We start from the raw sequence: 217,823 nt of genomic DNA, 5'->3' as shown, positions 1-217,823 counted from the left end.
GTAGATTTAGAAGGCCACCTCAACAGCATAATGCAAATGAATGAGACTACACATTCATTCTATGCCGTTGTATTTGCAGTGTGATTTAAAAACATGACATCAGCTTATGAAAGAGCTGTATCTTGTTGAATATGAAGCCGACACTAAAGTGTTAGCTTGGATCAATTCCTGGACTCGTCATTTCATGTCAAATCAATGCATCCTCTAAATCAAACCTGGAAATCAATAGCAGACAGCATCCAGAACCAATAAATATCCTTACTGTATACTGCCAATGTGTAACCACACTGGACCCATATCTTCCTTGCATCATATGCAAAAAAAAGTGATCATAGAGTTAAGGGGGGGGGGAGCACATATTTAAAATATCCCACCCACCTTGAAATGTCAAATGTCATTTCACAGCACTAGTTCGTTCTTAAGCTACAAGAGGAGATCGTTAAATCACAGTAATTATCTGCATCTGGGTAACATGGGGGCACATTTATGTGACTGAGTCACACTATCACTGCAGGCTTTATTGTGTTGTTTTTTGGCAAATTTGCAGATATGAGATTGCTGCAGGAGGGTGTTGTCATACTGTCGTAGATTAGGCTCTGATTTTGTTGAAGCCATGTATAGCCACTGTAATTTTGGATGCAATATATCAACACAACATCTACTTAAAACATTAGTAGGCCATTCAAATAGATACATGTGTAATGTAATAATGTATTGTAAATTATCTTTTAACGTAAATGTAGATTTACTTTGTATGCGGTTTTACATCTACAGACAGTGGCATACATTTTTATAAATATTGATGGCTTTAGTTTTGAGTCCTCTGACCATATAGTTGTCCGTGGTCACAACATTAAAGTATACCTCACCATTGTTAAGCCAAGTCAAACCAGTTTAACATTCCACCTATAAAAAAATTCAACAAAATCTCAGCAAATCCTATTAGTGGCAGATTAAGAAGTGGCTGGCAATAGAAACTAAATGCAGGGATTAGAGAAGAAGAAGAGCAACGCCTCCACACTTCCTCCCGACCTGTCACCTCTCTACTCACTGACAACCCAGGACTTGGCTAGTACGTCAAACACACCGCGTGTAGGTGATCAGTGTGTTTATTTAATCCCCTGTTTCCACATTGGATATTCTCCAAAATACATTGATCACTAAATAAGTGCACAAAAAACAACTCTTCCATGCCCTGAAAATGAATGGGCTGATACGGATGGTGGCGTGGTGCTGCTGAAAATTTGCTAAGTGATACGATTTCTATCCAACCTAAATAACCCAAATGTCATGGCATTGAGGCAAGAGCCACACACAGCACAAACGATCCAGGACAGACCAGACAGCCATGATGTGCATGACCATCTCTCTCTGGGAGTGGACCAGGGCAGAGGCTGGATGGGGGACGGAGCAGCGAGGTCACAAGAGTCTGGCAGTGTCAAATGGAGGGCAACCCTCCCGTTGTTGTGGATAGGAAGAGGCTCAGCTCAGGGTCTGCACTAATCGCTCTTCAATGGATCAGACAAACAATCCCCTGACCTACTATGATACAACCTACTTTACACATCCTCCACTCACACAACAGTGTGGCATGAAACCGCACATGAAAGCTGAGCTGACCTATTACACCTCCCCCACCACCACCAACCCACACACACACAGCCTCTAAAAAGGCACACAAAGAAATGCACCCACTCATGATCTAACCATATAGTGTATTTGCATTCAGCACACAAAATGGGTCGGTTGCACACTTACAATAGTGCTAGTCTGAGTGATACACAATTGCCCCCCGCCAGTCTAGAAAGAAATCCCATCAGAGACAGAAAAGAACCCAAAAATATGACTGCTGTGTAACGTTAAAAAGAATAAAGGGGCCTCTCCAGTCCTTTTTTCATAAACAAGTCTTCTAGGGGCATCAGATGTTTGCCCCAGAGCTACTGCAATTTATCTTCCAACTGTGTTTCTGATCATAAAAAAAAGACACAGACAGGCAGTCCGACAAACAGATGTGACACAAAAAGCATGCATAAAGGAGGTTCTACGAAAGGAAATCCCCTCAAGGCCTAATCCACAGACACACATTAATGTAATGAAAGATTTCTAACCCGTCACATATCCTTCATATTCATTTTGCTAATAAAACATCATTGAAGTAACCGGGTAACTATAGTGCAAGTGAATGGATTCAATGACAGAATGCATTCAATATAAATATTATTTTTATATTATAACCTGGGTGGAAAAGCTTGGCCTACATGAGGAATAACCTTTTCAAACATGACAGCACTATGCTTTCTCTAAATCAAATATTAACCATGTACTATAAGTTTGATTTTCCTGTGCTTCTGAAAAAAGAGAAGAGTGAAATTGGGACACAGACGAATGCCTCGAGGCTGAACCCCAGCTTCTGACCAGACACACATCAGGCTATTCCTCACAGCAGAGTGACACCAGCTAAGAAAGCAGGACAGTGCCAGCAGCATTATAGGCGAAGCCACCACCTCTTTCTTTCTCACTCTCCCTCCTCCCTCTCCAGACCTGCTTCCCTTCACCCAGCTGGCCAGTTTGTCAATGCACCCGTTAATCAGGGAGAGAGGAAAAGAGAAATAGAGCCCACAATCAGTCCCTTGCAGGGAATTAGGCCCGTGCACATTAGCCATCCACAGAGCCACCACGCATCAGGGGAATAGGCAAGACACACATACAAACACACAGCCACTCCCAGTGATGCCAGACAAAGGAGCTATTACCCTAGCCATACAATTACTACCAAAAGCTATAGTATGATATTGGTATTTAAAATACACTTAATTATAACATTTTAAAGATTTTTGTGAAATATAAATCGTAATGGCAGTAAAGAAGCCAAATTTACAGCCAAGTTTACATAAATTTGAGGTGGCACCTCTGTGTTGCCCCATAATCAGCATGCCTGTGATGCCTGGATGAGCTAGAGGGTGCGGTGGCAGATCCCAAAATGCAGTGCACAAAGCCTGCCCCGCCAAGCTGGCCCCATACAATGGAGGAGTCAGCAGAGAGTTGATTCCAGCCGTTCGAGCCTTTCCTGTTTGCAGAAATGAAGCAGCCAGAGGCACACACATATCGGAGGCCCCTCCACAGGCTGCTGATCCTGACCTGAATGCCCGGCTGAATAGGTCCTTTGGTCCTTTGTTGACCTGTAGCATCACATTCATCAAAAACTCAAGTAGCCAGAATGCCCTCCACACGCAGACATGCTCCTTTGATTGATGGCACCTACTCTGACCACAGCAGAGTGGTACTTAACAGATTAATTATTTTTCTATTTAGAAGTTTACTAGCATTTAATCATCACTGATAGTAAGTTAATGTAAGTTATAGCTTTTAACATAACTAGTTTTCAGCTGTCAAGAAATCATATTTAAACTACATCATAGTTACACCATATTTAAAATCTAGCAATACAATACAATAGTAGTGGCAATTTTACTAAATTGGACAATGAAGAAGTGCCAAACAGTATCTGTCCTATATCTCATACCCAGAAATGAAGTATATTATTTTAATAAGAAAATACTGTCTTACAGTCTTATTAAATGATTCTTCAGTAAAGCAGTGCAGCCTTGACACATCCCAAGTTAGTGGGGGAAACAAGATGCTTACTTCAGTCAATGAGAGGCATGAGCAAACAATAACGAGCAAAACAAGTTTCACTTTTGGATTTAACAAAACATTTTCTGAAGAATAATCCACAAAAATCCAACTCATCCAAATTATATGCATATAGCAAGTTGTATGCTTTATAATGAAGAGACCCTCGTTATCTTCTTCACACTCAGGCAAATATGGTAATTTCAAAGATTCACCCTATAAATAAAATACTATTTTCTAGCTTAGCTGGTGCTGTTAAATACATTTGGCTGGAAATCGCAGTGGCAGCATCGATCTACGGCACAGAGAATTAAAAACATCAGTGAATTAAATTTGGATCAGGCAAATCCACTGAGGATTGCTTCTTGGCATTTTAAAACACACAAGACCAAGTGCAGACATTGGGCCTGTTAGCATGTCTATAGGTCTGCTCCTGTGTGTAAGGGATCTAATCTTGCACCCGGTGCAAAGCAAAGCCAAGCACAACACAACACTGTTTGCCAGACTAATGCAGTTCCGCTAGCACCAACTAAACCACACCTGGAAAACCAGCTGCATCCTAATACCACCATCTGTTATTAGATGCCTCAAAAAAGAGCGTTTCCAGGAATTGAGAGCATGCTGTAAATATAACTCTAACAGTATTAAGTGCTGTAAATACAGAAATTGAAGAAGTTGTTAAAAACTAGTCATGTTTTCCAGATGGTTGTGTGGAGGCGTCTGTCATGGCATGTGACCCTGCCATGCCAGTATTTCTCTCCCTAAGCCACTGAGCATTTAGTTGTGTGTGTGATTCCCACTTTGACTCTTACATGTTGCACTACAGTTATCATTGTGTCACCAGTTTTATAACTTACAAGCCTAGAGCACAAGGTTCTTGATTTATCGTTTCTGTCGTCAAAGTCATACTTGACATGGGGAGTGTTGCCAATACTCCCAAAGGAAAGCAAGACACAAATGTTATAAAGCCCAGAAAACTGCATTCTTTGCTTTTAGGTCACATTTTGTGGAGATAAATTAGATGCAACATTTGTGCTAATTCATATTTTTTCTATTATGATAATGAAGTTGGTATATACCAATGAGTATAATGCTCAAATACATATCCAGTTGATCAACTTTTCATGAACAAAGTTATGAGTCTTATTTAACCTAATATAAATGGATGATACGTGTAGTTCATAACCTCCATAGGTTGTTAGATTTTAAAAGATCTCATTTTAAATATTATATTAAAAAATGTAAACTACTATGCATTTTATTTACCAAAGCTTCAGGTCCAACAACAGTTAAAGGTTTCACTCTAAGGCAGGGGTGGACGTATTGTCTACGTCATGGCAGCAGATTAAAAAGGAAACATTTTGACCCGGAGCAAACAGTCACTTTCTAGCCTTCACAACACAGGACACGTGTGTCAAAAGCCTTCCAGGGTATGTGAATAGATTGTCTGAACAAAGACACAATACAACACCATACTGATTCCTCTGATGCACTTTGAGATGTTGCAGAACGGAGATCTAAATTACAAAATGTTCCATGAAGAACTGCACATCAGGAAGCAGCACCAATTACACATGACATGCTCTGGGTTAGTGATATTGTTCACCGCAGCACAATGAATGTGTGAATAGCAGGAACTGAAAAAAAGCTTTTTTGAGAGGGATTTGAGAATCAGCACTATGGGGGGCCCACATTCACAGTGCCGTTCCATTGTTGAATGCTGTTCATGTAGACAGCCATCTAGCCAGCCAACAGTTATCTCTCTTTTATCTATCATCACAACCCGTCTGTCTCGCCGTCAAATAGGCTTTAGCGTTTTTGCAACAGGGCAAGAATTAGGCAACAATTCCTAGGGCGCGAATTATCAACAAACCTACTCAGCAAAGTCAAATGATGCTGTTGATGTATTTTATTCGTTTTTTTTTTTTTTGTACGTATTCTTCCTGGGTTCACCAATGTAGAGCTAGCTGCTATGAATGACACAAAGAATCACAATAACTACCCAAGTACCCAAGTGCATTTTAAAATAACAATTACAGTGTTGTTCTCATTATAATTTCCACATTTAGTGCACAGTACTGTATCTGTAGGTGCTAATATCACAGCAGGCCTCTGCAGCTAGACTTCAGCCACAGCACCATAGGGATGTTGTTAATTATTAAATAAACTGTATGTGGCCTACTTTAACCTTACACCGAATGCTGCCTGCAGACAACGCTCCGTGTGCATCACTTCAACTAAGTGAGCAGAAAGAGAAAGTCAGCATGTCGCCCTCTGCTGGTACCAATTCAGACTTTCTGCAACCGTGTGTGACTTCTCAATTCATCTCATTTGCAGACCATTTCCTTGGTTCTTAATCGTGTTTCCATAGTGAGTATCTGTGCTGATTTGTACGTTAAACTTGTATTGGGTGTACAGATCCTTAAAGAAAATATTCTCCATGACATATCCATGTTTACTTGGACAGAGGTTCCTTGAAGGAGACACCAGTTGGATGCTCCGTTTTTTATATAGTGTATGATGAGTACACTCTGCACAAAGTTACTGCTTGGCTTAGAGACAGTGGAACAGGAAGCAGCAAGAACCAAATATCAATTATCAACATTACTATTTGGTTTTCTCTTACAAAAGGCAGTGAAGCATCTAGAAGGGAGGGGAACCAAAATAACCTGTTCTCCTCTGAGCAGTAACTTTGTCTATAAGTGGTAAACAAAAACAATAATTTGCTGAGGATTATCCAATGCGATGTGCAGGCTGTCCCCATCATTGTGACAGACAGTCGTAGGCAAATTCCGAGTAGGAAATTAAAAAGATTCAGGATGGAAGTCTTTAACAGGAATTATTAAGAATGTTAAAAGGGATAGTTCACTCAAAACTGAAAATCCCCCCATTATCTACTCACCACTATGCTGATGGAGGGGTGGGTGAAGTGTTTCAGTACACAAAACACATCTGTTTTTTCCGGGGTAAACAGCGTTGCAGCCAAATCCAATACAATTTAAGTAAATGACTGATTCTTCAAACGTAAAAAAAACACAGAAAAGCCAACCCCTCCATCAGCATAGTGGTAAGAAGATGAATGAATTTTCATTGTTGGTTGAACTATTCCTTTAAGAAACACAGGAAGGACAGCAAAAAACATGGATGCAAATTAAATAATTATAGTTTACTACTTTTGTTTATAGCTTATTTAGCTGCCGTCTTAAGTTAGACATTAATCTCAACTACAACTCTGTTAAAGGGATCTTATTTCAATTAAATAGATGTTCAGGTCACAAAGCAGAGGAGGATGTGGAAGACAAGGGCAAGGCGTTATAAGTTTAACGGAACGAACACCTGACCACCGTCTAGATGACTGTGATTTATTGCATTAAGCTTCCAATCAATGAGCCCTGGATATAAAGTCAGCCGAAAACCTGAGGTGTGTTTACCGAGGGACACTGATAAGAGGATTGTTTTCCTGATGGAGACATCTTGATCTCTTACCAAAGTGTCCTTTAAACAACACAATCCTGTGAACAGTCCTGGTCTACAAAAAGCACTTTGTAAATGTAGTTGAAAAGACAGGTTGGTCAATAGTTTGTTTTTAGGCCGAGTTATCCTTCCCTTTAACTGCTGTGCGATTATTTCCACTAGTGTCTCTTCCATTCATCCCTCTTTCTCTCTCTTGTTTCTGCTTTCAGAAAACCATCAAATAATATCAATCCATCGTGAAACATATTCCTTCATCACCAATTTACTACTCCTGTTCTTCATCGGGGGTGTATGCCCACGTCATTGCTATACAAAAACCTCTAAGTAAAAAAAGAAGCTCATCGAGAACGATGATTTAGAAAATAAAAGCGTATTACATTCATTTGGCACCCATGTGTTTTCTGAATTATACTATTTTCTTCAACGGGGTGATGCTGTCTGAGGGCCACGAAACCTGCTTCTACACGTGGTGGCCAGCAAATGTCAGCCCTGCTCAATCAGAGGAACGGTCTTTAAAACGCTCAATGGGGATGGGAACAACTTATTGTAGCTGAGAGCCCTCCTCCACAGCACTACATGATGCACCCCCCTGCTATGACTCACAGTCTTTAGGCCAGGCACGCAGAGTCAATCTCGGTCCTATATCATAATATAACCACACAGCCCACAATGTCGCGAGGAGGGAATCGAACAGCGGCTTTTCCACCGTTGTACCCACCCCATCTCGGCGTGGTGGGATGAAAAACCTGGCCGGGACCTCGCAGCGGCTCGGTTGATAGCAGAGGTGTTGAACGGCAGGAGAGATCCACACGCTGGATTTGTACAGACCACGCAGATAATAAAAATGTGGCTGCGTTTGACACCGATTCAAACAAAGGCAAGAAGACACAGATAGAGAGGAGGTCCCCCCCCACACACACTAACCAGCACCGAGGTACCCGCAGTCAGACCCAGCTCTACCGGGCTGCTAGCTCCCACCAGGAATGAATGAACGAGGGGGTTTGCGTTAAACCCACATCTGTGTCAGTGTCAAACAAGATGTGTGCGCTTGGGAAGCTAATAGCAGAGGGATGCTAGCAGGAGTCACCTGAATATCACACACACACTCCCCCCTCTTTGCATTAGCTTTGTTATTAGTGGTTAGCCTGCTGGTGATGCTAGCGATGAATGAAATAAAAGATGTTCAATAAGACACGCTCACCTCTTGGTTTATCTTCTGGAAACAAAAAGCCCGTCGCTGTGGCTTCTACCGCGGTGTGTAAAAAAAAAAACCTTCCTCCGCTATCGACCGAGGCTAATTCGAATTTTAATGGTGAAAAAAAAAATCCCAGGTGACGCTGATAACGTTTCTCCGTTAAATCCGCATCCTCTGTGGAGAGAGAGACAAATGACGAATCCCTCCGTCGCTGCTCCTGCTGCTAGCACCGGTGCAGAGCGTTACGAAACCCGCGAGCGGTCTTTCTTCTCTGGCTCGGTCTGTCTATCTGGCTTTCACCGCGCCGGGAAGAAGAGGAGACACGACGAGCCCGCGTTGAGGAGGCAGCAGGTGAGAGGCGGATATCCGCAGCAGCGGCAGGAGAAGCTTCTTCCCCGCGCCGCCGAGCATCCGAAGGGCCGAACCGTACCTCGCACACTCCCGCTGCCCGAGCTCCTGTTCACCAGGGGAGAAGAAAGAAGAGGTGGTGGTGGAGGTGTGTGTGTGCGCGCGTGTGTGTGTGGAAGGTGGGTGGTGGAGTGGGTGGGTGCTGCTGACCCCTCACAGTCACATGGGAAACACCGTCCTCGTTTCTCACTCTATTCTGAACAATAAGCGAGGGAGGAAGATGCTCAGCTCGTGTGTGTGTGGTGCTGTCACTGGTGCTAAAGCATCTAAGAAAACAGAGGGAGTGTCTCGTATTTCAAAAAAGCTCCTTTCAAAATCCTTTCATTCAAAGCACACTTGAGCATCTCCCTGATCCTCAAAGCTTCAAAGGCATCTCCTTTATAGTCCCTAGTGGCTTTGTATATTCATGCATACCGTATATCCTACTATACACATACATGATTCTGTCGGATCACAGTATTATTCACTGTAGCATCTCACCTTCTTTGTCACTTTCTATTGTGTCACAATATCAATCCATCCATAAGTTGTAGCTCCCTTGAGGGTCTGTGACTTTGGACCACAGGAAAAGGCTGTATAGCGTGCACACACTGGGAATACACAATCCCAGCTGGGGTTTGAACACATAACCCTTATCACTGTGAGGTAGCAGCGCCAACCACTGCAACACCATCCTGAGACAATAAAATATACAATTGCTCCCATCTTGATTTATCAGGATGTGTCCCGTTCATTCCAGCGTTTTCCCTCTGAGGGTCTGATGCTCTCGCACTGAATTATTCCTGAGACTCGGTGCAGCACCTGGCGAGTGTGTGTGTCACCGAACAAGTCATCAAGATCTGCGTTATTCATAAACCCCCTGGAAGATCCTCATGCAAGAGAGCTTCTGGACGAGGAGAAGTGTTTCCCCCCTGTGTCTTTCTCTGTTACACAGTGGGTTATAATTTGAGCAGTGATTTGACGATTAGAGTTTGAGAAGATCTGGACCCTCTGGAGAGAAAATGATGTTGGGTGTCCTGCAGAGCGACACTTGCCAAGGTACCCACACTCTATCACCGAATTTATATTTGTGTTCTCTGCAGGGTGTGTATCTGTGCGTATGGTTGTAGCTGAACCAACCAAGTGGTAGTGGTGAGGGCTTTATGTGATGATGGGTCTCTCAGGGAGGACCGAGCATTTTGGTAAATAGCATGCTACTCATTATAAGCAGTTAGTGGTAATGAAAAAGCTTTGCCGTGTTGTTAACTTGGTTCCGGTGTTCTGCGTTTTGGCTGTAAACTTATTATTGTAGTTGAAGCTTTCCAAGAAGACGGGGTCCTCTGAGCTGCAGCTGTATCATTGGCTTGCATTGCCAATGAATTTAATCAAATTTGTGATTGTTTAAAATATTTGATTGACTTTTTAACCTCAGTCAACAGACATAGCTGGCAGTGCGGTTGATGGATATTTGAGGCGAGGGGAGGCTTTAACTCTGTCAGTCAAAGTTATGGAAAACTGGTTGTTGTCAGTTTTTATATAATTAAAATTGCCTGGGGTTTTGGTGGTAGGACATCAAATTGGTGTCTGTTTTGACAGAAATACTATATTTTGGATGAGATGTTTTGAGGATTTGAATCCATATGTCAGCCAAGTTCATCAGAGAACATGTATTGTCTCTTGAGGTGGCATCAACCAAGGCCCTTAATCTTCAACTGTTCCAGCGATGCTGATTAGTGGCCACTTAATTAGACTGGTTGCACTGGGCCTCCCCCGGGTGCAAATGTTTTCGACTGTATGACTCTGACCTAAAAAGCCTTGTTGCTGTCTGAATAAATACATTTTTTATTTGAAAACTTCAGTTACATTTTTACCATCACCAAGGAGATTATGCATTCACCTGTGGCTGTTGGTTTATTGTTCATTGTTTGTAAGCAAGATAACCCCAAAAAGAACTAAACAGAATTCCACGCAATCAAGGGTCGGATCAAGGATTTCCCCCACATTTTTTAACATTGCAAAATAGGGTGGTTTCACGGTTTTCCCAGGGAATTATTCATGGTTCTTGATTAAAAAATCCGTAATATTTAGGGAACTATTATCTATAAGTTAGTTGAATTGAATTTAAGGAGACTGTTGTGGCTTGGTGGAGGTATGCACTCTACTGTGGGCCACTTTAGGTAACAATTTTTTTTAAATTAAATGTATAGCCATAGGACCCATATACAAATGTGTGCTCTTATAAATACAAGCAATACTTTTATCCTGATACAACCTCAAAATGTAAAACCTCAAGTTCAGGTGGATTTACATATCACTTCCAAGAGGGTTGACTATGAAACACATCAGGTTCTCTGTCCAGATCCTAGACAGTAAAGTGATTAGGGCTCAAACTAAAGCCTCAGGGCTTCAAAAATCACTCATCTGAGCCGTGTGCTTGTGGGTCAGCATTGACAGCAAACTACCCCCCCCCCCCCCCACACACACACACACACACACACACACACACACATACACACGCAACCTGTTTACTCCCCCGGCCCCAGTCCCCACCCCGGCTCACAGGCCCACACCCCAGCAGAGAGCTCATCCACAATCCACCATGACAAAGGGAAAGAGCTGAGCGCAGGACATAAGGCGGCCGCTGGCTGCCAGAGTGTGTCCAGCACAGTGCTTTCTGCAGATTGCAGCAGTTTGAGCTAAACCCCCCTCTGTCTGCTCACTATAGACGGGACATGGACAGGGTGGGGTCACCATCAGGGCCCGCAGTGGGCCAGGGTGGAGTTGGGGGGGCTTGTGTTTGTTAAAATCAGTGCGACTGTACAGCTTCCCAGCCGCGTGGACATGATCTCCAGGTTTTGTTTTTTTATTACCCCAGGATAATGAGTGTGACTGATATTCTCAAACGTAAAGCTGAATCATATGACTCCAGTTGGTGGTCATTGAGGGGGGTCTGTGTGCTGCCCTAATGTGTCTGAGGGAGAGACATACACAGGCTCAAAGAAGACTACGGTAGTCAGGGTTTACTCTAGATACTGTCAGCAGGTCCCTGTGGCCTGGAGCAGCACAGTAAACATATCCAAAAATATGAGTTAAAAGCCTGACTAAAGACGGCACATTCACAAAGTAATCAGTAGCATAGACTTTACTGCATTTCCTCATCCAGCTTTCACAGTTGCAATCACACAATCAAAGTCGACTGGGTGTTTTACGTCAGATTCAAATCCCTTTTCAAAGAGCATAACTCATCCCGACATGCTACTTATATTTGAGGTGATCCACCTCATGTGCCTGTCCCACTGGGTTTGTTTCCTTATTAGCATCTCTAACACACTGAGAATGGTTCTTCCAAATTTGTCCCGACATGGAAATCTCTCTGTGCTAAACCATTTCACTTAACTCAAAGTGCCTGTGGCGGTTTATTTATTGATGAATCTCAGAACTTATGTATTTATGTTTATATATTAGCAAGAGAGTTGTTGTTTTATCTTCAACACTGGCTTGTGTAGACAATACATACTTCCTCTGTTTATTACCTCTACCAAGGATTTCAGGTTTTCCTCTGCAATTGTATGTTTGTTATTTGGCAGGATTACACAAAAACCACATCTTTCCAGGACATCTTATGGAGGGTTGGGGCGTGGGCTAAGGAAGACCCAATTAAACTTTGGAGCGGATTTATAAATTGTTTTCTGTATTTAACATTGTGATATTTTGTGTGTGCGCACGTGTGTGTTTTGTTTTCCTACTTTTTCAATAATCACCCAGTAATTTAAATAAAAGAAATCCAACACATTTGGAGAACTGGTTCCTCTGTGTGGAATGTGGTGCAGCCTGATTGAGTTTAGGGAGACTGTTGGACCTTGGCAGAGGTTTGGTTGTAAAAATCAACTACTGTAATAACATGGATATTGATGACTGAACTGAAGTGAAGTGACTGTCTGAGGGCCCTAAAGATGCTGTGATGTTTCTAACTATAAACGTGAGTCAATCTTTATGAGACTGCTGTGTAGCAGTCATAAAACAGCAGATTATCTGGGTGTGTGTTTGCCAAGTCACAGATGTGAAATATGGAAGTCATTAACATACATTATAATTATCTGGTTATGTTATGTCATGTTGGATCCCCATCTTCCAAAGCTTTATTTAACCAAGAAAGAAGAAAGTTTGGTAGCTGAAGGCTGCAGCCATCAGGACCCAGCGGGTTATACTCCGGTCAATGTGACCTAATAACAGGTATTTATATCCCCCTACCATTTTTTCGAGTCATCTCCCAAGGACAACTGGGCTATTTCTGTCATGGTTCTTGCTCATCCTCTATCTCTCCTGTCCCTTTTCTTATCTCACTTCCTCCCTAAACTAGTTGCTGGAGGTCACCCTGCTGTTCCAGTTTAAAATTATACAATAATTCGACAGAATGAAACCAGGACGGTGAGGAGCTGTGGTGCCACTACGGTGCAACGTGACTCAATGGGCCCACAGGATGAGGACTGTGTATAGATCTGGATTTCCTCAGAGGGAGTCAGACAGGCAGCTTAGTGAGTTATGACACTCATTAGTTGGCCGGAAAATCAGCAGAAGAGCTGTTTCACATGCAGCTAACATTGTTAAATCACATGATTATGCTTTACTCTCAATCATATGTTGCCTGAGAGGAGTTGCAGGTGGGAAATAATAGTGTTTAGAATAAAACACAACAGGAGTGGCAGCCAGTCTAAAACAGACCTGCAGCATCTGCACATGACACAGAGGAATGAAAGTTGATATAACGTCACTGGCACCTTTCAAAATGTTATACTTTATCCTTCTATTAATTATTATGATCATTATACTGCACCAAGCTCAGGAGAAATGTTTCGAAAGAGCTTTCCAGAACTAATAATTGACAGAAATAAAGGTTTATTTAATTGTAATATCTTTAATGATACTGACACCCATGAGATTAGGGTGAGTCTCCTCTTTTTTATTGTAAATTTAAAGTGGTATGTTAGAAAAGAGACAGTATAGTGTAACATAGTGAAGTGATAGTGCTCAATTACTTGATGAGAACTGTGCATGTATTATACTAGACCAGTGGATCCCAAACTTTTTACAGTCGCGTACCCCTTCAGACATTCAATCTCCAGCTATGTACCCCGCGCAGCACGTGCGATAGGAAACAAAAGATGTTGAGCTATGCTAAACCTAAATCAAATATTTCCCCTGCGTACCCCCTGAACCACTTTGCGTACCCCTGGGGGTACATGTACCCCAGTTTGGGAACCAATGTACTAGACTATATGTTTACTATATGTGTGTAAAGGTCTGGGAATAATTAAATAAGTGATCTTGTGTGAAAGTTTCTGTTTCATTCTTCATGTTCTGCAGTGTACGTTCAGTGTGTAAAATTCATTTGTTTATCATTCATGGACATAAAAGCTCATTAAGTAGCTTATTATCTCATGGATTATGTCATTACATAGAAATATACTCTCCTCCATGACAGATGACTTCACCATTCTGCACACATGATGACAGTGAAGACCCAGTTAGACGAACAGAAAACATGTTCACAAAGTGGCTGCACCTGTACCAGCAGCTCCCTCTAGTGGAAGCTCTTTAGGATTTGCCCCATTTACAGAAAATATAAAATCGCTTTTTGGCTGAAATGTGAAAGAATGAAGAGAACTATTGATTTTATGAATACACCTGACAGTACATTGACACCAATTTAAGCAATAAAACTCAAAAATCCTCTAATTGATGACATATATTTTTCCGGGTGGATTAACTGATAAACTGTGGGATAGATAGTGTTACATACCACAGCGGATATTTTGTGTGGGTTGTAAATGGTCGCTTAAAACATTTCTACTGCCTCCATAGGATATATTGTGAAGAGGTGGGGCACGAGGAAGAACCATTAAACCTTGGTTTGGATCCAGATACATTTTATCATTTTAACTTTTCACTGACTCCCTGGAGAATAATTCATGAATCTTAATAGAAAGCATGTTTAGGAGACTGATATCTCTGAGTGTGTGAAATTTGGTGCAGCTTGATTAAATTTAAAGGAAATGTTGGGCCTTAGCTGAAATATGTATACTGTGTGCCATTCTGATTTGTTGATACTAAACCACTAAATAGCTGTGTCACTCTTTGTGGAACTGGAATAAGAGTACGGATGAATAAGGACATCTGTAGCTTAGTACAAGATTTTCACAGACCAGTGAATAATTAAAGTCTAATTCAAAACTAAAATATTTTTGGACAAAATCAATCTAAAAATTCATATAGACTACAAATTAAGTTAAAAGCTGATTGACTAGGGTAGATTTGTATGAAGTCAGGTTTCATTTTCATTTAAGTGATGCCATCAAAGCAGCCCTGCACTTGACAGATTGAGGGAGCGCTGTTTACTAAGGTTTTGACAAATATGTTTATTATTAAGAATCAGAGACTTGATGTGAATACAATCACAACAGAGGGATTTTGCTGATGCCTTGATTAAAATTTGACATTTACAGCTCCTTTGATTGTCATTTTGAAAGTGGATGCAGAGCTCCACCAGTATGTGATCCTCACTGATCAGGGGCCAACCTCCACAAACTGATGCTCTGCCTATGGGGAAACACAGAAACCTGGGTGACATCATGTGCCATATGAATATAATTGTATGCACATTATGTCATATATGTGTCACCGTCTGGACACTGACTGTATACGGAGTGTTCACAGATGAACTGGATGATGTGGGCCTTTCAGTGACATCCTCTAACATAGATGTATTTAGTCTCAGCTGGATTCACTGGCATTGATGTCATCATCTTAATGAATAACACTGCATCATGGTGCTGACTCTGGATTTTGCTCTCGTCTCCATTAAACTGAACACTGGCTTGTGTTGCTGGCAGGAGCTGTAGCAACATAAAAAGGCCACAAGATGGTGGTGTTCTACAGGTGGGTAGTGTCATCTGGGTGGAAACAACTGAGCTCCTGCTTTTATTTTGGAACTGCTGTAGTTCTCTGATAAAGTCACACTGAAGTTACTCTCTACACCTGAACCTGAAGAAAACCCTTAGAGCTAAAGACTGATGGCCGAGGTTTTGGTGAAAACAAACCCAACCCTCACTCCTCCACACGTCTCACTGCCCTCAGACTACACAGAGATCAGCATTTACCCTTTAATTCCTCTGTCAGCATTGAGAAACCTGCACTGAATCAGCAAGCAGAAAGACACATGCACTAACAGGATGACTTTACACAATCACAATGAGCGTATATAGAAGAAAAGAGGGCATGATACCCTTTCTGCTTCTTCTTCTGTTGTAGATTTGTAAATTACAGTTATAAGCAAAAATAAACTCCCTTGTCATTCTGTAGAGTTGACCCTAAGACCAGGCCCAAGAGTCATCTTGTGAAACCAGATTTAAATTCACCAAATCTAGATTTTTATTATTTATTATTTGGATCTGCACCAACTTGCTCACACTCCAAATATATCATTGTTTTCCATCAAGATCTATTTATTTTCTTTCTTAGAAACCAACAAAAATGTTGAACAATTCCTGGATTCACCAGTGATCCCGAGCTGGACCAAACCTTTATAGACACTTCCTTTGGTCATACACCGTCCCCTATATAATATCATGGAAATTTATCAAGTACTTTTAGCATAATCCTTCTAAATACCAAACGGAAACAGAAACTCCTTGGCAGAAGTAACCATGACACAAAGTGAAAATGTGTTTTTAAAATGTTTTACAACTTTATTAAAATCCAAGACGGATATCTCTTTTAAAAAAGTATGCAGAACCTCAAGTCACTACTTTGTAGGAGAGTCTTTGGCAGCAAAGTGACTTCCATTTATCCGCTGCACCATGAAGGCCTCCATGATGGAGAGCTGCTGGGAGCGGCGTGGTGCTTCCAGCTGTTTGTCTCGTCTCTGCAGAGGCTCTGTCACCGCTGGCTCCTCCGTCACCTCCCTGTCTGAATTCTCTCTGAAGCCACAGTATGAGTGAACAACACAATGCTCCGAAACACAAAAAACAACAAAGACATGACTGGTTGAAAATCATCTTTTTTTAAATTCAATTCTTCTCATCGGAACAGCGTCTTTGGTTTTCTAAATACTTTGATGCAGCATTAATGTCAATGAGTGTCAAAGTTTCTTGGATTTCTGGAATAAGCAAATATTCCCACTACATTTATTGCTAAGTGCATCCTTTCCTTCTGGCTTAACAAACACTTAAGTGTACATGTCAATTTATACAAACACTTCAGCCTTCTCATATCAAACAACATCAACAATAACAACAACAAGGGGTGGGACAGGGACCATTCTTACAGAAACGGACAAAATGTACAATAACACAAAATCAAAAGTGTGTGGTTAGAAAAGTTTAGAATTGAACATTTTGTTGACTTATGGGAATGTAGAGGGAAATGTCATCATATCATTTAAACGTATACAAATATGAAAGGGGCTGCAGCAGAAAACGTGGTAGAAAAATATGTCCTTATTAAAACAAGAGAGGGCTTGACATCAGCATTTCAAAGTAAGAGTTGAAAGATCAACGCAATAGGTAAATTAAAAGATGAAGAAAATTACAAAAATGTATACTTAACAAAACAGTTTTAAAAAACAATAATTACAAACAGCTAAACAAACATATTACTTGTCTGAATTTCTTTAAATGTGATATGGTGGGGTGAAAATCGCATTGACATCGATATGTTGAGTTCTATCATATGAGCCCTTCCTACAATCAGGCTCCGGACGAGAGCGCGTTTTTTTAAGGTTCACTGCACACACTACACACAGTCCCATGTTTGTTCTGAGAGACGGAGGTGCATGTGTGGGGTAATTGTGTGTGTTGCAAACTTCCGACGAGCATAAACACAGGGACACGCAGAGGTTACCGAGTCCTGCGTCGAAGGCAGATGTTTGGCCGGCGTGTGGCCACGAAGCCGTACTTGCAGAAGCACTTGTAGGAGCCGGCGGTGTTGACACAGCGAGCGTTCTTACAAGGACTGACGTGTGCCCCTGGCTCCGCACACTCATCGATGTCTGAAAAAAAGATGAACACGAGCACTCATTAGGCTGTGGAAGACAGTAAATCAAACAATGCTCAATAGTGATAAATACAAGGTTGATACATAAACTAATTAGTGTTAGCGGCAACTGTGCGGTCCTTGAAATACAATAATCAATTCATATCACCCTGCGGTTCAAATCCTCCCCCAGCCAGTGCAGTTGCAGTCTACATTCCTTTTTGCATACTGAGTAACCGTGACCTTTGACCACTGAAATCGATTTATCTTTGGGTCCAAGGGACAAATGGTCCAAATGTGCAAATATTCCCTAAAGGCAAACTGAAGATATCATGTTCAAGAGGTAAAACATTTATTTTTTTACGCCACTTTGACCTTGAACCACCAAATCTTAATCTGTGGGTGTAAGAGAACATTTTAGCCAAATCTGAAAGGATTCTCTCGAGGCCTTCTCAAGATTGCATCTTAACGAGACAAAAACATGTTTTGAAAGGTCACAGTGACCTTGACCTTTGACGGACAAATTGGAATCAGTTCATCCTTTAGTCCTAATGAACGTTTGTACAAAATTGTGAAGAAATTCCCTCGAGGCATTCCAAAGATGATGCGTTTACAAGACCAAAAACCTTTTTTATAAGGTCACATTGTCCATGACTTTTGACCTTTGATTCCCTCAAGTCATTTCTGAGATATCGTGTTGACAAGATTGGGACAGAAAGACGGCATAAAAACATAAAATTGTAGTTTTAGTCTAGTGAAGTATAGCATTCATGAAAACGTACAAACCTATACAGCGGGTGCGTGAGTGGTCCAGCCTAAAGCCTGTGTTACATTCACACATGGTGCCCAGGTAGGAGCGGACACAGCTGCCATTTGCACAGCTACATTCATCTGAATCCTCCTCTGAGCTGTCCCCTGTTTTGAACACACAGGCAGGACAAAAGAGAAAATATGGGATATAAGTCATAAGCTAATTCAATATAGAGCTCATTTAATTTCATATATCCTAGAATTTCATATAAAATATTGACTGCATTGATGGCGTGTGGTTCCACCTGGGTTGTAGTTGGCGAAAGCGGCGAGGAAATCCTGCTCCCCATCTGACTCAGTCTCCAGATGCATCTCACACAAACGAGTGAACATCTCTGAGCACAAGGAAGAGACATTTTTAGATTTAAGGCAAAATGGAAAAGCTGAGCGTGTCAGTCGGGACAGCAGCTTGCTCACCCGAGTGTCTGGTTGGACATGTGTTGCACTCGGGCCCCCACCCGCGGCCGTAGTGGCAGCAGCACTCTGAGTAGGTCACCACCATGCCGTTTCTCGGCTCGCTGCAGATCAAGCCCTCGTCCACCTGCAGGAAACACACGTCCTTGTGGGCTGCAGTGCGATCTGGGTTAAAAAAACAACATAGACATAAATGGAGTCAGATTTGTGTAGTCAGATTTATCTCAAGTTCATTACAGGAAGCCTCATTCAGGCTGTTTGAAGATTAATTACATGTAAAACAGTATCATGCAAGCCAGTGGAGAAAGTGCAAAAAATATATATAGTAGGTAAATGTATAACTTTACAGCTAAACGTAATTTCAGATGTTAACAGCATTTGAAGATGAAAAATCTATAAAAAATGAAACATCAATACACAGACACTATTTTAAGACTTTCTCCATAACTGCTGCATGCTGAGGTTTTGAACATTGAAATGTTGTTTATCAAGCAGAAGTAGCAAAAACCACTAAGTACATAAAATTAACTTGCTCCCTTTATAATCTGTGTATGCTTGTTACAGGTTGGTGTTAACAGAGGTCAGGAGCTTTTTTCCAAATACGCAGCTGCAAAAGTGCAGAAATGAGTCCGCCCAATAATACAATACGTATCTGTGTAGCCTACAGTAGCTATAGAATTTTTTTTTTTGAATGTGCCACACAAAATATTCCCTCCGTGAGTAATAGAAACATTAAAAGATTTAAGTCCATTTTCTTAAGATGAAACTACTTATTTGCACTTAAAATTTGAAGCTACAGTTAATTTAAAGAAGGAACCGTGTTTAAAATGCGATCATCCTTAAAGTTTTATCAATGAAGTGTCCCTATACAGTGTTCGTATGTAGAGTATATATGTTTATGTGTGATAATATATACAGGGTATACATCAACATGATATTTATTAGAGGGGACGAGCTGATCACCTGAAATTCTAACACGAATGAGTTGCAGTGGGACAACAATAAGTTGATGTAAATGCTCAAAGCCAGATCTCTTGTTATATCTTTTAAACAGACCAAAGTAAAACATGGGAGCAGTATTTAGTGCTGTTTGATTCACATTAAAGCTGATTCACGTGTTGCATTCACGATGACGACATAAGGGACAATTACACTTCCTTTTCCGTTTTCTTTAATTGTAAAGATATACTATAATAATAATAATAAAAATAATATGAGTATTACAGTGTTCAAAATCCTTTTTTGTCTGCTGGTTAATTTGTGTTACGCTGTTACAGCCCTGCAGTGTTAATTTCAGATATAAAAGCAGCCATGATCATGACATGACACTACTGTGAATCTTTGTGAATCTAACCCTAGATAGTTCATTCTCCACTAAATGAGCAGCTTTTAAATGCATTCTCTGTCTTTTCTCTACCAAAACAATAACATTTTACAATAAACACAACACAGACAAAGATAAATATGTGAAACATTCTGAAAAATTGCTAAAATCACTTTTCCTGACACTGATCATACTCTGATATTGTTTTACCTGCAAAACCTTGTATATATTTAGTATCTGTATCTTGATTTTGGTATTTAGCAATTAAGTGGGTGAGAGGGGAAATGGTGTAACACAAAAGCACTACAGGCTGCAAGGGGACACAAATTAAGAAGAATTACAGAGAGCAACATGAGTGGCAGATGTTGACGTAAGCCAAAACTCATTTTGATCAGTCAGGCTCAGGCGAGCTAACGCTAATTCGTTTTCTAGTTTTTTTTTTTACCCACCGTCATAGACGCACTGTTTCAGCGCTGCACTGAAGGTGAGGGGCGGGTCGCAAAAACAGTGAAAGGAGCCGGGCGTGTTCTCACACCTCCCATTCTTACAGTACGAGGGGTCCTGGCACTCATTCACATCTGCAAAGGGCACCACAGACACTGGTTACAGTATGAACATCTGCTTGGAGCCAGCTCTGGTTGGCAGGTGGTGGAAACAGTAACACAAGCATCAGTGCAGTTGAGTTCAAGTTCAATTCAATAGTCCTGAAATAAATTCTCCCACTGTAAAGTCTGCAATGGTCGGGTTGGGCTGTTGGATGCAGCATATCTTACACTCGTTGTGTTGTCCTGTAATGTACAGTGTTATTGTGTCCACCACCTTTATTTAAAGTTGTCTTCCTGTATAGGCGTCTATCATACATGTTGCATGCAGGTTATTTCCCTCCCCTGTATAAACTGAGCTCTTGGTCATGCACTGTACATCTGGTTTGTAGTTAACATGCAACCACACTGTGCTCCATGCATAAAAAAGAGGGCTGCAGGGTAAAACAGGAAGCTTGGCTGCAGAAACACATCAACCGAGGAATCTGTATCTGTCAAGATGTTTGCAGGCAGTTTGCAGAGAAAATGAAGGACAACGCCAAGTAGGCAGGTGTGGGCTGAAACAGAGCAGGTACTTGGATGAGGATCACTTCTGTACGGGGGAGTGAAAAATTCAATAGACTGATGTGGTGTTGAATATTGCTGTTGTTGTTCTCCGTTTGGGTTTATTTAATATAATATATAGTGGGTCTAGTAGGGTGCATACTTATCATTTAGCTAACAAATACATAATTATTAAAAACTACACAGGCTGATAAAGAGACTCAGAAATGCTCTTTGAATGCAATGAAAATTAGCTCTTTTATATTTTGTTATTCTTAAGCCACATATTCTTCCCTCTATATTCTTTGCTTTTATTCTCATACTTTTGTTGATTTTGTATTAATAAAAATCAAGTCAGAGGTCTAAGTCAGTACGGTCATATTCACTTTCATTCACGCTTTAAACTACAGATCCAGAGCTTTGTGTTTCTCAAATTAACACTTAAATGTCCAACGCCTGTCTCGAAGGGAGATGCTTCTAAGCTCATCAGTGTCCGTCCACTTTTCAATTTTCTTTCATACTTTCTATTCTCAAGAATCCAGGACTCATCTGAAGACATGCTTAACACTGGCTCCAGTTTTTTTAGGAAACAACAACTACTGCCACCACAACTCCTTTGTTCCAATGTGGCGCTCGGCCAACCACACCTCACCACCACATGGCTTCAGGGGGATACTGTACACCATTCCTACATATAAAGCCTTTCCAGGCGTCATCCATCATCCAGCAGGAGGAACCCAGCTGTGCTGCCGGCATCCCCGCGCTCTGACCCTCGTGCGGCTTACAAGGGGAGAGAACGGCCCTATCAAAAACTGTGGCTACAGATCTGGGGCCTGTTACTCAGCGTATACGTTACATCTGGTTGCACTCAGCTCCATGTACCACTCCGGTTGTAAATAAATCGTGTGAAGCGTTAGAATTCTCCGTCACAAAACCGTTTATATATAGAATTTGAAACAAGGTGAGTATGTTCAGATGGACTTAGATTTCTCAGAGGGGAATTAAATATTTTTTAACTGCACAAGCCATTCAGAGAACAATGACGGTAAATTACAAGAGCAACTAATCACTTATTGTTAAAATTAGATAACATGTGGGACTTCATGAAGCCTGAGCAGCTCTGTGGGGTTCTGTTTATTAAAGCCAAAATAAAGATGAGGACTGAACTGCATTTAAAGAGACAACACATCACGTGGTGGTCTACAACCTGTATGGAAAAACGTATTTGAGGGAAGTATCAAAAAAGGGTGATGAAAATGTACGTGAACTGAAGAATGTAACTAAGAAAATGGATCTGAAATGAAAAATGTACAGATTAATCATTGAATGATTTGATTAATTTAAAGCTGATTTGTTGTGCTATGATGAAAAACAGAACTACATTTGATCATTGTCCACACCTTGACATTTTATCATTTACATTTCACTACACAAAATCGCCATTTCTCATTTTAAGAAAAGTGCCCTCAAGGGTGAGAGTAACAAAAAAGAACTGGAAAACATGGAAGTGATGAAAATCTTTCCAAATTAATAAATGGAGCAAAAAAAGCCTATAAAAAAGCACACGCCAACTCAGCTCAATTCTCGACCTTTTCTGCCAAGAGTGTCAGTTTATGCCTGAGGACATTATTCACAAGTTTGTGGGCGCTGCTTTTGATTTATAGTTCAGTGCAAATCGATGTTGAAATGCTAAATGTCAGTCAGGTGTTGTGAATGATGACTTGAGAAACACAGCCCAGTTGATTATCAGAGCAATGTAGTTCTGAATAAAACATCACTTAGTTAATCAAATCAAATGACAATACATCACTCAATTTTTCCATTCCCAATTTTCATCACTTCCATTATTTTCATTTGTTTGTTACTTGCGCCCCTGAAGCTACTATCCTTGAATAGTAAATAGCAATTTTGTGTTGTGAAGGAGAAATTATGAAAACGTGGAAAAGATGGAAAACATGGTTCTGTTGTCATCGTATCACAAACTGTTTTAATAAAATCTCTCGATTATTAACTTAATTTTCCTTCTCACATCTGCTTTCAGTTCACATGCATGTTCATCACCTCTGTATTTATCAAATAACGTTTGTCACTTCCACCCCTAATAAAAATATGTTATGTCCGGTCACTCTATGTAACTTAGACCTTGATTTAAAAAGCGTGTTCTGACCTGGTTTATTTATTGACATTTTTTATTTTTACTTTGTGTGGTTTGTGTGGGTTTAGCTCAGGATGACTATTATAGATCCTCTGACATCAACATCCTGCCGCTGTGGTTCGTAAAAACACAACATGAGTAACATTTAAGGTGATAAAAGCCCCTTTCAGCCACTTAAAATGCATGGGAAACATTTGACTTATTTAATATATAAACTCACTTAATTTGTGAATTAGTTCTGATTACAACAAATGATAAGTGTTTCATTGTCCTGTTTAATATGATAAAAAAGGGTCCTTCACTGTCTTTGTATCTGAAATCAGTTTTGTTTCCCACAAATGAAAACAGAAAAAAACTAAGATTTCTTTCTGATTTCTTTGCGTTTTCCAGGATAACCTGCCCATCGCTGCCTTGTTGCTCTCTGTAACCCTGGCACTGCGGGGGGTCTGCACTCACCAGCCTGCTCCTCGGGGGTCACACAGCCGTTGCGGTCAGTGGCCAGGGTCCATGGCGGCGAGCAGATGCAGTAGTATGACCCCGGGGTGTCCACGCAATGGCCGTTCTTGCAGTTGGCTGGGTCCCCGCACTCATTCACATCTGTGCGAGCAAAGAGAACTCAGTGTTCGACATAATCCCAACAGTAGCTTGGCAAATATGGGAGAAGATGCCAGTGGACTCACCTGCTACTATTGCCATCACACACTTCTTCTTGTTGGAATCTGGAGTCCAGGGACGTTTACAGTTGCAGTAGAAGGAGCCCTCGGTGTTGACGCAGTGGCCGTTGGTGCACAGAGACTCGTCGTGGCATTCGTTCACATCTGGGGGAGAACATGCAAAAGCAGAATCTGTAACGAGGCCTCTGCAACACTGCTCTGTGTTCAGCGTGAGGATCCACTGAAGCGTCATGTTTTGCTGTGTATCCGCTCGCTCACCAATGCACTCCAGGAGGTTTCCGTCGTAGTAGAAGCCCTGCTGACAGTAGCACTCGTAGCCCGGCAGCGTGTTCTCACAGCGGCCCTTCTTGCAGATTTCATCAGCAAACAGAGAGCACTCGTCGATGTCTGCAGACGATAAAGGAATAATCTGTCCTCAGCACTTACAGGAAGCGTTGTCAGTGTGGCGATCTCATGAGTCACGACTACGGTAAACATTAGGAACTGACAACACACAGTATTTAGACAAGGTTAAGTACGATCACAGTATTTAATTCAGGCCTGACTGAAATCATTTGATTGATTAGAGCCCAATCGATATATTGATTGGTTGGAAATATGTGAAACTTTCAAAGAAATGTCGCCATCTGGGTTTATCTGGCCAGCATGTAAGACTTTTATTTTACAGATTAAATAATGGAGGAAAGATGTACATTTGTATTTAAATGTCACGTGAAAAATGTGTGTTTATTTTTTTAATTCAAGTTAAACATATTTGGCTGTATCTGTGTTTGTTTCTTATTTACATGTACAATATCTTATAATAAAGTTTGTGGTTAAACTGTATAATACTAAACCTCAATTACATTTATTTGTCCCAAGGGTTCGACTATGACATCAAAGGAATCATTGCCAATTTTTTTTTTAAATATATTTGGCAGACAATATATCGATATCATAACTTTGTCAAAATATGCACCATGGAAGGCAGGCAGGCTGTACTGGAGTCCTTCTTCAAAGTAGAGACCCTGTCCGTTTGGACACAGGAAGTGGAACTCGGCTGGGAAAAGAAGACCAAGAGGATTTTAATAACCACCGCATGAGATACAGATACAGTGTATGGCTCAGGATGATCAATAATCTTCTGTGAGACTTGAATGTGAGTTTATTTGCATGTGAACACAGTAGAGAGTAAATGTACCAGAATGGGAGACAGGACAGGGGTAGATCTCACAGTGGTCTCCCCATCCCACTCCGATGGAGCAGCAGCACTCCTGCTTGCTGACGTTGGTGGCCAGGACGCTGTCGCAGAACACGGTGTCATCCAGGTTCAGGTAACACTCCTTCTTCTCGTCCATCAACACATGAACGGCTGCGGGAGCGAACATGGTGAAACAGAACAGGATGATTTAGGGTCTAAATCCAGCGACTAGTCTTTACCTTTAATCTGCGTTCCGAGTTGATCTTCATTTTAATTTACGGCTCTAAAAATCTAAACTGGGTCAGGAAGAATACAGGATTTGGTCATTTATGACTAATCATTATAATTGTTTGGCTTATAGGCTTCAGATGTGGTTTACACTTGAGCAGAAATGTTTTGGGTTTGGGACAAGCAGGGATCAGATGTTCAGGCCTGGTTAAGGTTCTGGGATGAATGAGGGTCAACAGTAGACCAGGAGGGAATCCGTGCAGGCTTACCCTCACAGCTGTGTTTGTCCTCTGAGAGGATATAACCGTGGTTGCAGGCGCACACATACGAGCCCGGTCTGTTCTCACATGAGCCGTAGGGCTGGCAGAGGAATCTGTCTGCAGCACACTCGTCAAAGTCTGAAAAGGAAATCACACAGGTGGCTTCAAGACCTGGTTTCTACCCAAACACCACGTGAGTTGCAGACAAATCGTTTTTTTTCTTTATCAAAGTAAGAAAAAAAATTGTAATAGATATATATTGACCAATGTTGTGTTGTTGCATTCACACTTTGGCGTTTTTATCTTGACTCAAGAGCTGGGGCTTTCAGGTTATGTAATGCTTTCAGTCAAAACCCTGCGCTCACACTCAAAAGGCTCCTGCTTGTGCTCAAACTGCTCTTGCACTTTGTCTGTACGGATGTTCTGTGCTCCAGTTTCAGCTCTTCTCCTCGCGCTCAGAATTATTTTGTACATGCGTGAAACATCTGCTCTTGGTTTTCGGGACAATTTAATTTGTCAACACTACACCTGGCATTCTGTTGGTTGGGGAACTTTGACAGACTTGCTGCACAAAAAAAATCCAAGAGCAGCGATTCACACACGAGTGGCTTGAGTGCTATAGGAGAAGGGCAGGAAATGGCTGGAAATCTAAGCACAAACAGGGGCTATTCTAGTTAAAATCCCACAATAGAGATGTTTAGATAATAATGAATTTACATTTTTTACTTTATCATGCAGAAAAAGAAAAAAAATTCAGAACTTTGTAAAGAAGACAAAGACAACATGCCTCTTTAACAGTAACATCAGCTCCTAAAAGAGTTGAATGAGATGTTGAAAGGTAAAAATACATGGATACAAATTAAGATACTGCGAATAAAACAAACCTATCACCTCCTGTATATCAGTTAGTTACTAGTTGGTGGCAGAACGACATACAGCGCATGGTTTTCTGGTAAAGGTCATGACCTTAAAGGATGTAAAAGACTGACCTTGGCATCGCCTGCCTCCGACCAGCTTGTAGCCTTTCTGGCACTCACAGTGATACGAGCCCATGCTGTTGATACAGTGGCCCCTCTGACAGTTTGATGGCCTCTCACACTCATTGATATCTGGGAAGGGAAGGAAATAAAAACAACTGGGTTGGAATGTGAAGCACGTGTTGAGCAGTTTTGGATGTTTTCTTTAACCTGTTACTCACTCTTTATTTTTATTAGTTATCAACTGACATAAAAGAAACGTATTACTTTAAGGTGCTAAATAATTTGCATATTGGTTTGTGGAATAACTCCTGCCTTCACAGTGGCTGCCTTCCTGTGTGCGCTGGTATCCTGGGTAACACTGGCACTGGAAGGAGCCTTCAGTGTTGATGCAGTGGCCGTTGGCACACAGCCGCACGTCCTCACACTCGTCAATGTCTGATCGAGAGAAAGAACAGGAAAAAACACAACTTCTTGGATGATTCAGGATTCATATTAGGGATCAAACAGCCATCAGGTCACTCGAGTGCATTATAAGAAGCCTAATCTGTGTACTGGGGTGAAAGGGTTAGATAAGAACTTCTCACCACTGCACCCTTTGCTGTCTGCTAATGGAAGGAAGCCCTCGTTGCACAGGCACCGGTAAGTACCGGGGAGGTTCTCACAGCGGCCGTTAGGACAGATGCCAGGCTTCTGACACTCATTAATGTCTGGTGAAGCATCAGGGAGGAAAGAGAGGAAAAGAAATCTCATATTTGTTGTATTTATTAGCTTTTTTTTTTATTACCTCCGCCAAGGAAGTTTTCCACCTCTGTCTATTTGATTGTTAGTTGGTTTGTACAAAAGCTACTGGACGGGGATTGAGGGATGTGCTATGAGTCAGGGGGTGAATCCAATAAATCTAAGGCACATTTAAGGAACTGATATCTATGAATGTGGGAAATCTGGTGCAGCTAGATTGACTTCACAGAGACTGATTATGAAAACACGCAGTAACATATGATATATAATATCATATTTATCTTGTACTAGGTAAAAATCTTTCTTTTCCCTCTACAGAATGTTGATCTGTGATGTTCCTATGTAATAATATTAAATAAAATTTAAAAAAAATCTGTCATGATGGTTTTCACAGCTTTGTAGATTAACAGCAAGACACCATATATCGTACAGATCTGCAAACTCTCTTTTTACTGAAACTGAATTTTTTGGGTTATAATCACATGGGTTAACACCTATATAGTCTTTGGTTAACACTCACCATAGCAGGTGCCAGACCTGGCCTCGTGACCAGGCAAGCAGGGAACACATTCATAGGAGCCTGGTGTGTTCTCACACTGCTCAGTGGGACAGGTGTTGGGATTCAAACATTCGTTTATATCTGAAATGAGGGAGAAAAGGTTGAACACACACTTGTTTGGACTGACACAGACACACATGCAGGGCACAGATTCAAGTGTATGATAGTTGCACACACATAATGAGTGTTTTGTCAGTGGAAAGCCGGCACACTAACATCCATGGTGTCATAATAATCAGCATCTTTGTACCTTCACAGGCTGGATGACGGTGGGACTTGCTCCTAAACCCGCTGTGACAGTCACATTTATAAGAACCAGGCAGGTTTATACACTGGCCGCCGACACCACAGATATCCTGCTTAGAGCACTCGTTCAAATCTGCAAAACAGTAAGGATGAGGCCAATGCAGGTTTTGATATCTCATTAAAAAAAAACATTGAATTAACTCAACTGAACGCACCTATGCACTTAAGTCTGCCATGCTGCACCATGTGTTTATAGCCCTGACGACAGAGACACTTGTAGCTGCCCTCGATGTTGACGCAGAGGCCTCTGCCGTGGCCGCACGGCTCGGACTTACACTCGTCATCATCTGTAAATCAGCAGAGAAGAGTGATGTAAATACATATCATGGAAATTAAGTCAATTAAATCCAATAAAATGTGCAAATTTGCAGATTTAAAATCAAGATAAAAATATTTTTCAATAAGAATAGTGTCTTTTTAAAGATGTACTCTGTATTGTATTTTAAAAAAGGGACACATTTAAAGACATGACGTTCTGACTTCCAGCCTCTAGCTTAGGTCATACTCTTTAAAATACAGAATCCTACACTTTCCAACACGATGCAACCTGATAGCACCTTTCTTTAGACCCGTCCCAAAACTGGGAAATACCAATACGTTCCAAGCTTCACAGCCCCAGGTAATAATGGAGGCTTTCTGCTACAAACTTTTTGTCTCCGAGCCCAAGCCAAAATATTTTCTCAAACTTTGAAAAGTTCCCTTCAGAGCCACAGAAGACACACAACTGTTTTGGCAGCTTGAGTAGAACGTCTCTTGTTGAGTAACCTGACCTCTATGTGCAGCTTTACTGAAGCTAACTATTCATACAGTTGAACAGGAAACTAAAGCTCCATTAAAAGCTGTTAAATCCCACATAATCAATTCTAATTTCATTCGGGAGGCCGAAAAAGTGAGTGAAATTATTAAAAACTATGCATTTAAGTTGAGGAACAATAATAGCGATATCATGACCTATAATTACTTTCTTTTAATTTATCGTCCTTGTCATTCATCTATTTTTGATTCATAAAAAATATATATTCTATATATATTATTATATGAAATAATATTTTTAAGTTAACATTTTCTAATTTAAGTTGCTATCCTTCCCGTTAATTACGTATCTATCAATGACACAACACGTTTTCTTGGAACAAACAATAAAGCAAAACAAATAAAATGTCAGATTGAGATTGACCGTTGTTTGCCAGCATGCATAAGAAAAGACTCATCAGCATCCCCTCCCTGCGACTCATCTACCGAGCGCCTCCACCATCGTCTCTTACCCTCACAGATGTTCCTCTGCGGGTTCAGATGGTAGCCAGGGTGACAGTGACAGATGTGGCCGTTCAGGCTGTTCTCACACTCGCCACGACCACAAATGTTCCTGCTTAGTCTACATTCATCTGTCACTGCTTCAAGAAGGGAACACAGAATGGGCAAGCATCATATATATATATATATATATATATATATATATATATATATACACATGCATATATATATGGATAAATATATTGTCATTAAATATACACTGTATATAGACAAACAACATCCATGCAATACCTAGGCTCTGCTATTTTTGGCCATGTTCACACTATTCAAGATTTGGAAGGACCTCTGAGTTTTTCACATCAGGGCCGATGACAGGTGTCAGTCAGACAAACAGAGAGAAGCTGTATTAGATTTCTTCAGCAGTACTTTCTAATAATCATAAATGAAAACACAAGACAAGTGTTACAGACCAGAATCTGAAATGTGGAAAAAGAGGAAGCCCGACTGATTTAGAATTTTAGGAGCCAATTACGATAACCGTATTAGAGCGTATAAAATATCGGATACAATAAATCAGAAGATATATACATTAAAATGTTTTTAAATGTAATTGAGGCTTGATATTGAAAGTTTAACCATAAACTTGATCATAAATAACTATGAATTAAAAGAAAACTCAAATGCAACGAAATATCTAGAGCTTGAATTATGTAAACAAATGTAAACATAAATGCACATCTTCTCCCTACTGTAAAATTTTTAATAAATTGTTTCGGAGCATATCAGCTAACATGAACGACGATACCAAAATGCTCATATCGGCTCCTGTTATCAGCAAACTGATACATTGGTCGGGCTCTACTTTCCAACACCCACCAAAAGGGACAGTGTTATGATTCTGGTCATTTAGTGTCTTTTAGGAATTTTCTTTTTCTTTTTATGGAAATTAAATATGTGTCACATAACCTTATGTAATAATGTGGTTATGGCAACACTTGCTTCCATAAAACACAAAGCAGAGTGTGAACATGGCCAGAAGGTTGGTCCATGCTTCATGGTTGAATGCTGACAACATCTAACATGTCCCAAAGCATCCGTTAACCCTGAGAGAAGCATGCGTCTGAGTAGATTTAACTTCATGTCAAACTGAGCTCTTTTCAATTTCTGATATTAACTCTAGCAACGTGGATCATCTTAGTGTAAAACAACATGTGTGTGACATCATAAAATAAATCCATTGTATAAATTAGCTTATCAGAGAAAGTCGACCCGTCTTTTCTTATCAGGGAATGTCGAGAGCTGGAATTTCCAGTTCTGAGGCGCATGAAGCATGAACCAGCACTCACAGGAGAAACTCACTACCAGGTTAATACAGCACAGATATTTGAGTCAGTTTGAAGTTTGCTGGGAAACTCACGAAAGACTTTAGTCTGTGTTTCGAAGGGGTCATTGCCTGGGGTCATTCGGATGATAGTCGGAGGGGTGGGTTTAACAACTGTGGATCCGACAAAAGACAGATGAAGTGGACAGAGTTTAGAGAAGGAATGGAAGACGTTGAACTTGAGTCCTGCTGTTTTTTGTCATCACCCCACGGAGGATTGCTTATTGTTAGCAGGAAGACAGAAATGTTTCCCTCACTGTGACGGATGAAGTATGTGAAGTACCAGTAGCAAACATTTGAGCTTCAACAACTTTGAACAAGCCTCCGCAAAGAGGTTTGTGCATGGAAACCATCGGCTCTTGGTGGAAGGATGGGACATGGGCCAAGAAGGAGCCCATTGCATTTACACCATAACAAATGGGTGGATCCAGGAATTTATTTTCACTTTCTTTAGCAATTTTGCAGGAAAATAAATCATGAATCCTGCTGATCCTGCGTGTTATGAGTGTGTGGGAAATTTGGTGCATATCCAAGTAGACTTCCGGATCATGTCTAGGATTTGAATGTGTTTTCATGAGGGGAGTGGTGAGCCTCGGCGGAGGTGCGAATCCTGATTTGTGTGATTCTAGTATCGGATGTGTGTTTACCGGGAACACGAGGGCTGCTGGTGGTGGTAGGAGCCTGCACGGTGGTCGTTGTCTCAGGTGGCCTCTCCTGATTGAAAGAGTGAATGAGATCTTACAACACCTAAAAATCAACCAGCCATTATCCTCGTATTATTAACAACGATAAAATAATGTCTTACCGGCCGCTTCGGCTCTGGAGGGAAAAAAGACATGGACACACCAAGAGTATTACTATTGTGTATTGGCATGAACGATACGAAATAACGACAAGCTGAAAAGTGTTTGATACCTGAGAGAAATCCTGAGCTTCGGACATTTTTGACTCACCCTCTTTGTCATGCTTGCGGGGGAAGATGATGGGAGGGAAGGCCACACTCTCTCTGATGTTCTGGAGAAAGTAGCCTTTCCCGGCAGGGCAGATCTGACTGAAGGCCACTGAGCACCACATGGAGAAAGGGGAGAGGGTTTCACAGTTAGTTCACATATACCGCAAAATACTTAATGACTCTTTGGATATTTGAAAAGCACAAATTACAACTGAAACAACAGCACAGATGGTGGATTGTTTGTATGAACTTATAAACATCCTTTAAAGAAACTGTGCATTGAAAAGAAATACAAGCACTTTCTATGTCTTATGAGAACTTATGACAACAGAACATAACAATAGCGTATAAGGACAAAATCCAGATTCTGGCTTATTGCTGTGTCCCAGTGTATGATCACTGTTAATTAAACATAAAACCATCATACATATCACAAAATGAGCTTAAAGAGCTATAAAGTTGAAGTTTAAGTGTCATAGCTTTATTTTATTTTATACATCTCAAACTAAACTGATGAAATTGGTATTTAATATTAAGCCACAAATGGGATTTGTGAGCCGATTCAGAAACCAGTTCGCCTTTTCTTTGTAAAGCCTCACTGCTTTTAGTTTCTCTGTCTGATTCTAGTCTGTAACGTTTGTCTAGTGTCTTTGTTTATGATCGTTATACTATACTGTTCAAGTCATTGGAAATCCTTAGGGTCTCTAGCTGCTCCTGTTGATCTCCATCCACTCACCTGTGCCCACCTGAGGACATCTCTCACAGTTGCGGCCCCAGGCTTTGCCCACCGTGCAGCAGCAGATCTCCTGGGTGAGGAAGGTCGGCACCGCGTGCTCGCAGCCCCTGGCCTCGGACGCCATCAGGAAGCACTGCGCCTGCTCAGCCGGGGACTCTGACAGAGGAGGGTTCGAACGGGGTTTGATTTTGGTGATTAATCTCGACCATCCAGTTTTTTAAATGACAGCTTAATGTCACCGGAGTGGGTGCGCTGTTAAAAAAGACCCGGAAGGCGCTCTCACTCACCAACACATCGGTGCCTGTCCAGCACCAGACCAGCCTTACAGGAACATTTGAAGCTGCCCAGTGTGTTCAGACAGTCTCCGTTCTGACAGACGCCCTGCATGGAGCACTCGTTGATGTCTTCAAGTGCAGGAGGCGGGGTGTAAAAATCAAAATGTTATTTTGAATATCTTCCCAAAGATTTTATATAGTCAGTCATTTATCATAGGGTAAAACTCGATAAGTTAAACCGAGCTCTTAGGTCTAAATCGTCCTCCTTGTTATAAGCTACATCCCGCCTGTGTTACCTTGACAGTGAGTGCTGTTGTATCTTTTATAGCCTTGTGGACAGGTCGAGCCATACTCTTCCACTATTGTGTGTTTGACTGATGCATCTGAGGGAAGAGAAGACATGGTTAAGACCAGAGATATGACCAAAGCATGAGTGCAAAGGACGTGAGAGGAGCAGCAAACAGAAGATACAAACTAAAATACATCTGTGAAAACCTTATCTTGGATATTTTGGTGGGAGGAAGTGGAGATGCGTCGTCCATCATTATGCTCCGTCTATGTAACCCTCATCTGACTCTCTGCCAGCATGAGGATACGCCTGTTTTCCAAACTCGAAAATCTTTCAACACTTTACTTCTTTTCTAATGACAGCTGTTTTTTATGAGGCCTATAATCAAGTGTAGCTAGTTACAGAATAGACAGCAAATGTCTCTCATGAGGGTTTGACTCATAACAATACAGGAGTCCTCCCCTTCAGGAGCCTTAAACCTCCAACACAGAGGAATGTCCTATTTTCCACGAGGGAGTACAAACACGCAAGGCCGTTTTATTAGAGAGCTGCGGGAAGATGGAACTCGCGCAAACATTTTGGAAACAGGCGATGAGACAACAGCTTACTTTTGTCTTTTAGACAAATGGATATGAATGTAACTCTCTCTGGGCAGGATCCCAGTTATCTAAAGACTATCCAGACACACAGTATCAGGTATTTTTTTGTCAAAGGAGGTATTGTCTGAGTCAGAACTGAGAGGCGGAATAATAGCAGAGTGGAAAAAACGGGAGCAGCCAACTTCTTTCTTGAAACCCAATCTTCAGCAGTGTGATGACAGTCGTGCGCTGGGCAGGCCTATGGGAACATGCTTAAGTAGAGGGTTATTTTCCACATTCTGTTTTTCTGTCTCACTGTCTGTGTGTAATTCCCGTAATTTCTTCCGTTTTTTTTTTTCCTCCCCAGCGTTTGACACACTCCCTCACCCACTTCACCACTAACTTTCATCTGCACACTCAGGCACATTTTAAAGAGGTATGGAGTAATTGTTGAATCGTAGGGGCCATCATTTCAAAAGGGGGATGATAGACATTTACTGATTACCGGAAGAAAACAATAAGTTTGCACTTTTACACCTGAATATAAGCCAAGTTAACAAGGCGAGAAGTCCATCAACATAGCAGGGAGAAAGGGATTGAGAGCAGCAGAGATTTCTTGAAGTGCACTCTCACTCACTTGGAAGTTTGGGGCACTGATAACAATATTTTTGTCCCCAGGAATTCCCCACGCTGCCGCAGCAATCTTCCTGGTTGGTCAAAACAGGAAGTGGGGTGCTGTTGCACTAAAGAAAGACAAGATGGAGAAATATTAACGGTGGGAATACAGAGATAAAGGAAGTTTGCACGTGCCTATACTCACAGCTTGTTTGGGCGTGGTCTCCTGGAAGCAGCGCCCCTTCGGTTTGTGTCTCTGGGGGAGCAGGCGGGGCCCTGTCTTGTGAGGAGTCTTGATGTCTGATTGGTCGAGAGGTTGAATGACCACAGACGTGTCCGGCGTGTGGTGAACACGCACGTTAATCTGCACTGGAAATAAAGAAATGGTAGAAATCAGAGGGATGAAACATGTCACCAAACTGATTTTCACTTTCACTCAGACCAACCAGGGATAGAGGATAAGTACCTTCAGATGAGTGGTGCCCTACTTGTGAAAAAGGCAGGGTGAAAACCGAGTGTGTTTGCGTCAACTGGGTCCGCCCTATGCCCGACTGCTCCACCAGTTTGAGGCCGTCTGGCTTCAGAGATACGGGGTAGACGGGCTGCTTGTTGCCTCGCGCTGCCTGAGCTTGCTGCGTCTGCTGGAGTGGAAACTGGCAGAGCCGACCGGTGAAGCCTGGCGGGCAGAGGCAGTGTTTCCTCGAGCTGCATACTCCTCCGTTCATACACGTCAGGGGACACACAACTATGGAGAAAAAGAGAGAAGGAGGGATGTCAAACCAAGATGTGCAGAGACTCCCACCGGTCGACGCTTCATCGCTATCAATCACATCAGATGAGAGGAAAAACACAAGCACATAATAACAGAGGGAAACAGCTGATTTAAGGTCTTTACTTCAGGGGGGGTGATATGTTCACATGAGCGTTCTCATGATTTAGCTTTATATAACAGAAATATGGCAGACAGACAGCAAAGTTGCATGAACAGTGCCACATAAAATTTTAACTCTGAGCTGAACCATTGCAAAAGTCACACCAGCATGACGGACTAACGGCCGGCTGCCGAGCCTGAGCTGGGATGCAGGTAGGGTCCCTGATCTGTTTGACAGTCCAACATATGGGAAAGATCTCGAAATCTATGGGAAAGCCACTGGCTGGAGACAAGCTCGCGGCATATACTGTATTCATTGCAGTTTTATTAGGTCTCCCATTGTGTTTATTTTAAGTCCGGTTGGTTTTGAAACGTGCACAATAGAACAATTATAGGAAAGAGAGAGAAAGATGAAGAAAGAGAGCAGTTGTGTGGAAAAGTAAGCTGTGCATCCAAGGGTCGGAGAGAGAATTGAGCAGCAACAGGACTACTGGACAGCTAGGCTAAAATGATTTAGCCAAGAAAAACCATGAGTTTCCGCATTTGAGCCAAAAATATGTTTTTGATCAAATTTGCCTGCTAGTTCAAACATATACAGTATGAGCATAGTTTTCCTCACAAAACTAAATTGATCAAGCAGCCAAACTCCTGGAATGCAAGTTATTAGGTTGGTAAATAGAATAACTAAACAGAGGCCATTTCTGATAATCCTGAAAAAGCAGTAATGCACAATATTCCCATAAATTCATCTTCTCAGATGTCAATATGTAGAGTTTTCTCTCTGTAATAGTATTACTGCAGATATATTTCTATCATTGCTTTTTGTTTGTTCGTTGTTGACCAGGATTACCTTAAAACTACTGGATTACCACGAAACATGGTGGAAGGACGCGGTACGGGTCAGGTAGGAAACATTAACATTTGGTGTGGATACGGATAAGAATGAGGATCCAGGAGTTGTTTTAATCCCACATTTCTTCAACATTGTGAGATACAGAGTTTTTCAGCTGTTTTGTTGATTTCTCAACATGTGAGGTGGCCTCTTTCATGACCTTCAATCTCATTACACTGTCAAATAAACAACAAAAACCATAGACACTGATATTTGTATTGTTGTTATTCAGTGCTGTAAATGTTCCTCCTCCTACTCTGTACCATGACTGGGCTAAACAGCACATGCCTTCTACAACTACCTGTTAAGTGTCAGGTGTTACAGCCTCTCCTCATGTTCATCAACTAACATACATCATCTCAGCATCATCACAATCCAATACAATCCAGTGCTACGACTCAAAACACAACTTTTGCAAATGGAACAGCAAAACACAGGCTAGTTTAGAAGAGAAAGCCCTGACTCAGTCATTGAGTAAACACAAGAAAGCTCTGTGCAATTGAATATAACAAGTGCCCGTTCTAGACCTGCCTGTTTGTCGGGCCCGTGGTGATGCTGGTTGCAGCTTTTCTCTCTGAAACTGTGAAAGTGACCTCCAGTAAAGAGCCGTTGCAAGTAAAGACCTGCTCCTGAACCCTGGAGCTGCACCACGGCTGCTGCACAAAGAGCTGCCCACCTGTTTATTCAAAGTTCGATGGAGCTTGGTTTATCAACATTGAGCGTATCGCATGTGCAAAATCGCAAAATATAAAAAAACAAATGCCAAGTGTGAAGCCGATACGATGAACAGAGATACGCAAGTGATTTCTGGAAATATTAGCTATGTTATTGTAAATTAAGGGTCGCACATTTTTGGGTTACACTTGAGATCCTGTGAGCACTTTTCAGACCCACACAAATCCAAATCCAAAGTTTGGATATAGGAAGTATCCAAAAGGTAGCGTAGGAACAGAGAGGAGAGGAGAGCAGGCCTCTTTCTCCTGCTGAGCCAAGTGTGCACACATGGATGTAATTAGGAGCGCACTGCCAGGGAGTCTGGGCCGTGGCGTAATTAGGGGACTAGATCACTTTAAACACAGCAGGGACATCCTCACAGAGTGAAAGTCGGGCAGAAAAAGTCAAGGATATCAGCGGAACAGCCAACTCAAAATTTCAAAATCGGAGGTGAAGCTGACCTCCACTATCCGCCGCCATGTGACGGTGGTCTTTAACCACAAGGAAAAAAGTGCAGGCAGCAACGAGCGGCACACCGGAGACAAGACCACTCAACTTTGTCCGACTTTCTGCTGACATACCCTGAGAGAGCTTTTCGTGGCTCCAATTTCGTCCAAGCACTGGATTTAGAATGAGAGGAAACTGGGAGAAAAACGCGGGGGTTGAAAATTGGAATCGCAGCCGCGGGGAGACAGGAAAAGAACCTCTTTCCAAATGTGATTACACAATCTCAAACCCACAGAGAGCGGAGAGATGATGCAGGGAAAGTCTGGGCTGAGGCCTCGTCTGGGAGGGAAGGTGTCTGAATCAGAGCGGGTACTCTGACGTTGGTCAGGGTCAACGCCACAATAATGAAACTCCGTCAGATCGGGGAGTCGTGTTGCACTTTTTGGGTTCAGTTTCTTGGGGAGGGAAACCGTTTGATGTGAAAATGAGCCCCATGTGATGCCACACAACAGACAGTGCCAAGTACTATACACAAGCTGTCAACAGATCTCCTTCTACAGTCGTGACAGGGTTATTCCTGTGTCAAGGAAGGTCCGTAAAGATGTTTGGCTCATGAGCTGCCCAGGTGTTGTCTAGACCAAAATGATTTACATGAATTATTCAAACCCAGCCCAGAAAGCAGTGATTTCTGCTGAAACTAAAATCATATATTCAAAGGCTGGAGAAGAAAAGAAAAGATGAGAGGGGGAAAAGAGGAGAAGAAATAATACCCTTGTTTACCCCCCATTCAAAATGTATATTATTTTATGGGAGGTAACATGAGGTCATTACTGGGACACACTGGCTTTCATATTCACATTAAAAGGGAAATGGGGACAAGTCAAAATAATAGCAAATCAAACTTTATTTGTATCGCACCTTGTAGAGGCAGGCCTGATATGACGGAAAGTTTGGTGCTAATTTTATGTTGGAACGTTTCCTTTTGTGCAGTTGCCAGATTCCAGTTATGTAACATGATCTATACACCCACTGATTTTATAAAAATGGAATTAGAGCCACAGTGGTTTGGACGGATGGATGGATGGACGGATGGATGGACGGATGTACTTATAATGAAAAATGCTATAATACTCGAATGGCTTCAGCCAAGGCCCATCAGTCCTTGAATCTAACTAAGCTACACCAAGTTTCACACACTTGTTTTAGTTCCTTTAATATGACAGATTTTTTCAATCAAAATACTAGAATTATTCCCTGGGAAAACTATGAAAATGTTTTCCTTTTTCCCTTAATTTATTACTGCATAATTCCACCAAGTTTTGTGGGAAATCCATTAAGTACTTTTTGCATAATCTTGCTTAAAACTTAACAAACCAATCAACAAACAAATGGACAGGGTGGTCTGTCCCAATTCAGCACTACCACCTGGCCCTACCCCTTTGCTTTGCACGTGGCCGTGAAGGGGTAGTGTTGTCCAATTTCTCTATGTGATCAAGGGGTAGCGGCCATCTCTCCCTTCAATCAGCCATTCAACTATTGTGTAGTCAGGTGTGTATACCCCCGTAAAAACAAATTACTATTTCAGGAAATTCCTGAATGCTTTACGAACTGCGACTGCTGCAGGCAAATTTAGCAGAAATAACCATAACATTTTTTTTTAAATCCAGCGGAACATCTTATTTTAATCCAGTAGCAAATGAAAATGTAATTGAATCGCTGTGACAAGCTTTTCAGGAAAAATCACTATTGGCTTCTTCCCTGACACGTGATCTGTTCAGCAGTTTTTACGTAATCCCAGGTGTACTCAATTAAGGATAAAACATTGCAACTTTACTGAGGCTAATATACCTGCAGAAAGGTTACCAGGTTCATCCCAGGCCCCACACAGCATCAAACTCACAAGTAGTATCACTGCACTTCATGCCCATAATATCTTGTTTGCCGGAGTCTGTCTAAATTAGGTGTCTCATTTCTGTTCGAGCTCCAGGAGGACTGATTCACTTGCATGTGAATAACACACAGCGACGCCTCTGCTCCAGATGTGCCTCATACGCTCAAGCTCAAGCTATACTGGCAATGTATGGGCTAATGCTTTCTGCAGATCTTGTATGAGAATGGGCGTGTGTGTGTGTGTGTGTGTCAGAGTTATTAACTGGAGGGTATGGTGTCTCCTGGAGAGCGGCTGTGGTTATGTGACTGCACCACATTATATACTGAAAGGAGAACAAAGCTTTAAAGCTGAGATCATAACAAGGATTTTACTTTTCCAGTGGATTTTCCCATCATCACCTTGGAGTTCATCAGCAGAATTTATGATCCCAAATCACTCACTGGCTCCCATCCCCGTCGCCAGTGGGCTCAGCGTCTCAGAGGCAGCCCGTCCTCTGCTGCGTGCACCACACCTTTGTCGTGGATCTAACACATTCCTGAGACGAGTGGTGGTGTGTCATTAAAAATCAAATGCACCTAAGAGTTAATGTGGCGGTCTGAGTGAATGTGAGGCATGAACAGGGAGGACTGGCTGAATGGTGGAGGGAGGAGCAGCGTCATGAGCCTCATTTTCCACACGGCCTTGTCAAAGAAAACAGAGGAAGTCAGGAACTCATTCAACAACCACTCGCCTTGCATTTGTTGCGTTTCATCTTCACAAATTCAATAAGTTTAGCGCAGAAAAACAATTTGAGTGAGGACACATTGTTTTTGCCATTGAATATATCGCCACATTTTCTCCAAACGGCTTCAGCTTTGCTAAAAAAACATTCAGAGTTTACTTTATCTTTCGCTGTCAGGCCTTTAGAAAAAAAGCCTAATTTAATATAGAACGTCAGCTCGCAGGTATGTGCCAAGACAGTTGGGAAGCGTATAATTTTCCCATGCAGCGCTCACTCCAGCTGAAGGAGGGAGCGGAGCTGAAGGAAGAGACAGAGAGAAAAGGGGGAAAAAGAACTTTGTCTTCAAGCTCCTCTCGCTCGGAGTATACCTCAAGTGACATATGAGTAAGCGCTACTACTTAATAATGTCATGATTCACCACAAGAGGAGGAAGACAGATCTCTTCACAGCATTGAGCTGATAGAGAGAATGTATTATATTGTTTCTCTGGGAAAGTCAGGGAATAAAAAGCAAATAAGAGTCAGAGAATAGAAAGTAAGACGTTGCAGTGAGATTGTTGTGATTCCCAGACTATTTTTATTTTCAGGAAAACAAGTTGCATATTGCCCAACTGTTTAAAAAGTACGACTCATGTAACCGACAGGATATAGCTTAAAATTATGTGTGGGTGAGAATACTGATTATTATATTCTTACCTCAGTAAATTAGTCTGTTCTTTTTTTGGAGGGTGATGACAAAAATGTATTTTCACAGGCAATAAAAGAAACAGAGAAACAGCAAATGTAGCAAAGGGAGAAAGAAAGAAAGAACTACTGGAAAAAACGAATGAACGATAGGAACAAAGAAAAAAAGAAACAACAAACGAACGGAAATGATAAAGAAAGAGAAAGAGAAAACAAATGAATGATATGACTAAAAAAAGAAAGAAGGAAAGAAGGAAAGAAAGAAAGGAAAGGTTGCCCTCCGAGTGCCCTGTTGCCACCCACCCACTCACTCCTGTCTGTCTGGAGATGACGCATCATCACACCCCTCCCCTCCACATCGTCCTCCCCGCCGCTGGCCGCACCCTCCCAGCGCAAAAACAACAAATTACAGCCCAACAACCCACAGTTGAAAAAGCTCCCAGCTCACTGAGCCTAGAGCCGAGTGTAGACATCGTCTCCCACCGGGCGCACGGCACCACGAGCCCGTCTCTGAACACACTCATATCGTGGCAGAAATACAAACAGCAGTTTAATTTAACCAGTCTGAAAGATTCCCACACACAAGTCTGTGGTGATGCTCTTTGAGTCACTCTCACTGTGATTCTGTCTGAGTCCACCCACTCAGACGAGTACAAATCGAGGCCAATACACTTTTGGATCAATATGCGATTATTTCCAGGCTGATTCAGAAACCTGGTGCAGCGGAGTAACTGTGATGGATGGTTCGGATTCAGACTGGTGACACACACGACCTCATGACTAAACTATGTCTCACTGGACTCTCACTGGAGGAACTGATTACATAGAAGTCAAACATTCTTTGTAACTTGCATATTTCGGTCGGGTCAACGGCTCATAATCAGTCATGGTCATCATATCACACATGTTGTTGTCATTGTGAGGTTACAGGCGACCAGCGGAGACTACACAAATAGGCCCAAAAACTGTCCCTAACGTAAACCGCTCTATTGAACAAACATATGTAATGTGTTAATGACTGAGCTTTAGACATGGTAGCTTAAACCGATTTTCACCCTTTGGCAAAGTCAGACCAGCTGATTCCAATCTTTATGCTAAGCTAAGCTAACCATCCCCTGCCTCCAGCCTCATGCTCCTTAGACACATGTACAGTATGTGTGATGTCAACCTTCTCATCTAACTACCGAGAATTAAGTGAACAAATGTATTTTCTAAAAGCTCTGCCTTTGACTTGTAACTCTGGTTTGGTCTACACCAACTTCAGATTAAAACAGCTGCAGAAGTAATAAACTCGAGTTTTCAGAGCTGGAATTGGATACTCTTCTCTACTTTTATGAGGGGGTTGGCTACATGAGAGGCTCAACCACATGGTCAGCGTCCAAACGGGGAAATCAAAACAATAAGCTACAAATGGCTAAAAGCTGCAGAATGCTACATAGTCAGGTGTTATAACTATCAGTGGGTTCAAGGCTCTCGTATCACACAGTAATTTCCTTAAACAGTTTCATTTAATCTAAGTTTGCATTTCTATAAGTATTCCTGTAGAGTGTTTTGCTCCTGTCGAAAAATGTCTTTGTGGCCTTACACTATCAAGGTTGGTTATCAGTGGCAGAGTTACAGTCAATCCTGGCATCAAAACCTCCGACGTATCAGAGTGTGACAGACAAACATCAACAGGCCACAACATGCGACAGTTGTTCATTCTTCTTTTATACAAAACATACTGTCAAGTTAGTTACCTCCAACAGGTGAGTTATGATTTCATCAGCAGGATTGCGCAAAAACGGAGAAGATCTGGGTAAGTTTGGCAATTTCTCTTTGGGCAAGTTCTATTTTCACTTTTCTGTAACATTGCAAGATATGGGGCTTTTTGACATTTACACCAATTGACAGGGAATAATTCATGGATCTTGATGAAAATAGTGGTTTCAGCAGATCTAGATTCTGCCATTACCATTGGGTCATAATTTCACACCGGCCCCAATTCAGATAAACGGTCAGTTATAATCAGTCTGTAAGAAAGGGGGGGAGCCAGACTCCATTGATTAAATATGAGCTTGCTGATTGGTCTGGTGTTTAGGCGGCCATCTTCCATGACCAGAGAGAACTGTGACTAAACAACACTGGGCCCCATATACTGAAAACATATGCCGCCAGACCTACTGTTTGTAAAGAGAGTATAGGGGGATGGCTATCATTGTATGACGCGTTGCCTTTACCATCAGGTCCGAAGCAGGAAACCACATCCCCAAAATACTCCTCCCATCAACTGGCACTGTGGGACCACATACCACGCCAAGTGAGAAAGAGCAACGTCTGAAGTGGGTCAGACTCCTGCCGCTGAGCCAGACTTTGGGAGTAAATGACATAATCACTACCTTTTGAAAACACAAACCTGCGTACACATTCCTCCCCCCCCCGCAGAACTCTCAGTGCTCTGTCAAACCCCTGAAACTGAGCAGCCTCGGCCTCAGCTATCCAAACAATAGAATGGCCCTTTTCCCCGGGTCCACCACTGTCACCGAAGGCATTCAGTACCCCTCACAGTCGGCCTTAAACAACAGTTTGTGAACCTCACAGAAACTGGACGATGACGACGAACAGACTCCTCCCTGAGAGACGGAGGCAGCCTTTGTCAGGGAGATTAGGATGGATCTTGCATTGAGGATTTAGTAATTATCCAAATCTAAATTAAACTCTGCCTTGCACAATGGGATTCTTACATCTATTTGAAATATGCGTTGCGGTTTGAAAAGGCCTCACGTGGGCATGGGTCCAGCGTTGCCCTGTCACTCCCCTCTGGCAGTGATGTTTATGGAAAGAGAGCCAGAGAATTAGACAGGGTCTTGGCATGAATACGGATGATGTCATATAATGACTGTCTAAAAGCCTCGGGCTAAAGGAACTGGAGGCAGGTAGAAGAGTGCTGACAGTGCTCCACTGAGATTATGTCAGATACCTGCCCTGGGGGCGAGTCAGCACTCAGCGCCGGAGAGCGGGGCAGGTACCATCTGTAGGTTGCACACGCTCAGGCCACGTACGGCGGCAGGCAGCACTGGCCTAGGCCGTGTTGTTCTGTTTACCCTGGCTAATACCTGCAGCTACAGGGTCCCTGCACGGTGTGGGTGCAGCTCCTAGCGCTCGCATTCCTCTGAGCAGCTTTAAATAACTGCTCCGTTTCTCCCCCTTGCTAAGCAAATGGGAGGAGAGTGTTAAAGATGGCAAAGAAGGCTGTTTGTTTGAGCTGGGTTCAGTACACCACTCTGGAGCACCAAACACACTTAGGTACACACACGCATGCAGATATACGCACACTGTTCCCTTGTGACGTTCAAAAGAAAAACCACTAATTGCAGCTTTGTTTTCTCTGATGCCTTTTGAAACCTGGAAATAGTTTTTCATGCAGAAAGTAGTGGCACGGAGGAGTTTGATTTCATGAGGGACTTGTGTATGCCCTGAGTGAATGTTTTGATACAACCTTAATACATTTAAATACGGGAAAACATTTTAACCCATAAAAAACACCTTTCTTTAGTTGTGGCCGTAACTTGTACCAAATGGAGAGTTGAAACCCTTGTGATTAATGTGGCCATAAACACACTTATCCCAAAGGCGTGTGTGAAGGTACTGCATACAGTACTAATAGTGTCCTTCTCGGGAAAACAGAAGTAAAAGGTTAATATAAATGGCAAATCCCCAAATAACCATGTGTGATTTCCCCAGCATGCAAAAATAGACTTTGCCCCTGAGCTCCGTCCAACCTGTGACAAAAAATCCGGAGTGGTGCAGCTTTTTGGTCGCCTGTGTGAGACCGCCTTCTCCAAAGTTTTGGCCCGGGCGAAACAAGAGTGTGTGGGTAAGAGCAGAGGGCTCTGGAAGGTAAAATAAACTCGGCTTCTAAATAGAGAAAATGCCGAACCAGCTCCGTCAACTGCGTTTGACCGACTTGTCCTCGTTTTCATGGCTCCCATGGACCTCTGACCCATGCCAAGGGAAATCCAAAACAAACCACAGGGCTACTACTGTCACTCTAAATACGGAACCACATGGGAAATCCTGAAATAGCCGTATCCACTTCTTTTGATGCCCATTTTAGGTGAGACGTGGCTCAGGCTACGATATGATAAGACCATTTCCTGTCCAACATGAGGCCCTGTGCTTTTATTTATTCCAGAAAAAGAAGATAATCCAAAGCAGCAGACGGGTGGAGGCCCGTTGAAGACGATGATGTTGAGGAGCTGCGGAGGACAGATGAGGGTTATACGACTGTCCGGGAGCCAAGCTGCTGATGCTTACACGTAAAACAAAAACGTAAATTCTCCAAGGAGCGGAGAGAGGCATTGTCACATTCTCTTCCCTCTGCCTATCCTACAATTTACAGCACGGTTTCATGTGATGAGGATTTTTTTTTTAAACATGTCGACTGTTATATTTCGGGTATTTCGACAGACACACACGTGGAGATAATTACATAAGAAATGCTGGTAATCAAGTTCAGGTTCAAGGGAGCCGTAGCACCACATGCATAGATTCAAGAGTTAACAATTTAGCATTCTTAAAAATCCAACTTCCCACCATTATCACATATGCAATCCCTCCGGATCCTTTATGAACGCTGTCCTAAACCATAAATCCAGATGTAATAAACAGCACAAGATGCACATAAAGAGTAACAACGCCTCCGCCTCCGCCTCACGGCCTTCTGATGACTTACACAGATACGATGTGGATCTAGGGGAAAAAAAGGCACGTTGGGCCGTAAAGTCTCAACTTTAATCCGCCTGCCAACGTGCCTGGGGAGGATTTCAAGTTTCCGTGCTTTCATCAGTTTTTCAGAAGTGCACGGAGATAGATAGAGATCTATTAGGGACATGTGGGATTCCCTGGAGACGTGTGAGCGGAGCATATCTGGCACGTTTCTACCGTCACTGCGGCGGATTCGAATGTGTCAAGTGAGTGTTCGGCTGTCAAGGTTTTCTTAATCTGATAAGTATGTGGTTTGAATTGTAGTGTGAGCCGGAGCACGGAGAACACATGTCGAATAATAATCACCCAGATAGACTGCTATGATGTACCGTGTACAATGTAAGTTAAATAGGCCGGTGCATGAGGTGCGCTAACTGCTACTTAGCTGAACCGTGACAGATATTCTATCATCGCCGGCTGTCAGCGTGACAATGAGTTCAATGTTGCAGCTGAGGCGAAGCTCGCCCCCCCCCCCCCACACAGGTTAATGTACAAAGCTGCGTGCTCGCTCAGCTGATTTGTCCTCGTGTTCACTGCAGACTGAGACGATCGGTTCTGCTCCAAACATCTGGGTGGTCGTCTGTCCTTCTGTCTCACGCTGCGCCGGCGTAATCACACACTGCGCAGATCAGACAGGTCATAATTTACATTTATGACTTCGTTGAAATTGAGATGATTTATGTTCATGAACAAATTTCTCTTTTTAGCAAAGATCGTATCAGGAAGCAAACAAATACACCAGAGTATCTGTCCGCAATTCACAGGACAAATGTCTAAAGCTTGAATCGATATGGTTATAACTGCACCAATAGCTGTGTCTCAATTCAAGGCGGCTGCATTTGAAGCCTGATTACATCACAGAGGCTTGACTAGACTGTTCCATTTCAAAGGCTCCTTGTGATGCAGTTTCCAACAGACGGATCCTTTGCGGCCCAACCTATCCCAGGATTCATTGCACTTTGGCGAAGAGCTAATGGTGCCAGCAAGCAACCCAGTGCTTGAGTATCACTTTTTAATCCAACTTAATGTTGCACTTTTGAACTTTTTCATCATGTCCAACTTCAGCTCTGTTGATAGGCAACAGCAACAAGTAGTGACGCCAATCACGCAAATCTTCTCTAGAACAAACCTTTTAATTTCCGCTTCATTTTAGTCCAGCCTTTGCTGTCTACCCAGTTCATGAAGACTGCGTCCTTCATGGGCCCAATGGACCGGATCCTCTGAAGTAGGTGGCCCTTGAACTTGGACACAGCTTATGTCCAAATGCAAATGCTCCATGTGACATGCATAGAGCATTTGAATGTCTTTCAGCTAATCGTTTTGTTTCGTCAGCCCACAATACACATTTATCATCACTTCCATGTTGCTATTTTAAGCAGATAAAGTATCTTGAGTAGGATATAAATGTCTGCACCACATTTTCTTGTCAATCCAGAACAGAATCCATCAGTGAGAACCGTAGACCGGTGGTCAGCATCTTCATACAAATTCATCATCCGGGCTCCATGAATGTCCGCCCAAGATTTCATCGCATTCCATCTAATGATTGTCAAGATAGTTCTCCTTGCACCTGAGTCATGCACCGCTACATTAGCATGGCTGCAACAAAGCAGTAAATGGAATATCTCTGTAAATGGAATGCTTTGGGCTTTAGACAGCTGGTCAGAAAAAATAAACAGAGTCAATACATCACCTTGAAATCATGAAGCCCGCCCAACACTGACATATTCTCCAGTTTTTTGTCCAGCTGTAATACTCTGTGGTATCATAGCATTTGAAGGATTTTCTTTTGATAATCAACTCATAATCTGGTAAACATTCCTATAGGATTTAAAATAGTATCACTGCAACTCTAATTTTCCCTGGGTAAGTTAGTTTCTGTATTATTTTCATAGTTATGGACATAAAAACAATCTTCATCTGCTGGAAGAAATCCCAGATCCATCACGACTAGAACCTGACTGTTTCTTGGCTCGTCCACAAAACGCCAGCCAAATTCAAGAGAACTACTTTACAGACTGTGAAAATGTTGTTGCATACCGAAACACACAAAGGCACCAAAAAGTATTTCTGCATTTTCACAAATTCTCAGGAACTACTTTTCTTTTGAGGAAAGGTTTGGGTTCGGCTGAGTTTTGCTCGGCCTTGCTGTCTTGGCGTCAGAATCACTCAAATATGGAAAAGTCTTCATATTGTTGCTGCTCCAGCCATGGCCGTTTTAACACGGGAGAGAGACATTTCCACTTGTCCGCACCACATTCCAGCCCTGACACTGAACATCATCTCTCTAAGCAGAAGTCAAACCCACGATGCTCTGCTCAAAAAACCATGTACAACTCAGGAGGGATCTGTTTTCGGACGCCTTGACTGTGAGATCCAGGAGACAGGTGACTGCAGAACAGTTTCTCTCTCCAGTCCCAATGTGCAGCACCCTGAGGTATTCCTGGAATTTTAAATGTCTTTCTCGGATTATTTGCCACAGAAGTCCCAAAATGCAACGCAGCGCGAGGAAACTGAGGGAGAAGAGGAAGGCCTGGTGCCCAAAGCAACTCTCGGACTCTTCACACGTTGAGGAGGAAGAGCGATGTAATGGCTCACTTGACCTCGATTAAATCCCGCCCGTTTACCTCCACATGGGCATCCCAAAGAAAAACAGCTGGAGAGGCTACATCTGTGTCCCCAAGTACAGCTCCTCTGTACTGCAACACTGTCTGTGATACCAGTAAGAAGCACCACAACCATACACCTTAGAGTCAGTATGATTTGTATACATACTGTATCTTTAATAGGAAAGACTTTTAATGTATAATGTGTATCTAGTTTTAACGGACGTTTGTTGCAATGTTTTCTTTTATGTTATCTTTCTTATTTTTGATTTGTCTTGCTTTGTTCTGTGTAGTTTCATTCCCATGTATTTTGAATAGCCCTTTTTAAACTGCACATTCAAACCTGAGGTGCTGGACAGAGGTGATGAAAGCAAAATACAAGACATTTTTGCAAGAAGTTCCTTGGTAAGGTCATTCAAAAGTTTGTGTGAGGCTCAACTGGTGCGCAGACATTTCTTATCTTTTAAGAAAAAGTTAGGATGACGTGAGTTCAGTTGAATGTGCTCCATTTCTTGTGAGACAGAAGATAGTTGTTCTGGCACTAATGTCCAGGGATATTTGACTGTGTTGCATCACATGCCTCAACCTCTGTAGGGCTGTTATCATCTGTGATTTATTATTGTAGACGATAGTGCTACTTAATGTATTGGTTTCACAATGAATACAGGGTTCTTATCAACCCTTGGTGAAACAGAGTCAAACTAGAATAACAGCCAGTAGAGCGCATATACCTCCGCCAAGGGGCCCTAAAAGATTTCTTCCCCTTTGTGAGGATCCACGCCAACATGTGTCACAGTACAGCAGCTCAAAAAAAAGGCCTAAGCCATTTAAATCCGCTTGATCCGGTTTCTTATTTGGATCTGCAACAAATCTCTCACACTCAAACCTCGATCTCCTAAATATGCCTGATTTGTTTCCCCCTTTCTTTGAGATCATTGAATTGTTCCCTGGGAAATCAAAGGAAATGTCCAAAAAAGCACTGAAAGAAATTAATAAAGAATTCTCAAATCCACGGCAAAATTCACTTCGTTCTACCAAGTTTTGTTGGTTCAGTAGTTTTTTTTGCGTGACCCTGCTGACAAACTAATTTCGCCTCTGCTGGCACAAAGAGAGCCATGACTCGGACTACCCTTTATGGCACAGCCCCCCTGTCCTCCCCGGAGACGTCGGTGAGCTCATTTCATCTCGTGCTGAACCTCTTTGGTCCTGGTGACTGTCTCATTCTCTACTCTGAGCGGGTGGGAGGAATAGCGGAGCAGTGGGAGTTGGTTCCGGGCCAGAGGCTGACGTATAGACTGCCAGGCTCCATGTCTCACCACAGCTGATCTGATGCGGCACGTAAAGGCTCCACTCATGCCAACCAGACGCTGGAGTCGAGGGGGGAAAGTTTAGATCTTACGAGTACATTTATATGCGACGTAATGAGCCATGCTTCACTAATTAAAGTGTAATATGGGAGCGTTTTCCAGCAATGCAGTGAGAGGTAAACCCTCCTCACCTCATCTTAACCTCCTATATATTTACAAAGCTCAGTTTATACCCACTTGACATAAATCATGAATTCATTGTGGAAACCAGCTTGTGTTACTTTAAGGTAAGATATAAAGAAGACGGACTCCGATTTTAAGGAGATAAAGTTATTGATTGTTTTTTCTGGTTAATATCTAACAGAGTCTACTCTTTTTGACAATGTCCATTACTTACTCCATTACTACAGAGATTAAATGTGTACTACATTCGTACTACTAGTTACTTTGCTTTTGAAAGTTTTGAAGGTGATAACATAACAATGTGAAATGTGTTGCACTGTTGCAAATTTAAGTTTCAAATTAACCAGACACTAAAAGACGACACAAGTTAAGAGGATACTGTCACAGGGGTTGGGCCATAAAACAACAGTCATTGTTGCAATATTCTTTTCATCAATAGCAATACAACAACAAGCCAATATGTATGTCCTTATAATGCTGATACATCGTGCAAGCACAGAGTTGATCAACCTCAGATTTGTAATATTCTATCAATTCATACTCATAAAGAAGCGTTTGGAACCACAACCTTCACCGAGGAGCAAACCTCATTAAACTTCAGATAACTACTAATGTGACACTTATGGTGATAATTATCTATATCGACTTATATGAAAAATATTATCTTGATATATCGCCCAGCCCTTTACTGCTGCTGAAGTAGGAATATAAATGAAGGACTTTTACTAGTAAACAAGCAAAAGGCACTGGAGTAATATCCTCCCCCCCCCCCCCCCCCCCCCCCCCCCCAACCCCATCTGGTAAGACCATTATAAGTGAGCAAATATTTCCATCAGTTTCCATTTAAATATCTATTAAAAGTAGTTTATCTCACAGATTAATGTCTGGGAAGCAGATAAATGAGAATGTATATCCAGTGCACTGTGATAAACAGATAGATTCACAGCACAGTGGTTAGTTGTGTGAGGATTTCCTGTTTATCTTGAACTCTAACTTTTTGATAACTCCGGAGAAAGTCCCTGTGTGAGGCACCAACTCCCTCCCTACACCCCTGGGCAGGGGCTGTGAACCCGGGGTCAGGGCTATTAGTTAATCTCAGCGGCCTACTTAAGAACCCCCTCGCAAACAAACAGCATCGTTCCAGCCTCCACCAGGGGCCCGTCCACTCACCGACCCTGAAGCCCGGTCCGATGAGCGTGTCGGAGGCCTGGCCGTTCTCGGCGATCAGCGTGGTGTTGTTGCCCTGCTCGCAGGTATCCTGACACTGGCCCTTCAGGCAGATCCGCTTGCAGATGAGGGGAGCGATGACCACCTTGAAGCGCTCCCGGGTGGAGGAGCGCTCCGTGCACCACGCCAGCCTCTGCACGCTCAGCCAGATGACGAGCAGATGGGGGATCAGAGAGGGCATCCTGGCATCCTTCACTGCCCTCCACACAGACCCGGGGACATCCACGGCTCCAGCTCCACAGCGCCTGCTTTATTTGCCTTTAAACCCGAGGCAGACTTTTGACGTCTCATGCGGCGGAGGAGGAAAAAAAGAGCGCGTCCTCCCTCCTGTTTTCTCTCCTTAAAAGCCTCGCGTACCCAAGTGATCCGTGCGTAAAAGCGACGCGCTTGGCATCTTCGGGGAGTTGTCTCTTTGCCGTCCCTGCTTGTTGTTTGAAAAGTTTTGTGGTTCTTCCTTCTTTCCTACGTTCGTTCTTTCTCTCACCTTGTTCCTTTGGAGAGGGTTGCGGAGAGAGTGCGTATGTGGGTTCGAGAGAGAGAGAGAGAGCGAGAGAGAGGGAAGGGAGGAGAAGGAGAAGGGAGTGAGCCAACCCTCTCTGGAGAAAGCTGGCAGCGGGCCAGCCAGGCGGTGCAGGAGTGAAGCTTCAAGTGGTTTCCTTGTTGGTTCATTCTCCCAACATCCCCCTCCCCAAATCTGCTGCCCCACACACTCTCACACACACACACACACACACACACACACACACACACACACACACACACACACACACACACACACACACACACACACATAGTGAGTGTCACTCTGAAAATAAGAAATATAAAACATTTTACGCATTGCTGTATACACACCTTTGTGCCTGATGAGAGATCTTAGGAGGGTAAATATCAACTTTTCTCAACCTCCAGTGAGTGTAGCATGTCCAGAAATAAAGTGTTAGACATCTGTGATATAAGATGAGTCATCCGGGTCAGTCTGAGGTCAGCAGACTGTCAGCAGGGACTCAGGTGGTGAGGATGGGACAAGAAGGACATTTGTGTCTCATAATAGTTGAATAAAGTCTAAGTCTGAGAACCTCAGCCACCAGCCACAGACTCATTAAATCAGGAGGTCGTTCCTGCCGACGGCCATCATACTTTTCAACTCATCATATTTCTCGGCAGCTTGATAATTATACATTACACTGCCCCCCCCTGGACATAAGACCATCATAATACTGCTTCTATTTATTACACTGGGTCTTATTTCATTTTCTCAGGGATGAAAACTGTGTTGTGTATTTTGGACTTGTCCATCCATCTATCTATAGTTTTTGGTCCGTCCAACATCCATCTATCTATCTATCTATCTATCTATCTATCTATCTATCTATCTCCATCCCTCCATACCACATATTTCACAACATCCACCATCACAAAACACCATCATTGTTGGTTTAAACTCCAGCAGTGCATCATGAACTTCCTGTGTGTTATTTTTTACTTATTTGCCAGATAAGTCATAATCACAAGATAAATTGATAAAGATTAAGATTTTAAAAAATATGGTAAAAGATAATAAGTAAATCAAAAATCACATAAAGACAGAATTGTGTGTATGAGTGTGTGTAATTTGTTGCAGCTTGATTGAATTAACAGGGACTGTTGGGCCTTGGCGGAGGTATGTGCTCTTTTGAGGACCACTGTACATGTGCCAGCAGTTTTGGCTGTTGTGCTTTTCCCCAAAACTGCAACAAGATACTGTCTTGTACTTTTACACGCGTAACCAAATAACCATCAAACCCTGCTTCTGTCCAGTCCGAAAGGAAACTGCAGCTCAGCTCGTCCAGAGAGAAGAAGGCCTCTGCCGCAAAACCCCATTTTCATTCCTGTCGCACACTGACCTCAGACTCTCTGGGAAAAGTGAATGATAATAAAATACACAAAGTTTCACCAGTGTCGGGATCTCGTGAGCCGGCCTGTGTTTGGGGTCACATGGGCGACGGGGGTGAAAGTGAGAAAGAGACAAAGAGAGTTGAGTCACTTCCTCTCAAAAACCTGAGAGTGTTTACTTTCAGTCACTGAGGAAATAACTGCATGGGCCCACGGAGAGTTCACAGGCCGCTCTCACATTTCTCTCGGCCTCTGGTGCTGCGCGCCATCACTGCGCCAAGACACACACACACAATGCAAATACATCGCAGGTCACTCATAAAACATCCCTGAGTATTTTTAATACAACATAATTACTTCCCGTCTGAAACTGAGACCGTAGCTTCAGACGTCGGGGCAGACAATGACGCCAAACAAAAATAAACATGTCTAATGAATGACCTATAGAGATAAATACAGCTGTGACCAGAGAAAAGGGAATTCTGAGTAGAGATATTTGGAGCCTTTAAAGTAAAAGTATCAGTAAAATTCTATAGTGTAAAAACACTGGCATTCAGAATATTACATGATAAAAGTAAAAAAAAATCTATTTGTCAGAAGCACAAATAAAAGTAATGTCCATGCAGATGATGTTATATGGTACAACTACTACTACGAGTTCTACTGCTACTACCACCACCACAAGTACTCATAATAATCAAAATAATAACAATAATCATAACTAATTCTTATGCTTTAAATATAGATAAAGAGCAGAAAAGTCCAAAATCCTCAAGCACGAATCCCAGAGCCTTGGACCTGGTCACTCTTAGGTACCAGGTTTAAGGAAGGAAACCCTTGATTGGAAGATCTTAGGTTACAGGTCGGAGCATGCAGAGTTAGTGGCTCTGTAATATAACTGGGGCCCAGACTGTGCTGAGCTTTAAAAGTTATAAAAAGAATCTTAAAATCAATCCTAAATTTAACTGGCAGCCGAAGAGAGGTAATAATAGGAGAGATCAAGGCCCATGCGCTTGGTGTAGGTTCAAATACAAGCGGCAGCCGAGACACTGAGGATTGACTGGCACATGTAAATACTGCATTTCATAACCCTCCTTATAACTCCTTATTGAAAACCAAGTCAATAACTGTTTGAATAATGACCATCGGATTCTGTAGTTTAAAAGTATAAAGCTAAGTTTAAGAAATACTTATCGTGCAATATTTTTGTTTTCATGAGTCATGGGCTCTGCACTCGGTGAACTTCCGCTGCTGGTGTTCAGGGGGAAATGTGTTTCAGTGCCCTCCACATCACTTGTTTCAACTTGATGTCTTAACTTGATTTTGTGGTGTGGATTGTCGAAACAAGTTTGTGTGTCTCCACGCGAGTCTCCGGTTACCTCAGCTCAGCTTCAGTGCAGGGAGTCAAGTCTCTGTTTGTGGGCCTGTTATATTTAGGTCCCCAAAGTCGGGGCCGATCATCCACTGGGTCTCAGAGTATGATAGAGAAACTGTGGTCAATCACATTATAGTAAGATGTTCTATTTCTACAGCAACAAAAACTTTGCAATGGCATAAAAGTTCCCTTAAATTCAATCAAGCTGCATCAAATAAAACACACTCATAAATATTAGTTCCAAAAATGTGACTGATTATTTCATCAAAGTCCATGAATTGTTTCCTGGGAAAACTGTGATAATGTTGAAAAACATCTCTCCATATTGAAGTAAAAAAAAAAATCAAAAAAATCCTGTATCTGCCCCCAGATCCAGATACACACCACAAGTGTAAATGGTTCTACCCTGAGCTATACAACATCCTTCCTCTGACTTTCATGGAAATCCGTCAGGTGGTTTTGTGTAATCTTGCTCATGAACACCAACCAACAGACAAATGGGGGGGTGGTCACATGCAGGAGTCGCCGCAAGATGATGAACAAGTTTAATCAAGAAGAACAGATACTTTTCTTCTGCTCTATAGAGATATATAATAAGAACGTCATCTATCCAGCACAGAACTATGGACTTTTATTCAAAAACACATTTGAAAACCCTGTATGGAGGATTGTGTCATGGATGGAAGGCCACTGTACGCTCACGTGTTTTTCAGCCCGTTAAGCTTCAGTAATCACACTAAACGCTGCCTCAAAACAGCAGTTTATGTATATGCAAACAGATGCCATTACTCAGCATTGAGGAAGGCGTAAGGTGTTATTTGGGATCTGTCTCTGGGCACGTCCACGGCACGTGCACGCACTCTGTTTGGCAACTTTTCTGATGCCGTGGAAACTCTCCTCCAGGGTTAACGTGATTTTCCTCCCACGATACAATGAAATGCACCGACTGAGAGTTAAGTAATAACGCTGGTTTAAACAGACGGGGAGGATCTGAAGTTAGGATTAACCCGCGGCTTTGTCTCGGAGCGAAGCGTCACAATGTCGGATGAATTTACTGTGGTTTTACTTTTAACTTAATCTCAGAGGTTGACAGCGAATGTGGTCGGGTAACGAGCAACAGAGAGACGAGATACAAACAAGGCCCTTTAATATAGTCACATTTACAGTTGGTAACAGGATGGATGTGAATGGTAGGAGTATGGTTTGAACACAGCGGCTTAAAAAAGTAATTCATTTTTCACATTTAATGATCTGTTAGGGAAGAATGCCCTTTTAATTTAAACCTACATGCAAAGCCCCCATGTTTGTTACACTAAAAATAATAAATATGATAAACTGGCACTATGTTAATCTGCAAATCGTATCCTTGGAATACATCGACTTATACTTTACATTTCGAGCGCCTTGCAGAATGACTTACACTTGTAGATGTACAGGGAGATCATTAGAGTAGTATACATGGCAAATGACACAAGAGACCTAGAGAACAGCTCAGAGGGCCGGGAGGATTCGTCTGCTGTTAAACCTGATGCCTTTGTTGCGTTGGATCAGAGCATCAGGGACAACAACAGTAAGATATTTACATCATGTTAGCATAATGATGGTTTAAAAGCACAGTACACAAAAAGAAAAGACAAAAAATGTTGCACATCCACTTTTCCACAAATGTCCACCCCCTTATCAAACTGGATGAAATGCCTAAAACTATATTCTTATTTACATTAACACCCAGGAGGCCTCGTCACCAGCGGAGAAACAAATATGCACATGCAAGCACCAGAGTCTGTCAGCTAGTGACCTCAAGTAACTGGCTGGTAACAATAATTATAAATACAGGGGAGAGGTTTTTCTAGACAGAGTAGCAGCTTGAATTTGTAAAAAGAAGGAATGCTAAGAAATGGTCCATGTTTGAACAGTGTGAATGATGATGTCGTCTCACTCTGTAAAATAACCCTGCACGTTTGGTTAAAGAAAAATAAAACATTTAAATGCTCTGATGTCATGGTGCCTTCAAACTCGAGCTATACTTGACACAGATCAGTTCGGCGTTAGGATTGTGTTACTGACGATGGCCCCGCAGAGTGAAAAGCAGAGAGGAGACGGAGCCGAGGAGGGCTGTAGAGGAAGAGCTATAAATGTAATAAAATCTAACCACTTCCATCAACCGGGAATTGAGTGTTTTTGTGGTATTTTTTTATCATTGTGTAGTAATAGATAGTGAGGTAGAGCTGGGAGACAATAGTATATTGTCCATTTATCACGATAGGAGCAAGTTACCATGTGGCATTTTTTTAATATTGCAAAAGTTAGGATGTCTGTTTTTCTTGGTCTTAAAGGATGAAAGTGAAACAATTGCTGCTCTGGCTGAGTGAACTGGAAATGATCTGGAATGATCAACACATGATGTTGTTGGTCACTTTCCGTTGTGGATCCTGTTTCGTAAAGCACCAGTAGTAGGGACCCACACAATCATCCCATCACTGAATTAAACCATAACACTGTAAATACAAGCCCAGCAATACAATGTGCACGGCTTGTCCTGCACATGAAGCATGAACCCGCACTATGCATCTATTCCTGTCTACTGGATTAAAGCAGCTCAGCACAACCTAACGCTTAAAAAAGTCACGACTAAAAACAGTTTGTCCTGGCTAACATCTCGGGACGATCTTAAACAGCATCAGCAGGGACTCTGTTCAAGGTTGAGTGTTCTTATACTTTTAAAGTGAGAAAGCAGATCCAGTCCACTTCTCTAATTAAAACCAGTACTCTGCTACATCTGCTGCTGCTGCCTGATGAATGTCCGAAGGAAAATAAACACATGCTGCTGACATGAAAACAGGAAGATGTCAGATATAAACAAAAACTCAAAGTTCTAGGGTTATATGTCTGCGTTCTAACAGCATGGAACAGAGATGATCGTATTCATCACATCAAACTGCCAAAACACCAAGTTCCACATCTTATGATGCGATTACTAACCGACAGTTAATCTTGAAATGCTCCACTACACACAGTCCGCAACTGAGCTGTCGTCCTCCTCTGCTCCCCACTCTCCGAACCTCATCTGAGGGGACGGAGCTGCCGGATGCAGGTTGTTTATGTCATCGATGGCGTCTGGGTCTGTCTCTTCAGTGACGCCAATTCCCAAGTGGCCGCCTTCCTCCCTGTGCGTGCGGATGTGTTTGCGCAGCGCCGCGGGCTCCTTGAAGCTGCGGTTGCAGAAGGGGCAGCAGCAAGGCCTCTCTCCGGTGTGGATGAGCTGGTGGTGCTTGAGATGCTGCAGGCGGCTCAGGCGCTTCCCGCAGATGGCGCACACGTAGGGCTTCTCTCCGGTGTGCGTGCGCCGGTGCTTCCGCAAGCCGTCCAAGTGGCGGAAGCAGTTCCCGCACTCGGAGCAAGAGTACGGCTTCTCCCCCGTGTGTATGCGCAGGTGAGTCTTGAGAGCGCCCGACTCGCGGAAGCGGCGGCCGCAGACCCCACACGGGTAAGGCTTCTCTCCCGTGTGGATGCGGATGTGCTTCTTCAGGCTGGAGATCAAGCGGAACGTCTTTCCACACTCCAGACAGTGGTGAGGTCGATCTAGAGCGGGATCCACGACTGTGTCAGGGGCAGAGGGTCCTGCTGAGTCATCGGCTCTGCCGGGCGAAATGCTGTCTCCCCTCCCAGGAGTCCTGGCCAGAGCTTTGTGTCCATCGAGTCCACCCTGCTGCAAGGCAACACTGCACTCCCGCACAGGCCTCTGGTGCCGCAGGGGGTGAGTAAATGAACGCTGAGAACCCCCCTCCCCCACCTGACCGTAGTTGAGGTCACCGGCGTTGTGAGACGACCGCTCTCCGTCGTCCGAATCCTTCCTGCCGGGCTGACCGGAGCCGGAAACCAGTCCCTGCTCCTCTTTTATCTCAAACCTGGTCGGTCCACCTGGTCCCTGAGACTGCCTGTCATCTAGAGACAAATCGAAACACACAGACAACGTTATGGAGAAGTACTGCTAAACTAAAACACTGAAGTAATCATGTGTCCGTTTACAGGAAGTTACAGGCTGCTTTTTTTTGGGGGGGGGGGGGGGGTTCTTTGCAAAGGAAATCCACAAAACACAGTACAACACAACAGCACACATTGTGTATTTACCTGGCCGGCTGGAATCGGAACACATGTGAGACGCGTTGGACGTGAAGGAGTCCAGCGCGTGGTTGGTCACAGAGCCGTCTGGTTGGATCGATAGCTGGCACATTTTGTAGTCGTCTCTGGGCTCGAACCCGTGAAGCGACTCGTCTACCGAGCCCCCGAGACCGAGGTCCACGCCGGCTCCGTTCACGTTCCGGGGGTTCTGGTGGTCCCGGTCCAGACCCGAGGTCAGGGAGGCCATGGAAGACAGAGACGGGGCGAACACGGACTGACCGATGGACTGAGGGCCCCCGTACGAGACCTGCAGCTGGTCGATGAGCTTCTGGGCGCTGCTCAGACACTCCTGCAGCGTCTTCAGCTCCCGCTCCGACACCTCGAGTCGCACCTTCAGCCTCTCGTTCTCCTGCTCCTTGTGCAGCAGCTCCTGCTGGGTCTCGTTGAGGACCAGCACCACCTCGCCCAGCAGGGTGTCCACCGCGGCGGACATGGCGGTCTGAATGGTCGGGGCCAGGCGGGACTTGAGCGACGTGACGGTCATGTTGCCCTGCGCAGCTCCGTACGCCGCCTTGTCGGGTTTGCGATCGTAACAGGAGTCGGTCCTGCCGGGGAGGTTGATGATGCTTTGCTTGCGGTTCCCACTGTGGATGGAGCCGCTGTTCGATGGAGAGGGGTCCATGCCACCCGCATAGCCCGTCCTCCTGGAAGTCATGGCTTTGATGGACTTAGCCCAGTGTCTGCAGGCGATGCTAACTTATCCAGTGCGACTAAAACCAGCCCTGGCTTCTAGAACAGCGGCCTGACGGTGTGTGTGCGTGGGGGAGTGTTGGGGTCAGTTCTATCTGCCGGTTCAGCGGTGTGAGAGGCGTCGCTGATGGAAACACAGCAGTGAACTCTTCTTCGCTGGGCCTGACTCCGATAGCCTGCTAGCTGCCAGGGCTAACAACGCGAGCCGCTCAAACCAAGGCGCAGACACTGCGGCTGCACGGCACGAGTGCGCAAGTTGTGTTTTCAACTGCGTCACTCAAGTCCGAACGTTAACAGAGTCCGGGGCTTCGGGGAGACTCACCCATTTCCAGCTGGAGTACGCAGGACTGTACTGTACTCACACTGGGGCCTGTCGCACAGCGATGACGTCGACAAAGCCGCATGGACGGAGCCAATGGTGCTACTCCTGCCCTGAGTGTTGACTCGAAGGAAGTTCCATCCTCTCAAGAGAAGAGATCACAAGCCTGAGGGGTAGATTATCTTTACCTGAACATAACCTGAAGCCTATCTGCATGTAATACTACTATTACGACTACTACTGACAATAATATTAATAATAATAATAATAATAATAATAATAACAACAGAAACAATACTAATAGTAAAAATAAGAATTCCAAACTATTTTATTTGTCCCCGAAGTGCAATTCTTAGGCACATAGAGTATCTCAAGACAGCAGGTAAAACAAGAAAGAAAAGACGATGACATCAGTATAATGTCCACGGACAGTTCAATACAGTGCAGTATACTATAGTTATAAAGTAAGAGAGTGGTGTATGTGATTGTAAAGGGACGGTGAACAGGATAACGGCTGTGAAAACCTATTGTAGCTGGTAGATAAACACCGAATGATTAAAGTGATCAGAATGCATTGAGGTCAGTAACACAGACATAAACCATGTACAGTTGTAGTGGATGAAGAATATATGTACAGGATATGTAGCAGCAGATGAATAAATACATTAGTGGAATAAATAAATATATATGCAGCAGATCAAGATATATATGACTGACCTCGTACTTTTTCCTCCTGTTGATTTTTTTCTTTTAAGATTATAGTGAATACAATATGGGGAACCATCATAAGGATTCAATTCACACAACAACAAAAAAACTAAATTTGTTTCCATAAATTTAATAGTCACAGAAATATCAAACGTTGATCACTATTTTATATATACATTTTTTTAGTCAATATGTGACTTCACAAATTAATTGGTTAAAAAGATGACACTTTGGTCCTCCATAGCTCCTTCAATGATACTTATAATTATTAATCATTTCTCCTTTAAAGACATGTTTTGGAGCATATGGACTTTTGATGCATGTCTCTTTGCTATTTGGTGACATTTTTGGTGCTCCTCAATCCAAGTCTGACAGATTTATTTATTTAAGAGCCAAGTGTGTAGTCCACGAGCAAGTGGAATATGCATCTCGGTTTTCAGCCTGTCAGTCATGGTTCGGGGTGAAAAGTCAACCAAACTTGGCTGTAAGGCAGCAGCCATTTGAGGAGAAATGCTGAAGTTTGCTCTTTTCAGTTTAAAATTACATCATAGGCTTCTGAACCTAATGTACCCGTATATTCTCGTCCTGAGTTCAGACCCTGAAAGTGGAGAAGGACACTCAGACAGACAATGTGCTGAACGCACAATGCTGGGGCCTGTTTGTTTGTTGGAACCTAACATAAGGGGCTCAGCTCAGCATGAGCACAACTAAATAATATCACCCACACCCAGTTACATAACTGAGGACTCACAGTTCCCTGCCAAGCTCTTTGCTTTTTCCATCCACCGGTGCCGGCTCTAGGAGGCACTGCAGGCCGCTTTAATGATAAATGTTCCAGTCAGGTAATAAACCCTAAACATGGCCTAGACATTTCCCTTTGTGAACAGCTCCTCACAAACGTGAAAACACAACAAACTGCTGATTTAAAAATAAATAAATGTATTAGCTTAAAAGGCACTGCATGGACTTGCACGGACCACTTATCAGAAAAACTTGTAGTTTGTAAACAGGGACGGCCTCTCAGATCCTCTGGTTCCTCTCTATTAGTTGTTCCACAAAGCAGAACCAAACATATGCTGTCTTCAGCCACCATGCCGGAACAGGAGGATCTGAGAGGAGCTGAACATGTTGATATCTTTAAACATTAAATTGAAAAACCATCCCATTAGTATGGCTTTTAACAAATTTTATAATTATTATATATCTTATTTCATGTTTGTTTTATTAAAATTCCAGTGTTAATTATATATATTTCATTATTCCTTTTATTTATTGCTGTTTTTTATTATTATTTATTGCTTTGGTATGCGTTAGTCTATAAACTAAAAAGAAATAGAAAGAATATTCTGTAATTTGTCAAACATTTGCAAAATACTTAGAATTGGATCTGGATTTAATTCAAATGAATCATTTTCTGTGTCTAATTATGTTTGTTTATTCAGAAAGGTGGAGTGAATCTGCCGTCCTCTGAATACAGCCTGCAGGCATTGTTATCCAAACATGTTTGTTGCATTGTTTCATTCCTGTGTGTCCAAGTTGGCTGGATGTTCTCAAGATGATTTTTTTTTTTTTTTAAATGAACCAAGGAAATAAAAATAAACCTTGGCTTGTTGATGCTGATCTACCTTTGTCTCACTCAGGGATCGGAGATAAAAATCACAGCTGATGATTTGATCAACCAACCATTGGGAAATAAGTGAATAAATAGATGAAATATTCAGACAGCAGCCACCGAGTTTCCATGATGGTAGCTTATCTGCACATGACGTAAATAAAACCCTTATGCTGTGCTGCAGATTCATGTATCTTTCACAACAGGGCATTGTAGTATCCATTTGCATTCATTTCATTTTTATATATATATTAAAAAAAAATTGATTCCTTATGGAGTTGTGTTTTGATGGGGGAAACCAGACCCGTGTCAGACAGATGTGGTGGCAGGGGAAAGAGTGACTAGTCCATGGGCAAGAAGGGGAGTGTATAATGGGCTTATATAAGCGTTACCATCTGCTGGACTTCGGGTCATTTCTTAGGAAGTGTATGTGACTTCATCTCTGCCTCTTACTGGTTAATGTGCCAGTCACACCATCTTTGGTCCTGGTTTTAAATGTGTTTGGGAAACCTCCTTTTACCGTAAACGTGAAATAAGGCATAAACATAAATTCATGTTTTTCAGCATTAGATTCAGATATTAAACACAACCTGTATTACACAACAGATGCCCACACATATCCTAGCAGGAGATGCAAATATATGCATCTCCTTCACACTTACACACCCACACTCCTTCCTGTGTGTCCTCGGACGCAATAAGGAAGAAAGAGAGACAAAAAAGAAATAAACAACGGATAAAAATGTAATACTGATATAATTTTTTTAAATAATTTAAGGAAGAAAGAGAGACAATAGGGGATAAACAACTGATAAAACTGGGAAAAAATGTGTGATTTTCTACCTGTTGGTTTCTTATTTCCTGCTGTATACCAGGGATATGACTCATATGCTAAAACCGCTTGACTGAGCAAACTGAGGTAACTTCATGAGTTTGGTGAATTCCTCTGGCTCAGGACAATGAAAGCTCATTTTGGTTATTTGTCTGCAGCCTAAGCTTGAAGGCAGGGTGGAAATGTGAGCGTGAAGCTGGATTTTAAAGCCACAGCTCTCCCACAAACGGAAAATCTTGTTCAGTTCCTCTCTCATGGAAGTGCTGTGTGGAGTTAACTTATCGCGATGTTGCTGGTGTATTAAATTAATCACCACCTCTTCTGACAAGAGGATTCAGTTTGTATTTGCAGCAGGAACACATAAAACACACGAATCCACTGATTTCCAGGAGATTTCATGGAGGTGTGGGACATGATCCAGATCAGAGTGTGAATCCAACATGTATCTGTTTTCACTTTTTTAACATTATGAAATGTTTCAACATTTTCCCTGATTTCTCAGATCATAATTCATGGATCTATACGAAAAAAACCTGCATATATTTTATATACCGGCTGATATTTTAGAATGTGTGAAATATGGGCAAGAACCAAATGAAATCCGTGATCTAGTGAATTTAAATGTGGTTTAAAAAATGTTGGGCCTTAGTAGAGGTATAGTACCATTCTAGTTTCACTTTTTATTTGAATTATTTCGTGTTTTTTTTGTTCGTGAAGTTGCATATTGTCATTTTCATGCATCACAAATCATCCCCAGAGCAAGTCCAGTCAGGTTCATACCAGCAGGGGCACAGGATGTTTCAGTTTTAGCTGCTATGATTCAACTCAAGTCATAAATTGTATTTAGGTGAGGGGTTAGGCGGCTGGGAGGATGGGATAAGCTGTCTGTAGCCACCGATTATGTCAGGAATGAGTAATTCCAGTGAATCAATGCCATGAAACAGAGATCTCCCCTTGTTTTATTCAAATCCCCTCGGCCCTAAAAGGAGAAGAACGGCTCATCAACAAGTCAGACATGCTCTGAAAAACGTACACACTGGAGGAACGCGACAAGAATTCAGGAGTTTACCTAACCACAAATCAGACGGCGGTGAAGTTACTAATAGCAGTGACACCACTAATAGCAAGCACACTCACTCACTGAGTCCGTCACTCACATTACTGAACCATTTAGCGAAGGAGGGAGGTGGAGCTGGTGCAGGAGGGAATAACAGAGAGGGGGGACTGTGGGAGGACAGAAAGAAGGAGGTGATTGTTGGGGAGACGAAAAAAATACATAAAGGAGGAGAGAGCAAGAGTAAGGAGCAAGTGGACGGAAGACGAGGAGAAGAAGCTGCTTCAAATCTCAATAGAGATTACCAACTTTCATTTTGCAAGACACAGGTAAGGTCATAACTTTTCATACTCGACACAGACACTTAGAGTTTCAGCTGGCCCATACAGCTGAGTGTTCAGTGGAGCCTCCCGGTCTGTTTTTCATGCATTTAAAAACCCACATGTTCTTCCCTTTTGAATGGTCTTCATTGATATCCCTCTGCGTGTTTAGCACAGAGCACATGTCAGGTACGTTCATGTGGAATCTGCTGTGGAAATCGCACATTTCTGTAACTTGATCAAGCTGACCGGGCAGCGCTGTGTCTTGGGTGTGGAGGCATTTGGACCTGTTGTGCAAGACAGAAGGGAATGTGGAATTAGTGTGAAGTACCTACGAAGCTCCACAAATGAGGATTATTCCCAGAAGCCCTGTGGGGAGGAAAGACCATGAGTCATTGACAAATTTGTTGCGAAGTAATGCATTTCTGCTAATGAGGTGTTCATATTTTTCTCATGTGCTTACCCGAGAGCCTCCCTCTAGTTTCAACAATTTATGCTTCAAAGTGCGATTTTTTGTAATTCCTCAGCTGAAACTTGGCTCGTATTGAAGCCAGGCTGATCAGTCGACAAGTCGCTCCCTCTGCAGTCGTATAATCTCTAAAAGTCTCAACACCAGGGAATAAATGTTGTTTTATTCGAGTCAACAAGAAACTAAATCTGAATGTACACATAGCTGGAAACCCAAGGAGGTTGTCCTTTTCGTTCCTATGCAAAAAAACTGATATTCCAACACAACTGACTTTTACTTTTTTGTGACCTCCAGACAGCATGTCGGCTGCCAGCAGGGTTGGTCCTTTTCCCCCGGTGATCGTCTGCCTGTTTTTCATCAGCGGTTGCTCTCCCCTGCCAACGGCATCACAAGTCGCAGGCACGAATCCCATGGGACCGCCGAGGCCACATGGGTTTTCCATCGAGGCCCTCAGACTTTCCACAGAAGATTACGACCAATTTGACGACACGACAACCACCCTCGTACCCGAAAGAGGTCTTCCAGATGTAGCGGCTCCTCAACGATGCAACTACGACCCCTGTCTCGAGGGTCAGGTCTCCTGCTCTGTGCTGCGAGCATCCACCAAATGCTTGTGTCCGGGGCACACTTTACACAACCAGGCTCCGGAGGCTCCCGACCTCAGATCGGTGTCCTGGAATGGGTCGGACGTGGTGATTCAGTGGTGTGCACCTTATTCCTATGTCACAACTTATCTGGTGACAGTAGGGGGCCAGCAGCGGCAGATCTTTGGGAAGGAAAAGAGGAGTGGGGGGTTGGGCCTCATAGAAACCATTGCAGAGGTCTGTGTGGTCGCCGAGAACGAGAGCGGATCCAGTCCAGGCTCATGTATGATGTACCACCCCAGAGACAGCAGTCTGCCCCTGAAAGCAGGACTCACCGGGGGAGCGCTGGGCTTCCTGCTGCTCCTCTTGTTGGCCGTCTTGCTCTGGAGGCACAAGAGGCAAAGGAAACAGGAGGCCAGCATCTCTATGCGTGACACTGCTGATACGCAGTGAACAGAAAACAGAGCACAGCCGGGCGCTCGGCGAGATAAGACTTTGTCCCGAGAGACTTTTCGGGGATATTGCAGTTAATTAACTTTGACTCCATTGTATCGTCTGAGGTTTGATGCAAGGAGAGGGTTTTCTGGAAGCGCAGCAGGAGGCGAGTCTCATCATCGATCATGAATGTGTCCGCCTGCTGATGTTATACTTCACCCTTAGTGGTGAGGGGAAAACAAGAAACTGAAAAATACAGTAGCCTCCTTTTTTGATTTATTTTCCCGAAATTCAATTCCAGACAACAAACAACAAGAACGTTGCATAAGGTTTAATATATATGAGTTTTTTTTCTTTGCATTTAAAAAAATACACTGTTCTAGCTCTGAAATATCAGGAACTTCTGAGCATGTCTTACTTGCTTTATCTCCAAAACATCAGCTTTTCATTAGCGCAGAAAATATTTTGTTTTCAGCTTCGCGTCTGTGCATTCGATCCAGTTTCTTTTTACATTGAGAATTAGCTAAATGTACTCACTCATAATCCATAGGAGATGTTCTGCTTCTCTTTACACAGATGACAGAATTCAACTGATCAAAATGAGTTCTGAGCAGAAGAACAACCCGACAGAAAGACACAACCCAAAAGCTGATGGTCACCAGCCACATCATGGCATCTTAGACAGTATATTATATTGTTTTGAAGGTTACTCTGAAAGTCTCTGTAAGAGTTCCTCATTTTATGTGTTTAGTTAAAGAGCGAGGGCTTTTCTTAGGCCCGAAAGTGAACTATGTGTTTAATCATAATAAGTGATAATATCTTTATTTATATAGCACCAATATCATAACAAATATTGTAAAATCATGGAAAAGTAAGTTTTGAGCTTTGATTTGAAGGAAGCTAGTGACTTAGCCTTTCTTTTAAAAGCTCTGTCGCCCTTAGTCTTCAGCAGAGACTATTTTGCATCATGATCAACATTAGATTCAGACTAAAGGTTGGAGAAACTGAGTTAAGTTTAAAGCAATGACACTTGTTTGTTGAAAGGGCTGAAATGTGACTGGGCTGAGATGTTTTACAGCTCTGGGGACGGGGGAGTTTTTCCATCTGTCTTGTAGTCGGAAGTTGTGTCAGCGCACTGGAGGAGCACTGGTCTCCAGTGCTGTTTTCCCAGCTGTCACACAATAGCTTTTCAGCGGATCTGGATTTTGTGAGCCTCCTCTCATTCCAGCTCAGATTTCCAGACTTACAGAACTGGATGAGAAGCTTCAGGCATTTTCTTTTTGGCCATGATGAGAAAGGGAAGAAAGTCCAATATTTAAATCCACCCTGTTTATCTCATATTCAAGCCTGCATGTCTCAAAGCCATGTTTTAATTCCTTTTCGCTCCGCTTGCTGCCACGGAGTCGTTCCACCGCCCCTGGCATTTTTCCTTTTCCAACTATACGGCACAACTTACACCACTCCAAGCTGCATGGAAGTCATCTAACATGTGTAATTTGGAGATACAACAGCCTGTTTTTCTCCGCTGCTGAAATGGCCTGGAGATCTGTGACACACATGCAGGCTGAGTGCAGTCACTCTCAAAGTGGGAGGACTTCCTTAAAGATGGTTTACATGTGCGCAATATTACGACACGGCAGCAGCCTGTTTAAAACACACTGAGATGAAATGTCTGTTAATGTCTTTAAAGCAAAAAAGCTGAATATGTTTAACTAAAACCATGAGTGATAGACTAGTGCTGTTCTGCTAATGAGAGCAGAGCAGAACAACATGTGCTCATTAGAAGACAAGCAGATGTAAACAGGTTTTATTTCAAAATGATGTTATTTGCCTTTACAAATAAACTATTTTTACAAACTTTGAATGTTTTTCTTAATCTTAACAACTAGACAAGGTTTAAAAACCTCTCAGTGAGCCAACTGGTCATGGATCTCAAAGGAGAGCGAGGCGGCTGGGTGTGTCTGTTCTGATGTTCTTGTTTAAATGCTTTTTGATCATAAAAAAATACACAAACGAGAAACATATCACATCGAGATCAAATCAAAAAGCTACGTGAACGTAAGGAACATTTTTAGTCGACTTGGTAAACACCAACATTTTCATAAACTTTCACCATGGAAGTAAAACAAAAAGGGCAGTGATTTGCATAATTTTCAAGGCCATTGAAAAACTTAATCTTAATGAATGAGCCAGAGGAAGAAAAAAAAATCCACATTTTTGCAACTAAAGATATGAAGCTCCTGAAGGGGCAGGGTCTGTCTCCAACAGCTGAAAGATGGGAGAGGCCCAGTGTGACCAGTTCATTATTCTGCTGCGGTGACCTGTTTTAGATTTTCAACATATCAACGACGAAGCAGACAAACTGGTTCCGTTAGATCTCTCGATGCTGGTGACTCGGTTTTTTTTGTAGCTGCAGGCAAATGCTGGTCAGCATCTGGGATGTGTGTTGACAGGACTCTTCTCCATCAAGGGGGGTCATGTTGAATCATATCATTCAGTAAACTGGTGACTCACATTGCGTTTCTGGTAGAGAGGTCAGTGATGACGGGGAATGACTGAGCTCAATTCATGGCTGCGGGATTTCACAATAAAATACCCCATAAAATTCTGCCTGCATGACCAACAAAGACAATAATGACTGTGAGTATTTGTGTAGTCTGTAAACTTGTGTTGCAGATTCCAATAAAAATCAGGATCTAGTGAATTTATGTGGTTTCATCAGGGGCCCATTGGGTACATGCCATTCTAGTTGCATTTGTGGCTAATGATGATTAAATACACATAATTGAGAAGTTGACTAAATATGAAATGTCAAATAGTCCCGGGAGTAGATGTGACATTTAAGAGAATTCGGTTTTTAGGGTAAGTGAATTGTATTTTCTTCAAGCAGATATCTGAGGAGTTATCTATGGCCTCGGTTCCCAAACTGGGGTACATGTACCCCAAGAGGTACGCGAAGTGGTTCAGGGGGTACGTGGGGAGAACATTTTATCTGCGTTTTCAAAGTGAAAAAGCCCATTACATTTTCAAACTGAGCTATAAATAATCGCGCAATATTAAATAGTCTGAATAGCCAACTCGCATTGCCAAAAATACCCATATTCAGCAAAATAATTACACTGCCAAAAAAAGTTACAGGTAGGTTAGTGACCGTTAGTCAAAACTAGGGATGGGCATAATTAATCGACAATCGATTAATTGATCCTTAAGAATTTCGTAGATGACATTATTTTGTCATCTACGATTATTATAAGTCCTGAAATCCCTGACAATTTCAAAGTTTCAAGTGTTATAGGCTGTATACGTGCGTCGGGGGGGGTACGTAGCTGGAGATTGAATGTCTGAAGGGGTACGAGACTGTAAAACGTTTGGGAACCACTGATCTATGGCATGTGATCATCATGATGCAGAGCAGGCCTCTGTCACCGCATGCAGGGGAGAGGGGAGAGAACATCCCTGTATCCCCCTCTGCTGTTTACATCCAGCCCCGAGGGAAGAGGCCAGAGTGCACGGAAAGGCACAACAAGAAACATAATCAGAGGGATAATGATGTCCTCAAATCTGGATCATTTTCAACTCAGAGCCCATTAGAAGCACACTTTAAAGTAACATGAGACTAAACAGATCTTCAGAGTGGGATAAATCAACTGCACTCAAACACCGCACGTGCATCAGTAAAAAGTACTGCAAATCAAATATTTGACTAACAATGGATCAATTAACTGTGTGTCGTGAAACACATTAACTGTGATGAATATTAGCACATTTCAGGTCGTTGTTTCACGCTTTCATGTCTGCAAACCTAGGTTCACTCGCATTTGTGCAGTTTCCAGACGTAAAGGTAGTAGATTAAGTAAAGAAATACAATAAGGTCTGTAAAATATGAATCTGCAAAGATTACATCTGTAAATATAACGAATGCAAATTTAACGGTTTAAGTAAATTACATGGACCTCAAAATTCCACCTGAGCATACATATAATATAATATAATATATATAATATAGCGATGATTTATAGGATGAAATATTTATACCACTTTGAAAAGATGTCTAATACATCGAAATGAATAGATTCAAGGATAGAAAATTGAAAAAAGGAGGTAGAAATAACGAATAAACAGTATGCAGCATAATAGGATTGAAACTAAGCTAATTGGCAAGCCAAATGTATTCCTCATTTATTGCAGCATTTGCAAAATTGAATTTTTTTGTTGTTTACATGATGCTGTGTATCATCTGTGTTGTGTATTACATTAAACCTAATAAGGAGTAATTATTTCATGTGTAGATAAAATCAGTCTCCTTCTTCTAAGCAAATTTTCAATGCTGTGGCTCGAGGCATTAAGAGGCTTTACTGCAATGAAAGTGATTGTAGGTTGTAATATTCCGTTCATCTCACAACACTATCCTCGAACCTTCTCAGAAGCATCATTCATTCTCAGGCAATTAATTATTCCTGAAAAATTAATTTGCATGTGGCTCTGGGAAAATGAATCTCAATTTGTATCATTAGTATAGTCTATCCCACCAGCAGGGGCACTAATGGCTGCTTTCTCTGCCCGCTGGGGTCAGCTTTTATAGGGCATGAAATGCTCTAAGTAGGTCAGACATCCATCAGAGCCCATTATTTGACCTGAACCATCCTCTACAGCCAGGCAAGAAATGTGAACACGCACTGCTTTAATCCTCCTGTCTCCCTGAATCCTCTAAAGCACTTTGTAGACAGGAGAATGAATTGCAAAGAGAGGAAAATGAAAAGGTGTTGGTCACTAAATGCAGAATGAAGGAGGTGTTCAATAAAAAATAAATAAAAAAAAGCTGAGGAGATTTTTATTTTACAAGTAGAAACTGGGCCATGCTGTGGCCTTCGTCAGAGGAAAGTGTTGGTCTAAGTGGCTGGTGCTTGAAACTGCCCCCCCTTCCTCCCCCCTGCAGGCATCGCATCCTGTTTATTCCTGTTATGTCTTTCACAGTGTCTGTCTGTCTAGGCTCAAACCACAGCTCTGTAAATACAAAGATTAATGGACTGAGTTACAGGAAGGATGCTCAGGGTTTAGAGCTGAATCCAGCTGGGGTGTACATTAGTTCACATTTTTCTCCTCTTGGCATCATTGCCAACGCAAAGACAGGACTGGAGATCTTTCATCCAGACGTCTCTCAGAACGCTCTCAGAGTGAGTCAGCGCCACTCTCATTTGGTTTTCACAGGGACCACTAGAGGTCATGATTGCAAAGAGCGAACCAAAGCCACCTCTGGTGTGCACTCGGGGATAAAGTAATGGAAATGGAAATGAGTTCCTCTGGCGGGGATGCCAATGAGTTGGCGCAAGTGATCAGCACAGCAGCACTTCTACAACAAGAGTGAATGTTTGTGTTTGAAGAGGCTGCTAATGTTTGCCCCTCAGTCACTGGCTTTTGACTCCCCCGAAAAATGTTCATTCCCTGCTACCCACAGGTCCGCGCTCTCCTCTCCGCTCCCTAGGGTGGACCAGCGAGAGCGTTTCTCAAAGGAGAGGAGGAGAATTTCCCTTGAATTTCCACTTTCACCATTTCCTTGTATTGAGAGCTAAGGTAACCATGGTAACCTGGCGTTATCCACGACAGAGCTGAGGAAGCTGAAACTAGAGGAGAGTTATCGATCACCTCTGGCCTTGGCCTTGTCACACGTGCACATGCGAGGCACCTGCTCTTTCACCCAGTGTTCGACAAGGAGTCCTCCTCGGTGAGCCGTCCGCCATCTGCCATGACACAGCGCCTCATGGGGCAACTGCGACAGTCCAAAATTAGCTCTAACGTGCTTTTTTGCCAACAAACAAAAATTAAGAATAAGATTAAGATTCTTTTCTGATCATTTGTATGTAAGTATTGAAAAAGGAAATGGCGTTTCGCATGAAAAAACACATGACAAATAGAAAAAGACATTACAGTGCAATTATAAATAATAAATAAAAAAATGAGAAAATAAAAGCTTGTTAAAATGCAGTGCAGCCATATCGTTCTGTTCTGTGATCATTTCCGATGCTTCCGTGAGAGTAAACAATAATAATGTTCTTTCTTTTCTTTGCTCGAATACTGAAGGAACTATGGAGTCAGGAAATATATCACAATATATCCATAACATATATATATATATAGTAATAAATACTCATTGTATATAGTTTTTTATATTGTCTTTTACAATTTATTTGAATTTACAAGTGGTTAAGAATGTAATGCTGCTAAACTGAAAATCAAAAATGGATCTGATTTCATGAAAGCACAGTAATAATATCTTAGAGGGACCTTTCAAAGGGGACATGTTATGCCCATTTTACCACAAGGTGATATGGTTCCTTGAGGTCTTAATGAAATGTCTGTAATATATTGGGATCAGCTAACGTCCCCGCCTCGGACACCCCCCGGATCGCAGCGTGTCACCGCTGCTTCCCTCGGCGCTTACCATAAGGCCATGTAAAAGAGACTCCCATTTGGCTTGTGACGAGAGAAGCATACGGAAGCTCACTCGCTGTCACTCAAGCATGACGTTTCTGACTTAGAGGAACCACAACAAATCGTGAGAGTTGTTTTTTTCCAGAGTTTTTGGGTTGGTAGACATGCCAGATACCCAAATTAACGTGCAGAAGCACTACAAAAGTGGACTTTTCATAATGTGTCCCATTTAAATACGATTTGTGTTGTATGCGTTTAAATGTTTGACCACTGATATGATTTGACCGGGTTTGTAAAGGAAGTTGTAAAGCAGTTTTCCCAAAGCAGTTTCACTGTTCCAGCCTCTCTGTTCTTCTCAGCTGATCTTGAGGAAGTGACTCTTCACTTTGCAACATGAGAAAACAATATAGTGTTTGTTTCCTCAAAGGAGAATCAGACAGTTTAGTGCAAACGACATAGCCCTACCTGTGAACACCAAAGCTACAACCCAACCCCCATCCCAATTTATATTCTCTGCCCACTATACTGTTTCCTTCTCATTGTCAAGGGGGTACTGGAGCATATCCCAGCATGCATTGGGTTGAAGGAGGGCAGACACTTTGGACAGGCTGCCAGTCATTCATCATTCAACCAAATTGTATTTGTATAGGCCATATTCACAAATCACAATTTGTCTCATAGGGCTTTAACATGGGGTGACATCCTCTGTCCTTAACCCTCAACAGGAGTAAGGAAAAATTACTAAAAAACATTTTAACAGGGTAACAATACGTAGAAACCTCAGAGAGAGCCACATGTGAGGGATCCCTCTCCCAGGACGGACAGAAGTGCAATAGATGTCAAGTGTAGAGGACAACATCATCAGGATTAAGGTTTTAGCAGCATTGATGAGGGTAAACATTTTGAAGGATAACTGAAGGTCAGTCAAGTATCTGAGGAGAAATACTGTATGTCAAGGAGTCCTGCTGCAATCATAGTATATGGTCAGCAGCCAGCAAGATCATGATCCACCATCGAGATCGGATGCCACTATAGTCCACAGTCGTTGTCCACTGCCGCCAATTAGGGTCCATCATCAGCTGCCACCTTGGCTGTGGTCCACCACCATTATCTGATTCCATTATCGAGTCTCCACTCCAGGAAAAACTTACGGTGGCCCTGAGAGCTCAACGAACAGCAACTTAAGAAAACACATGCAAGTTGACAAAACACAAGCAAAGTAAGAAAACATCTTCATCAATTTCACAACACAACAAAACACATTACAGAAACTCGGAGCAAATAGACAAACGCCCTGCAAATAGACAAACGTGCTGCAAATAGACAAACGCGCTGCAAGTAGAGGAGAAAACACAACGGAAGTGTTTCCAGAGGACAGCTAAAAGTGATGGACACTGCTGCCACTAAAACGTCCAATACACCATAGAAATTCGGTTCCACACAGGGTTCGGCCACCCACGGCTCTGGAGCCGAACGCGGCTCTTCAGCCCTCTGCAGTGGCTGTACAGTTCAGTGTTGTGCATATGTTTCGCGAACGCTGAACTTAACGAATCAGTTTTCATATTATTAACGTGAACGTAACGATGAACGTGAGTGAACGTCACGTTAATTTTTTAAATCATCACCGTATCAGGCCATCATGAAATACCAGGAGCGGGCGAGTGTGTGAGTGTGTGTGTCTGTCTGTGTGTGTGTGTGTGTTTTGTCAACTTGCATGTGTTTTCTTATGTTGTTGTTCGTTGAGTTCTCAGGGCCACCGTAAAAACTGGATGTTAACACAAGTCTAAAACCTAAACACCAGTCCCTCTTCACCAGCATCACTACAAAACGTAGCTTTGCGCACATAAATAAAACATCTTTGAGCTTTACATCCAATAAAGTGTTAACAGTGGTGATCAGGTACATTGTGAAGGGTACTATTACGCAGTTTGCACATTTAGATGAAATACTAGGGCATGAACTCAAAATCTAGGACTGATGCATGGCCAGATGTTGAACAAAACAAATCCCAATTACCCCTCCCACTCCAGCTGAATGAACGAACACACACACACACACACACACACACACACACACACACACACACACACACACACACACACACACACACACACACACACACACACACACACACACACACACACACACACACACACACACACACACACACACACACACACGATCGGGGACAGATTATTCTGGATACAGACATAACGGATGACAGAGCTGGAGAGGACAGTAAGGACTTGACCTTTTCTGAATATTCATGATGAGCAAGAGAAAAGAGATTAAAGCTTCATCTGAGACCTAAACCCTTTGTGGAGTCTAATATCGGAAGGCAGCTTGTGGGTTCAAAAGATGAACATGTTTAGCAGGTGTAACATCAGGATATGTTGGCTGCCTTCCAGAGGGATCAATAGCCATTAACTCCATCATCCAGGCAGTCGGAGGACAGCAGGGATCTGTGGCTCTGTATTTCATCATGGTGAGAGGCGCATTGGAGACCATCCCTCTCCTCGCCGCTCAGAGTGATGCTTTCTGACTGACAATGTCAACAGAGTGATGTGTATGCAAACACACCCAGCAGCCCGGAGAATCTGGGTCATTTTCCGCCTGGGATGAGAGGAGGAGAGGAGGAGAGGAGGAGGAGAGGAGGAGAGGAGGAGAGGAGGAGAGGAGGAGCCATGTGGAGGAACACACAGCCACAAATGTTTGTTGTGCTAATGTGTCAAGAGTTACGTCGCTAATCCACACGCTTCGCCAAACAAGTGAACAAGCCTCCAGTGGTGATGAAAAAACATGGTAAATAAAAAACTGTCTGGCAGGAATAGGACAGTGGATGTGGAACATCATGTGCTGCCTCTGCTGTCCTTTCTCCTATAGGTCACTTCATCTTCTCTTTCAACTCTTCTGCCGTGCACTGGACCTTTTATGCTTTTTCTTATTTTCAGAGGTAAATATGATATCACATTGTTGGATTGTCATTTTAATCACGGTCAGTTTCCAAACATTGGCTAAATACATGTTAGAGTAAATGGGAGCAGGACTTTTTCTTTTTCTCAACGCCTGGTTTCCAACAGGTTTTTTTCATCCTCTGGGCATTCAGAGGTCAGAGTGCCTTGAACTTCCATATTTAGACATAACCACCCCCACCTCCCAGCGGGATACATCTATCTGCTCGGTTTGCTACTGCTGTGTTCGGGGGTTCACAAGGTGGCCTAATGGGTAGGGGGGGGGGGGCCTTGAAGCCAAATCCAGCTGTTTCAGAAAAGTCAGTGAACTGCAGGATCCGTAAAGGGCCAGTACAACATTTTTGAACTGTAAATAGATACTGTAGTGGAGTTCAAGAATAAATTAAAAGAGCTGGAAATGAGTATAATTTGTCAGGTGATACAGAGGGTAGATGGTTAGAAGGGAGTTATTTAATTTCAAAGTTATGTCTATGGAAAGACACTAAATTCTCCCCCCTTTCACCCTTCTCTGGTTTGTACGCCTTTGCCTGCAGCTGAGCCTGTTATATTATTCCTCTTCTGTTCAGTCAGCAAACTTTCTATCACAGGATTACAAACTGCCTATTTTTAAATGTTGGAGAATGATACAAGCTGCTCCATCAAAAGGGCCCAGCAATAAGATGCAGCATAAAAAACTGAGCTTTTGAACTGCCACAAAACAAAGGTATTAACCAAGCTGCTCAAAACAAAGTGACAAAGCTCAAGTGTAAAACCAAGCAAAAGCCATGCTATAGTTAAAAAAAATAAACATTTTGGTCAGTCAGAAAGGAAATGTAGCACAGAGGGGGTTCAGAAACTAAAAGTGAAACATTAAAAAGGCAAAAAAAACTCCGACATGATGGTGGCTGCACAGCAGAAAGTTTGTTGCCCCCGATACCGCGGGACCCGCCATTAAAACCTGAGATGAGGGACACCACTGCAGCGTCTCACTAATTGAATACGATGAGAATATAATGAGGATTTAAATCACCAGACCAAACTCACCTGATGATTACACAAACCTTTTGTTCCTGGGAGCAGCGTGAGGCGGACGTCTCGGACACCATATGCTGCTCTATTAAGGCTTTAATCGTCCCGGAGCAGGTGGGCAGCCTGTTGGCGCCACAGCCTTCTGTCTCGATTCCAGGCGGAGCAGCGACAGTGGCTGGAGTGCCAGTTTTTTTCCGTTCGCGCTGGTCAGCAATATTATGTTTACATTACTGGCAATCAGTTGGGAGAGGTCGAGCGACATTAGCAAATGAAACAAACCTCTAACCACTGTTATTAACTGAATGTATTGATTGGAAAGCACTGAACATTCCTGGTCATCTTGACTGTAGCGTAAATAAATTGGATTAGGAATTTCAATTCTTTAATCTGAATGTCTATGTCCAAGCGAGTGGTATAATCTGGTAATAACAGGGAAGTCAACCCTGCACACAGCTGGACTGATCTGCTTCGCCCCTGCAGCTCATTCAGTACACTGAAGTTTACATAACCAAGATAAAGGGAGCCTGCTTCTCTCCCACAGCTGATTAATGACCACGCACCTTTTACCAGAGTCAGGCGGCTTTACTGAAACCATCAACAATGACTGGTTTCCAATGTCCTCCACTTTATACAGATCAAATCCATACCAGCCAGTCTAATCATTATCGTACAAAAAACGAATTTATATAAAAGACACTGAAATATCAAAGTTTGTGCATCAACATCCACTGTTTGGGGGGTTTGAGGTTTGCGTTTGCTGCAGTCATTAATGACGACATAATTTTCTTACTTTTAAAACCATGTTTATTAAATTTAGAAAACACCATTTTGTTAACAGTTTCATAGCGACCGCAGGAAAGAACTGAAACTGTAAGAGAGACAGAGAGAGCGAGAGTGAGAGACGTCGATGGGGCCTGGGCCAACCCCTGAGTTAAAAACCAGCTTGTGTTGTGGAGCTCATCGGTCCCTAAGCTCCTGCTCCCTGGGGTCACCTGCAGCTAACCTGGCATAGACTAGAAGAGACAGTCAGTGTGGTAAGTCAGCATCTCAGGGTAGAACGCCTACAGAACGAGACCTAAGAAAACGTTGTAGACATCAGGTAGAAAAGTTGATTTGCAAAGTCACTTTTCAAGTCAAGGTATTTCCTGCCAAAACATACCGGGTATGCACCATTAACATGTAATTAGGTTGCCAAATCGCGTCGGTATGTAGGTTTTAACCGCTTCGGGAGGGGTTTCTGCACAGCTGGAGGGGAGTGGGAGGTACTTGGGGATGCAGTACAGATGTAGTCCAAAGAGGAAGTGCAAACAATGTCTATAAGGTGTGTTTGTTGAGGGGGTTGGGTGGGCGAGAGGTTAGGGGTGCGTGAGCAAAGTGGGTCCCCCCTCCCTTTACTCATCAAGGAGCCGAGAGGGGCGACTCTCTGGAGGGTGAGCCCGAATGATCCTCAGGGGGAAAAACTGTGAGTGTGCAGGCTCGGATCCCGCCCAGCGACTCTGGTAAGTCAAACACTTTGTGCCATTCATCTTTCTCGGGGTCATACTTCTGCACTATTTCCACCATGCAGCGATTGTTCCACGAGTAGCCCCCAACCACATAGATCTTGTTCTCAAATACGGCAACGCCAACGTCACTCTGGCCTCGCAACATGGCAGCGATAGGTGTCCACAAGTCGAGGGCGGGGGAGTAGTATTCACAGCTGAGCACGTCGTCGTAGTCGCTGGTGCCCCGGAAGTGATTGCCCCCGATCACGTAGAGACGGTCCCCGACTGTGCACATGCAGTGCAGGCCACGCACCGTCGTCATGGGGGCTTTCTGAGTCCATTTATCTGCATCTGGGTCAAAACACATTAGCTCCTTTTGAAAAGTGTCATGAGTGATTCCGCCTGCAGAGAAAAAAAGAAAGAAAGAGTGCAAATTAGCTTCCGCTGATCATTTGGGAGGGAAACAGCTTTCTAGACTTGTCAAGCAGGCCTATTGTTGACAAATTCGCCGATGAAATTCTATATTTGTATATATTTGAGCCATGAAGAGGATCAGCCATATTACTAAGAATGTTCACAGTGGCCTCAAAATAATCAGAATTAAGGCTGTAAATTGTTTTATTTCACCTTTACGCAATCTTCATTCATTTAACCTAAACTCAAGCTCAACCAGGACTTAACAGGGTTGAGTGTAATCTTCCGAGCTGGAGTGACACCGATGTTCGTTCAGCCTCTTTTTTGTACAGCGAACTAACGCTGATGATGAGCGCTCATTACAAAGCTTTGATTCAAATACGCACAACAACAGTCTGTGGATGCAACGACATGAAAAACTGAGGGAAAGTGGGGAAAGATAAAAACAGGACATGTCTACAGGGAAGGCTTAAAATAAAGAGGAACACAATCCCAGCATGCATTTGGGTAGCAGCCAAGGCGCCAAGCCGCCAAGCACCCCCCCGTCCCCCCTCCCCCTGCCAGAGTGACTAGGACCAAATGAGGTGAGGATTTGCAGAGCATGCCGAATAGAGGCAGAATCTCTCTTTTGCCGCTGCCCAGTGATCGTGTGCTTGGTTTATTGTTGCGGCCTCAGCTGTCTATTCAGCAGCCATGACTCAGATCTGTGATGCTGCGCCTCCTTAACTGATCAAATCCAAAGATAGCCTAACTATCCATTAATTTCATCCAAGTAGCCCGCTATTGAAATCCTGACAAGAGAACAGCGCTGGAGCTGACGTAGAAGGGACCTTCTAATTCCTCTCAAGAGACTGTGCAGTTATTATGATGCAGTTCAAGGGCTTTGTCCATTCCCTGATATGATAATGTCTGATCAGCATCCTGGTGTCCCATTGTCTACTCAGGTACCACAAGTGAGGCTTTAAGAATAAACAAGGTTTAGCCAAATTGAGCCTAAAAGCTTTTGCCCTTCCATAGACGGCACAAAGTATTAGTGATTTCTCATAATATATATCTTAGGATAACTGTAATTGGTATTGGCCCCCAAAAGCCCACATCAGGCAGGCTCTAGTTTGTATTATATTGTATACGCTAATAGTTTATCATTGAGTCCACCCCATACAGCTCATTATGATTAAAAGCATCCAGAACTTAAATCCCAGTATAAACTTCTAGTGAACCATACTCATCTCTGAACGAACGCTTGTACGATCAGACCGCTTAAGGATTAACTCGGCACAAAACATGCTATGGATCGAAATCAATCATCTTTCTACAGGATGTCACGGAACATATGAACCAACATTAACATGCAGTGAGCAGATGATAAAACCTATTTCATTGGATTCTCTTTCCCCTTCACATTAAAACCCAGTGCTTTGCATTATTGTCCCTATTCAGTTAACTTATATTAAGTGAACAGTGTTTCTCCACTCCTGAACTCATACTGGCAAATTTATTCTGCAGCTTTTTGACATTTATCTGTGGTTATCAGTCACTGCGGGAACGTTACAGTTACATTTCATCTGTATTTGAAGTCACTTCCTTAATCGCTGATTCACTGCTCACTATATAATAGACAATCATTAACTCTACAGTGACATGAGTCATTGTGATACCGGGCCATTGCTGATGGGACATTGAGTTCCACAAAGGTAATTTACACATCTATAAAACTAAACAACTTGAATTGTGGGATTGCTGGCAGAAGGCAGTGTACATACGATGCACGCTAATTTATTCATTTCCTTGAGTATATTTGTACTTTTTAGAATAAATTTCACACTGAGAATTGAGCCACGAATAAAACTGCAGAAGAGGAACATACTGCATGGCGCTACATAACAAACAGGGTGTGATTTCAGACACAGTCCCCACTGTATTTGCAAGAGCTGCAATTACAGTGTGTCAATACGTGCAACATTTCAATAATGATCCAGAGGGGAGAATGCAGAGATACATTACACATCACCATCCTTGTCTGCTCTGATTTAAACCCACAGTTATGAGGCCGTCATGAACAGCTTTCTTGCAAATACATCAAAACGTCACAACAAATTACTGAAGAAATATTAGATTTAGATTATTCAATGCATATAGTGTCCTCGCTGAAGATGACTCAGTAAATAACGTAGACCTCAAGCTCTTCTTCACACCGATCTTAATCTGTGAGATCAGGCCCTGGACCAGAGGCGGTGTGGCTCTGCAAAGGCTCGCCACTCATGTCTGAACTCTGCCACGCCACTTGAGCTGTGATGGTCCGTGGTCATAGTGCAATTGTCAGGTTCATCCGGCTGACGGGATACCTTCAGACAGCGCAGCTCAGCTAAACTGTGAGACTGTGGCGAGACTGTAGGTGCTGGTCCAACAACATTCCTCTAATGGCTAAAGCGCTTTTACATGGACAGTCTGCAATGAAAGCAATTATGCTATTCAGAACAGTAAAACTAAATACACTTAATTCATATAGAGCTTTTTCAGACCTTAACAAGTCAGAGCACTTTACAATTTTCATATGAGCCATGCACGTTCCGTTTCTTTGGTTATAACCTTCACAAAGTTGTAGCCGCTGCAGGTGAAGAGCATGACCTCTATTTTGCCCTTGTGACAGCTGGCTGGCTAATACCTGCCACATTGAAACATGAAACCAACAAAAGAAGAACCCATTACAATATCAAAAGGGTGACTCATAAATCCCAATGGTCTGCACAGTACAGACTGAGGCTGAAAGATTGGAAAAAACAGCTGGCTACCAGCGGATTAGCTTCGTCCATGACTATTATGTGATTCATCACTTCAGTTTATTTATTTTAATAAGTGAAAATGTGGCTTTCATCTTCACTCCATGGTAATGTTACACTTGCCAAATCATGGGCAGTGCGTGTTCCCCATTATGCCCCAGTTCTTGGGGTTGCCAAATGAAATACCAACTAATTAAATTTTGTTAAAGTTTTGTTTGAATAAAGAATGATCTAATTATATAAGAAGGTAGGTAGGAGTTTCTGGCCCGTTTCCAGCAAGCCAGCAATAGATGACATCAAATCAAATTAAAGGGAATACACTCACTATTGGCTTTTTAAGTACAGACACAATGCGTCCTCCAACACTATGGTCTGCAGTCTGTATTTACATAGCACATTTCTAGTCTTGACACACACACACACACATTGATACACATTCTATGGGCAGCATTTTTTCCCCCTATGAGATAGACACTGCCGTCAGGGGCAATTTGGGGTTGGGTGAGGAACGGATCTGATTTAATACAGTTTTTTTTAAGAATTACTAATCTTTGATAGCAGAGACCAATAAAGGTAAAATAACTATTAAGGCCACTAACACAATCACTTACATGACATAACTGGAGCTAATAGTGGTTGTAACTTGCCGTGTATAGAGCCACATAATACTGATAGAGGTTTGCATGAGTGATGAAATCTGTGGATTAAGTAATTAAATTGACTGGTGTTGTGCACAGTAATCACAAAGCAGGGAGTGTATCTAATAACAGTGTGTATGCTGGTCAGCACCTTTCAATGTAAACAAGCTTAATACTACTGCTAAAGAGCTTTTCAGTGTTACATTATATATTATATATGTTTTTTTTGCCAAAGCCTCCCAGGCGTAAATGTAAGTACAGTTTCTGGCTCGTGCAGAGATATTAATGTGTATTAATTTGCTGAGGCTAAAGAAACCAGTCTATCCTCACTGCCAATATTACACTTCTTTAGATATTCATTCCATGGATGCTCGTGTGTACTGGTCGAAGTTCAGACACGGCAGTTTTTACTGGTCTCACTATTCAAAGAGCTAATGTTTATGTCTTTGGTGAAATATGCTCACAGATTTTCACAAGATCTTATGTTGAACTGCAGCTTTTCACTGGTGATACTCCAGAATCTGTGCATTGTACATTGAGAGATTATTAACCTCTTAAATTCAGATTTTTTTCTTTCCAATCTCCTTCATACGAGAACATACATATAAGAAAAAAATCCTGTGATCCCATTTTACATGTTTATGTGTTGCAGAATGAAGGCGGTACACACGGCCAGTAGGGATTAACACAGGCTCTTCTGTGTTACACCTCCTACACAGGTTTCAGTCCTCTACTTTGCTCCATCCCGTCCCAATTTCTCCTCCAGCACCACCTCCCCTCCTCCCCTTCCTTTGTAGCATCACTCTGGATTAGTCACAGCGAGAAACTAGGGCTCATCTCCATAATGCAGGATTTGTTTTCAATCCTATGAAGTCAACGAGTACTGAGGTGACACCTAAAAGAGAAAGTATTGGCTGCTGAAAGTCTCAGTCTCCACGCTCTTCCCCGAGCACTGACACGAACACATTATCTTCACCTGAGCACTCATCATGGATGAATCAAGTGAGTGAAGAATTGTTTGATCAATACTCTAACTGTGAAAGACAAATACCTATCATTATCAAAATGTGGGTTTCCCACCATGTCATCTCGCAAACTAAAGGCAGAGACATGGTATCCAGGGTTTTTTCAGTGATCACTTTCAAGTTGGCCTTGTACAAAGATCTACAAAGATCTATTACATGTTGTGGACTCCAACACTTCACCCACCCCTCCCAGGGCATAGTGGTGAGTAGATGAGCAGTGAATTTAAAATGTTTCTGTGAACTATCCCTTTAATGTATCAATCATATACTGAATCATGTAAAAAAAAATCTGTTTGAACATGAACAAACGCACACATACAGCCCTCTGTCTATGACTCATGGCAATGCATGATACATTAAGTGGCGCTCGGGGGAAAGGTTTCAGATGACGTAACCACAGAGTAGAATTCATGGCCTTGAATGAAATAAGATGTAATCAGCTGTTTATTGCCATGAAATACTTCAGTGCGGAAGAGAAAAATAATCTAATTGTAAACTGCGAAAAACTGAAATTAATTCCAATTATGACTCAAAGGCAGTAAACTGATTTTTTTAACTACACGTTCCCACAGCATTTCACATCCCTCTTTATTTGGGTTGAGTACAAATTAACTTACATAAGCTCCCTGAAGCAACTTACCTGAAATATACATATATCCACCATACACTGTCCCAGCATGGCCATAATGTGGCTCATTCATTTTGGCAACGTATGTCCATTCATTTGTCCTTGGGTTGTAGCACTCCACAGTAGCTTGAGGAGAAAGAAAAAAGAAGAAGAACGTATTAGTAGAAAGTAGGTCAAGACACAACTAAGGAGGACAAACAGCAGCAAATGAGGCCTTGGAGGGTCTCAGCGTGAGAGCTAAAATGCGGATTTAAAATACAGAGTACACATCCCAACAACCCCAGCAGCCCTGATTGCACCGACTGCTCCGGAAATAGGGAGATTGTAAGATCCTTTATCGTGATGTCCCTGAGGCTGGTTTCATTATATCTGTGAGAACCAGGAATAAGGACACTGGGATTCATAAGAGATGCTTGTCGGTGAGTGAATAGTGTCCTAGTGGCCCCTCAGCAAGCAGCCAGGGTCCGTCGACATGTGGAGTCACTGTCGAATTATCTCTGCCAGGGAGCAATGTTTTCATGTGTGTCTGTTAGCTGGATTTAGCAAAAACTATTGAGCTGATTTTATTGACACTTAGAAGAAGGGCGGGGGGGGGACCCATTAACTTCTGTAGCAGATTCAATTAAGGATGTTTTTTTGCACTTTCGTAAACATAGCAGGAGAAAGGAATGTAATAAGAGAAGGGTGTCTATTGTGAATAATCTGGATATTGTGAATGAAAATGTGTATTTTTATGGGATGGCTGATCAGCCATGGCGGTGGTACACGTTCTACTGAGTGTCATTCTTGTTAGAAACAGGTTTTGACTGGGATCAGAGTAACCTGGACAACCAGCTGGAGTCAGTGTGGTCTTTATTACTTTTCTGCCTTTGCCTCAAATGCCATCGTCAAACATAAAGAGCACAAGTGTAAATTTGATCAAAGTATTGTGGCTAACAGATAAGTTATCTTCTCGTTATCTTCCCTGCAGAGGGAGGGAAGTCACATTAGCATATGCCAGGATAAAAGAGACAGCAGGCTTTTGGCTGCATCTCACAAGCAGGGATGGCTAAACCTCAAAGAAAAAACTCAGACAGTAAACATATGCATTTATTAAAGGCTTTGATTTAAATCAATATACTGGTTCTATAAACAGCAGTGCGCTCAGGACCACTACGAAGTGGAAGCCATCTCTGGGTGAGCTGAGTAAAGTCTCAGTGGAGAAAATGAGTGAACACCTCCTTCTGCTTGCTCAACAGCTATGATCAAAGGCAATCTGAGTGAGGCACAATATTTTGCAGCCGCTCAGAGGAAGCTGTGCAGACATATGAGAAAACAACGATTGTATTTAGCCGATCTAAAACACAACAGTTTAACTGTATGAACTCAGAGCGGGGTTGGACTGGAAAAGGAATGTATGATGATTAAAAAACCCTCAATAAATAAATCATAAGTGATAGACTGACAAACGAACTCTGAGTGTTGCTGCTTCAAGAGACGTCCAGATACCGATGTTCTAAGATATTTGATTTACAGGTACACCGATTTGAACTGAACCTCTTTTTCACTCAGTCGGATTTAATCAGATTTTCCTATGATCAGCAGAAAAGGTAATGTTCCTAAATAGCCGGAGTTTCTCTTTCTGCAGGCTGCACCATAAACTAATGGCACACAAGCTGGGAGCTGATGATATCTGTCTGTGGTCGCTCTGTGGCATTACTTTCTGACCTACATCAGTGTAGATCAATGTAACTGGTTCTAAAAACAGAACCAGTTACACCAGCATGGGAGGTGAAACGAGATCGAATGATGCTGTGAATGATCAGATTGGTGCCAATAGTACTAGGGGAACAAAACACTGAGTTTTTGTTTGAAGCCACAAACAAGCTGATCAACACTTTTTGCTTGGGTTAACCTAAACAACAATTAAACGAGTGCATTAATATGATGTTGCTCAGCAAGCAAATTAAATTTATTAAAAAATCTTGAATAATTATCAAATTACCATGTAAACACAGACAACACTGTTTGTCTAATTCATATGACTTGAGCACATAATTGTTTAAATTACTTAATTAAAAAGACCTATACAAAGTCAACAGGCTTAAAAAAAAGAATAATGGTCAAACCTGTATTAAAACAAACATTACTAATGCATTGTATCTCCAAGAAATCTTAAAATGAGACCCTTATATTTTTGTCATTTTAGGATTTAGAATCTGCACAAATCTGTCCGTGCGTTGGGATTGAAACCTTCCCCTGTAAATAATTTGTTTTCCTTTATGTATAAATCACATTATTGTAGCTGTAACAAAAAAGCCGCACCCGTTTGACCCTCAAAACAAATATTAAGCAGGGGAAAGGCACATTCAGAAAAACATGAAGGATAATTCAGTAGAAGCACATGCAGTGAAGGAGCGGTGGAACGTGAAGCAGTAAAAGTCAGTTGTGTAGAGAGGCAGCGAACTGAGGCTGTGCTTTTGGGTCTAATTATAACCCAGAAGAGTCGACTGCTCACACAGTGGCCTCGCTCTGTCCACTGCAGTCACAGATCTGAATTTAAGTATTGGGTGGCACCTCTCTGTGGTCCCACAGTTATGGGGTACAGAGATTCCACATTGGTTACTCACAAACATTCAACGGCCAAGCTAACCGGAACAGATATAAATATCTTGATTAATTGAGCTGTTTACTTGAGTAAGTTGAGTATTTAAGTCAAAGTGTATATTTTCCTTCAGTTTGTCTATTCGCAAACTTGCATCTGTACAATTCAATAACAGATGCAAATAGTTTTTCTCCTCATGCTCATGAGCCAGAAATCTCCACTTCAGTCGCACTTAATTTTATATCTGTCGATATTCTGAAGGTTTTCACAGACACATCATTTATTCATGGCGATATCTTCAAAAAGATTTTTAACCTTTTAACCTGTAGTGTCTTGCCTGACATGTTACACAGGATTATGTATCTCTTGCTCCTGTATTGATTTTGTATATTTTGTGATCATGTGCATGTCCTCTCAGATTATAAATGTCATATGTTGAAAAAGGAAATGGATTGTAGACACAACACTTGATTATCAACGTTAGTATGCTTGCAGCCTTATTAAACTGCACACTTCCCTCATTTCTTCCCTTGATAGTTTAAGTGTGTAATCTCATTAAATATTAATTGAAGTTTTAGTTGTTACTTAAAAGTACAGATAAAACAAACAAGCAGGTAAATAAACTCACCAAGCTCCCCAGCAGCATTCCTTCCACCGACAGCATAGAGGTGTCCCTTGAGTGCACTGAGGTGGAAGAAGGTACGTTTCTCATTAAGGCAAGCCACCTGCATCCACTTGTTGTAGCGGGGGTCGTACCGGAACACGGTGTCCACTGCTGTTTTGCCTTTGGTGTCGTAGTTGCTTTGGCCCCCCACCACATAGAGAAAGTTGCCAATGACAGCAATGCCATGTTGGTAGCGGGGTGCGTCCATGGGAGCCAGTGCCTTCCACTCATGAGCCTTCTCATCAAACAGACGCAGCTCTTTACTCACAACTAGCTGCTGGCGCAGAACACCACCCAGGGTAACCAGGTGGGCACTGTCCGAGCGGATGGCTGTCCGTTCTGACTGCATAACTGGCTGCATGTAGGGCATCATTTGGTAGTTGCTAGCTTCCAGGAGAAGGTTGACACAGGTGTTGTCCGTGCGCATAAAGTCCACTGTCTGCACGTGATTGATGAGCTCCTGTGGGTTCATTAGGGGAAAGCGGATGTTCTTCATAAGCTTTGAGGCAAAGTCCATACGACTGTCTTCATAGCGCAGCCAGCGGCAGGCAGCCTTAAACAGGTCCAATTCAGTGCAGTGTTTCAAGCTGTTACTGGACAGTACAAAAGCTAGTCGGTCAAACGGCAGCTTCACAAACTCTCCTGTGCCCAGCAGTGAGGGGAAGTTCTTCAAGATGAAGTTATTGACGTATTTGTCCACCTCTGTGAGGTTGTATGCGTTGGCAATGCGGCCCACTTCTACACAGTTGTCTAGAGAAACCTGTAAGGAAGAAGAAATCAAAGTCTCAGAGCGCTGCTAACAGACATTGAGAAGTCATTTAAAGATACGAGTTACTGGATCTTCCAATCTTGTATCCAGAAACTCATCTCCTTAGACAAAACGATTCCTAATTACAACATAGTGAATAGTGATTAAGCTTTGACGGTTTCTACAATCAGAGACAAATTAACACCTACTCTACAGGTAAGAGTGGATTTGTGGAAGATGATTTGATGTGTGTTCTATATCATTGTTGGCAGGAGAAGTGAATCATTTTAAATCATCAATTTGACTCTAGGAACTACTTAATAACTACAATTACTGCAATGCGGTTGTATGCCTCCGCCAACCAGTGCAGTTTCCATATACTTATTTCTACATACTCTTTTTTTAACAAATTCATATAAAGTCCCAGTGACCTTTGACGGCTGAAATGTAACCACTCTATCTGAAAATGTTAGTGCAAGTGACAAATGATCAAAGCCGAACATTTTTTTTAGGCCACCATGACCTTTGACCACCGAAATCTTATCAGTTAATCAGTGAGTCTAAGTAAATTGTACCAGATGTAATGAAATTCCTGATAGAGTCTAAGTGAATGATTGTACCACATTTGAAGAATTAGTGAAGTTTATATATTTGTTTCAGTATCTTGTTGCTTGTGACGTGTCTTTCTTTGTGTGTTACCTTCCTAGAGACTACAGATGTAAATTAGCATTCTTGTTGGAATCTGGTATGTTTACATGTAGTGTTTTTAAGCTGATTTTCATTGACATGCTCTGTCCCTATCATGAATAAATAAATTCCAAGGCATTCTTGAGATATTGCATTTGCAGGAATAGGACGCACGGATGGACAACACGAAAACATATTGCCTAGGGCTATTGGCTGTTGCCTGTGCGGAGGTATACAAATTAAACAGTAAAAATCTTCATCAAAGCTCTTACTTCATCCACACTAATTAGTTTTTCTTGCATTGGAGTTGTTCACTCAAAAATCTAAAACCTATAAATATATACATTTGTGAAAAAAATAATAAAGCGCATGCCAGAATCTACATTAATTGTTTTAGGTGATCCAAATTTGATATTTTATAAATATAAAAAAAGACAGCATTTTTTTCGTATTTAAGTGTCTTTCCAAACCCTGACACTGTGGCTCATTGTGACTGGACTTCAGAACGACTGACCTGACATAAGTGTTACCTTTTAGAATGTACACACCCTTCTTACTCTACCACACGCTCTCACATGACTACTCATCTGAAGGAATTTTATTATTTCTATGGTTCAATTGTGGGTCGCTTATCGTAAACCATAGTTCAATGTCTGTCTCCAGCTTAAAACATCCCACTGTTTAACATTCACTTCTGAAGACGGATGAAAAGGCTCAGATAAGAGACCCAGCTTGCCGACATTGGCAGTTACCGTGGCAACCAAGGTCATCCTCTGGACCTGAACGATATCATAACAGAGACCGTCGCAGCATTATGACCATCAGTGTCAGGAGAGACAGCAGTCCTCCCCTAAAGAACGGAAGTGTTACATATAATGTGCAATGTGACAGGGGTCAACATGAATTATGTTTAGGTAACCAACAGAATTTAAGGTGGTTTAACGAGGAATAAACTCCAACATGTTGTAAGTTGTGAGTTACAACCGAGAACAACAGCTAATTTACGACTGGTGGAGACTAGAGGAAAATGAGCAGCTGTGGATGTGCTTCTGCTTCCTTACCCCAGATATAAGAAAGACCTTGCAGAAGTCCAGCACAGGAAGAATTTGTAAGAAACTGGCTGCCTCGAGTGTGTCTTGCAGGTTCTCCATGTTGAGTGACAACTTGGCTGTGTAGATAAAGTCGATGATCTTCTTCAGGCCTATTCGGTTGACCCCGTGAAGCTTGATGCACATTAAATCTTGTTCTTTCATTCCACCTGCATCAGGAGAGAGTAGGGGATACATACAAGTGGATGCTTAGATGCTGTGCAACTCAATCTTATTTGACTGACAGTCCACATAACAAAGCCGCCACATACGATAAACCTTACATGAATTAACAAATTAAACTTATAGTGAAAAATGTCATTCTTGCAAACTTTATGAATATGCCATTATGCATTAATGTCAGTGAGATATTTCCTGTGTCTAAAGACGTGTTCAGAAAGGACATAAGGTCTAAGAAACCTTTGCTCAGCATCTCTGCTCACACAAGAAATCCCTCACTGCAAGTACAGTTTCCTTTCCTCCTACTTTAACAAGATCCTCTTCTGTTCTTATGGCAGAACTTTCTTCATCGTATATTTTAAATGTCAAATGCCATAAAGTGAGATCCAAAGTAGCCCCGTCAGCTGTTCGAAAAGTTAAACTCACCCTCATTGCTCATTATACATGTACCTTGTAATGCAAATGAGGAGAGTGGTAAATTCAAAGCTCCACACATAAAAAAATTCACCTCGATTTAAGTGGCTACAGATTAATATATGGTCTAATCAAGGCAGAAAGGTTACTTTTACTAACAGTTACCAGTTTGAATTGGGTCTATACTAATAAAATAACATTTGGTACAGTATACTAGTTTAATAAAAATTTCCGAGTGCCTTTTAAAAATTAGGCAAATAAAATTTCCATTATTCCTGATAATACCCTCATACTACTGTATGTACTTAGAAGTACTCAAGGTCCTTCTTCCTCTGCACACAGTCTGTCAAGGAGATGATTCTGGTCAATAGCCCACATTTACATTGGATTTCAATTCATTACAAAAAAATGACCATGAACATTATGAATGCATGACAATGACTTCACAGGGTTTGTTATATAACATGAAAACTTTCATGTTTATTAAAGAATACAGTGCAGCGGAAAGAAGACACGAGGAAATAAATGGATCTGTCAGATTCAGGATGAAAATAGTATATCAGTATTAACCGTAAAATAGCTAACCCACTTTTCCGGTCAGTTTGAGGCTCTGTGGACTCACCTGTGAACATGGCTTTGAAATAGTCGGAGGAGGAGGCCATCATGGCGCGGTGTACAGGGAAAGCTTCATCGCCATCACCAGCCACCAGCGTGACATCGCATAGCAAACCTTCTATCCTCAGCTGGTCAAATCCCTAACAGAGGCGGAGAAAAGAGAGGAGAGCATTACTGAAATGTGCAATGATTTTATTCCACTGAAGTAGGCCATGTCTATTTTAACCACTACATTTCGGGCAAAAATGTTATTTCCAACAAAAATACTGTTTCCCCACGGCCAGTCAGATTTGAGATCCCAGCATGTGACGCTTCCAGCGCCATTTTTGGACATGAACCCCTGAAAATGTCCGGACAATAAGGTCTGGACTTTGACTGAAATTATCCTTTCACACATAATTAACACAGCAGGAGATTCTCATGTCAGATGCAATCACAGCAACTGAATAATCTCCAGAGCTTTCAGGTGAGGGGGTGGTTAAGCACACAGGAGACAGGACGTAACGATTAAATTCCCCTATGGAGATGACATGTTTTTGTTTACAGTACATTGACACCAGCGTCTGCCCTCATCACTCAAAGCTCTGGAATCTTGTTGTCTTCCGAATTGACATCTCCATCAGTGTCTTCAATGTGTACGACAACTCTTTTTCATCCTGATATAAATATTTTTTCGGCTGCAGTTTTGCATCTGTCATGAACTTAAAACATCATCGACACACCGACTGGTGGTGAATCCTCTAAATACTCTCCTGCTGTGTTCTCATCTGGGCTCACTTTGAGAATGATACACATACAGACTTATTGTCAACCTCGCACCACATTCCTCACACATGCACTTCATTTCCCCCAATGTTGTTTTCTCCGTCAACAACATCTAAAGAAAAGATAAAGGATGATAAACTCTTGTAATAATCAATAAGGAGGTTTTAGGTGGGTTGCTTCCAACTAAGACCGATTCTACTATGAGGGAGTGGCCTATAAAACAATCATTATTATTCCGTTACTGTGCTCCATCACCCAAAGATTAACGCGCAGCAAAGGCAGCAAACAGCCAATCATTTCTAATGAAAGCTGGTGCTGAAGGGCAAACACTGCTGTCGCAGCAACAAACAGCGCAATGCAAGCACCCCGCCGCAATAACTTCAGAGTGGCCGTAACTATATGCAAAGTGGTGACATGCTGAAGCAGCCTGCTTCTCCATAGTGGTATCATTTTGATAGATTATTCAGTTCCCTGCTATATGGGTGCTATTTTCTTGATTTTGTTCTTGTTTCCCAAGCGCAGCTATTATTAAAAGGTTGAGATATAAAGTGTGATTAAACCTCAGCAGGAGGGTGGTTTAAGTGTTCTTAAGTCAATATGCTGCTATGATCTTCAAGTGTTAAGGGACTTCTTAAAGTACATACAACAAAGCATGTGACTTCAAAAAGTTATTACAGCTTATTAAAGCTTTTATACTTTTTGGGATAAACCGTACATCAAAATATTCATTTTGACCTCACTCAAATTAGACAGAAACAAAAACCAAATTGGTTTTGGTTACTTCAATATTATCTGAGCTTTTAAATTGTACTTTGCAATCAGCAAAGTCTGAAAGACTTGTGCAGCCTTCTTTACTTATCTTAACTCTAAAGAAACACATGGAAAAAAATATAAACATTATCGTCATCATTAGACCATTACTGCTTTAACTAACATTCACTCCTTAAGAAGTCACTGTCACTGACTGTATGTATTCTCACCTGAAGAACAACTGAGCTGTGTGTGTTACTTGTGAAGAACCGCGTGTTTCCAGTCTTTGATGCCTGAAGGTGAGCAGGGACGCCCATATCACCATAGCCCAGAGCAACTTTCATGTGAGCGTCGTCGTCCTCCACGAGGGATCTATTAAGAAAAACAGGAAAGCAGAATTTTACATCAAAAAAGGTTTTAAAAAAAACAAACATTTCCATCTAATTTTAGTTTAGGGAAAGTAGGACAGAGGAGTTTTCCAAAGTGACACTACTTAAGGACATATTGTGTGCATGTAGCCTAATTGTTAAAAAATGGTCACTTAAAAGTTGCAGGTCTGCAAACCTGGGCCAATTGGGAAAATAGTTTTGTGGAGGTGCACAAGGAAGTGCCTTTGAGAATAGATCCCAACTCGTCAGTGGCCTAAAATATGATTGGCTGCTTCCGTATTTGATCTTGTGTGCTACTGTAAATCTCCATCTATTCTAAAAATATGGTTGCAATTAATTTTGTTTGAACACACAGGTGTAGCTAAATACATACATACTGGCAGGGACTAGGCATTGTGATGCACTGACTGTAGGTCATCAACTGGCAAGAGAGTTGAAATCTGGCATTCATCCTCTGGAGATGATCAATCCCAGTGATATGTGACACTCTGACCTTTTAGTTTGTGCCACTGTCAGGTCAAAAACTTCTTTCATGGCTTTCATGGCATTTAACTTGGATATTCACTGCAATCCCAGTATGAATCCTGTATTTTACAGAGACCCTGACCTAGTTTAGTACCAAAATGTACCATCTCCCTGGAGGCGGCTGTGGCTCAGGACATAGCAGGTCATCCATGGATCACAGGGGTGGCAGTTCAGTCCCCAGTGTCTCCTGTCCATATGTCAAAGTGTGCTTGAAGACCCTGAACCCAGAATTGCTCCCAATGGTCTAGCCAAGTACTTTGGTGTGTTTGTGTGTGTGTGTGTGTGTGTGTGTGTGTCTTTGATACAATCTACAGCCCTTACCACTTAAACACAATAAATATTATAAGTGGTTTCCAGAATATTATTAATAATCATAACACACATTCAAGCTAATTCTCTGCTTTGGCTAGTCTAAATAATATATGCCATGTTAGGGGAATTTTTCCTACCTCACATTACCAATTACACCAGACATTTTACAAAAAAAGACATGTCAGCTCAATATCTGTGGGACACTTACATTGACCTTTAGCAATAGGCCATTATATAAATTAAAATAACTGTAGCCTACAACTAAGTAGTGATAACTAGTACTTTTTCAGTGTCTCACTGATATACCAGCCTAATAACAAGTAAAAATCTGATCTGTGGAACTTTCTGTTTTTCTCACAATCTGTAGAGTCCAGTTCTTATTATATCATTTGTGTTTTATGATTTTCTACATAGAAATGTGTATAAGAATAAAAACTACTATAACTAGGACCTTAACTTGTGATCTGTCTCACAGAGAATGAATGTGAAAAGATGTCAACTGCGGCTTGGCACCTAAAAGGGAATATGGGTACATGGTGTGCTGACCAAACTGCCAACAGTTTGAGTATGAGGCTCATTTGGGGACCAAAAACTATCACCAGTCTGTAGAACAAAAAACCCGGCCAAGCATTTGTTATCTGCTCCCAAAGAGCAAAACCCTCTCCAAAGGCTAATTCATAACCAACTTGGACTGCACTGCTATGACTTTGATTTCAAGCCCATGTGTACTTGTTTTCAAAAGTGAGACGGCTGCCTGGATAGAAAGAATAACAGTCGGCCTTGGTGTTAACAGAGTAATTTGTCAAACAAAAGATCTCAATACAACCCAGCTGTTAGAGCAGCTCTAGGAAAGCTGGAGTTTTGGAGGTGAGACACGCAGAGCTTAAGAGTGGTGAAGGTTGTGTTACACCAAAAGTAAAGACTTATAAAGACTGATAATAATGGTGAAAGCTAAACCTCAACTTGCACTGTTTGTGATAAAAGGTGATGCATGGACAGAAGTGATGCAAAGCCCAAGGATGCATAACAATAAATGAAGATTTATATGGATTATATTCTGACTGAAGTATGAGCTGAACATAATACAACTAATTTCCCCTATATATCTCTTTCTGATGAAGATTGGCCTGATTTTGATAAAAACTTTCTTTTACAAAATTGTCTGGTTCAGCACAGCTCAGTCTTCAAACATGCCCATGCAGTGCATGTCAGATGTAGAAGACTCAGTTTTTAGTTGGAATATTTATATATTAATGAAGCAATTTAAGGTCCTTGTTAGGATATACTATATTTTTGTGGTTTTAATATTTTTATATAGACTTCTCCAATACTCTGAGGGGACATTATTCAACATTTTTCAATAAACCAAATGCACTTGTTCATTATAACACAAAACTTATTTCACTTAAATTAAATAAATTCTCTCTCCTGATGACAGTGACACAAAAACAGAACAATATAGAAAATGTATATTATTTTTAGGGTCAGGATAAAAATGACATACATGTCACCAATAAAACCTAAAATGTCCTCAGTACTGGTGAGGTATAAAAATATCTGCGAAATGAAAAAAGACGAACTGGCACTTAGTAACATTATTACTTTGTCTGGTTCAAGCAGATCTGCAGCAGCAACACAGCTCTTTAGTAAATTTCTCCTTTTGAATGAGGTTTCAGCCTATGAGCCATTAGCTCGCTAATCAGAGTACATTTTCATCCCTGCGTCCGCATCCCACAAACTAGACACACTGGCTTCCTTTTTACTGCAACAAAAAAATAGCTGTTTATCCGACAGTCCACATCTTCTGATTCCTTCTTGACAGTTACCATGAGCCTTGTCAAGGATCACAGTAACTGTGTTTGTGTTTCAATCACTCTGAATGCAACCCGACAGGCATACAGCCAGAAGGCAACACCCTGAAGAACATGTTGGTCGACTACTTTATTTATTTTTCCTGTCCTAAGTCATTTTGTTCTTTTATAGGTAGCACACCATGACACATCTGATAAGGAGGTTTAATGTTACTTTAGAGCCATTACATCGGGACACATCTAAGCAGAAATGCAGCCATAAAGGCTCTGAATAAGGTTACACTGGTGACTGAATCAATGATCTGTGTCATCTTAAAAGGTATAAAGGATTTATATGTTGTTGGTTCCAAAAGGCTCAACTCTTTGATTTAGCCAGATGAACAAAACCACCAATAAAAAAGGGACACATAATCTGAAGACTTTTATAACACATGTCAAATAAAAACCCCATAGCCTCGTAGAGTAAAACTTGACATGAAAGAGTAGCAGAAACCTTTGTTGTACTCTGCAACATTTACACAGGTGCAGACCTGATGAGAATGCTGGGAGTCTGAAAAAATTGAAAACAAAAATAGAACATGATGCTGGATACTAGGCCAAATTTTTCAAAGCTTCAACCAAATTAGTATATGACATATTTGTCTATTATTGTATTCGTCATGCATCACATTAATTATGACTAGTTATTCTCAGATGAGGACATTTAATCTTAGCAGCAGACTTACTTGTCAAGCTGTGCAGTCATGTTACCTGTACTGACACTAGGACAGCGACACATTGGACCCCCCCAGTAAGGGCATATGGGCTATTGAGATAATTTATCATTTGTGGAAAACACCAGATCAAAGCTTATTTCAAATGCGGCAATACACAAAAGAGTTGTTTGCTTACCACCATATACATTAGGGGAAGGGGGGAGATGCAGAAAAAAGATAAGCCTCTGGAAGAATTTCCAAAGGTGCAAAGGAAACTTTAGCTACCTTTATGAGGACAGTTAAACTCGGAACAAAGGAAACTTGGGAAAAGTTCTGCAATTTGCTCCCGGTCCCCCTCCATAACACTTCAAGAAGACTTCAGCAGACTGAGCAATTGACTGTAGTCATTTTTGCAGGAAGATTAGACCAAAGGCGTTAGGGGAATCCGATGGATAAACATTAAGAGAAGGTCAGGTTGAAACTATTTAATATTCCTTTGACATGCCTTGCAAGGACTGAGGAACAGGTATGACAACCAATGAGGATACATCAACAAAGACAAAATAAGGACAAAAACATTGAGATGTCTGCTACCTCAGGAAGGAAAGGTAAACAATGTATAATTCTGATCTACCCCACACATGCTTGACGAGTAATTACGACGATACAGTACAAATTTCTTAATGAGGACAAGTGGATGGGATCAGTAACACGGTACATTTTACAAGGAGACAATCATTGACCACAGCTAGAAGGAGTTTGAGGACATCACCACCACTGAACGCTGAGAAACTGGCAGGGCTTGGAACAGTGGTCACAATCACACTGACACACAGCACAGGAAATGTACTGGTACATTTACCCCGTCAGGTGGTAAGTCGGACAGGCAGCGAGGAGAGAGTGGGTTGTCCAAACCACAAAGGAGTGTTGGTGGCTGCCGGAACGAAAACAAAGAAGACAACAGCTACAACATCCCACATAAAAGTTGGTTGTCATTACACAACAGAGACAACAAGTTTGTTGTTGTTGTTTGATGTTAATTGTAAATAAAGACATCACAGAAGAATTAACAAACTATTCGCCTGTCCAATGCCTACTACTGATGCCAAATATGGGTTAATTCTAGGTCGGCGCTTTTTCCTTTTGAGTTATTAAAAAAATTGATAAAATAAAAATAAAAAATATCATCTCCATTTCCATTGTAAATAAAGCTGTCTGTTGCAGAACGATGTTCACAAATCTCTAACATAATAAGTGTTGAACCTAATATAAAACTACATTGAAATTTTTTTATAAAATATACACTAGCCGATGACTGTATGTCAAAAAACGAGGAAATTAAAATGATCACAAAAACTGAAAGAATGTTTTTCTCAATACACATCATTGATGACAAGTGATAAATCATAGACAGAGCTAAAGGCGAGGGAAAATAAGGGACTGAAAGTAAACGAGGTGTGAAAAGTAACTAAGGAAGTAATGAAATTAACAATGTATCCAGTCCTTTATGTAAGTAGAAGTCTTACACGTCCTTCCACCAGTGACAGTTCATCAAGTTAAAGTCAACTTGGCGTTTTCCCAGGGATGACAGTGGAAGGGTCTTAAAAGATTAATGAGTATAGCTTTGCTGTCTTGTCATGTTTAGCCATTCACTGATTGAAACTTCCCTAATTTCGTCCATTTCAGGTTCAGAACAGCTGAAAGGGCAACGTCATGTTTTATGGAGCAAAATAACTCAGAGCTTATGTGGTGGAAATTACTAGAAAATACTTTTACAGTCATGTTAAAGGATAGGTTGACATTTTTTTCCAGGTCTACCAAAACAATGCATGCCCCATCTTTTCTGACAAGATCAGTATTGCCAAGAATGAATTGGCAGCAGTGTGGTGTGGTTTATCTCGGGTGAGTGATCGCATGGGGTCAGTTTAAAGCTTGATTGATTGTACGTGATGATGCAATGAATGATAAGTTCTATATCAGCCAAATTCTTTATGGATTCATTTCCAGATCCCCACTTGATGGGGGGAAAGGAGGCACTATCATCCCAAACACAATGTGTCTATAGACTGCATTACACAGCCATTTAAAAGTTTCACTCCATTTTTCAAGTTGCTTGTGGTTACTGTGACCTAACGTGACATTCTGTTTCAACAGGAACTAAGGAAGAGCCTGAGAGCAAATAAAAGAGACAATGAGGAAGCAGTGGATGTGATGGAGCAGCAAGAAAAGAGCAGCAGTAACATTTTATTTATTTAATGACAGGATGATAGGATACCTCTGCCACATGGACAAAACCATAGGGGATCATAGGACGCTATTTGGCTGGTGTTCTCTGGACATACATTCCAGCGGCTGAATCCAAACGACTTATATCAAAAAATAGAAAGGTGATAAGGTGCACCGAAACTAAACATCGGCAGCTCTCTGAAAACCTCTGTGAGCAAAGTCAGAGAGTACATCCCTATTTTCTCTATCAAGCTGAACAATGACAAACACCTACAACGAGGAATCAACTTATAAGACACCCTGAATGGATGTCAGAGTTCTATCTGATTCTGCACGTTTACCTATTTCTGGTAAGAAAACAAGAAGCTATGTCACTCTTTGCTGTTGAAGACTTCACACCACCACCTACGCCTGCAGACCAATGAGTAGGACAGCGTAAAACACTAGTGGAAATAATGCGGTGAATTGATAATTTGAGAAAACATCTTTATCGGATGCACACTTAGTAAAAACCCCTGTAAGCATTATCAGTCATCAAACACAGGAGTTTGAGAAGATTACAAATATTTGTTTGTTTAATTTTTTTTGCATATATGGCAAATAATAGATAAACAAACGGTTGACATGGGAATACAATTCGGCCTTTAATCTCTGAGCAATGTAATAAAGCATAACGTTACATGTTGAATATCTTCTGCTTCTGGGGAAAAGCAACATCTAATGATGCAATAACGCTCAAGAGAGATGCAGAAAATAGAAACCCCTAATGTACGGCAATGGAACACAATGTTCTAGCAACACAGCGCAATTTTATGCCATGAATAAAAAATGAAGAAATTTCAGATTAGTTCATACTACAGATAACTGAAGTCCACAGAATCAAAAAATGACATAAGCAACAATGATGGAGCAGCAACTTTGTTGTAGCACTAGCATTAGTGAACTGAAGCTAAAGTAATATAGAGAACCTCCTGGAATTTCTGTATTTGTCATTTCAAAAGATATTATTCTTAGTTGTTGACTAGCCGTATGAGTATTTTATCCTTATAAAATGCCTCAATTCAGCTGCTGCTCAGTTTTTCAGGGTTCTCCACCTTGCTGGCAGCAATGACACTTTTACATCCACTCTACTGAATAATCAAGAGCTGATAGGGAAATGAGAAGTTTCCCTCAATATTTCAGATACCTGGATGCAGCTCTTGTTTCCCTGTTTCCCCACCACACTTAGCAAGAGGCAATGCAGCACAAAGAAAAGGAGGTAGTTGTGCACTCTTAAAAATTCTTCTCTCATACCAGCTCCATTCCATCAAACAAACTTTGCCGCATCTAAAATGTGACAATGCGTCTGGTAGCTAGACTACAATATGTATAAGTGAATATGTTCATGATCAGAATAAATATAGACATTTTTGATGCCAGAAAATAAAAAAATAAGCCATTATGTATTCAGTGGAGATAATCCCTTTCCTTTTTCGTCCATTAATAAGAGTTCCAGTAGAAAAAGCAAGAGATCAGATCATCAGAAAATTACAAAAATGAAGTACTTCCCTAATTAATGCTATCTAACACAACTGAATAGGTAGATGCAACTCAATAGTAAATCTTTAAAAAGTTTGATCACATAAAGACTTCTGAGTTTTGCAAGAATTCTATGGAAACTGTAAACTGAAAAATCAGTTACTCGGAGCAGGTTCTATAATTGAAGAATTAAAAAGATTTGAATTGGAGATATATTTGAGATATAAAGTACACAAAATGTTATTGCAACCGCCGAGGGGTGTCAACAAAGTATATGCTGCCGGATGTGTGACTTGCATGATGCTTTTATGCTCATGTGATTATGTTGCATCTCCTGACACTTTTGAGTGCCTCGCAGCGAGTGGGTTCCAGGCTCAAATCCCGTTTCTGCAGGGGCCTCTCTGTGTAAAGTTCACATGATGTTCTCTGTGTGTCTGCGTGGACGGAAGTAAATAAGAACTGGCAAGGACACTATATAACATTAAGTCCACTGATATTTCCGGTACGTTCAGTATTTGCAGGTCACTTTGTCCAGGACAAGCTGATCATGATCTCCAGATAATTGTTCCACTAATGGCTAATAATCTCACCCGTCTGTACGATATAATGAGTCTGTAATTACACTTTATAATCAGAGAGCACTTTGAGGTCACAGCTTTTATATTAAAAAAGGCTGGGGAATTTATAAGCACCTACAATTAAGTCTCAAAACAACAGTTTCAACCACAGAGGACAATCCGTCCACATATTTTGAAAAGGCCAAGTAAGATTACCCAAGGTCTGTATCCAGATTCACAAGAGATATGTAAAGCGGTGATGAGAAGTGTCATCATATTACTGCTGGGACTCAAATGAGGGGAGAGGCATAGTTTTGTATTCAAGAGAGTTTAGCAGACGTCCACAATGCGGTTTAACGGAGTGTAAAAACAAGCGTTTTAGCTCCAAATCAGAAATCACATGACCGTGCATGTAGACTGGGAACGTGCATGTCAGTGTAAAAAGTAAGGAGATTATCCACTCTGCAGTTAGTTGCAGAAAATACTATGAACAAGGAACAGCATTGGCAAAATAAGATCTTTGACCATCTACGAGGTGGAGCTGTTACTGACGGCAGTTTGTTGTTATCCATATTGCATTCACCACTGGTAGTCAAGGCTGAAATGACTCTGCTTTAGGTGCTCACACACTCTAGAGTAATGTGAATGGCAGGTGTAAGTGTAGCAAAAGTAAAATGCTCTATAACTGCAATGCATTAGTGGGGGTGTAGGCCTAATGTGAGACGATCTAAATGGTCATTTAGTTTTATACAGATAAAAAAAATTCAGAAATATTGAAATTTCTAAATATTTTTGACTGTGTGTGGTGCACCTTCAATTATGGGAGCTGCTGAGAAATCCAATTCAGTGGAAATAAGAGGGGAAACAATTTGCATCCAAATGAAAAGCCATTGCAACAAGTGTGAAAAGATGGACCCGATAAAGAGAAAAGTAGCTAAGGCCCGAGCTTCTGGAAGGTCAGGATTCAGAAGTTTACTTTTATTTACATTTCAAGTTACAGTTTACATCTCAACAGACACTCAATGAATCGTATGATCTATCTATTGAGGGAGTTTTAGGATGCATTAGTATTTTGTTATTCATTTTTTTATCAGACATAACAAGTGCTCCACTGACTGATCAAGTAGGCGCTGAAACTCGACCCATCACAGCTTTCAGTAGGCAAATGTGTGTCCATGTGCTGGTGTGTCTGCGTGTGTGTATAATGAGCACTGACATGACTTTTTCACCTGACTGAACTCACTTGATGCTCCGCCAGCCAGACTGCCTGTGTCTCCCCTCCGGCCTTTCAGTAAAAATAAATGATCCCTGGGTGGCTACTGCTCTTTCTGCAAAATGGCTCCAAGTCAGCAAGAACTTAATGTCCATTTCAAAAGGGCAGGTAAATTAAAAGCTCCACCATAGTGCTTTAAATCTGATAAACTCCCCAGAAGCAGGGCACGTGTCTTAGGTTTACCTAAGACTGATGTGTGTGTTGTGTGTATCACTGGTCACTATGAATATGAAAAAACAATCCATGACACAATACTGGCCTCATTTAAAAACAGTGGCAGATGTTGCTCTCAGGAAGGGGGCATTCAATATTCTGTTTTGGCTTTTAAGCAAACAATTAAGCAAGCTCATCTAAAATGTTTATGATAATTATGTTGTTTCACATCACTGTGATCAGTGACTGTCTAGCCAGGCATTTACAGGGCATATGAAATAATTTACCTCTTTTAATTTCTTTATTTCAGAGCAGGCTGTTTCAGTTGAACTACTTTTTAACTGATTTCAGCACACCAGCATTTTTTGCCATCCATTGAAATCATACTGTGTGATGGCTAAGACCATCAGTGTAGTTTTAACATGCCTGCTGTCATATAATCCAATCAGCACATAAAACACAATGATATATCTGGTGAGGCCATTGGGTATAATTCCACAGTTTAATTCAGTTTTAACCATTCAAATGTATTTTTGTCAGTGGGAGTTGATGTTCAAAGGCGCAAAACTGGCTCTTATTCAGTGTTCTGTCAGCTATCAAATCAACTATGTTCTTATTTTAGAAGTGATGCATTGTTTAATTGATCGAACAATTTACTTTAGGATGTTAATGAAGTGGGTTTTAAAGAAATCTATGTAAACTAATGGGCCATTTAGCTCAGAGATTGTAAAAACTGTCTCACAGCAGTAGCACTGAGGATTCAGCCTCAGCAGAAGGATTAAACAGCCACATGAGACTTGTGAAGCATCCACATTTGGAAAATGACAGTTCAAAAGACTTTCAAAGCTTCTGTATGGAATCTGTATGGAATTTAATGTGGTCACCGGAATGTAAAAATCTAAATCATTATATCCAAGAGACAGGAGCAGATAAATCATGTTCAATGTTTTAAAGAAAATATTAAGGTGAAAAGATGTGATTGTGTTTGAAAGGCAGATTTCGTAGCATTTTGCTTCACTGAGATTGTTGATGAAAAGCAGCGAGGCACAAAGGGAGAGAGAAAAGAGGTATGACATGTGCTAAAGGTCCCCGACTGGCATCAAACAGGCATTGCAACCGTTAAGGCTGCTGGCTCACCATGATGCCTCTGAGAGGTGATTACTAAAGACAGCAGTCGCACATATTAAGTGCTTGGTACTGAAGCAGTGTCAGATGAGGGATGACATTTATTTCAAGGACTTTTTGTGAAATGACAGATAAACTCAATGACTTCTTGCTGAGCTAAAGATTATTCCATGGGGCCATACTGGGAGGGAACCTTTACCATTCCTCGCTAGCATGAAATCTGCACCACAGGCAGTTCACCAGTCTATATATAGATTAGGGTGGTTTCACAACAGCAAAGTACATTGTGCAAACAGATCTTAATTCTTTATACATGATGTATGTAAGATATATAAAAAAAAAACACCTGTGCCATCCATCATCCTGCTGCTTTGTATACATATTGTATACAAAGACTGCCTGACCAGCATACAGAGTTAAAAATGCCCCTAAAGACAAACAGACAGAGGCACCACTCAAAGGGCCTATAAAGATAGACTTCTCCCTGACCACAGAGTAACCTATAATTGGGGGCCCAATATCAGCGTGCCTAAAACCACAGCTTACAACATACATGTTCTAAAATAGACGGTGGTCTGGTGGGGCCGAGAAACACTGGGCAGAGTAAGGTGGAGCTTCGTGGCTTGGATATGCTTGACTTGACAGTGTGTGTGTGTGTGCCCTATCTGCTATGAAAACAGGCAATTGTCGCCCACGGCCACTCATATGCACGTGATGCACTCTCATCCTTACGCTCTCATGGATGGATTCGTCATGGTCAAAAGACATGAGGACGTGCTGGTGTGAAAACCCTCTTCTTGCTTTTGTGCAATGTCAAGTGCTGAAAATGAAGTTAATGCTGTACATGCACAATTTATACAGACTCTTACGTGGTCTTTGTTAATGCTGTAGCAGACGCCAGCACTCACTTGTAATGTCCTGCAGTTAAGTCAGGATGTAGGATTTATTCTATACTGTTTTGAAATATACTGCCGATATATATCAAAATTATACAAGTGAAAAAGGAGATTAAATAACCTGTGATTTAATATAATATAATGTGCTTAACATAAATGTACAGCACATGACTGGTTTTATATAAAAATTCAAATGAGCAGCATAAAACAACTGCTGTGTTGCTATAGAATTCTACATTATATTTTACTAAGTGAGAAAAACACATACAGAATGTAAGAAAAAACGGAGAAAAAAAAGATGAAAAAGGCAAAGCAGGGGAAGGGTGTGTTCCCCTATATTGCAAAATCCACTAAGGTGCCCTTGAGCAAGCACCTTAACCCACACCTGCTCCAGACGAGCTGCTCAGTGACCAACATTTAATATTGTGTGAGGACTGAGCATTGACCATGTATGAGCCAAGGTATTCCAGTTAAACTACCCTGGTTAAATAAAGATTAAGCTCATAATTACCATGTCAATACTGTAAATAATAAAGCATTGTGTCGTTCCGTAAAGAGTCTATAAAGTGATATCCCTAAGTCAAGATTTCTGTTGGGTTTCATGGTTGAAGGTGAGCCTATTTAAATGTACAGATATTTGAATTTGCCCATTTACAATCAGCCATGTAGCAGATATCACTTGTTTCACTGAGGACATTTAAATAAACATGCAAAAAGCGAGGTAAGAGCACATTGCTCTTGCTGTGGTACAGTAATGTTCAAAATAAGCATTTCGTTAAAACTAACAATATTAAGCTCTTAAGCTGAAAGATAAATGTACTGGACTGCATAAATCCAATTTTGTAAAAATCCATTCATTTTGGTGAGCCCCACTAGCCTATGAAACTACCTTTAGGTAATCAGCTAGCTGAGCTTGTCTTGAAAACTGTAGGTTTATTTGTCTCACTGTTTTGGGCGACAGTCGTTTTACTGATCAAAAGTCAAACAAGGCACTTGTCCTTTTCAGCAGAGCACAGGAGAAGGGGTGAAGAGAGAGGATGGCGAGAGGCTGTGTGAAGCACTTCTATTCTACCCTCCCCCCCTCCTGAACAGTAGCAGATGACAATAGCTTCTAAACCAGGGCACGCCAGACATCCTGACAAAGGCAGGCTCCTCCCAAGCTGCTGAGTCCCTGTTCCCAAATAAACAGAGCCATAGGGAGAGGGCAAGAGTCGGGATGTGGCGGTTGCCGTGTCCAGACTAGCGACAAAATGAGTCCTTCAGCCCAGGAGCACAGCATTCAGCCAGTAAAATGTAAAACGCATGCTGGACAAGCCAATCTCTTGACATAGTACATGGCTCAAATGCATTCTTCCTAAATTGGGCTGCATCAAAAAATAATGTTACAAAAATAAGCACATATCCAAAACTGAAAAGCAACCAAATCTATCTCCAAATACACTACCACAATGGTGAAATATAAATTCTATTTAGACCATACTCACATGTATGCAGGTGAAAGGGGTGAGGACCTGGATGTCTTAAGAACTGGTACTGGGAATTTCCAGCTGACAGGAGAACCGCTTTTCCATTTCAACGGCATGTTGTTGTCACCAGAATGGTGCTAAAGCAATACCAACAGCAAAGACCATTTCCATGAAAAGGTTTCCAATGCAGTCTTCCATCCCACTCTGCCCACACCATTTAAGGGGGGGGGGGGGGAGATTAGCAGCAGCAGCAGCAGCGGCGGCGGCAGCAGCTATAGAAATAAACTGGTAGAGGCAGTGCGGGTTACAGTCAGGGTTGTGACTTTAGCGGCAGCGTTGAGAAGCCAATAGATTGCATCCACCGCGTCTGCTTGCCCTGCTGCATTCACAGTTGTCTTGTGGTAGGAGGGGGAGGTAGTCCTGCCTTCCCATCCACCTTACAGCTTTTGTGAATAGTGCAGTAGCTAAGCAACAGTGCCACCTTGTTAAAAGAGTTGTGATTACAGCTCTGGGATTACTATGGAAAGGGGTTGATTAAGTAGTAGCAAAAATAATACAAAACCTCCTACGTAATTTATACAACTCAATACATTTATTTGCTCAACATGGTTTTGTCCATTTTAATTGAATCAGTAACAATGTTAACATTAATTCTATCAGATAAACTTGAAAGGTTTTATCTCTATATCAACGAAGTTTGGATTTCAAGTTTATCAGTAAATTTTCTTAAAACAATAAGTTAGCAATAAACAATTATATAAATAGTCCTAATGACATTTTAGTGGATGTAGAAAGGAAATGTTTAAAACAATATGTCTTGTCATAATTGAAGACTAAGTTTTAAGACTGCGAGCTGTGACTGTAATATAAAAATTCTGAATAATTTGTTTCTGCAGTAGCCTAAAACAAACAAAATCAAACACTGGCAGAAGAGAGCGATTTTGCGTTTTTATGTTACCTGTAGACCACCGTAGGTTCTCATCCACGTATTGAGTAGGAGAATGAAATGAGGATTATTCAGTTGGTTGTAATCTGCAACTTCATGCTAGTGCACCAGCAGTTTATATATATATGCTGCAATAATGCAGATTCAATTTTTGAATCTGTATTTTCTTTGTAAGATTGTGGTCTTCCCACCTCAGTATCATTTGCTGAGTAAAAGCTTGACACAGCAAAGACTGCTGACTTGGGCTAAACAACAACAGCAGCATGCGCAGGCCAAGTCTTTCATAACTTTCTGGAGCTTGATAAATATCAGAGCATAGCATTAGACTACTCACATCTCCTGTGTCTAACACTTCCCACAGCTGCTTAATGCCTTCCAGTCGCTTAGTGGTAGGCAACCCTTGAATAGTCTAAAGAAGCCATTATGGTAGTCTTTTACCTGGGGGACTGATTAATCAGGAAATTTTATGGGATTTTTTGAGAATCTGCACTGTTGACGCCTGAAACTGATGAACCAAAAAAAAAGCATCCAAATTAATTGTTTAGGTTACCTGATTTTTAACCTCCTAAATATTTACATCAGTATCTGCCTCAAAAAAGATTTTGAGATGGTTGTCATTATGAAAAAACGATGTGAATGCATTCATTCATTGCAGACTGCCTCGTCAAAAAGGCGCTGAAACTTGAGCGCATGAACTAGGTCAGAAAATATTTGTGGATACCAAGGGTTTATCCAAAGTCAGAGCTTAATCCTGAAAGCTGTATTAGCCTTTTAAAGGTTGATCAAATGAAATCATCAGACACTTTGACAGAAGAATGTAACATTATAGACTAGGTGGCCACATTACTTGTCAACCTGCATATCTTGCCTAATTATCTGTTAATGAGATAAGACAGGGGTAGGTATAGTGATTTAGAAGCTGTCAGAGAGAAGGTAGAGTAAATCACTAGGGTCAGACAATGATGAGCTTCCTGGCATCTTCTATTCACAGAGATATCCTGTGCCAACAGATCTCAGTTCAAACATAATGTACATGATGTCTCTTGATAAGCCATTCATTTTGATGTACTGAAGGCTGATTGTTAATGCCCACTTTGATTTCACTCAACAAAAAAAAAAAAAGGATTCCATATTACAGCAATAGCTGATGTCCCAAACCAATTAGCCACACTGCGCCCTATTACCTGATAGTGTAGTGATATAATATTCATAAACCCTGGTAACATCTAGCATACAAACGCAATTAGACCCACTTTATTTGTCTCTCCTCCTCCAATCCCTGTCGGTCAGGCCATTTAACTTTAAATACACTTTATATTGTATAATCAAACTAACAATTCACAGTCATACTAATATAACTCCATAGTCAAGTCAAGAAAAAAGGAAAAGGGTATCGCCTCATCAATAATTGTTTTCCCTCATACTGGAAATAATAAGCAGCACACTGGGTAAAAATATAGTCACAAACACACACCCCGACCAGTTAATTATAAACTCCCTATTTCAGTCTTTGTATACAGTGTAACAATCCTGTCTGAGTGACAGAATAAGTACTGGTAAATATTGAACAGGCCATCCAGGTGTGGAAGATTGTCACAGGTAAATTCATGTGGCTGAAGCACTACAATGTCTTTCAGGTGATTAGCAATGGTTCTCAATCCTGTTCTTTCAGTGCCACAGTCCTGCTTTTCTTTCCCACAATCTAATTAAGGATTATCCGATTAACACCCTTACAATCCAAGTAGGACACATAGCCTAGCCAAGACTGATACCAAGACAGATAACTACTGCAATATACAGAGTTTTAGAATGGTAAACCAACAATCCTGTGTCCCAGGAACTTATTTTAAAAATAAGTAATTTTGCCTGGTGGCCATTAAAGATGTTGACAGCAATGAATATAAATTCTTCTCCCACAATTACATTTTTGTGCATTTTTGGAAAGCTTTGTGAGCCATTAATTGAAACATATTTAGCTAAGGTGAATCAATCAACATTTTCACAAGGGCTAAGTAAATTATGTAATATGAGATATTGCTCTTTACCGTTCGTGCGGTCCGATGGGCATCGTCTCCCCTCTGTGTACAGGGTGCTCCATACCCTCACCTCAAAAACAGAAAGATGGCACTTTCAACAATTGCGACAAGTCTGTCATCCATAAAATAAACATCAGCAAAGGAAAAACATTCAGTTTTCTTCAGCCAAGAAAAACAAAATATTGCTGTTAGATGTTGTAAAGTCATTCTTCCGTATTTCTAAGTTAGACTCACATCTTCACTTTTAACAGACCTCACCTATTTGGTTTGGCTTGTTTGAAGTGCACCACACTGTTTTAGAAACAATTCATTGCCAACGATTGTCAACATGCTGATGTTGTAATTGAGAAGCCTCTCTTTACATTAGGCCACGCTTCTAAAGTTAGCAAATATGATACTCTGTAATCACAACGTACATGTGCAACAAAATCGTTACTGTAGTTCAGATCACAGGTAACAGTCCAGTTCCACAAAGTTTTAACATTTTACAAAGATATCAAAGTTTTAAAACTTTAGTATTAAATGTTATGTTCTGCCTGTAGCTACGTTAGTAATGACAGTGGGATAATATAAATATATTCGTTTGCTCATTTTGAACGCATATTGTTATATTGATAAAGGTGGGTGGGTACTTCTTGACCCCTAAACTCCTGCCGAGATGTGACAGTTGCATCATATTTCTATAACTTGTTGCTTTACACAGAACTGGGCTAATGGAAGCTAAAAATATCTTCAGTGTGCGTCACCTAACTGAACAATCTTCCTGTAATTCTGCTAAAAAGAAGTTCATAACAACCAGTCCTCACATTGATCTCGCGTGTTTTTTTATTTAAAAGAATGGTAAACAGGTAAACTTTCCTTCGAGGTCGCAGCTGGGTTCGCTGTAGCTACTCTTGATACATGACACAAGTCACACAGAACTGATGGAGCTCACAGCTTCAATGTGCAGCATGCTCCCACGCATTCTCAACAAGTCGCAAGGGTTTGTCATTTAAAGAGCTAACTGCGACATGTTGGGAGAAAACTAAGTCCTCGGCGAGGAAGCTGACTTTGCTAGCAAAGCCTTTGGGCTACCATAATTTAATGCTAGTGCTTGTTAGCCGGGGGACGACACAGATGTACTGTCACAAGAGGCAACGCTGTCAGCCGGGGGCACCGCTTGTTTTCTGGCCATGTTGCCTCAACACTGTCCTTACATCTCCACTGGGAACAGGCTAATGCTAACTAGCTAAGCTAACCCCCATAACATTGGCATTAGCTAGCTGGATATAACATTGGTTTAGGACAGTCGACTGTAAGCTTACCGAGTTGGTTGTTGTTTGTACCACTGTGGTATAGCTTTGTTATATCAACCAACAAGAGTGTTAACCAGCGGGGTCTTAACATGAGTTAGTTGGGTTAGTTATTAGTTAGTCTGGTTGGTCGCTTTGCCACCCTCAGAAAATGACAGTGACTAACTGTCAACCTGCTGTTTGGTGAGCTTAACACGCTATGTGCGGTATTCTGTCCAGTGTATTAATCTTAAATACACTCAGTAAACTTTTAAAAAGCAGATTCCATACCTTCGACACCGAGACAACGCTAACCAGCGTCCTTGTTTTCTTTCCGAGCCCTCAAATCCACTTACACGACGGGAGCCTCCTTCCTGGTGATCTCCAATGCGGTTGTCGCTTACTGGGGGAGCCGGAGCATCCGAACTTCTCATTGGTGGAAGAGTATGGCAATCTTTTCCCATTGGCTCAAAACTTCCGTTACTAAATAAAGAGGCTCTAAAGGAGAGTCCTGTTTCTTTGGAGCGCGTGTAGCCTGGAACGAGCATCTGCACTGCTGTGGCACCAACTCATTGTGATTTATAGAAGTTTACTGTTGTCGTTTATATGAAGTCTAGGTTTGAACCTCTATGGAACTCTACTTAGGAGGTTGTGTTTTCATTACTGTTTGTCTGGAGGATTGAAACAAAACTACTTAACCAATTTTATTGAAACTAGGTGGAAGTTTGGGGTATGGGCCCAGGGAGAACTCATTCCTTTTACAGTCGATTGCATTATGGATGGTATCAGAGGATAACATATCTCTGAGTGTGCGAAACGTCATGCAGCTTGATTGAATTTAAGGGGACGCTTAATGAAGTGTGAATGCCACTCTAGTTCTTTCCATCAGCGAACAAGGGACGTAATGAATAAAATGAATACATCTTTAAAAAAATCTTCTGTCAAACATATTTCTTTCTTTTAATAATCCTTTCTTCAGCTCCTGGGAATGAAATAAATATAATCTCCTTTTTCCTTTGTCTTCTTTTTCTATTGTCATACTGTATGAAACCAAACAACACATATTTTATTTTAGTATGTCATATTCCTACCTATATCATTACATTGTTTTCAAATGCAAACAAGTACTTCTACTTTGCACACTTGTCTGATGTTCATAGTTTGCCATCTATTGTATTTAGTCTTTTGTTTATAGGCTTATTCGTTGTTCTATTATATTCAGTATTTCACTGTGTATTCTAGTACTTTATTGTGTTTCATTTACTTAAGGAGTATGTACAGTTGTTAGTACACTTTATGTTTAACGTCTCTACTCTCTCTCTCAATCTATCTATCTATCTATCTGTCTATCTATCTATCTATCTATCTATCTATCTATCTATCTATCTATCTATCTATCTATCTATCTATCTATCTATCTATCTATCTATCTATCTATCTATCTATCTCCTGTATATGCCTACCAGCACATCCTGGGCTCATCCACCTTGCCTGCAGTTACTCGATAAGTCCAGCGGGGGTCGGACTTGACAGGAACCCCTCGAGCAGCTGCAGTCAGAGTGAAGCAGAAGAAGACGGCTCCTGTGTTCCGCCCCTGTGGCCCCGCCCTTCGACTCTCCTCCTGTTCTCAGATGTGTTTTCTTCTGTTGTGTTTATGACGCGCTCCACTTGCCCCGTTAGCTTGACAGCTCATCAAACACACCGTGTTGGGAAAGGCGCTTCTTGCCGTCTGCTTTTAAGGAGGATACTTTACCGCGAATGAGAGGAATTTAAAAAAGCAGCGCTGGATGCTAGTGAGCAGTCGGTGTCGCTCAGTCCGACGACCAGATTACATTTGTTAGCATAGCTGCTTGTAGCTTTCTCACTGAGACGTTATGGCGTGACATGGGAATAGAAAGTGGTTTTAAATCCTAACGCCGGTATCAAGTGGGCAGTGTCTATAGAGATACAAGCACATGCGTGCAGCACTCTGTTTATTCGCAGGTTAGGCTTCTAGACAGCTGCCTGGCGACTTACTTAGACTAGCTAGCGAGCTAAACCCACGTTAGCATGGCGTCAGATACAAGTGACACCGAGGAATTTTATGATGCTCCCGAGGACGTCAATTTTACTCCATCACCTAAAGTGTAAGGAAACGCATTTTCTATAAAACAATGTTGTTAAAGGGGACTGCTGTTTGTTTTATCCTATCGGCTGTAAGTTGTATGTGCCTAGCCAACTTAGCATTAGCAGCTAACCGGTTGAATTGGCAAAGATACTATTAAAGTAAAGGAAACGTGAACTCTGTCAAGTTGCTTTGAAGACAAGTAAGTTATCGTTAAGTGGCCAGTCATTTTCCTAAACAATTGCAATGTGCTGTATGGACAGACGTGCAGGTCACCGGCTGTTTGACAGTTCGGGGAGAGTCCGTCCCGACATACAAATCACATGATGTTATTCCTGAGATCCCGGCAGCACAGGACTTGTTTGTGATAACAGGTTCCCCCTGAAAGCTGAAACCAAGATGAAGCTCGACAGTTTCCATTCAAAACAACTGTGTGTTTTAACACCAACGTGGTATTTGCTGGCTGTCAGTGTGGGAGAGCCTGGGAGGCGGAAGTTCAGATGGCCCCAGTTAAAACGTTGAATATTGACCAAGTAATGTTGGGAAATAAAACCACTTTATGATAGATTTACATCACGATTAATTTGCTACACTGTCTGTTGGATGGTTTCGTCTGCCTTAAATGATGGGAAATAACCGGTGGAAAAGTGTGAGAGATTTGACGCCACCTTCGCATCGTGTAATTTGACATGTCAGGAATGAATCATCACTATTAATTGTTTAACTCTGTATCTATGTACTCGTCTGCAAGCTCATCCAGAGAGTTCAAGTTTTAGTTCATTTGTTTTGTTGTTGCATTGTGTAACCTTATCGCTTTGTGTGTTTTTTAGGTCTCCCACAAAGTTTGTCATTCCTTCACCTAAGGTATGTTTATCTAAATCCCTGCACTGTGGAAACAAGGCATTTTACAGTATACTTTCTTGCTGACTTGCTGTTGGAGGGATTATTATAAACAGTATAGCCCTCATGTTAAAGATTGAAGTTCAGTTACATTTCATCATACCAGAATTCTCTTCTAATCAAATCTATTTTAGGCAGTTGGTTGTTAGTCTTTGTTATTTTGCAAAATGTGTTTGCTAAGTACTTTTGTCTTTGCTACTTACAAAAAGTGTATCAGAAACAGGCCTTGGTTAAGCATTTTACAGGTTTAGGCACCGCTGGCTGAACTGAGCCCTACTAATCACTGTTCTAACATTGAGTGTTTGACTAGCTAGAGGTGACTGCACTGTTTACACTAGTTATCCTTGTAGTTCACAACATGTGAAAATCCATGACACAATCTGTTGAGTTATGAGTCAGGTCTGCAAATATTCAGCCCTTTGCCTGGTCGCCTGCCTCCTTCATTGTGTAGCCGGTGCAACTTCACTGCGAGGAAAATGTAAATGAAATGCAAATGAATCTCTACCTGCCTTTCCCGACAGTTAAACCTGGAATTCAAATAAGCCCTGCTCGTGACAGATGGCAAATAAGATATACTCTAACTGTCTAACTGTAACACAGCACTGAACTGATATTGGAATGGAACCAGGAGTGAACTTTGCTCTCAGAACTGAAAACATTGACTTTTCAGAAAAGCAAAAGTTGTCTCTCTTATTATGTATATGAAAGCTGGTCTTCGACCTCACTAATGTTCTTTGTGCATCTGTGGTATGTTATATATTTCTCCCATTGTTTTCTGAACAGCTTTCCCAGAAATCGCTTGCAATAGAGGTGAGCTGCGGCACGGCCACGTCTGAGACTCAGCAAGATGATCCTCTCCAGGTAATGTTTTTCTCTACTTTGCCCCGAAGGACATTATTTTCATCAAACGGTCAAAATATTGGAGTTAAGTCCTATTCCCGTGTTTTTATTTCGTTTGAATAAAGTGTGAGATCGTTTGAACCCAAATTGAGACAACATCTATGGCTGTGGGTTTTAGAAATGTCCTTTCCCACACCATCCAGTTCTTATGTGGATGCTGTGGTCACTTTTGATCCTTCTCTTTTGTGATGACTTTCTTAAAAACAGACGTAATTTATTTATTTTGTACTTAAGTTTAACATGGGAACTTGCATCACAGGTTCCCTATCGTTAAATAAAATTATTATTATTTTCTCTTCCTCACAGATCATTGATAGCATCATTGAGGAGAGTAAAAAGGAAAGTGCTGGGGAGGTGGGTGCAGTGGCTCAGCTATTAGATCAGCTACATGTTGATGTAACGGCAGAGCCGGAGCCAAAGGAAGAGATTAATGCTCAGGAAGTTCCTGTGGAGATATTAGCGGCAGATGTCGAACCTCAGCTTGTCGAGAGGCAAGAGGAACAACAGGAAAGTGCAAATGGAGCATGCTCAGTACCCGCCCCTCATCCCGCAGATCTCCCAGGGCCGTCAGCTGGGTCACAAGAACTGCCCCCAGACATCACCAGCACTATAGGACAGACTCAGTCATTCAGGGCTGTTGTGGTTGCAGACGGGGAGCAGGAGCAAAGGCCTGCAGACATCTTAGAACAGGTACCATTCACAGACAGGCCGGCTGACTCTGACTCCTCTGGGCCGAGCAAACCACCACGTCAATTCACTGTAGAGCCAGACATTGTAGCCAGCACCAAGAAGCCTCCCCCCTCACGCCCACCCCCTCCCAGTGGAGGCCCTCCGCGTAGACCGCCTCCCCCATCGTTGCAGACGCTTCCCTCCAAGAGGTCTCAGGAGTGTCTGAGGCCAATTGGACTGGAAGGTAGATTATAATTACCAACACAAAAGTCAATGAGTGTTTCTTTAATCTAAACTGTGTTTTGAATTATGGAATGTTCTGTTGGATCATTGCTCGGGTGTACAGTAGGTCCAGTCTGCAGCGACGCTCTGGAGCCCTCTGGCCTGGTCTCTCCCAGCAGCACTGTGAGGAGTTTAACCAAAGAGCTGCAGCATTCCTTGGATTTAGCCAGTGCCACCAGTGGGGAAAAGGTGGTAACGGCTCAGGTGAGTGAGCCTGGGAACCTAACATGTTTTTAATGGTGTTGGAACCACATAGGCAACAGTTCCCTTATCCACAGCACTATTGCACAACTGATTTTTTTTTTTTTTTTTTAGGAAAATGAGGATGAACAGGGGCCATCTCAGAGCGGAGGAGCAACTCCAGGCCCTCACCGTCCACGTTCCAACTCTGGTCGAGAACTGACAGATGAGGTAAGAGTCCCGCCGTGTTTCTTCATAAGTCAACCTCTTGCACATTCCTTCTCCAAAACTTCGACACACCAAATGTTTGTTTTCCTTAAAATAGGAAATCCTGGCTAGTGTGATGATCAAGAATCTGGACACTGGTGAAGAGATCCCTCTGATCCAGGCAGAAGAGAAACTCCCTGCTGGAATTAACCCTCTCACTCTGCACATCATGAGAAGGACCAAGGAGTACATTACGTAAGAAGAGAATATTTTCTCTGTATGCGCTGATGACTTGATTTGTCTCAGTGGAGGGGGGGCAGGGTTATATGTCCCTTACATAAACTGTCAAGTGAGTGACCCAGTGTTTTTTGAAGACTTGGATGCATTCATAAAATGAAAATAAAAAGACAAGGAAAACAGTGTTAGAGTCACAGTTAAAAATAAGAAGCAGTTTGTGTGGTAATATAACACACTATACAACAAAAAGTCAAACATGGACAGAATATAATGATCCAGACAAACCATCAAATCAAGCTCTGCAGGCTTATTGTGTTTGGATGGTTTAAATATGTATAAAACATTTCCCCCACAGTTAAACAAATGTTATATTTTCTGTGGTATCTTTTCCTAACAGGAACGATGCAGCACAGTCAGATGATGACGAAAAGTCTCAGGCCCCACTGACAGACACAGATGGAGGGAAACTGAAACAGAAAACGTAAGGAGTAGTTACTTCTTGAATCGTTTTGCTGGGAAATCATGTTTCCCCTTCACATTACAAGATCTAATATTTTTTGGATACTGTTCATACCATTTTTATGAACAGAACCCAGTTTAAAAAGTTCCTGGGCAAGTCTGTGAAGAAAGCCAAGCATCTGGCCGGGGAATACGGAGAGAAGGCAGTCAACAAAGTCAAAAGTGTGCGGGATGAAGGTAAAAGAACACAGCAATTTAAAGCTGTTTCTGAAGACATTTAAACACTTCAGAGACATTTCAAATGTAATCGTGTGTTTCAGTGAGAAACTATAATTGTAAATGTGCTGCTCAAAACTAGATTGTACAGTATAGTGTGGGTTTTTATATTTTACACTGCACATAAGCTACTCAAATACATTTCACAACAGGGTGATTAGTTTTATATTAATAATTCAAATTACAACACAATGCAGGTAGAGATTACTATCTGTGAAATGATCTTGACAATGATAACGTCACAGGATAAACAGCTTGATTCTCTTTTCTCATTGACCAACTCTTTCTATTTCCTGAGGGGAACATGTTTCACTTTAAAAAGTATTGGTATTACCTGTGGATGGGGCTCTTCAGATTTATGAATAAATGGAGGAAATGTACCTGCTCTAACACAACACTTGCTAAATTAATCAGTCTGAGCTTCTACGTCATTTTTAAAGCCAACACATGCTCATTAATCATGAATGCCTCTGCTGCCGTGCAAGTTTTGAATATCTCAGTTCTGAATTAGTTTTTCTTCTTGTGGGCTCAGTGTTTCACACAGATCAGGACGACCCGTCATCCAGTGACGATGAGGGCATGCCGTACACCAGGCCCGCCAAGTTCAAGGCAGCGCACAGCTTCAAGGGTCCTTTTGATTTTGATCAGGTTAAGGTTGTGCAGGACCTGAGTGGAGAGCACATGGTGAGAGGAGCTCATTTCGATTTGTCTCTTATGTTTAATTATGGATGTGCACTGATGTACTACAGTATCGTTGTCTCGGTCTCAGGGCGCTGTTTGGACGATGAAGTTCTCTCACTGTGGGAGGCTGCTGGCTACTGCAGGCCAAGATAACGTGGTTCGCATCTGGGTCCTGAAGACTGCCTTTGACTACTTCAATAACATGAGATTAAAGTACAACACTGAAGGTAGCCTCATCAGCAGCTCAGATTTGGTGTCTTTAATTCAGAAGCTTGGCTTTGGCTGTAATATTTTTCTTTTTGTTCCTTCAGGTCGCGTTTCACCATCTCCGTCTCAGGAGAGTTTATGCTCCTCTAAATCTGACAATGATCCTGGGGTGAGTGACATTAATGACTTTGGATTTATGGGTTCTCAGGCCTCCAGAATAAATTGCTAACAGGGTGATTATTGCTATATTTAAGTCTTGTGGCTCATGGCCTAATAAACTCTTACCCTAGGCAAGTTGTGTTCCAGAGGACCCAGACACAGAAGACAGGAACGCCCCTTTCCGTCAAGTCCCCTTCTGCAAGTACAAGGGACACACAGCTGATCTGTTGGACTTGTCCTGGTCTAAGGTGATGGTCATATTGTCCCATCTTCACCCTTTTGTCCCCTGCTCTTCACATATTTTAGGGAATTGCACGGCTGAGGTTTATCTCGTAACATTTTTTCAATTTTTGTCTCAATCTAGAACTTTTTCCTCCTCTCCTCTTCCATGGATAAAACTGTCAGACTATGGCACATATCCAGGAGAGAGTGTCTCTGCTGCTTTCAGCACATTGATTTTGTCACAGCCATTGCTTTTCATCCCAGAGTAAGTTGACTCACATTGCATTACTTGTCTCCACACAAACCAGACTTCCATCCAAATGTATTTATAGTAACACTTTTTCCTTGCTTCTCAGGATGACAGGTACTTTTTAAGCGGCTCTCTGGATGGGAAGCTACGGCTCTGGAACATTCCTGACAAGAAGGTGGCGCTCTGGAACGAGGTGGACGGCCAGACACGTCTCATTACTGCTGCCAACTTCTGCCAAAATGGGAAGTATGCTGTAATTGGCACCTACGACGGCCGATGCATCTTTTACGACACAGAGGTAACCAGATCACCCTCCCTTCCTCTTTGTCTGTTATCAGTTGATGTCCAGACAGTATTCATTCCAGGTTACATCCAATCAATCTTTCTGTCTGTGCGTCACTTTAGCGTCTGAAATACCACACCCAAATTCACGTGAGGTCCACCAGAGGCAGGAACAAAGTAGGACGCAAAATCACCGGCATCGAACCTCTACCTGGAGAGAATAAGGTAACATCTGATTTCCACTTCACAAACATCTACAGGATGACTGATGTCCATGTAATGAAGTATATCCGAGAGATTTATTTTAAGACAAAAGTCCTGTTTGTCCTTCACAGATTTTGGTGACCTCAAATGATTCCCGCATTCGCCTTTATGACCTGAGGGACTTGTCTCTGTCCATGAAGTACAAGGGTTACGTCAACAGCAGCAGCCAGATCAAGGCCAGCTTCAGGTGGGGATGACTTTGCTTTGAGCATTTTGAACTAGCATTGTTGATACTGAAGGTGCTTTCAGACCGGCTCTTACCTCGTGTTGAGTGCAAATGTTGGAAACTGTTACTCCGGACCTTTTGGAGAACTTTTCCAGCCAGTCCCGTAATTAATAGTCCCATGTGAGAATATGGCAGTAAAATTCCAAGCACCACTGACCAATGTGTCAATTTGGAGAGACGAGATTCAAGAGACGATAAGAGCCGATTTACACGTCATGTCCTGCACGCTCTACCCAGACGCAGCTCCTCCCCTGAATAACATCTTCCTCTTTTTGAGAACACATCTGACTCCGACAATCTCCTGCTGCTTTTCTTCATGTGTGAAATGCTAAATTAGCAGAAGCCTTTTCCAGAGTTCATGTCTGAAAACAGCTCTTGTAACCCTTAAACAGGATGGGCTATACTGTTATTGAAAAAAAATGATGTATTGTGTGACTGTCTTCCTACAGCCATGACTACTCGTTCATTGTCAGTGGCTCAGAGGATAAGTACGTGTACATCTGGAGCACTTACCACGACCTGAGCAAGTTCACATCGGTACGACGAGACCGCAATGACTTCTGGGAAGGGATTAAAGGTAACTGTGATGTGTTGAATCACAAACAGCATTCGATAACAACTTCCTGTCTAATTATTGCGCCGCCTTTACTGTCACTAATTACATTTTCTTTCAGCACACAATGCAGTGGTCACCTCCGCCATCTTTGCACCCCACCCAGGCCTTATTGTTCCACAAGACACCACGGCAGAGAAACCAGAAGCAGAGTGCAAGAGCCTGGACTCCGAAGACTCAGAAACAATACCCTCAGGTACGTTCACTGAAAATTCTTTCATGTTCAGTTTACATGACAGGCCGGTCATTTCAGTGCTGTAACACTGTGCTTCCCTTTGCAGGAGCCCTGAAGACAGACCACACAGAGGTTCTTCTCTCTGCCGACTTCACCGGAGCCATCAAGGTTTTCATCAATGTAAAAAAGTTCTGAGCAGCTCAGGGTGAAAATCTTCACGTTCAGGCCTGTCTTGTGAACACTGGTCCTACAGATGTGTTTCAGCCCGACAGGAGTCGTCGATCGTCCCCCAACTACCTAACGGTTACTGCTCTGAGACAGTTGTCCAGAGCGTTTTCAGGACAACAGGGACCCTAAAATGGAGGAGGAGAGAACGGGTGGAAGAAATTGACTCTACAAAGCAGAACGTGTTGTGTTTCCCTGTCACATTTCTGTTTTTTATTTTTTAATACCAAGCAACTGTGAATGGTTTTGGCATTAAGAAAAAGGAGACTCGGCCTGAATGCCAACTGTCTGTGTGGTTTGAGCTGAAACGAAACCTGTTCAGATGTGTAAGGTTATAGCTGTATGGAGACTAAGTGTAGCTAGAAAGCTATTTTCAATAGTATGGCCACCTTACTAGTCTGTTTTTGCTTCCACATTTCAGAGAAATTAACTCCTAACAATTGCAAGACACTGTCCTAATGTCCGTCTCAAATTTTAATGCGTCTTTGTGTTAACAGATGTAACCATTTGTCTTGAGAGCAAAGTGGTTTGAAATGTCATTTACAAACTATTTGTGCCTAAGAAATCTAGATCGCTTTTCAAAATTGAAGCTGTCCTCAAGTAAGAAACATTTCAGCGGATCACAGTAAATACAGTATTTGATACAGGACATCTGTACACGGTTCCAACTGATCAGGGCTGGGTATCATAGGTTTTTTTCAGCGAGTACTGGTTCTGAAATACTTTTGATACATTTCTTTGACCAATGAAAGCACATTTCATTATATAAAATAGTACTGTAAATTTACTATGTAACATTGCTTACTTACTGCTTTTGTAAACAACCAAATGATGCTCTCTTAATTTCCTCAATAAAAATCCACACAAACTGCTGGTTAAGCTTTTGGTGTAACCTTGAAAATCAATTCAGTAGAGCACTAATTTGATACCTGGCCCTATCAATCATTTCCTCCAGACACACACACTGTTCATCACCGAAGGTGATTTATTTTCGTGTCGGATCTTTGCAGCGATATTTCTTGTTGACATTTTAAAAACAAACATTAAAACAAAATATATTTAATTAGTTACAGTGTTCAAACTGATACAAAAAGGTCGCTGAATCTTGCATGGATAGTGTAAGTCAGGATTCAGCGTACTGAAGTGTCCGTCTGTTTAAGGAGCGCTGCGAGGGGGCAGCGTCCAACCCATGGACACAAGCAAGCGAATGGAGGTCAAGGTCCCGAGCTGAGAGTCAATGTTTGCTCTTCTTCGTCTTCTTGTGGGAGCGATGAGGTGACCGTGATCTGGACTTTCCTGCCTTTCGGACAGGAGACGGTGATCGGGAACGTTTGGATCGTTTAGGAGACCTATTCCTGTTAAATAAGCCGAAACAATAGAGTTATTTCAAGAACAATCAGGGTGAAAACTTAAGTACGTTACAAAAAACACCTAAGGGCACTAACCTTAGAGGAGAGATACTCCTCGATTTATGAGGCTTGTCATCAGGATCTCGACTCCGTCCTTGTTTTCTGTCTCCATCTTCACTTCTTTTGCTCCGGTCTTTGTCCCTTCTGTCCTCTTTTGACCTGTCTTTGGACTTCGACGATGATCTCTCTGTCTTTTCTTCATCTTTCTCAAACTCCTGCAGTAGACAGAATGAAATAACAGTGATCAGATAGCTCCTTCTATGCAAAGCACCAGATGGAACTGGTTGGAAAACAAGATCCCACACATTTGCATTTAACAGCCTGCAGGTTCTTTACAAGGGGGAGCCAATCAGTCAATATCCGACCAGTGCAAGACGCAATGAAATGGAAACATAATTGGAAAAGACCATATCAAACATGAAAATTCACAACATAAAGATCCATTCTTTCAGATGCTTTTTCCTTAGTGTAGCTAAAATATTAACTTTCAATGATCCACGATCCTTATTAGCTTATGCAAAACTACAGTATGCATTAACATGAAGCTTGTAAGAATGCCCATAAAATCTTGCTGGGGATCCAGGAAAGTTTTTTCACTTTTATATAATTGTAAAATAGGGCGTTTTCCCACATTTTCCTTGATTTCTCAGAGAATAATACATGGATCTTGATGAAAATCTGATATGTTTAGAGGACTGACATTGGGGTGTATTCCAATTGGTGCAAATACAAATCTGGATCTAGAGAATTTAAATGCAGTCTTATATGTATATATATATATTATATATAATATATATAAATTCTAGTTTCTTTTTTTGGACAAAGTTCTCCAAACTAAAATGATGATTAGCATCCAACAGAAGCTTGGCTCCAGTTAAATGAAGGCAGATTTTGCACAAACAGCAGTTTCCTTTTTTTGGCTAAACTTTACTTCCCTGTAGGTGGCGCACACTGGAGTAAATCTGCAGACCTCTTACTGCTGGCCCTGAGGCTGTGCTGTTTCACATTACTGTCTGATTTCGGGTATGTTACATCAGTAATAGTTCTTTCCTTGATGTTCAGTACTTATAACAAGCACTTTCCTTAATTTTACCCCCTTTGTAATTAAAGACCATTTCTATTACACATCTGTGCCACTGCAGAAAAAAATACTAGGTGTTAATATTAACGGTGTATAATTAAATGTGTGATATATCAGAATATTTATGTACAATTAAAAGATTGCAATATAAATTCAAAGCTATGCTAATAGCTGTCCAATAGCTCACCTTCTGCAGCAGTTTGTTTCTGTAGTGCTCCACTTGTTGTAGTATGTTCATTCCAGACTTTCTCTGCCTCTTGCCAGATTCCAGCTCATCTTGGAACTTCACAACCTTCACCTGTGTCAGACCCATTTTATCAGTTCTTATCTCGAAACTTTCAAATATTTTCAGAATGGTTAAGAATCACACGTCAGACAGACAGCAAATTATTGGTCTCTAATGTATGTTCTTTACTGTTATATTCAATTATCAGTAATTACAAAAAATGACCACAGTGTTTCAAATACTATTTTCAGCTAACCTAGATAAAGATTTAAAGAAATGTGCACTTGCCTCCAGCTCTCTCAACCTCTTACGTTTGCTCTCAGACATCTGAAAACTTCGGAGGGAGCTCTGGAAGTCTGCACTTTCATATTTTGATGAACTGCCGGAGTCTTCATCAGTGCTGTCACTCTCTGAATCCTCCTCCACGTCCTGCGACTTGACGCTGTCGCCACGAGGGAGAGGACAACTGTAAATCTCCATAACCATTTTAGGTGTTTTATATATTACTATGAATGCTTTTCACAGATGATGCATTGAGAACGACCACTGGGTGCTCACCTGACATTCACTTCATCTTCACCGTCTTGCTCCGCCACGGTGTCCCACTTAGACTTGGCCTTTGCTGGGAGACAATGGAGAAAGCTGAGCAGGATCGCAGGAGGAAGTGATATGATACAGAGTTATCTTGACCTGATTTACCGTCAGAAAAAGTCCCGGTATCACTCGTCTTCTCCCACTTAGACAAAGGCACTATGGAGAGGGGAGCGTTGCCTTCATCCACTGAGGGGAAAAAAGACAGCTGGTTCAGGGCAAGGACAGTTTTAACACCTGAAAGTCCTTACCAAGGTTCAAGTTTTACTTGCATTATTTATATTAAAGCCAGATAGTTTGGGTTTGACAATGCAATTTAGCAAGATCACTATAGAATGTTGTATGACACATGCATATCCTATCAGCTACATTCAGCACTTCGTATTCTTTCTACTTTAATGGAGAAAATAAATGAACGGTTTAGTTTCAAGCAATCCTGTGAGCCTGGGAAACTCTGGCCTCCACTTCTCTTTCTTTTTCTATTATTTAATGCTGTCTTAACTTTCTGCAATTGGTCTGAAAGTCTGAACGATCCATTAAAGTGTTTTTACACAAACCCAGCCATGGTTTGATCAGGATCAAGACCCCTTCTTTTTGTCTGATTAAATTTTGGATGGTTAATCCAGACCCCACAGAGTAGATGTGAAAGTGTCCAAAATGCCAAAAGTCACATAATGATTATAGTTTACATTTGCATTTAATTAAGTTGATGAGCTTTTCTAATCCCTGAAGTAAAACCCACTGCATGCCGTGTTCCCATGGAGACTAGAGTACACACTCAACTACACAATGGGGTGGATCACTGTATCGATCTGAGACACCTGACCTGGACAGATAATAAAAGACAGTAACAGGAAACGAAGGAGCATGTTACTCACAGGGCATTCCATCGATGTCATCCACAACGGCTCCTAAAGGAACGCCATCTAAGTCATCGGCAGGGACTCCATCCAGAGGGTCCCAGCCCATGGGGCAGCCGTCCAGGTCGTCCACAGGAGCTCGGTCCAATGGTAACCCATCTAGTGGTGCGTTGTCCATGGGCGCACCATCCAGCTCAAAGGATGATTTCTACAAGGAGACATATACTTTTGTACTGCTGGTGTTTTGTGTGATGTTCAAATACATTTTTAACATGAACAGCTGTCCAATTGTCGAAATGTCATTACAAAAGGGTCATAGTGTCCATAATGAGCAGAGGAACATTGAGCTCACCTCTACTGTCTCCGGCAGCTCTTCCACAGCTTTGGCAAAACCCAGAAAGATGTTTTGAAGGTGGATGAGATAAGGCTCGGGGTATATGGCCCAGTCTTCCCATGCTCTAAAACAACTCATGACCTTTTGCTATGGAGATAATATGCGAAAATGATTTATTTATTGTGGTTCTTTTTGGGTAAATGTCCTTGTGTGAGGCAAATAAAGACAGAAATACCTTAAACTGCTCAGCCTGCAGCCTGGCTTGTATATTTCTGTGTGCTGCATTAAGGTCTGCAAATATCTGGGTTAGGTTTGTTTCAAAACTGAAAAGACAAGAACAAAAACATGTCAACACTGTCAGACGAAGAAGAAACAGAAAGTTATAAATATGTTAAAGGTTTTTTGTGGCAAGTCTCTTACTATTTCCTATAATATGATGCACCAGCGACTTTGGCACACGAGTTATGTAAGATGTCTGACACGAGATACAATCTGGCAATCTGTAAGAACGAGGACAAAAATACTTCACAAACACATTCTGTTTAAGCTCCTGGATATAAAGACCTAAAAGAAGCCACTTGCCTTCTTCTGAAGGGGCGTCTGAAGCAAAGCAAAAGATTCAGCGATGAGTCCCACTACTTCCTCTGCTGCATCTGCCCGCTCAAGAGAGAACAGCATGGCGCTGGCTATATCTTCTCGACTTGGAGTGAGCTCTTTAAGCAACATCTCCAGTCTCAGCCTGTGCCTGAAATGGTGTACAGACGTATGAGAGGTCTACATTTCACACTTTTGACTACTTTTACAAACCTGTGAATGCCTTTAAGACACACTTACTCATTTCTGAGCTGCCCTTTCTTCACCTCCTCCTCAGGAGAAGCTTCCTCCTCCGCTTCTGTCCCCTCTTCCTCCTGAGAGTAGTTGTTTAGGACAGGGGGCCTCCACAAGGAGCCTCCTCGAAACAAACGGAAATCTGTGGTTCTCCACTCTGTCGGGGACTCACCCTGGGGAAGAGATGGAGGCCAGATACATGGATACCTACATAGAGCTACACCAGTTGGATTTTCATGGGGTAAAATATCTATCTCGAAAGGATTGAGAGTGTTCAAATTGGCTATTCCCAATACAAATTTGATTAGCAAGTAAATTATAAGTATTCACAAGTTTTCAGATTTTCTAGATTCTAGACTAACCCAGAGGCTGCACCTTTTTCATAAGGAAATACCTGGAGAATGGAGAACAGCTTCCAGCGGTAGTACACATGATCTTGGCTTTTGTTGTCAAAAAGGAACCTGAGGCAGCAAAGAAAGAGGAAATTAAACATACTTTACTACTCACGTCTTCAGAAGGTTACTTAGGAGATCCACCCACTAAAAGGTACGGCAGCGCTTACTTGTACTCTGTATTGTTTTTCTCCTTGTTCATTATTATGGCTTCAAAGACAGGTCCTTCACGCACCACAAACTCTATCATCCTGTGAATAAGTAATAATAGATTCCTGTGGAGAGAGAGGAGAGTATCAGACCAGGGTTTGAGTCAAACTGTCTCTGTCAGATACTACACAAGTTCTCTGATACCTGTCCACAGTGAACGGCTGGTCCATGCAAACTGCTGGCTGACTGAAACTGACCCCGACAGTCTTATTCAATGGCATTCACTATCTAAACATATTGATTATGAGGTGATATTACACAAAACTGTCACTCCCCCCCCCCCATCTAAATGGGACAAGCACTGTGTCAGCATGTTTTAATATTTCCAGGTAAAAAAAAAATGGAAACAATCATAAAATCCATTCAATTGAAGGGAAGAAACTAATATTATGACTCTGCAAGATTGTTATTATGACCACTACCTCATCTCAGCTGTAGACTGTCATATGGTCACCAAACTAATGGTCTCAATGTAATTCTGTTGGGCTTCATGTCAAAGCGATTAAGTGATTCTCTTGTAAGGAAAAAACAAAGCTTGAGAATCTAAGAACGATAACTAGAAAGAGACAGATTTACATCACCATATGATTGATAACATTTCAACAAGAAGCTCCATCCTGTAGAATAGTTATTGTGGAGTTGGCGTGCAGTCTGTTCATGCAGTGTCGCTGACTCTGTGTCTCATCTGCCACTTCAGTCAAACATTCATATTTATTGTTTCTCATTACCTAGTTTTTAGCATTGGCATCCACCTACATCTGACATAATCCTGGCTCGGGTTAATATTTAAAAATCAATCTGCCTTCTAGCTGTATCGGTCTGCAGTGTCTCAGCCAGCCCACGGGAAACCCAGGGCTCAAAGATGTTGGTATAAATCAATAAAGCTTATAGTCATTCACAAAGTCTGCAGCTATTCACTTCAAAATAACAAGGAGTTACTCAAACAAACTACAGGTGAAAATATAAAATATGCTAAGAACATTCACTACACCGAAATCTGAGGCCGAAGTGACTTCTGACATCTAAAATAAGCACCCCCAGCTACGATGTCAAATTGTCCACTGACAACGGAAAGTGTTGCAACACTACATAGAGTCTGAGGTGAATGCTTGTGCTATACATCAAATGCAGAAACAGCTCTCGGGACTTCCTGCTCTAGGGACATAAGAGGAGTGCACCACAGCCTCCGTCCTGTAACACTTGTTGTTATTAACAGCTGGTCAGTCGTAGTAAGAAGAGTGTGTGTACCTTTCGGTTGGGATAACCACTTTGACTACGGCTTCGGACAGAGTCTGTTTGTGAAGTCAAACCAAATGGTGAAAATATTAATAAGTGAGTACTTGTACAGATGAAACACTGCAGGATACATACAGCATAGAGAACCACGATAGCATTCACAGTCAGTGAAATGGAGGAGGGGCAGGGTGACACAGGTGATTTACTCCAGTAAATGATTCTTTAATGCTGAACCGTCTAAACTACCTACATTTATCGGAAAGATTTGAGAGCTAAAAGGCATTAATGCTACACACAGTCCAACTGTTACTGCATTGTACATAGCACTGCATCCTGTAATACAGCACTACATGAGCATGGTGATGAATTCAATGAACAAACAAACATGCAACAATATCCTCATATATTTCCCTTTTTTTTTAACAGTTATTACTGACAATTGCATTTTAATTTAGCATAAAGGCCTAAATGATATATTTTCAGTAATCTCATTTAAAAACCTTATCCTTTCTAATTTTTTTTTTACATAAATTACTGGTCAGAGAAATGAGCATTTAGAGCCGAGTGAAAATTCACATTACAGAGAAATACCGGTCACACAGTCGTCCCCAGACCTAGTTTTACCTTGTCAAGCTCCCCTTTGGACACGCCCAGTGGCTTAGTGAAGTCATTGCGGAAGCGACCCCTCGGCTGGGCATTGAAAGGCAGACCGGAAGGGGGAGGCGGCGTGGCCCTCACCCCCACCGGTGTGTAGAGAGGCTGAGGTGGAATGCGAGCTGGTTTTCCCCACCCCAGCTTCATTTCAAAACCCATAATCGTTTTACCTGCAATACAAAGCATTATTCCTCAAGCACAGTCAGTGCGGAACATAACCATACAATACAAAGCAAAGGGAGGATGGTTATTATATAAAGCAAAGCTATTTATAAGAGTCAACTGTACCATCAAGTGAAGCCAGGGCTCGCTCTGCATCTTTCCGTGTCATGAACGCTACAAAGGCTCTGTTGGAGGTCCTGTTGCGCTCCTCATCAGTGCGGGGCCACATTATCTTCACACTGGCTAGGGGACCATACTTACCAAACTCTTTGCACAGCAACTCCTCATTCATCTGAAATTTTAGAAAACAGTGTGAGAAAGGTTCATCTGGGCTGCCTGGAGCCAAACAAAGTCAGAGTGCTCCTTTACCTTTGGGCTAATGCAGCTGATGTAGAGGTTAGTGGTGGTTGGCACAGTCAGGTCATCATATAAAGCTGAGGGGAAGAAAAAAAAGCTTAACTTGTTGAGAGGATAGCAACATTTTCAACTAGTAAAACATTGATATTGAAGAGAGACCCTTACTTGATCGACCTGATAATGGTATATCCAGATCGCCATATGCTCCTCCTCCACCTCCAACACCTCCTCCTCCTGTGCCAGGGTCATTTGTCTTCCTTTTATGCCTTTCCTCACGTTCTTCTTGTATTCTGCATGTTTGTTTTTTTTAAGATATTAAAAAACAGGCTTTCACATGCAAATAGAATTTATAAAAAGATATCAGGTTGATTTGCAAAAACACTTACAGCTTAAGTTCCTCTTTGAAAAGTTCGAGATTACTCTTCTTCTTTTCATCTGTCCTTCTTTTAAATGTCTGTGGATCAAACAGGCAGCCATTAGAACAGATTTGCACAACTGCACCGCCCGAAGAGAGAAGTCGTAAACAGCATTTAAAGATCAGTGTAAATATTGTGTTAGCATTTATACTGATTTCAGTATTTACGCCATCACGTAGACATTCAAATGCATCTTACAGCCTTTCTGCTTTCAGAGGATGATACTGGGGAGACATTCTGGGACCCAGGGACAAACTTTGTCGGAGGTCGATACAGCTTATTTTTCTTGACCTCTGCTGCTTCCTCCTCTGAAAAAAAAAAAAACAGAAGTTCATGAACACTGACAACTCAACAATTCACAAGGTGTGCAAACTGTAATTTAGGTAAGAGTAATTTAGATGAGTAAAAAGAGTAGAAGGCTCTGCAATTGCCCCCGTTCTGTCTGAGCAGCTTCCATTACAGACTGATAAGAATTTAAGTCTCCATCCTGCAGCTGCTTTTGTAGTTAACATTTAGATTAAAAGCACAGCCTCCATGTGTAAGAGTAGGTTTAAAAACTGCTCAGTATTGAAAGAGCCTTATTCACATCAGTGTGATAATGCAGAGCCAACTATTGGGTCTAAAAGTGGAAACTATGAGTCAGCATGATTTTCTTTAGTTAATCTTTTCAGTTCTCCTTTTTCTCATTTAAAAAACTAATAACTCAATTATTTCACAGAGGAACAGAAATGAGAGCTAGCTGCGTCCTACTATTATGCTAAATTGAAAGTGATGACATTTTTTGTTCTGACCTTTAGTTGCATTCACGATACCACCGCGGACAAAAGTCTTTACTCCGCTTTTCTGGTTCGTCTCAAACGAGGCCAAGAACTCCTCAAAAACCTCGGCTGCTTTTTCTTCCTCCTAAAATGTCAAACAGAGACATGCAGAGCATATAGTTACAAGTTTTTATCCCTTAGGTAAAATTTTTGATGGTGATTACTAATATACATGCACATGTATTTATTGAAATGCACTAAATGACATGTAATATTACATTTACCCCAACCTCCTTACCTTTTTCTTAATCTTTTCTTGCTCTTTCCTTGTTTTGATCACAGTTTTTCCCTTTTTATCTGCCATTCTCAAACTGCAAAACAAAGAAACAGATGAATCAAATAAAATTGTAAGATTAATGACAAACTGCTAATTCTTATATGTAAATAAAAGGATGACAGTGACCCATTCTACTAAAATCAAAAATCTGAATATTTACTTGAATAAGTCAAGGATTTGATTAGGTTTGCATGAGTTGCTCGAGGAATATTCTATATATAGGAGAAATAATCAGATGGAGGCAATGTGACAAAGATGTCAGTCGGAAACCAGGTAGGGTTTAAAATTAAGTGACCTCTGTCTTATGAAAACCTGAACACATAAAATCTGTAATTTTGACAATAAAAAAATAATAAAAAAGGTGAAAAGAAAACGCTGAAAACAGTGAAAAGTCTATAAAAAAGAAGTCACTAACGCTGCAAGCCTTATCTGCTCAGGAAGGCCTTTGCAAAGCCGATCGGCCCCTGATGGCAAGAGCGATGCCATCCTATGAAAATTCCAATAGGATGTTCTAATGGGATTAAGACGAATATATGTCTGAATAATGGGACTAAAAATGCAAGTATTCCACATGGTGCACACATGCACTGTATGAAAGTGAGTGTGTGAAGGGGCAAAACGGCACCATAAAGCACGGAGTGATCATCGAGACTAGAAAAGCCCTGCATGAATACAGAGCATGTGTCCTGAGTGCGACCTTATCCTGGGTAAGGTCATCAGTGGCAGTGACTTATTCAGACTATTCTACTGATCAGGTTTATACTGGAACATTGGAGTCCATGAAACAGGTCTGTCATGCTTTACGTTGTGTGCATAGACTGTGCATCTCTCCCTCAGGGTCAGTGAGGAGTCACCTCCCTACTGCTGTTGGTGGGGGGGGGGGAGGACAGGAGGAGTCTGTGTCTGCTGGTTGAGTCACATCAGATTATTTGGCTCGTGCAGCATCACTTCCTTCACACGGTCAGATTGTAAACACAGAGAAACTTTGCACTAGGCTAAAGTGCTAATCTTTACCCACACACAACTGCTCAGACATATGTGGGAATGGGAATAACTTCCATTAGCTAATGGCATGTCACTCCACCAAGGCGTGTAGCTGTTTCAACCTGATAATAAGATTCAACATAGTTCTGGGGGCTGCTTTAGTCCATTTGTAGCTCGGTGTCTAACGTTTAAAACAAAAAGGCCTGGACTTCCCCCAGGCTGGTTTCCTTTCACCTAGCTAACGTTAGCTTCGGCTAGCTGTAGCTGTAGCTGGACGCCCCCCCCCCTTCCAGTTAGCAGGTGAGCTAGCATCAGCCTCTACGTGAGCAATACTTACAAACAAGCCTCGTCTCTCCACCATTCATCAGTCCCGAGCATAACAGCATCACAAACACACACACGCATGCAAACACCCACCTCCATCTGCATCACTACCAGCTGCTAACCCTGCAGATACAAGCTAACACAGCTCAGTGCAACAGTGAGTGTCGCCACAAAAACCCACCGAGCGACCGCACAGGATAAAACAAAAAGCACACTGCATGCACATAGCCCCGTGACGTGTGGCCGAGACGGTGACTTACAACGTGTGTCATGCTACTGCTTCACCATTTTTTTGGGCTGCGACGACGATGTGTTTGTATCACAACACGAAATCTGCCAGGAGGCGTGATGTCCGACTGGAGTTCCGGTAGAGAGGACGCCTCCTTCAGCGACGAGGCTGCTTCACCGCTCCTACATATTCACTCGCACTACTTTTAAATGAGATGGTTGACTGCTAGGGTTAATCCTTCATGTGCACACTGCTTCCTCCTTTATGTATATATATATACATGATGGGTTTTTATTATTGTGTCACCATGCACATTATTCGCACAGACCAGGGGTGGAAGTAGGAATTTTCTAAATCAGGGGCCGTAAGGGGGCCACAATTTCCACAGGTGGAGGGGGGTTCTACACGATAATATAAGATAAGATAAACTTCCTTGATCCCACACTGGGAAAAATCCCTTGTTATTGCAACGGATTGTCACATTGAGGTAGACAGGTGTCTGAAAGTATAGAAGAGACAATAAGAGGTGCCTTTAACCAGTCAGCGTTCTCCGGGACAGCATCTAAAGAATGGAATCTGTTGCCAATTCCGATAAGAAAAGCAAGTAATTATCGTTCTTTCACTGGTCAGCTGAATACATGGCTTATTGATAATCAGATATGTGCAAATTAGACTACACTGACTGACAATTGACTTTTGTTGTCTGCCTGCAGCTTGTCTCTTGTTGGTTTTAACTTGCTGTGCTTCGTCTCATATGTTGTGTTGCTAGTTATTGTTACTTATTGTACCCGTCTGAATGTTAGTCTGTATATATTGTTGACTAACAAGTCTTTTCATTTTAATTGGAGGTTGCCATTTTCAAAACTGGCCAGGGACACATTTGCCTATTGAGCTAACTCTGGCTCATATACAGTCATTTTGCTGTTGATTAATGCGCCTTGTCCCCGTCGAATAAACAAATGAATGAAATGAAATGAATGAACATGAAAAATACAGAGGTAAGAGAAAAATACAAAAAGTACTTTAGTAAAGTGCAGTGACACAGGGTGATTGTACGAGGATACTGTATTTGTGCATTATGTGTAATAAGACATTGAACAAGATGCATACCTAGACTGCAATAAGTATATAAGCAGTTATGATATGAATATATGCATTAAAATGGTATTTGCATTAAAATGGTATTTGATATATATGTGTGTATATATTATGGGACCATACGAGATGCTTTGGCTAACTAGAGGGAAACCTGCAGTACCTGGGCTGACTGGGTGTGACTGGGCCGACCAGAGGACCTGTGGGGGAGTTGAGTGGTGCTTGGGCTGGACAAAGAGTCATCTGGTCAACTTTACCATCCCTCTGGTGATAAATTGGGTAGAAATAAAAATGCCCCTTAAGAACCCTTACATTTCTCCCTCAAAAGAAAGCTGCTCTAGAAGTTATCACATCATCTAAGGATATTCACTTTCACTCTATCCCATTAAACCAGATTGTAATTTTGTGCCAACAAAGTGCTTTTATCTAAGATATTTGATATGGTCATACCATCATTGTATTTCATTCTATTTTCCTTTCTACACAGTTCTGTTTGGCCTGTATTCTTTTTTAAATGATCGACAGTCAGTGAATTATTGTTTTATGGTTGATGTATTTTTTAATCTGCCATATAACTATCTGATGCATTACTTGGCACCGGGGACACATTCAAATTACCATGATCTTATACAGTTTTTATCATTGCGATAAATCACTGTCAGTAACCAGCCTCCAGCCTCCACCCATCAGAGACTAAATTATATGTTTGTTTTTTATGAAGGGGCTCTGCTGGGATGTAGGTATTAGCAGGTGGGGAAAGGCTAAAAGCCTAAAATGGCCACCAAACCCTGTTCAGCATCAGCAGCAGCATCATCATCATCATCACCACCACCAGCAGCAGCATCATCACCACCTCAGAAGCCCATCCCCTAGCGTTCGTCCCGGTGAATGCGCCCTGGCCAGTGTGCGCATGGGCGGAGAGACTGCCGCTGTGCGCTGTTATTATTGTAAGAGTAATTTCTTTTTTACGAAAATGGCGTCTAGTCAGGGAGGTGTGGGAGCTGCCGCGGCTCTCCAGAACTCCCAGCACTCCGGTGGTCCTAACTGGAGCCCGGGCATCAGCCAGTTACAGCAGCACCACCCCCAGCAGCAGCAGCAGCAGCAGCAGCACCACACGGCCCGCAGCCTGGACCGGACTCTGGATGATGCCGTGTGCTCGGGGATACTGAATCTGAGCGGCAGGAAGCTGAGGGAGTACCCGGGCATGAGCTACGATCTGACGGACACAACACAAGCAGGTGGGTCGCTGCGAAAAGAGACAGACCCAGGGTCAGAACGCGCTGCTGGCTTTACGCGCTGGCTTTACGCATTGTGCATGGTTGTGTGTGTGTGTCTGCTTTATTCTGGACAAGGGCGCATCAACGTGTGTAGGTGACAATCATTAAAGGGATATTCCGACTACTGAGGTGCGCGTGTACATCTGCACACGCACATCCTGCTTGTAATTACGCCGTGCACTCTGGCCTCATATATCACACCTTCTTCACCGCACGAAAGGGGCTCAGCTGCTATTGTGTCCTTGTTTTGGTAGAAGCCAGTGGCTTTTCAGTGGCTGCGCCCCCCCCACCCCACCACCACCACCCCCTGAGACACATGAATGAAGCTGCAGGCGCACCCAAGTCACGCGCTGTGCAGAGGTTCGCACGCGGAGCTGCAGCTTGATTTCGGCACCGGGGGCAGAATGTGGATGAGTCGAGGGGCCAGGTGTAAAAATGCACGCTCTCCGGATATCAGTCGTAGTGAGAATTTAATGCACGCACATGCGATCCTTCCGTTTTCGCCAAAAGCAGACAAAAGATGCAGGGTACTTGCAGCCTCGCCCCCCCCACCCCTCCCCTCTCCCTGCCTGGGTGCAATATCTTCTGTCAGAGAGGAGGAAGACACTGAATCTGGTTTCATGTGATGGCTGATGGAAATTTATTATCAGATTTTTTGAGTTTCCGCAGGAGGTGATAGGAATAATCACCCATAAATCTTGCTGCTCCAATAGCCTGGTCAGTCAGTAGGTCAGTATTAGACTCACGTTTCTCTGAAGGCTGTGTCGAACCATACATACTAATTTGTAGTGAGCATGTAGAAAAGGCTTTTTTTTCCACTTTCACAACCCAAATTACCAAAGATAAACCATCTTTTGGGATTTTGTGGGAGTGTTAGAGAAATAGATTATCTTTATATTGTAGGTAAATCGAGTGAGTAGTCATTTTCATTAACCCTCAGTGGGACCTCCTCAGTCATTATCGCAGACTTCCAGCAGATGCTCTATCTCAGAATCACTGTCTCCTCCTCTGAGGTGTCCACTTACCATATGGCGTGACTCTGGCAAGCCGCCGGTTTGCTGGCGAGCCTCATCCACAGGGGATTTCAATTCAAACATTTTGGTATAGCTCAGAGAAAAGCCTTCCCTCCTGGACGACTGAGAGACGTGTACATAAAGTTAGAATATTTAGTGGATCAGATTCCGAGGAGCATTGGCTGCAGCTACTTGACACAAACCACAGTAAGTGATCAGGTTTATTTAACACATTTTGGAAGTCAGTGTAGATTGTTGATTTTCAGTGTCAGTCATGCAAAAAGACAGTGACATCCATTCAGTGCTCGCAGTGGATCCCAAACTCGAAATGAACCACTGTTTGAGTCGAGCGTGGTGAATTGATGTGATGTAATGGTGTCGTTTTGAAATGGGTTGTGATAAGCTTACAGCTCTGAATATATTGGCTCTCTAGCGTGGGGGTGACAGATGCAACAGGACGTTTGTGAACACTTGTTATCATACACTGTATAATTCATTAGCTTGCCTCTATCTACAACAAGATGGTCCAAATTGATTGAGATCGCTGGATATGGGATTCTGAAATAACTGCTGCAATCACGGGCTGCACGTGATAGTGATCAAAAGAGATATGAGCGAGGGAGCACGTGTTTCTGTCTCTAATCAAGTCTCTTTGAATGCTGCAGTATTTTCACTCCCCCCCCCACCCCAAATCTTTGTTTCCATGCCTCGGATAAAGGGTGTGCTAGAGGAAGTTCTCACTTTCAAACGTGCAAAGAGCGATTCCACACCAGGCAGCAGCAGTTTCACACGCGCTATCTCTGCTGTGAGAAGAAACAGCTGCACAACGCCACATGCAGCATTTCACATTTCTGTTTCATCACTGAGATGCTCACAGATCACTGAAGCCTCTGGAACGGAATAAACAACAAGCTGTTCCCTGACAAATTACTTGTTTGGGATTTGAAAGTTATGGCAGCCGCCTGATTACTTTTCACCATCTCTCAAGTTGACCCCCTAAGAGAGATGGCCTGTGGTCATTTTGTAGATAAAGATACAGTCTGTTGACAGTTCTGCATGCTTTATGATTACCACCTCCGAGGAGACTAGGTGGAAGGATGTGGTATAGGTCAGGGAAGGACTCGGATCTGGATCAGGCGGATCCACAACATTCTTTCACATTTTTTTGTCTTTAGTTAAAAAAACATATAATTCCCCCCCCCCCAGAGAACAATACACGGATCTTAATGCAATAAAATCATTTAGGGAACTGATATTTGAGTGTGTGCAGTTTGGTGTAGCCTGATTGAATTTAAAGGGATTATTGAGCCTGGGCGGAAGTAGATGTGATTTACTGGTGGTGTTGAATACACCGTCTCCCCTGTGGGACGCTTTGGCCTTGATGGTGATGCTTAAGGTGTGTTTTGGTCTCTGTTGGACTCAATCTTCATGTAATCTTCATGTAGCTGTTTGAAAGTCTTCTAGTTGTATTTTTGCAATCCATTTTATAGGAACCTTGTGTCACTGCAACAGCTTTTGACACAGAAGTGGTTCAGACTTGAGGTTAAAGCTCCAAAATGTTTTTCACTCAGGAGGCACTTATGTTTTCTTTTTATGCTAAATAAGAATAAGGGTTAACATTTGACCCTGTTTGGGTCTCTGTAACCTTGCTTCTGTATCTCTTACACTCATCCTGTCATGTAGGTTGAGCTACCATTCATTAGAGTGCTTTGGGGGCATTGTTACGGCTTGTATGATTCCCAAGCCCCAGACAAAGTTACTGAAAAAGAAGAACTGACTGATCCTCTGAAACCGTTTTCAGTTGTTTGTCTCTTCGCACTTTATTTCCTCTATCTCGAGCCAGACTGCACATTTAACCACAAGCCGGTTTGGGTTTTATTTGATTTCCGATCCATCACATTGCTTTTTTTAGAAATGACATAGAACGGAGTCAAACTGAGTGGTCTCCACCTGACAGAGGAGCCAGCTCACACTAGGGTGTCTGTTTGCAGTGTGCTACTGACAGTTTGGCGCCAGTTGGTTTGTTTTCCCATGGGAAAGTGCAGGAGCTCCGAGCCGCTTCCCCTGACCTTGGAGAGAGGCTGGGGGCCAGCAGCATCAACCTGGGGCAACTGTTCAGGTTAATGCGTGCCCCTGCCTGCCATTACTGTGCCGCTAGGGACACACACACACACACACATTATAAAGTGGGATGTGCTTCAACTGCAGTAGTGTATGTGTGGTTTGGCTAATACAAATAATTTTCTTAACCAAACACTTTTTTCTGAAAGAACATAATGGTTTATTTACAGGGTTCTTAAGAATAGCTCCCTAAAAGGTTCTTAAGTGCATGAGATTGAGGCTGTAGTTTATTTCCCCCTTTTTCAAGACCTCATCAAACTACAAATCGTTCAACATCTTGCACTTTGAAGGGTTTGGTGTCATATGTAACAGCCAAATACTATTTCACAGGGAAAGAATGTGAGTCAGAGAAAAGATAAAGGCGTGTGATGTTTGTTCCTAACTCAGGTTGCATGTGTTGGGGGTTTGAGGGTTTGAGAGCCAAGAACAAACTGAAAAGCTGCAACATTCCATGTGAACCATGCCCATACTTCAATACTGGTTCTACTGGAGCTGGCGGAAACAGGTGGCAACATGAAAAAGGCCCATTTCATTTGATTGTGTGAAGCACGTAGTACATCTAACATTGTAAGATTGCCTCACCGTTGTTCCATTCTTTAAAAGTTAAAGACTCCACCAAGACACGAGTGCCAAAGTGGCATTCTTGGGTTTAATGATCAACCAGTGTAAAAAGTGTCTAGTCACTCAAGTACAAGAACATTGCAGGCTGACTCAGTCGAAAGGCATCAAGAGCCCTGATGGTTGAAAACACAACAATGCGCTTACAGTAGCTACTTAAATATGGTTCGCTGTTGTACCTAAAATCAAATCAAATATCCCTGCACGGTCTCTAGAGAATAGCGGATGCGGCTTGGAGGGGACTCAAAAGAACAGGTCGATTTTGTCCGAATGGAATACAAAATACAAAACACACAGAATGTGTCCATTGAGAGAAGAGCAGATTTTCATTACTAGTAGTATTAAGCAGTATAAGTGTAGCCTGAAAAAAAGAGTCCAGACTGGTGTTTACTCCCTTCAGGCTCTTTCTCATGTGCCGCTGCGTGTCTGGACAAGACGTATGCATACCTGTCAGTGGGAACACAATGCCTTATATCACTAATGGTGCTGCTGTTAAATATTTAGTCAGTAAAACTAACTAAACTCAGCATTTATCGACTGGAGATCTTATTACGTTAAACACTTGATGTATAAAATAATGTTTTTAGTTTTTTTGCTACTTTGTAATAAGAGATTTGAATCAATGATCCTCTGTCTGTTTCCAGGATATTAAAAGAGTTTCTCATTAACTGGAGATTATTCCCTTCAGTGACAAGCCGCAAGTTTGGAAATATGATATACTGATCTTTTATTAGGAAATATCTGACAAGCTCGCTGAGCCCCCAAATAACTTCAGCTTCTGAAGAAAGGAAGAGAGCGATCCGGAGACGCTCAGGTCAGAAACTTGTGGTATTTTAAGAACTAGAACTGAAAATAGCTTGTGAATGATTTAGACCAGAAAATGTAATTTAAAAAAACAAGTCATTTTGAATTACATATATGTTTTTTGGAGATTCATTTTCGGGCTGCGATCCTAGGCTATATCATAGGTTTGTGGTTATTTTTGTTATGGATTAACAACGACTATTGCTAATTGATTATCTTCTTTTTTTTATTATTATTTGTATTAATATAATCCATCCATCCATTATACCACTTATCCTTTAAGGGAACAGGGAGCTGGATCTATCCCCAGCCGACATTAGGCAAGAGGCAGAGTTCACAGGTCGCTATATTGCAGGCCAGGTACTGTTCTGTCAATTGAGAATGCTTCTTTGCTTCCATTGCAGAATATGGATCAAATTTATGATTCAATTTCATTCAATTATATCGTAGTGTATTTCTTAAAATGGCTCCTCAAAACCTGATGAGGAATCACATTCAGCTATCAAGAGCAGATTGATTACAGGAGCACTCATAGCTTTAATCCCTGCAGGAGGTACCTGCCATGCTCCTAACCCCCTGCAGAGCTGCAGACCACACCCGAAACCTGCCGTCCAGAAACTGTGGCCTCATCTGCTGCCCGACATGATAATTAACCCAATTAATCATGTTTTGGTTGTGTTGTGTCTTTGTTTGAATTATTAAACAACATTGGCAATTGCAACAGAAAGGAGCTTTGGGATTGAAGTGGTTCTGTGTCGGTTTCCCGGCAGTCTTTGCTCCTGATACCGGGCTGTTTTTGTAAATGATATTTATGTTCTGTTGTATGAAGCTGATGGACACTTTGAATTTTTTATTGTAGTCATCAACAGATATATTTCCCGTTTCCAAATCCCTCTGCAGCAGCTCTCAGTGGAGAGGGAGTGTAGTCTCTTATTTGCTCCAGCACTCCAGCAGGGTGTTAGTGGAGAGTTTGCTGTGTCATTGGAGGACGTAGCTAGACATGATCTGCACTACCCACTGAAATTATTAGATTGCTGATCCGGCGTGAGGGTGCAGTGAAGCAGAGTGGAGCCTGAAGTGCTTGTGTGCCCGTCCAGCCGTGTCCTGCGGGAGCTCTCCCCGACCAGCAGGTGGATAAGAGACCCACTGTGGGCTGCAGATGGTGCACGGTCTGCATGGGTTGGAGGAGGGAGACAAGGGTGAAGATGGATAGGCTCACACAGACTTCCCTCACCTCCCCACCCCCCATCTCCAATCGACCCATATGATTCAACTGCTGCCATAGGATCCCCAGTTGTAGGGGGTGACGGGAGGGAGGTGGGGGAGTCTTCCGTGTACAGCTGAGTCACGGCATCAAGGGCCGAGCCTCAGGGAGAAGCAGAATTTACTCTTAATGAAAAACAAGTACACGTTACGACCCCAGCTTTGGTCTGTACCCATGTGGTAATATCTGTTTCCCTTAACCCCTCGACCTCTCGTCCTTTGTGCTGCTGACTGTGTCATGGTCTGCTTCTCACTTCTGCTTACTGGCTGCTGTCAGAGCTCAGACACCACAGCTTCAGAGAGAGGCCTGTCGGGTCTATTGTTGGTCACTTAAAGCTTGTCAGAAATGAATTAAATTAAAAGCACAGACACATACAGTTTTGCTCTTTTCAGTGCAGATATGATCCTTCCTAGTTGGTATTGGTGTTTATGTATATGAAAACTTTTATTCTACAGAATATGAATGAGGAAAATATATGCACTAATGTTTCGATTCTAAGTAAAAAATTAAAGATTTTTGAAATATTATTTAAAAAAACATTTGTGTTTTCTTTTTATTTGTAGTGATTTATAATAAGGTTAATATTTAAACTGTAAAATATCAAGCCCTCAATAACATCTATTTGTCGTAACGGTCTGATAACGGCATCCTAACTATTATTTCCAATTATTACATATATATCGGCCGATGTATTGATATTGGAAGTCTGTACTCACGAACATCGGTATTTGCATCAGCCCCCAGAAATTTCAGATTTCAGATTTATGTATGAGGATAAATGCTTTGGGATGTTCCATCTCGTTTTTAAGGGGGTCCCAACATATATCACTACATAACAGAAAATAAATACAGTTGTCAAAACAGCATACATTAATAAGTCATTACAGTTCAGCTTTTTTAATATATATATATATATATATATATATATATATATATAGGCAAATATATCGATATTATTTAATATCAGTATCAGCATCAGCCACCAAATTTCAATTTCCGTCGGGCTGTACTCAAAACACCTTGTAACCTCAGAGTGAGGATTACATGTTGTTAATAAAACACTAAAATACTGATATCACAATTTTGTAAATGCTTAATCCATCCACAGTAAACAGTGATGTCTGAACTGATGGTCAGAGGTTGTTTACTTTCACTAAAAAATCTATACACTGCAGCTTGGTTATTTGATAAAGGGTGGTAGTGAGATGTAATTGCATTCATTAAGGGGATAGAGTTTGAAGTAGTGGGTCCTCTTCCAGCGGGGACGGAGTAGTGCCTGTGTTAGGTGGGACAGAATAATTGAAAGCTCGATGTGTTTGTTTATGCTGAGCAGCTCCTCACAGGTCGGCCTCTAATTACTGTGTCACCCAGAGATAGACACCCGCACGCACACACATGCACACACACACACACACACACACACACACCCATTAGAAGCAGCTGAATCAATACGTGTCTGGAGGTGAATTCTGTAAGATGTACAGCAGTCTTCTTCGCACCTTATAGTAGCTCCCATGTATCTTCATTTGAACTGGTTTAATAGCCGCTGTATTTGTGTCAGGTTGTATTTATCGGAGGACCAACACAGAGGGTGTAGTGTGGATTTTCTGCGCGTGTGCATGTCTTCTGCTGTGTGAGTGATTCAGCAACCTTGAGGGATAATGGGCCTCAGCTCAGACTCATGCAGACATGCAGGATGTGTAGTCCACTGGAATGAGAACGTGGTGCATCATATATATATATATATATTATGATCTTCTTTATGCATGTCTCACGTTTCAGAGGAGCCCTTCCATTTCACTGTGAACACCCAGTGAGCTTTATGTCTTCTCACCATGCGCCAGTAATAAAAGTCCAAGTATCTGATTTTATTGATCTGCTCTTTTCTTCTTCAGTATAACCCTTTAGGAATATATTGCATTTGTAGTCTCATCTCTAGTTCGGCTGTAAAAATAGCAAAAACCAGCAATATTCTGTTTGTTCCATCTGACTCAATATACTTCATATCTGGAAGTAGGAACATCACAGCCTTAAAACAGCGGACGAGGGGCTGCTAGCCTCTAGACTCTGAGATCTCAGATGTCTTAGACATGTTTTATGATAAAATTGTAAATTACTTTAAGATTTATATGAATGGGGGAGAAATTAGGGCGGGCAGCTGAGAATCAATCTTCACCATTAGTATCTGCTTGAGTGCTTCTTTGCTTTGACGTTCTCGGGCAAGAGTGCCAGTATGTAAATATTTGATCATAGGAGCCACATGCAGATTTGAGGCTATGCTCGTTTTGAATCTCTTGAACAGGGACGACATTCGTAAACTTGTTGCAAAATAGAAGAACCCACTCTTACCTGTAGGCCATTGATTTTGCAGCAAATTGGCTTTAGCAGTTAAACAGAGCACAGTTATTTGAATTAAATGCAAAAACTGTATTTTTCTTTACCTTTGCAAAATAAACATTAATGCTTTTAGCATTACTGGCTTTCAAGTTTCTAGACTGAAATATCTCAACAACTACTGATTGGATTTATGTGAAACTTGGTACAGATATTCATGGTTTATGACTAGCCCTATAGCTGTCATCAGGTTAAATGCATTGGCCTATATTATTCTGTATTTGAATTGCTAATTTAAAAATGTTAACTTGTTAACATGCTAAACTAAGATGGTGATTAAGGTGTAAAAATACATACTTCACTTGTTTGAGTAAACATCATTAAAATGTGTTAGAATGATCAAGCTCAGAAATACTTTTGTAAATGGTGGCAAATTTCCATCTTCTTTTATTTTTCTTTCTTCAATTGCTTACAGCGGATCCTTCGAGAAGTACGAATTGACGTGATCACTTTCCGACCATTCATAGAAATCTAGATGCTTCGCTGTGCCACTTAAGTGAGATCGATAATGGAAATAGTGGGGCCATCATCGTCAGTAGTAAAACATCAAGGCCCAAGATTCTGGTGTAATGTTAGACCGGTGTTCGATGAAGAGCCCCACCCTCTGCTCTGTCCCAGAAAGGTATTGATCAGGCAAGCCCATGGCTACTAATGTCTGAAGGAAGAACAATGCACAATGTCCAGATCATGTGTAAGGCTCATGTCTATTGTTCGTTCAGAGTACACACATTTCATCTGCGTCTGTCTCCCCACCCTGCAGATTTGTCCAAGAATCGTCTCACAGAAGTCCCTCCAGAAGTGTGTCTGTTCGCCCCCCTGGAGTCGCTCAATCTCTACCACAACTGCATCAAGTGCATCCCAGAGGCTATCATCAATCTGCAGATTCTGACTTACCTTGACATCAGGTGAGTCATTGCTAACACTGTTGGGATCAGTGATGTGTGCTTAGTTGTGTGTCTGTGAAGAGCCGCTTGTTCCCCTTTCAGTGCAGCAACAGGGCGAAAATGCTTTCAATGTACGAGAGGCATTTCCCCTTTTGCTGAAACTCAACTCCCAGACACCAGACACTCGCTGTTACATGCTTCTGAGTGCAGTTTTAAAGTAAGTGGATGTTTTGTCTTGCTCCGCAGTCGAAATCTCCTGTCCGTTTTGCCGAAATACCTGTTCAGCCTCCCCCTCAAAGTTCTGCTTGTGAGCAACAACAAGCTCGTGTCCATCCCAGAGGAGATCGGCAAGGCCAAAGAGCTGATGGAATTGGTGAGTTAGCGTGTGTATAGACTTGTGTGTGTGTGTGTTTGTGTGTATATGTTTTGCAGCCAGGGCAATCCCTTTTCCCACTCTTTGTCTCCCCTTGCAGGACGTGAGCTGCAATGAGATCCAGGTTCTGCCAGCTCAGGTGGGGAGGCTGCACGCCTTACGAGAACTCAACATCAGGAAGAACTGTCTTCACATGCTGCCTGAGGGTCAGTCAGTCATGCGTGATGTTCTTTGTAGAAGCTCAATCATGACATGTGTTTTTGACGGCATTCAAATCCTCACTGCCAAGAGACACATTCTCCACAGCGGCAGATTGGCATGGTGTGGTGAAATGCAAGAGATAAAATCCACAGTTGTATAATTATCCATGGTTACACAATAAACCATGCAGCCTCTTATTTTGTGTATATTCTATCGAGGTAAAAAGCTAAAGTATTAGCTGCCGGGCCCATGGCTCTGTGCACCTTAGTTGCTCAAGTGAATTTACAGAGTTTGACCTCTGTGTAACAAAGACATAGAGCCTGTTCACACCCGATATTAACATCCGTCCTGAGTGATCTGATCACAAGTGCTCAGCGCTAAGTACAGGTCTAAATGCACTTAAATGTGTCCTGAGATCTGGAAAGAGACAAAAAGAGACCTAGGCCATGTATGAAGCATCGCCCCTTCAGCTAACGTCCCCCAACCAGCTATAGTTAAAACATATCTCTACGCTTTTCAGTATCCATATTTTGATTTGTGACACAAGTTTGTGACAGTCGTGTTTATTTGCCTGTTGAGCAGGAAAGCGGGATCGGATAACAAGTGGTCGCATTCAGGAGGAATTCTATTTCCTGGTGTGAAGAGACAAACTTAACGCTGACCTCTTGTGATCAGATATTAATACCAGGTCTGAGGAGGCCACAGATGCAGTCGCAGATACTTCTTCTACATACATTTTGCATGTATTTGAATTTGAGTGAATTCAAAAACAGTTTGACACGATTGCACCTTTTAAGTTGAAGATGGTGCTCTGAGACTCAAAGTCTCTTAAAGAAAAATCTGCATTAATAACATTTCAAAAAAAGATGTTGGCATTTACCAGGTAAGGAGAGGCTAGAACCAAGAATGTAATGCACAGATGTTATTGTTTGCATTGTGGGAACTGTTGGTTTTAGTGTTTTGGGAGCTTTGCCAACCATAGGGACAAAACATAAGGGTGTTGCATTTTGTTGACTAGATCTAACTCATGACAAAACAAACGCTGTGTTGGAAGCGGTGCATCACATCTTTATCAAACTATCGCCTTATCTGTCCTTGCAGAACTGGCTGACCTGCCCCTCATCCGACTAGATTTCTCCTGCAATAAGATCACAGAGATTCCTCTGGCCTACAGGAAACTCAGGCAGCTGCAGCACATCATCCTCGACAACAATCCTATGCAGTCTCCACCCGCGCAAGTACGTGCAGTCACTTTATGGTGTTCGTGCATCTGATGTGGATTTGAACCACACATGTGGTGTTGAATATGCAGCACAAGTGCGGGTTTTCTGGGTTTCCTGTAAATGTGGTTGAGTTGACAGGATTCTGTGTCCCTCACGTTCTAGTAAGCCTGTTACAATTGCACCATCTAGTGGAAAAATGAATTTATTTCTCTGTGTAAATCTCTTTGTATACGCTTGTGTTTCAGATTTGTCTCAAGGGCAAAGTGCACATATTCAAGTACCTGAACATCCAAGCGTGTCGGACGGATAAGAAACCAGACACCCTGGACCTCCCCTCCCTCGGGAAACGTTGCCTTCCACAGCCTCTCACAGATAGGTACAGACACAAGTATTGCGTTGTTCCATTGGCGCCTGTTTGTCTGTCTGCTGGCAAGACTTCCCAAAACATAATGGACAGATTACCTGTAATGTTTTTTTCGTGAAAAAAACATCAGGCACGCAGAGGTTTTCTGCTCAACTGAGCTAAATACTAACCAAATAAATCTTTCCTTCAGTTGTGTTGTTGTATATTCATTAATTTATTTGTTTTCATTATATCATGCAATCAAATGACATCTTATCAAGTGCATATGCAAATAAAAAAACGTTGATGTACTGCGATGCACAGAAAATTTAGCGAGCTGTTTGTTTTTCTATATTTCCAGCATAGAAGATATTTACCCCAGTAAGAACCACGGGCCTGACTCTGGAATTGGGAGCGACAACGGTGACAAGAGGCTGTCGACAACAGAGGTCAGCGTTCGAGCACACACCATTTACTTTTTCACTGCAATGCCAATGCATTACCAGTGAGTTTTACTGCTTTACCAGTGGGGTCTGTGGCAATGGGGGTGTCTTTATTCAACCAAAATTAAGCCTCGCAGTCAACACCAGAGAAGAAAAACAGTTTCATAAAAAGGATGGATGAGACACAAACTGGCAAGAAAGAAGCTCCATGAGGCCGACTTGTGGACAGATGGGGAATAACTGGGTTTAGAATGAGGAGCCGTGTGTATGTGGAGGAATCGAGATCTGTGACAGACACAGCTAGACTGCCCCTGCTGCTGGGCCAAAGTACTGCACAATAAGCAAACCTATATGATGTGTACAAGTCAGAGTCAAGTTCAGAGGGGTGAAGTGGGCTATAATTCTGAAATTCAAACTGATGGCAGGAAATGGAAACAGCTTTTGTAGAAGGGGAATCAGGTGATATAGAAATAACGAGGAGTTTATTATAAAAATCAGGTGCACACATTTGCACGTTGAGTTCAATCCTCATTCTTTTCATTTCAGCCTTCCGACGACGACACCGTCAGCCTGCACTCCCAGGTTTCAGAGACAGCCCGTGCCGACGCCCTCTCGCTCCTCTCAAAAATGGACTCTTGCAAAGGTTACCCAAAATAAGTATCACACATTGCCTTTGAGAGAGATAGCAGAGACACGGGGTGTGTTGAATGAAGTGCCTGAAATTTGACAGTTTATTTGATCAACGCGGATGCTTCCTCCCTCTATCAGATCAGGATCTCTATGACTTTATAGATCCCAACCATGACGAGGATCCTGCTCTTTTAGAGTCGGAAGGGCAGCCGAGTCATATGTCGTGTATAAAGGTAGGAGACTATCCATCAGGCACTCACTCACATGTGGAAAATGTATTTTGCCAGCAATTTGGGAAAAGGATGATGACAAATGTAAAATGTGTAGAATTTACCCTTAACCCTAACCCATAACCCTCTTCTGAGAAAGATCAAATCAATTTGTGGTGATTAGTATGGTGTGACTGTGTGTGTTTCAGGAACTGGAGAAAGTGCTTCACATGTCTCAACAAGGCAAAGATAAAGACAGCTGGAAAGAGGAGTCAGGGTGAGCTCATTGATTAATCTTCATCACACTTGTATTGTAGAAACAAATCTTGTACCATAATATGCAATGTTGACTAACATGTCACTCAGGAGGGTCCGTACCTTTGCAAGGCCCAACAGTCCCCTTATGAAACCAGATTTGAGTTGATCCGATTTTTAATCAGATCAGCATTGCACATACTCATTATCATCAGTTCCCTTAACTCGCCGGACTCTTGATTTTGCAGAAGTTCATTGAATTTGGGCCAGATTGCTGTACTTTGCTGGCAGGTTGTGTGTGAGGGATCCTCTGTGACGGCAACGCCTTTAACTTAACTTTGACCTCATCGCAGTTCTGACAAGGAGCAGCTCGTTGAGGAAGAGGACGATGAGCTGAAGGAGGTGCTGGATCTGAGGAAGATCGCTGTTCAGCTTTTGCAGCAGGAGCAGCAGAATAGGTGCGTGGCCCTCGCTCCTTCTTCCATCACCTGACACTCAAACACTGCACATTAGTTACGCTTTTCATTCACTGCACTGCTTAAATCCATGTTTCTTTCGATGCTCTCTCCTCCTCCTCATCGTGTAACATGCCGCTCTCATCACCTCCCGTGTCTGTGGGCTCATTCTGTCGTTTCTCAATATCCAGATAGACGTTTTCTCCCTGTGTCCCCAAATATCACCCCATCAGCCCCCACGTGACCCCACCCCCCCTGCAGATCAAATTCTGCTTTACTTTACTTTCTCTTTCTCTCTTTCTCTCTTTCTCTCTGTCTCTCTGTTCACTCCTGTCCTCACCTGATCATCTCTTGTTCCCTGCTCTCTCCCCTGACTCGGCTACCGCACATTTGATGTACGGCCTCTAGACGGCGATCCTTAATCTGTAGAGCAGAGAGTCTTATTCACCGACGGAGAGTGACTGGCCGGGCGCACAGGTAAAGGGGGAGATTTTTCTCTTTTATCATTTTCCTCGAAGTTTGCGTGTCATAGGGGCTGACACATGGTATTACTCACAGTAGTCTCGGCTGTCCTTCTTTGTCTACTAAAGTAGTAAAGCTTTTAATAAGGCCACTCTCTCATGCATGCATCGTTCCTGGTTTGTTTTCTTTTATGACTCACTATTCTTTTGACAATGTTTTGATTTAAGTGGAATTAGAGCTCCTTTACCACAAGCTGGTTCATGCAAATTGTAGATCTTGATAAGCAGTGTGTAAATCAGTCCTGTTTCTCAAATGAAGTCTGTCATGTCGACGGGAACTCCTGAATACACTCCCGTCCTTTGTGCAGAGTGGTTTCCATCAAATATCCCATCATCCCAGATGTTTTGCTTTTCAGGCCGTACTTATAAACACATCTCTGTGAGACTCCAGGAGGAAATGCATCATGTTTTATGTGTCATTCTAATTCTTTAATTTGTACCTGTGGCTGAATCTCTGTTTTTCTGCAGGTTCCTCAGTCACTCTGGAAGTTCCAGCAGCAAGCCAAGGCCTCCCCCTCAGACTGCTCGAAGGTAAGTTATTAATCACATACATTTTACCAGAACCTGTTCAGCGGCTCAGCCCACTCAACAGTAGCATATATTTATAGTGGGGTATGGGTGAGGTTTCCCGGGAACTTGTCATGATGAGAATTGGCTCTGGGCTCAAAGTGAAAGCTCAAAGTACCACATGCAACATTCAATTTAACAAGGGTGTCCTAATAACCAGGTACTCTGACCAACCGAAACAGTGTTACATGAATAGGCAGGAGACACATAGACAGTCTCCGTCTAGAGGAGAACCGCGGCGACTTCTCCAAAGTGCATGGAAAGTGCTTCCTGTCAAGCTCCCTGAGAAACTGCAAGTGTACCAAGGAGGATAAATGCTACTCTAAAGGCAGAAAAGATATTCACGGCATTACTTTGCAAACTATCCTCATTTGACAATATTCTTTACATAAAATGCTTAAATCTGATGCACCGTACAGACAAATACGGTATACTCCCCTGATACCAAGATGAAGGAAAGCTGCTGTGTCTTTCTTCTAGTGCTTCTCTGGATGAAGGAAGCAGTGGAGCATCAGTGCTGAGTGGACAGGTAAAATACTCTTCTTCCTCCTTTGATATTTTTTCTCTCCGGAGGATGCGGAGAAAGATTCTTTTTTTTAACTGTCGGCTTTTGCAGCCCTCGTCTTCCTGCTCCTTCGACGGCAGCCTGAAGACGGATCAGTCAGACTCCGAGCCTAGGTGGCCCGATGTCCCACCCATCCTCAATCAGAATGAAGATCGCAGGAGGAACAAGTACCTGAGAAAAGATTATCTGAAGGTACGAGCACCTGAGTTGTGTTTGGTCAAATGGGAACAGAACAAACCTGATCAGTGGTGTGAGGCTAAATTCTGGCTCTGGGATGATTAGTATCCAGGGAAGAAGTCTCAAATCAGTTGCCAACTAGAATTGTACTAAGTATAGCACATGTCACCCCCAAGGCCCAACAGTCATCTTAAATCCAGTCAAGCTGCACCAAATTACACACACTCACTTTTTTATCATCAAGATCTATGACATATGTCCTCGGAAAAAATCAGCGATTGTTGGAAATGTCCTTCTAGCAATGTTAACGAAAGTGTAACAGATTTCCCGGCTCTTCCCAGGAGCCCATACCACATCCCTCAACAATGTCCTTTCAGTCTTTTTTGCACAACCTTGCAATCAAACTGTGATGGACAAGGGTGTAATGATCCGTGAGACGGGACACAAAACCTGCATAGCTAGATACATAGAAACATGAAAACGCCTATCAAACAAGAATCAGGTAGAAACGAAGATCCTTGGAAAAGTTCCAGGTATAATAGAATAACATAGGATGGAGTTCCACTTCCAAAATGGTAATAACATGGTGTGATGAAATGGGTTAGAAAAGGCTCAAGACAAAGACAGTTCATTCATTCAGGCTTACATACACACAAATGTATTATCTCACTACCAACATCATTTCGGGTCGTCCTTTGATCATCTCCCCCATATTTTGTTCATCTATCAAATCTGCATCTACATATCTCCCTTCCTGACAGAACAAGTGTCAGAGTTCTCGGAAAAACTGCGGGAACGACGACTGTGATGTAAGTGTGTTTATAATCAAAAAAATAATGTTCAGTTAATTAAATAGTGCCTGTATCTGATATTGTATGAATTTGTTCTCTCTAGGAGGGCTTGCGCAATGCTGAGTTCAGCACCACTTTGACAGTGTTTGGACTAAAACCCAGATCAGGTAACAAGATTACGCCGTTTGTTTTACTGCTATTGTCTTATTTTAAGGGCTCAGAGGGTTTTCCTGTTCACTGATATTCACAGAACTCATGGATTAACACCTGCATCTTTCAAAAGCGTGGCTGACATGAGGAAATTCACGACAAGCTTCAAAGTCCATGTGCGTTTACAAGACCTTTTCGAAGCTAGTAATGAGAAAGACACCAAACACCACAGCTCTTTAGTTAAAATGGAAAAATTGGTAAATCTCAAAATGTATTTTCCCCTCATTTATTTGTCACTGAGTAGAAACGTACTTTTGTATCTTTTTAGCTGAAAGTGTGTGTGATATAATTGCAGTGACTTATTTTTACCCTAAGGTTTATGAAGTCATTCCTCATATCCAAAGCCAATTTTTTTTTGTTGTTGGCAGAGCAGCATTCTTTCTATGGAAGTGGGGAAGGTTTCTTAGAAACTGCTTTTAGTAAGAAGTGCATTAACTGTTAAGGACAAGCCAGAGCAGGATTAACGTTTCTCTCTTTCCTATTGTGGTTGCACTAACACAAGATGGTAAGAGGTAGTTTGATTTATAACAATTCATCTCATTGCATAAACTCTTCATTAGTTTTGTACAAACAATCTTGATCGAAACCTAGATGATGTAAGAATTACCAAACCCCCCTTTAAAATGAAGTCAATTGCATATAATGTAAGTACAAGTACCTCCTATTTGTTGTGTACAGTAGTGTACTTGACTAAATATACTTAGTTATATTTCTGTGAATCTGGTTTAATGCCATATAATACAGGAAGTTGAGTTACAGGAAATCAATGAGCCGCCAACCCAAATTAAACAATCTGTTTGTGCTGTCATTACAACGAAACCATCCAGAGAGGAAAAGGCTCATTGAGAATTATGGGAAAGTACTCATGCTAGGTGGAATTCTAAGGAAAAACAATTTAGAAAAGAGAACACTGTCTGCGTTTACGTTTGCACTAGTATCCTGTTTATTATAAAGTCTTTGAAATATCCTTCTGAGTATGCAAACTTCTTATCCCAATTTCCCTATCCTGGATAAGCCCTTATCCCGCTTTTGAGAAACCTGGTTTTAATAGCTGAGTACTCCTGAGTACTCCGTAAGTAACTGCTATACTGCCTGAATACATCTTATCCTGGCTGCAGCTGATGCTTGCATCGCTGTGTCCTGCGAAACCGCCAGTAAAAAGATGCCCTACTCATAAGTACATTTCCTCTCCATTCGGTGTCACTGGACTCCATCGTGACGACCCTGTCCCACGGCTGCGTAACTTCATCCACTGCGCCCTGGTTCTGTGTTCGGGGGCAGTGACAGCACGACACTAGCCAAAACGTTTCATATTTACCATCGCCCTAGTCTCCCGTTGCTGGCAGCAAGGTGGATAAGCCAAATCTGCAACACGATGTCGGCATTCAATAAAGCTATGGCCACTTTAAGCCAAAGAGGTCCCACTTACAAGAGCCACCAAGCAGGAATCAAACTGCTGTTAGGCTGTGTGGATGTAACCCTGGTAACGTTAACCATCACAGTTATGAGGAGCTAGGATAATTGAACCTGCAGTGATATTTCTTTCATCTTTGTTTCAAAGCTATGCCACCCCTGTCTAATTAAAAGAAATGATATCCAGATGTTTTGTTTGGATGTCAGTAGATTTTGGGGCTTTTGGTTTCTGGCCTCACATGAATACACTTTACGTGTCTAACCCTCCTGGTGGAATGTGCATGTACGAATCTTGTTTTCCGCCCTGACCTGAAGCAGATGGTGAACCTGCTGTTATAGTCAGTCATAATGCAGCTATCAAACAACGGAGGCTTGTCTTTTCTGTGTATTTCTCGTGAACTATCAGAAATGTGTTCTTTCAGCCTTCACCAAAGGAAGTCGGCAAGAGTACACCTCCACCGACCCCAGCTTCACTATGAGGAGGAAGATGGAGCACTTGAGAGAGGAAATGGAGCAGATTGGACTCTTGCGTCAGGTCAGCGGCTTCACGGCTTGTTTGTTCCCTTAAGCATTTTTTGTACAAGGCAATGAGTCACTCAAATACCAAAGCCTGTCAGATCCTGCTTTTGTCTCAATGTTTATAGCTTTCAGTAAATCTGTGGAGGCTAATTCAGGTGTCCAGATAACATGTGACGTCGGTAGTGTTCTCATTTAGGAATTCAAATGTGTCACAACTTCACAGGATGTCCTGATAAAGTTGAGTCACAATACCTGACACGTCTTATTTGATATAAACAGGCACGGATACAGGGCTGGGGCCATGAGGCGCACTGGCCCTAGCTGAAATCTGACACATATAAATATTACAATGTGTTGACTAAATCATATTATTTTCTAAGCATTTTTTAAGTACAGAATGTTTTCGAACAAGGAACTATTTTCAAAGCATAATTAAAGATGGGAGACTTTTCACATGCCTTGATGTACCTGAGGAACACGTGATGTGTTGAAGGACACAAAGCGGGAGGCTGTTCCAAGGCTGAGAAGAATCAACAGCAACAAAAGGAGCACGGATACAAATAAATCATGTCCCAGCATCAGTTACATTACATTACATGACTTTACATTACATTACATTGCATTACATTTCAGTTAGCTGACGCTTTTACTCAAAGCGACTTAAAATAAGTGCATTCAATTATGAGGGTACAAACCCATAACACCAAGGATCAAGTAAGTACCAACTACAAGTGCTAAATGTAAGTCCAAATGTTTTTTTAATTTTGGATTGAATTGGTTGTCAAACATCAACTTCTTCACCAAGGTGTAGTCGGAAGAGATGTGTCTTTAGTCTGCGGCGGGAGATGTGTAGACGTTCTGCCGTCCTGATGTCATTGGGGAGCTCGTTCATTTAGGAGCCAGGACAGCAAAGTGGTCAAGAGTGGTTAGCTCGCAGTGAGGGGGCAGCAAGCCGATTGGCAGTGGACGGGCTGTGGTGTAAGGTATGACCATGTCCTTGGGACAGAATGGACCTGATCCGTTCACAGCACGGTACGCAACTACGGTGGAGCGGAGTAGTGTGAGTGAATTTAGGCTGGTTAAAGACCAGTCGAGCTGCTGCAGTCTGGATGAGCTGCAGAGGTCGGGTGGCACTAGCAGGCAGACTAGCCAGGAGGGAGTTGCAGTTGTCTCGGCGTGAGATGACAAGAGCCAGAAGCTGTGCTGCCTCCTGAGTGACAAGGGGGCGTATTCCCCCTCCTGTGTGAAAAAGTTTGATTAATCTTTGATTCTTTTCTTAATTAAAATTAAGGTTTGCCCTTGGCTGCTATAAATATGGAACGTAATCTTTGAACTGTACTGCCTCTCCTTGAGGCTATGGGGCGGATGGAACCAATCCAGCATAACAATCTATCTAGCAAGTTGTTGGACTGTGCGACAGGCATCTGGATTTGAACCAAGAACCTCTATACTGTGTCTATCTCATGATCTATATTATGTGTTTGCAGAACATCGAGTCCAGACTCAAGGTGCTGCTCCCAGATGATGTTGGAGCCGCTCTGATGGATGGAGTCGTCCTCTCCCATTTAGCCAATCACATTTGTCCTCGTTCGGTCGCCAGCATCCATGTGCCGTCACCCGCAGTGGTACGGACATCAAACTTAATTTTCAGTTATGTATACTTGAAAAAATGGCAGTTACTAATATTGATTAATAATATGTTGTTTCTTGGTTCTGCTTTTACTTGCCAACATCACTGATATGTTCTGGTTTCCAGCCAAAGCTAAGCATGGCTAAATGCCGTAGGAATGTGGAGAACTTCTTGGATGCCTGTAAGAAGCTCGGTGTTACACAGGTAATATAATGCACAGTTTTACACCGTATTTCTTTTCATTATTGTTTGTTTGAGGATTAGTGATGATATGTTCTTCATTTAGCTGAGCTCCCACTGAGGGACCATTTCTCCCATTGCCACTATAATGGGGTTAACAAGAAAATGTATCATCATTGTTTTCTGGACGAAATCTCCAATTTCAAATTATTCAAATTCTCACTATAAGGCACTTATCCCCTATCGGTTGCATATTTTAAAAGTGTGCCCTGCTCGTAGTAGATTTTCCATGATTACCAACCCTGTATGATGGAGAGGAGAAGCTGCCTGAACTCGACCTGTTTCAGTTTATTTTGCTGTGACTAAAGTCTCTCTGTGACGTCTCTGTGCGGTCTCAGGACAAACTGTGCCTGCCCCATCACATCCTAGAAGAGCGTGGCCTGGTGAAGGTCGGCGTGACCGTCCAGGCTCTGCTCGATCTGCCTGCACTGAAGCCCTCACAGCTGTCTGCCATTTGACAAGAGCCTGAACGATGCGTCCAACTTGCAGCCCTCCAGCCAACTCCTGCCCCCAGCCCGAACCCACACCCTATCTCCAGGGACCAGAGAGCCCCGCAGGGTGAGGACCCGGTGGATTTTCTGCCTGACTGAAACAGGAGACGGGAAATACCTCTCGTCTCCTCAAATGATGTCAGCCACCGCCCACTTCCTGTCCATCACATCTTTATTTGTGTCCTGCTCTATAGTTAACTGGGTCATCCTGTCTGTGTGTGGACTTGCAATGTGTGTTTTCTGAGCTGCACATTTTGGGCTTGCTGAGAAGGGACAGACAAGACAGAGGGTCTGTAGACAGACCTTTGCACCCCTCTCAACACGCTCAGTATTATCGAGCCCGAAAGTGCCAGTGCTAACAGCGTTTTTCCATGAAGCTGTTGGACACATCGGCAGTGAGGAGATGACTCTCTTTTTCACCACAGAGACCTAAGCTTTGTAACCCCAAACCACTGCCTGACCTCGAGTGGCTCTCACACTCTTGAGTTTCTTGAGTAGTACTTGGAATTTTCCAAGAGTTCTGTTTTATACAGTTTGCATCAGGTCCACTACTGGACCTCCTGTTCAGTATCCAAGCCTGATTCCTATTTGCCAAGTATTGCATTTTAGCAATTGCATCCCCTCTGCGTATCGAGGGAGAATGCAAGGCTTGCCCCTTCTGAAGGGAGCTACAGTTGGCCCGTTTTGAACACGGGTGTGGTTGTTGACATATTTACAGATCATGCACAACTCTGCTGAAGTTTTTTTTCTCAATACAAACCTGCATGCACCCGGGGAAGTCACATCGTACCACTGTGAGAACATGTTTGACTGTTGCCAAAAGCATGAAGCTCCTGTTTTGTAGCATTTGTTTGCAGTGTACATGCAAGTTTTCCATATTTTAAAAATGATATCCTAAACTTTTCTAACGGTTTTATACTTTCATCCCAGTTAATGCTTCTCATTCAGTCCAGATCATTGGTCTGCCATGTTATATATAAAGCAGATTTGTATTACTTTTCCTCACCTCATTTATAGCCTGTTTGTACTGTGTGTGTTTCTGAGTGGAGGGGTCACCCATGCAATTCTCCCGCAAATGACTTGGTCCTTTCTCACAGCCCCGCCGCCCTGCTGTTTGTGGTTTCAACCACAGTTCATTATTATTTCAGGGAAAGTATTTATGTATTTATTCACTTGTTTTATATTTATATTTTTTTGCTTTCTGTGCCTGAACCCTGACAATTTTTTTTTCTAGGTAGGTTTTTATAGTAGCTAACACTGGCATTAGATTCTGCCGCAAACATTGTGAAAGAGCCAATCATGTTTGCATGACCAGCTTTACAGACGTGTTGTCTCAAATCCCAAGTTATCTGACACAACATTGTATGTTTTTGGAAATTCCTTTTCTCTGCAGGGCAACACCTGTCTTCTTGACAGGTTGTTGGCATGCAAGTCTTTTCGACTTGGAAAATTTCCTGTGGCACAGTCTGTTCCAGAATTTGGAATCTTTACACACTGACACATTAACCACATGACGATAGAGGACACTGTGCTTTGAACAGAGCTGAGCATTTCATGAGCTGTTTTGATATGACACTAGTTGATTATCAATGAAGTAACCTAGCACAGGCTTTGCTTATTCAGCTTCAGGCCGTGTGACTCAATGTCTTTTAAAGATGTAACAAATAGTTTTTCTTGGCATTGTGTCAATGAGCAGTGCAGCATCTACAAAAACATCAAACATTGTGCCTTAAAGTCAAGATCTCTTAAATTGTTTCTTTTGTTTATTAAATTCGCCCGTAATTTCTTTCTTTCCAGCCCATAATTTGTAGTTTCAGACTCTATCTGTGCTTCTTTTTTTCACACACAAGTGAATAGGATGTTTCAGATTTTGTTTAACAGAAGCTGGCTGCTGAACTGGAGGGGCGTCGAGCCGCTTTTTCCTCTGCTCAAAAAACTGCTAACGCCCACCAACATCCGGCTTTTGTCTGCAATGGGAATCGAAACAATCGGCATTCATTCTCAAGTCCAATGACTCTGCAGTAGCCACGAGATTTCATCGGCAGTGATGGACACATGTCACCCAAGTGATCGCCCTAATTTGATAAACAGCGAGGTGAGAGAGCACCTTCGTTTTCTGTGCATTTAGGACATCGAACAAGATCCACGGAGGAAAGAAAACACAAACTCCTCTACTGACAAAAGGAGTCAATCTCCTTCTTGAGCAGATTTACCCACATTTATGAAACCCGTGCATATGCTGCTAGTTTTGGTGTAAAAGAGGTTCTAGAGCTCAGTGTGTCTATGGAAGTCTACTTGTACTTGAGGTTTGAGTCACTGACTAAATCACTGTTTGGTCCTTGTAGCACAAATCTCCCTCGTATTTCCTCTGGTCAGACATCCCACCTTGAACCTCATGAGAACCTCAGCTTCCTCTGAATGGGCTGCGTGGACAGACTTTGTGCAGCCATGCTCCAAAGATCTGATTACAGAGTTGTACAGGGCTTCCAGCTTATCAGGCCTCGAGTGTAAAATATGCACAAGTTGGCACTAAGCTGGCACCTTTTTTTGTTTTCAGTGTGTTCAGCAGATTACATTTGTGTTGAGCCTCATGCTGTCAGTCAAAAAACAGTTACCTCTGGAAACAACATGGTCCTCTTCTCTGTTTCTGCAAACAGGTCATCTTCTATGGTCCTGAACAAACATACGAGCAGCTCTTTAAAGGATTGACACATGCCGAGACAAACATCCAAATCTTTGTTTTGATATGTACCATAGTGCACAGGCTTAGAGATATAAGCCTCATCAATCCGGCTGGTCATCACTCATCAAGACACACACACACACACTCTCTCATTCCTCCGCTTTTCAGGAAATCCTTGCAGCAGTGGTTTCTGAAGTATGAGGTACTCACGAGTCTGATCGGTTCTTTGTTAATCTGCTTCATGGGGTTGTGTTCAGGGTGATATATTCTCTCACGAGGCAGCATTTCAGTGGTGGAGGGATACAAACAAAAATATGTAATTTAGTGCCAAAAGACTAAGATGCCGAATAGATTTTGAATTCTTCCGACCCTTTCACACAAAATTAGGACTGTTTGTATTCCTCCCCGTGATCAATGTTGGAATCCTATCACAAAGAGATTTCCTCAGGGCCAGAAGGAACTGGAGCAACGACTGTAGAGACTGATGTTTCTCTCCATACACATTTTGAAATGTTTTAAGGGTGACGTGAACAAATATGAATCGATCCTTTAACAGGTTTGCTCTGCTTGGAAATCACACATTATGCAGGTTATCTGAACAGGTTTTACCTCATTAACTGCCCAGTCCTGTTCCTGTTCTGTTGTAGAGATCCGACTGATTCGTAGGTGTTGCAGAAGCAAGTTTGACAATGTATTTTTTCAGTTAGCTTTTTACGTGCCACTCCCTTTACAGCACACTTGAGACTTTATGTTGCATAAATGTCTGCAAGGCGGAGTCAAAACTGACACATCAGCTTCTACAGACAGTGGTACAGATGTATGTGATGAATCCATTGCACTAACTAGTTCACGTCTGTACCGGCTGACTGATTTGCGTGCCACGACAGAGATGCTCGTTACGATATATCATGAAACAGTGAGTTGTGTTTAAATGCGGCGCTGCCAAGAAAAGTCAATCTCAAGAACACGACAAGCTTTTTCTATTTTAAAACAAGTCAAATGCATGCAACGATACTGAATGACTGAACCTGTACATATCCTCTGTATAAATAAATCCAAGGGGTTTTCTTAAGAAAAAAAACAAAACGTACTAACGTGGTCAATATGAAATAAAGTCAAATTCTTTGCACCATTGACTGGCTTGTCTTCATTACATGCTTTCTCTACAGCAATATAGTTTTGCCCCAGATCTGGCTCACATCCCATATCCAACCCGTATACTGTATGGACGGATGGCACTCCTGTTTACCAGATGTGGGACACAAGTAAACTGTTGTAGAACTGCACGTCAACCAAAGTTGCCCCAAATCTGTGTTGTTTTACTTTGGCCATTTTCACAATTCCTCACATGGGCCAATTGAGGTAGACCTTGTGATCACACCTTGCCTGGGGCACCGCATGTTTACCGAAGAAAGGGCCCACATTTGTTTTGGGATATTGGGATGGCACTTTTCCAGGAGCTGTTTCCCTCACAAGTGTCGGGTCAATGTGTAACAACAACCAACAATGAGAATGGCCTAATTATAGATATGGTAAGAGATATAAGACATAATAAATGTCAAGGTCAACAGCTGGTCAGAGCTCAAACTAGGCATACCTGCAGTCCAGGTGTGTCTAGCGTCTGAATCAACTCCAGTCTCTACTGGATTAACTCAGTATCTGTTTGCTGTGTTACTATGGCACATGGAATCAACAGTAACATAAAGCGATACGTAGATTTTTTTTTCCAAACTCTGATAAAATTATAGGTAATTAGTGGCTGGATGTATCAAAGTACATATGCTTTGTTGCTGTACTTTAAAAATTACAGGTTTCATCAGCAAATATCTGTACTTTCTACTCTACGCATTTGCTTACATGTTCCCGTTGTCTTTTATTTATTTTGACGAGTAATCAATAATCTCTGATCAAATCAGAGTGGCTAGGCAACATTACTCGATGTATTTTTACTTTTACTTGAGTACATTTTTGTTTGTGTATTTGTGCTTTTACGTAATTTAATTGTTGATCAGACACAGATACAATTAATGCCAACACTATGTGCAACATTACCAATCATGTGCGATGTAATATTACTATGATGTTAAGCATAGTTTGATATCATGTGGTATTACTTCTGTAGGTATTACTCACTACATATACTCCATGTACCCTTTACTCCATTATACCCTTCATGATTGTTTTATTATATTGTACTCTTCTTTTACTGACACTTGGGATCGTAGCTGGTGCAAGACTTTCCCAAGCAATAAATCCAATAATATCCATCAATAAACCCTTTATTGTTCTATCTGGCTGGATTTACACATGATCAAACAATTATAACCTCCTTGAAGACTATCTGATGGGACAAGAAACAAAAAACAAACCCTGACAATTGATGCTGTAGCCCTCTGACTAACAAAGAGTTATTGTGGGCATGGCTCAGGGAGAATTTCACTGGAAAACACACATAACCTCCTCCTGACATGTTCCTCTCTGTCTGATGTCTGCACAGAGTCCAGCCCATGTTGAGCCTCAGCCTGTTTTAACTTGCTGCAGAAGGAAAACACCTCCTCAGATACAGTCGTCCGGAGCTGTGAGAGCAGCAATTATTGATATTAATTTATCAAATTTTATTTTACATTTTTCAGCCAGGGGGAACGTCTCTCTGAAACTATTTTGGCACAGCCTTAAGGTATTTCTATTTTCTTTTTTAGTTTTTTAATTTCAGGGTCAGTTACAATCTTAAATACATTGATGGGGATGAAACGTTCTGTGACATATCCAGCTACACTGATGCTGCTCCTGATAACCTGCAAGGAATGCACCGGATTTAAGGGTTGGTCTGCATGCATTTACTTAAAAATTCTTCATTTGTTTATGCTTTATTACACTGTGGAAACCAAATCAAAAGATGATAAATAGACTTAATGTGGTGCATAATAAATTAAGTAAATCTCTGTACTAAATTTAATTCATTTAACGGAAAAATGCTCTCAAGAGCCAGGAGATGCTCAGGTGTTTCATGCGTCTGCAGGTATAATAGAAAATATCGTCTCACATTCTAAAATCGTTTTCAAAAACAAGAGTTTAAAGTTACAGCATATCATTGTCTTGTTTTCCTTTAAAACGTGGTGGATTATTAATACAGATCCAAATCCTTTATTGATTTAAACGTGTTTCATGTTGTTCAGTTGACTTCAGGGCCACTGTACTGGGAGTCCGACTGGGTGGCAACACTCATACTAAGGTTTTTTCTGATATGGACACTGCAACCAGAGGTAATAAATCTCTCCCATTCAGTGGATCCTCCTGAGGACCTCGTGATTCTAGACCCTGGTCATCTTGGACGCCTTGACGTTACATGGAGACCCCCGGCCAGCTTGATCAACATGACAGAGTGCACCATACAGTACCAGCTGGAGTACTACAACCCAAACAAGGACAGCTGGACGGTAAGTGATTAGCATTCAAGCATAAAAATACAGATTATAAAGTAAATTACAATATATTCTCTAAAAATGATGGTCATCTACCATTGTAAACAGTTTGAGTGTGATTACATGAATGAAGCCTACTACATGTGTGTCCAACTTTGCTCGGATGACATTTTTCCACCTCAGACAAACATAATGAAATGCTTTATGTAAGTATATGTTAATGAAGGTTATGTGCATGAATACAATAGGGGTTTTAATAACTTGACAGTGAAGTGGCAGAAATCTGACACTTAAAGGGATAGTTCACCCAAAAATATAAATTCCCTCATTATGTACTCACCACTATGGCGTTGGTACCGCATTCGCACGGGGAACACTGCGGAAATGTAAATGACACCGTTTCGAGTTGTATTGGAATGTCAGGGCTTACTGACACTTGGATGACACCACAGGAGCAATATGGCTGTATGTTGTCTTACCTTTGAGGACGTGGTCACCATTTTCTCCAATTGTATCGGACTTGGCTGCACCGCTGTTTCCCCCTGAAACTCCTAAATGTTTTGTGGACTCAAACACTTCACTCACCCCTACATCGGCATAGTGGTGAGTGGATGATGAGTGACTTTCTTTTTTGGGGGAACTATCCCTTTAAGTCTGGATGTTGAACTTAATCTTATCATTTATGGAACGTCACTGATTTAGATAAGGAGACGTATTACTTGATCTAACTTAACGGGTCATAAAATAAGAAGCAGAAAAAGAGATATGGGAATTTGATTCTTGGAGTAAATATTATTTCACCTGTCAGTTAGCATTTCATCAATTCAGTCGTCTTTATAAGAGTCAGACTTCTGCTGTGCCTGATTTAAACTGGAATATCAATATCATTTCTGGGTGGTTGTTATTCATGCCCACACAGGGCAGACTGAGCAGTCCTAAAGCTACAACACATGGTAATGTCTCCAAGAGATGCCGGTACCTGTGGCATGAAGGAGTCAGGTTTCAGTGACAAGGATACTGACCATGTTCTCGTTCTCAAAAGCACAACAGAGTCAATGATGGCAGGGAAAGAGACTTTACTGTAATGCTATAAACAATGCAAACATACATGTCAGAGCAGGAACAGCAATCAGGCAGGTTTGTAAAAGGTCTGGAGAGTTTGGCAATGAGTACAAACACTGTTCGACAACTGGTGTGTGGAAACATGGAGGTGGATGCAAAACGGATGGCTGGGTGACAGATAACATACTGTATCTCAGATGGTCTTATCTCATCTAAGGAGGTTGTGTTTCCACCCTGTCTAGCTGTTGAATGCTTGTTTATATGTGCAAGACTACACCTTGGTTAAAATGTATTATATCAAAAAATTTTACTAACGACAGAGTTGTGTTTGTGCAGGCCATCAGGACGCCTTGGAGGTCTTACAACGCTCAGTTCGACCTGATGAAAGACGTCAGAGTGAGAGTGTACACGCTGCTGGATGGACCCTGCACCAATGGCACCTTGGTCAAGAGTGTGAGCTACACGGAACTGGTTCAGAAACCTTCCAACAAAGGTTGGTCATGGAGGACTTCTATGTGTGACGCGATAGGATGCTGTTATTGGAAATCGTACACGAACCAACAGTGATCTTTTTACCTTTAGGTGTGTTCGGTTCCAGGGTCAAGGATTTCCTCTGTGTCTTCTATAGCATGGAGAACATGGAGTGCACATGGGGAAGAAACCCAAAGATACCAGACAGCTCGCAGCAACATCTTTATTTCTGGTAAGACCTTGTTAGACCTTCTAGCCATGACAGCAGTGGTCATTAGCTCTAATCCACTGAGAACTATCTCCTCAGTATTACTGGATGGAGCCCACCCATATTTATTTTTGTCAACAACTTTGGGGATCCTCTCCCTTTTCCTATATAGAACCAACAGAGCATTGACAACCTTTCTATCTATAACATTAGTATTTGATGGACTGCTTTGGAATTTTGTGAAGAAATTAACGTTGAATTGTAATTAGATTGGGGATCTGATGTTTCACCTCGAGCAAGCAGCAGGCACGAATTTCACCTTCTCGACAACTTGGGTTTACGCTCATTAGAAACCAGATATGATAAACATGGTAACGATTATCTGTTAAGCATAAGCTTTAACTTTGTCACTGATGGCTGAAGTCTGATTGGACCCTGAGGTGCCACTGTTCTGTCAGTAATACTTTTTTTTATTACATTATTACCTTTAATTTAGCTGACACTATTATCCAAAGCGACTTACCATAGGTGCATTCAACCATGACAGTACAAACCCAGAACAACAACAATCCAGAAATTATAATTTTCTTATTTTTTTAAAAAGTTGAATCCAAGGTGTGTTTTTTGTCTGCGGTGGAAGAGGTGTAGACTTGCTGCCGTCCTGATGTCATTGGCGAGCTCGTTCCACCATTTAGGAGCCAGGACAGCAAACAGTTGTGATTTGGTTGAGTGGTTGGCTGGCAGCTAGGGAGCTACAAGCCCATTGGCAGATGCAAAGCGGAGTGAACGGGCTGGGGTGTAACGTTTGACTTTATCCTGGATGTAGACTGGACCTGGTCCACTCACAGCACGGTACGCCACTACTAATGTTTTGAAATGGATGCAGGCAACTGGTAACCAGTTAAGGGAGCGGAGGAGTGGAGTAGTTAGAGTGAATTTGCGTTGGTTAAAGACCAGTCAAGCTGCTGCAGTCTGGATGAGCTGCAGAGGACGGATGGTACTAGCAGGCAGACTAGCCAGGAGGGAGCTACACTAGTCTGGGCGTGAGATGACCAGAGCCTGCACCAGAACCTGGACCTGAACCTGGACAAGAACCTGGACCAGAACCTGGACCAGAACCTGGACCAGAACCCATGCCGCCTCCTGAGTGAGAAGGGGGCGTATTCTCCTGATGTTGTGCAGCATGTATCTGCAGGAACGTGTTGTTGCAGTAATGTTGGCAGTAAAGGAGAGTTGACTACCAAGTGTCGCACCCAGGTTCCAGGAAATCTAGGTGGGGGCTAATACGATGGAAGTGTATTTATAGAAGTTGGATTGGAAAATGAAAAGCGTTTGTCATCTATCTTTTTGGTAAAGTAGGTGACAAAGGGGCTTGGTAAAAGGGTGGAAGGAGGAGAGGGACCTGGGGGGAGGTTCGAAAGGGCCGTCAGGGTGCTTTGAGTTTCGCCATTTCATTCCAATCATTGCATAGTGGATAGAATTCTTCCAAGAAATCTCCCAAAGGACCCGGTGGACGTTAAAGAACACCAATGGTTAATTTGTACCAATTTTCAAAGCTTTTATGAAGAACACAATGAAACAATTTCTGATAGATTCAATCATGTATGGGTTTGCTCAAAGTTATCGAATGAACAGTAACCACAGAATGATTTGAATGTGCACCTTACTAAATCATGAATTGTACTGTGATGTTAAACACAGAATTGTCCCCTCATTTATGGCATCTGATTTAGAAAAATCCTAGATCCACCTGTGCTTCAGAATAAGAGTCAGTAACCAATCAGCCACGTTTAACCAAATTGTATCTGACAATTCGTTTTTCTTCAAAAATATTGCTAAGGACTTTCCAAGCTCAGTAAATGGTTCACGGACCCTGAGTCTTCTTTTAACTTCAACAGAAAACAGAGATGTTATATAACAACTAAATAAGTCATTGAAGAGGATAACGTATAGTTATTCCCTTCACCCCAGCGTTGCTCCAATAAACCTGCCCTTTGTCCTCACGTTAAATTTCACCTGTCTCCAAATTGTTTGTTACCAGGAGGTTTCTTTCACCTACTTGCTAAAAAAAAACAAAAAAAACATGGCTGCTTCCATGGACTACTAGATTCTTCAAAATAAAACTAGAATATCACACAGTAGAGCACATTACTCCAACCAAGGACCAATAGTCTCCTAAATTCAATCAAGATGCATCAAAAGTCACACACTCATAGATCCATGTGTTATTCTCGGAGTTGAATAACACAAAGAAAGAGATCCGAGATTTCCAGGTCCACACTGAAGTTTCCTCGAAACACATTCAGTGTTTTTTTTGTGTGATCTTGCTTCAACAAACAAACTGAGCAACAATCAAATGGAGAGTTTTGAAAACATAACCTCCTTGGTGGAAGCAATCAATGCCCATTAACTTCCTTTCATTTGTGGGTTCAGAGCTGCATGTGTGTAAACAGGTTTTCATCACAGCTGTGGACCAGAGTTTCCAGACCAAACTCACACGCAGAAATTCATAACTCATTAACGGTATTTACTTTTGACTGTGAATTCCAAAAGAAACCGAAAACTTGTTTGTGATAAGTTGGGATGTTGAATAAAAAGCTGTCACACATAATTTTGTGATAAATGTACCTTAGGCTTCATTAACATATCCAACCCTGACTGAGCCAAGGAGAAATAAGTCTTGTGGTCAACTTGGAGACAACACAAGGATTCAATAAATTCCTAGAGAGGATGTTTTGTGTCTTTTATTTTATTTTCCTGTTGAAGCATGAAGCTTAATCCAACATAAGTCTTTACTTACGTCTTTATCCGAGTTGACAGGACGAGAGCTGCAGCTGAGGGGAGAGGTTCTGATGAAAGCTTCTCAGTGAGCGAGCAGTAGTCGTTTTCTTGCTTTCATCCTTGCCTTAGGCAGAGCATTCATGCCTAATTCAAGGCACACCTTTCTCTTGGGATTAAACAAAGCCATCTGCAATCTCTCTTAAACCCTGTTGAAGCTTTAAAATTGTGTTCAGGTTTCAGTGATACTAAGCACCATGAACTTTAGGCCACTGCAGAATTAAGCAAGCATAAAACCTCACCAACAGATCCGATGATTAGATAACAGCACCGTTTGTCGTCTGGTCTGTCTCCTCCACAGGCACAAGGAGCTGGACCGAGCTGAGGAGTGTCCGAAATACATCGTTTCAGGTGGAGTCAGGAGCGGCTGCAACTTCACGACGAACGATCTCCCTAATTTCACTGATATCAATTTTTGCCTCAATGGTTCCTCGCCTAAAGGACCCCTGAAACCGACATTCACCTCCCTGCAAGTCCAAAACCAAGGTACATGCGTGTTTGCTTTCTGTAGAAGAGCAACCACAGAAACAGTGAGGATGGAGTCATTACTGTCCTTGTGTTTTGACTTCTCACATTCTATAATATACTATGTTTCAATTTCATATCCTTGCAGTGAAGCCTGGGGCCCCACAGAAGCTGTATTTGCAAAGGGCTCCAGACAAGCAACTGGAAATAGAGTGGGAAAGTCCTGTAGGGAGTGTTCCTGAACACTGCCTTGAGTGGGAGGTAGAACACAGTCAAGAGGGACCTGACGGAAAAATAACACTGGTATGGGTGACACATCTTTGGATTTGTTTCTGTTTTCACAGATAGCAAACTCTTTTGACAACCTCTGTGCTTTCCAACAGCAGCCATTCTTTCTGAAATTCCTATAGCGGGTGTGTAACTTTCCACCTGAGTTTCTTTTGAATGGGCAGTTGCAGAACCACCCGCAGTGTACAGGATAGGCTGGGCTGAGAGTTGGGCAAGCAAAGAGTATGAAAAGCTGCAAGAGCATCTTATAGTTGCATTTACTTTACAGTTGCAGTTGCTATTGTTTAGCATTTTAATTTATTATTTTTCCAAGTTTACATTCCCAGAATATCCATTTCCTAATCTGCTGCCAGCCATTCACTTCTTTCCCTCTGCATGGATCTATCACGTCTCTAATTTTAGTCCACTGAAATGTCAACACTAAATGTACAAGGGAGCAAGTGAACACAAATGATGAAATACTAAAAGCTAATGTGGAAACACACCCATAACAAAAGAGCACTGTTAAAATACATTGACTTCATCTGTTTTAAAGAAACAATTACTACAGAAAACAACATTACAGATATTTCTCAGGGGTGTTGGTATCCGAAGCAGTCAGGCTTCAGTGACAAATATAATCCCCATATCTAGAGAAACGTAACGCCCGAGGCAATGTGAACAGAAACTGGGTCAGACAGGCAGGGACAAGATTCTCACACTATTGCACGTCTACAGATTTTAGCAATGAGGAGATACATAATGACAACTGGTGGGTGGAAATAGGGAGGCAAATACAGAGGCGATGGTTGAGTAATTGAGGGCATATCCATCCTGTCTTAGTTGTAGGTGTGTCACGTAAGATATGAAACACAACTTTGACCTCTTGAAAATATGTGTATTTATACAGCCAGTCAGACCAAACACATCAATCAATTTCTCGTTATTTAGTTTGTTTGAGTCACTCCTACTATGAAGATTTGTTGATCAATGCAGCTTTGAGCCGGTGAATGTTGACTCTTTGAATGTTTATCATTAACAGATTTCAACCACAGACAGAAGCCTGACTCTGCCCCTCATCCCCGACCATGAAAGGAACTGTTTCAGGGTGCGGTCCAAATTACACAACTATTGTGTGGACAAAAGCTTTTGGAGTGATTGGAGTCGTCCAGCCTGTCACCCAGGTGATGCACATTAAATTTACTACAAGGAATTTACATCACCAATTATGTTTTATTATCCTGGCCCCATACCAGCTAATGATCTGGGTCATTGCAAATCCAGGCTTGTTTTGGTGAATAGCTAACAGCTAGTCCAACGCTGATCCAAATCTGATCCTTTTATTAGCGTGGGGAAATGTTACCTTCAGTGGTTCGTATTGTATGCTAAATAAATATATAAAGTAACTGTATAGAGCCTCCTTTAGAATCAACATAAAGACTTGGGTTTCATTCGTTTCATTTTCATATGAAAATGTGTGCCCATAGTATTTATAAATATATCTATATGTATGTTTGCTGATTTATTGTTGTTTGTGTAAGAATTTGATTGATTGATGTTCGGAAGGTTTATTGATTGATGTTTTCTTGACAAAGACATTTGTAAACAGGAAAATAAATAAATTTACTCAATTCAAATTGTTGTTTGGATTTGCACCTAAATTGCATAAACCCATCGATATCAATCCCTTTAATGGGTCTGATTTGTGTGTGTGCTTTAGAAAGGAAAGAAGTCAGCCCAAAACCAGAATGGGACATGGTACGAGTCTATGTATACGTAGCTGTTGCCATCACTGCCACACTGGTGCTTACTCTGGGTGTAGGTACAATGCTCAAACTGTGAGTACATACACATGTGCAGTATATTATCCATGCAAAGGGAAATGTACGATGCATTTGAATGGTAAACTCACTGCAACACTGTGGCTCCATTCTAGGAGGACATCAAGACAAGCGAAGAAGCTTGACTCTCTGCTAACCGACCTGTTTGGCAGAAGTTCAGCTCCGACAGTGACGGAGGCCTGAAGGGATGAGGGTGATGGGAAATCACTACGAAGCTCTGAAACATGGGGTCCTGTCATTGCCTGATTTCAACCCCTGCTGACACATGAGTGTAGATGCTACATATTAGACTGAAAGCTGCAAGAGGGTATTTACAAAAAAGAAATCATTTGCACAGCAGTATTATATTGCTTCTCTGTGCACGGCCTTTTAATTATATTGCTTCATGCAACTGCTCAATTTTTACGATTGTTGTGAGATGTCTTATCAACTGGAATTGTTTTGTGTCAAGTTTTATTGTTTCCTTTTTGCCTCAAATCTTGCCAGAGGGTTTATTGAGTGTGAATCCGGCACACAGGGTTCACATATGTGGAATGGTTTTATGTTACTGCACTCAACTTGACTTTCATCGGCTGCAGAATTTGCAGTCTAAGTTTGAGGGATTTGAATCTTTTTTTAAATGGTTAATTTAAAGAGAGGAAGTTTGTTAGTTTAAAGTGTAATGTTGCAACTTATTTCCAGCTTTAGTAATTGTTCTGAAAACATAATGCAGATGGCTCAGAGGCATTATGTTCCCAGATTCAACCCATTTTCCTTTAGATGAACTCATGGATAAGCTGATAAAATGTCGGTGGTCACACATCACTGACCTCACAATGCACATTTGCCTCGCCTTGACTTTTTTAATGATTTCAGTGTGTTAGAAGATGTTTTTTTAATTGTTATTATCACAGCATAGCAAATCATAGTAATAACATTACAAGAAACCTGAAGTGAATCCTGGACTTTTGAATGATACTGATGTTTCAGCATATTGTGGAGAAAATAATAGGAAAATTACTTTTACACAATAAATGTTTAATATAATTGTGGGGTATATGGTGAACTTCCTGTCATTATTTCGAACATTTGTGTGTGAGAGAAACATTTTAAACTCACTTTATGTTTTTCAATTGAGACTTGAAGCGAGACCCAACAAGTCAATAGGGGAAAATCCACATGTTATGCCCCAGTTTATAACTTCCATCAAGACAAATGCTTTTTGTTTTTCAAGTTTTCTGAAATGTTACATCTAAATGTGTAAATGAGGTATTATCTGATTAGAAATACATTTACAGGACAGAACGCTGAACATGGGATAAAGCAGTGTTTACTTGTTCTGTTTTGTTGACCCATTTGGCGACTATCTATCCAAATATAGATAGAAATAAACCTAGAGTGGTTGATGTGTGTAAGACATAATGATTCTGAGTGGAGGTTTATGCCAAGTCTTCAGAATATGAGAAAAAAACTCATTTTGAGCAACATGTAATAAAGTAAACCAGACCCAAATATCCGAATTGAGTGAAAAGCAATGTTGTGACCTTTGATATATATATATATATATAATTAATTAAGTAAAGGGGAATAAATTAAGACACAGAGAACAATGAAACATTTAAGGTATTTCTGTTAGATGGGCCCCGGGAAACAAAACTGTAGTCACAAGTATTTTACACATACTAGATTCTTGAAAGAAAAAATACAATGCAATTTGTGTTGTGTAAAAGACTTTCCTCATTTCAAAATATTTCACACAAGCCTCTAGACAGCAGCAGTGTCTGTTTTGCTGTAATACCCCCAAAGAAGAAGAAGGAGAAGAAGAAGAAGAAGAAGAAGAAGAAGAAGAAGAAGAAGAAGAAGAAGAAGAAGAAGAAGAAGAAGAAGAAGAAGAAGAAGAAGGAGAAGAAGACGAAGAAGGAGAAGAAGAAGAAGGAGGAGAAGAAGAAGGAGAAGAAGAAGAAGGAGAAGAAGAAGGAGAATAATGCTTATTTAGCTCCTCATAATTTCAACAAGCAAACATAGTGGTGACAACTTGATAATTAAACCTGATCTACTACTTAGAACCTACTTGTGAGAATGTACTGGTTGAGAGTGAACTTCAGGTCTGTGGTTTGGACAGCACCTTGTTTTTCTAATGCTCATGATGCCCTCTAGTGTTCAGATGATGCATGGCACCCACCACATTCACAACTGAAATAGGTGCTATCATGGTGGCACTGTGTCGCCTCACAGCAGGAAGGTTGCTGGTTTGAATCCCGGGACCTTCTGTGACTGTGCATGTTTGTCTGTGTCCTTGTGTTTTCTCACACAGTCCAGAGACATGTTGAATGGTTAGATTGACTGGAGACTCTAATTGGACTGAAGGTGTACATGTGGAAGGTTGTTTGTTTCCCATGTGTGTGCGTCTGGAGATGCTCCAGAGCTGCTTCAGAATGATAAAAACAATAATTAACTTAGAGCATTTTATGAAAACAGTCTGTTGTGCTGAGTGAAGTTAGAACATTTTGGTTTATCTTCAACGGATATTTTATAGTCAATTTTTTTCATAAAAGTTAACTGAATTAGTTTGATTTCTGTTAGGTTTGAATCACTTACTGAGCTGCTGTAGTTTTGTGTGGGTGTTTACCTGAGGAAGACCAGAGTTAACTTAAATCATTTACCGAATTAATCACGATGATCCAGTGCAGGTCTGTTCCTTGCTCCCGATAATCAAACTCTATTCTCTTGACTCCAAACAACACATATTGATTTCACCAAACTAATCAGTTAGCAGTATAAGTACACGTTGCATGAAGAGTTTCCACTGTGTGATACTCTCCCTCACGTTGGGAAAGGGACCATCTGACTCCAGGCTGGGCACTGTTTGTGTTTGATCCAACATTCACTGACATCCTCAAGGTCACCTCGGCAGCTGGCTGCTTCCCACACCAGCTCCATACCCTCCACGTGTGTGTGTGTGTGTGTGTGTGTGTGTGTGTGTGTGTGTGTGTGTGTGTGTAGGGACAGATGTGTGAGAAAATACGTGAGAAAACTGAAGATAATGGAAGATAATTAATAAGAGGAAGCACAGACGTGTTTTTCATGTAACTGGAGTGGTGTATTCATGCCAGGTTTTCCGTGAACAGTCCTGGGGTTTATCTGGACCATGCAGACTTCAGGGCAGCACAAGCTGATAGTGGAGGAGTGAGTAACCTTTCTCGAGGTTAATGTGTAATTTTGGCGGGGCCAAGCTTGATGGAGGGCCGGAAGGAGGGTAATGTATAGCCCAGGTGTTACTTTCAGTCCATTTATTTGCCTCACTGCTCTGTTGACCCTCGTCTGCAGAGGACTCCCCGCCTTCTGCCGAGGTTCACACGAAGAGCTGGACGACTTCAGGTTTGCATTCGTACTTTCTTTGGATTTTCCTTAAATGTAATCTTATCCCTCAAACAATGATTTCCCTCCTCAGGCAACGAGCTGTCAGGTCCCATGTTTGTCTCTGTCCCCCGGGCTCAGTAACTGGAATCTGTCCCTGCAGAGTGAAAGTGTGCAGGGCCTGGCTGGTTACTGTACCTAGGGGCCAGCCGTGCTCCAGAGGCTGCATCATCTCCACTATAGATACTATCCACTGCATGAGATTCACGTCTGAATTAGTCAAATATACTGTATGTGTGTTTCGGTTTGGTTTTGCTTCCTTTGCTGACATGAGTTGAACTGCTCCTCTGCAGCCGTGGGAAAAGCGGCAGTCATAACCAAAGTATTCCGAGATGAGAGAATGAAGCAGCAGCTGCAGAAATGATCCTCAGCTGCCCCTGTCTCACTGGATATTTTTTTATATAATAATACACATCTATTACAAATTCCTACTTGTTTTTTCCCTGTCTGTCTGAACTAAAAGAAAAAGTAAACGCTTCATTTGAAAAGATGCAATGTTTTTTCTCTCTCTCTGTTTCTGTCATGTCTTCATGTTCACAAGAGTTAATACAAACAAAACCAATGTAAACCACATTAGAACTGATGTTGGATCTGCATTTTTTAGCTAAATGATTGAATCTCAACTTCAGCCTCCCAGCTCCAGACAGTGTTGAGATATGATCTGTAGGTGGGGAGGGACTTAATAGTGTGTTGGTGTGGTCGGACGTGGCGCCCGTACAAGGGAACCACGTAAAGAAGAGGCATGTGATGCATTTACTGTGTGTGGGTGGAGGGCTGAGAATGAAGAACCGCCTGACATTTTTTACCTTTGACATTTACAACACACCAAAGTTAGAGAGTGAACAATTTGAAACAGTCTTCCTTCCAAATAAAAAGCAAAGACAAATAACCATGGGAGGATGATTTGTAACCTAGAAACCACATTTAAATTCACTAGATCCAAATATTTATTTGGATCAGCACCAAATTGCACACTCTGACTATAAGTCTGAATATTTTCATCAGGATCCATGCCATACCAAAATTTAACCGGTTCGTCCTCCCTCCACAAAGTGTTTTAGATATTGGTTGGGTAGCTTTACCATAATCCTGTTTACTTATAAAATAAAGCAGGCGAAAACATAACCTATTTTACTGAGGTGCTGTATAAACGTTTGAGTCTTTTAATATTTCTCTTAGAATAAATTGTTCTGAGTTAATGTTCCACTTGTTTAAACAGTCAGGTCCTCTCACTGTGATATTGAATATTTTACCTTCTGATCTAATGTTTAACTAAAGACAACATGCGCAAGATCTGTGTCAAGAAAAAAAAAAAGAAGATCTAAATCCTTGTACGGTTTCTCACACACACACTCAAACACAAACACACACACACACACATTCGTATTGTGTGTGTGCGATCGCTCTGCCGCGATGTAACCACAACGTCACCTTTGACTGGTTAGTCACATTTCAAGGATTCCAGGGAGGTCGCTGCTATTATAAGACAACCACTGAGCTGGCACCTCACCCATTCAAACACAACCTTTAAGCCAAGCATCAGGTTTACATCGGGTTTTGTGTCGTGTTTGTTTTCTTGGAGCTCCGCAGCTGGAGCGTTCACACCGCTCCTCCCTTCAGAACGATTCTTTGAGCAGCTGCTGCAGTTTGAACTCCGCGGAGTGAAAAACAAGTGTGAACAGGGAGACTTCACACCGGGCTGCTCACATGTGGCAGCGACACCTGTTTTGAACACCCAGGGAAATAATATAAAAAGAAAAATGTAATACGCTTCTCATCAACAGTTGATCTGTAAACTCTAATATAAATTAAATGACTAATCTTTTTAGCGATGTAACGTTTAATAAACACAACCATAAATCCGTCAAGTACATTCATCCTTGACAAGTAAATAATATGACAGTGCAGTAAAAATGATCTCAGTAATTACATGACATGGATACGCCAACTCTCAGACGGTTTTAAAATTTAATTGCAAAATATGACTAATACATGTTTTTATGTTGCTAATTCATTTAAAACGATGCATCACATTTTCACACGGCACACGATCTGGTGCAACTTCCTCTGAGGCGTGAAATAGTCTGGCAGCTTTTCCTCTTATTAGGCGTTGCTCTAAGAAGTCGGTCAAAGGTGAAATTGTCAAAGGTGAAAATGTCAGAAGGCCACATGATCGCGGCAAGATTTTTTTTTTAGCAATAATTTACACTCCTTACAATCCCGAAAACTACAGCTGTTTATTCTTCTTCATGTAGAAATACTCTGTACACATTTACAGTTTTTACTTTCAGACAAACACTTGATCGCTCCAGGTGACTAATCTACACTTCTAATATCAGAAGGCTTTCGCTTCACTAGATACTAGATGTGAAGGGCAAGTTTGGGTTTTCAATATGTATAAAGTGGGATATGAGGCCATCAATACATGACCAACAAGCTTGTCCTCGTAAAATGCTTACAAAAAAGAATTGTAAAAAAGGCATTGTGGAGATGCGTCAGTCCCTTTAAATGTCCAGCCGGCGCACAATCACATGTCAGGGAGAATCTACTGTCCTGTTCCTCTGACAATAGAGGGACCCGGGGCCAACGTGCTGTGGAACCGTCCAGTAGCATCGGAGGCTCGCGGCCTGTCCAGAAAGCTCTCTGTGCTTTTGCACCTCACTGTTGACAGCGGCAGGGCTGAGGGACCCGCTGGCCGCGTGTGGAGAGGGGTGGGCGGGTGGGGGTGGGTGTGAAGGCCCTATACAAACAGCCCCTGGCCTGAATTAGGCCCTCACAACCTGTCTAAAAATAACAGAGAGAGTGAGACGGCGAGAGAAAGAGAGAAACAGGGTCTGTGCTCGCCGGGTGGAGAGGAGTAGCACACACCGTGGGGGTTTATGTGTGTGTATTTCCAGAAGCAGGGTGTGGGTGGGGGAGGTGGTTGAGGAGGGCCTTAGTACATTGCATCCTCGTATATGTCCGTCCGCAGGCAGAAGAGGATCCCTCCGCCCAGCATGAAGATGGTGGCCCCCCAGCCCAGCCCGTAGCCCCAGTTGAACTCATGGTACGTCTGGAGAACCGTTCCGTCGATGAACTTGATCGGGTAGAGGACGAGAGCGCAGGCCTGCAGAACCACTGGAACACAAAGAAGAGAGAGAGTCAAACATGAGATATCCTAAAAATCATACAGGCAGAGTTCTACACTTCCACTGTTTATATTCATGCTGAAAGCACTTTAGTCATTGAGGTGACCTTGTCGGAGGGAACAAAGAAAACTGTGTGTTTTTAGAAGCCTGTAGGTAAAAAATGATGTATGTCTCAAAACAGGTTTAAACAAGTCCAATACTCTTTTACCATGATAAAACAATGTATTTGGCTTATAATGTATAAGATCATAATTTAATTTTGATTGTCGATTCAAGCCTGGACCGTACCTTGCTTTTAAAAAACAAAGGAAGAGATTTGGATCAAAATGCAATTCTATTTCTTGCAGAGTGTGACACCTCCATCAAAAGACAAACACACTTTGATGTGACACATCTCCCTGTGGATTTCTCCTTCAGTTCAAAGTAAGGACTCTTGTGAAGTGGCTGGCTTTTTTTCCTCGACAGTGATTGACTTAAACAGCACAAGGCAAAACCTGTGCAGGGGCTCTACTTAGTGAAATGTGAAATGAATAGATTTTTTAAAATATAATAATACTTTTTTGTTTATTACAGGGGATAATAACCATAACTGCAATAAAAACCACAGTACAAACAAGGGAAGGCTCAAAGACATAAAAAACACTGGGAGGTGAAATTGAGTTAATATAGTAAAATGCCTAGTGGGAAGATACCATCCAGTGACATAATAAATGCTTTGCGTTAAAGGAAGGACTTGAGGAGAGATTAAAATGATGCCTGTCTGATTTCAATAGAGAGTTTCAGAGTCTGGGGGCGCGAACAGCAAAGTCACCTTTAGTCATATAAGCTGGGAACTGGGAACAACCAGTAGAGCTGCATCCTCAGCCCTCTCTTACAGTCGCCCTTATTCTCGTCCATCTTGATATCTAAAAAATAAAACCACTTTGGTTCCTCCATCTTTGTGAATCATGAACTACAGCGTTGTCGTGAGCGTGTACGTGGGTGTGTGCGATCAAAGAGGAACTGTGGTCTGTCCTCAGAGCAGTTTCCTCTCCGTGTGCTTCTCGGTGACTCTTGAGGAAAGGACTCTCTGTAGCCGTGGCTCAACCTTTCCTTCCTACAGGACGGCGCGGTGGGCGTGCAAGAGGTCCGATGGCAGTTCGAGAATGCAGTGGTGTTGATGGAGGCCCATACTGAGCTCGCAGCCCCGCTGAGGTCATATTTCTGGACCAAAAATAAATACCACAGCCACGCTGCTGCCAACGGGCATTTAACGACCATCCCCTCTGCTGCTGCTGCTGCTGAGGACTGTGTGTGTCTGTGTGCAGGCCTTATTCTCGTAAGGCTCTTAAAGCAATTACACACAGGAAAGGATAACACTGCATTCCCACGCTTTTCTGTAAATGGCTAGCAGTCATTCAGACGTGGTCATTAAAATGGCTGCACACACTGGTCCTTTGTCACTGATGTTTTCAGGGACAGAACAAGACAGAAAACTCCTACATCGACCTTCCATCACTAACTTAACAGTTTGGTTTTATCTCTCTGCCACTTCTGGGAAATAAACCCAATGTAAAATACTAGATTTATCAGCTCGTTGTGTTATTCTACATCTTACAGTAATATACTTGTTAATGACCTGTCCAGGGTGTGCCCCCCCCCCCCCCTCCTCGCTCAATGTCAACTGGAATTGGCTCCAGCCCCCCCGTCGCCTGCGACCCTCAGGTAAGCAGTATAAATAACGGATGTAATTATGGGTTTCCAGAGAAATAAGACTTAAGGGACAGATGGTTTGGCCCTTTTTAGGAAATAGTAGATGAACCGACACAAACCACACTTGTGTGCGACTGTTAAATGTGCGACAGAGAACAAAGACCGGACACAGAGGGAAATACCACCGCCACGGCCAAGCAGTCCCCTTAAATTAATTTAATCTGCACCAAATTACACTCACTCATGGATATTAGTTTCCTTAATGTGCCTCATTTCTTTTTCATCCAGGTCCATGTTTAATTCCCTGGGAAAACTAAAATATCCAAATATGGATATTCAGGCTTGTTCGGACGTGGAATTCGTACTAATGCTTTGATGGATTTATCTTTGGACGGTTCACTGACAGATGTTTTTTTAAGAAGAAATTTGCAAACAAGAGTCCAACAGTCCCCTTATGAAACCACGTTTAAATTCACAAGATCCAGATTTTTGATTTGGATCTGCACCAGATTAAACACAAGCTTCCTTCCCCCAAGTTTTGTGGAAATCCAATCTGTTGTTTTTGTGTAATCTTAATCACAAATAAAGAAACTAGGGTGGAAACATGACCTCCTAGGCAGAGGTAGCAACTCCGTTCAAAGTTAAGTGGACAGCGCCTCTAACGGTCATGAATAAACAAGCTAGAGTTGATATAAGAGAGAAATCGACATCAAGAAAACCCAAGAAGGGGATGGATTTCCCATCACCTCCTTTGAACTTGCAGGCGTGATGAGAAACTGCAGGAGGTGGAACATTACTTGTGACACATAACAGGATGTCTGATTTATTCTATAATCAAATTTTTACTTTGGAAACTTTGGCAGGACTGGGCAGAGTTAAACGGTGGTAAGTGGTTAGCGTTTCATCACCGCTCTTAGAATAGAGTCACAGCACAGGCTGTGAGGCAGTGACCTCAACGCATGTATAGTATATGAAGGAATGTGTTCTGCTAAAACTTTCATTATAATTGTGTGTTTCCTATAGATCCTCCCTCTCTCCGGTGTCAAATTTTAGTTTGCGACCGCGGGACATTCTCACAAAGCACACGGTGCAGTCCAGCAGTGAGCCAGTGCTGGCTGAGGAGTCTGTGGTTCTCTTTCGCTCAGTGACTTCACTGTGTCGGTAAGGCTGCAAATTCTGCGGCTACTTCTTCTTGGCACACGAGCCTGCAGCTCCTCAGTCCTCACCACAGAAAAAAATGAGCTCAACAAGCAAGCTTCTTTTCTTCTGCACCCTTTTATTTTAAGTGAGCACTGGAAAGGGGGGAAAAAGGAAAAACACTGTGTGTATGGAAATTGCTGGGGTTGTGGTGAATGCATATGAGCTGCCTTTCTGTTTCCAAATCGTGTATAAATATTCATACGGGCTGATGTTTTGAGAAGCTGTGCACTGGAAAGGTGATGGGGGAAGGTGGAGGAAAGGACCTACCCGCAGTGAAGAGGAGCACGGCCACGGTGCGGTAGTGCTGCCTCTGAGTCCCCCGGCAGAGGGATATGAGGGCCACCAGAAACGCCACCAGAGTCGCCACGCCGCCGGCCGCCAGGAGCACCAGCGTGGCAATCTGCCAGTCTGCGGGAAAAGGGGACACACACGCAGGTTAGAGAGGGAGGAGAGCACGCACAAACACAAAAGCCAGATTGTTGAATTGAAGCGCTTTGCTGACAAGCACGAAAACAAAAGCGGATCCCTCGGAGTGAAGCGGGTGAGGCAGAACAAACTCGGGCCTGCACCACAGAGCCATCAGGAACCACACGGAACCTGATTGGTTACTCAGTCGTCACAGTAACTGGGTTGAATAAGTAGAATGTACCTGGATTGGACATTAAGATTGACGTCTGTTGTACTTGCACCATCACACACTAGTTTTTTTCCCTGTAAATTATTTTTTGGTAGTTTTTCTCACTGTAGTCGAGGATAGAGGATGTAGGACCTTTTCATTTTTGGATGAACAGTGACTTTAAATCCAGTGAGTCAAACTGTGATGTGTGAATATGGACTATAAATTTGACTTGTTATTGCAGGTTTCCTTATCTTAAAAGCTGCTTTCAAACATTTGCAATGGTGTCAGCACAATTCTGTTCTAGAGGGGCTGAACAAAGTAAATGCCCCAAACATTTTCTTGCCCAACTGAGAATGCAGAAGGAACATGTCCAGAAAATTCACAGCGAGCGAGAGGTTGGTGAAGTTTCTAATAAGCGGCGGACAGAAAACTGAAAGAAAAAGGAGGAGACATATGCGTAGAAGACTCCAACGAAGAAGTCAACGAGACCATCAGAGTTTTGGGTGATGGCAATTGCCGGTGTCGAAGTGCTGTAGACATAAACATTGAGTTCTTCCTGTTGTTAGGAATGTGTCTGACCCTTAGAATCTCCCGCTGCGTTCACCATATGTGAAAAGCTAACTGCTGAAAAGGTCCAGCCCCAATTTTTTTTACGTCTGAAAACATCTCAGAAGATATTCCAACCACAGCTGCACCTTAGGCTTAATATAACTCCCTTTATTTATGAACTTCAGTATTGGTGATGGTTTACACTTCGCTCTAACCTCTTCCATATCATGGTGGCTTCTCAACAGCACATTTAATCTGTTTATTGCAAACAAACTGCGGTAGCTCCCGCTGGAAAAGCAAACCTCATCGGTTCCATGTGCGTCAGAGGATTCGTCCCTGGAAATACCTACACATCCCTTCAGAGCTTTTTTAATATTTAAACTAAGCTTAACTCTTTATTCTGAAAAGCATTGACAGAGAGAGAGAGAGAGAGAGAGAGAGAGAGAGAGAGAGAGAGAGAGAGAGAGAGAGAGAGAGAGAGAGAGAGTCTGATACCAGATACAAATGCATTCAGGAGAAATGTTTAAGTCTTCCATCCCTGCCTGTGCCACCGAGTGTCCTCTCTTTGATGTCCCACTCGTCACCGTCAGGAGACAAAAAGCCCGACCTCAAAAGACGAGACTCAAAAGGAGGATTTGCATTTGATGAAGCTGAGTGAACACTCGGTGCTGGGTGTGTCCCCTTCTCTCTGAGCGCTGATTGTCTTCAGTGTGGTAGAAATCAAAGTTTTTTGACATTGACACATGTGAACCTCATTTCATTCATCCCTCAGGAAATACTTCCCCCCCACCCTGACATCTTTGCTCCATTATGTGGTCGTGGCCTCTATGTGGTGAACTCTACAAAAAGAAAAACAGTGTTCTCACATCACATTTCTCCATCACTCGTCACGGCTGCGAGTGTTGATACTGTTTTCATCTGCGTTACTTCAGACACCCTCAGCTTCTTCTGTCTGTCGTCGCGTCACATCGCCCTAAAGATTATCTGTAACTGAATAACTTTGGAGATACCTAATGAAAATATGTGCGTAAATAAATCTGCTTTGGCTTTTTGGTGAACTGCACCTTTAACCCTATCACACCCCCCCTCTGCCGCCGCCTTAATGAGCTCTGCAGACACTCACAGCAACAAACCCGCCTCCTATTCACCCTGACACATTCCACAATATCAGAGAGCACTGAGCCACACCAAGCTCCTGCTTCCTTCTCTGTAGCCGTGCCTGTTTGAGTCTGTGATGGTGGCAGACAAACAGCAAAAGTCGCTCACGCCTGTTCAAGTATTTTTTATATATATATATATATATATTTAGCAACCAACCAGGACAAGATTTATATGTAATTCTATGAAGTTTTGTTTTAAGCTATCTATTCCCCTTTGTTACAGTCAGCTGTTGTATGTATAACAGGGATGAGGCTCCAGTTAAGCCAACCTACAGCACTGTACCAGCCACCAGGCAGATGAGGGTAAATCCAGTAGGTTTAATGTTGGTTTCCTCCCCCCAGTGGGAGAAAGGAAGGAGGTCGAGGGCGTAAACACCCGTCATGTGGCTTCTCTGCTGGACAAAAGGCGGCCTGGTGGGTCCGGGCCTGGTGAGGTGGAGGACGATGGGGGAAGATGCTCATTGTGTCTCTTCAAAGCCTGAACTTTTGCTGGGAGTGTGTTCACTCTCTTTGTGCCCTAGAGGATTACGTTTACGTTTCTACAAGACGTGTGAAGATATGGGGCTCGGGCGATATGGCTAAAAACTTTAAACCAAGATAAAGGTTTTCATATCAGTCGTCATTTATGTCACATTATTACTTCTTCTAAGTCTAAAGACGGATTTTTGGTGAAGGTGCATGTCGCAGCTGAATACCCCCCCCCCCTTCTAAACCAGAAAGAGAACTGTGGTAACCTTCAGTTGTCATAAAAACGCCAAAGTTGTTGAGTTTGTCCAATTTGGACGACTGTAAAAGACATGGCTGCCTCTGTCGAGAGGACCTGCTCCAAATGTTAATATAAAGTGCTTAAATATAAGGAGCCTATTCTGGGGTAAAGAAAACAACAATTTGCACAATTTAGATGAAACACACTAGTGAAAAAATCCCTAGGATTAACTTTTCCATTCAATAAGCCAATAGATCCCTTTCATCTAAATCTTACACACTTTTAAAATCACAAAGACTAAACATGTACACCTCCAGCCCTCAGTTGACTCCTAGTTATCTCTGTGCGGATAACAACAGTGAGACTTATTACTAAGTCAACATGGTCTCTATTCGAACTCTGTTGTTTTGCGTGCTTGCTCCCGAGCTGTGGTTACACCACAGTGCCTGGGCTCAGCATCACACTGCTGGTCCTCAGTGACACCACGTCACCGCTGTGGTATGGAGAGAGGAAATTCATCAGCAGCACAAGAAACAATGAACGCCCAAGCTGCTGGACAGAGACCAACAGGGACGACTAACTCAGACTGTGCCCATGGTGAGGGGGCGACGGCTGCTGTGGTTCGGTTCAACAAATACTCAACTCCTCTTTGTGTATTTCCAACAGTGTGTGTGTGTGTGTGTGTGTGTGTGTAGCCTCTTTGTGGCTGATGAGGAACACAATCCACTGATAACATGCTGCTTTAAAACCACACTTCAACAACACAAGGGATGATTACCACAGCATTATGGGCCATAATAAGTGGAGAGAAATCACTTCCAGCCTTTGGATTTCTGTTGGATTTCTGTCCAAAACAAGCAGCTCGTGTTTTTTCAACATCACCCTCCACTGTGCTACAACAGCAGTAGTTTTTTAACTGTGTCCCCCCCCCCCCAAAAAAAACAAGAAAAGTTACAAATACCAACACATGGAATGAAAATCAACATGTCAAAGCACTGTTTCTTACCCGATGTGAGTGTGGAGAAGCAGCTCCACTGGGGCTCCTCTCCCGGGTGCCGTGCGTCGGACTGGGAGCAGGACTCCCACAGCGACAGGGAGAAGTGGTCGGCGGTGACCCAGGCGGGACTGAGCAGAGCCACCAGGTCCAGGCACAGAGCCAGGAAGACGCACAGCAGCGCGATCAGCTTGAAGGGTCGGAACACGTACACCTCGTTCACAGACATCTTCTTCCTCTCGGCCTCCTCTTCCTCCTCTCATCCAGAGGTACCGCTCACTGCTGCGGGTCGGGCGCTGCTGAGAGATGAGCTCGGTCCTTGCGCGTCGTCTACCACCATAGCATGCACTGCTTTGTGTGCGGGTGTGTGCGTGCGTGTGTGTCCAGCTGGAAAAGTTTACTGGGAGACATCCGGTTATATCGAGTTTTCAAAATAAATGCTGTTGTGCTGGCCCAGGCAAAGAATACATCTACTTTTATTCCAGGGCTGGGTCATATATGCATGATTATATAGAGATGAAAATATTGATATCAGTTCATATTAATAATTATAATAATTCCTGTCACATTATAATTTATTAAGTTTAAAGTCTGATTATTTTTTTTAACTCTTCTTGACAAACACTTAATAAACAGCAATATAAATGCATCAGATATCTGTTATGTTACTATCGATACAAATTACATTATTATCATTGTTGATATTGTTTCATTGCCCAGTCCTACTCATTCCCACTGCATTATAAAATAAACTACACCTTTATAAGTTTGCAACTTATAATTAATTGGTAATAATGCATCATCCTATAATCCTTTACTTTTTATCATAAAGTTTAATATTCATTACTAATAACTCATGATATTATTTAGGCCTGTGAATTGGCTGCCATTTGTTACGGCACAAATCCAACATTAAAACAAAAGCAAAGACAAAAAAACAACGGGTAAAATGAATGAAGTACAAACCGGATATTAATAAAGAAGCATGACAGAAGATTGGAAAGTTCTAAACAGGCAGTCTTCCTTTAGTTTAGTGGATGACAACAGCCTTTGGAAAACTGGACACACACATGGAACAGTATAGGGGAGCAGTCGTGTCAGGTTTGGGGCTTTTATTTTGAAAACTTAGTTAAGCCCCCTCCACCTTTATGATGTATTTATAATCAGAAAGTAAATTCGCTTAAAATAAGGAGTTATGAATTTAACAGTGTTTCCCCCCACACATTAACATTTACAACAAGGTAATTCACAGTACACATGATATAAAGTAAGACTGGGGCAACAACAAAAATAATAAATCACACCAGACAGAGTGCATTCAAAGTAGCACAGAAGAAGAATATAACGTTTAATTAAGGTGAATTTTAAAAGAGAAACACCAAACCAATCATAAAATTACCTAACATGTACTTTACTACTTGTCTAAAACCCAAAGTAAATCACAAAGTTTCCACATTTTTAGTAACTTAACACCATGTTATACCTTCATAAGAGGGGAAGTGATTCTGATGAATGCAGCCAAAAACACTGAAATGTATGAGAAGATTAAACATTTGTGTGAAGATTAACTTTCACCGCTCAATTTAGACAATAATCCATTATGGGCCCTGGTACTGGTCTTTGTACATTAACTCAGTCTTTACAGACTCTGAGGCTGGGGAGTAGTTCATTCTCTTTGTGAACTATCCCTTTAATGTCATTCACGAAAAACTGAGGGTTGGTTTATGTGTTGTAGTGTGCTAATGATCCAGCAGATGGCAGACATGTGACATTATGGTTACTGGAGTCCATTTAAAACCCTATTTCTCTCCCCTCATACACAGTATTTTCAGTGGATATGAGGTGTAGCAGGATCACACATGAAAAATCCAGTTGCTGGCTGAAAATCGTTGTGACAGTTTAACAGTAAAACCGCTGATTAGCTTTTTGGTGTCCTCTGCTAATCCAGTTCTGGCTTCTTCACACAGCCTGGCATGTGTGTGGGCCGAGCTCACCGATATCTGTACCTGCTTTAGGAATCAACCCTTTAATCCATGCTCACGCGTACATTGGGTTTAATATCTCCAATGAACAGCCACAGAAAAATGTAACACCTGATAAATCCACCAAATGAAATGACAACTATGAAATAAGACTCGATTTGACGACGGTGTGGGTTGTATTTATTCACCCCACCAAACTGTGGAATATTTACATTGCACCAAGTAATAACAGGAGCGAATATGAATAATCGGCTGGATGTGGGGACCACTAATGTTCGGTCATTTGGCTTCTGAGGCCTAAATGTTTCCTCACATGACACACCAGACTACACCTTCAAGTGTTTATGATTAAAAACAACAACAAAGCTACAAACAATACCAAACCTACCGGGTCTCAACTGATTAATCATTTGTTGAACATTTAGTCAATCGCTTTTAAAGCAGCTTGAACTGCAAATTATTTGTTTGAAAGGTGCTATATGAATAAAGTTTTAATTTGATTGATTGATTTAGCTGGTGCACTTATCTAGTTGGATCCAGGAAAAATTACCAATTCACTCCTTGTTTGCATAAAACATCCGCACTAAATTGTTTCTCAAATATGCGGAGAACTTCCAACAAACCATATCGAGAAACATTTGTTACACATGTTTAAAAGCAGCCTTTTGTTAGCACGAGTAAAGGCCAAACGTCTTTTCTAAGTGGAGTCTGTCAGATCTTCTTCTTCACAAATGTTTGGTTGAATGATTTATTTACCAAGTGCCATGCATCTGCCTGGTAGTGATAGCATGATGGAAGGGACAACCAGCTAACTAGTTTAAATGCCCTGTACATCTATATTGTATATATATGTCATTTTTAAGGCTGTTATCTTTCTGAGGAAGTTTATGTTTCTATCGGCACCTGTCTTTTTAGGAGACAACGTTGATGTTTTAAAAAAGTAAACATTTGTGCATGAGAAGGTTTTTCCTGTGAAAGTCACACCTGCGAGACAATGAGTGTGTTTACATGGACAGCAGTCATCCAAAGATTGCCCTTATTACAAATAAAACATTACATTTGTTATGATGTTTACATGAGTTGCTATTATAATATGGCAGTTGGTAACTGGCGTACAGGTCGATGCTTTGAAAACTCCGATGGGACATTTACATACAGACATAATGAGACTGATCTCAGAATACTCCACATTTCTTAATTTGATCTTACTCTGATTATGACCTTCATGTTAAGGTCATCGGAAAATTATATTTACATAACAGTGTCTGGTTCAGACCTTTTGCTGTAACTTGATATTGGAATAAAGGTGTCCATGTAAATATAATAGGAATGATTAATAGGAAAAACGATGGCTTGGCAGTTACTTTAAGTATTTCAATACTAAGTGAATATTCTGAGCTCAGCCTTTCCTCAAGTGTTAATGTACAATCTAAACTGATTCAGGGTCTTTGGATTCCACCTCTTCTGCTTTCTTGCCCAGTCTGGTTTAATTCCACCCATATCATTAGGTGCCTAGATTAGAGGTTTTCAGTGTGTCTGATATAATGAGAGTTTCAGACTAAATGCCACCTTTCTCAGTCCTAATGGTACGACCAGGCTGCCAGCGGGACATCGGAGGAGAGGGTGGGGGTTGTCTAGTTTCAGACATATCCATGGACAGAGCATTTCTCATTTCCTCTAAATGCACCTCCTCCCCCGGCAGAACAGCCAGAGCGCTCTGTCATCCTCCTCCAAAAGCCCCTCATTAGAAACTCTGCCGAGCAGACAAAGCTACTTGAGATGGCACAATGGTGACTCCCCACATGGCGATATGAACGGGCGTACAGGAAATCCAGGTCATCCTGTACTTTTCCCCTGTCCTCTCTCCCTGATTCTAACTCGAGCTGCCCACCTACAAACCTGTTATACCCCATCCGCCATGTTTTAGATATCCTGGTGATTTTATACAGACTCACAAATTCCAACACTGTGAAATGACACATGATGATGTCACACCTCTGTGATTCATCAGACGGTGAATTGATAATGAGGAATGTTTCAGCGCCTCTGAGGTTGAAAATGCTTCTTCAGGAACTATGAGGTGCTGCTCTGTTGCTCATTGTGCTCTCTCCGGAGCGACTGCAGCTGATTAGGCTCAGAATAAGCCTCTCAAGGTTTTTACGGCCATGAATGAGCTTCCATGGTAACTGATTAGGCTTTGTTAAATGATGCTGCCATTACTACAGAGGTCCGCCCGGCTCATCACTCTCTTTACCGTAACAACACCATCACACCATCGTGAGTCACGCTGTGTTCAGACTTCACAGTTTGAACATGAGTCAGGATTATTTACTCACTTTCTAATTCCTTCAGTTATAATTTCACCGTATTGGGAAATGTCACCACTTAACTTTATCGCTTAATTATCATGACACTACTTTTAAAGTCAAAAGAAATAGTAGACAAGTGGGAAAAAGTAATACATTTTTATTGGATACATTTTCAGACTTTTAATTTCAGAGCACAGCAGTGACGTTAGCTAGATGCTAATACAGCCTGCTAGGCTAACACAATAATAATGCTAAAGTATCAAGGTTTAACAGGTGTAACATGTGCACCATGAACCATCTTATATCATCTAAACACGCTAACCTTTGTTTTCAAAACACATATTACAGGCAGATTGAAATTACAAATACTTGATGGTGATTCTATATGAGGAGTCAGTAGTAAAAAGCAAGTACATTTTCACAAGTCATGTATTTTAGTTAGATTTTGAGAAACTTGTACTTTGTAATTTTTCATTCCACTTCAACTTATTTTGGGTATTTGATTACATGTGTCATTTTTCAGATTCAGATTCATCATATACATATTATCAACAAAAAATACATAATAATGTGGTCTTACAGTTGAGATATATAGAAGTAGGCCCAGCCCAGCACTACTAGCTGCAACATTACAGCAATATGCATACACATATTTCTTATCCATTTGGTTATCCAATTAACATATTTGTATGAGTAATTTTACATTTTGTGATTTTAGTTCGATATAAATCATTTTCAACTTTTGTAATACATGAGTGTTTCTATACTATGGTATTGTTATTTTTAGTAAAGTTAGATATCTGAGTATGTTTTCAACCATTTGGAAAAATTCAAGAATTCCCAAATTTATTGAAGTTCATCCTGGGTGTGAAGTTAATGTGCATAACAAAGTTCACACCACACAATCTAACAGTAGCTGAGACATTTCACATGAAACCAGAAATGCCAACCTCAGGGTTGCGCTATAGAGGTCACAAGGTCACAAGAGTCGATTCCGTTTAGAGCAACACGATGAACAGGGTGACAGACCGACATGTTACCCCACAGTCTAATCCACTCATTCATAAACTAATTTACTAATCCATTCATTCATTGATGTACATGTTCAGCTTGTCTCCAGTGGCCCATTGAGAGACACACTAAGACAAACATCCTCTCTGGACTGTGCAGCTTGTTGAGCTCATCTCTGTCCCTCCATGTTTAACCTCGCAGCTCACGTCTGATGACATGTGGCACCGGTGGTGTCACATTGACGCTGCTGTCTCCTGAACATCACAGCCGTCAGAGCATGTGAGGTTTGCTCAAAGTCACCTCCTTGAACCCTCGACCCGTTCAAACGCATTTTTTTCCTCCTTCACCGAGTTTCTCATAGTCTCTTAGATGTTAAGCGAGCAGCTGGGTTTGAAGTATCCTGCTGAAGGTCCCGTTGACAGTTGGTACTGAGGGAGGCGACTGGATGTCTCCCTCACTTCCTGCGGCTCCGATTTACCAGCTTTCCAGGGGATTTTAAAGCGATGGCTCTCCAGTGTTAACGTTTAGTCCTGAGACCACTGCTGCTGCACTGACTCCACAAAATGCTGAAGTGTGTTATGAGAACGTGAGTGACGGATAAGCCTCGACCGCTGTGATGAGGGTTTTCTCTCCGCATCATCTTCACTGTCACATCACGTCAGGATTTCAACTCACATCAAAGTGGAGGAGACGGCCTTTAGAGTGATGAAGATGAGGAAAATGCTGTGTTAGCCTGTTAAGTTTTGTGAATCATCCTCAACTGGCTGAGATTTTTTTATTTCGTTAATTAGATCCAGGTTCCTCCCATTTTTGTTGTAAGTTATTTGGATGCAGTTTCTCAGTGTCGGACTGAGACAAGCTCATGCAGCCAGGTCCTAAAGTACGATGTGGTTAAGTACACAGGCAAGTTAGGGGAGAGAGAGAGAGAGAGAGAGAGAGCGAGAGAGAGAGAGAGAGAGAGAGAGAGAGAGAGAGAGAGGAGAGAGAGAGAGAGATAGTCTGGTGATTGACCTCAGAAAACATTTGACTTAATAAGCTCGGTTAATTTGTTAAAATAACAATGAACAAATCCTTGATTCATGGCTCCCTGGTGAACACCGCACGTCTTAGAAACACCAAATAAGGGCTTTGTTTATGTTAAGTTCAATAAATTATACCACGCCAGATTTATTTATGAAAGCCTCCAGTGTTTGCGCTGGACACACGGAGCCCTGCTTGGCTTCACAGTCTCTGCAGTCCCACTGTGTCTCCTGAATGTCCACCTGTCTCTCTGTGGCTCGTCCACTCAGGGCCCGTCTGCCAGCTTGTGGACATCTGTTTACTTCCTCCTCCATCGGTCGTCATGGCCACAACGCCCCCCCCCCCAGCCCCTCACTATTGCCATTCTCTCCAGTCCCCTCCCCTCCCCTGGCTGGCCGGCCCTCTCCACCCCTCTCTCGTGTTCCCCCCTCACACCAGCTGTGAACCACTTATGCTTATCCTGCAGTCCACCTAGACTTCACATTGGCGGATAAAGCACAGCACAGCACTCCTTCTGGAACTGTCACTGTACTTTGCTGTGTGTGCTGGTTTGCTGATCCAGAGACACCTTATCTAAATGTGCACACCGACACTGGATACGTGTCTACATTTGATCAACGGGATTTACATCATGCACATGGTTGAATGGCAAATGTAGTTTTGTTGTTTATTGCAATGCACAGCAGAAGGGAAAGACAAGCAGACGATACATGGATACATGGATATTATTTTATCAATTTGAAATATAGAAGACGTGCCTTATGTCCTGCACATTTGGATTTGATCCACAATTTATAATCTTAGATATGTCTTTAAATTCAATAATAACTGTAATGGCATATTATTTATCACATGCCTGTTGCCCTGGAAACCCTGGTTGACCTGACTCGAACTTTGACCTGCGATGTCAGTCTTTTATTCACTGGCACACTTCTGAGCATTAAGAAGAAACAATGGTGACCTTCAGGAAACATAAAAGCAAGGAAGGCCCAGGCTTGAGCCAGGGTTGGTTTGTCCTTTCTGGGCTACTGTAGAAACGTGGCGGTGCAATGTTGTGGACTCCGTGGAAGAAGACCTGTGCTCATTGTAGATATAAAGGCTCATTCTAACAAGAGGCACAATGATTGTTAGTTTCAGGATATTATAATTAAGAATATTGTAATCAATTCCCCTAAATCCTACATACGGGACCTTTAAAATGATTGGTTCTAGTCATATGTACTCATATAACATTTCAGTATTATGATAAAGTGTACTATGTATTGTATCCTGTTCTTTAAGATTCATGAATATTACAATGGTAAGAATATATGTGCAACACATGGAATAAACTCATGTATGAAAGACATTGAGGTTATTTGTATGACATCGAGGATTAAGTATATGGATATCTCCAAAAGTTTTAATGGGCACAACATAAGTGAAAAATGAGTGGACAATAACACAGATGACATCAAATGAATTCAGTCTGATGTCATGTAGGAAAAACCCCTTACAGCTGAGTCAAGCATGTGACTTCAACTTTATTGTCCCCGAGATTTGTTTTGCAGCTAGGCAAAGAAAAAAAACTCACTGGAAGACAGGCCCACAGTATCGGCCACAAGAAAGAAAAACATCAAAATGCATAAATACATGAATACATCAAAGAGCAACAGAAAACCAGGAGCGGGTAAATGTTTGCTCTTGGTTGGTGATAGACATCTAAACTATTTGTGTGACCAAATAATACACGATGACATAAGAAGAAGTCCATGTCCGAGTCATTGTCTTGCCTCTGATACTAACAAAGCACCAGATTTCTGCAGTCGCTGAGCACATGTTCCCTCATGACACGAGGCTCGACGTGACGCAGCGCCTGACTGGGAGCCAGGTATCCAAATCTGCTTCACGTCCCATCTGCCCCCATCCTGATAGACTACCACCCCCCCCCCCCCCCCCCCCCCCCCCCACCCGACACTCTCTCCCCTTCCCTCACACTGGGGCAGTGGCCGTGGGCGGCAGTGGGCGGCAGCAGCTCACAGAGGGAGGTGTGGAGCAGCCAGTGATCAGAGTGAATTAGAGTTATGCTTGACATGCAAAGGAGAGGCTCCAGAATGTGACAACAGCTGAGTTTGAAAGTGAAGCTTTTCTGCCTGAGGGGAGACGAATAGACGACAAAGAGAGCGCGTCCCGCCGTGAACAGAGTCAACCCCTTTCGTTGGCTCTTTATAAACAGCGACGTGTTATCCACTGACCATCTTAGAGCAACTGACGTCCTCAGTCTATAAGTAGAGAAATGTATTAATGAACAAGGTTGTCACAGTTTGAATAATCTTTATTGTCCTTCACACCAGGCTGAGTGGATATCCTCAACCCAGAAGAAATCCCACGTTCAACCATTTGGATAATGAAAGAAACACGTTCTACGTCTTTAAATTCATGTTTTACCTTCATATTTTTAATTTGTTCTATATAATTTGACCAGTGAATCACATCAGATTCCATTTGTTAACTTTCGATATATATTTGCATGAAAAAAACATGGTTTTAATTTAATTCTAAATGTCTTAGGTCTTTATTTGCCTGAAGCAGATCCTGGCCCTGATTTTGTGATGTTGTACTTCTTAATAAAATAATGGGGGTTTATAAAGTTAATATTCTATGATCTCAGAGCCAATATCAGCAGAGACGGGTATGAAGAATGCAGCGTTCCTGCCAAGAAGATCTGTGTGCAATGAAACCATTATTTTGTATTTTGATAATCCAAGGAATTTCTGGAATAATAAAGTATTTCATACATAGTTGGCTTAGAAAGTTATTTTCTATATCACAGAGTATATAAAACATTTCTTGTGCTATTGAATAAAACACATCAGTATTAAAAAGTGAGTAAAACACTGTGAAGTTGTATCTGCCCTCAGGCTGCTCCTCATCCAGCCTCAGCCCCAAGAAGATTTTGTTCCTGCAACCTTATACTGTACATTTGTGCCGTGGCCCAGTTTTTCAGGCCCAGAAGTCAAGACTCTTCAAGGTATTTCACAACAATGGAGTGTTTGGCGAAGTTTGGCCCAACGTAGCGTTTGTGTTTTTTCCTTTGCACATCTCGGCCTGATGGGAGTATCGTGTGACACCTCTGAAGCTCCACATCTCACCTTTCCCCCGGTGTGCGACGCTGACCGTGGAGCCCGAGTATCCAGACAGAGCTTTCAGTGAAATGAAAACCCAAAAGCTTTTTACTCCAACCGGTTACAGAGCCACAAGTTTGAGGAAGGTTTACATCGACATCCCCCTTTATAATCTAATATAACATCAATTTGGCTTCATAGTGAGGAGTGTGACAGATCCACCCGGTGTAGTATCTTGAAAATACCTTGTGGTAACATCCAGCACACAAACTGATTTGCTTCATACAAGCTCATACAAGTCATTTATTCTGGTGGAGAGCTTCTGTCTCTTTCAACAGCAGATATTTGTGCTTAGTCCAAACCCAGGTTCAGGATTTTGTTACATTGTTTACATTTGTTCTGGTTAGTTTTGGGTTCCAATGGTAATTTAGGGAGCTAAATACTTTTGTGTTTCATACTTGCGTCCTGTCGTAGTCACCTTTCTGCTGTGTCTACCTGTACTTGACAATGATTGGTTTGTAGCATGCACCAGACATGGCTGTGTTGACAATTCAGCTCTATAGTCACTGACTTTCTTTATACTTACTACTTTATCTTATTTTAATGCTGTCTCAACGTCCTTAAATCAATCCGAAAGGCCAATTTATACAATAAATTCATTTTCACATCGCAAAAGAACCAAACTATGGTTCTGGACAGAGACCACCTCTTTTGGTCACACAAGATTTAGTTTCCTTGGTCCAAACCTCGCTCTGAGGCACCTTTCTCACTTGTTATTTTGGTTCTGACTAAATGAAAAGTCTGAAGGTCGAGACCGAACAAGGTAGTTGTCAAAGCTTCACAATTGGGCCAAAGAGGCCACCGTTGGCTGCACAATTGAGCAAAAAACTCCTCCTGGTGATCCTGATGGCCACGCCCGACTGTGGCTCCAACAGACAGGAAGCCTCCAACTGTGGTGTTTTTTCTCAAAACTTGACAAATCTCTGATGATCCTGACCCAGTTTAAGTTCCCATGGAAAACCACAGTCTTGTAGAGTCATTAGAAAATAAATGTAGGGACCTGAAATCAGGAATCGCCCTAGACAGAATACAGAGCCCTCACATGCATCATGAGCTCTCTAACCCCAACTGTAAAATAATCTCCTTTTCATCCACGCACGCCTCCACTGTGCCATGCACCTTTCTGGTGGGACCGATCCTCAGCTCCACCCCAGCCCCACTCTGACTGGTACCTCGGGTTATTTCCACGGTGGGCGGGTCCGAGACTCATTGGCTTTAGGACCCAGTGGAGGCAGGCGGCAGCAGCAGCGGCTCGGCTCTCAGACTGAAGGCAGACAAAGGCGAGGAAAGAGACGGCGTGCTTCTTCCATCCTGCTGCAGAGACTCACTCCCCCCTTCCACACTCACACTCACGCACACACACCCTTCACTCCTCCGCCGGCAGCAGCAGAGACGCAGGTAAGTCCTCCACTTGGTGGGATCATCCTCAGACTTTACTGGTCCGGGGAGACATTAAACTGGGCTGCTTTAGACTGGCGAGTGGGTCAATTGAGTGAACACAGTGGGCATTAACGTGTTGGATGAATGGTTTTATATGTGAGGTGATCAGATGTGAGCAGGTGGATTGTGAGGAGGTGTAGTGCCCCTCCCCTCTTTTTTTTTTTTTCTGGAGGAAAACTTGCATTTTGTGCAGCTGCTGCTCTGCGGCCATGTGGCCTCACCTCCTCCATCCTGCATAAAAGAGGAGAAGTGAGGCATCAGGGAAACTTTTCTCTTTGTGGGTGTGATGTCAAGGCAGCTCTATGTAGCAGGATGTGAAGGATAAAGTAGATGTGTGTGTGTGGATCAGTTCTGATGTGGAGAGAGTCATGCTGTGGTGTTGAGTGGGAGTGGGAGGCTTGTTCAGGAGCAGGAACAAAATATATATACGATATATCAAGAGTGTTGCTGCTGCTGCTGCTTAAAATGTGAATCTGGATTTAATGTGATGATAAAAACCTCTGCAGTGCATCGATCTGCCACAAAAGGGAGGCGATCATGATGTCGTGTCACATAGCTGTGCACTGGAACTGTTTGATGAGGGACCTGTCTGGGAGAAGCATGGTGCTGCACCTCCTGCACTCAGCAGCAGCGGCGGTGGTGGTGATGATGTCACTGTCTGAGACAATGGACCTTCCTAGTTGATGCTCCACTGGGGAAGGGTCACACTCCGATCTGCCCATTATGCTGCAGCAGATGGGCTCCAAACCTGGCCTTTGTCAGCTGAGGAGCACCCATTCTGCTCAAGTCCCACCCCTCATCAGGGAGCCTGTCATAAAACGCCAGTCAGCAGCAGCACTGGGGTTCAAGCTGAGAGTGGAGGGCCCCACCACATGGATGGGTGGAGGGCCCCACCACATGGATGGGTGGCGGCACCATGTGTCTGAGCTTGCATGCTGTACTGTATATGCATTCTAACATAAAGGGCTTTAAACGATATATAAATGATTATCAAAAAATCGTTTTCATCCACAGCAATATAACCAAACTGTAATGTTGCTTATGCATTATGCAAGCGCAGCGTGGAGGTTTAACACGTTATCGATCGACAGTAGGTTTGTAACGTGTTTGTGTTTTTCTCTGCACATAAAGAAGAGTTTAAAGCCTCAACCTTCACAAAATCGGGATTTAAACTTTAAATTGTTAATGTGACGTTTATCATGATAACATCAATATTGATATAATTTGTCAGTATTGTTCAGCCCTACTTTAAATCATGGAAAACCACAAAGGGAAGATTCAGTGAGCGAATGAGTAGTGTCAGACAACATTTCATTGGCTGGTTTTCATGAAACAAAATGGTGTTAGGGACAGACAAGAGATTACTGAAGGGATTTTCCTTTACTTTATAATATGTTCATTGGAAGTAGGAATGGACGATGTTGGAGATAAATATCATGAGCTTAATTTTTATTATTAGCAAATATGATAAATCCCAGATCAATCGACTAGACAATAAAATAATTAATTAAATCAATTCTGCAGCAGAACAAAGCCTGAAGAGGTTTAAGTTTTACTCTGATTTGAAAACAGAACCATTCCTCTCGAGGGAGAAGCTCAAACAAAAGTGCAGTTGAGATTAATCAAACGAGTAATGTCAGCTTCTATGGACAAATTCATTAATCAACAACGATCAGTGTTCTGTTGTTCAGGAAACAACGAACATGTTGAACAATTTAGTTTCATCATTTGGAAGAAATAACCAAATTTACATATGATGTCATCATGATGCAGCTCTTCTTAAATAATAGGTGTTGTAGGAAATTGTGATGAAATTGATTTAAGACAGTAGATTCCAAACCTATGTGTTGTTAACAAGCCACTTAGAGTTGAGCTGTGTTTAAAGAGCTTTGACCTTTCAGTCGATACTGTCAAGTCCTGTCGGCTAATGAAGACCTGCGAGTGAAACAAGTGACATGCACGACACTTATTTATTCTGCTTCTCAGTTTGTGACTTGAGATAACTCATGTTTTAAAGAACACGCCATGAATAAGGAGATTATGTCAGTGGAGTAGGTCTTTAAGCAGGGCACAGATAACGTCCTCTTTTATGTTGGTATTTATGTTATACAGCTGTGTAAACGTTTTCAACATGAAATATATATTTGTATATGAAATGCATGTTTTAATGAGATTTTGCTTTGGGTTGGGAGTATTTTTACTTAACAGGGAAAGACTGGTTGTAAAATGGGAAAGCTGCTTTAACCAGTCCATCTTGTAGCATAACTTGTTAATTGGTTAATGGCTAAAGGTGCATGATTTGTAATTTTTCCTTAGAACCTTTAAATCTCCACGATTTGCAAATGTATGAGTATAATGTGATGATGGCTTCAACTAAGGTTCAAATGTGGAATGAGTACAAAATATATATTATAGATTAGAATTGACATTCAGACTCTGACTTTACCTGTTGCTGTATTCCTGACATTTGAAATGTCCTCGTCTGCTGGCCAATGTTTTTGGATCAAGCCAAAAGATGAAAACCCAATGTTGTATTCCAAATAATATACTATTGTTTCAGTATTTTACTTTACGATGCCTCGCATACATTGTTTTTCTTTTTTTCCTAGACTCGTCAGAGCTGGTCACCACCACCACCACACATTCACCACAACCATCACAACTTTCAGTCATCATGGAGCTAGACTTTGGACATTTTGACGAGCGAGACAAGGCCTCCCGCGCCCCGCGGGGCGGGCGCTTGAATGGACTCCCCAGCCCGACCCACAGCGCCCACTGCAGCTTCTACCGCACACGCACCCTGCAGACCCTCAGCAATGAGAAGAAAGCCAAAAAAGTGCGCTTCTACCGCAACGGAGACCGCTACTTCAAGGGCATAGTGTACGCCGTGGCGGGCGACCGGTTTCGCACCTTTGACGCCCTCCTGGCTGACCTCACCCGCTCGCTTTCCGACCACATCAACTTGCCACAGGGCGTCCGCTTCATCTTTACCATTGATGGCACACAGAAGATCGAATCCATGGATGAGCTAGAGGAAGGTAAGCATTGTTTTAGCAGCACCCCCACCCCCCCTAAGCCCTTATCTGATTTAATGCATCTCCTTCGTGGGATACCGGATTGTTTGGATTATCAATTTCTTTGTCCGCCAGTGGAGCTGCCCTGGTGAGATCAAACTGAGACATTATAGGCCACCATGCTAAAGAAGATCAAGTCAGTTTCTGCGCTGAGAAGATTTAGAAGAATAACATTTCCAGTTTTCTGAGATTAGAAGTCTTATCTGTCTGGTCTAGACTCCTATAATCTCTCGTATGATGTTAGTAACCTTTAATCTGGTGGGTTACTTTGGGGCAGTCCACTTTTCTTAACTGATGGCAGTTTGTAAATTGTCTCAAACTGTTTCTCTCTCTTTGCCTGACTTTACATCGTTCATTCACAAACTGGTTTATATCCCATGTTACTCATAATAAATGGTATTTCATGATTCAGCTGTTGAAGGTTTCCCGCTGACGGAGTTGAAAGCAGGTCCTCTGCCTTGGTCGTAATGGGGCTCAGGGATCTCAGTTTTCGGATGTTTAGCTTAGACCCAGCATGGTTCATACTGAGCTGTAGCGTCAGCTCTCTGCAGCTCAGCATGGGATCAATGGTTCGTTAACAGACAGCGTTAGGATCTAACTCTTAAAAGAAATGTCCGGGGCCAATTTATGAGGGATTTTACAACTGCCAAATCTTTTTCATATTGTATTCAAAACTTAAAAAGTCAACCGGATTAATTAGTCAAGGCATTTTACATTCTGACTAATTTCAAACTATTATTGCTTTGGATGATAATCAGTTGTTCAAGCTTTATGAGCAGCTGCCGTCATATCTGTTAGTGTCTGTATTTGGCATCAGAGGGATGATCCGAGCAAAGAAATGATTCAGATTCATGTTGTGGAAGTTGCCAAAGATGATTTTGACAGATTTGTGGCAATGGCATCTCCTTGGCACCCGACAGGATGATCCATGCATGCACAGAGGAAAGCCATAAATGGCAGGGCCCCTTTTTTGAGGACAATATTTTGATCTCACCAGATTCTTAAATCAATCTAAATATTCAAACGTGTCTCAGGATCAAATTTAAAATCTATGGACGAGACCCAACCTTAAGCTCGGCCCTTCTTGCTGAGAAACTTTATTTTAAGAGACTTCTCTAAAGACGCTTGAAGAAGTACTGCAGCTTATCTTGTCCAAAATGAGGCGATCATCTCTGCTACTTGAGCTGCTTAGGCGAGATAGGAGTGCGTTTGGTGTGTGTGTGTGTGTGTGCTGAGTGCAGTAAAGGGGCTGCACAGCAAAGACTATGGGTGGTGGGGGGCATTTCGTTGTGCTTCCTCTTGTGGGTTGTAATTAATTGCTCAATCTCTTGTGCACAGTGTAATCCTGTTGTGTGCCTTTTGTGTTTGCAGTCATTTCTCCACTTTTGGCCTAATTGTTGCCTTCTGGATTCTCCCCATTGCCAAATGTTCTCTTTATCTCTCTTCCCCCTGCTGCCTTTTGTCTTAGCTGTAGCTCCTCAGCACAATCTGCAGTAGAAACTATAGGTCAGTGAATGACAAAGAAAATGACTGTAGATTATTTAGAGAGCTGCAAGAAGGACGGGACAATTCAGAAGTACATTTGTGAGGACACTGAGTATTAGAATATGAATGAGGTTAGGGCTGTGCCATGTGACTAAAATCTCATATCCTGATGAAGACAATTTTCTGTAAATCGAATCTAGTTTCATGTAAATTTTGCAGTGTAACTTGGGGTTGTTTTCTTTGTACGTTGTGATCCTAGAATGGATATAAAGATTGACATCCACCCTATTCAGAAATTGAACTAAAATATCCCAGATGGGCACGCCGCCATTTTGCTCACTTTGCAGTCTGCACATTAGCAATCGGGGGAATGAAGGCGCGGCACTTTTTAGTTTAGTCCATGTCCCATTTGCTAACATGGAGACAGGATGATTTATTGGAGTTATACTGGAGCAAGCCACCAGATAGGGAGTCATTGTCGTCCGTCCTTTATGTACACCTTGTATCTGCAGCTGTTATCCTCTTACTTCTTTGCAGTTTTTTTATATGATTTGCCAAGGATCAAAGGCTCTTATAACGTCAGATTTTCTTTGTACCTTCTCGCTCCGTAGACTCTGCTCTGTTCTGACTCGATTCTTGCGTAGGTGGTCAAAGAGTTTGGCTGGATTTGAGTATGTTGTGGCGGCATAATTAACTTAAAGTCTGGATTTGTGATTCCGACTTTGTGAAACCATGTCCTGCTGACAGAAGTAACTCCTCTTTTGTCTATGATCTTGTTAATCTTTGACTAATCTGAGTTTTTTTCCCGGTTCAAAATGACCATGTTTATCTTCGCGTTCACTGTCCATGTTTGTTTCCTTCGGGCAGTTTAGGAATTACAAAGGGTAATTGGTGACACAAGGCAATTAGGGATGAAACACAATATGAAATGGTATAGGTATTTCTATCAGCACTGTCCTTACTGAAGTCCTCCTTTTAATGTGCACTGGGTTTCGTTATATAGGTCTAATGAAGCCGAAGGGAATATTTAAACTCAAAACCAGAAGGAGTCTTCAAAGTGTGAAGATGTGTCTCTACTGTATTGTTATTACTGTCGGTGTGTACCGTACAGCTCCGGTACTGTTGGACTGGTTTGTGCTGTGGTCTCATGGGTGATCTTTGAAGTTTTAGTTTTTTCCTATAGCACCAGACATACACATGCAGGTGGGAGTTATGGTACATAAATATTCATGATCACCGTGCAACAGACTATTTTAATTCTCAGCAAGGTCTGAAAATCAAACTGACACCATCTGCAGTTTGCACTATATTCTTCAACAAAGAAAAAACGAGTTTTAGTTGTGACATTAGATCGAACTGAGATGAAATCAGAGGTGTTAAATGTTCTCCCACTGGTCTTGACATCTGATCATTTGAGTTCCTGCAGGTTGGAATGTTTCTGATTGGACACCTCTGGGACTCTCTGGTGTCAGAGTTGAACTGCTGAATGTGTTACAACACACTAACCCAATTTTTTATTTTGGCGTTGCAGGGGAAAGCTACGTTTGTGCATCAGAGAACTTGTACAAGAAGGTTGACTACACAAAGAACGTCAACCCCAACTGGTCTGTGAATGTAAAGGCCTCGGCGAGCCAGAAGAACATGCAGTCCTTAGCCGCCAAGGCCGCGTGCGAGGCCAGGGAGACCAAGGACTTTGTTCGCCCCAAGCTCGTGACGGTGATGCGCAGTGGCGTGAAGCCGCGCAAGGCTGTGCGCATTCTGCTCAACAAGAAAACGGCACACTCCTTCGAGCAGGTCCTCACCGACATCACAGAGGCCATCAAACTTGAAAGTGGGATCGTGAAGAGGATCTACACGCTGGATGGCAAGCAGGTACGTCTCACTTTCAGCCGTCATTACATAAAGATAAGACATTCGATTAGAGCTTAACAGTGGTTACTATTCATTTTAAATGGTAAATAGTCTGTATTGGAATGGGATGTGTAGTTTCTCTGATCTTAAAAAGATTTAGTACCCTCGTACCAATATCTTTTCAGCATCAATTATTTGTGCTCAAGATTCATCTCGTAGCTGTTCGGCCTTGTTCTAGACTTAAAACTCTTTATGAGGTTTCTCTAAACTGTCAATGGAGAAAATGAATGGGAAATGAACTTCCGGAACCAGAGCTGTTCTAAAAGTGGGCAGTCACTGTTACGCTCTATAATTGCATCTGGAAACCTGTAATTCATATCGTGCAAATGAAAAACTCAAAAACAGCTAAAACTCAATTGTACCAAGATTTTAGTGTTCATTTGAAACTCAGAAAAAATCTCTGGTCTGGGAATAAAGATGGTGGAGCACATTAGTTAAAGTTACACAATAGGAACAATTGTGGTCTGGATTGAGAACAGGTCATTATTCCTATGTCCACCCACGCCCAGGCTGGTATCGCCAGCATCAAAAGAAGCAGGAAACCAAATTATGTGTTTGTGAATGCAAGAAAGAAGACAAAATGCTATTGTCCCCTCTGACCATAAGTCAACAGGAGCCAGTTCATGAGAACCTTGAGAACCATGAGAACAACCTGAGCGAAAAATGACCTTCATTGTCTGCAGTCTTTGTTCTCACGTTCACTCTCACACAGCAGATTCTCCTGTCTTGTGGTTCAGGTCATTAGTGTCCTGTCCACCTGCCTTTTGTTGTGCAGTTAGTTTTTAGGCCACAGGTATTTTTCTTTAGTAGATCTGCGTTTTGAAAAGCTCAAATCCTGGGAAGTTCTGCCCTCCACCCACTATGGCCGGGTACAAAGAGTCGAGCGCTGTATTGTTGTGTTTGATCATTTTGTCCCCCTTTGTTGCTTTAGGGTGGTGCATGCAGGCATTTAAATAAAACACTGAAACTTGAATTTACTCTGGAAATTCTAAAATCCTTTCCTATATGCTGACTTCCGAAAACATCTGAGGTTGGGAGTTAAAAAATGTTTCAACGCTTCCTATAGTACTAGAGACACCCAGTCTGTCAAATACGTGTCTGGATCCTCATCATTAATTCCCTATGTGATGATGGTGCTTGACTTGTTGAGGTCTGAAATGCACACGTCCTGCTCCATGTAACACAAGCCACAGAGTAAAGTGTCCTGAGCGAGTTTGACGACTCTCTGGAGTTCACTGAATGGGATCCTCTGGCTGATGTGGCCAAACAGAATTCAGGGCACAGGAATCCCCATGAGAAGAACCTGCAGAGAGCCAGTTTCCACTGGCTGGCTGTGGGCACATCAAAACACGCACTGACGTCAAAACTCTGTAATTTAAGGCAATATGCTGCCTGAATTACAAAAATACAAATCACAGTTCAGATTATTCATAGTGGCATTCATGAACATTGCTTCTGCATCTCCATCAATCTTTATTTCACTTTATTGAAATGTTTAACCCTGCATCCTAATGTCCATTGGGTAACTGGCTCATTGAGTTTATTCTGATTGGCTAGTTCGTACAGCTGCCTATTTTGCTTACCTGCTAAATTCAATCAGCAAATTATGTATTTTTATTTGTATATACATAATTTCAAACTTTCTCTTTGGCTCTTACAGTTTTGAGAGTTTCTCTACACAGATAAATAGGTCAATCTATAACTTCACATCTGTAAAGGGCAGAGATGTTCTGATAACATTTGTCCCTCACGTTTTTTTAGTTGTTTTTTTTACCGATACTGATATTGGTACATTTAAAGATCTCATCTGAATTAAACTAATATACTACTAGACATGGGAAGGACTTCTTACATAAATTCGTGTACTCGTAGATGCCCCACCAGGCTTTGTTGGCAGTATCACAGGCCTTTCTGATGCTGGTATCGGAACATCTCTAGTAAAGGCAAGAAAATGTTTTTACATGTTGGACTGTATTTGATAGAGGGCTTAGCATTGTCACATATATAACGGTACAAATATTACTTGTATAGACTATTATCACCAATCCAGGTTTACCATGAATTTACTATGTAGGTTCAAATCTGGGCACAGATGCAAAAGCACAGAGATCAAATGATCTGTTTGAACTTGGGCTAAAAGTCACTCCCGGGGGAAGACTATTGTTTTCTCTTCTCACAGCCATAAAAGGACATGATGGTTTATTCATGTTTGAGCTTTAATAGAACAGTCTGGAAGGACAAACACACTCACCAGGCAGGGTCACTTCAACTGGGAGGCTGTGGAGAGGTCTCTGAGATCGTCTGGGCTGCCTATATACTTCATATCAAGATGTGTATGACTTCATAAAGTAATAAATCAAATGTTAATGAGTCCTGTGGTCCAAAGAGAAAAGGTTATTTGGGTTATATACGTGTATGTTCTTCCGTGCAGTGGGGAGTGACCTCATCTAAAACCTCTCGCTCGCTCACCTGTATTTCTGCTGCAGAGATCACATAGCTTTGGTTTTCCAGACTATTGTGAGTGGCAGTAAATGAACGGAGGCGTGGATGCGGAGCAGTCGCGGAAGCATGTGCGGATGTGCATACGGACATCTGTTCTTCAGCGCCCTCTTTGATATGGTTAAATGTTCACAAATCCTCGTGTGGGGACCTTTTGTCCTGTATTATTCATTACAGATGGACTGGGGATTGTGGCCTGCTGAGCTCCTGTAGGTTGTGCCTCTTGGTTTTTTCTTTTTTTACTTTGTAGTAATAAGGCACATGTGTGTATTGGAGGAGGGGCGGAGTGCCGAATTGATAGATTAGGGAATTTGATTTTAATGCTCTCTCCCATGGGTGCAGTCTGGCTGCCCTGGGCGTTGAACAGATTTCCTTCCTACAGAAACACTTGTGCTGTTTGGACATTCTTATCATCTTGTAGGATGTTACAGTCGTTGATGTATTTTTGTGCATTTATCTCTGTGGTCAGGTTTCATCCCTCCCTTTTTTTCCCCTTGCTATGAATTTTTTATAATTATTGCTTCCCACAAAGTATATTTAATAGCCTGCCCATGCGTTAGCCATCCCAATCAGAGCATATTGATCCTGTTGTCATTGCGGTATGAATAGATGGATTATCTGATGATCAGTGTCCATTGACTCGTGCCGGCGCCTCGTGGCAATGCGCAGAAATGTGGTGAAAATGCTGCGCACGTTTATTGCGGCGCCTTTGTGTGCAGAGGCACACTGCAGCTGCTCTGTGGTGGAGGTGATATGGTAGAGGCAATATTGATGCAGCAGCAGCGCCCGCCCCTCCCTCCCTGACTCTCCGTCGATCCTCCTCTTCCCATTCCGTTGCGATAGCTGCTGGGACCGGTTGCTAGGAGACCACATCTCGGGCACAAAGAGAGCCCAGCTGGTGTGGACTGGTCTGTCAGATACCACATCCTGTAGTGGGTGTGAGGGTCTATCAATGCAAGTCTTTGGTTTAAAAAAACATGTCACATTATTATCTCTTTACCTGTGTACATTCCATCATGGGCTGTAGGGATGTTTGATTGTGAAAGATGAATTTGTGCTCGACTAAAAGGTTGCACAGATTGTGTTTTCTATCTTTTTTGTTTTATTTTTTAAATGGCGGCTCCTCAGGCTGGATTTTGGCGTACTCCTCGGTGCCGTGTCGACTCTAAAGACAGCCTGTCGTCCTCTCTTTGTCCGGGAACAGAATCACTCCAATTTTCCCCTCAAACGTCGGTGCTTTTCACTTCAGTCAGGAAGGGTGGGGCCGGTGGATTCAGGAGTCATTCTCCATTCTAAGAGCAAATTAGGATAATTTTATTTCTGCTGATGGGGAGTAATTATTCACCGCTCCTCACAGCACATACAAAAAAAGTAAATTTTCTTGATTTGCTCTCACTGCTTCTAAAGGCTTCATTAAACCAGAGGGTTTATTTGATTGCCGGCACTCTATTCTGCATTCTTCTGTGTGAGAGAGGTGTCTGCACAGGAGAATACTTCTGATTTGCATTTAAGATCTACGACGTGTTCAGCAGGATTGCAGTTTGGGGGGTTGCCAAATCCGAATATCATTTGTAAAAAGAAATCTGTGTATTGGAGGGTCCATTGTGTGGCTGTGTGATTTGCCCTTGTAAATTGCCTTTGCAGGATTGCAGAGGAGTCTCTTAACAGATTTGAGTGTCCTTTATTCCAAGCTGGTTTTAGAATGAAGAAATAGTATTATAATAAAATGAGTCGCAGAAGAAAAGAAACGGATACTTCAGGCACAAGGTCACACCGTTATTGTCGAAGAACAAAAGATTCAAATTCGCTTTAAAAGTTCATAACTGATGCTGCAGAAATAATTCACTGAATGGGAGCTGGACAGAGGCGTGGGTTCAGGGCTCCCAGTATCCAGTAACGGGGCAGAAAAGCCTGATTCTTACTGGTTATCAGCGCGCGCACAGTCTGCCTGCTCTCTGCCATGCTGCAGAAGCAGTTGTCATGGCAATAAGCTCCGCTGTAATGGATTCAGGTTTTGACAATGGCTGTAGTACGCTGAGTGTGCTCTTTACGCAGGGTCTTACCTGCCTGCTCTCTGCTCCTCACCTGTCAACACAAGTCACCACAGCCGCATATTAGTCACACACAAACACACACACACACACACAAACAGATGCAGATAGTCAGGCTGATGGAGGGGCGCGGCCCCCACGATGAAGCATCCCGGGCAGGCATGGCAACCCGTATGCATCGTCTGTCCCCCCCACAACCTCCCTTCCTGCAAGAACACCACATCAACAAGTGAGCATGTCCGCGGGGGGGTTGGTGGCAGGATTTAATAATGTTAAGACCACATCAGTCATCCAAATGGAAAGCCTGCTTCCTCGGGGGCTCGGGGAGGGGCGGGGTTAAAACAACATCAGGCACCAGCTGGTCCCCATGACTGTGCAGATATTGCAGCCTAACTGGCTCATCTGTGCTCCAAATGCATCCGGGGGAAAAAAAAGAAAATCTGCAGTAGCCCTCAGACTGTACTGGTGCACCAAGGTCACCGACAGGTCAGAGAAGAAACCAGCGAGAAGCATTTCCTGATGCCCAAATATGGGATTTCTTTATATTTAAATTCACTGTTTTGGATTTGACTGGTTCTGGTAACCGAGCTGTTTTTAGAAAATCTGCCAATTTGATTTTTTTGGTGTATTTCAAGCTCTTTTCATTGTCTGTGAGACACTGATATAAAATGGAGACTGTGTTCTGGAGGAATATTCTGCTCATTGCAGAGGCTGATATTGATCCAACAGTGAAGCAGTGTGTGTGTGGGTGTTTCCTCATGGGTTGCAAACCGGGTCTTACCGGCTCCTTTTCCGCCTTTTTAATCTTTTTTTACACTTCCTCCCACACAGCTCGGTAATCCTGAGACTACACAATGTCATATTTAAAATGAAAATGTATCTGCTCACTGTAGGATTTGTTGTTTTCTTTAACTCAAACTTGAATTGATTACTATGCACTCAACCTTACACCTAACGCAGTCACATCCTCTCATGCCTGTGACGTATTAGGGTCATATTAAAGACTATAATGTCATATTACTAGAATTCAGTCATATTTAATGAGGAAAGAAACATGATATTCTGACAATACAGAAATAAAGCTTTTTGGCAGAATTATAAATCTTGATTATAAATCTCCTTGTCTCATGAGAAACTAGTAAACCTCTTTGAATATCGCGCAGATGTAACGAACCAGTCGACCACTCGCAGACATTTCCTGCTCCAACAAAAGGGTCTTTGTTCGGAATAGATGTTTCTTTCACAAGTCTTCAATTATTATGATAATGTGATGCTGATGGACCAAGGATTATGTGTTTTATTTTTATACTATATTATAGATGTGCTCCACATTTCTCATTTTAACTCAGGCGGCCGGCTTATCCTCTGAAGTTCCCCCTGTAACACGACACTTACGACTTTATTCTTAAAAACGTACAACTTTAAACTTGAAATCTTTGAATTTTCCCCCTTTTGAAGTGTCCCCTGTACTCTTATCTGCCGATGTACAGAAAGCACAGTAAAATAGAAAATGCTGCAGTGTGCACCCCCACTGAAGACTTAAAAAAAAAACTGCTTTACAGTGCAGTACCAGTACAGAAGTGGGAGGAGAACCGCATGGGCTGATGTGAGATGACTCCTCTATGGTGTTTTTATTATTTAAGGATGTATTTTCTGCTGACTCATTAACGCTGGAGTTGAGTCTTCAGTGTTAGTCACAGCGACACAGGTTAGATGAGACGCCCAGGTCACGACAGGGAGTCCGAGCGCTACAATGCAACATTGATCAGCTTTACTTCCTTTGCAAGGAGATCAATTAACATGGGAGTGTGGAGTCAAAGTGACTGAGTCCTGAGGTCCGGTTTCTCTCCACTAATTCATTTCTGCTGAAGTGAATACAGTTCAGCTGCATGTCGGAGACAAATGACACATGGGCTTTGTCTGAAGGTCTTTTCTGCCACTTCACACAAAAACAAATTAAACTCAGCAATAGAAATGGTCCACCAGTGCCCACATTGGTATTTTTTCTCACTGTCATTTCTTGAAAACTCTTTATATGCCTGAATCCTCTAAAAATGTACACAATAATTCGTACATTTGTGACCAAAGTTGGTCCAATATACACATAAAACACATTGACGTGAAAATGTAATTTTAAAAAAAGGCCTCAGCACTGGATGAGTTATTTCTTTTACCATTGTACATTATTCATTTTGCAGATCTGCCCATTCTCCCCTGCTCCTCTCCCACCGCTCTCCCGTACCACCCCAGGTTATCAACACATATTTCACTTCACATTTTCCGTCATTAAGATCATAAAACTCGAGGAGAAAGACAGAGGCCTTGGATTGCTGCTGCAAAAAGAAAGATTTCTCTAACTGTTATGGTTTTTAATTTGGATCGATTTCAAACAGGATCAGAAACAGAAAATCTTCTGCGGACAGTTAGGACCCACTCCCAGTACGTCCATTTCCAAAGGATTACAGCCTTGGTCAGCCCAGATCAATACGACTGTTTCTTTACCAACTGTTGTTGTAGTTGTGCCACAAACTTGGACACATATACACCAGAGGTTTTGAAAACTTTGGAATTGAGGAAAAGAGAAAAGGTTCATTCTGCAAAATATCTGCAGTAGTGTGGACAGAGCATCAAATAGCTTGTTATCTGGTTGCTCCATATATGAATTCTATTAAATTTGGAAATATCTCCTGAATTAATTGCCAGTAGTTTTGCGAACATTCATATAGCAGCAGAGAGACAAACTAGAGAAATGGTCCTAACTCGTGACCCTCTATCTCCCCAGCTACAGTGTTCTCAATTTCTAAATTTACCACTTGACCACCATCACCTAATGAAATATCTGCATCTGTGGATGATTGGTCAGTTGGTCTATAAGGAACTCTGAATAATTCAGTTGTGTAGTTTGTGGATGGGAGCATATAGCTCATGGTGGATGGGCTAGTGGTTTCCTGGGGGTCTTTTGGTACGGACAGCTGGTGAGGCAGAGATTAGGGATGGGCTTGGTGGGACAGGGGGTGGGGGGCACCTGGAGTCTGGAAGGAGCCAGTTCTTCATAAAAGCTTTTTTTATGATTAACCCGTCAATAAATATATACATACTGGTTCTGATGTGTGCGTCTGGGTGCGTGCACAGTGTGTAAATAACCACGAAGGCTTTGCAAAAATCAAAGTGACATCATGTCATTTCATATTGTCCTCCTCCTGGAACCCGTTTGCCAGGTGGCTGTGTCTGATGCAGCTGACTGACCTTTTCAAATTGAGAGAGGATGCTTCATAACCTACATTCGAATGTTCCCGAGCCGGCCTGCCCTTTCTTCACTGCAGCCACGTTTCAAAGAGACGCTGACATTTTGCTCTCGTTGTGATTGCGTGCAAAGCGAACAGGATCTTTTCCCGTGTGTCTGTCAACTGTAGACAGATGTCAAAACTTACCGAGGCTTACAGCAACTGTCCATAGGCCGACGAGGGGAAAATAATGCCTGATGATAATTCTTATCATCAGAAAGTTGTGCACATGCAGGTCAGATTTGGATGATTGTTTGAAAGGCTGCAGGACATTTGATACACACTGTATATGAATTATTTGTAGGTTTAATGCTGTAGAGAGGCCTGGTCTGAGACCTGCGTGGTATGATGTGGATCTCAAGTGATCACCCTGGGGAACTGGATTAATAGGATTTCTAAATGGGATTTAGTGTTGTTGCTAAGGACTGACAAGAAGGGTGGACGTGCCCAGGTTCAGAGCCGGCTGCCTTTTCATGAACTGTGTCATCATGCTCTCTCACATGTTGCATTATAGTGATATCTTGGTTCAGAAGTGATGAAGAAAAAACGTGGCAAAGCTCTTCTTGGAGAGATCGCTGTGATTTTTTTTTTTGCTGTTGAGCTTACTGAGCCTGAGACTCATAAACTTAACAGTGCACTTTAAAGTGTGACTTACTCCATCTGCCAAGGAGGTCTTCACTGCTGCATGACTGTCCTCAGGATTACTCTAAAACCTACTGAACTGATTTACATAGACTTGTATGGAGGGGTTAGAAGAAAGAGCCCTTTTTAAATTTTGGTGCAGATCCGGATAATCGGGTGGACCCAAGATTTTTCTCTTCCCTTTCTTTCATATGGCGAAATAGAGTTTTGGCCTCGGTGGAGGTACACACTCGCTAAGCACCCGTCAGTCCCAGATGTGTGAGACAAGAGACGACAAACAATCTATCAAATATGTCCAGGAATCTGTCTGTGGCTGGAATATCTCACGAACCCGTTATTCTTATCGGCTTCAGTCCTGGCAAGTGTATTGATGAGGGCCCAAGGAAATGCTTTGTCAAATTTTTTGAGAATTTGACATGCGATATGTTCAATATTATTAAACTTTGACGACCAGCGCTTTGTAGCAGCAAAGCCTGGGACTCATCAACATAAGTGACTTTGTCGATCCAGACATCAGCGCTGATTCTCCAGATCGGGGTGTCTGTGGACTGAGTTGAGCTTTGCTGGACTTTGAACGAACAGCTCTTTGTGCAGCAGCGGTGGTGCAGCTTCACTGTTCTGCAGCTGGTCTTTATTTGCCGTAACTTAATTACTGCAGGTCACTTTCACAGTCAAGAAAGCTGCAACCAGCATCACCACAGGCCAAGCAAACATTCCAGATGAGTGGGTTTAGAAAGGCCACTGTACTTGTGCAAAAAATTCGTCAGAACCCCGGATTTTCAATGTGTAAATTGCACTTTTGTTATTTTTGATTTCCCCACTCTGGACGCGTTGAGTGGTAAGAACTGAACTGCAGCCGCCGAGTGGTCCTCTGCAATCAGAAACCAGCAGAGAGAAGCTAATCATCTTTTCTAATGGAGATTCCGTTAAGAGCGAGATTAAGGTAGCAGTCTGTTGGCTAAACACTTTATCCCTTTAATCAGCTCTGTTCTTAAAGCCATTAAAACATGGACTAGTCTCCACCCTCTCGCCCCATTCCATCCTGTCTTTTCCATCTCCTCTCCTCCGCCCCGGTGGCCATGAGGGAAAAGGAACCTTTCTTAATGCTTTCATCTTGATTAACTGTCAGGTGCTGTTACTGCAGAGCAACGGTTTAACCTAATGAAAGTAACATGTATCTGATCTCTTGATAATGAACAAGGAAAAAAAAACAAATGTGCAGCCTGTAAATTCAACCCCCGGCCGAAAAACCAATTAGATTTGGATCCCTGGAGTCGAAGCATCGTCTCTGTACCTCAGCGGGGAATCTGCCTGCCAGTATCTTGTGGGAACATAGTGGGAGGCAGAGAGGGTACAGCTGTTGGATGCCACGCCACCGAGTCACCAGCGCACACTTTTAGCTCGTCTAGCAGGACGGAGAACCAACAGGGCAGCTGCTGGGGTGCGGTGTTCCCAAATTATCTGCAGCTCATAGTTTAGATGTGTATCACAAAGGAAACCCTGATGCATCTTGACTATCCTGGCGAACGGCCCAACCAAGGATAATCTTTCAGGCCACTCAGAGAAACCTACAGATGGGCTCCTTCTCTGAGAGATTTAGTTTTTTTAGAAAAAGTAAGACAAAAAGCCCAGAAAGTCACCTGGAATTTCAAAACTTCTCAAAAGTTGTTGAAAGACTAACTGAAATGAGACGAAGATGCTCTGGAACAAATCTAACTTGCACTAGGAAGTAAAAACAAAACACTTTAACCGAAGGGGAAAGAGCTTTTGGGTTGAATGGCTTTAATAGGCGTGCCTAGGCTGGTAACAGGGCCTGTGTATTGGGGAGCAGCGGAGAAGGTGTGGCCCGGAGACATCTGTCCACTAAGTAGGCCATATTGTGTCAACAGCTGCTATAGTGAAAAGTCCCGGGGGACGGAGGTTGAGTCTTTTAAACATTACAGCGGAGGTGTAACTTTATCCTCTCTGTTTGAGCCTTTTTATGCCTTTTGTGTGAATGTGTTTTGTTAATGACGCTACTGTAGCTAAAGGCATGTTAACAAGACAAGTAACCGACAAAGGGACCGACCGCCACCACCTGAGGCTTCCTAAATCCTTTGGCTGGCAGACGACAACATCCTTTCTTACTCAGAGAATTTATCCAGAGACTGTGTCCTTTTTTTTTTTACCTCTGCCTTTGTTTGTGTTTGTTTGTTAATTAGCAGGATTTTATAAAAGCTTTTGAATGGATTTCCAAGAAACTAAGGAAAACTAGGAAATGCATTATGGGTCCGGGAAAAACCCAAACATTTTGGTGCAGATCAGAATTTGGGCGGCTACAGGAATTATTTTTCAGTTTCTTTAACATTGTGAGGTAGAACATTTTTCAAAATTTGAGATAATTCATGTTTTTTTGATAAATTTATTTGAATGTGGTCTAATTTATATTAAATATACTTCACCATTTTAACACTACTTACATTCATCAAACATATGACTCCATCATTCATGGTGCTTCCTCTGCACAGGAATGGATTAATGCCTCATGCTGTCTTAATGGATGATTCGTCCAGAATTAGCATTTACACTTTATTATATTAGGCATTCCCAACAGGCATTTAATCAGATTGATATGAACAGATTATTCCCTCCTGGCCAATCCACCCTCTTGGTTTATATATGTCTCTCAGTAGAGGGTGTAAAGGCTTTGATTTGCACTTAAAACTGACGTGTGTGGCTCTACCGCAGTGTTGGCCTGTCGGTCATTGGTTCAGAGTGATAAATCGATGATGTGCAGCCATTTATAAGTTTCATCCTCTGATAAATATTTCTACTGGCTACTTCTCCACTGCCACAGCATCCATGATCCTTTAACTTTCATCAAACAGCAGCATCATCAAATCAAAAGTCTAATTTGTCCAATACTTGATTGCAAGACTTTTGACTTTCCCATCAGCTTCAGCTGTACATTGTGTTAAGTGCTTATGAGCAAATATAAAAATTCTAACCTGGAAAACCTTGGTGGGGAAAATGGTAAGCAACGTACTTGTTTAGCGTTTTCATTTCACCAGGTTTGCTTGCTGATGTTAGTTCCTGCTGTGCACAGTACAGCCTCACAGAGCCACCTACCTGGCTGCAGAGTCTTTCTCTGGATCTACCAGTTGAAGACAAATAATCAAGTGTCTCATAAGTTCTGTCTCCTGTCTTCTTAGGTGACCTGCCTTCAAGATTTCTTCGGCGATGACGATGTCTTCATTGCATGTGGACCAGAGAAATTCCGCTATGCCCAGGACGACTTCTCTCTGGATCAGAACGGTCGGGGTAACTTTTTCAACCTGTATTTTACATCATACAATTTCATAGACTGTATATAAGTGTACGGAAAACATAATATTTTGTGTGGTATACCTTGTTCTACAAAATTATTACAAAATATTCATGCAGCAGTGACACAGTACAGCAGTGAAAATGTCCTTGCATGCACAAGAGGGCTTTTGCACTGTTTATATCTGCATTTTGATTTAAAGAACTAATCATTTGCATGTTATGTTAAATCATAGATCATTTGAAAGAATATTAATCTATATGTTTGGCAAGCTCTTATAAATCAATCAATGTAAACTTTAAAGTATAGGCTGAAGAGAATCAAATTTATATTATTAATTTTATGTGCATGTTTCAGGATATTCAAATTCTGTCTCACTGTTTTATACCATCTGGTTTATAAACCTAATGATGACGAGATCAGCCTTTTAATCTCATATTCATAATTTGATGGGGACAAAAAGGGAACATTTAATAAAGAAGTAAAATGAAGGAAAAGAATAAGCGTTAGAAAATGGAGAAACATCTGTGAAATTTATCATGTTTCTGACATGATTCCCTCGGTCTCAATATCATGGAGCCTTAGAATATAAACTGTGTCATATCTTTTATGTGGAAACCCCCACATAAAGAGGAGAGGTAATTTGCTCCTGGGGTGGGTTTAATACACCCGTGTCCCTGTAAAAGATGTTATGCTCACTTCCATACTGTAGCTTTGTGAGGAGAAAAATTACACATGTGAGGTGCAGGCCTAGAAAAGGCGGCGGGCAGCGATTGAAGTGTGTTATCTGCAGCCGGCAGCAGAGAGAGGGAAAGGTAGAGGAGAAAGAGCCATTAATCTGTCCGGTGACAGGTTCAGGCCAGCTGATCTGTTGGTGCTGATACTGCTGAGAAGTGGAGGAGAGAAAATGTGAAACCAATCCTCCCAGTGAGTCTCTCCGCTCCCCGCAGACTTTGAAATACCCCTATTTTTAACAAACCCACTTTCACCCAACGTCCCTCCTCCATGCATTCAGTATCGCGTCGATGTCCTTTGAATCTAAACGCTGCGCTGATTCAGTACAGGGCTGATTTGTCATCGTGCTCCTTTAACCCTTTCTCTGCTCCTGCTTCCTTGTCAGATCAGGTTAGGATGGCGATTCCACTTTATTTATAATGATCTGGGCCCTTTCCTCTCAGCACACTCGCCCCCATGGAACCAAATCTAAATTGTTTCATTCAATCTATGATAACCTCAGGGCAATGCTAAATAAAATGGCTGAGAGTCTCGAGCATCCAGACATCACTGAGTTGTCCTCAGTGGAGCAGAGACACAGGAGAGAGGCCTGTCTGTGATGCATCGCATCGCATTACATTACGAAAACTGTGTATCCACAGTGCTCATCAGTCTTGATGCTTTATGATCGAATCCTTTTGTTTCAGAAGGTAATTCTGATAATATAATGAGCTAGAATGGCTCTCAGTAGAGTGCATACAACCGCTAAGGCCCAACCATCCCCTTAAGTTCAAGCAAGCTGTACTCAATGTAAAACACTCATATCAGTGCGTGATTTGTTTATTTGCTGGAAAAACATAACAATTTCTGAGGGAATGTGAAAAAAAAAAAACTGGATCTGCTGTCTGATCTAAATCAGCACCAAAATGTGTGCTCTGTGTTCTTTCCTGAACCATCCCACATCCTTCCAAGTTTCGTGGAAATCCATCAAGTAATTTTCCTAACAAATAACTCTTTTATACAAAAATGAATAGGTATACGTGGTTGTGACTCCTCTTCTTTTTTTTTTCCCCTGTTGCTTCATGTTAGACTTAACAAATGCAGCGAAAACTGTGGCACCTTGCTATCTCGCCAAATTAGCACATTCATCCGGGTGTCATGTTTCCATCACTGCCGATCAAACCTGGAGCTGATTTTAAAAACCTGTGTCTTCTTCAGAGTCGTATCCATTCACTCTGCAGATAAAAGCCAGATGTTAGTTGTTGTTTTTATAAAACATAACCTCCTTGGCGGTGGTAATAATTAAGTATATATGTAAACATGCCAGACACAAGCAATAACAATGAAATAAACCTTGTTTTTTTCCATGTACACTGATGCAGGCTTTTAATCTTGGGTTTGGCAGAATCACCAAAATAGATCTGAATCCCCTGTGGTTATTTTTCAAACACGCGCCTCACTTTCAATACAATCCTATGCAGATGGACGTGCAAACAGAGTGGAAGACATGTGTACCTGCTACTCTTGTTTATGCAGCACCACCGTCAGTTAAGGCTGAGGGGAAATCTGTGCAGACACACTTGGAGGGGGGCTATTTTGAGACCACTGAGTGGACGAGACAAGCTGTCAGTGTGAAGCACTGTCAAAAGGCGTGGTGGCACACCTCGCACAAAACAATGGAACACAAATGTACTGTGTGTCTGCATGCAGCAGTGTGTGAAGGGTAAGAGAGAGAGAGGAGACAGACATGGTCGATCCCGGGAGACGGAGGGAGGACAGATAGTATAATTAGCATCAAAAGTGGAAAAGAGGAGGGGGGGCAGGGGGCTGAAAGTACAAACAGAGGGGACGATGCAGAGGGAGGGGTAGCAGGGACTGGAGTCTGCCTGCCCTGATTAATACAGCCACTCTATATACACTGCATACATCTTTATGTGATTAAAAATAAACTCACACTGTCGCACATATACATACATTTAAACAGTTCCTTCCTTCTCTGTTTTTTTTTTGTCTGTCTCACAAAACCGGGTGTGTTCCATGTTACTGAAAATACTCAGGCGAGAAAAGACACAATACAACACTGCTGGAATTAGACATTTAAAGCTTTTTATTGTGTTATGAAAATTAATGAAAGATAAGAAAAATTAAAAATCTCAGCCCAATTTATGAGGAATCAAAAATCAACTTCTGCCTCCCTGACATATTAGAACTGGAATAATAATGAGGCTGGGCCCAGTGCCTTGGTCATGTTGCATTTCATTTTCACCAATCAAATGACAAGTCAATAGCCAGCCGTTCAGTTTTTCAAATGAGTCAAATGTAACTCTACATCTTCTTTCCTCGTTTCGTGACGAGGATCTAGGAATATGCTAATAGTAATAATAGGTCCTCACAGCTGACCATTGGTCGAGGAGCCTTTTTTCAGCCACTGAGCTCCGCCCACAAGCTGACAGGATTGGTTTCTTAGGTTTGTGACATGTCAAATCCTGGCTGTCTGAGTCAGACTGGCATTTGTTAACTGCAGTGTTAATGGACCGTCACACACAGCACACACAGCACAAGTCAAAGTTCAATAGATTGAACTACACCAGGAGCCACGCTCTGGATTTGCTTTGCCACAGGGAGCAAATGACATGTTAACTGGATTTTAGATTTTTTTTTTATCCAAATGAGAACAAAAATCTCCCATTTTCTCACTGTGGTATTATCTAGCGGTATCTAACATTAAAGTTTGACTAGTTTAGCTTTATACTAACATTAATGTCAGACATTACGAATACCTTCAAACGTATTTTATCCAGACTTTATATTATATATTTTATACTCATCCAGTTTAGGAAACAAGTGATAATCGTACTTTCTCTTTGTGCTTTTGTCTCCACAGAGTGCAGGGTGATGAAGACGCCCAAGGGTCAGCGCGGTTCAGTGAAGAGTCCTGCTCCAATCAGGCGCATCAAGTCTCCTGCTGAATCAAGTGAGCCCATTACCATCTCGCCTATACTGTAACTCTTCCGGTGTAAACTGGAGCAGATCCTGACCTCGCCTTGTTCCATAAATCAGAACAAAGGGCTGGTAGAAAGTAGAACGAGGCTAATGCTGCTGCGGGAAATGAAAACGAATGCCACATCAGATATGGCGGCACAGTGATGTAGCTCCTCGGGTGAAGACACTAAATCCAGTGGTGCGGGGCTGTAGCTGATCTTGACCTTTGACCTTACTCTGTAGAGAATAGCAGGCTTTGTAATGGCTTCAGGATGGATTTTTGTTGAAGATGGCTTTGGACATTAATCAAACATTATTTTATCTGGCGTTCATACTTGAGGATAGAAAAGATGAATTTAATTTTTATTGTCCTTCTATCCACAGTTATCTATTTATTGTTTGTAATTTGAAGACATGCTTAGAGGGACTATAAATTGTGTTTCCTCTCTGTGTTGGGACAGTTCCTGTGGGGTCCCAACAACACCAGATCTTTGATCTCACAACAACATCTCCTTAAAAGATACCCTGATGTGTGAGAATGGGGACAGTAATATCCAGTCTTTGTTTATTGAAGCTAATCTGATGAGATGTAATATAATTGTCAGATTATTTGATTTAAACCCATGAATAAAACATGAAAAGTAAACAAAGACATTGAAATCTACTTTTAGCAGTTTTTTTGCCCATTTAGCATTTTAAGAATATCCATGAAAAAAACATAATAGAGACACTGATGCCTGCACATGTTTGAATGCTTTATGTCAACATCAGCTTTTAACCTTAAAACCTCAGCGTTTCTATGCTACCTGACTTTACAGCTGCAACGTTGAACAGTTGGTGCCATACAATCTAAACACGAGCAGGTGTGACACAAAAGATGCAGCACCAGTTCTTCTCTCTGTTATTTATCAAATGACTGGTTCAAATCCTGCATTGAAAAACCGTTCTAATTCTTCCCCTGGCATCGTAAAGGAGTAAAGTTTGAGGGTCAGTGACACTGTCTCTTCAGCAGGGGCAGGGGACAGAGCTGTGAAATCTCCTGTGAGGTAAATGCAGAGACTCGGTGCTCTCACAGATTTCGGGGGGGGGGGGGGTGGCTGCAGGTAGTCCACAGTTCATGTTTCACACCACTTTACAAGGTAGGTGTTGGTGGTGATGGGCGAGGTGAGAGGGTGCGTTCTCCAGCTCTGCAGGTTCCCTCAGGCCTTCAGCTGTCTTGTATATTTTATTGATCCTTGATCGGTGAAGGCCGGCCTTCAACACAGCAGATGGTTGGCCAACAGGCTGGAGAGTTAACTGAGTTTGAATCACCTCTGAGAGGTCAGCAGAGATCACGGGGCCGTAGCAGAGGAAACGTGTCAGTGACGTGCCTCATTTAACTGGTAGTAGATTCAGATTTTAACTGGAGCTGCACCTAATTGTACTCACTCATAAAAATGTTTTTTTCCAACAATATTATTTAACTATTATTAAGGAAAATTTTGAAAGCACCCTATCTCAAATTGTAAAGAAAGGGGGGAAAATAGACCAGTTGGGTCACAGCTGGTATGGAGGGTTTTTATTTGCCAACAGCTAAATAAATACATGTGCATTTACATTGAAGTGCAAATTCACATTGGCTAGCCTCAATCTAAAATGTATATGTGGTTTCCAGGGCAGTGATCTTTATACCAGCACTTTCTTCAGCCTTGTCGTCAGTTGCACTGGTTTAATGAGATGAGTGCATGTGTCTGCCATCTTCCTGTGATGAAAGTGAAGAAACACAGTGATCCTCCTCTTTCTACAGAGGATGAAAAATGCTCTCAACTGTAGAAGACAAACCCTCCAGTGTTTGTAACTTTGCTGATACTAGAGACGTTTGGAAAAAGCTGCACTCTCTGTACAGTTAATGTGGGAGATCTGCTCACCTCAGATTTTAAGACCCAGAGATAATAGGATGTGCGTTTATTTTTTGTTCCTGGACAGGCTTGTCCTTTCAACAGCTTCTTAAGTCTACATTTGAGAGTGTGTTTATCCGACTGAGTGGTTAAATGAAGCCAGTGGCATTAAGTGGGTTAACAATGACTCTTTTTTTCCACGTCGGGGTTTTTTCAACTCGCGTTGGCTCAAATTGACTCTGGCCATCTGGCTCATAGTAAAAACTGCTTTTCATCTCCCGCACACAAAAAAACTCTTTGACAGCAGTTAAAACGCTCGACGACATCCCAACGCACCGCTCTCAGATGTAAACACAATGTTCCACACACAGGGAATCCTAGCAACGTGGCGAGGCGCAGACCCAGTGAACAAAACGGCGTCTAACAAACGGCTCGGAGACAGCGTCCCTCTACGCTGCGGCCAAATGAGGCCTCGGCTCAGGCACCACTCTTCTCCAGAGCCAAGGAAAGAGGTTCAGGCTTCTCCCTGTACACTTTTCTAACCCACTCCTCTGTTTACCTCTTTCTCTCCCTCCCTGTCTCCCATCCCTCACCCTTCCCCCCCTCTCTCTTTTCTCTGATCTGCGGGCACTCTCTCAGCCAACGGGACGGGCTCCAGCAGCCAGCTGTCCACCCCGATTTCCAAGCATTCCCCCACCTCCACCCCCACCAGTCCAGCCCTCAACAACAAGCAGAAGGTACCGGGTCAACTCTCCTCCTCCTCCTCTGGCCCGTTTCATCTTGTTGCCCTATTTTACCACACCATCATTAAATGCTCCTTATGTGATTTTTATTGTTTTTGTTTTTCCAGGATCTCTACTTGCCCTTATCTCTGGATGACGAGGATTCCCAGGGCGAATCCATGTAAACTCGCCCCCTGCAGCCCGCCTCCTGTTTTGGCCTGAAACACAGAAGTTTTTATACGTCTGCTGCTTTCCACCGTCACTCACAGTGCCACCTGTTGTCTCGGAGAACCACGTCTTTGTCTCTTTTGTAAGGCCTTAGCCACCGGGGCTACGTCCCAATTTGCTGCTTGAGGGTCACACAAACAATTAAACTTTTTTTTTGTAATTAATGATTCACTTTTTGACCAAATTGTAACAAATCAGCTCACTAATGTTCCGACACGTTTCTATCTGGAGGTTTCACTATTTCTCAAACAGCTCTCTCACCCACAGATTTCACGGGGTAACGTTTTCACTTTGGTTTCAGACGTTTCATTGAAGGATGCACAGACTTTAAGTTTTAAGTCACATAATCTCAAGCAGCAAATTTATATTTTTAGGGGTGTGAAGTCAAAGCTGACTATTGATTCACTTGTATTTGGGATGTTTCTCAATGTCCTCCTGCCCGATGCGCTTAATAGTGTGAAAGCTAATGGTTCCGTGTGAGAGGAAGCCGTCTGCGAAGCCAGAGAAAGTCTGTAAATGTGTATATAGCTACATCCATCATAACGTCTCCGTCCATTGCTGTGCTTCCATAACGTCTCTACAGTGTCCGTCTTAACATTAGCTCAACACAATAACAGGGTATGGTAAAAGAAGCAACCAAAATGAAGTCGCTCCGCAGAGGGTGAGGATGTGTGGGATGCAGCTCCTGACTGAAGAGGATTACTGGGCAGGAGCCCACGCCTCCTCGATGGGGATTCGTGTTCCCGACAGAATTTACACCAGAAATTATAAAACCATAATCTTGAACAGGCTATTTAAACCACCATAAACACACGGAGGTCTGAAAATCCCTATTCTGGCTCAAATTGGCGTTCGTCTTTGTCCCATCAGAGACGAGGCTAAGAAAAAGCATCTCACGTCACCCTCGCAGGAATTCTTTATGTTGGAGTTTCCTCTATTTTGACCCTCTGTAGGCTATTCAAGCTATATATACCCTCTGTGTTTTAGATTTTCACAAACTGCAGTGCATGATATCGGTGAATTATCATGAAAGTAAGGACCTAAAACAACCAAAGGAAGAACAGTTAGGCCCTTTTTATAAAGTCATTTTATTCACCGAAGTCTAAATAATTCCCTTGTTGACCAGTTCACCACCAATATGAAGATGTTTTATCGAACAGTGTGTGAAATTCAAGATAAATATTCATCTCAAAAGCCAAAGCATGATTTTTAGACATGGAATTGTAGAAAGGGGGAATAAGATGTAAGTTTTTTTTATATTCTGGAGGAAGCACACCTTGAGATTTATGCATGTTGCTTTTTAATACATAAAAAAATCACATCAAGATTAAATCATGCTCATCTAAGGCGCTTAGTGTTGTCAGGGCACTCGATGTTAGTGGGGTTTCATCCAATGTGCATGGCTCAATGGGTTTCAAATTTAACAGTTTATTAATTTATATCAAGGGTAATATTCTTATTTCTAGGTTTAAGTTGCTCACATGAGCTCTAAACTCTTTATTCAAGCCTCTGTGTGCAACTCTCTTTAGTCTTTAGATTATTTCTTTTCTCTAGTTGCATCGTGTGTCTTACGAATCTACTGAAGAGTATTCTCGACTTTGCAGGGAATCAAACCTGAGAATCTCTAAATTGGAAAAAACAAAACACTGAAGCACAAAGCAGGGAGCTACTTATTCATCACAGACACTTTACTGTCTACTTGCCAGCATTGCAATGTGTGACCACAATTAATTTCTCAATGTGTTGATTAAAAAGTGCTGCACATGTAGCATCCTTTAAATTAACATCTATGCATTAAGATTAAAGAATAGTTGAGGATGACTTTTTTTTTTTTTATATACCTTGTAGAATAATGAGAAATTAGCTGAAATTGAAATTTCCATGCAGTTATTCCATTGTGAATGTGTGTGTCTTAGGAGTGATGTGGTGTCTGCCCTCTGGATAATCTTAGCTGTTTTGTTATTATCACCCACTTAATACTCGAGACAAATTCTAACAAAAAAATTATCTGGTGTTGTGAGCTTCACCTTTCTCCTGCAGGGGGCACTGTCACACCAGCACAAACAGTTAATAACATCAGCCAATCCAACAGCAGGGACACCTCACTTCACCCACCATTTTGTACAAAAGCCCCATTTGTCATTTTTCTCAAGCTCTCAGTTCTGTGTAACCTTCCATGCTAATAATAATAATGGTCTTTTTCTACAGCTTGTTACAGCGTATTAAACATAAACAGAAAATGTTGGTTGTCTTGTGTAAACCGGCCGCCACCATGTAAGATGGATGGTGTGAATTCATCACCTACAGTGGTGCCTTTTTGTTTTTTAAAGATTGCTGTCTTTTGATAATAATAAATGAAACAAGACATCGAAGGCTTGTTCTTTGTCAACAGCTGTTTGTTAAACATTTTGAAATGTCTTCACTGAGGAAGTCTCCCAGACGCATCACGGGACACTTATCTCGGTGTAAATACGCTCCCTGTGCTCTTTCATGTTTGCCTTCCTGATCGATTGAATGACTTCTTTTCTTGGAAACTTACAATGTCCTTTTTTTAAGTGGTATTTTGCAACGTCACAGTGGCTTGTTTCAGTGCTTCATTCAATGTTTTAACCGGTATCCTTTTGCAAAATTAAAACAGTTGTATTTCACTGCTCTTGCTTAAAAGGTCTTCTCTTTGTACACAATTACACATTTTAGAGAAATGTAAGAAACAACTGTTCCTTATTAAATTACAATACAATTTTCTTGCCAGCAAAATCTGAAAAAAGTGTGCATACTCGTTTTTGTTCCCTTTTGAGGACCTTTTACAGCCTAAACATTGGTCTTGTCTGGACCAGAGGACCTCATGGGGACCGAAGCCCAGTTGTAATGAAAACTTGATGTAATTGGTTTAGGTTCGGGGTAAGAACTGACTTGGGGTTAGAATAAGGTGGTTGGGTTTGAATTGGACGTTAATGTTAGGGATAAGGCTTTGATTAAGTCACATGTCCCCAATGCATGGAGGTCAGTGCAAAGTCCTAATAAGGATAGCTGAGCGAATCCATGTGTGTGTTTATGTCTATGCTGCATGTTCACAACACTATCGCCAACTGTGTGCTAGAAATGAATGAATTGTTCTGAACAGTTAAAAGACTAGTGAGTTATTCTGCGAATGTGTGAATCATTACACAAAACCATCCTCGTCACCATGGCAACAGGAAACCTGTTTCTCACGCTCGCTCGGCAGAAGCCAAACTCATGATCATGATGAAACATGATGCCTCACGTTCTTATGTCTCTACCATCAGCATTTCTAACTGTTGATTCAAGTCATAACATTTGTGAACTGCTTACAGAACCAAAGTACTTACATCAGATGTATCATCCGGGTTTTAAACCAGTTTCATTGATAAAATCTGTGCATGAGGATCAATGAAACATGTATATGAACAACAGATGATACCATAATTAAATTATTAGTACAAACA

At 42.0% G+C, this 217,823-nt stretch overlaps 9 protein-coding genes across 21 annotated transcripts; 5 read left to right on the top strand and 4 right to left on the bottom strand.

Annotated features, from left to right (window-relative positions):
- Positions 1-16,729: 16,729 nt before the first annotated feature.
- Positions 16,730-51,475, bottom strand: ltbp3 (latent transforming growth factor beta binding protein 3). 4 transcript variants are annotated; one of them, XM_053441909.1, is made up of 29 exons: positions 50,744-51,475; positions 34,979-35,257; positions 34,718-34,881; positions 34,535-34,640; positions 33,327-33,413; positions 33,043-33,159; positions 32,756-32,911; positions 32,021-32,128; positions 31,873-31,886; positions 31,715-31,781; positions 31,104-31,181; positions 29,698-29,823; positions 28,588-28,719; positions 28,377-28,505; positions 28,088-28,207; positions 27,414-27,536; positions 27,142-27,264; positions 26,839-26,958; positions 25,859-25,987; positions 25,362-25,532; positions 25,140-25,220; positions 24,440-24,568; positions 24,188-24,325; positions 23,964-24,104; positions 20,717-20,845; positions 18,947-19,108; positions 18,775-18,864; positions 18,506-18,634; positions 16,730-17,735 (listed from the first exon to the last, which is right to left on the bottom strand). In XM_053441909.1, exons 1-29 carry the CDS (start codon positions 50,979-50,981, stop codon positions 17,584-17,586), a joined length of 3,738 nt encoding a protein of 1,245 aa, XP_053297884.1. In that variant the 5' UTR covers positions 50,982-51,475; the 3' UTR covers positions 16,730-17,583. The 4 variants fall into 4 exon arrangements, with proteins under 4 accessions (XP_053297884.1, XP_053297883.1, XP_053297887.1 ...); XM_053441908.1 differs by having other exon boundaries at positions 29,698-29,826; positions 50,744-51,474; XM_053441912.1 differs by lacking the exon at positions 50,744-51,475 and adding an exon at positions 40,744-41,036 and having other exon boundaries at positions 29,698-29,826.
- A 5,579-nt stretch (positions 51,476-57,054) lies between these two features.
- Positions 57,055-58,884, bottom strand: si:ch1073-224n8.1 (zinc finger protein 70). The gene is made up of 2 exons (XM_053442104.1): positions 58,179-58,884; positions 57,055-57,992 (listed from the first exon to the last, which is right to left on the bottom strand). Exons 1-2 carry the CDS (start codon positions 58,882-58,884, stop codon positions 57,055-57,057), a joined length of 1,644 nt encoding a protein of 547 aa, XP_053298079.1.
- A 4,730-nt stretch (positions 58,885-63,614) lies between these two features.
- On the top strand, positions 63,615-67,100 carry LOC128456939 (LRRN4 C-terminal-like protein). The gene is made up of 2 exons (XM_053441379.1): positions 63,615-63,773; positions 64,528-67,100. The coding sequence occupies exon 2, from the start codon at positions 64,533-64,535 to the stop codon at positions 65,268-65,270; it is 738 nt and encodes a 245-aa protein (XP_053297354.1). The 5' UTR covers positions 63,615-63,773; positions 64,528-64,532; the 3' UTR covers positions 65,271-67,100.
- A 9,342-nt stretch (positions 67,101-76,442) lies between these two features.
- klhl13 (kelch-like family member 13) lies at positions 76,443-108,715 on the bottom strand. 4 transcript variants are annotated; one of them, XM_053441941.1, is made up of 9 exons: positions 108,616-108,714; positions 107,063-107,123; positions 95,720-95,791; positions 91,356-91,497; positions 89,618-89,750; positions 88,375-88,571; positions 85,843-86,638; positions 82,643-82,756; positions 76,443-77,547 (listed from the first exon to the last, which is right to left on the bottom strand). In XM_053441941.1, exons 2-9 carry the CDS (start codon positions 107,113-107,115, stop codon positions 77,060-77,062), a joined length of 1,995 nt encoding a protein of 664 aa, XP_053297916.1. In that variant the 5' UTR covers positions 107,116-107,123; positions 108,616-108,714; the 3' UTR covers positions 76,443-77,059. The 4 variants fall into 4 exon arrangements, with proteins under 4 accessions (XP_053297916.1, XP_053297918.1, XP_053297919.1 ...); XM_053441943.1 differs by lacking the exon at positions 95,720-95,791 and having other exon boundaries at positions 108,616-108,715; XM_053441944.1 differs by lacking the exons at positions 107,063-107,123; positions 108,616-108,714 and adding an exon at positions 104,090-104,477.
- A 1,181-nt stretch (positions 108,716-109,896) lies between these two features.
- Positions 109,897-118,721, top strand: wdr44 (WD repeat domain 44). The gene is made up of 20 exons (XM_053440932.1): positions 109,897-110,450; positions 111,259-111,292; positions 112,112-112,189; positions 112,535-113,141; positions 113,244-113,383; positions 113,495-113,590; positions 113,685-113,821; positions 114,201-114,284; positions 114,393-114,499; positions 115,071-115,222; positions 115,308-115,446; positions 115,531-115,595; positions 115,717-115,833; positions 115,950-116,072; positions 116,164-116,355; positions 116,463-116,564; positions 116,675-116,790; positions 117,279-117,406; positions 117,504-117,638; positions 117,724-118,721. The coding sequence occupies exons 1-20, from the start codon at positions 110,374-110,376 to the stop codon at positions 117,810-117,812; spliced, it is 2,718 nt and encodes a 905-aa protein (XP_053296907.1). The 5' UTR covers positions 109,897-110,373; the 3' UTR covers positions 117,813-118,721.
- zgc:163098 (uncharacterized protein LOC100037380 homolog) lies at positions 118,028-129,452 on the bottom strand. Of its 3 annotated transcripts, none has more exons than XM_053440930.1 (24): positions 129,262-129,452; positions 127,655-127,727; positions 127,390-127,501; positions 126,797-126,906; positions 126,569-126,636; positions 126,348-126,472; positions 126,195-126,259; positions 125,952-126,117; positions 125,634-125,833; positions 125,022-125,065; positions 123,734-123,838; positions 123,566-123,632; positions 123,178-123,344; positions 122,926-123,088; positions 122,764-122,843; positions 122,579-122,666; positions 122,362-122,490; positions 122,028-122,217; positions 121,258-121,338; positions 121,117-121,180; positions 120,847-121,000; positions 120,520-120,630; positions 119,288-119,466; positions 118,028-119,197 (listed from the first exon to the last, which is right to left on the bottom strand). In XM_053440930.1, exons 2-24 carry the CDS (start codon positions 127,718-127,720, stop codon positions 119,077-119,079), a joined length of 2,655 nt encoding a protein of 884 aa, XP_053296905.1. In that variant the 5' UTR covers positions 127,721-127,727; positions 129,262-129,452; the 3' UTR covers positions 118,028-119,076. The 3 variants fall into 3 exon arrangements, with proteins under 3 accessions (XP_053296905.1, XP_053296906.1, XP_053296903.1); XM_053440931.1 differs by lacking the exon at positions 129,262-129,452 and adding an exon at positions 129,095-129,228; XM_053440928.1 differs by lacking the exon at positions 129,262-129,452 and adding an exon at positions 129,015-129,149.
- Positions 129,453-131,213: 1,761 nt separating this feature from the next.
- lrch2 (leucine-rich repeats and calponin homology (CH) domain containing 2) lies at positions 131,214-155,768 on the top strand. Of its 3 annotated transcripts, XM_053441858.1 has the most exons (21): positions 131,214-131,563; positions 140,577-140,721; positions 140,947-141,073; positions 141,174-141,279; positions 142,376-142,512; positions 142,743-142,873; positions 143,202-143,289; positions 143,830-143,926; positions 144,052-144,146; positions 144,332-144,399; positions 144,731-144,835; positions 145,241-145,309; positions 145,822-145,884; positions 146,401-146,449; positions 146,537-146,677; positions 147,424-147,471; positions 147,557-147,620; positions 149,499-149,611; positions 151,083-151,220; positions 151,352-151,429; positions 151,804-155,768. In XM_053441858.1, exons 1-21 carry the CDS (start codon positions 131,236-131,238, stop codon positions 151,921-151,923), a joined length of 2,310 nt encoding a protein of 769 aa, XP_053297833.1. In that variant the 5' UTR covers positions 131,214-131,235; the 3' UTR covers positions 151,924-155,768. The 3 variants fall into 3 exon arrangements, with proteins under 3 accessions (XP_053297833.1, XP_053297834.1, XP_053297832.1); XM_053441859.1 differs by lacking the exon at positions 145,241-145,309; XM_053441857.1 differs by having other exon boundaries at positions 146,401-146,677.
- A 1,324-nt stretch (positions 155,769-157,092) lies between these two features.
- il13ra2 (interleukin 13 receptor, alpha 2) lies at positions 157,093-166,251 on the top strand. Of its 3 annotated transcripts, none has more exons than XM_053442322.1 (9): positions 157,093-157,316; positions 157,816-158,076; positions 159,460-159,616; positions 159,706-159,826; positions 162,942-163,126; positions 163,254-163,408; positions 164,415-164,556; positions 165,093-165,210; positions 165,309-166,251. In XM_053442322.1, the coding sequence occupies exons 1-9, from the start codon at positions 157,125-157,127 to the stop codon at positions 165,394-165,396; spliced, it is 1,419 nt and encodes a 472-aa protein (XP_053298297.1). In that variant the 5' UTR covers positions 157,093-157,124; the 3' UTR covers positions 165,397-166,251. The 3 variants fall into 3 exon arrangements, with proteins under 3 accessions (XP_053298297.1, XP_053298299.1, XP_053298298.1); XM_053442324.1 differs by having other exon boundaries at positions 157,176-157,316; positions 157,925-158,076; XM_053442323.1 differs by having other exon boundaries at positions 157,179-157,460; positions 157,925-158,076.
- Positions 166,252-174,961: 8,710 nt separating this feature from the next.
- LOC128457652 (neuronal migration protein doublecortin) lies at positions 174,962-214,313 on the top strand. The gene is made up of 7 exons (XM_053442435.1): positions 174,962-175,064; positions 192,193-192,621; positions 195,674-196,014; positions 207,721-207,823; positions 211,432-211,521; positions 214,046-214,143; positions 214,257-214,313. Exons 1-7 carry the CDS (start codon positions 174,962-174,964, stop codon positions 214,311-214,313), a joined length of 1,221 nt encoding a protein of 406 aa, XP_053298410.1.
- Positions 214,314-217,823: the final 3,510 nt, after the last annotated feature.

Source organism: Pleuronectes platessa, chromosome 15 (assembly GCF_947347685.1).
Source record: "Pleuronectes platessa chromosome 15, fPlePla1.1, whole genome shotgun sequence".
In the NCBI taxonomy this organism is placed as follows: Eukaryota; Metazoa; Chordata; class Actinopteri; order Pleuronectiformes; family Pleuronectidae; genus Pleuronectes; species Pleuronectes platessa.
This window is presented reverse-complemented; position numbering and strand designations above follow the sequence as displayed.

Excerpts from the sequence above, each read along its gene's own strand:
- il13ra2 (XM_053442322.1), top strand. The coding sequence starts at position 157,125 with ATGTCTGCACAGAGTCCAGCCCATGTTGAGCCTCAGCCTGTTTTAACT. Across the intron at positions 158,077-159,459 it reads CAAACAAGGACAGCTGGACG|GCCATCAGGACGCCTTGGAG; the intron begins GTAAGTGATTAG and ends GTGTTTGTGCAG. Across the intron at positions 163,127-163,253 it reads CCTGCAAGTCCAAAACCAAG|TGAAGCCTGGGGCCCCACAG; the intron begins GTACATGCGTGT and ends ATATCCTTGCAG.
- LOC128456939 (XM_053441379.1), top strand. The coding sequence starts at position 64,533 with ATGTCGGCTGCCAGCAGGGTTGGTCCTTTTCCCCCGGTGATCGTCTGC.
- klhl13 (XM_053441944.1), bottom strand. The coding sequence starts at position 104,187 with ATGCCGTTGAAATGGAAAAGCGGTTCTCCTGTCAGCTGGAAATTCCCA. Across the intron at positions 95,792-104,089 it reads CCCCTTTCACCTGCATACAT|CCACCAACACTCCTTTGTGG; the intron begins GTGAGTATGGTC and ends TCGTTCCGGCAG. Across the intron at positions 82,757-85,842 it reads GAATGCTGCTGGGGAGCTTG|CTACTGTGGAGTGCTACAAC; the intron begins GTGAGTTTATTT and ends TTTCTCCTCAAG.
- LOC128457652 (XM_053442435.1), top strand. The coding sequence starts at position 174,962 with ATGAGGGCCACCAGAAACGCCACCAGAGTCGCCACGCCGCCGGCCGCC. Across the intron at positions 192,622-195,673 it reads CATGGATGAGCTAGAGGAAG|GGGAAAGCTACGTTTGTGCA; the intron begins GTAAGCATTGTT and ends TTGGCGTTGCAG. Across the intron at positions 196,015-207,720 it reads ACACGCTGGATGGCAAGCAG|GTGACCTGCCTTCAAGATTT; the intron begins GTACGTCTCACT and ends CTGTCTTCTTAG.
- si:ch1073-224n8.1 (XM_053442104.1), bottom strand. The coding sequence starts at position 58,884 with ATGACTTCCAGGAGGACGGGCTATGCGGGTGGCATGGACCCCTCTCCA. Across the intron at positions 57,993-58,178 it reads TTCCGATTCCAGCCGGCCAG|ATGACAGGCAGTCTCAGGGA; the intron begins GTAAATACACAA and ends ATTTGTCTCTAG.
- lrch2 (XM_053441857.1), top strand. The coding sequence starts at position 131,236 with ATGGGCGGAGAGACTGCCGCTGTGCGCTGTTATTATTGTAAGAGTAAT. Across the intron at positions 142,874-143,201 it reads CCACAGCCTCTCACAGATAG|CATAGAAGATATTTACCCCA; the intron begins GTACAGACACAA and ends CTATATTTCCAG. Across the intron at positions 145,310-145,821 it reads GTGACTGGCCGGGCGCACAG|GTTCCTCAGTCACTCTGGAA; the intron begins GTAAAGGGGGAG and ends GTTTTTCTGCAG.
- zgc:163098 (XM_053440928.1), bottom strand. The coding sequence starts at position 129,106 with ATGCAGATGGAGGTGGGTGTTTGCATGCGTGTGTGTGTTTGTGATGCT. Across the intron at positions 121,339-122,027 it reads TGACATCGATGGAATGCCCT|TGGATGAAGGCAACGCTCCC; the intron begins GTGAGTAACATG and ends TTTTCCCCTCAG. Across the intron at positions 119,467-120,519 it reads GAAACAAACTGCTGCAGAAG|GAGTTTGAGAAAGATGAAGA; the intron begins GTGAGCTATTGG and ends TGTCTACTGCAG.
- ltbp3 (XM_053441908.1), bottom strand. The coding sequence starts at position 50,981 with ATGCCCTCTCTGATCCCCCATCTGCTCGTCATCTGGCTGAGCGTGCAG. Across the intron at positions 27,265-27,413 it reads AGACAGCAAAGGGTGCAGTG|ACATTGACGAGTGTGAGGAC; the intron begins GTGAGAAGTTCT and ends TCTCTCGATCAG. Across the intron at positions 19,109-20,716 it reads GAAACAGTGCGTCTATGACG|ATCGCACTGCAGCCCACAAG; the intron begins GTGGGTAAAAAA and ends TTTTTAACCCAG.
- wdr44 (XM_053440932.1), top strand. The coding sequence starts at position 110,374 with ATGGCGTCAGATACAAGTGACACCGAGGAATTTTATGATGCTCCCGAG. Across the intron at positions 116,791-117,278 it reads CAGATCAAGGCCAGCTTCAG|CCATGACTACTCGTTCATTG; the intron begins GTGGGGATGACT and ends GTCTTCCTACAG. Across the intron at positions 117,407-117,503 it reads CTTCTGGGAAGGGATTAAAG|CACACAATGCAGTGGTCACC; the intron begins GTAACTGTGATG and ends ATTTTCTTTCAG.